This window comes from Rhinatrema bivittatum, chromosome 11 (assembly GCF_901001135.1).
Source record: "Rhinatrema bivittatum chromosome 11, aRhiBiv1.1, whole genome shotgun sequence".
In the NCBI taxonomy this organism is placed as follows: Eukaryota; Metazoa; Chordata; class Amphibia; order Gymnophiona; family Rhinatrematidae; genus Rhinatrema; species Rhinatrema bivittatum.
This window is the reverse complement of record NC_042625.1, coordinates 72,341,179-72,629,536: the sequence shown is the minus strand read 5'-3', so window position 1 is coordinate 72,629,536 and position 288,358 is coordinate 72,341,179. Positions and strand designations below refer to the sequence as shown.

General features: G+C 45.7%; 1 protein-coding gene across 3 annotated transcripts; it reads left to right on the top strand.

The window, feature by feature from the left end:
• The first annotated feature begins 56,005 nt into the window (after positions 1 to 56,005).
• Positions 56,006 to 278,931, top strand: LTBP4 (latent transforming growth factor beta binding protein 4). Of its 3 annotated transcripts, none has more exons than XM_029571879.1 (34): positions 56,006 to 56,401; positions 90,250 to 90,320; positions 91,638 to 92,031; positions 97,072 to 97,268; positions 115,465 to 115,635; positions 164,696 to 164,920; positions 172,751 to 173,004; positions 186,126 to 186,228; positions 199,596 to 199,670; positions 201,265 to 201,387; positions 201,758 to 201,922; positions 208,832 to 208,990; positions 209,225 to 209,428; positions 211,108 to 211,233; positions 217,926 to 218,051; positions 218,603 to 218,728; positions 224,395 to 224,523; positions 226,332 to 226,454; positions 230,204 to 230,323; positions 230,743 to 230,868; positions 232,322 to 232,447; positions 239,347 to 239,469; positions 239,983 to 240,114; positions 244,033 to 244,164; positions 244,739 to 244,864; positions 250,951 to 251,094; positions 251,611 to 251,802; positions 252,183 to 252,245; positions 253,719 to 253,847; positions 263,062 to 263,208; positions 268,913 to 269,065; positions 269,408 to 269,908; positions 270,339 to 270,491; positions 276,797 to 278,931. In XM_029571879.1, exons 1-34 carry the CDS (start codon positions 56,187 to 56,189, stop codon positions 276,949 to 276,951), a joined length of 5,508 nt encoding a protein of 1,835 aa, XP_029427739.1. In that variant the 5' UTR covers positions 56,006 to 56,186; the 3' UTR covers positions 276,952 to 278,931. The 3 variants fall into 3 exon arrangements, with proteins under 3 accessions (XP_029427739.1, XP_029427740.1, XP_029427738.1); XM_029571878.1 differs by lacking the exon at positions 56,006 to 56,401 and adding an exon at positions 87,216 to 87,493; XM_029571880.1 differs by lacking the exon at positions 90,250 to 90,320 and having other exon boundaries at positions 56,288 to 56,401.
• The last annotated feature ends 9,427 nt before the right edge of the window (positions 278,932 to 288,358 follow it).

Below are 288,358 nucleotides of genomic sequence, written 5' to 3'. Positions count from 1 at the left end.
CTATTCCATAGGGACCTCAAACAATTATCAGTGATAATTATACATCTGTGTAACTCTCAAAGATGTTATACAATTCCAATATCCTGCCACTTTTAAATATCTCAATATTCTTATAACCCAACCATGTTTCTACATCATAGAACGAGTTAAGTATATTGCTGCGGTTTCTTGATAGTTGTTGGACACCTCATATTATATGAAATTGTCATCATATCTGAGTGGGGAGTTAATGAAAGTTGCATCAAATGTGTTTAAAGTACATTACAAAGAAGGACACCAACTTTCTTATCAAATCTAACCCAGATGTTCCAATATTTTATGCAAATACACAAGTCAATTGTTGAGCCTCCTGGTCATCCCATTGTAGCTGGGACTGGCTCCATTTTAGAACCCCTGTTTTTTAAATTGTTTTGAATGAATATTGAGGTTAAGGAGTTGTTTTTTTGTATATAAGGGTTGGGTTCTGGATATGGGCAGGGAGGGGTTTAGGCATGATGTGTGTTGGTGATGTGTGTTATAATCCTATGTGGATAGTTTGTGATTGTAATTGTATTATATTCTGAATAAAATGTATTTATTTACAGGATTTATGATTTTTTTTTTATTTTTTGTAATATGTTGAATTATTCATTGTATATTATTTTGAGTGTTGTAAATTTTTTGTATATAATTTTGTTTTATACATTCCCCTTATTTTGTGGTGATAATCTTATTTTGGTGGGTGAATGTGGGGTATCTAGCTAATCGTTACTATGTCCAAATTAATAGTATTTGTCATTTACTTGGAGAACATTTTTTTTCTGATCTTGAGCTGGACAGCAAGTGGCAGTATAACGGTGCAGGAGCTGACGGGGTGAATCCAAGAGTCAGAGTGCGCTAATGCCTTGCTCTGCTGCTGAGGCTCCCTTAGAATTACAGTTGGAACTGTTTTATTTTATTTAAAACATTTCTTACCCGCCCTTCCTACATTCAGGGCAGGGTACCTCATTACATACATAATCAAACATATTTAACCAAAGCAATAAAAACAATTGATAAACTATTCTAAAACAATAAAAATATACCCCGAGAGGGATGGAGGGCTGCTAGAATTTTAGCATTCATAAGCTTTCTGAAATAGGTAAGTCTTTAGAGATTTCTTAAAGAACTTAGGCTCTTCATATTTCTGATTTCTTTTGAGATAGAGTTCCATAGTGTCGGACTGGCAAGTGAAACGACACATTCTCTGGTCTCATCAAGGTGTGTGCTGCTCTCGGTGAGGGAATGTAACAAATTCTGGCATGAGGAATGCAATGTTCTTGATAGAGCATGGACTTTCATGATTGCAATGATCCAAGGAGAATGTAAATTGTTAATTAGAGAGTGTATAATGGTGAATAATTGGTATTGTATCTGATTAAATTATCGGGAGCCAGTGGAGAGATTGCAGTTAGTAGACGCGCTGCAGAGTTCTGAATAATTTGGAGAGGACGGGTGGCGTATAGAAGGAGGGCTGAGAGTGAGAGAGACTTTTGCAGCGGGGAAGTACATCTGCATGCTGACAGCAAAACGTTACTCGAAAACCTCAGATCTGACTGAGAAATATGCAGCATTTCACTTTGTAGCGGTCAGTGTTATCGTAAAATTCCCTTTTCTTTTTCCATAGAAACAGAAATGTAATGGCGGAAAAAGAGACATGACCTATCTGGTCTGCCCAGCCACACCAACTATTCAGCTTTTCAATCCATGTCCCTCCCCTAAACATCCTTTGTATTTATCCCATACTTTCTTGAATTCCGATGCTAGCCTTGTTTCCACAACCTCCTTGGGGAAGCTGTTCCATGTTTCCACTATCCACTCTATAAAGAAATATTTCATTAGATTTCTCCTTGGTCTACCCTGTTTTCATCTACATCCCATGACTCCTTGTTCTTGAGCCCCCCTTGTGCATTGAAACCTTGGAGGTATTTAAATGTCTCTAGATCTCCCCTATCCTGCTCTCACAGCTGCGCAAGCTTGGGAGTAGGTAATCCCCAGGGTAGGAGCAGCTTAGGAGTCCAGAACAGGGCAAAGCAGGGTCTTCTGTCTGACCAATCACCTGCCTCTTGGGTTGAGCTGGCAGGTTCTGGTGGCCAGCAGGACTTAGACAGAGGTGCACTTGTGCTGGGGTACAGAAGGGCACCCATAAAGACAATGCTGGTTGCAGAGAACAGCAAGTCCCACAAAACAGGGAACAAGGAGTGCATCAAAGACAGCAAACAAGTAGATAAGACAGGAAGCAAGCAGGACCAGGTTACAGGTAAGACCAGGTGGGGTCAGGCAAGGAGCAGACACATTAAACAGGACACAGGCAAGGCTAGCAAAGGGCAGGGCTGGCAGAGGTCAGGCAGAGACGAGGAGACCTGCTAAGGTCAGGACAGGCAGGCAGAAAGCAAACCAAGTCAACGGTCTGGAATTTGTTGCCAGAGGATGTGGTTAGTGTAGCTGGGTTCAAAAAAGGTTTGGATAAGTTCTTGGAGGAGAAGTCCAATAACTGATAAGGATGCAACAAGCTAGAAGTTTTTAGTAACCTACATAAGCATATTAATGTTAAAATCAAACTGCCTAATTTGTTCCTAACAATCAGGTTTAATTTACACACCTAGTTTATTATTTTACATTGTTACCGTACTATGATGGCACACGAGTAATTTGTAATCTATACCACCCATATTTCTCTTTATCGTGCCCTTCTGTAAACCATTGTGATGGTATTTAACTTAACAACGGTATAGAAAACTTTTTAAATAAATTAAATAAATAAATAAACTGCTATTAATCAAGTTGACTCAGGGAATAGCCTCTGCTATTACTGGCATTAGTAGCATGGGATTTACTTAGTTTTTGGGTACTTGCCAGGTTCTTGTGGCCTGGTTTGGCCTCTGTTGGAAACAGGATGCTGGGCTTGATGGACCCTTGGTCTGACCCAGCATGGCAATTTCTTATGTTCTAACGGTTAAGCCAGGTCCACCATGAGAAGTCAATCTAAGGCAGAGGGAAAGCAGGGCAGGCAAGAAGACAGGAGTAAAACAAGGCAGGCAGCAGGCAAGGTCAAGAACAAAGGCAGGAACATGGCAAACAGGAAGGCAGCCAGACAGGAAGAGGAGTCAGCAAAAGGAGCCAGGAACAAAAACAGGGCAAGAAGTCCTCTAGCAGTCACACTGCAAACAGGAACAGAGACAAAGCAGGATAAAGCAGGAAGGTGGCCACAGCATGGAGCAAGGAAAAAGACTGTGAGAGAGGCAGGCTTTTACTGCATAGGGCTGCCTCAGGCCTTTGACGCAAGTCTCTACAAATCAGAATGCAGCCCACTGAGGGCCCCAGCAGCCAGGATCATTACAGAACACCCATAAAGAGGGCAGATTCCAGATGCCTCTGAGTGCCTCCTTCACCCAGGTCCCAATTGCAAGGGAGATCCAGAGCATCTGGACCAAGACCTGGAACAGGGACAGAATCCAGCTGGGACAAAATGTCAATAGCAGAGTCAGAATATGCCTGGAGCAGATTGCCTGGATCGGAGTCAGAGCCTGGAAGCATGGAGTGCCTGGATCGGAGTCAGAGCCTGGAAGCATGGAGTGCCTGGATCGGAGTCAATTGCCTGGAAGCATGGAGAGCCTGGATCGGAGTCAATTGCCTGGAAGCGTGGAGTGCCTGGATTGGAGTCAGAGTGGGGAGTTGGAGCTTAGAAGCACTGCAAGAGGATCTGGAGCAAAGTCCGGAAGCAGAGACTGCAAAGCTGCAGATGCTGGTACAGGATCTGTATTCACTGAATCTGCTGGGTGAACTAAATGCCGTAGGACTGGTCGAAGCAACTAGTTGGACTGAAGGCCGCAGGACCGGACTTGAAGAGGTTTGTAACAGAGTTGCAGCAGGACTGGCTTAGCCGGATCTGGAGTTGTTGCTGGAGCTGGGTCAGCCTGTTGCACTTGTGACAAAGACATTTCAGGCTTCATCAGTGGCTGGATAGAGTCTGCCTGAATCACTAGGAAGCAAGACTTTGAGTTGGTGGGCACCACAGCCTGTGGCAAGATCTCTGGTGCTGCTGTGAAAGAAGCAGCCTGGAATAAAGACTTCTTGTTGAGACAGGACCTGACTGGGATTCAGACTTGCATGCTGTGAGATGCAGTCTGGAGGATAGTTCATGGTGCTGCACTGGTCACAGCCTGGAGAGTACTCCTGAGTGATTTAATGAACTCAGCTTGGAGAGAAGTCCTTGAGTCTGCTGTCAGCACATCCTGGAGACAGTGTCTTCCTGGCTGCTGTGACATGCACAACCTACTAGAAAAGCAGCTTCAGGCAAAGCCTTGGGTACTGCTGCTGGAAATGTAGCCTGGAACAGCACCAGAGCAGCAGCCTGGAGTAAAGCCTCTGGTGTTGCTATGAAAGGAGCAGCCTGAAGCAGGATGTTTGAATCTGTTGTAAGCACATCTAGGCATAGAGTTTCTGAATCTACTGTAAGAACAGCCTGGTCTAGTCTTCAGATGTACTGCGGGAGCTGCCTGGACCGGAGTCTTCGGATGTGCTATGGGGGCAGCTGGACCGGAGTCTTCAGAGCAGCCTGGATTGGATTCTTTGCATGTGCTGCAGGAGCAGCTTGGACCGGGATCTTTGGAAGTGCTGTGGGAACAGAGTCTTGGAAAGCAATGCAAGAGCAACCTGGACCAGATTCTTGGAAACACTGCAGAAGCAGCCTGGATCAGAGTTTTTGGAAGTGCCACGTGAGCAGCCCAAAATGTTTTGACCTTGCTGCCATAGCAGCGAGGACCGGATTCTTTGAAAGGACTGCGGGAGAAGCAGGGAACAGTCTTGGAAAGTGCTACAAGAGCAGATTCAAGGGCAGTCTTTGGACGTGCTGCAGAAGCAGCCTGGACTAGATTCTTTTGATGTGCTACAGGAGCAATCTGGACCAGAATCTTTGGACCTGCTATGGAAATAGCCTAGACCTGTCTTGGAAAGTACTGCAGGAGCAGCTTAGACCAGGTTCTTGAAAACCTCTGTAAGAGCAGCTTTGACCAAATTATTTGGATGTATTGTGGGAACAGCCTGGACGAGATTCTTTGGATGTGCTGAAGGTGCAACTTGGACCGGTTTCTTTGGATGTGCTGTGGGGGAAGCCTGGACCAGATTATTTACTTTACTTTCCAGCTCTGTTTAACTCAGCTCAGTTAATCCTAAACGATAGTTCTGTTTTAAAAGATTCTACTTGTTTTATGTTCAAATATATATATTCTTACTTTTGTTAAATGTATAATGCTTATTTAATCCTGTTAAATGTATAACGCTCCGGCGTAAGTTCCTGTTCATTGTACACCGACGTGATTTCTTTGATGAGCGGCGGTATATAAAAAACTATAAATAAATAAATAAATAAATTATTTGGGAGTGATGCGGGAGCAACCTGGACTGGATATTTTGTTCATGCTGCATGAGCAGCTTGGCCCAGTGTCTTGGAAAATCCTGCAGGAGCAGCGTAGTCCAGAGTTTTCGAAAGTGCTGCAGGAGCATCCTGGAGTGGATTCTTTGGATGTGCTGCATGAGCAGCATGAATCAGATTCTTGGAAAGCATGGTGGGATTAACCTGGACCACAATCTTGGAAATCAGTGCAGGAGTAGCCTGGAGCAGAGTTGTCCGACATGCTATGGGAGCAGCTTGCACTAGATTCTTTGGCAGTGCAGTTTGGATTGGAATCTTTGTAAGTGCCGTGGGAGCAGCCTGGACCCATCTTGGACAGTGCTGCATGAGCAGCTAGACCAGAGAATTTGAAAGAGCTGTAGGAGCAGTGTGGACCAGATACTTTGGACATGCTACCAGAGGAGCCTAGGCCGGATTCTTTGAATGTGCTGCTGAAGCAGCCAGGCCTGGATTTTATTTGCTGTGCTGCAGGAGCAGCCCAGATTGGAGTCTTTGGACGAGCTCTGGGAGCAGCCTGTGCCAGAGTCTTTGAACATGCTGCAGGATTAGCCTGGAGTGGAGTCTTGGAAAGAGCTACAGAAGCAACTGGACTTGATTCTTGGAAACTTGGCCTGTGTTAGTCATATGGCCTGGAGCATAGGCTGGCTTCTTTTCTGGAGACCGATGCAAGTCTTGAAATTTGGATTGCAGAGCCTTCACAGGAACAGATTCCTCTGTGGCAGAGATGGAAATAAAGCCTGACCTGGAATCTGGAAGTGGATTCAGTTTGGGAGGTACAGAGATTGGAGTTTCCTGACTGGAACATGTGGTTTGAAGCAGGACTGGGGATCACAGGTCAGAAAACCGGTCTGGAGCCAGTTTGCTGGAACACAGACTCTGGACTGGCAAGTGTTGGCTTCTTGAAGACTAAAACAGTCATTCTTGTAAGACTGCCTCAGATGCAGTCTTAATAAGCTGAATTAACTAGGGAAGTGTCAGAAAAGGAGGCTGTTGCAAAGACGCAAGCTACCCATCCTGGTGCTACTGCAGGTCTCCATAAGGCATGACCTGAAACAGCTGACTGCCCTGGAGATTGAGCTTCTGAGCAAGAACCAACTGGATGCCTTAGAGTCAAAGAAAGTGAGTTGATAACAACTAACTGGGTTAGAATCAAAGAAAGTGATGGTCAGATACCCCGGCTTGCCTGGGGTTGGAACTTATTTTCTCGGGGAGTGGGCAGGGGTTGGGGCTGTCTTCTTTGGTGCTAGGACTGAAGTTACAGCAAAGATCAGGCCGCATCCAAGGCGGGGCAAACAGGAACCAGGGCCGACAAGAAGTCAGGGACAAAGCAAGGCAGGAAGCAGACAATGTCAGGAACACAGCGAACAGGCAGGCAGACATTCAGGAACAAAGGGTAGGAAGTCCTCTAGAAGGCTACACTATAAACAGTGTAAGAGACAAAGCAGCATAAAGCGCCAAATTGGCCACAGCAAGAGAAAGTCGATGATGTGGCAGGGCTGCCTCATGTGCCTTTGAGGCGAGGCTTGGCAGCTCAGACTGCAACCCACTGAGGGCCCCTGCAGGCAGGAGGGCTGCACAGCAGCCAGGGTGATTATATTTTTACATCTCTGCCTATACTATAGGCTTTACAATGAAGATGCCAAATCTTTTTAGTAGGCACCCTCTGGACTGACACCAAGATGTGGTTCCCAGAATTGTACACAGTATTCCAAATGAGGTCTCATTAGGGATGTATGCAGGGGCAATATCACCTACTCTCCTTATGCAGCTAAGGAACTTTCTGGCTTTTGCCATTGCCTTTTCTGCCACTTTAAGATCATCAGAGATGATCCCCCCCCCCTCCCCCGACACAGACACAATCTTCTTATGAGCTTAGAAGAATTTTACCCTGGGATTTTGCACCCTAAATGCATAACTCTGCATTTTTTAGCATTAAATCTTAACGGTCAGACCCTTCACCATTCCTCAAGCTTTGCTAAGTTCCTCCTTAGGTTTTCCACCCCTTCCTGGCTGGCTACCCTGTTGAAGATTTTAATATTATCAACAAAAGGACAAACCTTTCCCGATAATTCTTCTACAATATTGCTCATGAAAATGTTAAAAAGGACTGACCGATTCCTGCAGCTCACGATTTGTAATGCCTCTCCCTTCACAGTGAACTCCATTTGCCACTATCCTTTGTTGCCTCCCACCCAATCTGTTGGATTCTGAGGGAGCAGGCTTGAGAGCAGGGTATATTGTGCAGAGGGAAGCGGAAACCCAACTGGCAGGTTGCCAGGAGAAAGAGACACGTGTGCCTGTGCAGTGTTTTTGCTGTGACTCTTGAGTGGCCAAGAACTTAACCCCTGATGGGTGGTAGAATTAGTCTGAGGACATTCGATGACACAAATTACGCTACCTCTGCCCCGGTTTTCCCCACCCACTTTCAGGCAAGGCCTACCCCGACTGATAAAACTGTTATGGTTTAGCGGTGTTTGGGTGGATTCTTGGGTACTGTGGTAGATGACCACGCCCAAGGGGAGGAGCCCCGTGGGGAGCCACAGTACTGGGCTAGACTCAGGACGCACAAACCCAGATTTTAGCTCTTTTATTATACAGCTTGATGTGTACCACCAGAGGTGGCAGTAGTGAGGTGATCCAGAGGTAGCAGTACCGGGGCCCTTGGCAGAGGGAACCCGTCTCACCACGTTGGTATAGGGATATCCAGGTGTAGGTTTCCCAGGCAATGCAATGCTGTAGATGAGACAGACTGAGAGTTAGATTACGCACTAGATGGTAGCTGTAGATTGGCGTCGTACGTGGGCACTGGGCAGAGTCAGTCAGACCCAGCACGGAATTTCAGCATCAACATCATTGCAGGTGGGCAGAACTGGAAGGCCAGCACACGGCATTGCAGCAAGCAACAGAGAAGGAATCTTCTGTGCAGCTGCAGACTTGAATGCTGAAGGGAGTGTAGCACTCAGCTGGCTACAGCCAGGTATCAGGAGGGGAGGAATGAGAGTGTGGGGACCAGAGATGTGCTTGGTGGGGGGTGGGGAGAGGGGAATGAGTGTGTGGGGGCCGGGGATGTGCTCGAAGGGGGTGGGGAGGTGGGAATCAGTGTGTGGGGGGCCGGGGTTGTGCTCGGAGGGGGTGGGGAGGGGGGAATCTGTGTGTGGGGGGCCAGGAATGTGCTCGGTGGGGAGGGGGGAATCAGTGTGTGGGGCTGGTGTATGTTTTTTAATTTCTACACCACTTTTAATTTCATCTAATTTTTTTTCTCATTTCTTCTCCCTGCAGCAGATCACCTTTGTAAGAAAGCCTGTCCATACCTACTGTTTCCATCATTGGCTGCTGCGCCACTAAATGGATTTGATCTATTATAGCTAAAGTAAGGTACTAAAAGATATTGCTAAGCGTGGGAAGAGGAATGTGAACTAAAAGCATGGATTCAGTCTGTTGTCAGCAATGAGAGTAAGGCTATGTGCAAATTTTGTAAGTGTGACATTCGTGCATATCATGCAGACCTTCTGCAACATGCTAAAACAGAGAAACATGCAAAAAGCTAAGCTCCTTTGTCATCTATGCGACTCACAGACATTGGTGTTTCAATTTCACGTGTTTTGGGCTTTTTGTGGGCTTGTTTTTTTGGAAAAAAGTGCTTGTTCTTTCATGAAAACCCTGATTCTTCATGAAAGAACCCTTGTTCTTTCATGAAGGCCCTGATTCGCACCCTTGCCCCCGGCAGCCCCCAGCGCCGGCCACGAGGCGCAGAGGCGCAGAGCCGCGAACCGAGGCGCCACCCACAGCCCTCCTCCGGGCCGTGAAGCGGCCAATCCGTACCCGCACAAGCCGCCAATAGCAGCAGGGCCAGGAGCCCTTTAAATCGACCGCGGCGCCGCGAAACTCCCTCTTACCTGCTCCAGCGTCTCCGATCCAGCGTCTCCCATCGTGCGAGGCCTGCGCAGCCGGCGCCGAGACCCACCGGGGTAAGGCCCTGATTCGCACCCTTGCCCCCGGCAGCTCCCAGCGCCGGCCACGAGGCGCAGAGGCGCAGAGCCGCGAACCGAGGCGCCACCCACAGCCCTCCTCCGGGCCGTGAAGCGGCCAATCCGTACCCGCACAAGCCGCCAATAGCAGCAGGGCCAGGAGCCCTTTAAATCGACCACAGCGCCTAGGCGTCGCACGCCGTGCGTCGCACGCCTAAGGAGCACGACAAAGGGGCCAGCCCCTTTGTCTCGCCCCTTCGTTGCAGCCCCGAGGAGCCCCGTTCTCCACCCAGGGAAGCCCAACAAACAAACAAAGGCCTCTTGCAGACGACACCACCCACCTGCGAACAACTACAGCTACGTGAAACTCCACCAATCTACAACCACATCTTGAAGCCTAGGCTCAATGAGGACCTTTTACATTCTGTTCAAATAGCCCTGAGACCAACGCAATCATCCAGCGCTCTTCCTTCCACTCCAGCAATCATCCAGCGCTCTTCCTTCCACTCCAGCAAGCATCCAGCGCTCTTCCTTCCACTCCAGCAAGCATCCAGCGCTCACCCCTCCAAGCCTCAATGCATACTGGTCTCCCTATTCCAATTCTCCAACAAAGGTCATTTCTCATTAGAAACCCATCAGTGTTTTCACGGCCAACTACCTATAAATCACTCATCCCTATCATGATTTCCCCCCTTACACAGACACTAGGCCTGGCTCTTTTCTCTCTGATTTTATTCAACGCTCAATCCCTTACCAAAAAAACACTAATACTTAATGACCTTCTACTGGACACCAAACCCGACCTCTGTGCAATTACTGAAACATGGCTTAAACAGACGGACACCGCACTAATAAACCAACTTCCTACGGAATCCCATGACTTCTTCTCTATTCCCAGACAGAAAAGAAAGGGTGGGGGTATTCTCCTTGCAGCCAAAAAAGAGCTGAGACTTACTCAATTCCCAATTCATTCTCCCACAAAAATTGAAGCCGGATTTTTCAAATCTGACCAGCTACAAATCATTCTAGTCTACGCCCCTCCGGGACTGCTGGAATCAGATGCCTCCCCCATTCTAGAAATAATAGCTACTAACCTAAATCTTGCGGTTCCAGCCATCATTTTGGGAGACTTCAACTTACATGTTGATGACCCCTCTCCATCTACAAACTGTGAAACTTTCCTAAATGCAATGACCGCCATGGGATTCAAGCAGATAATCAACAACCCTACTCACCGAGCAGGACACACTTTGGATCTCATTTTTGTAAACTCAGGCATCGCGTACTCAGCACCCCCCATATGCAAAATAGTCCCCTGGTCAGACCATGCTTTAATTTCTACCACTTTTTCGCTGGCACAATCTAACATCAAACAAGATCTTCAACCTCAATTTACTTACAGAAACCTATGTTCATCAGATGAACTTCACGAACACCTTGTCCTAGAACTCCCCCACATAGACATCTCCACTCCCAACACGGCTCTCCACTCATGGTCCAACATCACAGAATCGGCAGCTAATAAACTCTGCCCACTGGCAACAAAAAAACCTAAACATAATGCCGCCAGAAGACAACCCTGGTTTAATGACCAACTACAAAAACTCAAGCTTTCACTGAGACAAAAAGAAAATAAATGGCGTAAAGCACCATCACCGACCTCCCTCTCAGCTTACAAACTTGCTCTTCACATCTACAAGAGCGCCACACTAAAAACAAAAAGGGACTACTACGCTCACAAGATACATCACCTCATCTTCGATTCAAAAGCCCTCTTTACTTACGTCTCGAACTTAACTCAACCCAATTCTCCGGACATCCCACTCAACCAAGCGCACGAAAAAGCTGAGGAGCTGGCCATCTTCTTCAGTAACAAAATTTCCAACCTGCAATCTCAACTAAAAACGAATACCCTAGCCCCACCCAGCACATTCCGCCATCACTGCAATGACATGGCTATACAAGCCTTCGAACCCATTGCAATATCAGAGACCAAGTTAGTATTGAAGAGAATGAAACCATCATCCCACCCATTTGACCAGATCCCTCCCAAACTACTGCTGCTAATTCCAGATACCATCTCCAAAACCCTAACTGACATTATCAATTGTTCCTTAGCCCAAGGAATTTATCCAGACGACCTGAAAGTTGCTTCTATCAAACCCCTATTAAAAAAACCGAACCTTAATCCTAAAGATCCATCCAACTTCCGCCCAATATCCAACCTTCCTTTTATAGCCAAGGTTACAGAAAAATTAGTCAACACCAGATTATCAGAATACCTCGAAGACAACAACATATTATTCCCCACTCAATACGGCTTCCGAAAATCTTTAAGTACAGAATCACTTCTCATATCTCTGACAGATTACCTCATCATGGGCCTCGATAAAGGTCACGCCTACTTGCTGATACTCCTCGACCTATCGGCGGCCTTTGACACCGTGAATCACTCCCTTCTCCTAAATCAACTAGCGAACATCGGAATTACAGGCTCTGCTCTTGCCTGGTTCAAATCATTCTTGGGAAACAGAGGATATAAAGTCAAAATACATAACAAAGAATCACAGTTTTACCCTTCTTCGCTAGGTGTTCCACAGGGCTCCTCTCTCTCCCCCACGCTCTTTAACATTTACCTCCTACCCCTATGTCAACTATTAACTAATCTTAACCTCAAATACTTTCTATACGCAGATGACATCCAGATTGTCATCCCTATCAAAGAATCCCTTACAAAAACTATCAAAATCTGGGAAAACTGTCTTCAAAATATTGACAACCTCCTCTCCAGCCTAAATCTAATCTTAAATTCCGCTAAAACCGAAGTCCTCATAATTTCCCCTGAAAACAGTAACCTCACCTCAAATCCTCCAACCGGCTTTCAAACTTCACATGTAAGAGACCTAGGAGCCATTATCGACAATCGGCTAAATCTAAAATCTTTTATTAATCAAACCACGAAGGACTGCTTTTATAAATTACACGTCTTAAAAAGAATCAAACCACTTTTCCATTTCCACGATTACAGAACAGTTTTGCAATCAATAATCTTCTCTAAGTTAGATTATTGCAATTCTATTCTATTAGGTCTCCCGTCTTCTCATACTAAACCTCTTCAGATGGTTCAGAACACGGCGGCCAGAATTTTGACAAACACAAGAAGAAGAGACCACATATCTCCGATTCTCAAAGACTTACATTGGCTGCCAGTGCACTATAGAATCTTATATAAATCCATTACTACCATCTACAAAGCATTCCATCAACTCTCTCCGCTTAACCTCCAAATCCCATTTAAAAAACATACCTCCATCAGACCTATCAGAGAGTCCTACAGAGACTCATTACAGGCGCCTCCTGCAAAAACCTTTAACCATAGGACTCTCAGAGACAGGGCTTTCTCTACAGCAGGACCTACCTTGTGGAATTCTATCCCACCAGAACTGAGACAGGAACCTTGCCTCCCCACTTTCAGAAAAAGACTTAAAACCTGGCTATTCTTGAAAGCCTTTCCAGACACCAACTGAACCCACTCTCAACTTAAGCAACTAAGAACTCCCGTCAGAGTAATCAACAACCTTTGACAACTCAATAATGTTCTCTCTTTTTTAATGAGGCAGGTTTATTTACCTTGGTTCTATTTACCTTGGTCATTCTTTTGTTATCTCAGTGTTAATCTCTCTTTTGCCTTCTCTTCATTCCAAGTTGCATTTTATCCCTGTTTTATTGTAACTGCTACCTTATTCTTCTATCACATGTTAATGTTTTTAAGTTATTAAGTATTTATTCTGTTGTCACACCTTGTTATTTGTAAACCGGCATGATGCGACTCCCATCGCGAATGCCGGTATATAAGAAATTTAAATAAATAAAATAAAATAAATGAAAACCTGGCAACCCTGCTTCCCCCACTTACTATCATGTGCCTCTGAGTCCTAATGGGGCAGGCATGGGCTCCAGTTCTTCCTGTTCTGTGTGCACCATAATCCAAAATGGAGCTCACTCTGGAAAACAGAGGTTACAGGGTTAAAATACATAATACAGAATCCCAATATCACCCCTCCACCAGAGGGGTGCCACAAGGTTCTTCCCTGTCACCCACCCTATTTAATATATACCTTCTACCACTTTGTCAATTACTCACAAAATTAAACCTGAAACACTTCCTCTTCGCTGACGACGTACAGATTGTGATCCCTTTAAAAGAATCAATCTCGATAACAATGGAATACTGGGACAATTGCCTACTAGAAATCAAACACCTCCTCAACAGCCTAAATTTAGTCCTCAATGCGTCGAAAACGGAATATCTCCTTATAGCACCTGAAAACAACAATACACTTTCAAAGCCTCCAACACTCCTACAAACCACCCATGTAAGAGATCTAGGAGCCTTCTTAGATAATCGTCTTAGCCTCAAACCATTCATTAACAGAACTACCAAAGACTGCTTCCACAAATTACATATCCTGAAAAGAATAAAGCCACTTTTCCACGCGCATGACTTTAGATCAATCCTGCAAGCAATAATCTTCTCCAAACTAGATTATTGCAATTCTCTTCTACTAGGCCTCCCAGCTTCCTACACCAAGCCTCTACAAATGGTACAGAACACAGCAGCCAGAATCCTCACAAACTCTAGAAAAATCGACCACATCTCTCCCATCCTCAAAGACCTTCATTGGTTACCGATCCACTTCAGAATTATGTATAAAACCATCATGATTATCTACAAGAACATCCATCAACACACTCAACTCGACCTACAAATCCCTTTTAAAAAACACACATCAGACAGACCCATCAGGGAACACTACAAAGAATCACTACAGGTTCCACATGCCAAAACCTACCATCATAAATCCTACAGCTCAAGAGCTCTCTCATCAGCAGGTCCAATCCTTTGGAACTCCATCCCACCGGACTTAAGACAAGAACCATGCGCTCCAACTTTTAGGAAAAGACTAAAAACTTGGCTTTTTAAAAAAGCTTTCCCAGATCTGGATTAAATTCCCCACTCATCATCAGCATAAACACAAAAGTTAGGAACTGTAAAAAAATAAATCCCACTAACTTCACACGCAGTCACACCAAATTTTTATTATACTTCACAACAATATCATATCTGATCATTTTTCTACACACCTATATTTTATATTTTATAATATTACACATATTTATTAATTGATACAGCTGGTTAAAATGCTAATAGTCGTTCTACAATTCCTTCCCTTTCATATCCAAGTTATTTTTCCATGTTTTTTGTAACTTTCTCACATCCAAAATATTGTTATAATATTTGTTAAGTTTCATACTATATTTGTTGTTGTATTGGGAAATGTTCTTTACTTTGTTACTCTCTGTCTTTACTCACATTGTTAATTGTAAACCGGGTTGATGTGATTCCGATCATGAAACTCGGTATAATAAAAATAATAAATAAATAAATAAATAAATAAACCCTTAGAACCTAGAAGTACCTGATAGACTGGAAGGGGCACTGGAGGCCTGCACAAGGGGTTTTGTTTCTTCTTAATTAGCAAGGGGCATGGTTCCTTGGAGAGTGAGAGGGCCAAGGTGGGGCCATATTTATTTTCTGCTGCGGGAGTTCTTTTTGTGGGTTTGGAGGGGGCAGTCTCTTAAGCAACATGAAGGAAAACTTAACAACATTTCATTGCTTCCTAGGTCGTTTTGAAATGTTGTTCAGTTTCCCTTATTTATATCCAGATTTTGAGTTCTGCTTTACTTTTATAACATTTTGAATGTCTTCATAATTTACTTTCTGCCTATAATTTCTCCTTTCTGCAGTACTGTACTATAAAGCTTTTTTGATCTCTAGTTTTCCCCTCACATTCCCTATTCACCTCTATTAGGAGACTCTTCTATGAATGGGTCATTCCATGCTTCTTTTCATCATTCCTAAATCTATCCCTCCCTCACCCCCAATCTCATATCCTAAGAATCAACCTTTGTGGTCTCTACTCTTAGAGAGGGAGCTGCTTCAGGAATGGAGATGCAAGCAATGAAAAGTGAAATTAGTTATCTTAGGAAAGTTGTAGATAAGTTGGAGATGGAGAACATTCTGTTAAAAAAAAAAATGTAGCATTTCTACATGAGAACCAGAGTGCATTGTTTGATCTTCTAAATTTGGAACAAATTTGGCTAAAAGATTTTGAATACTAACGAGGATTAACCACAGCACTGGTACACCAGTGGGACTGCAGTGGACTTCCAGCTCATCTATTTGACCAGGACCTGCTACAAGGAGCCAGGTATGTGTTTAGATGAATCTGAATTGAATGTATTAGATAATTAAGCCTCGAGGATGCCACATGCTATATAAAAACACTTTTGTCATTGGTTGGAAGTGTCTGCTGACGTCTTCTCAGACCAATGGTTGTGGGTGGACCATTTTGGTCTTTACATTATCGAGTGTCCTGGGTACAAAGCAATGTAGAGCAGCTTCAAAGAATCGGGAGGCTGAAACTAGAGCTGCACAATTGAGTTTTCTTTTCTGCTGCTTTGAAAAAAAAAAAAAAGAAAGCTTCCCCTCCCTTTTTCTATTTTAAAGCGGGACAGGCAAGACAGGAGTTGCGCCTTTATTTTTGTAATTGTCAAATATTGTTGCCTCTTTAGCCTGCCAGACCAGACCAGAAAAGTGGGTTACATTCTTGCACCAGCAGGTGGAGGCAGAGAACAACTTTCTTTTCTGATGTGATCGGAGCCCTATATATTTTGGGATAGCAGGAGAACTTGCCAGTTGTTTTCTGCCTCCAGCTGATGGGGGCTGCTCTGGGATAGCAAAAAGAAAAAAGGAGATGGGGTGATGGCCCATGTGTGGCTCAGTTTCTCCAGGAAAGAAAGTGAGCAGTTGCCCACCCAATTTAGACCCAGGCCCACTCAACTGGAACTGGAAGAGAAGCGCCGGAACTGGAAGGCTGTCACGGGATCCCATCCCCACGACGGCAAAGAGGAGGACCCAGGCCCGGCGCAACCAGGTGTGCCATTCCGTGCATTTGCACAGTAACGGAGCAGCACACATGGGAAAGCGGTGGGCTGGCAACAGAAGGAGAGGCTGTGAGTTGGTGACTGTATAGGCTCCGTCAGTGGCCCACGACTTCTCCTGCTGCCGTACGGCCCACCGATATTCCTGCTTGGGGGGGGGGGGGGGGAGCTGTGCATGGGCTTGTATGTGTGTGTGGATGAGAATGGAAGCTTGAATATGTGTATGTGAGTGAGAATGGGTGCTTGAATGTATGTGTGTGTGGGTGAGAATGGGAGCTTGAATGCATGTGTGTGTGTGGGTGAGAATGGGACCCTGGGTGTATGGGTGGGAAAAGGAGTCTGGGTTTGTGTGTGTGGGTGAGAATGGGAGCTTGAATGTATATGTGGTTCACCTGGCTGAAAACCAGGAATCCTAACCGCTAGACTATATGGGATAATTTATTTTTCTGCACTCTTCCATGCATCGGTCTTTCATGCTTTCTTACATCATTCCTAAATCTATCTCTCCCTCACCCCCAATCACATCTCAAACCTTGCTCTCCCACTTGATTGCGTGGGATACTCACCACTATACTAACGAGGATTAACCACAGCACTGGTAGACCAGTGGAACTGCAGTGAACTTCCAGTTCATCTCTTGGACCAGGACCTGCTACAAGGAGCCACGTAAGTGTTAAACTGATTCTGAAATTTTTTTTATTGTATATATAAACCTTGAAGATTCTATGTCAGGAGTAGGCAACTCCAGTCTTGGAGTGCCACAAAGAGATCTGGTTTTCAGGATATCCATAATGAATGGGAAGAGGTATATTTTTATGATTTGCCTCCATCATATACAAATATATCTCATGCCTATTTGTTGTAGATAGGCTGAAAACCAGATCTGTTTGTGGTACTCCAGGACCAGAATTGCCCACTCCTGTTCTATGCAATATATAAAAATGTCTATCTTTGGTTCATTTTTGTAGATTTGTTTTAAGCATGTCATAAATTTATAAAGAGAGATGAAAATATGATATGGTTTATATAAATAGCAAATTCCAAATATTAATCTAGTGTTGATCCAGGGATTGTGCTGGGCTGAAATGTTCACACTGTGGTTAGACAGTACTGTGAGAGAAATCTGCGTTTGAACTCTGATCACTGAATTCATAGTCCTGAGTGCTAACCATTATAGTTTCAAACTAAATCCAAACTGAATTTATTGCTGCAAGAACACATATATTGTATATACAGACAGATGAGTATTTTGCAGATATATGCGTATATACATATATAGTGAGAAGAGAGTACCTTTCCATTACATAACTAGCATGTCATAATGGATTTATTATGATCCAGAGGTGGTGCTGTGCTGAAATGTTCCCCCGTGGGTTTATAGTGCCACCTCAGGATAATGTCTCCAGATGGGTTTGTTTTACATATGCTATCTGAAGAATGAACCTCACTCATAAGCCAGGATATAGATCTCTTATTTTATTCAATACATTATATATCGCATAATCAGCCAAAGTATGTTGGATATGATCTCAGTCTCACATTTACTGCCAGTGCTCACCTTAATTCTTGCATCAAAAAGAGCTTTCTTCTGGAGTTTATAAGATGTAATATGTATTGCAAGCTTTCTTTCATCAGGTTGGCGGTGCCCAACATAACTGGGATTATTTCTGTATCTATCTGCTGCATTTTCTTGGCCTATGATTGCATCTTTTGGTGTCTTAGGATCTTCTCTTTCATTACATTGTACAGAACAGTAACTTGGCACTGACACTTCTATTGGCAATTAGCCATTGTCCTATACTAAAATGTCAAGCTTTACTGCATCGAGCTTTCTGTCAGTTACATTAGAAATGTTCCAGATGATCACAACTTCTTCATTTTCTATCGCCGTGAATATCTTGTACAGCGATGTAATACTGTTTACACTGTCCTATGCTGCAATTATCAATCTCTCATCTTGAGGTTTGAATTCACCTTTCCTTAGCCATTCCTATGTAAGGTTTTCCTCATCTGATTCTTTAAAGATTTTTCTTGTTTGGCACATTCTGTTCCTTCTTGCCCCTTGTGTGCTGTAGAGACTCATTTATTCCTTCTAATCATGGAAATGTTTTTCCATGTTTAAGGATGGAGAGTGATTTTGGCATTCACTTTCCTCCACACTTTGGGGCGGATTTTAAGAGCCCTGCTCGCCTAAATCCGGGCGGATTTAGGCGAGCAGGGCCCTGCGCGCCGGTGCGCCTATGTTCAATAGGCCTACCGGCGCGCGCAGACCCCGGGACTCGAGTAAGTCCCGGGGTTTCACGAGGGGGGCGTGTCGGGGGCGGGCCCGGTCAGCACGGCGTTTTGGGGGCGTCGGCAGCATTTTGGGGGCGGGCCCGGGGGCGTGGTTACGGCCCGGGGCGGTCCGGGGGCGTGGCCGCGCCCTCTGTACCCGCCCCCAGGTCGCATCCCGGCACGCTAGCGGCCCGCTGGCGCGCGGGGATTTAAGTCTCCCTCCGGGAGGCGTAAATCCCCCGACAAAGGTAAGGGGGGGGGTTTAGGCAGGGCCGGGCGGGTGAGTTAGGTAGGGGAAGGTGAGGGGAGGGCAAAAGAAAGTTCCCTCCAAGGCCGCTCCGATTTCGGAGCGGCCTCGGAGGGAATGGGGGTAGGCTGCGCGGCTCGGCGCGCACCGGCTATACAGAATCGATAGCCTTGCGCGCGCCGATCCAGGATTTTAGCGGATACGCGCGGCTACGCGCGTATCTACTAAAATCCCGCGTACTTTTGCTGGCACCTGATGCGCCAGCAAAAGTACGCCAATTCGCGCGGTTTGAAAATCTACCCCTGAGAGTATTTGCATGTGTTGATGCTGTTAGCTTTGCTAACAAACAAAACAGGATTGGTGACAGGGAATCTCCCTGACATATTCCTTGCCGGATCTTGACTAAGAATGACATATTATCCATCTTCATAATTCATGTGGAGCATAATCTGCCACATTTTCATGGTAAACTTGATATACTTGATAAATGCAGGGTTCATTCTGTACATTTCAAGGCAATTTATTATCCAAGAGTGTGGAATGCAATCACATGCTTTTTATAGTCAATCCATGCTATACTGAGGTTTTGACTTTTCTTATAGCTTGTCATGGTGGCTTTATTCAGCAACAGCATCAACTGGTCTTTGGTTCTGTAAACTCCTCTTTTGTTGCTCCTCTGTTCTGTCACCATGATGCTTTCTGATCATGTATTCCATCTGTATCTATTGCAGCGAACAGCTTGTACATTGTAGGTAGGCACGTAATTAGTAATTTTAGGAGATGCAGGACTCTGCATCCCCCAAAGGTCTCCATATCACCAAATGTTATTGTGAAAATGAGAGCTTCAGATCCACATGTGTGCTGATTCTGTAACTTCAAAGTCAGTACTGCTGAATTCTTCAGCTGAAAGCACTTTTTAACCTCCCATTTGCTGCCTGGTGATGAAAGGTGAGGCTCAGGCTGTGTTTTCCCTGCTTGTGACATCATCAGACAATGTCTGGCCCCATTGCCTAATGCCCTCCTGAGAAAGGAAAACATAGCCTGAGCTTCAGCATCCATATTCACTCTGCAGAAGCTGAATGGAGCAAACAATAGTTTTTATTGAACACTCTGACGGGACCTAACCCTGATGCCTGAGAGCATGTCCACACATTTCCACAAAATAACTTGATCACTGAGGAGATGCTTACCCAAGTCACTGTGAAAATGTGAATTTGAAGTCCATATAAGATCTGCTGGGATTTTCCAGTTAAACCTGTTTGCCTTCCCAGTTGCTGCCTATTGAAGATGGATGGTAAAGCTCGGGCTGTGGTTTTTGTTTTTCTGCTCATGATATCATCAGACAATTTCTGGCCCATTGTCTTCTGCTCTCCTGATCAGAGAAAACCACAGTCTGAGCTTCACAATCCATGTTCATTCTTTCAGTAACTGGCAGTGCTTTTACGTAGAAGAAGTTGATCAGATCTGACCTAGAAATGTCAGAATTCCCGTACATACCTGGAACCTGAGGCTCTCACTTAGAGGAGTATAGATATGCTTTAGTATGCGGCTTAAGAAAAGGAGCCCAAATTACCAATTATCTGCTCTTTGGACAAGGCTTGTACTTCTATATTTTACACACCTCGGGCAGTATTTAAGCCCTGTTGGCTCAAATAGTCCTCTAGGTGTGTGCATGCATGTGTGAGTATATGTGTTGTATGCTTGGGTGTGCATGTGTGTGCATGTGTGAGTGCAAGATTTGAAGGCACCTACTCCCCCGGCAGTGGTGTCGCTACAGAGAAGGTGCATTCACTACCACTGTCCTCTACCTGAGTAAGGTGAAGGGAGGAGAAAGTGCCTTCAGGTGTGAGTGGGTGTGAATGGCCAACAGACAGGGGAATGGACCTTGACGTGGTTCTGTTGCTCACATTTGAGGACAAATGTGCTAACGCATTCCCTATGGGTGTATAGGATGATTGTGTATCTCAGAAATAGACTTTACCAAGGTAAGTTAGACTGCCTGCTCTGGAACCCTGCCCTCATCACTGACCCTTCTTATTAATAAAGTCTCACTGACACCGTGAAATGTTGGGTGCCTTATCTAGAAACTGGAGGAGTTTGAACAAAGATGCATCTATCGGGGGCATCGCTAGGCCCATGGGGGCTCTGAATCTAATTGGTGATTGATTTGGGCCCATGCACATGATTGGCTGCTGAGAGACAACAAGACCCTTCTCTGCTTCTTACTTGGTAATAGAAATCTGAGGCCTCCATTCCCCTCCCCCCCACTTCTCCTGGCACACCTGATCCCACCCAAGCTCCAGACCTAAGCACAAATCTGGGGGCAGGGGCAACATTTCTACCTCCTGTTGTCCCATGGACTTCCAATCCCATCCTGTGCAGACTTCTGATATCAATTCCCCCCTCCATCCCATGTCCTGTGGACCTCTGATGTCTGACCCACTTCCCACAGACATCCTCACGATGAGAGCTGCAGCCACGCTGTAAACAGAGGACTGAGTCAACCAGTGGCTGCGTGCACCAAGGCCCCGAGGGAGCGGGGCCTATGAGAAAGCAGCCGTAGGCCGACTGCCAGGTTATTGTTAGCCGGGTAAATATTTGTGGACAACTTCAGCCAGCAACTTTTCCACGGCATGTCCACAAATAGAAATTATTGGTTTGAAGTGGATGTTCATATTTGAAAGAGAAGTGGTTCCATGTGATTGTTAGACTTAAGGTGGACATTTTTATTAGCAAGCTTTTGTAAGTTCTCCATTATGATAAGAAGTGTGTGAAACAGTGTGTCACAGCAGTGGCATACTGAGGAGGGGGCCAGGGCGTCCACAGTTTTTCTGTTGTTTTGCCATGGGCGCAAGGCCAGTGCAAAGCAGACAGCATCCTGGTACATAAAGCTGCTGCCAAACAGAATGTCTGCCTGGCGGTGGCTTTAGCAAGCAACAACGAACTGTGGTCGCAGTAGACAGCGAGGGGCCAATAGCAGGATCGGATTGGGCCACGAGGTGGGCTCAGCAGCTGCGCAGGCCGGCAGATAGTGGAATCCTCGTGCTTGGGACTGAAGATCAGAGGAGGGCAGGGAGGACGACCCCTGGCTGTGGGAGTGGGAACTTTTTATTCAGCTGGCCCCGGTGTTGGTGCAATCAGCAATAGTAGCAGGCCTCCCCCTCCCCCTCGCATTGTTAGCTGAAGCAAACTGGCACTAAAGGCTAACAGCATCTGTGTGAGTGAGCTAGAGAGAGGGGGTGTGAGAGACAACAGGAGACTGTGTCTGTGAGTGAGCTAGAGAGAGGGGGTGTGAGAGACAACAGGAGACTGTGTCTGTGAGTGAGCTAGAGAGAAGGGGTGTGAGAGACAACAGGAGACTGTGTCTGTGAGTGAGCTAGAGAGAGGGGGTGTGAGAGACAACAGGAGACTGTGTCTGTGAGTGAGCTAGAGAGAGGGGGTGTGAGAGACAACAGGAGACTGTGTCTGTGAGTGAGCTAGAGAGAGGGGGGTGTGAGAGACAACAGGAGACTGTGTCTGTGAGTGAGCTAGAGAGAGAGGGGGTGTGAGAGACAACAGGAGACTGTGTCTGTGAGTGAGCTAGAGAGAGGGGGGGGTGTGAGAGACAACAGGAGACTGTGTCTGTGAGTGAGCTAGAGAGAGGGGGGGGGGTGAGAGACAACAGGAGACTGTGTCTGTGAGTGAGCTAGAGAGAGAGTGTGTGAGAGACAACAGGAGACTGTGTCTGTGAGTGAGCTAGAGAGAGAGTGTGTGAGAGACAACAGGAGACTGTGTCAGTGAGCTAGAGAGGGGGTGTGAGAGACAACAGGAGACTGTGTCTGTGAGTGAGCTAGAGAGAGGGGGGGTGTGAGAGACAACAGGAGACTGTGTCTGTGAGTGAGCTAGAGAGAGAGTGTGTGAGAGACAACAGGAGACTGTGTCAGTGAGCTAGAGAGGGGGTGTGAGAGACAACAGGAGACTGTGTCTGTGAGTGAGCTAGAGAGAGAGGGGGTGTGAGAGACAACAGGAGACTGTGTCTGTGAGTGAGCTAGAGAGAGGGGGGGGGTGTGAGAGACAACAGGAGACTGTGTCTGTGAGTGAGCTAGAGAGAGGGGGGGGTGTGAGAGACAACAGGAGACTGTGTCTGTGAGTGAGCTAGAGAGAGAGTGTGTGAGAGACAACAGGAGACTGTGTCTGTGAGTGAGCTAGAGAGAGAGTGTGTGAGAGACAACAGGAGACTGTGTCAGTGAGCTAGAGAGGGGGTGTGAGAGACAACAGGAGACTGTGTCTGTGAGTGAGCTAGAGAGAGGGGGGGTGTGAGAGACAACAGGAGACTGTGTCTGTGAGTGAGCTAGAGAGAGAGTGTGTGAGAGACAACAGGAGACTGTGTCAGTGAGCTAGAGAGGGGGTGTGAGAGACAACAGGAGACTGTGTCTGTGAGTGAGCTAGAGAGAGGGTGTGAGAGACAACAGGAGACTGTGTCTGTGAGTGAGCTAGAGAGAGGGGGTGTGAGAGACAACAGGAGACTGTGTCTGTGAGTGAGCTAGAGAGAGAGTGTGTGAGAGACAACAGGAGACTGTGTCTGTGAGTGAGCTAGAGAGAGGGGGTGTGAGAGACAACAGGAGACTGTGTCTGTGAGTGAGCTAGAGAGAGGGGGGGTGTGAGAGACAACAGGAGACTGTGTCTGTGAGTGAGCTAGAGAGAGGGGGGTGTGAGAGACAACAGGAGACTGTGTCTGTGAGTGAGCTAGAGAGAGGGGGTGTGAGAGACAGGAGACTGTGTCTGTGAGTGAGCTAGAGAGAGAGTGTGTGAGAGACAACAGGAGACTGTGTCAGTGAGCTAGAGAGGGGGTGTGAGAGACAACAGGAGACTGTGTCTGTGAGTGAGCTAGAGAGAGGGGGGGGTGTGAGAGACAACAGGAGACTGTGTCTGTGAGTGAGCTAGAGAGAGAGTGTGTGAGAGACAACAGGAGACTGTGTCTGTGAGTGAGCTAGAGAGAGAGTGTGTGAGAGACAACAGGAGACTGTGTCAGTGAGCTAGAGAGGGGGTGTGAGAGACAACAGGAGACTGTGTCTGTGAGTGAGCTAGAGAGAGGGGGGGTGTGAGAGACAACAGGAGACTGTGTCTGTGAGTGAGCTAGAGAGAGAGTGTGTGAGAGACAACAGGAGACTGTGTCAGTGAGCTAGAGAGGGGGTGTGAGAGACAACAGGAGACTGTGTCTGTGAGTGAGCTAGAGAGAGGGTGTGAGAGACAACAGGAGACTGTGTCTGTGAGTGAGCTAGAGAGAGGGGGTGTGAGAGACAACAGGAGACTGTGTCTGTGAGTGAGCTAGAGAGAGAGTGTGTGAGAGACAACAGGAGACTGTGTCTGTGAGTGAGCTAGAGAGAGGGGGTGTGAGAGACAACAGGAGACTGTGTCTGTGAGTGAGCTAGAGAGAGGGGGGGGTGTGAGAGACAACAGGAGACTGTGTCTGTGAGTGAGCTAGAGAGAGGGGGGTGTGAGAGACAACAGGAGACTGTGTCTGTGAGTGAGCTAGAGAGAGGGGGTGTGAGAGACAGGAGACTGTGTCTGTGAGTGAGCTAGAGAGAGAGTGTGTGAGAGACAACAGGAGACTGTGTCAGTGAGCTAGAGAGGGGGTGTGAGAGACAACAGGAGACTGTGTCTGTGAGTGAGCTAGAGAGAGGGTGTGAGAGACAACAGGAGACTGTGTCTGTGAGTGAGCTAGAGAGAGGGGGTGTGAGAGACAACAGGAGACTGTGTCTGTGAGTGAGCTAGAGAGAGGGGGTGTGAGAGACAACAGGAGACTGTGTCTGTGAGTGAGCTAGAGAGAGAGTGTGTGAGAGACAACAGGAGACTGTGTCTGTGAGTGAGCTAGAGAGAGGGGGTGTGAGAGACAACAGGAGACTGTGTTTGTGAATGAGCTAGAGAGAGGGTGTATGTGAGATGAGATAGATGAAACGGGTGTGTGAGAGCGTGTGGCAGTGACTATGTGGTAGGGAATGTGTGAGACAAAGGGAGAGAGAGCCTGACTGTGTGTATCAGAGAGGAGAAAGTTTATGCCTATACTGCTTCCACCTCCCCACACACAAATCCACAATAATCTCAGGGTGACTGGAAATCAAAACTTCCTGGGTATGGAGAGTGGGTGATTTTTTTTTGTCCATATCAGTTTTAATTATTGAGTATTGTTTGATATCTGGTTTGTTTTTTTTAATATTTTATTCATGGCACAGGTGAAAAACTGTTGGGCCCTGCATCAGAAAAATATTTGCATGTACTGGTACTGAGGAATTGCAATGGGAAAGGCAAGAGGACAGAGTACTATTGGAATAGCTTCCTTTTTATCTTGGCTTCTTGTTTTTATTTATTTATTATTTCTTACATGCCATGCCACTAAACTGTTACATGTGGCTGCAGAGGCCAAGGGAGGAGGCAGGAGCCTCTTGATGAGGAAGGCACTGAAGCGTGACCCCCACATGCTGCGTATTGACTGAACAGTGATGGTGTTTGTTGTAGCTTGTATTATCTGGGTATGTGTCATTGTTTTTTCAGTTTTATATTATTATTTGAATAATTGCGGGCTAAGATACTGCCGTGGCTGTTTGAATTCACTGGTGACTCGACTTAGTGTGAACACTGTCCCAGGACAAAAAAAAATCAGGATTTGAGTTTGCATGAAACTGACATGTTCTGCAGGGCCAACTGAAACCACAGAAAGGGGCCAATCTGCAAGGCGGGAATGCGTCAGTGCCTCAAGCAGCGTTGGGAACCTGGAGGAGGGAGGAGCACAGTCGCAGCGTTGGTGGGCTTTATCGATCATCCTGAATTTAGTAGTTTTCTTTCCACACACAAGCACACATTCTCTCACTTTCCCACACGCATGCACACATGCTCTCTCTCACTCTCCCACACACATATGCTCTCACTCTTTCACACACAAACACACATGTTCTCTCACTCTCCCACACACATGCTCTCTCTCATTCTATCACACACTTTCTTTCTCATTTTCTACAAATAAGTACACTTTCTCTCTCTCTGACCCACACGCAAGCGCACATGCTGTCACTCTCCAATACACATGCACAGATGCTTTCTCATCTCCCACACACATGCACACATGCTCTCTCTCACTCTCACTCTCCTGCACACAATCACAAGCTCTCACTCACTCTCTTCTTCCTTGACTTAGCAGGCAGCAGCAGACTCATTCTTCAGCCCCGGTGGCCAAGAGAACGACTTTTGGCCTTGGGGAATTGGACTACCCCTCAGCAGTGCAGCTCCGCTGATATCAACGGCGTGGTAAGTGCGGCCTTAGTAAGTTGAAAAGCAGTACGGCCCCGCCAGAATCAGCAGCATTGGCGGATAAAAATGAGCTCCCTCAGTTAACAGCAGCAATTGCAGAGGGTTTAAAAGCCCCCATTTCTGTGCTGGAAATTCAGAGAGAAATAGGAAATTTGCCTGCTTGTAAGAGTCCAGGGCCTGACACATATCACATTGATTTTTAGAAGAAATGTGCAAAGGTGTTTTGTACCACTGCTTAGAGAGCTATTGAATTACTTGAGAGAGAAGCCAACAGCACTGGGGAAGCTGAATGATGCAAATCTTTATCATTATCTTTATTAAAATGTATAAATCGCTTATGTAGTGAGAAATGAAGTGATAGACACTTGATTGCATACATAGAATCAAGTAACAAATAACACCTTACAACATAATAAAAAATAATAAAACATGGAATATAATATATCATAAAAGGTGTTACAATAAAATTAACATTAAACCCCACGCAGAATGAGACAGAGTTGGGAGCATATAGGCCAATATCATTAATACATTCAGATATAGAAATATTGCTGAAAGTATTGCAACTCAGGATGAAACATATCATGCCGGATGTGATGCACCCAGATTAGACTGGTTTTATTTTAAGTTGCATATCTTCGAATAATATTAAAGATTACAAGGGGCAGGGATTGCTTTAGAGACTAATAAGGCTTTTGATAGTATAGAGCGGCCTTATTTATTTGATGTTTTGGAGCATTTTTGGTTTTCTGGAGGAATTTAATAGGTGGATAAGGGCTATGTATATGATTCCTTAGGCATATGTTTGAGCTAATGCTACTATGGCATCTGCCCTCAATATCCAATTTCCTCTCTTATTCAATTTAGTGATTAAGCCCCTTGTCAGCTGCTAAAGTGCAAACATATTTTTAGCATTAAGGTAGAGGGAGATGACCATAAACTATCTTTGTATGCTGATGATGTTATATTGCATTTGACCCCATTGGAGACTTCGGTGCTGACACTAATGACTCTGTTGGAGGTGTATGGATTTTTCCAGGGTGCCAAGTTAACTTCACAAAATCTGAATTGCTTTCTTGGCTGGCAGGGCTTATATTCCAAGGTGTTTGGCACGATTTAAAAAAGTGACAGAGGGTATCATGCATCTGAGTGTAGGAATGCCAATACATTTTACTAAACAGGCTGGACTATTCACCTCTGCTGGAAAAAATCCAAAAGGATCTGAGGGATTGAGGAGATCTATATCTATATATATATATATATATATAATGGGTGGGGCGCATAAATCTGTTTAAGATGCATATTCTATATTTCAGCATGTTTCAGCATGTGGGTAAAAAGAAATGCACCCAGAAATTCAGCGAGCATGGGAGTAACAGATGCAGTAAACTAATGATATGTAAATCTACGGGGCAGTAAAAAAATCACATTCGTAGAGAAATGCGCACAAGTGGGGTAAGTTGCATGCAGACGTTTATTGCATTGAGCATGTGTCTAAACTCCACGTGATTTTCTTGCATCGGGTATATGTACTTCAAAAATCCGTGTTGTGTTTATTTCTGATGGGGAGACAGAAGTGTAACCTGTTATAGTTAGTGAGGTTTTGGGTGGACCCTTGGACACTGTGGCAGCTGACCACGCCCACGGGGGGAAGTCCCATGAGGGGCCACAGGTCAGGCTCAGCTCTGGACACACAAACACAGATATTTCTTTATTTAGACAGTTTGAGAAACCACCAGAGGTGGCAGTAGTGAGTAGCAGATGTAGCCCGGCTGGGCTCGTATTCCCCAGGGCGCTGGAACAGCGATTTCTCCGGTAGCAGTGCTGTAGTGGAGAGAACTGAGAAAGTGAGTACAATAGAACATTCACAGAGTCCCAAATATGGAGAAGCCCCGAGATAGGGAGAGCTGGCCCTCGAGGAGCAAGTACCAGATCCCTGGAGGTAGAGAGACTTGTTGGCAAAGTACTCACACAGCGGTTCCACGTAGGAGATGGCACTGGCGCTGGAACGGAGGCAGGCCCTCGAGGAGCGAGTACCTGGTTCCAGGGAGACAGCTCTGAGGAGTAGATGATAGTAGTACTCACTGATGGTGTCTGTAGCAAATTCTTCCAAGTAGAAGAGGAGACAGATGCAGGCAGCGAGTCAGGGAACATGGGCCCTCGAGGAGCGAGTACCGGTTACCTGATAGCGACCTGAAAGAAGCAAAAGAGGCCCCCGAGGAGCGGGTACCCCGTTAGCAGAAAGAGTCCAATGTAGCTGGGTACGGAGAGCGAATCCCATTCGTAAGAATCACCCTTGCTAACTCAACGGCTAGCAATAAACAGTAGGCTTAAATATCCGGGCAGCGTGACGTCATCACAGGGGGACGCCCCTGAGGAATGCGCCAAAGAGGAAATAAGAATGAGGGCCGCGAGGCGCGCGCGCCCTAAGGTACCTGGAGAGCATGGCGGGAGGCAGCGCCCAAGGCGGTCCGGGGATGCCGGAGAGGACGGCAGACGGACACCGCGGCAGCCAGGCGTCCATGAGGAGCAGGAGGAGTCGCAGAAAAGGAAAGGTTGGCGGAGTGAAGCCGTTGGGCAGCGACGGTCGCAACATAACCCGACCAGCCTGTCGATTCCCATTCAGCCCTGGGAGATACTAGATAGAATAGGTTAGTGGATGGGGGAAGGACCCATTCAAATTCAGTCCCCCTCCTAGGATGCCTTATAACAGCTCTCTCCTGAGAGTCGGGAGGCAGTTCCTTATAAGATTTGGAGCCTAAGGAATGGGAAAAGCTGCTAACCATGAGTAAAGAACTGTAAAGATCTAGAGGACACACATCCGGAGTCTTCAGCCCCTGGGGAGAGAGGAAAGTGTACTCTGTGCTAGGACAGAAGTTTTGGCCATTTGTGGAAGGGATTTTCCAGACCATTTTAAAGGTTATCCTGCCTATCGGCACCTCCATTTCACCTAATCCAGGAGGGTGGTAGGATCCCTTGCCTATTGAAAGATTCCTGCACAGATAGAAGTGAATACTGTAATCAAGAGAAGAGAGACTGTGGTGCTGGAAACACATTTATTGTGCCATCTGCAACTATTTCATTCAGTAAACTTATTTGGACACTAATCTAGTGCATCCAGTGGCACTCAGCACACAGACAAGAGACTTGACCCCTCTCCCAGGGATAAATAGAAGGATCTGCACTGGGCCCTGAAAGGAAACCTTTCCCCCCAATGAAAAGGATCCGCACCCTGGGGAAAGAGGCACAGATAAGAGCTAAGTCAAGGTTCCTGCCCCAAAGAACATATGCATTTCTTTTATGGGCCCCACCCATGCAGGATATGCACCCCGGGGTGGGGTTTCAGAAGTTTGGATTTTTTCCAGCAGAAAGTAACTTGGTTCTTGTGCTGGAAAAAAAAATCATGAAACCCAATGATGTCACCTCCACGTAGTGCAGGCCATGAAGGGGGGTCACGGAGACTAAAGGGACCATGTTGTCTTAGAGCTGTGGTGTGCCCACTACCAGCCAGGGGGGTTTCCTGATATTTGCTTCCGACTTGTGGCTCCCGGGAATGTATTTGTAATTGCCAATTCCATACTTGTTCTTTTCTGCTGAGCGGCATTTTGTATTAACATGAAACCGTCTTTTATTCTATGGGACGCCCTTACAAGGATCAGATGATGGTGAGGCATGGGGGCATTTTTCTGTCCTCTCATTCTTCTTTATTTCTCTGTTTTATTAAAACAGTGGGGTTCTATACTCTATTTATTGTAATATCTAATTGTGACTCTCACTTTTATTTCCAGGTCCATCAAAGGGCACTGCTGCAGCTGCTGTAAAAGTTGAGTTTGTGCTGCTTTGTTGAAGCTGATAGTGGTGAGGTATCACTGATTCATCTGGCCTTTTGTTCTTTTTCTTATTTCTTCAGCGGTTCTGTTGCCTATTTATCATTATATTGCAATATGGAACTGTACTGTAATTCTTGTATTCCTTGTTTCATGAAGGGGCAATGCTGTGGCTTTTGAGGTAGCGGGATTGATGCTGCGCTTTTGGATTTGTTAGGGGGAATAAGCTGTTAGCTGCTTTCAGGTCCATCCATTCTTATTCTTCCCTGTTATTGCATATCTTTTAAGGGGTGTGTGCCCTTGGTCCCTGGGCTCTCTATCATAGATTTCAGAATGGGGGGAGCCATAGGGGCCATGGCCCCCCCTACGATTTCTGCCAGCAAGCAATGGATGGCTCAGTCTACACCCCACCCATTAACCTCTTGCTCACCGCCTCGTCCCATTTGGAAACAGGAGGAAGACGGCAGCCAGAGCTCCTTTAATGTGTCCTTTCTCCTTCTCGGCTGGTGGGGGCCGTGGGGGCCCTCGCTTCAGTCCAACCCCCAGCAAGGGAGGAGGGAGGACGCACAGCAGAAGCTCAAAGCTACAGTCTTACTCCCATTTCCAAATGAGAGGAGCCAGTGGAGGTGAATGAGGGGGTCCAGAGGGGGCAGGGAGGGTGTGAACTGGGAATCTCTGAAGGTGGAGGGAGGGAAGGAACCAAGGGGAGAGAGGAGCAGGCCTCCCCCCCAGCATCCCACCTCTGTCCTCCATCCACTTCTTCTCCCTTCAGCCTCTCCCCCTCATCCCTTGTCTCTCTCCACCCTTGATCATTTCAGCTTGCCCCATTGTCCCTCCTCTTCCTTCAGCCTCCCTTCTCCACCTCCTCCTCTCCCTTCAGCCCCCTCCTTTTCCCTGCCCGTTCCTAAACCCCTGCCCAGACCCCTATCCTAACCTCCTGAAAGAAAACAGAGGCTCGGGAGGCCCAATATAGAACCATATTATGTTGGGGCCATAGAGCCTTTGTTGTTCTTCTTTGGGGAAAACCTCTCTTCTCTCTCCTGCCTCTCCTTCAGCACCCCACCTACATCTCCAGGCCCCTTCTCCTTCAGCATCCCACCTCTCTCCCTATCCCCCCACTCCTTGCTCTTTCCCTGTCTCCCTCTTCAGCACCTTACGTCTCTCCCTTTTTGCTCTCACCTCTTGTCCCGCTTCCTCTTCCTTTGGCCTCCCTCTTCTCTTCTCATCGCTGCTAACCCATCCTCTTGCTCTTTTCTCTCTGCTCCCACTCCTCCTCTTCCTCCTCCTCCTCCTGTTGCTAAATGTAAAGTAAAAAATTGGCAATGGGAATATGGGTGGGGCTTGGGGTGGATATGGGGACAGAGCTTGGTTCTTCCCACCCCGAACCAAAAAAGTGCTCCGCTGCCTCTGCTCTCCATGGTTTCTTTATTGTTTTATTTAGTTTTTTCTTCCAGTGTTTTTAAAGGCAGTTCGGGTTTCCACTTTTCTGTTGACGTTACGAAGCATTGTGGCCCTATTTGCCCACCCCTGATATAAATAAATATTTTACTGCAGTCCCTCTGGCTTTACAGCTGAAAGTCTATTCTCCACCTATATTTGAGCCTCCAGCAGTGGGGTTCTATAACCCGTTGCAAAACCTGATGGCTTCCCTTCTTGTTGCAGGGAAAACCGAAGTCTCACTGTGAATAGAAGGAGATTATGAAGGCCCCTTGGAGAGCAGGTCTGTGCTGGAAGATTTACTTTCCCCAATAAAAGGAAGCTTTGTGCACCTCCCCCTTTCCCAGGCAGCACTCAGGTTCATAGCTAATATCCAGGATTCACCCTTCTGTGAGATCGCTTGCAAAGAGAGCACTGGGAGTTCTGACATGAACCACTTCTTAATGAAAGCCGGAATCCACAGAGTAGAGAGATCAAAAGCAGGATGAACGACACCCAAATGACTCGCTGACCCCTCCAAGGCCACAGGGTTCTCCTCCACACTGAGTCCTTGTTATGAAGGCTGTTTTTTATTTCCAACACAATTGATAGGCTAGGCCAGGCAGACCTGTCAGTCTTTAGAGGTGATGACTGTGTCTCTTTAAAAACCGTAAAATCAAATTGCAGTGTTTTAGTGGAAAAATCTCAATAGCTTGTTAAGGAGGTATCAGAAGCGAATGGTCTGAGGAAGATCTTCATATGTGCAAAGCATTTTTCCCATAGACCAAATGAGAGAAAAACTTTAGTACACAGGGGCTCTGGGTGCTTTGAAGTGGACGTATCTCCCTCAAGATGAGGTCTTCCATCAGCACTTGAAAGTTGATTGTTTAATGGGCTTTGGGACTTTCAAAATATTTATGGGATTTCTAAAATAGAATTTATGTTAGTTAAAAAATGCAACTCCTCAGTTTGCACAGTGATTGGATGGCATGAGGTCTAGGCCTAGTGACCTGTAGGTGTTGTATTCAGTCTCTTCATACACTTTCTTGGGAGGTTTCTTGTTTCAGAGCTTCCCAATCAGCTTTGCATTAGGTGGAAGTATGTTAAAAATACTTTGATAAAGATACAGAATGTTCTGGTTGGTACCACAGGAGTACTATGCCACTGCTCTGTATTATAACCTTCTCTCCTTAGACACTGTGAATCCAGAAGCATGGAGGGCTAATATAGTTGGCTCATCCAGATTGAGGAATGACATTATTTCTAAGCAACCATTGACATCAATCATTATAAGAAAGGTATTTGTTTCAAGAATGTAATTGGGGAATTACTGTAAGTTCTTGCTGCAATAATTGGGTTTGCCCACTCTGCTAATTGTGCTCAGTAATTACTGTAAAAGTATGGTCTGCCCATTGGCAACAACCTCAGGCATAGTAGATGTGTCCAATTATGGTCATCACCTGCAAGCTAATAGCATGGCTAAACTATGGCCACCCGCTTCCAGCCATGATTAGCAGCTACAGTCATGGCATTTTATAATCTTTCAGTCATTCATTCTTAATCATGGTCATCAACCACAGTCAATACATTGTTGAACCATAGTCAGTCATTCCCAACTATGGTCAAACCCTAGTCTCAACCATGATTCAACACATGTTCCTGTCTATGTATTGGTTTTGCCTGTGGTGGAGGCCTGCTTAATAATAATCTGTAAACCGATACAATGTGCAAACGGTTGTCGGTATATAAAATCTTCAAAATAAATAAATGATGATAATGGATTTCGATAGGCTGAGACAACTTTATAGCAATCAGGGGCATGTATTGAAATTACTGTTACATGAATAAGATAGAAGCCGTTTGCTGGAAACTTGGGCCTTTGTTCTTCTTCAAATCATCCTGACTGAGATGGTTCTTATAAAGACAATGGGTCTTAGGTAATGGCATTTTCTCACTACATGATTTAAACCTGATGGCACACCGTTCAGATGAACTACATTACCTTCCAGAATGCAGTGTTTTCTACTCTCTCCACCCCTTTTTGTGGAGTCGATATTCAGTGGGCAGGTGAGTGAGAATGTTATATTGAGCAGCACTTATCTGGATGAGTCTGCAATTGAATCTACCTTCCACTGAGCCATCAGGCAGCCTGGCATGCTGGATTTACTGCTGGCTGGAAGCAGAATTATATAATTCTCAAGGGTCAGGGAGAAAGAAGCCTTCTAAGCAAAATGCCTTTATAACAGGGTGGTAGGAGGGTGAGAGTTCAGAATTGGGAAGCTACAGATCCTGGCTCAGTCCCCTGAGAAAGTCCTGTAACCTCCCTGTGCTCAGATTCGTGCTATAAGCTTTCTGGGGCAAGAACACAGCAGCTGTGTGTACCATCCTGATACCACTTACCTGTGAAAAATAAAACCATAAGAATCCCTTGCACCCAGCTTCTGAAAGGATGTCTACATAAGAGTTCTTATAAATCTAGGAGGTGGTGTTTCAATCAAATAATTATATTACCGTATGTGGGGAAGGGTTTCCCTGGGTTAAGCCTGCCTCTCCAGTCTTTCAGCGTGCTGCTCAACATGGAGATCTAGAAGGATGCCAGACTTAACAATGTCTATGGCTCTTGAATCAGCCCTTATGGATTTGTTCCTAGTTCCTTTCAAAGTTACCGTAATTTAAATGCAGACCTGAAAAAAAAAAAATTAAAAAAGCACAACCTTGGTAAACTGTGAGTATGAATTGGTGTTTTTTGTTCTCTTAACAACATGCAGGAACTGGGGAGACACCAAGTGCAGTGGGCCTCTCCTTCACCCAAGCACAAAGTAGAATCTCATGTTTAAATTAAATTATAGATGGGATTTTTTTCCCCTAGGCAGTAAATCCTAGGTTAATCTTGTTAAAAAACTATTGATTAGCAACCTGTTCTATCAATGCCTTCAGTGAATGTTAAGCATTAAATTTGCTAATTGATTGGTACGGTGAAATAGTGTATCTGCCTATAAATCACAACACGGTTATCTCTTGCCAATGTTGGAATATTTCCTGTTGGAGGAGATTAGTATTGACAGAAACCATATGGATAGGAATAAATACACGAACATAGAATACAAAGTGCATGCAGTAGATAAAATCCCTTTGTTGTGTGGCTCAGTTTCTGCAGTGTGAAAACAGAACCCAAAACTGCAGCCGCTGCCATCAGACAGTGACTATAGCTGAGCCGCAGAGAAAACACAGCCTGAGCTGTGCACCCTTCATTCATGCTGCAGGAACTGAGTGCGTAATAAAAGGATTTTAACCAGCAAACCAAGCAGAGTCACAGAGCAGCCACGGAGAGACATTACATCTGTACCTCTCATGCTGACCTGGAACTTTAATCACAGCAGATACCTATTAAATACTAAATTACGTTTTTATTTTTGTATTTCTGGTCCAGTAGTCTCTCCTCTTGCTTCTTTTGGTGGTTTCAGCTCAATTAGAACTGGTCTATACTGGGCTAAAGTGACATGAGCCCTCTCCCAACTCAACTCGGTGCATCCATCGCGGTGACAGCTCCTCCAGCCGGAAGCCACAGACAGCAGCTCCCTGTATATTCTATAGGCAGGTCTCCTTTACATTACACTCTGCAGCTTAAGGAAAAGGCAAGTCTCCTTTACCTTATACACTGATCACAGCCTGAGAAAAAGGCAGATCTCCTTCACACTATCTGGAGGAAAAGGCAGGTCTCTTTTTTTATATGCATCTCTGCAGCATGTCCTGAAAACCTGAGGATGCTCTTGCACAGCATCAGAGCCCCCCTTCCACCGCCGCCACTCATGGTCAAGACCACAGCTTCTAGGTCACTAATATCTCATTGTAGTTTGATGGGGGGGATGGGAGAAGGTATGGATGAGGGGATAAAGTTGGTCTTCTCCCCTCTCCCCCTCCCCATTGCCTACTTATTTTGGCCCTGATGCTTCTGTGGTGGATGGAGTTAGTTGAGATTCAGGAGGTGACTCCCCCTGGAGGCAGTTGCTTAGCAACCAGCTGCTGCTCCATTCTGGTTGAGGCCGAGGCAATATAGTGCGGAGAAGGGGACAGGAAACAGGGTAGGTGGGGGTGGGAGGGGGGGGGGACGGACTCCCAGCGTTTATAATGAGGCATTGTTCTGTGTCATAAATAAATACATTTTGTTTATAAAAGCCTTTCTGACAGCGCTCTCAGTCTGAGAATCTGGATATCTTTCTCCATGAAGATCCTCCTCCGCAGGGTGAGAGCAGCCGGGCCTCCCCTGGGCTGTGTGAGACCCCCATCCGGTGCAACACCTACACTGTGACAGCGCCGCCGGAGTCACCCTGTGGCAGCACCGGCGGTGCCGGAGTCTGTGACGGCACCGGAATCTCCATGTTCTAATGAGGGCGTCTCCCTGGGCCTACGATTGACTTCTTCTGCAGCAACAGCCAGAGAAATTCTAGGTGCCTAGGGAAAGATATCACCACCAGAAACAAATAATAATAATAATAAAAAAAAGGATGTGATAATTCCTCTGGACAGATAAATTGAGGTGAACTCATTTGGAGTGAGTGCTGTGCCCAGTCCTGGAGGTTGCATCTCCTCCGAAAACAGGGGTAGAGGCACCCCAGAGAAAGGATCTGCAACAGAAGTCCTCTGAGATGAGATTTAAGGACCGAACTATGGATACCCTGGACTCTAGAAAAAAGACCGGAGATGGGGGATAGGATAGGGACATGCAAATGCTTCAACGATGTATAAGTAATGCATGGGAGCCAACATTTTCTAATGGAAATGAAGTTCTAGCAGAAAAAGTTTAAAAGGGGGGGGGGGGGGAGGGTAGACTTAGGAACATCAGAAATTATTTCTTCATCGAAAGAGGGTGGGGACAAAAGCAGCGACTGAAATCAGGCAGGGCTGGGCTAAGCAGCCAGCATTAGTTGGGTGGGAGTGACAGGAAAGCCAGAGATTGGCTGGCCTTTATGTTACTGCAGATGGAAAGGGAAGTTAGACAGACTAAGTGGGCCCTCTGGTCTTTGCTGTCACATTCCATGTTTCTAAATTTCTGATTGTCAAATTCTTGAAAAGTTTGTGCTATTAAAACCGTTCAGATCTGCTAGGAGTTGTGGAGATGTGAACTGATTTGTGTTTTCTGTTTTATGCTATTTATGCTGTTTATATACTGATCTTTGTATACTATGTACAATGTTGGTATTTCCTTGTTTTATTAGCTGTCTTGGGTGTTTCTCCTCCTCCCCCCCCCCCCCCCAAAAGGCAGTATACAAATGATGCAGAAAAAAAATCTGAGTAAATGCCAGAGACCAAAGTGAGACTGGAAGCCCCCTCCCTGCCTCTTGCAGACAGCCTAAGGCACATGAAGCATGGTGTGTGTGATGTCATTTCTGCTTTTCCTCTAAGGCGGGGGAGCCAGAGGCGACAAGTTGGGAGTGGTTTGCCCCTGGCCCTTCTGCACTATTCCACTACAGCCCAAGCACATGATCTTCCCCTAACATGGGTGACAACAGTACAGATCATGGTTTTATCTTTTGCTTACATAAGAACATAAGAAAATGCCACACTGGGTCAGACCAAGGGTCCATCAAGCCCAGCATCCTGTCTCCAACAGTGGCAAATCCAGGCCACAAGAACCTGGCAAGTACCCAAAAACTAAGTCTATTCCATGTCACCATGTTACCATGCTTTTGAAAGGGTTTGCTTGCCAGCTGGGTACAATGACCCGCACTGAGAGACATGAGTTGGAAAATGCCTTTGCTAATCCCCTTGTGTGTGTGTGGGGGGGGGGGGGGGGGTTTTGACGTCTGTGGTGGCTGCAGCTTTTTCTTATGGTCAAACCTGCAATGTGCATGGGAGTCTGAGCACGCTGGTGCATTTAGTGTATTAACACTGGTGATTTATTACCTGGCATTACAAACTGGGTTGAAAGCAATGAGGCCTGTATGAAAGGAGGCTCTCTCAGAGCTTCCAGACGGCAACTATGGGCGGAGGAGGGGAAGAGACAAGGGAAGGGAAAGAGAGAGCAAGAGAAAGTGGAGAGGGGAGGAAGGAAGAAAGGAAATCAGAGAGGGGGCAGGGAAGAATAAACCACAGTGAAAAGGAGAGAAAGAGAAAAAGGAAAGATGCAGGTAAAGAGAAGGAACCAGAGAAAGAGGGGAGCTGGAAGAGAGGAAGGAAGGCTAGGGACTAGGAGAGGGGGTAAAAAGCCAGAGGAAGAAGGAGGAGGAGGAGGGAGGGAGGGAGCTGAGCGTGTGCATGCGTGTGTGGGGGAGAGAGCCTGCGTTGACACAGCACGGCGAGGAGGGCTTTGCCTGTTTGGGTGGCTTCGGTCGTCATCCAGCGCCCGGCGGGAGGTCCCTGCGCCAGGGGCCGGACGAGGAGGGCGCTCCGGGACATGAGAGCCTCCCCGTCTCGCGCGCCTCCCGGGCGCCACAGGTGCAGGGCTAGCGCGCACCTCCGGGCATTTCAGCTTCCCAGGCGATCGGGCAGCTCCAGCACGAGATCGGCGATGCTCTTTCAGCCTCTCCCCCAGCCCCCACTTCAGCCTGTCTCCTTTTTGATAGTTTAGGGCCGACTGCTGGTGACGGGGGGGGGGGGGGGGAGAGACGGTCATCACTGAGCCGGAGCCCAGATCCCGAGGGAAGGGGAGCGGAAGGCACCGCGCTCTCATGGACCCTCGCCGCCTCGCCTCCTGATGCAGTGTGTGGTACGTAAGCCTCCATTGTTTCCTTCCTCCCGGTGAGATGGGTCTCCATCTCTAACCAAAGCATGCACAAGAGGGGCCCTCCTGAGAAGGGCTTTAAATGGAAGGCGCTTCGGGCTGAGAGTGGTGGCTAAGGCAGAGGGCGAGCAAGGGGCGCCCCGCGGCACCGGTGGGGAGCCGAGGCGGAGAGACCTGAAGCCTGTGTGGAGAGAGGATGGGACCCAGAGCTGGGCTCTGAGTGCGGAGGTAACAGGTGGCAGCTGTGAGCATTGCAGATCATGCACTGGGCCAACCCTGGTATCCCCCTCTTCAACAAGTCAATGCAAAGTGATTTGAGGAGGAGGAGGATGGCCACTGGTTGAATTACAAAATTTGTGTTTGTTTTGAAAGTTCTACATAGCTTCAGTGAAGGGAGGGGGTGAAAAGTGCATTAGTCCTCCTGCTGCCCATTACAGACAACAATAAGCCCACCTCCAGGAGAGGTGGAAATGAATGACAGGGGCATGGCCACCTCAACCTCTGCACTTTTTTTTTTCCATTTTAAGAAGCAGGGGAAGCTTTAAGCAAGGAGATAGGGGAAGGCTGCACATGAGCAAGGCCTATGCATAAGGATGCCTAGGGGACAGGGAGAGATGAAAGGCCAGAGAGTAAGGCCAGGTCAGCTCCTACAATGTAAGACAGCCCCGTCTATTTTGTAGTGAACAGTCAGGAACCCCTAACTGGACAGTGACCTGTGCTCTCTATCCAGACATTGCATGACAAGGTAGTAGACAATAGTTAACACATTATATCATGAAAATAAGCTTGGACTGCCAGAATCACTCATTGGCAGAAAAACATTGTCTGTCAGTCTAGCTGGCTATTTATCAGGGCTTCTGTCTGTTCGTCATATATTTAACACAGACTTGGATGCATCTTCTGATTTTTTCATGGATTGTAGTGGCAAAACAGAATTCTCTAACTTTGTAATAGAGTGAGTCCACAGCCCAGGCATCCTTTTTCTGTGAGGCCTACATTTGAGACCTGGTGATAGCCATCTCAACCACTTACAAGAGGCCTATTAAATTGTATATTAGGTAACTTTGAATCTTTACTTACAGAGAACCAACTCTAGGCCAGAATTCTAAAAATCCTGAGAATGGGTACATTTCAGGCAGGTTAAATGCAGAACTGTGTTCTGATACTATTTGTCCTCTAGACAAATAGTCCAGAATCTAGTGCAAGGGGTAAAGATGGAGGAGCCACTTGGCAATAGTGATTATAATGCAATCAAATTTGACATAATCCTAGAGGGAGGATATCAAGTAAAACTACTGCAGTAGAATTTAACTTTAAAAAGGGAGACTTCAATACAATGAGGAAATTAGAAAAAAACCTAAAAGGAGCAGTTGCAAACTAAATTTGTTCTTTGTTTTAGTTTATACTGAGGGAGATATATATATATTTTTTTAAGATTCTAGTATTCCACACTACCCTAGCATGTAGCTCAGAGCGGATCACATTAATTCATATCAAAAAATAACAAATAAGAAAACATACAACTGACATAAAACTCAAAAACCTTAATAAAGCTGTTGCATTTTAACTATATATTCAATCAGCCATCAAATATTTGAGACAAACTGAGTGCTTTAAGCTGTTTCATAAACATGCGATAATCAGGGATCTCTCTGGACAGCATTCCAGAGAATAGGACCCTTAACAGAAAACACCCAACTTCAAATCATCACATCCGGCTAAATTCTAACCTGCTAATAAATTAGGCAACTAGAATTTAGCTGGCTAAATTAGGGGTGTTGTGGGGGCACAGTACTTATTCTATCTGAATGTCTCACCTTGAGCTACCAATGAAAAGGTGTGAACTAAATCTAAATAAACACATAAAAAAATTGATGTACAAGTGCAGTGTGATGCAGATAGGGAAAAATAATCCAAACTGTAGAATACAATGCGGGGATCTTGGTGTCATTGTGGACAATACCTTGAAATCCTCAGCTTAACGTGTGGCGGCAGTGAAAAAAGCAAATAAAGTAGGAATGGAGAACAAAAGTGAGAATATCATGATGCCTCTGTTTGGGTCTGTGGTGCAGTTCTGACAAGAGCAGAATTAGAAAAGGTACAGAAAAGAACCATAAAATGGCTAGGAAGAAAGGCTAAAGAGGACAGGTCACTTCAGCTTGGAGGAGAGCGAGAATATGATAGCGATTTATGAATTCATGAATGGGGTGGAACAAGTAAATAGGGGATGGTTATTTACTCTTTCCAGTAGTGCCAAGATTAAGGGATGCTCCGGGAAACGAACAGGTAAAACATTTCAGGCAAATTAGAGAAAGTATTTTTGTCACTCAACGCACAATCAAGCTATAGAATTTGTTGCCAGAGAGCATGGTCAAGGCAACTGGCATGGATGGGTTTAAAATAGGCATTGACCCTTCTGGTTCCAGCTCAACTATCACGTGAACCTGTAGGTTGCTAGGCCTGAGCTGCAATTTATCTGCCCCTTGTTTGTTTCCTTGTTGGATGGTTATATATCCACCACCAGCCTGTCAGCATTGAGCCAGTTTTTGAGGCCTGTAAATAACCAAAGCATCTGTCTCAGTTTGACTGATGTTATCCCCCCCCCACCCCGAAGAGCTAATTAACAAAGTAGTTGATCCAAAGTGGTACAGGTAGCCAGAGGCACAGATGGGACTCATCCAGAGAGCTGTGGTTTGACTGGAGATTTTGTAGCCCTATTGGAGCTGCTAAGCTGCAGCCTGCCTGGATTGTGGTTTACAGATCTGTATAAAGAATCCTCTCCTCTTCCTGAGATTATGGACCCCCTGACTCGGATTGTTTCTGACATCTTTCTTCCTTTTAGTAATAAAGTACAAAGTGAAGGATGCTTGGCAGTCCTTAAACACTGGGAGCACATGGCCAAGGATATGCCAAGGTGCAAATTAGTATCACCCAGATCGGAGCGTTGGCATCCATTCCTGGATGAGGCCCATGTGCTGTGTGGGTGCATCACAAGTCTCCTAAAAACCAGCCATATCCTTTTATATTCTTGTCATGAGGCAGGTCCCTTACTCTGCTTAACCTTGGTCATGCTCAGAACTTTTGTATTAAGGTCATCATCATAATAATCAAATATAGAAGCAATTTGCATGCAAATCTTTTGAAATCCTGTAGGACTCCTCCACTCCTGGTCTGAACAGCTGTTCCTAATATTCTTGTCTTCCTCTGACTGTCTCCAGCAGGTAGACCTGAGGCTACGGATAGAAAAACTCAGTGTGAAAATGGTGCCAAGTGGACATGGAGAGGGGCTGAGATCGGGTCAGCCCCTGGAATCAAAAGAGGACCGAGAGGAACGAATTCTGGCAATGCTGGGAATTGTTGGTACAATTCTAAACCTGCTTGTCATCATCTTTGTTTATATCTACACAACCATCTAAAAACAAAGGAAGTGAAGGAAAGAAATAAAGTCCTGAAATCTAGAGCTGGTCTCGGCCTACTCGGGAGAATGAAGCAACGGTTGTCAGAATCACCACGACGGAATGAGATGGCATGGGGCAGATGGTGTCCTTCAATCTCCGGGCACAAATGCCAATGCCTATCTAAGACCTTTGAAATCCATAAAAAACGAAAAGGGAGACCTAGTATTTATCCGACTCTGTGTGAAAACATCTATTGTTGCATCAGTTACCCGCATGGTTGATGGGATCGTTCATTGTCTTTCTCAGGAAAGATATCCAGACCATTTTGGCCTAGGACTTCGTTGACTTTGATTTATTCATGACTATGAAATCTGAAGTCTTTACTGTACTGCAGGCTGCCCACTTTTCATCTTTGTCATCTTATCAACAAAAAAACAAAAGCACAAGTAACCATGTTGTAAAAGGATCTTAACACCTCCATGTCCTGGAAGTAGGCTGTGCCCTTGGGAGAAAAAAAAAAGCCTTTTTTGGATGATTTTTGTTGAAGACATAGGTGATATTCTTAGGGGACCAGGCAAGGCTGGGACATGCAGCAGGGGTGGTAGAATCTCCTAGTTGAGATCTGGAGGATAATCCCCCCCTTTCTGTTGCCAGTATCAGAATGCCCTTCAGCTGATTTCACCAACATGCTGTTTGTATTTGCAAAAGCCAGGAAACATTTAAGACCTGGGTGATAAAATTAGCATTCTTTGTTCATTCCAAGCATTTAAGCTAAACAAAAGCGATGCCTTCCAAGCAGGGCCGGGTTTAAGATTTTGGTGCCCATGTGCAGAACTGTAATTGGGGTGGGGAGGGGAGAGATTGGAGAGCAGGAGCCAGAGTGCCATGTCAGTGCCCCCCTTTAAATGGTGCTGATGAATGGCCCTCGAGTAAGCAGGGGCAGGCTCTGTTTGAGCCCGGGTATTTCGCCCCTTCAAATTTTGGTGCCCTGGCAACTGTCTGTGTTGCCTATTCCTAAATCCGGGCCTTCTTCCAAGATGGAAGGACCTGTTTACATTTTTTATGGATAAATGTGACCAAGTGAAACATTCCTCTCCACTGCTCTTCCTCTGCCGATATCAGCCTCTGAGGCGTTTTAGAGTGAATGGACCCTGCTGAGTTTCTGGGGTTCTCACTGTAGGCATTGGGAGTGACTCAACCTTAATGTCCTCCTCTGAATGAGGCAGCATCTGAATCCATGGCAGTGGTGCGTGAGAGTTTCCTTGCAGAATGTAGGCAGCTCTCACAGTGTAAGAGACACTGTCTGCCATTGTATCTAATGAAGATCTTTGGGAGTTCCTGCAGGATCCAACCGCATAGGAGGCAATATAACTCTAGGGTATCTAGTCGTGATCTCCGGGAATCCCTGCAGGTTCTCCCAGCACAGAAGGCAATGTCCTCCAGTGTATCTAAAACATATTTCTGGGAGTACTGGCAACACCTCACAATGCGGGAGACAGCATAACTTCATTGTAGCTCATGCAGATTTTTCAAAATCCCTGCAGTATTTCACAGTGCAGGACACAATGTTCTCCATTGTATTTAATGCAGATTGTGGGGGTTCATGCAAAGCCTCATAGTGGCAGAGGGGTTGCTGCCGAGTAACTTTCATTCTTTCATATGAGGCATAGAAAAGTGTGTGTGTGGGGTGGGGGGGGGGGGGGGGGAGGGGAACGGGAACAGATATTGATCTTTCATGAACCGGAAATCACCCACTCTCTTAAAAAATCATCCTAGCCCTTCCACTCTGCAGTTTTATCAAAGCAGGGATTCCCGACCCAGACTTTGCTTGTCCAAAGCGCTGACTGCGACCTGCACAATCCCAGCTGAATACCCCTGGGTCATTGTCAGCATTGTCCTCCAGTAACAAGTAAAATGAAGAAAACACATCCGGCTAACTAGCAGGGTATATTCAGCAGTGCAATCGCACTGCTGAATATACCCAACTATCTTAGCCGGTTTTATATAACTGGCTAACTTTAGGACCGCCCTACGGCCTGACCATGGATAGCTGCATAACTTTGTTCCTCCCTGGAACGTCTCCTGCCTGCCCCCAGAGCACCCCCAACATATCCCGCTAAATTCTAGTTACTCGGCCAGTTACTAGTTACCCAGCTAGAATTTAGCTGGATAAGCACTGAATATACCCAGGTAAGGCATTTAAGCTGCATAACTTTTCAGTTATCTGGACCTCATGGTGTCTAACTACATGAGAGGAAGAAAGACTGAATTGGGTATTTATATTTAAAAAGCAAAAGGGAGGATATGCCCATCAGAATAGAATAACATAAATTGGGGCAATTATTATCTGGAGTTTTCCAGAAGCAGTAAAGAATATGAAATAGCATCTGTGTCCAGGAGAGAGCCAAGGAGGTGGGGCATTTGTAAACGCTCAGGTCAAGGCACATTTCCTGCAGTAAGGCAAACCTCAAGTGCACAGCATCGTCAGTGCAGAACGTGCCTGTCCCAAAGAGCTTACTATCTAAGTTTGAGATCTGAGTACAGTTTCCCAATCAGGCACCTCCACTTCTGGCTCATTTGCCTCAGCAACCTAAACTCTCTAATTTGGGTAGTCTCAGGTGTCAGAGAGTGCACTGCTTATGTTTGGACTTACTAGCCATGGGTTTTTTTTCCAGACCAGGGAATTTCTTATATACAGCATGCATGCCTTGGGGAAAAATTACATCCATCCAACCTGTCAATTACTTGTTAAGAGGCATCTTTGGGTCATTTTCCTTTCATTTGTGTTCTGAAAGTCAGCAGTAGCCGGACGCTCTGGAGTAGTCCTTGGGCGTGTGAGCTCACATCCAGGTGAAAGTCTCCAGCTCAGAACAGAAGGCAATCTGTGGTCCAGCTAAGTGGAAGCACCCCCACTGGATGGACAAGAAGATTTAGACCTAAGGGGGCCCCCTTGCTGATGACCCGGGAGAGTTCTTCCTTTTTGCCGCTGTGGGTGAGTCCACTGTGTGCGGCGGCGGCGGAGTGGTCCATGCTATCACCCTGTCTCGCCTCCAGAGTGGGGGCAGGGCATCAGTCAGGAGGCCCTTTTCAAACTTCCTGTCCAGCCGTTTCCCTTCCGAAAGCAGCAGCTAACGGGAACAGCAAAGAGCACAGGCATTTGGACAGCGGAGGAACGTCCTACCCAGACCTGCTGAACTTTCACTCTTTCCCACAGAGACTTGAGCACCCTGCCGCCGGCCCTCAGGAGTCCATCGCCTGTAGCCCATCCTCCACCATCTGCGCGAAAACCTCTGACCTCTCGGAGGATTTTCAGCAAACGTTTTTTTTCCCCTAAATGCCATGCATCTTCCAGATGAAACTTTCCATGACACTTCACATCTGAAGATGTCCCACTCAGCATATCGTGTGCCAAAATTCACTGCAGACATGTGAACCACGTTCATTAGATAATATGAAAAACAAAAAGGAAACCTTTTTTTGGGGGGGGAAATATGGCTTGATTGTTCTATTGTAATTGTGTAGATTTTCTATGTGACAGAGTTTAACTAACCACAATGAAACCTTTTTGTGCAGGACACCACACCGAAAACCCAAATGCTAATTTCTTTCTTTGGCACGCTTATAGTGTGAAATTGGTGAAAATATGCTTCTGTTCTTAATATCTTTTAATCATTGCATGGCTCCTGGGAGTGACACTAAGGACAAAGTGACACCAAAGGTCTTAGCAATCTTTGCTACTTAATTAACAAATACATTATAAATAGAATTTGAACTAATGGGTGAGGATGGTATGGCTGAATCATGATTACATATTGGAAGCAATGATCCATTACGCTGGTATGGGCTGTAAAACTGCGAATACAGTTGGCACAGACCGTATCCAGTGAAATATAACTTTATATTTGTGCACTCAGTTGTTCTCATGATCATGACTGGTGGTTGACTGCCAAATGACCAGGGTAATCACCATGGTTAGAAACCACCTCAAAATAAGGAAAGAGTCTAGTTGTCAGAATGACGGCCTGTGATGAAAGAGAATTCCTGGATCATGAGTGCAAGATTCACCTCTGACTCTGTTTGTGATCTTGGATGAGTTACTTTATCTCCTGTTCCCTGGGCTCTGCACTGGCTTCTGTGTATGACTCTGGAGCATCATTTTATCATCAAGTGCATCCCTTCTGATCTTTTTTCTCCCAGGGATTTGTCAACTAGAGTAAATCACTTTATTATATCCATTGCAGCCATTTACATAATTGTAACTAGGTAACAATAATATTGTTCTTGTTCTCTCTCATTGGAGGTTTTCATGCATGTGACAGTCCCTTCAGCCATCCAGTCCTAGAGGAGACAGGCTCTATGTCACTTTGTCTAGCCCCTGAGTCTTCCAGTCCTACATGGATAGGCTCTTTGTCTCCTCACCCATCCTTAGTCATCCAGTCCTAGTGGGAGTAAGTCTTCACAGCTGTGAAGGTGGGGGGAATGGCATGGGGGGTGTGGGGGAAGAAGGAAGAAATCCCTTCTGGAGATCTGAAGAGCAATGTGTAAGAGATAGAGTGGGCTACCACACCAGTTGCATAGCCCTAAAGGCTCTGTGCCCATCCCGCGTCTTATAATTGACAGGCTCTCTATCCTTATGCTCATCCCCTGAATCTTCCAGCCCTAGAGGTGACAGGCTCTATATCCCTGTGCCCATCCCCTGAGCCCTCCAGTGCTAGAGGTGACAGGCTCTGTATCCCTGCACCCATCCCCTGAGCCCTCTAGTCCTAGAGGTGAGAGGCTCTGTATCCCTGCACCCATCCCCTGAGCCCTCCAGTCCTAGAGGTGAGAGGCTCTGTATCCCTGCACCCATCCCCTGAGCCCTCCAGTCCTAGAGGTGACAGGCTCTGTATCCCTGCACCCATCCCCTGAGCCCTCTAGTCCTAGAGGTGACAGGCTCTGTATCCCTGCACCCATCCCCTGAGCCCTCCAGTACTAGTGGTGGCAGGCTCTGTATCCCTGCACCCATCCCCTGAGCCCTCCAGTCCTAGAGGTGACAGGCTCTGTATCCCTGCACCCATCCCCTGAGCCCTCTAGTCCTAGAGGTGAGAGGCTCTGTATCCCTGCGCCCATCCCCTGAGCCCTCCAGTCCTAGAGGTGACAGGCTCTGTATCCCTGCACCCATCCCCTGAGCCCTCCAGTACTAGTGGTGGCAGGCTCTGTATCCCTGCACCCAACCCCTGAGCCCTCCAGTCCAAGAGGTGACAGGCTCTGTATCCCTGCACCCAACCCCTGAGCCCTCCAGTCCAAGAGGTGACAGGCTCTGTATCCCTGCACCCAACCCCTGAGCCCTCCAGTCCAAGAGGTGACAGGCTGTGTATCCCTGCACCCAACCCCTGAGCCCTCCAGTCCAAGAGGTGACAGGCTCTGTATCCCTGCACCCAACCCCTGAGCCCTCCAGTCCAAGAGGTGACAGGCTGTGTATCCCTGTGCCCATCCCTTCAGCCATCCAGTCCTTGAGGTGACCGGCTCTGCATCCCCATGCCATTCCCTGAGCCAACCAGACCTAAAGGTGACAGGCTGTGTATCCTGTGCCCATCCCCTGAGTCTTCCAGTCCTAGTGGTGACAGGCTATACATCATTGTGCCTGTTCGCTGAACCCTACCAATTTTATAACATTTAAATATTCCTATGTGGTATGTGATAAAAAAAAATAATAGGGCTTTCTCATATCAGCATAGGAATCTAACCAGGCTTGAAAGATTTAAAACTTTTATATATTTTATGACAGGTTTAGAGAAAAACAGAAGATGTTTCGGATTGGCAGAATACATTTTTTTTTAATAAATAAAATAAATGTTCTGATAAGTGGCAGGGATGTGTTACAGGTGGACCAGCTTTTCTAGCCAACTGGAAATATCAGGAGAAAAGTAATGATGACATTCCTTCTTGCCTTTCCGAAAATGCTGTATTTTCCGAAAATTGTAAGTTAGCTCTGGGTGAACGTTCTGAATTACTTCATGTACCCAAATCTACTGCCATGTGAGCAAATGTATTTTTAATGTATTCTTGATACAATAAAACAGATTTAAAACTAAGAGCCCCGGATTCAGCTGCATAGAATGATTTGCCTTGGTGAGAGAGAATCAGCACGTGAGTTCTACAGTCCTCCTCTCCACTCCTTTTCCTCCCCTCTCAGGCTGGCGCTGTTTCTTTTCAAGGTGAGTGCAGTCTCCCTCCTACAGAAGATATCAGGTGGCACGCCAGGTCCTGGGCTGGGCCAAGTACACAAAGTCCCTTGGTAAGGCTCCCCCTTAGACCATCTGGACTGATGGGTCTTAGGGTCCGATGCAATCATTTTCGCGGAAAGCGGGCGCTGACTTTTCAGCGCCCGTTTTCTCAACACACGCAAGGGGGGTGCCATGCAATACGCAAATTAGGGGGTCGTGCTAGCAAGGAGGCGCTAAGGTTGCTTGCGCGACCTTAGCGCCTCCTTGCTAACGCGACCCGCCGCGGCTGCCGCGGCAGTACTGGCAGGCAGGTTATGAGTTTACCGGCGTCGGTCTTCATAACTCGGCGGTCTGCCGAGTTATTTTATTTTTTACTTTAAAAAAGAAGAACAGAAAAGCAGTTTTTTCTGCTTTTCTGTTCTTCTTTTACCTGCGCTCAGCTACTAACGCCTGCTTCAGGCAGGCGTTAATAGCTGAGTGATAAATGTGCGTCTGAGACGCACATTTAGCTTTTTGCATGCGGAGTGAATGAGTTATAGGCTCATTTACATGCATTTGCATGTGATGAGCACTACCTCATTCACTCCACGTCGGACGCGCATTAAATAGGCGCTGATCCCCCTATTGCATTAGGCGGTGGATTAGCGCCTATTTATCCCGCGTCTGACTGTGGGTTATACAGTGCGCTCAGCTGAGCGCACACTATTGCATCGGCCCCTTAGTGTTTAATGGAGGATAATGTATGGATTCATTATTCTCCGCAGGCCAAGTGATTTGATCTAGAGGCCTGAGGAAGGGTTGTGCGCCAGTCTAAGAGCTGCTTTTCAACCAGGCCCTGCTCGGACTGGAATAGGCAGGTACAAGAGAGTTCGGGGATGCCTGAAACCGGGGCTTCATTCGGCTGGGGTCCCATCCTTTCCATCCTGAAAGGCATTTTTATTTCAAACACCAAATTTGCATTACTGCTCTCAGTAAAAGACAAACCCCCTCCCCCCATCCCTAAGCACTAAACGGCAAAATGTTCTGGGTCAAGGTTTTGGCTTTCTAATTTGCCACCACCTCTGGCCTAACCTCGCATTTCGCTCTGGCTTGTACACCTTCCCTTCACAGCAGCTCAGTAAATCTGCCAGGCTTTTTCCTCACCTTTCCAGTGTCTCAGTGTTCCCCGCGTCCTCTCTTTGTAATTGGAACAGTCTGACTTCCATGTTGGTTCCCTACAGGTTGCCTCTAACAGTGGGTGAAATTGATGGCTTGAAGTGTTAGATTCACCAAATGCATCTTTTGGAAATATAGAGCAGTTTTGCTCCCGAAGTGCACAGGACAGGGGATTGACTTTGGTCACCAAACCTTTTAATCTTTTTTCTTTATTCTTAATTTGATTTTCTGCCATTCATTTTTGGGATATCATAGTGGAGTAGAGATAAAAAAAGATCTATGAATCTAACATTGACCTCCTCACTGCATAAATACGCAAGCATAACATAAATCGATTACACATGTAGAGGATAACGTCCAAACAAATGCACGGCGCGGCTTATATGGCTGCACGCAGATATACGCAAGTCTTTCAGAACCCGCGCATATGATATATGCGTGGGTTATAAAATATGAGTATCTCCACTCCGCAACATCCACACGCCAATACATGCAACGCATCAAAACCACGTATGTCAATGCATTGAACGTGCATGCTTTTTCTACCTATTATTAAAATGTATGCCCACATATTTTACGTGCAGAAGTAAAGTAGGACTTACTCGCTAAGTCAGCCAATTTAGAAAATATGTGTGTGTAAATGAAATTAACCAGTTTACCAATTAGTCCACCAGTTTGTCAAGTCTTTCTCCACGTTATTGAAACCATCCTGGTTCTTCAGCATGAACCCTCCACCCAGTTTTGCTGGAGTCTCCTCTGTTATTTTCAGCCCCCCAGCACGCTGTACATTTTGCTGGAGTCTCCCCTGGTATTTTCAGCCCCTGCGCTCTCTGCATTTTGCTGGAGTCTCCTCTGTTATTTTCAGCCCCCCCTGCACGCTGTACATTTTGCTGGAGTCTCCCCTGGTATTTTCAGCCCCTGCGCTCTCTGCATTTTGCTGGAGTCTCCTCTGTTATTTTCAGCCCCCCTGCATGCTGTACATTTTGCTGGAGTCTCCCCTGGTATTTTCAGCCCCTGTGCTCTGTGCATTTTGCTGGAGTCTCCCCTGGTATTTTCAGCCCCCCCTGCACGCTGTACATTTTTCTGGAGTCTCCCCTGGTATTTTCAGCCCCTGCGCTCTCTGCAGTTTGCTGGAGTCTGCCCTGGTATTTTCAGCCCCATAGTCTCTGCATTTTGCTGGAGTCTGTGCTAGTATTTCCCATTTTATTTTTTGTGTTTTGATGCAGTCTGTGACGTCCCAAACACCTCTGTCCTGTGGCTGCAGCCTCTGTTCTGTTAATTCTCCCTATCTTTCAAGAAGGTATTGATTTGTAATTGTGGAAAGGCGTTTAATCAAACGTAATAAAGATAAACGTAAATCTGGATCTTGGAGGTTGCCCTGACAGGTGAGGTGGGTTTTAAGCTCTTCCCATAATGAGGGCCTGGCTTAAGATACAGCGCCATAGCAATGTCTATGGTTTATGGTTATTCACCCTTCTCACAGACCAGAACTGCACCATTCCTGGGTGGGGTTAATTCTTAGTCTTTGCATGTTTGCAGTTTCTTATCTTTTTAATTTTTGGGGGTGGGTGGTAACAGGAGCTGCCTCTAGCTCCTTTATTTATCCAGCTTAATCAGAACCATTTTCAGCCTTCCTTCAGAATTATCTGGGGATTCCCTCTCCCTCCATTTTTACCCTCTTGGCTCTGTTTTGCAGCTTTCCCTGCGTGGCTCGGGTGTATCTTCCGTGGAAAGGTCGGCCCTCCCGGTGACTGCATAGCTCTGACGCAGCTTCGGTGACCAAATCTGAAGGATAAATGGATTGTTTTTTGGAGGGTTGCATTCATTTAACCACGGGGCGATGTGGAGGCGGCAGAGTCACTTTGTAGTCAGTGCTTGCTTGCTGCTGTCTCACAGGCTGGTAGGTGACAGTGATTACGGGCCTGACTCAGACCTGCCAAGGTGCGGAGGGGACCAGGTGAATGAGCGTCAGATGGAAGGGAATCCTCCTCCCCCTCCCCAAATGTTGTAGGGTCTAGAACAAGGGAAGGGATCCTCATCTCCCAGGGAAAACCGGACCAGAACTCTGTAAATGGAATGGGAGTGAAACCGGGACTTGTTCAGCATCTCCCCGCTGATCTAAAAGCACTCAGCCACCTTAATGAAAAGACTTCAGAGGTCCATGGAGGGAACCCTGGACCTGAATGACGAGGACCCCAAAAGAATCTCTGCTAAACCAGAGCTACAGCCATACAGAATTAACCAGAGCTGACAGCATTCTCACACAAAACACCTGATTGGTGAATCTGGCTTCACTCCCTGCTTCTTCTAATCACGATAGGAAGCAACTCCAGGAATCTATGTTTATTGTTTATTGCTCAATGTTCTATGTTCGATGTAACGCCATAGCCGCGACAGTTATGTTCAATTGTAAACCGATATGATTTGATATCTTTGTTCAAGAATGTCGGTATAGAAAAATTCGAAATAAATAAATAATGACTGGAGGTTACTTTTCTGATTGTGCAGCTCACTGCTCTTATTCCAGTTGTTGCTGAAACTCCTCCAGACACTTCAGGCCCAGTAGCAAGCCTGTTGGTAGCTCATACTGGCCATCGCAAGGGCATATCCTGGATCTATCAGTTTTCAGCAGCAGGTAGTAATGGGTCATCATCAGCCTTCGGACGCCAAATCTGAGGAATCACTGCCAGGTCATTCCGGATTGTCTTATTGGGCTCCCTTTTGGCCACAAGCCAAGCATCAGAAAAAGGGAACCCAGCATAGAAAGATGTATTTTACTTGGGGGATCTGCTTTCCTAGAGCACCATCTTAGAAAACAGGATACTGCCAGGTACCACACAGGCTCTGGGAGAGAGGGTAAAGTAGACAGGTGCATAGGTGATATTCTCCTCCATCCTCCCAGGCAAGGATAAAGGCCCAGGCAGGGAAGTTGGCATTCTGGAGACGCATGAATGGCTGTGTCGATGAGAGTGTTTCAGTTTTCCGGACCATGGAATGAATTTCCAAGGACTACTGAGCAGAGATCGGGTCCATTTGTCAAAGAAGGGGGCGTGGCATCTTCCAAAACCAAAAAGCAGACTTACTGAGCAAAGTCCAAGGGCTACCTCCAATCCCATGGGCTTAAAATGTTCAACCTTCCTATACTTTCCATAAGCCCCTCTCTTTCTGGGATTCCATGTCTGGGGGTGGGGGGCACGGGAGAGAATAGTCCCCAAGCACCTGAGCGTTGTTTTAACAGTTTTTAAAGCTTACAGTAATAATCACGCTGGAAATGAATGTGGTTCCAACATAACTCTACGGATACTTGATTTTAAGGTGAAATGAATAACAATTTACAAGTCTTTGTTCAGTGCAGTCCGTCACATAATTACCTTCCAATAAATCTGTCACTTTATACTGATGGTTTAATATGGTCTTTTGTTTCCACCTCTCCTCTCAATTTCAGGGGCAGTTAGGGAGCTTCCTCCCAAATTGGTGGACACAATCCTTGAATTAGTCTATCTGGCATAATTCAAAGTCCCATTATTCATACCTTGCTTCGGATGTCGAGAACAGGCTTCTTATTTCTTATCCAAACTCGTTCCACACCGGATTGGTGCCCCGGTTCTCCTTTCTTCCCAATCTTCTCCTGCTCCCGGGAATGAATGAATGAATGAAGGTCCAGCTCATGCATGACCTTTGAAGGGTCATGGGATCTCTCTGGGTGGAAGACTCCTCTGAGAAACTCCCCTCCCGATGATTGGCAGCTTGGCCAAGAGAAATTTGATTGGCTGCTCAAAATAAAACCAAAATCCAAAGAAAAAGAGAGGATGGGTGGAGAAAAGCTTCCTTCAAGAAAAGTACCACACTAAACCAGAAGGAAATAATATTCCTTGACATCGGGAAAAGGCACCCGTTCTAAGTTTCCCATTCCTGGACCTTGAGCCCTGAAAGTCTCAAGAGGTCCTCTCCCAAAAACAAGAGGAAAGCAAAACAGGAGCAGGAGCAGCACCAGATGTACAACTTGAAAGCCATACCTTCTCTGGATTTTCTCCTTGTTATAATAGTAGGAAGCAACCAACACAGCAGCCCTCATGGGGGAGCTGTACAACAACTAAAGATACTCGTCTTTTACCTGCACAGTTGATATATTCCTGCTAGCAGAGATGCAGTAGGGCTCTCAACACTTTAAACTAGGATCACTGGGGATGGGTGAACAAAGCCCTGGAGCACTGGTGGCCCTCTAGAGCCAAGTTTGGTTTTCAGGGTGTCAAGAATGAATCTGCATAAGATATATTTGCATGCAAATCGATCTTTATGCATATTAATTGCAGATATGCTGAAAACCAAACCTATCTGTGGCTCTTGAGGAGCAGAGTTGGCCACGCCTGCCCTAAGGTAAGTGAAAGTACTCAGGTAAGTGGATTTTTAAGCACTTATAGAGAAATGGGAAAAAGGGCAACATCTGGGAAGCTATGTACACGAATGCTCATATTATGGTAAGTAAAGTCATGGAAGAGTCAGACCTCCGGCTGCCAGATAGCCGGATATGCTGGTATTTATCCAACTATGTGGCAGCAGCGGCTCCCCCTTCCCTTCATGCATTAAAATGCACATTTTACAGTTGTGTGCATTTTTAACTCCCGATGCATTAGCACATCACTAGCTTTCCACATCGGGAGTTTAAAAAAATGATAATCCGGGTGCCCAATTATTGCATCGGTCCGGGAGTCACTGGCAGCGGGAGGTGGAGTGAAACTGCAGGGTGCAGCATGTTCAGGAGAGCTGCCTCACACTTCTCCAGCCCTGAGGGAGGTAGGGAAAGAAGGAAGCAGTGTTGTCTGATGTTGCTGACCTAAGCTGCCCTGCTGGAGGGGGCTCCTGTCCGCATTCCTCCCCAGTCACTGCACCACCTGCCTGATGCTATTTTTAAAGGCATAGAGACAGCATGTCAGCAAGGCCCGATAGCTGTTTTTAAAGGACCCAAGATGGGGGGGGGGGGATTAGTGGGGACCTGGTGCAAGCTATTGCTAAGAACAAAATTACTAAACAAACTGATAAACATGGTTTAGCGTGGAAGAATCAGCATGGATTCAGCAAAGCAGGTTGAGCCTTACTAATTTATTACAATTCTTGAAAGTGTGAATACGCAGGTGGATAAAGGTGAACTGGTTGATATGGTGCATTTGGATTTTCAGAAGGCGTCTTATAAAGTCCTTCATGAGTGACTCCTTAGGAAACTGAAAAGACATAGGATAGGAGGAGAGATCTTGCTGTAGATAGGTAACTGGTTAAAAGATAGGAAGCAAAGTAGGATTAAATGATCAGTTTTCCCAATGGAAGGATGTAAAGGGATCTGTACTGGGACCGGTGTTTAAATATTCATTAATGATCTGGGAAAGGGAGCAATGAGTGAGGTGTTCAGATTTGCAGATGACACAAAAATATTCAATGTAATTAAAACGCAAGCAGACTGTGAGAAACTGCAGAAGGGCCCTGCCAGACCAGAGAACTGGGTATCTAAATTGCAGAAGAAATTTAATATGGAGAAGTGTAATGTGATGCAAATAGGGAGAAATAATCCTGATCATAGGTACACAATGCTGGGCTCAATATTAGGAGTCATCACCCAGGAAAAGGATCTTGGGGTCATTGTGGACAATACATTGAAATCCTCAGCTCAGTGTGCTGCAGCAGTTAAAATAGCAAACAGAATTTTAGAAATTATTCAGAAAGGAATGGAGATAAACCAAGAATATCATAATGCTTCTGTATATATGGTGTGACCACATCATGAGTATTGCATTCAGTTCTGGTTATTCCATCTCAAAACAGACATAGCAGAACTAGAAAGGTACAGAGAAGGGCAACAAAAATGATGAAGGGGATGAAATGGCTCTTTTATGAATAGGAACCTTCGTTTTCAGTTTTTATTTTATTTTGTCCAAGAATTTTAATACTATAACGAAAACGTAGGTGGGAATATGACTTTCATATAACACAAAAGAGAAAATTCAATGGAAAAGTAATTTTTCCACTGATTTTTTTTGGCTCAGACATTGAAATTCCCAGGCAAAATAAAATAAAAACTGTAAAGAAAGGTCCCTCCTTATGAAGAAAGGCTAACAAGGTTAAGGAGAAGAAATGACTGAGAGTGGATTTGAAAGAGGTTTAGAAACTCATGAGTGGGCTGGAAGAGTGAGATAGGGAATGCTTATTTACTCTTTCAGATAGTACAAGAACTAGGGGACTTTCCATGAACTTAAAAAGGGGCAGATTTAAATCAGATTGGAGAATGTATTTTTTTTTCACTCAGGTCTGCTATTGAATTTGTTACCGGAAGATGTGGTCAAAGCAAATAGCAAATAGTATAACTGAGTTTAAAAGAGCGTTGGACAAGCTCCTGAAAGCCCTACCATTATTAGCTAGGTAGACTTGGGGAAAGTCACCGCTTATTACTGAGAATGTGCAACAAGATTGGCCACAGTTGGAGATAAGATGCTGGGCTCGTATGTCCTAAATGTGGCCATTAGGTGTCACCACTGCCAGATGATTGGAACTCCCTCCGTCCTAGAGGCGGTGACCCTGTTTCTTGCTTTGCTGTCTCAATGAATTTCAAGTCTCTTTATTTTCACTGTGGGTTTTTGTTTGTTTTTTTTAATGACAACTTCACCTTCCTTGCGTCCCCTCTTCAGCTATATGTGCTGTATTCATGCTTTAGGTGGATCAATGAGTCACCTGCAGGTCCGATGATAATCTGCACTGCAGTGCCTTTGGATTTCCTTAGCTTCCTGATCGCAGGAGGAAATTCCAAAACCATTAATAGCTCCTTAGGAATAAACTTCACTTTTCTTATGCCTCTCTCCTTCTGCCATTGCACCTCCTGAAACACCCCCCCCCCCTCCCCCTTACCGAGCACCTGTGATGCTCAGCCCCAACCCTCTCACCGATTGGCGGAAGGGCGAGCTGAGCCGACCCTGACCCCTCTCCGATTGGTGGAAAGTTACGAGCCCTGGGGGGTGGGGGGAAAAGCCTCTGCCTGAAGCAGGAGAGAAAGAGAGAGAGAGAGAGAGAGAGAGCGCGCAGAGAGATCCGAGGCCGGGAGAGAAGAGCCCGGGGGGGGGGGAGGACCGCGCCTGGGTCTCGGGAGACTGCGCTGCTGGACGCGCGAGCAGGGATTTGTCAACCTTTTCCCATGACCTCTGGCAAGTGTTTCTCCTTGGGAGGGGGCTCTTAACATCTGGTCACACATCTGCTCCGGGCAGCGGCACGGAAATGGTTGCCAGCTGGCCGCTTGTCCTTGGTTTGCTGTTCTGGACGGCCGTTGCCCTCTCGCTGCAGGAGCGGCGTGCGGGAGAGACCGCGGGCTCCGGCCCCTGGGCACCCGGCGCCCCGGCGGCCAGTCAGAGGCTCCCGGCAGCGATCAAACACCGGGGCGCCCCCCCAAAACCTGCTGGCCAAAAGAAGGCGAAAGCATTTAAGGAATCCAGGTAAGACGTCGAACCTGCTGCTCACCTTCATCTGTGACTTCTGCTGCAGAGAGAGAGAGAGAGAGAGAGAGTATATATATATATATATATATATATATATATATATATATATATATATATATATATACACATACAGTGCCATCTCCTATACCAGGAGGTGAGCAAATCCGAGGTGTATTGTAGTGGGAGAGGGGCCCTTGCAGAGTTCAAAATGTCAGGTAGTCCTGCAGATCAGGGACCGGTCTTTCAGTAGCAATAAGTCATCAGTACCCCACATAGGAGCCATCTTTTCAAAAGGATTGGGGATGCTAAACTCAATGAAAACCACCCCTCTCTGATCACACAGAAGGGGCTTGTTCGGTATTGGGGGTGCATCAGCATCCCCAGAGCTGGCACCTAGGAGTGTCCCTGCTGTGTTGTACTTAACACTTATTGCTGTGTGTAATTTAGCCAAAGCACCATGGGGTCCATTTTCAGCAGCTGTCCAGCCAACAACATTAACCGACAAACTTATCCGGCTAACATTTTGGTGGGATATTCAGTGGTGCAGCCATTGTCTCAAAGTTAGATGGATACGTTTTTATCTAGCTAACTTTAGGATTACTCTATGGCACTACCAGAGTTAGCAGGATAATTGATCCAGCTAACTTAACTTTGCTCCGAAACGCCCGTACAATATCCAGCTAAAGTTTAGCCAGGTAATGAGTGATTGGACTAAAATTCCATTGGATAAGTGACAGAAATATTCAAAAGTTGTCATTTAGTCGGAAAACTCACAAGTTGACCAGCTAAGTGGTTTAGAATATGGGACCCCTATATAGTTACATAAAGAGCCCTCTAGTCCGGTTAACTTGAACAGGATGGCATAGTGCAAGGCAGCTATGGAAGCTCCTAGCCGAGCCTATCGAATGACTGGGTGCTTTGTTTTGGCCTTCAAATTCCAGAGAAAATAACTTCCTTTAATAAATGAATTTTGCTCTCTAAGGATGTACAGGTCTAACCTAGAGGACTGTCTTCTGTGTGCGGAAACCTCACCTTTGGATCTTTGGCATGTGTGAAGTGTCCTTACAGATTTTAGCATTCGCGATACCGAACATTTCTACATGTGAAGTTTAATTTGTATTTAAAATGAATGAGCTGCTGTTGTAATGAGAGATCACCATGATTTGTATAGCTCATAACAAATGTATGCTGCACTGGAGTAGGGGGACACAGGAAAGACAGTCCCTGCTTCCTGGAGCTTACTATCTAGCTAACTCAGAGACTCACCGACAACTTAAAGCCATCTTATTTATTTCTTTAACAGGGAGGCCGTCATTAGGGGAAATAAAAAAAAAAATTAAACTCGGTGGATGATAGAAGGGAATAATTGAGGAAGGATAATTTAACATAAACAGTGAAAGTGGTATGAGAATGTCTTTCCTGGGCCTGTTTGATCACAAAAGATCATTCTGGTGGCTTCCCAATAAAAAAAAAAAAATTGTGTGTGTGCAAGCTTTCTACAGACTTCATTTGCATCCTTAAAAAAAAAAAAAAAAGCTGCATGTGAAGAGGCTGCTAATCTGTGGGCAAGCCAGCGGGTTAGTACATCAGCCTTCTAGTCTGAAGTGGCAAGTTCCAAATGACCTTTCATTGAAAAGGGGCAAACATTTGTTTTTGTGAGCTGGAAATTTTTTTTTTATTTTTTTTTTGCTTAATGGGGTGGATTTGGGAAGACTGTAAATCTAGGCTGGAATTTCTCAGTGGGGCTTGTTTGGCACATACCATGACAGGAATGGACCTCCCTTGTATACCAGGGTAGGCCGAGCAGAATCTCAATCTCTCAAATTTATTGCTAATGCTGGTCGTAATACTTGCATTGTGCTAAAAAGCTCCCTTCTAGAGCTCACAGGGTGTTATATAATATATAGGTACATCTGGAAGTTCTTTGTAATCAGGTTGATGGATCCCAGTGTAATTGAGACTTTCTGTATCTTTCTGTGACATTTTCTTGGTCTTTGATCTTCTCTCATGCCATGTGTAGTACAGAATAGTCATTTGATACTGACACTTCTATTAGTAATGCCATTCTTGTGTGTGTTTTGTTTTGTTTTCTCCTTTACATTGTCTGGTTTTTCTAGCTTCAGGCTTTTTATCAGTTGGAATGTTCCATGTGATCACAACTTTATACCTTATCATTCTGTTGGGGTCATGATCCCACTGTTTTTCTGGAACAGCGATGTTATGTTTCCAGTGGATGAGCCATGCTACCTTATTGTGCCTTTCATTGTGCAGGATTTCTGATATCTTTGCACGTCACACCCAGCAATGTGTAACCATTTCCAGCTCTGTACCTCAGAGCCTGCATCTGTCTGTTTTACATATGTTGGCTGTGAACATCTTGTCTGTAGCCCATTGTCCTGTGCTGCAATTATCACTCTTTGCTTTAGGTTACAATTCATTAGGTTTTGATCAGTGATTGCTGAAGTTTCTTTGCATTTCCTCTTCATATTTGTGCATGTGCCACTTGTTTTGGTTTTTTCCTTGTTTGCTGGACCAAATCTTTAAAAAAAAAAAAAAAAAAAAGATCTTGATTTGCAAATTGTATTGCTGCTTTCCTTGTTGTGATGATGGATTCTCACATGTCCAAATTTAAGAATGGAGAGTGTGGCTGTCTACTTTCATACTTCAGCATTTTTTTGCGTATTTGGGACTAAGTCCTTGTGAAATCTTCTACATTTAATTTCTATCTGGTTTACTGTCCCCTTTAATTGAATCATTGACAAATGCTGACATAAACTTGATCTCAACCATAGTTCTCTGATTTTAATCTACATGTTGATCAAATTCCTTTTGGCTATGCCTTGAGAACTATTTTTGGACTTAGCGGCGGCCTTAGCCTGGGTCCAGCTTATACACAGCCTTCAGGTAATGAAAAGTCTCTAAAGACCATTTAGCAGCTAAGGGCTCTTTCTCAGTTCTTGAGTACCATCGCTTCCTGGGCATAAATACTGTGGATCCCTAAAGGCTAGAGGTTGGAAATGAAGAACAGAGTGCATGGGGGTTACTTGCATGATGTGGCAATTACTACCCTTAACAGAAGGCATGGGGATTACTACCCTTAACCAATTAGCCTTGATGCTTTTGATGCAACTGCAACATCGCTCTCTGCTTCGGCGGGGGGGGGGGGGGGGGAAGGGGAATTGGATTCAGACGGCAGCCAATGTTGGGCCCTGACCTTTACAGTCCAGAGTTCAGATACGCAGACATTAGGGAAAAAGCACAACACTGCTTCTATGGCCAAGTCCAAAAGCAAAGCACGTTCAAGCAGCTTTGTCTGAATTATCAAGAAGGCTGCTCACCCTGTAAAAATATTGCTAGCAGTAATTTTCTTATAGATTTGACTGGTTGCCTGGTTTTGATTGTAAATATTATTATCCTTAAAATAAGGCTTGGGAGTAACCTGCACAGAGCGGCAGTTACTACCATAAACTTGCTGGGCAAACTGGACACACCATTTGGTCTTTTTCTGCCATCATTAGCATGTTACTATGTATTAGCTTTCTGTTATTGAAGACTAGCAGGTATGCTTGGTCTTCTTTCTCTTGGTCAACAATATGAAACAACTGCCCAACACCTGTTGTAAATTCAATGTAAATACCCTATACAGGTCACCCACTTGTGAGCTGGGCAAAGACAAGTGGGTGGCCTGTATAGGGTATTTACTTCTTTCTCTTGGGCCAGGACTGCTCCTAATCCCATATAAGAGGCGTCCACCTGGACTATGAAAGGCCTGGTAATGTCTGGGCTCATCATATCTGGTTCTGAGTATACCCATGCTGCCTTAAACTCTGGAAGGCTTCTTCTGCCTCTGTGGATCAGCTGACCTTCTCTGGGGCTTACCTCTATAGTAGATGTGTGAGGGGTTCGGCCTTTTCCAAAATGTTTGGTATGTATCTTCTGTAGTATCCAATGAGCCCTAAAAAGACTTTCACCTTAATCTTTGTCTACAGGACTGATACCTTGGTGATTGCTTTGATTTTCCATGCTTGGGAAAGGACCTTCCCCTCTTCCTAAGGGAGTAACCTAGGTTTGTACTTCTTGGCCTCCTGGGGTTGGCTGTTAGCCCTGCCTTCTGTAGGCTTGTAAGTACTGCTTGTAATTGGCTTAGGTGTGTGTTTTCCATTTGCCACTGTATAGAACAATGTCATCAAGATAGGCTGCGGCATAGCCCTGGTGTGGGTGTAGTAGGCGATTGATCAACCTCTGGAATGTAGCTTTAGCTCCATGAAGTCCAAAAGGCAAGAACATAAACTGGAAGTGTCCTCCTGGTGTAAAGAGCTGTTTTGTTTTTTTTCATCGCTGGCATGAGGGGGACCTGTGAGTACCTCTTTTGTTAGGTCCAGCGTGGAGATAAACTGTGCTGTCCCCAGTTGCTCAATGAGTTCGTCTATCTGGGGCATTGGGTAGACATCAAGCTTTGAGGCCTCAATGACTTTTCTGAAGTTTATGCAGAACTGGATGCTGCCATCTGGTATAGGAACAAATAATGGGCAAATGTAATTCTCTATGGTAGTGGATCCTTAGTGCTGTGGTGTGATTGGTGCTGCCTAGTGAGCAAGCCCACGAGGTCTCTGCCGACAGCTGGCAGAGAAGCCTTTGGGCAGGACCAACTAGAGCTTTGCCTATACCAGCCGCCATGGCTGGCATGTCTTAGGTGGGTCCCTAGGGCTATCCAAAAGTGAGTCTGAGTCTGGGCGGAGGTCGAGGCAGGCGGCATACAACAGATACAGGTACCAGGCTCGAGGTCGGTGCAGGCAGCAGACAAGGCATGGTCGGATAGCAGAGGGTCAGGTCTGGGCAGCAGTCAAAGAAGGTCAGAGTCCAAGCCAGGGCCAGTATCCAGGAAGTTAGGCCTTGCAGAGACAAGACAAAGACAAGGTGCAGGCAAGGCAAGGAACGGGACACAAAGACAAGAGGAAAGACAGAGAAATTAGCAACACACACTGTGACACACATAGGCACCAGGAGACCTGTTGCTGAGGCAAAGCAAGGATGTCTGGGAAATCCTTAAGTAGGACTAAGCTGGTGATGTCATCAATAGGTGCTGTGGCCTTTTTCTGCCGTGGGCCCATTAAAGATTCATAGTTTGGCAAGACCTCCGGGCCAAAATCTTCTCCATGGACAAGGCTGCAAGTCAGTACAACTCACTTCTTTTGGAGGTTCACGTGGAAGATTTGGGCCATCTTCTTTTTATCCAGTCCATGGAACCTATTTTCTCCAGTGCCTCATAACTGCTGTGCCAGCGGGACAGCTGTTTACTTTCTGAAAAGGTAAGAATATAACATGGTCTCTGGGCTGAAAGATAACTCTACCTTCAAGCTGCTGTAATCTCTTGCTTAGACTATTGCAATTCACTCTACACTGGTATCCCTGTGATCTAAATCACCTCCTACAATTCATACAGAATGCAGCTGCTCGCCCGAGAATGAATGCAAGTAAATCTGACCACATAACCACATAACTGAATTGGCTTCCCACCTCTACCACACCAAAGTTAAACTCCTAACATTGCCAACAAAACACTCAAAGGCCAAGCAACAAACTACCTTAGTGCATCTCTAACCCATTAATGCCAAAAGGGAGGAGGAATAGCTTAGTGGTTAGAGCAGTGGACTATGAACCAGGAGACCAGGGTTCAAGTCCTACTGTTGCTCCTTGTGACCTTGGGCAAGTCACTTTACCCTCCATTACCTCAGGTACAAAGCTTAGATTGTAAGCCCTCTGGGGATAGAGAAATACCTACCTGAATGTAAACCAGTGTGATATCTCGATTGAGATCAAATGTCGGTATATAAAAATAATTTTAAAAAACCCCAAAAAACTCGCTTCCTGCACTCCTCAGTTTAGGCCTGCTTGCTGCACCTTCCTTCAGAGCAATTTGCCTCACCAACACAAGGAAGATAACCCTATCCCTCACATTGGACTTGCCCCAGACCTTCTATCCTTTAGAAGACTGGTGAAACCTTGGCTGTTTGAGGCTGCATTTGATACAAACCCTTGACTTAAAACTCTGCCAAAGTATTATGTACAGAACCTGTATCCTTATACTGTACTGACTCACCCAATCTATCTAACCCCTGGTTACATGGATCACTAGATGATATATACTTGATTCTTAAGCAGTGCTCTGTATTGTGTTAAAATCTGGTACCTTGTTAATAGCTGCATTCTTACACCCACTGTATCTGCTAGGTGCCTGTTGTAATTCTGAACCCCCGAATGCCATCATAACGTGTTGCAACACGCCTTGAACTCTCTGGTTGGAAAGGCATGATATAACTAAATGATTGAATGACTTTCCAGGGAAGCAGATGTGAAATAAGCATGGCTGATTCATCCCGCTGTCTACAGAGAACCCTGTTTACAGGTAAGCAAACTTACTTCTGCTGCAGGGATGAATTAGCCAAGACGTGTGAGGAGTTCGAAGCTGAGGGTTGCAAGCGGAGCGCTTGCTGAATAAAGCAACCCAGCTCTACCCATGAAAGTGAACTACTGGGTGACTCGACCAAAGATATTGTCACTGCTTAACACGCTGTCCAGACATTAGTGGGGATTTGCACAGATGACCCAAGTCACAGCTTTGCAAATGTCTTCAATTGGAACAGCTCTGAAGTCTCCGTGGCTTGTTTGGTAATAGTCTGTAATCCATGTGCCGGCCAGCGCATAACAGTGCGTGATACGGTCCACTAGCCACTTTGACAAGATTTTTTTGCTAACTGCCATGCCCATCCTATTTGGATCAAGAGATTAAACAGTTGAGAAACATGAGGCTGCATACTTTTATGCAAGGCTCTTCTTATCCTGAGAACATAAGAACATAAGAAATTGCCATGCTGGGTCAGACCAAGGGTCCATCAAGCCCAGCATCCTGTTTCCAACAGAGGCCAAACCAGGCCACAAGAACCTGGCAATTACCCAAACACTAAGAAGATCCCATGCTACTGATGCAATTAATAGCAGTGGCTATTCCCTAAGTAAACTTGATTAATAGCAGTTAATGAACTTCTCCTCCAAAAACTTATCCAAACCTTTTTTGAACCCAGCTACATTAACTGCACTAACCACATCCTCTGGCAACAAATTCCAGAGTTTTATTGTGCGTTGATTTCTCTGTTCTGCAAAAACTTTTCCAGCTGTTTAGGGTCAAAAAACAAATACTTTATAGTTCCTATTTTTATTAAGCATTTGCATGGAAATTGTAATTGAAATATTGCTCCAATATTTACCGCCCGCTGTCTCCTTAAGAGACATTTTTTTCTTCTCATTTGTGAGCTTTTAGCTAAATCAGGAAATAACGCTATTTTCTGGCCATAAAACATTTTCTCAGGAGACCTAAAAACATTTTCATGGTCCATATTTTATCATGCTCAAGAGCAAGCACTATAATTAAGGTTGCTTTCCCCACAATCTCATCTCGTGATTCCTGCAGAAATTCAGTCAAATTTTCCAAAGGGGCTTGTAAGGGAATATTATTCCGATTTTCTGCTTCAACAGGAATATAATAAGCTTTAGTTATTGGGGGTATAGCGTCATGAGAAACTTTTAACACCTCAATATAAAACTCTTTAACCATCTCAATAGGAGTCTTTTGTTATAGATTTTGGAAAATTTAAAATCCTCAAATTTAACCTCTTAGAGTTATTTTCCAAAGACTCCAATCTGCGATTGTTAACTTCCATACCCTTAATCAAAGCTAAATCACACTTTTCCAGTTTTTCACATTGTTTTTCAGTCTTAACAATAGATTCTATATTACTTTTAATTTTAGCATCATGCTCCATACCATAGGTTGTAATGTTTTTACATCTTTTGAAATGCCCTCAATTTTCAAAGCAAGGGAAATTTCAAGATTTAATTGCTGTCCACAGTGTTTCCAATGTGATCTGTCTTGGGATCTCAGGCAAGCTTGAAACAGTTTCTGACGGAACATTAACCACAGGATTAATCAATGCCCGAGATCTTATATCTGCAGAATTCCCCATCGAAGATGAACGCAAAGGGACACCACTAATTTGTCCCGGATTCACTTGCAGTCCTGCATTCAATACAGATTCCAAAATTGGAGGAGTACGAACTTTGGGGCTAAGGGAGATGGAATTCCCTGAAGCAGAGGGTAAGGGTACTCCTCTACTTAGTCTATTATCCCCTATTGGTGTGCTGGTCTCATTAGATTGCAAAAAACCAACTATGGACTGATGGGATATCGAGAGAGGAAGTACTGTGGGGATTGATGGGTATACTCTCACAGTTCCTTTTCTCTTCTTCCCCTTAGTCCAATCGGTTTTGCAGAAATAAAAAGAGAGGAGAGATGGTCACTTACGTCTAGGGAGTGGAAGATCCGTTGCTCCAAACCAGCTGTTATTTCGGGACAAAACCGCACGCCTCTTTGGCACGCGTGCGGCTTTGGCAACGTGCCGGCGGTGGCTGTGTGCCACAGCAAGGTCGATTTTATGGCCTTCCTACCTCATGGTGATGATGTCGGGATCTGGCCACTCTCCAGTCACTGCTCCGTTGAAGGTCTGCTCAGCTGAGCGCTCCTGGTAGGCACCAGGTCTCTCCTCTCTCCAGTCACCACCTCTTATTTTTCTATCTTTCTTGACCTTTTTGCTGCCTTTGATACTGTTAATCATGAAATCCTACTCTCTTGTCTTTCTAATATTGGTCTATCTGGCATAGTTTATCATTGGTTTAAATCCTATTTGCTCAATCGAACTCAACAAATTCATATCTAATCAGTTACATCTTCTTGGTTTCCGTTAATTACTGGGGTACCTCAAGGCTCATCTCTTTGTGCAGCTCTGTTCAATATATACCTTTCCCCAATATGTCACTTATTCTCTATACTAGGTGTCTCATACCAATTTATATGCAGACGATATTCAGGTTTTTTTCCCTACATGGCAAGACTGGAATTCTACCCTAAAATTCATTACTCTCTGTCTTTCTTCAATAAAAACCTGGTTATTTCAAACAAACTGAGTCTGAATTTATCCAAAACTGAAATCATGATTTTAGGTAATCCACCTTTGATAATAATCCAAGTCATATTTCTCTTGACAACATAACCATAAGTATCTGTAACAACCTAGGAGTCTACTGTGATCCTAAACTAAACATGCACTCCCACATCCAGTCTGTAGTCAAATCTTCATTTTATAACCTACTGAATCAAAATGCATTTCATACAGTTCTTCAGTCATTACTATTAACAGGTCTAGATTATTGTAACTCTCTCTCTATTGTGATTTATCTCAATCCGCATTCGCCTGTTACAACTAGCACAAAATGTAGCTGCACTTCTGCTCTCTGGTACCAAATCACATGATCACATTTCTCCAGTACTTTACAGTCTACATTGGCTATCATTATACATAATCTCATTTATGATAAAAAAAAAAACCTGCTGGCTTTCTTCTATTTTGCATTTATACACCCCTTTATATAACCTCAGATCTCAAAATCAGTTACTTCTACAGGTGCCAACCCCAAGATCCACTAGGCTAGCTGTCACTTGGGAACGTTCTATTTTCTGTTGTAGGACCTATTATGTGGAACACCATCCCCCTTCCCTTAAGGCTCCTCTCCGATCCTAAAGAATTTTAAAAAGTATTGAAATTTTATCTTTTCAAACAAGCTTTCAGAGATCTGTGTGAATCCCAGCCTTAGTCTGATACTAGCTATTTTTTTGTTGTTGCATCTTCTGTATGATGTATCTTATCTTATTTTATTTTTTGTTATTTATGAATGTACTCTTGTTATGGGACAGGAGGCAGTGCCTTATTGTGGACTGGTAATTGGCTAAAGGACAGGAAACCAAGAATAGGAATAATGGTCAGCTTTGCTAATGGATAGAAATAAATAATGGAGCTGTACTGGGACTGATGTTTAACTCATTAATTGATGATCTAGTAAATGGAGCAATAAAGTGAGGTGATCAGAGCTGTCAGTTACCAAAGTAGTTAAATCAGAGAGACTGAGGAATGCAGAGGGGTCTTGGGCATCTGCACGGCAGACGTAATTTAATGTGGGCAAGCGCAAAGTGATGCAGGTAAGGGACCTAGAGGTACCCAGTGCTGGGTTCTGCATGAGGAATCGCCACCCAGGAAAAGGACCTCGGAGTCCTTGCAGACAATACCTTGACATCCTCAGCTCCGTGTGACGCAGTGGTCAAAACAGGCAAATAAAATTAGGAAATTGTTTAGAAAGGAATGGAGAATAAAACTGGGAATATATATAATGTCTCTATCAATCCATGGTGCAACCGCACAATGAGTATTGTGCGATATAAACAATGATTGATTGCATTTCTGAAGGCCCTGTCTAAATAAAGATAATGCAAACCTAAAGTGCAGAGAAGGGCAACAAAAATGCTAAAAGGGGCTGGAACGACTCCCTTATGATGAGCTAAACAGGTTAGGGATGGAACAGATTAACGGGGAACACTTATCTACCAAGATTAGGGGATGCTCCATGAAACAGCAGATTTAAAGCAAACTTAAAGATTTCTTTTTCAATCCATGCACAATTAAGTTATGAATTTGTTGCCAGAGAATGTGGTCAAGGTAAATATAGCTGAGTTTAAAAAAAAAATGTTTGGAGGACAGGTCCATAAATTATTAGCTAGATATACTTGGCTGTCACCGCTTCTGGGAGTGAGCAATAAGGAAAAGACTGTCCCATCGGAATTTGCCGAGTACTGTTAAGTGACCTGTACTGGCCACTGTCAAGGATACCAACCTCAAGTCACTGAGCCACCGGGCTGATTTCCTAGGTCTCAGTTACAGCCAGCTATGAACCAAAAACTCACTGCAAATAACCACCAGTTTCTGTGAATTCTGACGGAGTTTTAGAGCAAGCAGCAGACGAAAATCCTTGTTCAAGAAGCCAGCCCGCGTCTTCTCTGCACAAGCCTTCCTCAGTCCTTCTCCTGCTGTTGAGATGGTCCCGTTTCTTCTCATTCACCAAGCTTGGTCCTGTTTCTCATTAGTATTTCCACTATGAGGACAGTAGGCCTCTTGCAAGGAGTGCAGCTTGTCAGCTTTGAAAATAAACCCTGGCCCAGGTGTGTGCAGTATGGAGCAAGAAATCTTACTGGGGGGGAGGGGGAGAGACTGTTCTTCCCTTTCCTCTTCGACAGAAGCCCATCAGGGTGGGGAGAACTCAGACGGCAGACGCCCAGGAGCTGAAGTCCTGCCTAGGGCGCATAGGTGCTGTCTGCTGTTGGGAAGGAGCCTGGGTGGCAGGAAGGTGTGGGCAACCATGAGACCTTGTCTGGGTGGGACACACAGGGGGGGGGGTCTCCCTCCTATTTTGGGTCAGATTCCACTTTCTCCTTCCTATAGCTGGCCCAGGTTGACCCCAGCAAGAGGTTTATTTTTGTCACACATCTGGAATAGCCTTTCCAGCCTTTCATTTATTTTCTGTGCTGGACTTGCTTGCTTCTTGCTGGAAATAAGACTGCATGCAAGACGTTTCTAGTACTAAAAACTGGCAAACAAAATGATGGTTACCTTCTAATAAAAAAAAAACCGGAAATCTTTGTCTTTCTCTAGTAATTTTGTGAGGCGTTTTCTGGGACTGTAGGAAGTCGATAATTAATAAGCAGATCCGCAGGCCAGTGCCTGTTTTGATTGACTCAAAGTCTGAGAGCCAATCATCATGTCAGGTAGAATTAGGGCAAAGCCACATGCAGGCCTTCAACGTGCCACGGAAGAGAGTTCAATATTTTATGGAAATGTAGAAAGCCCTGCAATCTTCAAACTGTGCGCAGCTGGGGAGGTAGGAGGTGTATGTGGGGGGCACTGTTGGAGAGGGGATGGGGGACGTGGCACCTGCTCCTTCTCTGTACTTTCCCCTCCGTCCCTCACCAAATAAAAGAAACTTTATAGTTCCCCCAAGCCTGGGAATGTGCCTGCAAACTAACTGTTAAGTGGCAGGAAACTAGAGAGACGGCTTGAGCCACGCGAGATGGGCCAAGTAAGTGATGGCAGGTCTGGTCTATCTTGGTGACAGGGAGCTCGTTAGTGACCCTGCTCCTAGAAGCTGAGGGGCACCCCCTCTGATGCCCTCTCTCTACAATGGGTACGGCTACCACCGTCTCACTAACTGCTTGTAATAAAATTTTAAAAAATGCAAAAAATTAGAGAAGAAAATCAATGCAACAATCCTTTGCAGCTGCCTGACTTCATGGTAACTGGCTCTGCATCAGATAAAGCCATTTTTTAATTGATTCTGAATCCAAAGTTTGGCTGGATGTATGGAAGGAGCACACAGTCTGCAGCCTCCCTGCAAGGGGCAGGAGCTGAGGTTCTCCAGCTAATTAAAACTGCTTTTTTTTTTTTTTATTATGGTTTCTCTCCCCAAAGCTTTCCAGCTTTCATTACCCCTTTCACTAGGCAACAAAAAGGGGCCACTCCATGGGGGCAGAGGATCCACGCCGCCGCCTGCTTTAATTACTTTCCCACTGGCTCTCACCGGCAAGAGCACAAACACCATTCGTCCATTGCACCAACCCCCAACCGCCGGGGGAAAACTGAGTTTAAACTCCCCTTAGCTGTGGGGGACTGTGGGAGCCAGTGGCGCTGAGCTGATGGAAAGTTAAGACACAAACGTATTCCGTTAGTGCAATAACGCGGGTGAGAAGGGAGTGTGCCTGCCTTCTACAATTTAAACAAAAAACCAGTGACAGATCAGGGGACACTCGAGAAGTCCAGGGGTATGGGAGGAGTTTGTGTTGCCCAGAACTCTTTGCTTGCTTGAAGTCCTACTGGGGAAAAAAAATGTATTTTGGGGACATGCAGGGCTCCTATCAAGGCATGCTGAGGTGAAGGGTAGGCAACGGCAGTCCTCCAGTGCCACAAACCGGTGGCATGGTCGGGAGAGCCCCAAGGAGCATGCAACAAAGTGGATTATCTTGAAACTCCAACTTGTGCTGCCCGAACTGGAGTTTCCTCCATAACGTAACAAAAAATAATTGAAATCACTTTGCTTTGTATTTAAAGGCCCCTCCTAATGTGAGATCCTAAACTTTAGCTTAGATACTTTGTACCTAAATCAGCCTAGGTAGGTAACTGCAGCCTGCCCTCCTGCACTGTGCTGCCCTCAAGGAAACCAGATGAGGCAGTGGAAGTTATTTATTTATTTAAATGATTGGATGTGATGTCTGCTTTTTTTGAAATATTATATTGGTGTTTGGTAATTTTTTAAAACTTTTTTTGTATGTGTTTTTGACATTTTTTTTATTGGTATGGTTGATGGTTTATATTTTATGATTGTATTTGTTTTCACTGCATCCAGAGCCTGGCTTCATATGATTTCCAGTTCAATTTTTGCCTGCACGTTTCTGTTTATACTTTATGGTCTCTCTCATCTGTATTTGACGAGGGTCCGTCTGTACTCTGCTGGCAGGTTATTACTGTGTAGGGATTTACAACAGCCTGGCTTGTTCTGTTCTTCCTAATAGGAGGGGTATTGGTGATGAGGGCCTGGTGAAATATTTGCAGTGTGACTTTTTCATAGGTAGGGTTCTTGTGTTGAGTGCTGGCAGTTATGGTATGGAAGGTTTACTATATTGTGGGCCAAGTGCACACCCAGTGCACTTTACGATAGGCCTAATACCCAGATGGGATCAAAGTGTCTTTTATGCAGTGCATATAAATATAATATACATGTTTGAAGTAATATTTTTACTTCAGAAGATTGTACTTTGAAAGTCCCCTTTCCATATAAAATCTCCCTTTTTAGGTTGGGAAAGCAGTGATTAAGAAATTGAAAAATAATAATACATAATTTTTAAATGGGATGGTAAGGTGGACAGAAGGCAGTAAGGTTCACCTAGGTCATCTGCAATCCTTGCGCCAGCCCTAAGAGTGGGCCACACAGACTCCCACCGTTCACCAGCCTCCCACAGGTCCAGGGAGCAGACGCTGGGGAAAGGTTCCCGCTCTACCTGCCACTCCTCTGGGAATCCTTACCCCTTCCTACCCTTCCCCAGCATAACAAATCAGTAAAAAACTCAAAGGGGGACCCCTGGCCCTTTTGGTAGGTGAACCCAGTTAATCAACATAAAAGCCATCAACTAGAACAAAGCCTTAGGGAGGCCAAGGTGAAAAAAAAAAATAAGAGTTTGAAGAGCCTTTCCTGAAGCGGAGCATATCCCCCTCTGTTCTCAGCTCCTCAGAAGCAGGTTCCATAAACCAGGGGCTGTTGTGCTGAAGATTCGACTCCCGGACTCGATCAATGGAATCTCCAGTAAATGCTGCGAGGAGGATCGGAGGCAACGGGTCTGCAGCCAGGCATGGAGGGGCCACGACCATGCAGGGCCTTAAAAACCCGCAGCAGCATTTTTAGACTTTACTCGCCAACTGATGGGGAGCTGGCGCTGGAAAAATATGGTCCCGGCGAGCCGCCGAGATCTGTATGAGCTGAAGTACCCGAAAGTGAGAACTGGGCAGGCCTAAGAACAAGATATTGCAGTAGTCCAATGATGTCATGATAAGAGTGTATAATAGTACGAAAGTCAACAGGACTAAGAAGAGGATTTAAGGGTTCATTCAGCCAAAGCTTGCAGCAAGATGAAGCTGCACAGACGGTGAAGAGTTCATGAGAACTCCCAAACTGCGTGCTCTTAGTTGGATTGGGATAATGTGTTCTTCAAAAGAGAGAAATGGGAAGGGAAGTCCTTGGGCAACTTCCGTGCCAGAAGCACAACTTCTATTTCTCTAACGTTAAGGGCTAACCTATTATTCTGCAGCCACTCCTTAATCATTTGTCAGAGGTACAGACCATTTTCTCAATTCTCAGAGAAAGAAGAAATGGTGAAAAAAAAACCCCTGTATACCATCCACATATAGCTCTTAAAGGCCTATGGGTGAGTTTGGAGGAACTGTAGCTGAGAATTCAGATGCTCTGTGCTAAGCAGGGATCCAGCAGGAGGTATGCAAGAGATACAGAGGCTGGAAATGTAGCAGGGGAGATGCCTGCGAAACGGAGCGCTCATCAGGGAGATGTTCTCTGAAAACCGCTCCTTGAATTTGGGCCTCCCTTTGCCCCCGTTTTCCGTCTGCATTATAACATGCTTGGTTTTCAGAGCCTCGCTGATCCTTCATTACTGGTACAATAGGCTCTGCCGTGAAGATTCATGAGATGTCATCTACTCTTTTCCCCCCTCTCCTCCGCCCCGCCTTAGAAATAAATGTTGCTGTACTATTGAAAACCATAAAACATTTAGCTGTCTAGAACTTCTATCTTGTGAGGTGCTGGGAGAAATGGAGCCATTGTTTTCTCTTCTTCTCCCCTCCCCCCCCCCCCCCAGCCTTAAAGCAACAGCTGTTCCTCATTCTACAGGCTGCACAAGTCCAGCTGTTACAGCTGGGGGAAGAGAGTGGGGGTCAGGTAGAATTTTGCACCCTGAGAGCGGGACACCTGCAGCCCTAGCACCTCTCTACATTACCCCTATGCACCTCCCCCCACCTGCTCTCAGTTTGACTGTACTTGTAAAGCAATGCAGATTGTACTATAGAGAAGGTTATTGTCTGGCCCCCTGACTGTGTATTGGGAGGGGGTTAGAGGCGAAGGCTGAGCTGAGGGCATAGAGGGTTTGACGAGATGGTTGAGGAGGCCTTGGTTGAGGGGGGGAGGAGTGGAGGTAATGGCTGGTATGGGAGGGGGGGGGGGGTTACATCGTTTTTCACCTTGTGCTGCTTACCTTACATCTTCTGTACCCATGGGTGACCTTTAAATCTTATTAAACGTCTTGGGTCGTAGCCAGAGCCTTCCCTCTGTGCTGTGAGGACAAAAGCTTTTCCCCTTGGTTGGTAGGTAAACATTTTTTAGAGAGGGATCACCCTGTCCTCTTTACCTCTCTGGCAGTCTGAAGCATGAAATTATCATACAGTAACCTTAAACATCCTAGATTGCAAAATTTGGAATATGCAGTGGAATACTATCATATGACAGAAAAATGGTTACAGCTTAAAAGGGAGGTTATTAGAACCTACTGGAGTAAAGCAGGCTCACATTTCCATTACTTGCCTGTATCCTTCCCTATCCTTCCTCCTGTTTAGCTCATGACTTCTCATTGGCTGTTCAAGGCAAGTTACACTCTGGTACTGGATGTATTTGCAGTCGCTAGATGGTTTACAATCTACGTTTTGTCTATGAGACAATGGAAAGGGAAGTGACTTGCCCAAGGTGACAAGGAGCAGCAGTTGGATTTGAACTCTGCTCTCACCTGGGTTACAGCCTGCCAGTGGCATGGCCTGGGTGGGCAGCTGCCCACCCAACTTAGACCCAGGCCCACCCAACTGGCACCGGAACTGCAAGGCTGTCGCGGGATCCCATCCCCGCGACAGCGAACAAGAGAACCCACGTCTCGCACGCCATCACTGCACACATGGGGAAGCGCTGCTGCGGCCGTATGGTCAACCGATCTTCCTGTTTGGGGGGGGGGAGTGGAAGCGCCGCGCACAGCTTCCGCTTCCTCCCCCCAAAGCAGGAAGATCAGCTGGTCTCTCCTGCTACCACCGGCTTCCTGCTATCTTCGGGCCATACGGCCCACTGAACTTCCTGTTTGGGGGGGGGGGAGCGGAAGCACAGTGCACAACTTCCGCTTCCTCCCACTCCCCCCCCCCCAAGCAGGAAGATTGACGGGCCGTACGGCCCGACCCTGAAGATAGTAGGAGGCCGGTGGCAGCAGGAGAGGCCAACTGATCTTCCTGCTTTGGGGGGAGGAAGCGGAAGCTGTGCACGTGCTTGAATGTGTATGTGTGGATGAGAATGGGAGCCTGGGTTTGTGTGTGGGTGAGAATGGAAGCTTGAATGTGTGTATGTGTGGGTGAGAATGGGAGCCTGGGTTTGTGTGTGGGTGAGAATGGGAGCTTGAATATGTGTTTGTGGGTGAGAATGGGAGCTTGAATGTGTATATATATGGGTGAGAATGGGAGCCTGGGTTTGTGTGTGGGAAAGAATGGGAGTCTGGATTTGTGTGGGTGGGTGAGAATGGGAGTCTGGGTTTGTGTGGGTGGGTGAGAATGGATGCTTGAATATGTGGGTAAGAATGGGTGCTTGAATGTGTGTATGTATGAGTGAGAATGTGAGCTTGAATATGTGTGGGTGAGACTGGGAGCATGGGTGTGTGGGTGAGATTGGGAGCATGGGTTTGTGGGTGAGAATGGGAGTCTGGGTTTATGTGTGGGTGAGAATGGGTGTCTGGATGTGCATCTGTGTGTGCATAAGAATATAAGCCTGGGGAGGGGTGAGAAAGTGAGAGCTTGTATGTGTCTGCAGAGAATGTGAGCTTGTGTGTCTGTGGGGGAGAGCATATGAAAGTGAGAGCGTGAGTGTGTGATGGGGAATCTGTGAGAGAAAGCGTGTATGTGTGTGTGTGTGTATGTGGAAGGGAAGAAGACAGTAATAGAAGAAAGACACTGAAAAGGAATTAGGAAATGAGCGACAAGGGAAAAAATGGGAAAAAGAGACCAGGACCAACTGATTAGAAAAATACAAAGATCAGACAAAGGTAAAAAAAAAATTATTTTGAGATGTTAGCAATTTAAATATAAGCAACACAACCGCTCTCTCAAAATTTATGGACAGGTAGTAGCCATGTATAAAATCGTAATAATAAGAAGGCTAAAGTACCACAAATCACCGTGAATTATGTTTGTATCATTAAGTAGACCTCATACTTAGGCGTAGATGTGAATGCTATTCTGCATAACGTTTTACACCAGTAGTATAATCATGGGTCAGAAAAGAATTTTATATGCTTAGTGAGTCCAAAGTGAAAAGAATTCAAAGTTGATGTAGCATGACATTTCTCATTGTATTCATTGTTACAGAATTTCTTAACTCATCATAGTATTGACAACATTCAATTTCTTAAGATAATGTAGCTACTTAGCTTTTTTTGCATGTGAAGAAACGCCTGAGAGTTAAAGATGTTACAAGGCTCGAGGTGTACTAGCCCGACACGGACTGTGTTTCGGCATCTGCCTTCATCAAGGAGCCGAATGTATGTGAGATGATTTTCGTGGCATTTTCACCAACATGGAAGTAATGCGTGTAAAACGTTATGCTGAATAGCATTTACATCCACGCCTAAGGATGAGGTCTACTTAATGATACAAAAAAACGTAATTCACTGTGATTTGTTTTGTTGATAATCTGTTATACTTTAGCCTTATTATTACGAGCAATTTAAATATATCATCTTTGGGAATGTGTATTTCTTATATTTTTGTATTTTGCTCTTTCTTAAGTATTCCACTGTTCAGAAATTTTAGTTTCTCAGGCTTTCTATTTTGGTTTTATCTGCATGTTTCTGTTTCTAATTTATAGTCTCTTATTTCTATATTAGGTAAGGGTCGGTCTCAGTTTTGCCTGTGTGTGACAGAAATGCAGTATTTCTGCTAGTGTGTAGTTTCTCTGTAGTAGACCAGCTTGTTCTGTTATTCCAGTAGGTGATGTATTAATGTTCTAAGGCCTGGTGTAGTATTTGCATTGCTGCTTTTTCATAAGGTTGCTGTTATTTGAATCCTGAGAGTCAGTGCTGTGACTGTATGGCAAGGTTCTAGATGCCTCTTTCTTTGCAAGAGTTTGTGTTACTTCACAAAATAGCAGTGGAAGGTTATTTTTTGCTGAGGTGACACCAGAATTTGAATTTTTTTTTCATGTTAGTTGTAATGTGAATTGCCCTAGCTCTGTGCTGCACCTGTTCTGATGATTAATTATATTTTATTGTATTTATGAAGATTTCTGGTTTTCTGCAAAGATGGTTCATGAACGAATAGATTAATTTTTGTTTTATTACATGATTGGATTTGATTGTTTTCTATACTTGTGCATTTATAAACTGCAATAAATATAAAATAAATTCTGATTAATAAGGAATTTTTAATGCTGGTAAGGGCTAGAAATAATTGAAGTAAATTATTTTAAAGTTTCATACTTGATGCATAATGGCTGTTGCAAATTACTTAGAAAGCCATTCTAGGGTGCAGTATATGGCATTATTTATCAGTAAAAAAAACAACTAGTAGACCTGCATGCCTACAGCCCACCCATGTTAACCTTGTGCCCACCCAAAAAATCAATTCTGGCTACGCCACTGCAGCCTGCTGCTCTAACCACTAGACTGCTCTGTGCCGCTCCCTAAGCATGTCCTTTTCTCAGGTGAACGTTGGGCATTTGATGAAAGCTAGGTCCAGAAGATCTTAGAATGGAACCCAACATCTCAACATTCAAGAAAAGACTCAAAACGTGGCTGTTCACGCAGGCCTTTCCTAACTCCAACCCCATCTAACTCCCTTCATGCAAGAAGCTCCGCTAGTATTAGCGTTAATAGCCACCTCTCACAATGTTATTTATACATATATATAACTTTCTAATCTTCATTTCCCTTCTCATTCCAAGTTATTGTTTTCCTTGTTATATGTAACTGCTTTTCTGCACTATTGTTTAAATGGTAAAGTTTATTATAATTGCACCCCTGTTTCTTGTGAACCAGCATGATGGGACCACCGTCTTGAATGTTGGTATATAAAAAACTTAAATAAATAAATAAATAAATAAAGATGACCAAGCTCCAAACTAACGTTGGCGAAAGCAAAGAAAAAAAAAAAAAAAAAGTGGTGCAGAGGAAACACTTTCTCCCCTTCAGCCATATCCCAGCGCTGGGGCCTTTTGGAAGGTCGACTGGACCTAGTGTCCGGTCGGCCAAGATAATATGGGCCCAGGCACGCTCGGGGGAGCAGGCCCGGGTCTGCGGCAGTTGGTCGAGGGGGGGGGGGGGGGTCAGTTTTAGGGCAGGAAGGACAGCAAGGGGGAGGGGGGGTTGGGGGCGATGCGAGGAGGAGGAGGAGTGGCTAGGCTCCGGGCTAGACGGCTCGGGATTGGGCGGTCCCAGGGAGCTGCTGTGGTGCTGGCTGGCCATGATAGGCCAGTTAGCATGAGGTCAGCAGCAGGTAGGAGGGGCTGATGCGCAGCGCGACACCGGCTGGTCGCTTTCCTCCCACCCGCCCTTCTTCTTTTGTGGTTGTTGTAATGGGGGATCGTTTGTCGCGGGGGGGGGGGGGGGAATTGTTGTTGCAGATGGCCCGAGCCGCTACAGCTTATATATTTGTTATCTGTTAAGATTGAGTCCTGCTACAATTTTGTAATGGTTGACAACTGGGGCAGTTGTCGGGTACAGGCTCCTTGCTGGGAGGCGCGGGGGTCCACTGGCCTGGCTCCTTGCTGGTTAGTGGCGGGGGTCCACTGGCCTGGCTCCTTGCTGGGAGGTGGCGGGGGTTCTGAACTCTGTGTAGGGGCTGGAGGGACGAGCCGTGTGGCTGGTGCTGACCGTCTTGCTGGGGGAGTGGCGGATGGTTAGGGGATTTTGTTGCTTGAAAATTGTGAATGTTTGCGGGATTCGGGCCTCCCTGGTGTTTTATTAAAGCTGCGGCCCTGTTAAACCCAAACTGTTGTCTGTTTTGTCATTGAAATGTAAAAGGGGGGATGTGAGCGAGTGATGTCCTGGCTGCCCATATTACAGGAGGAGCACCTCGATGAAAACCTCGATTTTTACATCTGATGCTCCCAGTGCAAGGCAGAGAGCGGGATAACCCTGCGACGGCCCTTACGGCTCCTGTAATCGGGAGGGAGCTCTCTCCCGTCACAGTGGCACCTTACCAGCTGCAACAGGAGGCTCAGTGTGGCTGAGATGCACACCCCCCTGCCCCCCCCCCCCCACACCATCAGTCATCAGAGCACCTTAACCTCCCGCATCCCATTCCTACATCCGTGTTCCCGCTTCTTCTTTTTTCTGTCTCCTGGTGGCGCTGGTTTTCTGGGCTTTCGGCCTTTCCCCCCCCCCAGTCGCTGCTCAGGACGCTCGCCAAGCGCTGACTGCTGTGCTGGTGTCTCTCCCGCTTGTGCAGCGCCCTCGCCATGAGCGAGCCCGAAGCTGCGAGCGAGAAGAACTGGCGGGTGGAGAAGTGACAGAGGCAAGGCTACCCGCACTACCTAAGTCTTTTCACTGTTGTACGCTTTGCCACTTCATTCTTTGCTGCTGGTACATCTGGAAACCCTGCTCCCTGCATCTGGTGGATGCTTTCTGCCACCCCCTTCCCCTCGGCCCTGTGATTGATGGATGCCTTTCCGGTACCGGGCTTTGAATTCCAGCGATGTCTGTCTGGTTAGGCCCCCCCACTTCTGGGCAGATGTTTCTGCTTAAAGGAAAGCTGGTCATTCACCCTGAAGGTTGTTCATCACCAAGGGACAGGTTTAGTTTTTTTTTTTGCCCCCCCCCCAGGGTTGGAGATTAGCAATAAAATTAACACTGACCAACTCCAAACAGAAATAAAGTAATAAATCAAAATCTTTGAGAAAATATACAGCTCACTGCTACCAATCCTATCAGCAAACCACTTAATTTATCCTGCTGGTAGTCCGTGTCTACAAGTTGTTTGCGCCATGCCTTCCGTGCAGCGAAGCTGTTTAAAATGATATCACGCTCGTATCTAGGCTGCCAGATTCTTTATCATACAGAGTCTGAATTCTATGCGTGAAGCGACAGAATCTCAAATATAAACTTTGAGCGCCTCCAGTTCTGTAACTCGCTTCACATCCATAGAAATTTCCCCTACAATGGACTGTGGATGTTTCCTCTTACAGTTCACTATACAAAACCAGTTTGTTTGTTTTTTTTAAATTCTGGTGTCATTTCAGTAACAGCAGCACAAACCCCTTCCACCACAAGATACTTTGCAATGTAACATAAAACCCCTGCAACACAGACACTCCGAACCTAGGCCCGGAATCAGGCCTTAGACAACTTGCCTAGGGCGCCAAAGAGGAGTGAAATTGTGTGTCAAGGAGGAGCCAGCTCTAGCAATCCACTTCAAAGGGGCACTTGGGATTTTGGAGGGGGGCGTGGGGAAGAGGCATCCTCCACTTTCCAATCTCTATGATCTCTCACCCCCCTCACCACTCTTCAGCCCTGCCTGTGGGGAGCCAAACTCTTAAATCCGGCCCTCTCAGACCCTGGGTAGTAACCCTGCCATACTATAACAGCACTAACTCCCAGAACTCAAACTGCAACAACCCAACCTCGGGGAGGACAGCACTGGAACACATCACTCAAACACAAGCTGTACTGCAATAGAGCCTTGCAGAGAGGTACACACTACAGCAGAATCCCTCATTTCAGTCACACATGCAGAACACGCAGACCAGAGACTGTTAAACGCCAAGTACGCTTAAGGCGCTTCTCCGCAGACACAAGGAAATGTAGGCCAGAGGTTCCCAAACCTGTCCTGGGGGACCCCCCAGCCAGCCGGGCTTTCAGGAAATGCACAATGAATATGCATGAGAGAAAATGTGCACACTATGGAGGCTGTGCATGCAAATTTATCTCATGCATATTCATTGTGGGTATCCTGAAAACCCGACTGGCTGTGGGGGTCCTCCCAGGACAGGTTTGGGAACCACTGATGTAGGCTTAAATGTGACTCCTGCTGCCAGCTTCGGGAAAGGGGGAGGTGTTGCATCTCACAGCATTGGATCAGGTAGGGGGTCTGGTTATCCTTGCCCGATCTGATGTATAAAATTGGGGTGGCACTAACACACATTCCCTGGCTCTCTCCCTCTCTCACACACAGACACTCGCTCTCTTACTCGCGCCTCTTCAGTGGCAGGAGAGAGCCTGCGCTCCCACTGAGCCTTTTCTTTATTAGTTGCTGGCGGGAGTGGAGGTGCTTGCGGCCTCGCTGGGCCTTTTCTTGTTAGGCATGGGCGGGGCATGAGTATAGATGCCATCTGGCTCACTGAGCCTTTTCTTTTTTTTTTTTTAGGCTCAGGTGGGCAGGCGGGAGTGGAGGTGCCTGCGGTTCCCCCTGGGACTTTTGTGGTTAGGGTGCGGGCAGTCGGGGGAGGCTCCTCGGGCTCCCGCCAGCTCTCGGTTGATGTGAGCAGACTCCCTTGGCTCTGCCTCCTCCTGAGAGACCCCCCCCCCCCCCGGCCCGGCTGCCTGACCTCCTGCTTGCCACATGGAGCAAAGCAACGGAAGGGGACAAAGGGGAGTGAAGGCAAGGCAATGAACATTTTAAAAAAGCTACAGTTTTAAAGGTAGCCCCCTTACTTTGAAATCCGTGGGGCTCAGCCAAATCAGCAGACGGCAAACGAATGGCCAAGTGCCACCGCCGCCTCGCCTTGTCTTATGAACCCCCCCCCCCCCTGCCATCAGGTAAGGGCAGGGGAGGGCTGCAACAGTGTCCGCTGGGAGGGTGGGTGGTGGCAGTAGTTCTGGTCACAGCACAGAGAGTCCGACGGCAGACAAACATCAGAGAGGCGGCCACGGCAGAAGCTGCTTTTTTTTTTTTTTTCATTGCTGGAGGCGGGAAATTATTCTTTTTTTTTTTTTTTTTTCTGTGCCTGCTGCCTTAGGCACGGGCCTAGCGCGCCTCGTGTCAAATCCAGGCCTGTTCACAACACGTTTGGGGCCCGGGCAGTGCAGTGGTGGAACGTTTTGTTGTTCAATTAAACCGATCGGTACTGAGGGACCGCTTCTTCCTCCCCTGGCTGCCCTTCTTGGTTTACACTTTGTGCTTCAGCCAAACATTAAACCCGAGCCAGCTGCGCTTTCCTGAGGTTGCCCAGCGCTCTCGGCTCTCTCTCTCTCTCTCTCTCCCTCTCGTGTATGTTTCCTTCTTCGCCTCAGTTCGTTGGTTTAGGTGGTGGGGTAGGGGAGGACTTGGCTCTTCGTTTCGGTTTTGCCTCTTATGCCAGAGCTCTCAAGGTCCTGGGGGTCTCCTGCTCCAGGGCTGAATGGAGAACCTAAATCCCCCTGAAGTGCAGCGCCCATTGTCCTCCCCGCTTTGTGCTTCTGGGCGAAGGCACCAATTATGAAGACGGCGGCCAGCACACAAACCTTGTTTAAAAGATCCTTAGCCCAAAGCCTTTTCAACTAATCCACCCCCACCCCACATACTGGAACTCCACCATGGGGGAGGGGTGCCTTGTTTTATTTGTTCCAGGTTGTGATTCTGTTTTGCTGGGAATGTGAAAGGAGGGAGAATGGGAACAGCTACTTGACATAGACTGTCAGTGTAACCTAGCATTTGAAGCACAAATGTGGGAATGCCAGAGCGGAGTCTAATCCCACTACTGCCACCAGCTTGCCATGTGTGATTCTCAGCAAGGTGTTTAATGTTCCTGTGCTTCAATTCTGATTGTAAGCTCTCTGGGGCAGACATCTTGTAACCATAATCATTTTTAGCAAATTATATTGTCTGTGCTTAGCATTAGGGCTCTAAAACTAATACTAAGGACATTAAATTCATGAGCGAACACATAGTCCTTGATGTTGCCTGTGGGTGTACAGTGCTATGCACTCTGACAACTGAGGAAAGAAAGTGCATATTAAAGCATGGGAAGTACTGTGACGTGTAGGAAGTGCATAATTGAGATGTGTGGTAGAAGAATCACAGTGCTAGTCGTTTTCCCTTATTGCCCCTTTGATTCTCTTTCACTTCCCCCCTCCCCAATTGGTTTGTTCTCGACCCCCCTCGCTTACCTGCTCCTCTCAGCCAAACAGGAGAAGGAGGATCCCCTCGCTCACCTGTGTTCCTTGCCTCCCCCCACGAACTATAGTTACACGATATTAGGTTCCACATTAGGAGCTACCACCCAGGAAAGAGATCTAGGCATCATAGTGGATAATACATTGAAATCATGGTCTGAGTGCTGCGGCAGTCAAAAAAGCAACAATGTTAGGAATTATTAGGAAGGGAATGGTGAATAAAACAGAGGATGTCATAATGCCTCTATCGCTCCATGGTGCGATCTCATCTTCAGTATCGTGTGCAGTTCTGGTCACTGTATCTCAAGAAAGATATAGTTGCACTGGAGAAAGTACAGAGAAGGGCGACCAAAATGATAAATGGCAAGGAATGGCTCCCCTAAGTGGAAAGGCTAAAAAGGTCAGGGCTGTTCAGCTTGGAGAAGAGATAGCTGAGGGGGGATATGATAGAGGTCTACAAAATCATGAAAGGACTTGACCGGGTAAATGTGAATCTGTTGTTTACTCTTTCAAATAATAGACTAGGGGTGTCCCTACATGAAGTTAGCAAGCAGCACATTTAAAACAAATCAGAGAAAATTCTTTTTCACTCAGCACACAGTTAAGCTTTGGAATTCATTGCCAGAGGATGTGGTTAAGGTGGCTGGGCTTAAAAAAGGTAAGGAGAAGTCTATACACTGTTATTAATCAATAAGGAATAGCTCCTGCTTGTTACCAGCATTACTACCTTGGGATCTATTTAATGTTTGGGTTCTTGCCAGGTATTTGTAACTTGGATTGGCCACTGTTGGAAACAGGATCCTCGGCTTGATGGCCCCTTGGTCTGACCCAGTATGGCATATCTTATGTTCTTATGAACCCCCATTCACCCTGATTCTGTGTCCCGTCCCCCCCCCAATCCCCAGTTGGTTTGTTCTCTTCCCCCAACCCAGTGCTTGCCTCCCTTCCAGACCCTCTTCCCTAATGAGCCAAATAAGAGAAGTAGAATAGCGACCGTATTTATTTATTTATTTATTTAAAAGTTTTTATATACCGCACAATAAAGCATTTATATGGCCGTCTAGGCCGTTTACAAATACACAAACATAATTTAAAAACAGAAGTAATACAATAAAATAAAATAAAATACATACAAAGAAATTTGGCCTCAGAGTATTATGATCAAGTAGTATATCTGCAATTATTATGTTCTATAAGTTTTTAGCATTTTTTACAACTCTTTATGATTTGGTATCAGCCGGACCACGTAATTTAGAGAGCGCCATTCAGGCCCCGGCACCAGAGACACTGCAAGGCCACCGTTCTTCTCCTGTTCTGGCCGATAGGAGCCAGTGACTAAGGGGGAAGGATAGTTATGCTGTCCACTGCCACCAATATGTCTTTTCCGGGGTGGGTGGGCGGGCAGGCAGGAGAGGGTTAATGTGTCTGGCAATCTACTGCCACCAATGTTTCTCTTCCAGGATGGGCTCAAGTTCCATACAGAGGGGGAGGTGGCGGAGTTTAATTTGCTTACTGGCGAAGCAGGCATGGGGCGGCTTTCCTCTCATGGTTCTGGGATTTCTTGTGAGTTTTTTGTGCACCCAGTTGCCCTCTAGTGCCCACTGCTTGGGGGAGAGGGGCTGCTGGTACAAGCGTGGCACCCTGGTAATACCATTTTGCCCCCTGCCTGCTCTTGGGTTCCCAGTAATGCAGGGTCAGATGGGAGATATTAGGGTGAACAGTGGGAGCCAACGGGGAGCTGGGGTGGGCTTGGGGGGTGGGGCATGTGGATGGCACCGCTCGTCATGCCCTAGATACCGGCAGTGCCGCTCCGCTCCCTAATGCTGGTTTATCAGGACGTCGGGAATAGCTTCCTTTGCCTGATGAGACCCACAGCTTCTCCGGTCGCCTCCCCAGTGTCCTGCACCCAGCACATTAGTCTAGGGGGAGGCGGCTTTCCAGGGCTGCGAGCCACCAGCCAGACTTTCTAAAAATAAATAAATAAATGAATGAAATTTCCATCTGTTTATGCTTTTCAGGGAATGACTCCTTCTAGGGCACAGCTCAACCCTAGGCATTCAAACTAAAAATAAAAGCCAGAACCAGAAAGGTAATAAAATTTTTTTTTTCTTTTTTATGGAACGTAAAGTGCCTCTTTCATTTTTTAGATGATTAAAACAGCATCTCTGGCCAAATGGCTCAGCCTATACCCTTGCTTGAGCCTTACCTCCCTTTCTTCTTTTTTGTTCTGGCTTGGAGATCTTTAGGTGGTGCTTATGATTTTGCATTTCTGGAATAAAATGCACACCTCCGTCCTCCCCCCAACCACCACCCCCTCTTCAGATGCCCGTGCTGGATTCAGGCTTCGGGTCTGTCCATCTGACACCCCCCCCCCCCCCAGCATGGTGATCGGCACAGCTGCTGGGCAGATCTTCCCTGAGATTCAGAAGGACAGGACGAACTGCCCGCATCAGTACCCAATAACCAAAATCCGAGCGTGAAGCTGAATGACTTTCTTTTGGCCGTGGACTGAAACGGTGCATCCAGATCCTGTGTCTTATTCACGGAGTACACACAGTCTAATCACGCTGAGTAAGCAGAGCTGAGCAGTGACTTTTTAACTTCGGGGTTTACTGGCTCATGATCTCGTAGACCCACCACAGGCCGATGCAGTATCCGCGCGGGAAAAACGGGCGGTTTCCTAACACGCGCCCATCCTCCTCTCCCGGGCGCGCGATTCGGTAGGCTAATGAGCCGCTGCGTTAAAGGGAGGCGCTAGGGGAAATCGTGCGTCCCTGGCGCCTCCGCGGCATCGGGCGCCCAGGAGAAGTGGCTGTGCACGGGCTAGGAAAACGGACGCTGAATTTTACGAGCATCCGTTCTCCTAACCTGACCTGACGGGCAAGACTTTTTTTTTTTTTTTTAAATTTTATTTTTCACGTTGCTGCTTTCCTGGCGATCTTAAGTCGGAGGAACCACAGAAAAGTAGTAGTTCCTGCTTTTCTGTAAACTTTTAGGACTCCTCAGGTCTTAGCTCCGGGTCTGGCATTACTTTTTGAGGGTAAAAATGTGCGCATCGGGTGCACGGTTATTTTTTTACATCGGGGGAGGGGGGGCATTTACATGTGATGAGCTCTATTAGCTACGCGCTGGTTTGGACGCGCGTTTTGGACGCGCTAATCCCCTTATTGCATCAGGAGGTATGGACACATGTCCGGCCGCGGGTTAGCCTGGGCGCTCGCCTGAGCGCACGGATTGCATCGGCCTGCAAGTCTGGTCTCTCGCGGAGAGGCCTTGCCTTCACGAGTCTCATCTGGCAGGTTTGGTTAGCAAACCATGGGGAAAATCACGTTCCCTTTCTGTCCCTTCCTCCCTTGGAGTGGTTAGAAGAGAGAGTAATAGCAGAGGGAAAAGCTTGTGGCGTGTTTCTGTTTTCTTTTAATGGTTTCTCCCTCTCGTCCCTCCCCTTAGTTGGACCCTCCAGTGTCACAGGGCTGAGAATCTTCACATTCTGATTAATTAGAGGCAGAAGCTGGGGCTTTGTTGAATTTCGGAGGGAACAGCAGTAACGGGACGGGGGCTTGGGGAAGGGATATCTTGGAGAAAGCTTGGGGAGCTGGGAGAAGGGCTGTTTGTTGGGGGAGGGATTCTCTAAGCAAACTTGGGGGTCCTGTAGTACAGAGGCTGGGATTTGTGGGGCGTCTCTAAATGTTTGGGGGTCTGGATTTTTTTGGGGGGAGGGGGAGGTAATGTCAAAGTTTAGACTTCCAGCAGTGAAGCAGCTGGGATTGGGGATGGAGCTCTCTGAGAAAGCACAGAGGTTCTGCTGTCCTCTCCCGTTCCCCTTCCTTTCCGTTCCCTGCAGATGGGGAGGGGGGGGGGGGACAAGAGAGAGGAGAAGGGGCTGGATTAGGGAGGGTTTGTTTTTGCTTTGCACTGTGCTCTGTCCACCCGTACACCAGGCTCACATGCCCTCCCATCCAGTTCCTTGCATGCTGGAGTAGGAAGCAGAGAGCTGATCTCTGCTACCTGAGACTTTGAGCACTGGCCAGAAAAGACATCGGGGCACAGTCTTGGGTGCTTATGCCCATAGGTTAAAGCAGCCATGCCCAGTCCCGGCTCTGCCTCTGAATATGGACCTCATACTGTCTTCTGCACATAAAATAAGATTAAGGAGCACAAGACACAATTTGTGACCATAACAATGTGTACAAAGCAGAAAACCTGATTGCTACATACATTGTGTTGTGTATAAATTCTGAGCACAGGAATTACAGGTTCAGCCCCCATGGATTAACCTTAAACTTGAGTAACTTAACTCCAGCTCTAACCAGGAGATACATTTCCAGCATTAAGCCTACTCGTCTCTCTGCATCGGGGAGCAGCAGCTAATGCCTTCATTAACATGGGGTTTAAAGTGAGGAGCACTAATTTGGGTGCACACTCTTAAGCTGCATCGAGAGAAAAGTCTGAGCAAACAAATGTGCTCCCATACGTGGACGAATCTGTACGCACGGCCCAGCGAGCCTTGTCACGTCGAGCCCTAGTGGCCAGATCTAGGGGCCCCACCTTACCACATCCATGAAGGGGCCCCAGCTTGGGCCCCTCCGGCTGAGGATTGTCACCGCAGTTGGAAGGGACTCTAAAGCAGGGGAAACCCTCCAGGTGGCTGCAAATGAAGGCTTGTGGCACCATAAAACAAGAGAGGCCAGTTCCAAAGGAGGAGAAGGAAACTGTTGGTCGCTCGCCCCTCCCAAAAGAATATCCCTTTCAGTGTTCTCTACTTAGTCACTGTAAAGTAAAACAAGCTTACAAAGCTCAGGATATTTTATTTTTTTTGTATGATTATTGTGTGCATTAAAATACTGTGCTAACCCAAAAACCAGATCTGACACTCCTGCTGGGAAAGCTGAGCAAAACAAATCTTTAAACCGGGAGGCAGTCTGTGTCTTCATTCCTGGACAGAACCCGGATCCAGAGCTACCTAGGAGCCTATTACGTGTCTCTGTGCCCCACTGCATCCATCTGGGATGTGCGAATACAAATCAGGGGGATGAGCAGCCTGGAGCCGTTGGGTACTGCCGTGAACCGCAGCCCTAAGGGTTACAGCCTAGGAGCGAGCTACAGGCGAGTAGGAAAATATCGGAAGAATTTGACTTCGGTAATAGGTTGTTGGTATGGCCAACTTGTACTTTAAACTGGTCACATGATGTGGATGATGTCAGTTTGGCCACCATTTTGGAAACAAATATGGTCGCCAACTTTGAACCTAAGATTGCATATAACTCTGAAATGAATCATCCTATCGGCAAGAAATTGCTTAACCATGTTGTTTGAGATGTTTCTATTTTTCCAATGTAACAATTCTTTTTTTTTTTTTAGTATGTATCATTCAAATGTCAATGAATAGTATGCATTCTGCGCATATCCGGTCACTACTATCGGAAGCTGTGCTACATTTACAGTAGCAACAGTTCTTGAATGAGAGTGGTTTCTGCTTCAGCAATGACTTCACTGAAGCCTTAGTGCTACTGTAGAGGAAATGTGTTGCAAAGGAGGACAATATGGTGTGTAAGCTGATTGCCAGTTGACAGCTTCTAACATTAAGTGTTACTAAAGGATTTCAGACGTTTTCTCTTTGTTGCTTTGAACAGTCACCTTTTTAAGTACTACAATGTTTTTCTCACTGTACCCAGTAGTAAAGGACTGACACATGCAGATAGGGAACAAAACTCCATTTTGCATTTCAAATCTTTCTGGCAAGGCCTTAATCTTTTTTTTTTTTTTGCTTGTAACAAGATCAGTTATGCACATTGGATAGCACTGTACTTTGCTAATTGTCTCTTACTTGAAGAAAAATTACTGTCCATGTATAAGGAATTTGTGAAAGGACACTTCAGTTTAGCATGGATTTACTGTGTTGCCATGAATCAGGCCTTAGAAGAAATGTACAATAAACCTGCCAACAGTCACGGAGGAATTTTTGGCGTGAGCAGGCTGTTGATATGCGGTGCCTCACCGAACACGAGAGTTTATTTTTAAAGATTTGCCTTGCAGTGAGTGGAGAACATGACACCAATGACTGTATCTTACGTCAGTGGCTCACAACCTGGGTCCGCAAGACCATCCCAGGAGTTACCTTCTAAAGGGATACAAGAGGTTTTAGCTAGGGAGAAAATGAGTGAACTTCTGTTACCTGCGATTAGCCGAGCCTGCTGCCACAGGCCAGAAGTGAGAACGGGGCCTCATATGACCCTGAAAACATCACCCCCACATTGCTGCAGACCAGGAGAAGGAGAGACAGAGGAGCGCTCACAGCAACGCGAAGCCTCAAACCGCACTGTCGCACGTTTAGCAGAGATGGAAGAGGAGGGAGCAATTGTACGCTTCATGAGGATGTGGAGCCGAGGGGGGCTCTGCTGCCCACTGAGGGCTATCACAGCGGTGAGAAACATTCCCCAGGACTGCCACGTGCTCTGCCAGAGAGATGAGAGGAGGGCTGCAGCAGAAAAGTGAGTGGAAAGGCTGAAAGGAAGAAAGGAAATCCTAGCGGGATTGGTAGTACGAGGGGAAAGACAGAGGGGAGAGGGACAGGAATCCATGAGTGTGACCTGGTTAAGGGGAGTGAGAGTGGATGGCAGAGAAGGGGAGGCCCTCCAGGAATTACGCTGGCCAGAGGTAGAGAGAGAGGGCCACATGGTCCAGGAGGGGAGGAGGGAAGGCGAGGCAATAGCTAGATTTTGGATAGGTCATTAAACACAGAAGTTATTTAGGGGGGCACACAGGCAGACATGGAGCCTTCTTCCCTTTGAAAAGCAGGTTATTATTTTTTGCTTTCTCTAATCTAAATTATTTTGGGACTATCATTTTTTGTATGTGTTTGTAAGAACCATAAAAGAAAATGAAGTATAAAAGAAAGGCAGGGTAAGTCTCAAAACTTTTCCTATTTATCCCTGTCAAAAGGCTCTCTGAGAATTGCCGTTCCCCGCATGCAGACTTTTACCTGTGAGGGGGAGGGGAGGAGTGGGACTAGGGTGGGGGAGGGAAAGTAAACGCAAAGATTTAATTTTGAAATCCTGGTGCACACGCTCATGCATGCATTTTACACCTGTTTCAAAGCAGATGCAAACTATGCCGGCACAAAAGCCCTGGCGGCCTGAGTAGTAGATTGCAGGTCTGCGGTACCGGCACTGACTTCCAAACTGGAACTCTTTTGACCTTGCTTGCTTTTCCCCATTACAGCTGGATTGGAAGGTGGAATGGAATTTCGAAATAGCTTTGCAAATTGCCCTCCCTACATAATCAGTTTTAGATCAGTTTTATGCGTCATGAATGATTCTGGAGTGCATCTCATCATTTCTTTTATGGCATGCAAGAATTAGAGAAGTGTGTTGGGGGGGATATGGGAAACCTTTTGAAGCTGAAAAAGAGGTCGGTGTTCCCTGAAAGATAGGGAACCCGAAGTGGAAACCAAGACAGCTGAAAGAATTCATCAGATTTTGATGTAACTTACTAATGAAAAGCATAATCTCTATAAAGGAGCCAGACTATAGAAAACATTGTTAACGGGCTCACAATGCACCGTATCGTTTACAATACTTTGGAAAGAAGTAAGGTATGCGCAACCTTTGAATGAGTGTTTTTTGCAAGAAGACTTGTTTAATTCATAACCCAGTTAGGAAACTTGAGTATGAAAAGACATTGATCAATGGGGGTGTTCTGGTTAATGTATAAAATTGACTGGCGTTATTGGATATTGAATTGAGCTATTACAAAATAACTGAGACAATTGTTCTTTTGTTCATAATTTTATCCAATAAACAGTAAATTGTTTAAAAAAAAAAAAGGAAAGAGGTTGATCAGACCTGGAGTTGATTCAATCCATGTTGGTTTGGGACGAGAAACTCTCCATCTCATAGGTGTAACCAGAGAAAGAAATCAGAGTTTTGATAGATTGTTGATATATGTGTTCATTTTGCTATTGCTTTACCTCTCCAAACTTGGCTTCTTGGGAGAACCTAACAAATTGGAACTGTCTTGGGAATTAGAAAAACTGTTCCCAGAAGCAAGTGTTCCCTTGTGAGCTTCCTGAAATCCCATTAAAATTGTGGGTAGTATTTGATTTCGTGGTGCATGCATGGTAGGAAGTACCCTAGTGCAGCAGAGACCATAAAAATATTGGCTGATTTGGCTTGTAGGTGAGTCATAACGTTCACAGCGTTCTTGCACAGTATAACCGAAGGGCTGCGTATTCTTCGTTTATAATGTCGGCATCAAAGTTTGTGATCACAAAAAATGTCATGATCTTGCTTCTGTCAAAATAGCCATTCATGAAGAGTGAAGTCCACTACCAAAAAAAGATGACCTTGTGTTTGGCATTCCTCTACAAATAAACATAACCTACAGAACACTTTATTCACATTTCTCTGCAAGAATAAGTCATTCAGTGGGAAATTAGCTTATGTAGGTGGGCTGAACTTTGGAGAGAAGAGTTACCAGATCGTAGGTAGAGAATCCCATTGAGTTTGCACTCTACGACGGATGCACGCATAAGGAGACTGATGAAAGGATCTCTGTGTCTCTGAATCATTCTGTTAGCACTCGCATGTCTGAACATAATAAATGTGGTGGTTTCACATACAGATGTATTTGCATGGGCAGTGAATTTTTTTCAAGAACACACTAATATCTAAAGGTCTTAAGGAGTTGTGGTTGATATGTGGCAGAGGTCAGTCATGGCAATTTGTTTCAGTATCTGTGCCTGTGAAAGTTCTGAATACTAACATTGTTCAAAACTTTCAGCCATATATGCTATTACACGCCAAGCAGATACCTTGTATTGTAAAGTCAGAATTATTCTGACATATTCATAGAGGCAGAGGCATTCGCTACAGGTGCTGTTTTATGTGAAATCTACATCATGCAATAATAAAGTACAATACCATTGCTAGCAATTTTAATTTTGAAAATCTCGCACCATCTTCAATGAATATGCATATGCATTTAGTTTAACTTTAATTTCTGACTCATATTCAGCCACTTCTAAGTGGATTCCATTCAGGTGCCAGAGGGGCTCCTGTCCGAGGGGGGTCTAATTACGAAGCAGCTTGATTCACTAACCTGCAGTATTTTCCCATGAGGGAAAACCGCTGCTGTGTTCTATCCTGCCTGTGCGGGACACGGAAAGTGGAAATGGTCGCGTGCTTTTCAGACAAGCCTTACTTGTTAAAACAGCGATAGAAATGGTTCCATTTTCCTTTCTTTTCAGCCCGAACCTGTGTGGAGATGCATGCTGCTTGGGCTGGAGTCGGGCTCCCAAAACAGGGAAGTGTACGAAAGGTAAGGTAGGAGCCGAGCTCTCTGCCTTGGTAATACATCTCTGTAACCCTGTATTCTGGCTCCGTTCTCCTTTCTGCCACTTGCTTTGTGGCCTTCAGCAATCTCGTAACTCTCCTGTGGGTCAGATTGGGACTATAGGTGTCTTTGGGGAAGGCTCATTTTAAGTATTAATTTTCTACACTATTCCTTCTTGCCTTTTCATTCTTTCTAACATGCAAGCTTTTGCCTTGATTTTTGTTTTAGTGTTCGTGATTAAATGTCCATTAGCAAGTTTTTGCTTTCATTTTAAGTTGTTTGGATATTAGATTTGGGAGTTGGTGGGTGGGATTTCTGGGGAGTACTTCTATTGAGAGGTTGGTGGACTTTCTCTGCAGGTTTTATCTGACTTCTAATTTTGTTGTATGCTATGATATTTTCATGGCCTGTTGTACTCTGTTTTGATTTTTCTTTTTTTTTTTTTTTTTTTTTTTTTAGTAAAATGGATTATGACATTGAATGAATAAATGCTGCCAGGCCTCTGTCCCGGAGGTGGCTGGCCACGTGACAGCTCTTTGAGTCCTGTTTTGGATGAGAACTGTTGTGTTTATTGACCGGTTGTCAGTAGTGGTGACTTTACCAGGTGCAAATTTATGCTAAATTTACAAAGGGCTGGATTTTAATAGCTACGTGTGGGCGGAGATTTGTGCATGCAACCCGGCGCGCACGAATCTATGTTCGATTTTATAACATGCGCGCGCAGCCGCGCGCATGTTATAAAATCCAGGGTCGGCGCGCGCAAGGGAGTGCACACTAGTGCACCTTGCGCGCGCCAAGCCCTAGAGGAGCCCCGATGGCTTTCCCTGTTCCCTCCGAGACCGCTCCGAAATTGGAGCGGCCTCGGAGGGAACTTTCCTTCGGCTCCCCCCCCCCCAGCCCTACCTAAATCCCCCCCCTACCTTTAATTTATAAGTTGCGCCTGCCACCGGTCAGGTGTTGGTTGCGCGTGTTGGGCGATAGCCGGCCCGCGATCCCGGGCACAGCGGCAAATGGCCACAGGCTCCAGCCCCGCCCCTTTTTTTTTGAGCCCCGGGACGTGCCTTCTTCTTTTGAAAATAGGCCTGGCGCGCCTAACCTCGCCTGGATTTATGCGCGTAGGCTTTGAAAATCTGCCCCGAATTGTTTTCTCACTCATTCAAAAAATACAAATCACCATGTAGATGTTTCCAGATGAAATAATTGGCATGGTCCTGATGGACACCGTCGGTGATAAGCAAAGGATTGCAATGGAATGTCTTGTCTGCTAGATCAAATCCTTCTTGTCTTATTTTTTCTTCTCAGCTATCTGTCTTCCAAGATGCAAGAATGGAGGGATGTGCACCAAGCCCCAGTTCTGTGTGTGCAAGCCTGGCCATGAAGGCCAGCGATGTGAGCAGGTGACTGCGTCGTCCAAGCCCAGCTCTCATCTCCTTTGGCCGTTGCTTCCTGGCTCTTCCCTGGACCTTCCAACCCCTGCGTTCTCTTCCTCCCTTGTAAAGGAAGGCTCTCCCGGTGATGGCGCTCCCCTCCATGCCCTTGGTTTGACCTCGAGCGCTCCAACCATCCTGCCATCTGACCGGAGAAGTCCCACACCTGATCGAGCTCGGACATCAGGGCCCAGTACAAAATACGACACGGCTAAGAAGCCCTCCGTCACTAAGAAGAAGGCATTTTCAGTCCATTGGCAGCCACTGAAGTAAGTAGACTTGTTAATGGTCAATAGTTCCTGCTGCAGCTTAAGCTTCTACGTAAGGCCTGTATTAAGTTTGTGTCTGACCTTACACAGTCAGTGAGAACCCTGACAGGGAACTGTTCCTTGTCTGCCTTTATAGGAAACCTACTTCCTATGGAAGGAAACTGCCCAGGAGCAGTGAAAAGATAACTGCTCTTAATAAAATCTCATCACTAGAGGCAACTCAAACCAGCAGCATACAAGCCACATAGATCAAGTGACAATAACAAGGGGACAGGCTGAGCCAGTGCTGATCTTAACCCCATTTCATGCATACGTCCATACGATTTCTCCCTCCCTCGTCGATGGCAAGGACAGGCTTTTGAAGATGTCAGGGCAGTTTTGCCTTTAGTGTTTCCACATGGTCAGTTGTATGTTGCACTGGCAAGATCACGAGCTGAAGATAATTTGAGAATTTGTCCCTGAGGATGACAATTAAGGAAGCTTACAGAAACTTTGTCTACCATGAAACACTGGAAGGTTAATAGAAATGTGGTGATGGGTTGAAGTGACAATGTTATTTTAATGACCGAATTATTAAACACAATAGAAATTGGAATTTTAAAAAAGGACAAATTGGAAGTTTTTCATGCATTTTTGGTGGACATTTTAAAGTAAGGTTCTTAAAACAGGTTTTCCTTCTATTTTAACTTGAATAGCCGTGAAGAATTTTTGTGTGAACAGGATGATCCAGAGAGCTTGCTTAAGCCTTGTATCCCCCTACTGTGATTTAGGTTTTACCAGGTACAGTAGGTGAAGGAGTTCACATTCCTAAAAAGCTTATAATGTAAGTGCAGGAGTGGGACAGGGAGCTGGAACCTGTCATGCTAAATGCGAGAAGTCCAGCAGGACTGGCTCTGTAAAGAAGGTGCCCCTGAAATGGGTTTTATTAATAGCCCCTATAAAAATTCCTTTCACTCTGGCGCTAAGATTAACAGAAGGGCGAGGAGGCAGATGTTTGCAGGAAAGATTTGGCAGCATAAAGCCACGGCTCCGTCTGACAGACTGTGTATGCTGGGGTGAGCAGATTTACGGTGAAGCTCTGAGAGGGAGGCTTTTAATATTGTCTGCAAAATTAATTAGACTCCCTGCGTGCGCCACCCCTGGTAATCTTAGTGCCTGAGGCGGCGAGAAACAGCCTACCCATATTTGGTTAAAAGTTCAGATTTGTGCGTTAACAGCTCTGTCCATGCTGGTCTTGTTGGCTCGTGGGTTGGTGTCCTGTGCTGCTTTGTAAGGCTTGCGGAGTAGGTGCTCGCTGCCCTGCAGGCCGGTCAGCGAGATCAGGGCAGCGTGCTCTGTGTTGTGGCCGGTGCCCTTAAATGAATGGGGTGAGTGGCCGGCGGCTGGGCAGTTTCAGCAGTCTTCCTTTTTTTTTTTTTATATCCACAGCAGGGACCGGCGTGATCTCCACAGCCCTATGAACAGTGGCACCTCTATGGGTAATTCCTATCTTGTGCCAATAAAAGGTATTGCAGCCTGTGAAGCATCCAAATCCAGTTTACTCCATGCCCTGCTTGGCTGCTAAAAGCCTGCCTGCAGGATTTGTGCACACTCCCATGCAGAAAGTTAATTTCTATATTTAACATTTTATGCCAGCTAACCACAACACATATCATAAAATACCGTTCAGACTAGCAAAACAATCCAAGCAATCGTCAAAATCCATAAATGCAAATGTTATAAATTCATTATTCCAAAACATAGTGGAACTCTTAGGCTGAAATCCAAGAATTGATCAAAACCTAACTTTAAAGAGAGAGGCCAGTTGCCACGAGATTGCACTTTCTTCCTCACATGCATCGCTGCTAACAGCTGCCATGTCCCGGTTCACCTAAAGACCTTGTCCTCCCTTCCCAAGGCTAAGATCTGCTGCCCGTGCACGGGGATTTTAATTCTTCCCACATTCATAAACCTGGCGGGGGGAGACCGGTCAGGCTGTTTGCAGTATCACAGGAGGAGGTGGGGGTCTTGGGTGGAAGGTTCTAGTGAGGTGCGATATCCCTAGAATGACCGCACTGAAAGAGAGGGGACATCCATGTTTGTTTGACCCTGCCGGAGCTGCCTCCGTAGAGTGGCCAGCAGGGGGCCCGGCAGGATAAGGAATGGACAACGGGAGAAAGAGCAGTAAAAGACGTGGGCTCCCGCCACCAGGCTAGACATGAAATCTGATAAGAGGCAATATGGACCAGCACCAAACCCTGAGACTTGTTTCTGTTATTGTACTTCCCGTGACCTGCAACTATTTATTACCTACATTTTTTCCTTTTTTTTTTAATTGTAATCATTCTGTGCATTTCTTTGGCAACACATGTAAAATTGTCCTGCCAGTATCGTTGTCTGAGTCTGCTGGCGTTCCGGTGCTGGCACTGAGACCCATTACCAGCCTGGGGGTATCGGCTGCACAAAGATTTAAAGCCTTTTGTTAAAGAAAACAGACGCTGCATCGATTTAGGGTTTTTTGCTTTTTTGTTTTTATTAGGGTCACCGTCGCCTACTGACTGTGTGGGGTTTGGTTTTTTTTTTTTGTTTTTTTTGTGGGGTGGGGAGTGGGGCTTCAGAAGAGGTTGGTCCTTGCGGGGGGAGGGGTGACTTACATACATTAAACGAAAACAACCTGGTGTTGCAATTATATGATGTTTAACCTACAACTGTTACCGGTTTTGTTTGCATTTCTATGAAGTTTATTATGTGTACTTCATCTACTGATTGTATGGTCTGGTCTGTAGGTTTCCTTTTGTTGTTGTTTCAATAAAAACCTTTAATGACAAAAAAAAGAAGAGGTTGGTCCGCCCCATTGCATGCAGGAACTTGTAGTTTTGATTGCCCCGCAGAAAGGCAAGAACAAGTCATCCCTGCATATTGAGGGGGAGCCAGGACTGGATCAGCCTGTCCTGAATAAAATGGAGCCAGTTGGCGACTCTGCTGTAAACAACCTCCTGGCCTTGTTGCTCCCTTTTCAGGTCTTCTTCCTAGGGCTATCCAAATACATTTTCATTGATATTGCCACTTAGTTTTTGTGAATATTTGCAGAGGGAGGTGCAGCATCACATTGAGCCACTTATTTAGTGCATGTCCCTGGAAGGAGCGCCCGATGAGAGCTCTGCTGCGGAGGGGAGGATGGGTGCTTATTTTTCGCTGTCAGTTTGAAACAAATGGATGGACTGTGGCATTACCAGCCAGCTCAGTTTTATTTATTAAACTCTTTCTTTTTTCAGAACCTGTTGATCCAGACCTGGTTTTACCCCAGTGTAGCTCTGATATTTTCCATAAGAAAAGAAGGAACCACCGGTCCCCGCATGCAGTGGAATCTAAAACCAGGACTGGGTCCTGCCTCTTCTGATTCCCTCCCTCCCTCCTTCCCCCTCCCCCTCCTTCCTCGAAGAACAAAAATGGGCCAGTGAATGACCCTAATGAGTTGGGGTTGCCCTGCCTTTTCCCCCTACCCCACTTCCGGAACGGTGCGTCTACCATGCAAACGGGTGATGTCGCCTGGCGGCGCTGACACAAAGTTCTCTCAGAGCCCAGAGAAGCGTAGAAGATTTTTCTGAGCATATGTGGGTGCCCCTGCGCAGTCCTCTCTAAGTCTTTTTTTTTATTCCCCCCCCACCCCCACACACATCTTTCTTCCACAACATGGCTCTCAATAGTGCCCCCATGCACCATTCTGAAAATCTGAATACCCTGCTGCCTGTTGCGCGTAGTTGCCCATGCATACCTCCTCCCCTCTCTCCACATGAGAACAGTGCCCCTGAAAAAGCAGTGTGCGACCCTCCCAGGAATCCTGAGCTGTGAGCTCATTGCAAAGCTGCCTTCCTGGGCCAAGAGGAAATGCGAGATCCAGACCCATTTATCGTCCAGGAATAACATTTCCTGACAGTTCCCGAGCGAATGCGGCCACCCTGATAGCCCTGTGCCAGGGTTGAGGTCGCTGACCCCTGGAATATGATAAAGTGAGCTCTGGGCCTCTCATTATTGCTGTCTCAAATGGGTCCAAGGGGCTCTTTTATATTAAGCACAGAGTGAGGGGTTTCCTGCCCCAGATTCCCTGGTTACGTTGATCTGGTCATGGGCAAGGGAGGCAGTTTGATTATAGATGCCTGCCTTTATGTGTGCCTGGCTTGCGGGGCAAGGGTGGAAGAGCACCAAGAGAATATAACTCTTTAGTCTTCTTGCACTACGGAGTGGCTGGGTGTTGACCATTCCTGCGAGCACTCGTGGCGTCGTGTTTGCCCAGAGCCCCCACTTCTCTACTGCCTCTATGCTGCCTTTCATAACCCTCATACCAAGATGGGCCGTTTGTGAAGGGAAGGGTATTTGAGGAATGTTGAGCTCTCATGGCATTTGGTGTATGTGGGGTTAGAGATGGTACAGTGTAAATATTTCAGGTGGCCTGCACCACCCCCATTCTTGGCCCAGAATGTTTCGTTATTTCTGCCCGCAGTGCTTTTGTACAGCCCAGCTCCATGTAGTTATGAGTGCCCTGCCCGAAAGAGCTTACAGGTTTCTCTCCCTGGGGACATTACTGCCCTAAACCCTGCATGAGGAAGTGATGTTCCCGTCAAATGTAGATGACGTCGTGCAGTCAGCATCTAAATGTATGTTGCTTTAAGTCTGCTTAAAGCGTCGCTAGATATAATCGGCAGTCATCAAAAATCAATAAAAACCAGTAAAAACACGTGGTATTTGCTTTTGGCTATTGATTTCTGATGACCCCTTATTGTATCTATGGATGCTTTAAGCAGACCTAAGACACATACAATACGTGCAGTCAACGTCTAAATGTATGACTCACCTACATTTGATGAGATCATCACTTACTCAAGGTATAGAGTGGATTTTTTTCTTATTTAGTTTTAAGTTCACTCTCAGCCTGTCTTTTTGGAAACAGTTATTGTACTGACAGAAGAGCAGGTGAGGGAGGGCTTCACTTTGTTACTGTTTTACTAAAACGTAATTCCGTCAGTATTTTAATTATAAATCTTTTTGTCTTTTTATTTTCAGTTTGCAAGAGCTTCAGTCTGTCCTGCAGCGGAAATCGGCTGGAAAGTTGGATAAAATGGCTGTCTTGCTGTCTGAGCACATTAAATCAAAACAGAATGAGCTATCCAAGGAGGGCCTGCAGTGGCCAGGCCTCAGCAGAAAGGTCCTGCGTACCCCCCGAGGAGAATACACCATCGAGAGAGACAGCTCGCCTGCCGGTAAGTCTATGCCACCTGGCCCCTGTGGAAATCAATATTACCCACCGACCTGGTTACAGATGTGGAATATATAGACAGTACACAGGGACCTTCATTTTCAGAGTTTTTTTTTATTTTTCTGGGGAATTTAGCAGTGTTTATTATAATGAACAAAAATGGGAGAAAATCAGTGGAAAAGGGATTGATTCTATTGGGTTCCTTTTGAGTGCAGGTCAGGGTCTGTTGCCCCACTCGCTGTCACCTAAGGCTAATCTTGTGGGTGAGCCCCCTAGAGCAGCCTGTGCAAGACTTTCAGAATCGCTCCTGCCCTTCCCACCTCCATACCAGAACTACATGAAAAAGCAATGGCCCAGCAGGTTAGAGTAACGGGCTGGCAGACTCCTTTCAAGCTCTGCCTCCGTCACTGACCTTTGCTATGACCTTGGGCAAGGTTCTCCCTTCCTGCTAGATCAGCCCAGATGAGTGGTTTATGCCAGCTTTTTAAATATAATTATCTAGTATTCTGCTTTTTCCCGAGATGGTCTCACGGTGGATTATAATCAAAGTTAAACTGAACTACAGTTACAGTGGCATTAGTCTCAAGGCGGAGTGCAAAATCAAATTTACAGTTGCAGTGCATTACAACTTCCAATCAGAATAAAGAATTTTGAACACGAGAGGGCATTTGTGCAAATTTAAGAAATGAGGTAGATTGTGAGTAATTCTAGGTTGTAGCAGTGAAACAGAGGAGAGGTAGGCTGAGAGTAGTAGTCGTCTAGTAGATAATCAAAGATATATTTATTTTATTTATTTTATTTATTTAAGGTTTTTCTATACCGGCATTCATGATAAGATCATATCATGCCGGTTTACATATAACAGGGGGTGCAAAAACTGTTCTTTTAACAAGTGCAACGGAAGCAAAAGTTACAATAAAACAAGGTTGTAGAACTGGGAGAGGAAGGAAATAAGGATAGTAGCGTAAAAATTTACAGAGGTAACTTATTTACATTGTGCAGTGATGTCTCTTTATGGATATTAACATTGTGCAGTGAGGTCTCTCAATGGATATACTAGTTAGGAGGACTAAGAAGGCAGGTGCGAGAGTACAGATGCCTTTCGATGGGCAGGTACGCAGTTCAGGCAAAGTAAGCATCCTGAGTACGAAGCTTTGTGGTGTCTTTGATCAAAGGTTTCAGTTGTCAGGTTAAAGAACAGAAAGGCTCTGCCAGCAGCCGGAGACGGAGAACACCACGTTTCCAGTCCCTACATGGCTGGTGGCAGCAGTGGCACAGCACAGACGCTTAACCAGTATTCTCTCATCAGCAGATGGTAGGACAAGTGCTAAACTGATGGCAGTAGAATTTTGGGTTCCCGGGATTGGACCTTTGTCTATCCTCAGCTGATAAGGGCAAATTGATGCTCCCAGAACATCAGTCTCTGGGCGACATCGCTTGATGTTAGCAAGGTACTAGACTCCTAAGGCGTTGAGCCCTAAGGTAGTGAGGGGCTTTCTCTGCCCCCCCCCCCCCCCCGTCCTTTTCCTCTACCCTCCCCAAACTACCTCTGGTCTTCCCTCTAAAGGTTCTTCACAGCCCATAGATAACATTTCAGTTGGGGGGGAAAAAAGAGTGTAACTGAGTGTTCCCGTAGCTTTTCAGGCCATGGCATCTCCCGAGATGAGATGTGAGGCGGCTGGGGCTCTTCCAGGGTTGCTCTCAAATGATTTGGAGAGGAAAGACGTGAAACCTAGGATGCAGAGAAAGATTGAAGCTTTGGCGGAAGACGGAGGGCTGGCTTACTGGATTTTAAGTTTATTTATTTTATTTATTTAAAGTCTTTTATATACCGAAGAATAGCAGTCTGCCTTCTCTCCGGTTTACAGTATAACAACTCCTATAACAGGACTATAACAGGACTGTGGTTCCCTATGGAGACTCCTCACTTTGTCATCTTGCTGAGTGTCTTTTATCCCTAGACCTCTCAGAGGTATATTTCAGGGAGGATCACCAGAGATTCCTTCGTTTTTTGTATTCTGGATGAATATTTTCATATTGAAGCCTTACCTTTCAGAGTCGCCACAGTGCCGAGGACATTATCTAAGATGATAATGGTCGTGGCAGCCTTCTTGCACAAGGAAGATGTTCTGGCTCATCCATACCTGGACAATTGGTTCATCAGAGCCAAGTCACTGCAAGAGTGTCAGACAGCTTTGGCCAGAGTGGTTCAAGTCCTAGAGGAGCTGCGTTGTGAATTATGTAAATAGCGAGCCTTGTCTGTCCTAGTCCTTAGAGTACCTAAGTGCTCACTTCTTGACTCAGGAAAGGATAGACAAATTATTCTTCCAGGTGCAGACTTTCCATACTTTCAAAATCCCACAATGGGGGATTATCTTTAACTTCTGGATTTGATGGTGACCACCTTATGAGTTGGTTTCATGGGTCAGGGCTCACATGCATCCCCTCCAGTCATTCCTGTTGAAACAGTGGTCCCTGAAATGGAAGGATTTTAAGATATCTGTTTTTCCACTTTCAGTGAGCGAGAGCTTGGTGTGGTGGGCTACTTCATGAATCTATTGGAAAGGAATGGATCTGGAGTCTCACAGTTGTATTCTAAGCATGACAGACATGAGCCTGGTGGCTGGGGTGCTTAGTGGTCAAGTGGCCTAGGGTCTGTGGTCCATGACCAATTGGAAACCAGGGCCATCAGGCTAGCTCTGGTGCCAGGTCCTGCCTTTAGTGAAGGGAGTGGCAGTTTGGTACTTTCAAACAATGGTAGCCTATGTCAATAGACAGGGAGGCACTCTGAGTGCAATTATGGCTCAGAAAATAAGTCTTTTGTTTGCTTTGGTGGAACAGAATCTTCATCTGTTGGCAGCACACATTGCAGGAGTAGAAAATCTTCAGGCTGACTTTCTGAGCAGGAATGCGTTGGATCCCAGGGAGTGGGAGCTCAGCCAGGAGACCTTTCAGTTGGTAGTGAACTGGTGGGGCAATCCTCACATGGGCCTAACGGCATCTTGCAAGAATGCCAAAGCCGTCAGGTTCTTCAGTTGCAGGAAGGAGAGGAGGTTTCAGTAGAATTGACGATTATTTAGCTGTGGTCAAGGGACAAGCTTCTATGTTTTCTTGCCTTGGCCTCTGATAGGCAGGTTAGGAAAATAGAGGACCATTGGTCACCAGTTGTTCTAGTGGCTGACCAAGAAAACCTTGGTATATAGATCTAGTGAGACTGACCTTTGGCACCCTTCTCCAGTTGTCATGCTTTAAGGAGGTGTGAGCCCTTGGACCACTGTTGGATTGGTGCAGCCGTGTTCGTGCAAGCATGGATTAGACTCCAACAAGTGGCATCTGAGGTGTTGCAGGCTGTGGTCGATGCAGACAGACTAGGCAGACGCAAGGAGTCAGCCGAGGTCGGGGCTGGCAGTGTTCAGGCAGAGATGAAGACTGGCTACAGTCAGGGCTGGCAGAGTTGAAGGCAGGCTGGTTCAGAATCAAGAGGACAATCTGAAGGCAAGGACAAGCAGGAGCAGAGTAGGTGGGAATCAGGACGGGCAAAGCAAGAAGCAGGCAAGGTACTGGAACGGAGGTAGGAACATGGCAAACAGGCAGGCAGATGAGCATTAACAGGAGTCAGGATCAAGAGTGAAGACACCACCTAGGCAGAGGTATCCAAAATGACCTGTTGCTGAGGCACTGGCTCACTGCACCAAACTCCCTTATATCCAGGGAGAGCGGTAATGTCATCAGTTGGCACCCACAGGAAGTCCTGATTGCAGGCCTATGTAAAAGCTCAGGAGCTGCAGTCTGCTTCCTAGTCAGAGCCACTGGATGCAGCACGGAGTCAAAAGCCTGCAGTCAGGGGGCACCGCTGGAGAGGTAAGAGGCATTACCCTGACTTCCCTCAGACAGAAGCCTCTTTTATGTCAGAGAGGATCCAACTCCATTTTGTCTTATGGCTTGGTCCTTGAAATGTTTTGCTTGCATAGGAATAGATCTCCTTCGGAAATGATCTCTGTTTTATTGAAATCTCATAAAAATTCAACCTTGTGGACTTATGTATGGTTATAATGCCTTTTTGAGGTCTGTTGGAAGGCCATCTATCTCACCTTGGTGGGCAGACAGTACCATTTTTTCCCTTTTTGTGAAAGGGTTTAGAGAAGGAGTTAGCCCTTAACTCTTTCAGAGTTCAAGTGATACACGTATCATTTTCCTTTGTGGTGTGTTTCAGGACTGTGGTTCCCCAGTGGGATCGTAATCTGGTACTTGATACGCTAGTAGGCCTTCCTACTGAGACTCTTAAATGTGCTTTCTTAAAAGATCTCATGCTTAAAATGGTATTTTTGGAGGCTATTTGCTCCGCTGGGTGGGTGTTGGAGTTACAGGCCTCATCTTGTAGAGATCCTTATCTAGTATTCACAGCAGAGTCTGTGTTTTGCTCAGTGTCCAGGATTGTTTCACCGATTCACTTCAGTCAGACGATTTTGCTTCCAGCCTTTGCAAAGGTGGATTGCCATGGGAAAAATAGGTCTTAGATGTTTGTCGGGTTCTCTCCTTTCCTTGAATCTTGCTAATCCAGTCCAGGACTCTCTCAGGAATTCAATGACTGCAGGGTTTTTTTTTTGCCTGTTGCTGCTGAAGAGATTTGGGTTTCCCAGAACATCACACTCCTTGCTTCTTAAGGAGAGCCTGAAGCTTATCTCAATCTGTTTCCCCATCTATCCTGATGGAATATAGAAAGAGGGGTTACTTGGAGGGTTCTCTAAAGTTGCAACTTGTTTGTTCAGAAATTTTTTATTTTTTTGGAAGGGGAGTCTTATTATACACTGCTTTGTCATAAGGCTACTGTCTGTGTTGTACCACTGCTAATATCAGTGATGTCACTGAAAAAGTTGTTCTGTGTCTCCGTCTGCTGGCAGGGTATTATAAACTCAAGCATCTGGACTGGTCTAGCAGGATTCAAGGAAAAGAAATTAACAGGTAAGATTAAATTTCACCTTTTTAGTCCACTTTTCACTTAACAAAACTGGCCTTATAAAATCACTGTATGTGTGTCCAATACCCACCCCTTAATTACTTTTGAAGCATTCATCCAGTTTCTTTCACATTTCCACTACAGACCGCAAAACATTCAGTTACCTCTGGTTCACACTTTTCATGTCTCCTTATGCTTCGATGCTTGGAATTACTTCTTGTTTTTTTTCCTTTAGGGAAATAGGCCAATTTAGTTAACTTCATGGTCAGAGCACGTTATGATGTAATTGAGCAATTTTAATGATGCCCTGCTATTGGTTAGTGCCTATGGCCACAGGCTGCCTTCAGTTCTTGCCTAGTCTCCCATAGGGAAAACCCACATCTAATGTTTAATGATGTATTGTTACATAAAAATGAACGTAAGAAACCTTGTCATAAGCACGTGCACATTTCTGTTCCAAAGAAGGAAACTTATCTTGAAATGTTCATCTCCTTGCTATCTCCTGGTGCCTTTGGTGCCTGCTTAGGCTCTTGAGGGAAGGGGCCCGTGTACTCATGCAGAATGCAGTAACTAAACTGCAGGGTTGTCGCCATGTTTGCGGAACCACTTTGCCTAGACCGTGAAAAGCACTTCCACCCTCCTGTCGTATTTCAGCCACAAAGGTCCCACGGGGGCTCCAGGCTGCTCCCCTTGTGCTATTAGTACCATAGACGGGGGCCATTTGAAGGGGCAGGCCAGAGAGACGCTTCTCTGGGGTGTCAGACTTGGGGGTGGGGTGGGGGGTGGGTTCTATACTGTCTCTATCATCATTATAGAGGTGGCAAAACTGAGCTCCTATGCATCATAGTAGTGGGTCCCCGCAGCATAAGGACATAAGATTTGTCATCCCGGGTCAGACCGAGGGTCCATCGAGCCCAGTATCCTATTTCCAACAGCGGCCAAGCCAGGCCACAGGTTCCTGGCAGCATCGATCCCATGCTGCGATCGCGCAGTAATAAGTGGTGGCCGTTTCTCAAGCTTCTCTTCCAGGCATTTGCCCAAAACTTTTTTTTTTTTTTTTTTTAAACCCTGCTCCACCAGCTTAACCCCCAGCCTGCGACTCTGGATGGGAACCCCCCCCCCCCCCCCCGGGTCCCAGTTACAATCCTGGCTTTAGACCCTAGGGCCCTGTGCCGTACTGCTCTACGGTACCTGTCTCTGGAAGCTTTTCCGTGGGCATTGAGGCAATGTGTCGAAATAAAAGGAGGCAAGCAAAGTATCATCACTGGGCCGGCAACATATCGGGCTCAGAGCCAGCCTAGCCCCACATGGCCACAGGCAGGGGTTGATTTCAGTGGCAGGAAGGTCTTAACAGGCTGGACCCTCAGGCTGGGCCAGGCTTTGACTAAAAATGAAAATACGAGTTGCTGATAAGATTCTGGGCAGCAAGTTCCCAGGCTGGGTATGTTTGTGCTATGGGCCTGCCGGTTTTGTTTTTTTTCTGGTGCATGAAATCCGCTATTGTGTGGCTGCACTATCAGGCTTTCGGCCAGACCCTTACGGACCGTCTCCACCCAGGGCTTGGTGTTATATCTGAGAGCACACTTCCAGGGCTCATCCGCTTCTTTCAGCTGTGCCCTTAAGTCACAGCTCGCACAGTCTCTCTGTGTACTCTGCCCCGGCCATGCACACCATTATTCATCCGCTGCTTCCCAGCTTCCTAGTGCAGCAATTTCCTGCCTTTTCTAGCTCAAGGCACACCTGTATTCATAGCAATATTGTGTGGCACCACCAGCCTCCGTGGGGCTGGCAGTGCAGACATGGAGAGGACTCGTATGGTCAAAAGAAGAGCTAAGAAAGGACTGAAAGCCCCACCAGTATCTCTACAAAATGTTAAAATGAAGAGAGAGAGAGGGGGGGGGGGGGGAGGCCCATTCCCTCTATATACAGGTGCAGGGGAAAGGAGAAATCAGTGCACTGCAGGCATCCAGTTCTGTTAAGAACTTAAGCACCAGGCCATAGGTCTATTGAGCCCAGGATCCTGTTTCCGACAACGGCCAATCCCTAAAAAGTGGGTCCAGTTCATTGCTGCTCACTGCCTATGACATCCTGAGCCACCTGGTTAATAACTCTCTATCGATGCTTCTTCCATAAAAAGAGAGAGTTTGGAGAAGTTTAAGCCCAGCTAATGCTAGTCGCCTTCAGCAACAAATTCCACAGCTCGATTGTGCTTTGAGTGAAAAAGAGCCCGGTGCGAGGTTCTAGGTTGGCTGCCAGAGCTCCTTCACTGCTGCTGCTGCTCCCAACACTCAGTGAGTCGCATCCGGCGCTGAGTGCACACTCTCTGTCTCACTCAGCCTGGAAGGACTCAAGTGAGGAAGCTCAGAAGGAGGTAGATGAAGTTGTGCGTGGCGTGGCTCTCCATGGCCCCGCAGGCACACTCCAGGGCTCATGCTGGGGCCTGGAAAGGAGCGCCTGCGTGTTCAAGAGCCACTCCTGATGATTCATGCTGCTACGAAGCGCTAAGAGCAGAGCCCGGCTACGGGCCTGGATCCGAGCTTCATGCAGTGGTGCTCTTTCCGTGGCACGCCCGATCAGGACCGAAGGCGCACGGATTGGGAAACACTGCCTTGGTGCTCCTCACTCTCCTTTCTTAGACATCAAAGACCTCGTCCTCTTAAATAATCTTTTCCCCCACCTCATTGACCTTGATGGACTTCGGTGCCATCCCCGTTTTACGTAGAAGAATGTTCGCAATACACAAAGGACAAAATTATCACTGCATGAGGCAGAGGGTTGTGAGGGATGCCAAGGGGAGATGGTACATCAGTAGATTGCAGTGCTGCCGAGACCCCCTCTGAAGAGTGCTGAGGTTGAAGCTCTACGAGAGTACCAATCCCCCCCCCCCCATCTCTGTCAAACTGCGGTGACTCACCCAAGGTCGCACATTGACAGAGATGGGGGGGATTGGTACTCTCGTAGCGCTTCACAGCAACATGAATCATCAGGAGTGGCTCTTAATCACGCAGGCATAACCAGGGCAGGGTCATACTTGAGAAATATGCACCCAACCACCTCTGGGATGTTGGAGGGCTTCCAAAGGAGCAAGGACCAGAAGGAACAGGGTGGTGGTGCTTGTTATGCTCTTACAATTGGGTAATCTGAGATGTGGATATAGCGGTAAAGCGACTCGTCACAGTAAGAGTCTGAGACAGGGCCAAGGATGAGAACTGAGGCCTAGGAAGGTCAGACGTTGTTAATGATCTAGGGGATTTGAACTCAAACCTGGTGACCTCATTCCACCTCCTTCCATGGACACGTCACCCTGTCACCGTGTAGCACTGTGCCTCTCTGTCTGCCTCCTCCTCCTCCTCCCTGCGTCTCTCCTGTATATCTCTGTGTCTTAGTTGCTAAGAGCTTTTGTGGAAGGAGGGGGGCTTTGCTTACCTTTGCTCAGAGGTCGGTGCCAGGCCCTGGGAGACCATTCCACAGGATTGTCCAAGAGCAGGCAGGACTCCAGTACCTCCCAGCTATTGTTACCCTTTCCAGGAGTATAATCACTGCTGGCCTCCATCATGAGATCATGCATCCACTATTTTCTTAATGCAAACAGTCAAAAGACCTGGATATGATGCGTGTGACTCTGCCACTGCCCAATCTGCGTTCTTTCTGTCTGCAGACTCATCAAATAAAAAAAAAAAAAAATCCACATGCAGTTTGGCAGCAAGGAAAAAAGGACTGGAGGCCTCAGTGGAAAAGTTAGAGATACAGAGCCTGTCCTCTCACGACAGGGTTGAGGGAAGGGGTGCAGGGATGCAGAATCTGTCACCTCCAGGATCAGGGATGGGCACAGGAATGCAGAGTCTGGCACCTTTAGGACTGGAGGGCTCGTGCTGGGTGCAGGGATACAGAATCTGCCACCTCCAGGACTGGAGGGCTCAGGGGATGGATGCAGGGATATAGAGCCTGTCTCCTCTAGGACTGGAGGGCTCAGGGGATGGGTGCAGGGATACAGAGCCTGTCACCTCTAGGACTGGAGGGCTCAGGGGATGGGTGCAGGGATACAGAGCCTGTCACCTCTAGGACTGGAGGGCTCAGGGGATGGGTGCAGGGATACAGAGCCTGTCACCTCTAGGACTGGAGGGCTCAGGGGATGGGTGCAGGGATACAGAGCCTGTCACCTCTAGGACTGGAGGGATCAGGGGATGGGTGCAGGGATACAGAGCCTGTCACCTCTAGGACTGGAGGGCTCAGGGGATGGGTGCAGGGATATAGAGCCTGTCTCCTCTAGGACTGGAGGGCTCAGGGGATGGGTGCAGGGATACAGAGCCTGTCACCTCTAGGACTGGAGGGCTCAGGGGATGGGAGCAGGGATATAGAGCCTGTCTCCTCTAGGACTGGAGGGCTCAGGGGATGGGTGCAGGGATACAGAGCCTGTCACCTCTAGGACTGGAGGGCTCAGGGGATGGGTGCAGGAATACAGAGCCTGTCACCTCTAGGACTGGAGGGATCAGGGGATGGGTGCAGGGATACAGAGCCTGTCACCTCTAGGACTGGAGGGCTCAGGGGATGGGTGCAGGGATACAGATGCTGTCACCTCTAGGGCTGGAGGGCTCAGGGGATGGGTGCAGGGATACAGAGTCTGTCACCTCTAGGACTGGAGGGATCAGGGGATGGGTGCAGGGATACAGAGCCTGTCACCTCTAGGACTGGAGGGCTCAAGGGATGGGTGCAGGGATACAGAGCCTGTCACCTCTAGGACTGGAGGGCTCAGGGGATGGGTGCAGGGATACAGAGCCTGTCACCTCTAGGACTGGAGGGCTCAGGGGATGGGTGCAGGGATACAGAGCCTGTCACCTCTAGGACTGGAGGGATCAGGGGATGGGTTCAGGGATACAGAGCCTGTCACCTCTAGGACTGGAGGGATCAGGGGATGGGTTCAGGGATACAGAGCCTGTCATCTCTAGGATTGGAGGGCTCAGGGGATGGGTGCAGGGATGCAGAATCTGCCACCTCCATGATCTGAGGGATCAGGGATGGGCACAGGGCCTGCCATCCCTAGGACTGGAAGGCTTCCTTTTTCTGTCAGTAAAATAGCATTTTACGCAGGAAAATCAGAGTTTTCATTATTGCTCAGCCTGTCGGCAGGTAAAAGTATGCACCTTTATCAACAATGCACATGCTTTTATCCACAAAATGAAGAAATGGTCTGGGAAGTGGAGACTGGAATAACACTGTAGTTTTCTATAATCAAAACTATGCTCAGTTTCCAATGGAACACTTGTCCCCAGAGAAAGCAGACACAATCTTTGTGGATAATATTTCTGGGGGCAGTAATCGGAATAAAAGCCTTTGCTGTCTTTTGCTTTTAATTATTTTTGCAAATCCCATAGAATTTGCACTGATTCGGGCAGTTTTGATTGCTCCCAGAGCTTGGTAACTTCTAGGATTGGAACTGGTCACAGGGATTTTGTACCCCCCTTCTCCTCCGGATTCGGAGGTGCAAGGTCAGGCCATTAGTCTCCAGGTTAGAAGTTCAGATTTGGCCTAGGTTACTCCTCTCTTGGGCTTCTCCTCTGTCTGATGCTCTTGACCTGCTAATCTGCGCTGCGCTGCCTGTAATTTAGGTGCCCACTCTCCTGCCACCATGTGGAAGAGGGGCTCTTGATTTGCATGAGGCTCCCATGATTCCTATCGGCCAAACTCGGGGACTCCCGAATGAGGTCAGAAAAGGAGAACCTAACCGTCGCTAGCTGCCCGTTTTACAATTGCTACATGGTGGAAGTCTAATCCCCGTATGGATTATTGGCATAATCACTGTCTGACCTTGAGGAGCTGCGCTATGACCTTAGAGGGGAGAACTTTAAATATGATAAGACCCGGGGCATCTACCATCAGTATCAGAAGGCTTCACGGTGTCATTGAATTTGTATTGTTCCCTGTTGAGTAAGTCTGTGATGTTTGCCATCTAAGAAAAAAAAAAAAAAAAGAACCTGCTAACCCCACTCCATGTTGGCACCTATTTAACAGCCCATTAATTATCCATCTGATAGGAGACGAGCAAGGGGAAGCAGCTTCACTCCCTCGGAGCCCTGCCTCTTCCCCCCCACTCCATAGTGAATCCCAGGCTGGTGCGTGCAGTAACCCTCTTAGACCTGGCTCCCATATTCTCTGTCTCTCCCCCCGACCTTCCCCCCACACACACTTCTTTCTCCCTCGCGCACACATAGAAGCATTAATAGCAGCTGTTTCTGTCCTTAATTTGTACCGTGTGGGGTAGTCTGGTACCATAATGGCTAACAGGCATCGCTCAGCAGAGCTGGGCTGAGGATGCAGGGAATACCCGCAGGAGGCCGGAGAAGGGCTCGGGGGTAAAAAAAACAAAACAGGTTGGACACACGGAAACCATTTTAATCGCCAGTGTAGTGACACATGACGCGGGGTAGGGTGACTGGTGGCTCCTGGACTGATGCAGTCCAGGCTTTTTAGCCCATCAGCCAGCAGGAGACGCCGCCTGCAGACCTGCAGGTATCTTGGTCCTCATGTGGACAGAGAGGCTTCCACCCTCGCTGAAGTTCTGTTTCCAGTGCATTCGCCCCGGACCAGCTTGGTAACCCAGCATCCGCGATGGGGGAGACTTCCTGCCTTTCTCCAGCAAGATAAAGCCCGCTGCTGTCTCTGCGCGAGGAGGAAGCCCAGAGCTCTGCTCCTGATGCCGTATGGCTGGCTGCGTTCCCTGACCCACAGCTTTTCCCTCTTGGGGGAAATCTTTTTTTTTTTTTTTTTTTTTACAAGCACTGAAACAGCTGTTACAATACAAAGGGGCTTCGGAAGGAACAGGGGAAGCTTTGGAGATTAGAAACAGCACAGACACAAATGGCTTCAGCCCCAGAAAGAGGTTTTGAAAAGCCTCTCCTCTGGGAGCGTGCAGCGCTTTGAATGCTGACAGTGCTGCCTTATAAATCACGGTTCTGGGGCTGCAGCGGCACTGTGTGTGCTGGCGGCACTTTTCAAATCGTCACTGGGCGGTAACTGTGCACTGCTGCATTAGCCGAGGGGGTGGGGAAACTTAGGGTGCCATGCAACATTTTTCAAAGGGGGAACGGAGGGATGATTATTTCTTTTTTTTTTAATGACTCGGGACCCTGCGCCTGGCTCTGTGCTGTTGCTGCTCTTCCTCACCCCAGCAGCCATGCTTCTTTGCAGTGATGGATTCTGTCCTCTGTCGCCCCCCCCCCCCCCCATCGGCACTATCAGTGCAGATGCTGTGCTGCCACCCCCTCTTTAACATAAGAGCATAGGATACTGGGTCAGACCAAGGGTCCATCAAGCCCGGTGTCCTGTCTCCAACAGCGGCCAATCCAAGTCACAAGAACTTGGCAAGTACCCAGACATTAAATTGATCCCATGCTATGAATGCCAGCAACAAGCAGTGCCTATTCTCTATTGATTTATAGCAGTTTATGGATTTCTCCTCCAGGAATTTATCCAAATCTTTTTTTAAACCCAGCTACACTAACTGCCTAAACCACATCCTCTGGCAATGAATTCCAGAAATCAATGGGGCATTAAGTGTGAGAATTTTAAAAGACAGGAAACAAAGTAGGATTAAATGGTCTGTTTTCACAGTGGAAAAAGGTAAGCAGTGGAGTGCCTCAGGGATCTGTACTTGGACTGGTGCTTTTTAATATATTTGTAAATGATCTGGAGAGGGTTATGACACAAAATTATGCAGAGTAGTTAAATCTCAAATGGATTATAATAAATTGCAGGACCTTGCGAGGCTGGAAGATTACGCATCCAAATGGCAACTGAAATTTAATGTGGACAAGTGCAAGGTGTTGCATATAGGGAAAAATAACCCATGCTGTAGTTACACGTTAGGTTCTATATTAGGAGTTACCACCCAGGAAAGAGATCTAGGCTTCATAATGGATAATACATTGAAATTGTCGGTTCAGTGTGCTATAGCGGTCAAAAAAGCAAACAGAATGTCAGGAATTGTTAGGAAGGGAATGGCAAATAAAATGGAGGATGTCATAATGCCTCTATATCGCTCCATGGTGAGACCACACCTTGGATACTGTATGCAATTCTGCTCGCCGCATCTCAAAAAAGATATAGTTGCACTGGAGAACGTGCAGAGAAGGGCAACCAAAATGATAAAAGGGGATGGAACAGCTCCCCTATGAGGAAAAGCTAAAGAGGTTAGGGCTGTTCAGTTTGGAGAAGAGTCAGCTGAGGGGGGATATGATTGAGGTTTATAAAATCATGAAAGGACTTGAATAGGTAAATGTGAAACAGGTATTTACTCTTTCAGATGATAGAAGGACTAGAACACTTCATGAAGTTAGCAAGTAGCACATTTAAAACATCAGAGAAAATAAGTTTTCACTCAAGAGGTAGATCTTTAAAAAGTACACCGGATTTTATAAAATCCAGGGTTGGCGCGCACAAGGCTGCGCAAAATTGGCAGCCTGCGCGCGCCGAGCTGCGCAGCCTGCCTCCGTTCCCTTGGAGGGAACTTTCCTTCCGCATCCCCCCCACCTTCCCCTCCCTTCCCCTACCTAACCCACCCCCCGGCCCTACCTAAATCCCCCCCCACCTTTGTTGGGCAAGTTACGCCAGCTTGAAGCAGGCGTAACTTGCGCGTGCCGCCTCGCATCCCCCGGCACAGGCCGCAGTGACAGGGGACTCGGGACCGCCCTCCTGGACCGCCCCCGAACCGTCGCCATGCCCCCAGACTCGCCCCTTTTACGAAGCCCCAGGACTTACGCACGTCCCAGGGCTTTGTGCACGCCAGTGGCCTATGCAAAATAGGCGCGCCGGCACGCGAGTGCCCTGCGTGCGTAAATCCGGGAGGATTTACACTCGCAGGGCTTTTAAAATCTAGCCGTCAGTGCAGAGTTAAGCTCTAGAACTCATTGCCAGAGGATGTGGTTACAGCAGTTAGTGTAACTGGGTTTAAAAAAGGTTTGGATAAGTTCCTAGAGGAAAAATCAATAAACTGCTATTAATCAGTAAGGAATAGTAGCTTGAGATCAATTTAATGTTTGGATACTTGCCAGGTATTTGTGACTTGGATTGGCTACTGTTGGAAACAAGATGCTGGTCTGACCCAGTATGGCATATCTTATCTTCTTAAAATTTTCTCTGATTTGTTTTAAATGTGCTACTTGCTAACTTCATGGAGTGCCCCTAATCCTTTGCCCCCTATATGAAGCCTCTCTTCCTCCCCCCACCCAAGCAGATGTATTTCTTGTGGACCTGTTTCTATCCCTCCGACTGCTCCCCCACTGATCTCTGATCTCCAGCTGGTGCTGCTGTTCACACAAGGCAGCATGATTTGCATAAGTCCCACAGCCATGCACTCACATGCCCTATGGTGGCTTCTGCTCCCTCTGGGCTTCCATGTGAGAGACGGGGGTTCTGTAAGTGTGGGGCTATGGGCTGACTTGGTCGCCACAAGCACAATGTCTTTTCAGAACAGCAGCACCAGCCAGAGATCTGAGATCGAGGCGGGCCGGGCAAGCAATGGCAGCAAAAAAATCAGAGGACCAGCTGTGGACTAGGATAAGGGCGGCAGGAACTGGAAATGTTGTCATGTTAGGCACAGACTTAGTGTAGCTTGCATAAATCCAGGCACATGCCTTCTAGCTGTAGCCTGGGGGCCTCTGATGCTTTTTCTGGCCTCAAACTTCTGCTGCAGTTCTCCTGCTCAGTGACAGCTGCTCTCTTTGGCCTGGGCCAGCACTGCAGTTTCTGGTCAGGGGGGAGCTCCCCCTGGCCCTGGTTACTCTGCATGGTGGCAGGCGCTAGACTCTTCATTTTAGTCGTCTGTATAATCTGGCGCCCGGAACATTTCCAGCCTTGCTGACAATGCTTTATAAAGAACTCTGGATGCACAGGTAGAATATAATTTCTTATAATAATTACCACTCTGTGACTACATTGCTCTGTGCACTGACTGTGACTTATAAATAACAGCTTGGGGGGGGGGGGGATATATGATAGAGGTCTTTAAGATCATGAGAGGTCTTAAATGAGTAGATGTGACTCGGTTATTTACACTTTCGAATAATAGAAGGACTAAAGGGCATTCCATGAAGTTAGCAAGTAGCACATTTAAGACTAATCGGAGAAAATTCTTTTTCACTCAACGCACAATAAATCTCTGGAATTTGTTGCCAGAGGATGTGGTTAGTGCAGTTCGTGTAGCTGGGTTCAAAAAAGATTTGGATAAGTTCTTGGAGGAGAAGTCCATTAACGGCTATTAATCAAGTTTACTTAGGGAATAGCCACTGCTATTAATTGCATCAGTAGCATGGGTTCTTCTTAGTGTTTGGGTAATTGCCAGGTTCTTGTGGCCTGGTTTGGCCTCTGTTGGAAACAGGATGCTGGGCTTGATGGACCCTTGGTCTGACCCAGCAGGGCAATTTCTTATGTTCTTATGTAGCTCTGATTGTACAGCACTGTGTACACTGCCGATGCTTAATAAATAATCATTCTTTTATAAATAATAGCACGCTGTGACTCACTGTGACCTCACTGTGTATGCTGATGGCACTTTAATATTTATAAATATTATGTGGAGGAGTAGCCTAGTGGTCAGAGCAGTGGGCAACGGACCAGGGAAGCCAAGGTTGAAAACTCACTTTGGGACCTTGGACGAGCCACTTTACTCTTCATTGCCTTAGGTAAAAATTTAGGGGGTCATTTATCAACCGTAATATTTTATTGTGGGAGTGGTGATGTTTCTGTGATATTTTGCTCCTTCCCTGACAAAATATTGTGGCAATTTTGCCGCAATACTTTTCAATGTGGGAAAAAAAATCTGCAATAGAAAATATCTCTGTGAAACAGGGAATAGTGCACGCTGGCATCGGCTTAAAGGGTCGGGCGGTCCATCAAGTAACCCCCTGGGGGTCTTGCATGACCACCGCCGCCCTGCTACTCTGGGAAGCGGTGCAAGCCCGAAAGGTGGGAAAAAAAAATAAAAGCACACCCAGCAACGCCCTGCCCCCCTACCCTAACTTCTCACCCCTCTCATTAGATGCAAAATCGCCCTCTTCCTCTTACCAGAGACAAACACCCCCTCCCGGTACCAGACCTCCCCATCCACCACCCCTCCAACAAAGCCATAATTTCTGGGGTCTACTGGATCCCCTTCTCATCCTCCTACTCCTTCACCCCTTCCCAAGGAAAAAGCCCTGGTGGTATATGTGAGCCTCTGGACCCCTCTCTCCCACCCATGGATCCCCCCCAGCTCAAGGAAGACTCGGTGGGGTAGTGGGGGCCCAGAGAGCCTCCTAGCTCTGTGCTTAGTCGATGCCTTTGCTGTGGGGGAATTTCATTGCGTTTTTTGGATGGCAGGTTCTTTAAGAGGCACCCCAGGGAGCACAGGATGTGTGTTAGCATCCTGAGATCCCTGGGATAAAATAACTATACTTCCTCCAAATGTGATTGAATAATCCAGCCATTTTTCTTTTTTTACATCAGAATTACTTTATTTGCATTAGATTGACTAGTAATTAGCTGCTTTGCATGCGTTAGTTAATTTTATGTGCATAAAGCAGCTAATATACATAGGGAAAGGAAATCTCATAAAATAATGCAGCATATTGCGTGATTTACTGAGCTGCGATATGGTGATGATGCGAGAAGAACAGCGTTTTTTTAACGCACGTTATCACCATATCGCAACTTCATAAATGTATTCCTTGGATTGTAAGCCCTCTTGGGATAGAGAAGACCCTGAATGTAATCTGCCTGGAGGTACCGAAAAGTGAAATATAAATCGAGTCAAGTAATCTACGTTTGCTGGGTTGTACATTGCAGCCATCAAACTGCAACGAAAATACTTAATGGTTCTAAGTGTGTGGGATGGGGAAATGCTTGGGGAGATTATTTTTTTGTGAAATGCAGCTCAGTTGCACAGAAGACCAAATGGCAACTCCAGAATCATCAAATTAAGTAATGAAAAGTTTTTTAAAAAGGCTTCTTTGCTTCTAGGAAGTGAAGGCATGAGTGTATGAGTGTGTGCGTGTATGTATCTGTGTGTGTGCGCGTGTGTGTGTGGTGTGTGTATATATCTCCGTGTGTATATATCTATATATATACACATATATATACATATATATATACACATATATAATGTTCAATGTATTGTTCAATGTATTTATTGACTTTTTAAGTTAATGTTCTGATTCATTCTCTGTCACTCTGTTATGAATTTAAATGTAACTGGTTTGTTATAATGTAAACCGGAGTGAAGGCTATGTCAGCTGTACCTCGGTATATAAACAAATGCTAAATAAATAAATAAATAAATGTGTGTGTGTGTATGGTGTGTGTGTATATATGTATGGTGTGTATGTGTGTGGTGTGTGTGTATGTGTGTGGTGTGTGTGTATATATCTCTGTGTGTGTGCGTGTATGTGTGTGTGTATATATCTGTCTGTGGGGTGTTTGCGTGTGGGGGTGTGTGTATATATAATCCATGAGTGTATGAGTGTGTGTGTGTATGTATCTGTGTGTGGTGTGTGTGTGTATGGTGTGTGTGTATATATGTATGGTGTGTGTGTATGTGTGTGTGTGTGTGTGTGTGTGTGGTGTGTGTGTGTGTGTGTGTGTGGTGTGTGTGTATGGTGTGTGTGTGTATGTGTGTGTGTGTGTGTGTGGTGTGTGCGTGTATGTGTGTGTGTGTATATATCTGTCTGTGGGGTGTGTGTGTGGGGGTGTGTGTGTATATATAATCCATGTGTTTGTGTGTATATATCTGTGTGTATGTGTGTCTGTACATGTATGTATTGTCTTTATTTGCTCTGTAATCCTTATTTATGGTGCCTTATAGGCAGGGCCATGAATTTAGGAACCCCCGCCCCCCCCGCTCTCCCTCCTAAACAAAAAACAAAGTTTTGAATGCGCCTTGCTAATGGATGTGATCCCTTCTAAACATTGTTGTTGGAGGCTTGCCCAGTGCATGTCCTGTGCGCTGCTTTCAATTAGCCGAGTGGGCACGCTTTCTCCCCAGCCAGCTTTTTTCTTTTTTCTCCCAGCGTTTTGCTCTGTACTTGGTGTGGAGAGGGAGTGCAGGGATTTTCAGTTCCAGAGGGGTCCGGCGGCGTTGGCTTTTCCAGCCTTCGGAGTGCAGGGGAGGGGGGAGGGGGGGGTCTGCGTGTGTGGGGAAAGCAGGCAGGGAGAGCCGCCATGGATGCGAAAGTGACTCTCCTCTTCCTTGCGCTCTTCTCTGCTTTCCCCCCAGCTGCCAACCAGCGCGCCAGGTCGGAGATGGTGAAGGTGCAGTTCACGCCCATGGTGTGCAAGGTGCACTGCCTTGGGGACCGCTGCGTGAATCACTGCGAGAGAGGCAACAGGACCACCCTGTACAGCGGAGAGAGCCCCCCGCCAGGCAATACAGCGGGCTTCCGAGTCTGTGAGTATCTCCCCCCCCCCCCCCCCCATTACAGCAGGGACTCAGGGGAGCCCTGAGGAGTGGTGACCCCCCCCCCCCCTCTAATTTTGGCCAGATGTTGCCGGAATAGGTGGGAGTGGGAGGTCGGCACACACTTTGCGGCAGGATCAAAAACATTTACAGGGGATTTAATACAGGCTTCAGCTGAAAGGGGCTGGTTGAAGTCTGCTGAAGTTCAGAGGGGTCATCGCGGGCAGATCTGAGGGAAAAGTGCCTCTTTTTTTTTTTTAACCCAGCCCATGGGATTCAGGCATCTGGAATCTGAGTGGCTGCCGCAGGCTGGTCACTTGCAGGGGTGCTTCCGTACACCTTTCCTCTGCCTGGACCATCTCACACCCCCGAGGAGTCGACGACCGCTCTCTAATGACTTCAGATTGCAGTTACTGGGGACCGCTTTGTGGCTTCTGAGATTTGCCAGCCTAACTTCCTAGCAGCCCATTTCCAGCCCAGTCAAGCTGTCCGGGGGGGGGGGCTCAGTGCTTCCATGTTACGCACGGGACATGAATACACGGAAAGGGAACTGACACCGATCGAGTCACTGTCCTGAGAAGTCACAGCTCTGTATCTGAAGGGGATCTGTGACTTCTCATCTGTGCAGCCCCCTTTCACCCTCTGGTGCTTACCGCACAATCATAATGGATTGAGGAGCTCAGGCTGCTGTCCTCACCCCTCCCCCCCCCCCAGCCCCTTCCCCTGTTCATGACCTCATCGGCAAGAACAGGGTGAGTGCAACCTCCCGTGACTAGCGCCGCTTTTGCCAGGACGCTCGGCACGTTCACAGCCGTAGTACTTTTGCAAAAACTGCAAATGGTTAAAATCTTGCCATCTTACCTGCTGCAGCAGGTCACCAAAACTGAAACGAGCTGCACGCCTCCGCCAGGTTTGTGCAGCTGCCCATGAAATGAGACACTGGGGACTTGGGGGACAGATTTTCCTTTCACCCGGGACCGGCTCCAGTAATGCTGCCCTGCTCTGGATAAAGAGGACCTTGGGCAGTTGCAAACCGCAGCTGTATTATGGGATCCTGCCTTCCCCTGCTTGCTGGGAGTAGTGTGTTTTCTCTAGCCTTATAACTCTAGCATGATCAAAGCTGATGCATCCCCAGTTCTGGGCTTGGACCCAAGGAATGCCCCTGGATGGGAGAAAAGAAACTGTACTGCTAAAACCTTTCAGCAGCCCCCTCTGCTCCTACATGGGGGGATAGTGTTCCACTTTTTTTTATCCTAGCAGGGCAATGTTAACTCGGCACACAGAGCACGAGCACCTGTAACTCCTCCTCTGCTTGGAATCTTTTCAGCTCTTAATTGCACCCCTGGGAGTGGCGCTGCCAGACGGGTCAGCAAGGCAGCTGGTACAGGCGGGTGGGTTTTGCGTTCATTCTGGGACACGTATAAAGGCTTTTCCAGAGGCCAGCCTGGGATTCTAATCTTTGGATGGAAAAATTGAAATAACATCTGCTGAGGAAAAGTCGAGGCGGTGGGACGAAGCTGCTTTGGCTATTACCCGACTCTGATGAGGCGAGCCTGGCTGGTTCATGCAGGAAGCTCTGCCAGACTAAAGGCAGGATTAAGGGCCTCTCTTTCATGTAACCAGGCCCCCAGATTTCTTTTTGTGTGCTGGGGGGGGGGGGGGGTTTGCATGTGAAGGGAACCTTCCATCTGGACAAGGACGTGCGCACAGCCATTTTTGGGGGCTGCACAGTCGGGTGGCCCATACTGTATGGCAGTTTCCGAAAGGGAGAGAGGGCGTAGGAAATGTGTGGGGGTTTTTTTAAATTCTCCAATTGTAGCCGAGCGAGCTGAGGTTTTAGGGATTTGCTCCGGGGTCACACAGTCGGTCACAGAGCTGGGGAGTAGGACAGAGTTAGTGACTCGTCCAGGGTCACCCTGTGAATGATGATTTGCCTTCCCTAGCTGAGTAAATCAATCCCCCATAATGACATTTTTATTCTCCCCTAACCTCCAGGGCTCGAATTGTTGTTCAGGAAAAATAAACCCTCCCTCCCTCTTCATGACCTTCAGAGAGTTGAAAGAGTTATCAAACGTGTACCTCCTCCTTTTTCCTTACTAATGACATTGGCACATCTGTGGAAGCGAGACAGATAAAACAGCCTCATGATAGCGATTCCTTACGATCATTAGTGAAAGGGCACAGCATTTGGCTTGGCAAGGGAAGGTGGCTGTATGCTGGTAGCGCGGACCACTGCTGTACTCTTTTTCCATTGCCATGTCTTGAGAGAAGGCAAACTTAAGAGAGGTCGGGGTCCTGGAGGAAAGGGCAGGCCCATGATTCATTCCATTGGTCCAATATTAAAACTGGATACTTGAATAGGGAGCGGACGTGTTACTTCCCTAAGTAATTCTAAGGCAGGAGGGGAAGAGTAGCCCTATTTTCAGGGCCTGCCGAACCTTGGGATAATGCGGCACTGGTCAGACCGTAGAGGCGTTCACCTGGGGGTTCACCGGGTGTAATAAAAACAAATGTAAAAACCTCAAGATTTTCCTCCTCTGTCCCACTCACCTGTCTCGCTATGCGTGGAATAAATCGGATATGCAATTACTCTCTTACTACGCAATTACCAACAGCTTTTACTTGCCAAGGGGGCAAATATCCAAACTTTGCAGGTAGATGCAAAGTCTGCGGGTGCTTTCCCTTTGAAAATTGCTCCGGGGCTTGACTCCGTTTTTCCTGCCGTTGCTGTTTCCCTGAAAAATAACGCATGCAGTTTTTAAAAAAATTCAAATCTAAGCGCGTTGTTGCCTCCCCTGACCGGATCCCGCCCACCTTCCCGCAGGTAACCCAAGGTGCGTTGTTGATCCCTGCGTGTACTTTCACCTGCATTCACGATGAGCAGTTTTTCTGGTCAACAGCGGTAGAAAATTGCCCTTAATTAATCAACTTATTTCTATTCTGCTTTTTTTCGGCACTTCAGAGAGGATTACTTTCAGGTACTGTAGGTATTTCCTGGTTCCCAAAGGGCTTACAATCTAAGTTTGAACCTGAGGCAGTTCAAGGTAAATCATTTAGATAATAGTTATTAAGTCAGAAAAACAATGGTTAAGTAACCTTTTATAGACAGCGTCTGATGGTTTTCTAGGAAAGGAATTCAGTCTCATTGCCTTTTGGAGTCTGGATCCAGCTTTCTATTCAAAAAGAACAAATAAAGAGCTTTTGTTGGCGCATTTACTTAGGCTCACTTATGTTCAGTATGAAACAGGTATTTGCATCCCAGCTTCTATTTTCTGTAAATAGTCTTTTCTACCTAATTAAGGAGCTAATTTTCCAAACAGGACCCAGGGCGTTATAAAGTCTTTGTTCTTCACGGAAAGCTATAGGCAGGACAGACTGCAGCTACAGCTTAGGCAGTGAGCATTTGCTGTGCAAAATGGAATCCATCTTTTATTCCTTGGTCTCTGCACCCTCCGTGTGGAGTTTGCTATAAACCCAGGGTGGGTGACAACTCAGCTCTGTGGAGGAGGCAGAGAGGGAAGGCATGTCCATCGCTATGATCTCCCAGAGATTGCCCTGACTGCAGGATATTACTCCTCTCTCTTGTTGGCTGTGCAGCAGACTCTGGAGAAAATCCTCATCTCCTTAGTATTGCCTTTCCTGATTGGTTCAGGAACTACCTGGCTGTAATCGGTTGAGGGTGAAGTTGGTTCCTTGCTTCAGTAACCCAACGCTCGTATAGGATGTTAGTTTAATTCCAGCCCAGGAGCCTAGGAAAGGAAGAAATATTATCTCTAAGCCAGGAGGAGGGTTTAAGGCTACACAAAGACAAGGATGGATGTGAGCTTTATAGCTGCATGGGTTCCTTCTTGGTTCTTCAAGTCACTAATTCCTCCTCATCTAACCCTGTAGTGCAGGGCTTTTCCAACCTTTCTTGGCAGGAGATCCACAATGAATATGCATGAGATAAAATTTGCTTTCATTGGATATGCCCGACTGGCTGTGGGATCACTAGAATAGGTTTGGGAAGCCTGGCTGTAGTGGTTACCTGAGACTCCATTGGGGCAACAGTTCTCAACTCAGTCCTTGTGGCGACGCAAATGTAGATTGCCAGCAGGGTTCCCAGCCCCTAGCAGCAGCAGCAGAAGACCCGTGAGTGAGGTAGAGGAGGAAGGTGAGAGGTACAGAAGGAAGGGCGAGCGAGAGGGAAAAGAGCTGCCAGGGAGACTCTGCTTGTTAATGTTGAATTGAACGGGTTGATGATGGACCCAACACACCTTGGGATGGGTGATGTAAAATGTTAGTTTAGTTTTGAAAGTGTATCCCACCAAATACTAGTGGCACATAAAACTGCCAATTTGTGTGCACGAAATTTTTGGGAAAATGTACACTTACTTTTCGATTTCAAAATTATAAGCGCAGAATTCCAGACCTCTTCCCAGCTCTACCCCTGGGAACACCTCCACTCAGTCCGGGTAAACTTACACATACAGAGGACACGTGAGCAAGATTACCTGCAAATCTGGCGAGTAATCTTATAACGGGCCATTCCTGCGGCTGGAGCTCTGTTGTTCCAAATGCCTTTGAAAATGACACTCTCATTGATCACCTGTCCAAAAGAGGCTCTAAGTGGTGTACAGTAAGTTACATAAAGAACAAAGCAAAGCATAGAGCAAATAAAACCAACACCAAGTTATTAAAAAAAAACCAAAACAGCAAGTACCAACAATATATGAAAAATATATACAAAAAAGCATAAAAGATGCTTTGCCGAGTCGAACCAAAGGTTCATAGAGCCCAACATGCTGTCTCCAACGCTGTCCAGTCCAGACCATAAGTACCCAGCAGATGTCAGAGTAGATCCATTTCTTATCGCTCACTCCCTGGGGTAAGCGGTGGTTTCCCCAAGTTTATCTGATTAATACTGGTTTATGGACTTTTCTTCCAGGAGCTTGTCCAAACCCCTTTTTTAAACCACGCTCTGTTAGATGACATGACCTCATCCTCCCATTACAAACTCTGCAGCTTGATTGGGCATCGATTGAAAATACATTTTCTCCAGTTTTTCATGGGGAGGACCATAGCCTTAGAAGTGTTGAAAGGGCAAATAACTGTCCCCTATTTACCTGCTCTGCCCCAGCAGTGATTTTTATAAACCTCTATCATATCTCTTTTCTGTCATCTCTTCTTCGAGCTGAAGAGCCCTAACCTGTTCAGCCTGTCTTCATACAGTAAGGGAGCCTTTCCATCCCTTTATCATTTTTGTTGCTGTTCTCTGTACTTTTTTCAGTTCCACCATATCTTTTTTGAGTCAGAGCAACCAAAGCTGTAGACAATAACTTGTGTGGCCGCATCATGGATCAGTACAGAGGCATTTTGATATTCTACGTTTTTATTCTTCATTGCTTTCCAAATAATTCCTAATGTTCTACTTACTTTTTTTTTGACTGCAACTGCACTCCTGAGCTGAAGATTTTGATGTCTTTTCCACAATGACTCTGAGATCCTTTTCCTAGGCGATGACTCCTAATCTGGAACCCAGCACTGTGTACTTCTAGATAGCACCACTTTCTACTTGTCCACATTAGATATCATCTGCTTTTTAGATGCCCAGTTCCCCAGTCTGACAATGTCCTTCTGTAGTTCCTCACAATCTGCTTTTTTAACAAATTTAAATTATTTTGTGTCAACTACAGATTTGATCACCTCATTTGTTCCATTTTCCAGATCATTCATGAATATGTTAAATAGCCCTGGTCCAATACAGATCCCTTGGGCACTTTACTATTTACCTTTTTCCATCGATAAGCAGGGCTGAATTAGCCATAACATGTAAGTGACCTCATCCAGTGGAACCAAAGGGATCTCTCTTTCTAAGTTAGTATAACTTTTGCTCTACTGAGCATGCGTGGAAATTCTCGCTCTGGCATTGCCTCGTGAATCCCCTCAGTATTTTTTCATCCAAGCAACACCATGGACACGTACCTCTATCTCTCACATTCTATTCTAATAATCTGTATATTTTTCTGTCTAAAAGTTACCTTTCTGGTTCAGCAGCCCCCAAAACATTTTTCAGTGATATCTTAAAAAAGAATAAAAAAAATAGGAGGAAGATTTTTCTCAAAATGTCAGGAAAGAAGGCCACAGTAAGTAAAAGTAAGGAAGCCTTAATTCATGCTTCAAAACTTTAAAAAACCCCTATATATATATATATATATATATATATATATATATATATATATATATATATATATATATATGAATCAGTCAAGATAGAGGGATCAGAATTCCTTTGGGCTGATACTCTGCCTTCAGCCTTTGATTGCTTTGTTTCTATAAAGTGAAAAAAAATTGTTCAGAGGCAAGTCCAGCTCTTGCATTGGAGCCTGCACAGGGCCGCAATTTGAGGCAATGTTCTGAGTCCTGGTTGCAGCTGTGAGTGGTTTTTCTTATCTTACGCTTCTATTGGTGGGATATGGCAGTGTCGGACACGTGTGGGGAAAAGACCACACTTTGCAGCGGGTGCAGGCAGGGGGAACAGCTAAATATTGCTGCCGTTGTTTGAAGAAGAGGGGGGTCAGTTAAAGCACTGAGGCTCTTGCCGAACGTTTACTTTCAGAGGTGGGAACAGTGGCCATGTTTAAGGAGTGGAGGAGAGATGAGAAGCTAGAGCTTCCCTCTCTATCCCATGGGACACGGATCAGACTGGCTCTTGTTTGAACAAATGGAGACTGCTACCTTTACTGGAATATCGCCTTCCTCTTCAATTTTAGCAGCCTTTGCTTCAGCCAGGGTGGCTCTCTGCATGGGACAGAGTTTGATCCCATGAGCCACTCTTGTAATTCCTCTTCCTTTAGGGATCTGCTGAAGGGTCAGGAAGGGAAAGTAGCAGGAGAATGGAAGATGTGGAACTGGATGATGTCTCATCCAAGTCAGAGGATTCCCTTGGGGAAATAAAATCTTTTAAGGCAGCTGTTGGGGAAGAGGAGGTGGAATATCCTCCAGAAGGAGAAGATGGTTCTTTCATGATACACCTCTTCCATAAGGAGCAGCTTTGTTCTTTAATTTCTCAGGTTCTGAGAATGTTGAACATGCTGAGGATAAAAAAAAAAAAAAAATGAAGGCCCTAGCTCTGCAGAGGATCCTATTATGACGAGTACCCATAAGCCTTCTAAATCCTCCCTCTGCATAAGTTGGTTAATTCCGATATTCCAAAAGGTACAAACAAGGGAGAACATCAGGCACTCGGAGGACAAGAGCATATGGCAGGTTTCAATCCTTTCACACCTTCAAAAGAAGGCGGTAAGAATGGAGCCTCCAAATTGTCAGACATTTCCCTTGTTCCCAATGAAGTCTGAGGGACCCAGGCTTGACTACAGAATATAGGAGGATGTCTATCAAATTTCTATTGGAGCTGGGTCCAAACTACCTCGGATTAGTGGGTTTTAAAAATAATACAGGATGGATATGCCTTAGTTTTCCTGCCCTATTTAGATGTTTTTTATGGTTTCCTCTTGTCATGCTGTTCAAAAAATAAAGGTGGAAGAGTCGATGCTCCATCGTCTTCTCATGGAAGCAGTGGTTCTGATTCCAAGGAGCCAATGGGATTGGGGCCCAGTATTCAATTTATTTTGTGGGTACCAAAGAAAACAGGCACTTTTTGTCCTATTTTGGATCAGAAACAGGTCAACAAGTCCTTAAAAGTGTCATATTTACAGATGGAAACCTTGAGATCTGTCATGCTGGAGTTAAGATCAGAGGAATTTCTGACATCCTTGGGTTTAACAGCAGCTTATCTTCACATCCCAATAAAGAAATGTCATCAGAAATATCTTTGTTTTGTCGTACTCAGAGATTTTCAGTTTCAGGCTCTGCCTTTGGACATTTGGCCACAGCTCCAAGAATCCTTTTGAAGGTTATGGTTGAAGTGGCAGTGTTGCTGCACTGAGAAGGAATTTTGGTTCATCCTTACCTGAACAATTGGTTGATTCGAGCAAAGTCGGTTCAAGAGTATATTAGACACAAACAGGGTAATTAGGAGTTTTGCAGGAGTTGGGATGGGTAGTTTAGTTCCCTCTCAGTTCCTGGATTATCTGGGAGCTCTGTTTGATATTATTATTATTATGTATTAAATTTCTATACCGATATTAGTGGGGACATCATATCTGTTTACATCAAACAGGAAACATAAAGTATGGAAATTACATAAAACAGGGAGGTGGGGAGGGAGAAATAAGAACTATGAGAAAGTAGGAAGAAATACATAGGAGTCGGGCTACTCTGAAACATAAGGTAGCCAAAGTTAACGTTGAGCATGATATTTGTGAAAACAACTATGTACAAGGGTTTGGGTTTAGGATGGGTTTACAAGGGGGTTAGGTGTGTTAGCATGGTTCAGGGATTTAGGGAGGGTTTGCAGGAAGGGTTTGGGTGTGTTTGCTTGGTTCAGGTGTTTGCATAGGGGGGAGTAGGGTATTATTGATGATAGGCTTGTTTGAAAAGCCAGGTTTTTAAGTTGGCACTGAATTTGGCAGTACATGTCTCAAGCCTTAGATAAGGGAGGTAAGGAATTCCAGAGCGTGGGTCCGGCTATAGATAGGGCTCGTTCCCTTGTGGAAGAGAGGTGTGCTTTTTTAGAGAGGGGACATGGAGGGTTCCATTATTGGAGGCTCTGGTGGATTTATTAGTTCGTATGGGGCAGAATGGTTCAACGATATGAGGATTGGTCGTGTCCAATTGACAATGCAAAGAATTGAGAAGCTTCAACAGCAGGTATGTTACATGCTGAAGTGCAGGCATTTTACAGTGTGAACTTGAATTTGAATAACAAACAGTCTACACCATATCTGCCAAGTTACTCATGTTGTTATACTGCCTATATGGAAAGGTTATTGAATGCCATCTTAAATAAGTATGCTTTAAGGTCTTCTGGAAAGATTTCACACATTTAAGGGTCAGAATGTGGAATTATCTTCAGCTCTTGGGTTCCATGGCAGTGATGTTGGACCTATTTCCATGGGCAAGGGTTCATATAAGGCCTCTGCAGAAAGTGGTGTAGCCAGGCAGGTTTCCTCAGTCACAGATTTGGTAGGGCTCCCAGTCCTGGATTGGGCAAGTAAGAGTCTGCAGTGGTGACTGAATAGCCAGAATTTAGAGAAGGCAGTAGACCTCAAGATGCCACCCCTGTCAGGATGGGGAGAACATGGTCTAGGGCAGATGGCTTGGGGAGTTTGGTTGAAAGAGTAGACCAAGTGGTTTATCATTCATTTAAAGACCTGAGCCATCCGATTTTGCTCTCCTACATTTTGCAGCTTATCTCAAGAGTCAAGCAGTCGGGATCTTGTTGGACAATACTATAGCAGTGGTGTATGTGAATCATCAGGGAGGCATCAAAAGTTCTCAGGTGTCGGAAGAGATAGACATGTTGGAAAATTGCATGGAAGAGAACATAAGAGCTATCTCGGCATTGTACATTGCTGGAGTAGAGAATGTTCAAGCAGACTCTCAAACGCAATCTAATAGACCCTGGAGAATGGACCCAGTCCAAGGAGGCCTACAGTCAGATTGTACATAGATGGGGAGAGCTCTTGATAAATCTAGCAACCAGGCAGAATGTGAAAATGTGCCAATTTTTCAGTCTGAGAGTAGGAAAAGCTTATCCGGTCTGGATGCTTTCATTCAAGATTGTCTGCTACGTATCGAGAGGAGTGCTATACATCTTTTCCCCATAGTGTCTGGTGAGTAGAGTGCTGTAAAGAATTTCAGGTAATCAGGGTCTGTGGTTCTTTTGGCTTCTGAATGGCCAAGGCGCCATGGTACATAGATCTCATCAGATTGTTGACCAAGGAACTATTGCAGTTTCACCAACACAAGCAACTTCTGTCCGAGGGTCCACTACTTCATGAATATCTGGATCGATTTTTGTCTTGTGGCTTAGCCCTTGAGAGGTCTACCTTTTCTGATATAAGACCTGAACGAACCAGAAATAAAAGAAAACTGTTTTCAAAGCTGTGGTTTCCTAAAACTAAGATCATTCTTCTCTAGTCAGAATCAAATCCCACTCAAGTTGACCTGTTAGCTACTGAGTTCCCCTTTCCTGGCTTGTTGCTTGGCTCCCTTCTGTAAGGCTGCTACTAGCCAACCTGATGAGCACAGAGGCCCATTCTCTCCTCTTCTCCTGCCACAGCTGCAGGTGGCTCTTGTGGGTATGTATTGTTTAAACGGTTATTATGTGTTATATTAGTATACTGCCTTCTTTAGACATAGTCCAACCCAAAACAGTTAATTTTCTAAACAATGTGTTGTACATCCTTATCGTGGGTATGAAGTGATGGAGGGGCTCTATGAGCAAAGGTTGAGGAAAGGGTCCAGTAATTAGTACTTCTGAGCAAACTCCAGAGGTAGGGAGAGGGAAGTGGAGACCGATTAAATGGTGCCTTTCAGGAGCTCTGAATTGTTAAGGATTATTTCTAGACCTTAGTATATTCAGAGCTAGTTAGAACACATGTTGCAGTGATAATGCGGACTGAGTGAGGATAGGTGTCTCACCCATCCTTCTGCTTCCTGGTTCTGATACTGGCCCAATTGATGCTGTCTCCAATTTTGAATATCTCCCCCCTCACCCCAGCCCTTACCACAACCACCACTGGCTCCATCTATCACTTTGGGTTATGACTCATCTGATTTTGATCCTGTAGATCTTTTGGTTCTTATTCAGCCTTTAGCCAGCTGCCTGCTCATCCTGAATCTGATCCGGTTGACAACTTTGTATACAGCTCTAGCTTTGGCCTGACCTGGCTCGCTACATCCTTGCCCCTTGCTTTGATTGCATTGACTGTGTATCTGGTTCTGATTCTAGCCTTGCTGCCACATGCTTCAAATCTCAGATGTAGCCACAGCAATAAATGTCAGTCTCCCATCCTATTCTGTATGCCAGTTTAATGTCCTGGTAGTTTGGCTCCTCCGCATCTTAACTTGCCTCGGGCTCTTTTGAGCTTCTCTTTTTTTTTTTTTTTTTACGAAAGCATATGCTCACTCCCTTTTGCGCAAACAATTTTTTTGGCAGAAGATTTGGGTAGATGACTTATGACGTGTTAAAGAGAGGCCCCTCTTTATATTCAACTGAGAAAGACCTAGGAGGAATGCTTCATATAGTTCCCATTGACATGTACCAGCTGTAGCCTGATGTCATATTGAATTTCAGCTCACTATTATGTTGAACAAATGCAAGTGGGGAATAATATAGTAAATATTTATTTTATGTCATCTGTTTTGTACAAAAGTCTCCCATGAGGATTTAAATCCTATGCCAGAGATATACGATCCCATAAATGGAATGCACTGTAACATTTTTGCAGCTATACAAGGATAAGAATTGGCGCCTACTGGCCGTGAAGGAGAGAGAAAGGTAGATTTAGGGTTGATCAGCTTTTATATATTTGTCTCGAGGGATGTTTTGGAGTAAGTGATCTGTTAGATACGTTGATCTGTTAGAACCAGGGAGGATAACTTTCAAAACTGCTTGTGTGAGCCCATCTACACGTGTATTTTGGTGCATGCAAATTTGCTACTGTTTTTTATAGCTTGCATGGATACAACATGCGCAGGTTATAAAATAAGAGTACATGTGCATGCATAAATGCTTGCATATGTAAAAATCATGAGCTGCGCAAATTTGGACTTATCCAGAGAAGTACCAGCACTTATCCAGATAAGTTCCGATTTTTCTGGATACATCTGAAAAGCACTACTTGGCAGTCTAAATAGTGATTTTTCAGACTTATCCAGGTATGTAAGATAGCTGGATAAATCTAAAAAAAAAAAAAAGCACTACTTATCCAGATAAGTTCAAATTTGTTCATCTAAGTAGCAGCAAAGGCGCTGCTTAGCTGGATAAGTTGGAATTTAGCTGGATAAGTGTGTGCACAAGGGATAAGCGAGTAGCTATTACTCGCATTATTTAGATGCATATACTCCCCATAAGTCGGGAGATGTTATAACATGCTTGTGGCAATGAAATAACCAGTTTTACCAATTAGTTTACCAGTTTGCCCACACCATCTATAGCTCTTGAAGACCCTCCTTCGGCTGATTGCCAAGCTGCTATCCCTACCGTAGTTACCACATCCATATATTTGGGGTTACCTGTCTGTAGCATTGGTAGACTGCAGAGGGGCCAAAACATAGCAGCTTACCTGTTAATCAAGGCAGGTTTTAAGAGCATATCTTCCTCACTTTTTGCAATCTGCATTGGTTACTAATTTTGCAACAAGTTTAGTTCAAAGTATTAGTGCTGGCATTTAAAATACAGAACAAAATGGGTGCAACTTATTTACAGGCTGATACGCCCTTTGACGTGCGTTTTCCCTTACCCCTTATTCAGTAAGGGGCGGAAAACGCGCGTCCAACCCGCGGCACCTAATAGCGCCCTCAACATGCAGATGCATGTTGAGGGCGCTATTAGGTATGCCCGCGTGATACAGAAAGTAAAATGTGCAGCCAAGCCGCACATTTTACTTTAAGAAATTAGCGCCTACCCAAAGGTAGGCGCTAGTTTCTGCCAGCACCGGGAAAGTGCACAGAAAAGCAGTAAAAACTGCTTTCTGTGCACCCTCCGACTTAATATCATGGCAATATTAAGTCGGAGGTCCCGAAGAGTAAAAAAAGTATAAAAAAAAGAAAAAAAATTTTTAAATGGGCCAGCGGCTGTCGGGCCGAAAACCGGACGCTCAATTTTGCCGGCGTCCGGTTTCCAAGCCCGTGGCTGTCAGCGGGCTCGAGAACCGACGCCAGCAAAATTGAGTGTCAGCTGTCAAACCCGCTGACAGCTGCCGCTCCGGGTCAAAAAGAGGCGCTAGGGACGCGTCCCTAGCGCCTCCTTTTGCCCGTTTCTACCGCACCACCTAATTTAAATACAGAATCGCGCGCACAGGCGAGTGGCCTGTGCGCGGACCGGGAGAGCGGGCGTTCATCCGCTCTCCCGCGGACTTTACTGAATAGACCCATTAGTTAAGAGGTTAATTAGACAGCAGCCAGGGCAGCTGCTGCTGTCCCAAGCACAAGGTCCTTGAAGGTACCATTGTTTTGTGTGGTAGGGTATGCTAAGACCTGTGCCCATACTTTTCCTTGTGCTGTTCCTTAGTTTTGGAATAAATTGCCATTTGTATGAGTTAAAGCAGTTTAGAAAATAACTGAAAACTTCCTTTTCATCCAGCCAGAGCAGTCCAGAAGTAAGTCCACCAACCAACAGATGGCAACAGAGATTAATAGGCTTGTTGATGTCACCCTTATAGATTTCCTTGCTGACCTCAGCCTGCCAGTATTTTCTGTTTCCAGCAGATCACAGGAGCATGCCATGCTCTGAGCTGAGGCCTGGTTAGATCAGGTGAAGAAGAAACGTTTTGGGCGGATTGGGTAGCTCCTGAGATGCAAAGTCAAATACTCCCTCCCACAGCTGAGCAGTGACCTGAACTGGGGGCTTTCAGTTTCTGGGCAGGGTTTACCTGGGTTCTAGTTGTCCCTCCCACCCCCTTCACTCTCTCTTTTTGGCCATCTGTCTCCTTCCTCATGAAAAAATAAAAAGAGAGAGAGAGCAGTTTGCTCCTTATTGCTTTTGTTGGTGTTTTGGCCTATAAAGTGTTAAAATAAATAAATAAATAAATAAAGGGGCTTTTAAGAGATGAAAGTAACAGCAAGAGGTCAAGGCTGAGCAGGCATTTGGGTGAGTTGGAATTTACTTTTTCTTCACTCAGGGCCATAACTGTTAGGCTGCTAAGGTGAAGTGTGTGTGTGTGTGAGTGTGTGTGTGTGGTGGGGGAATGGTGGTTAATTCTGAGTGCCGGAAACCACCTGCATTCTGTGCAGCCTGTGGATCGCGGCGTCATCTGATGAATGGAGCCTGTGTGTGCCCCATGCACTGGGAGGGGAAGGAGGCAGAGAGACTGCAACGATCGGCAGTTTCGGGGGGATGCCCAGGTTAGCAGGACTGCTGGTCCATCCAGTTCAGCCAATGTGCTCGCTGTCACGGCAGGAATGGCAGTGTCCTTGGAAATGTGGTTGGGTAGTTCAGACCCTGGACTGCCATCTTTGATTCCAGCCGGGTAGGAGGCTGAAGGGAGTTCTCTGTGACTGTTTGCACTGCTAGCCTTATTAGGGACATTTCTGGGGGGGGGGGGGACAGGACTTAAGATGGTTCCGAGAGAAGATGCTGATGACAAATCTTCCAAATCTGCCAGCTCTGTCATGGATTTCAAAGGCCTGAGGGGCAGTGATTCAGAGTATGAATTGGAGAGGGAATAACCTCTTGGTAAAGAAGTTGGTATGGCTATGTTTATGCTGTTTCATGGGGATGAGCTAGCTGGGGTGACTTCTCATTCCCTGAAAATTCTTAAGATTGCAGGTGCAGGAGGGTCCTACAGCTTTAGAGGATCCTATTATGATAGTTTAAAGAAGCCCTCCGGGACCTTTTGTCAGAAAATGTGTTAGAAAATGTGTAGTCAGTTAAATCAAGTTTATATTGAAGCATATAAAATGCATTTTATACTTAGATGAGGGCCTCTACTGGGATGCCTTCCAACTTCAGACACCTGTGTCCTAGGAAGGGGGGCAAAAAAGTTAACTTTCTTGAATTGGGATGCCTTCCAACTTTTTTATCTTTGTCCTTGGGGGGGCTTCAAAATCTGAGCCCCCACTGACCGGGCTATTCTGTCTATCTAAACCCCTGTTAAGAACAGTACAGGGAGCCTAGTGAGAAAAAACCTTGACTGACTACAAGAGAGATATAGAGGGCTAATTGCTTCATGATATTGGTAAGCTTTTAATTATAGTCATTTTCTGCATAAGAGAACCCTAGCTAGTATAATTAAACCCTAGCTAGTATTAGCTAATCATGTACTAGAAAGAATTTATTTTACAAGAAAAATGTCTTTAGTAGATATTTATCTAATTGCTATAGTTGCAGTAACTATTGTTATAGTTCTGTACTGTTTGATTAAGTTAAGATTAGAGAAATATAATGCTTCATAAGCTAATTACATGCCTTAAAAGATTATAACTATTATCTGAATAAAGAAACTGTTATTTTATTACATCCAGACTAGTTCATTTCTCTAAATAACTCTATTGGGGAACTCTCATCTCTAAATAATAAACTCCTTCCCTAAGGGCTGGAGGGTCTTATGAAAAGGTAGGATAGGAGCAGAGCATATCCTGACTTTCACTGACACTTTCCCTTCATAAGATGGTGAATGAGTTGATTCACTTGGAACAGGATATGCCAGAAGCTAATTTTAAAGGCGGACGATCCCTGGCTAAATTGTACCCAGTTGTTTCTCAGAAGAAAGAAGTTGAAATTTCCCAAGGTGGATGCTTTGATGTGTGCGATTTCCAAATTTACTGCTTATTCCTGCAGAAGGCTGTGCTGCTTTAAAGGATGTGCAGGACAGAAAGATAATCTGTACTCAAGAAAGCCTTTGAAGCTTCCAGTATGGCTCTGCTCTTCGCAGTGTGTAGCTGTATTGTAGCAAGAGCAGGCCTGTGCTTATCCCAAAGAATTCAGAAGAGCGCTATGAAATCCTCTGAAACAGTTCTTCAGGAGGCAGCTCAGTTGGAACTGGGGGCAGCCTTTTTTGGTGGATGCATCTTTTGATTTGGTTCACACTTGGTCTAGGCGTGTGGCCTCTATTATGGCAGCCGGGTGCTGTCTCTGACTTTGGAACTGCTCAGCAGATTCAATTTCTAAGAGTAATTTGACTAAACTTCCCTTTAAGAGAAAACTGCCTTTTGGTGAAGACCTCGAAGTTGGCTAGGACATAGCGTGACTCTAAAGTGCCCAGGCTTCCTGAGGATAAGCCGAAAGGGTCTTCATGTCGGACCTTTTCCAGAAACTGATTCCATGACTCAAGGAGAAGTAGGTTGAGTCATTATTTGGGGGGGGGGGGGGGGGGGGGGGGCAGACATTTTAGTAAATTCCAGTCCTTTCATCCCTCTGAGAGGAGAAAAGGACGGAAGTGCAAGAGGTTCGAGAACCTCCTGGAGCTCTGCTTTAGGACCCAGATTCCAGAGCTGAGGATAGGAGGTTGTTTATCAAATTTCTTCAGAGGTAGGTCCAGATTACTTCAGACCAGTGGGTCGTAGAGATCATACAGGCACTGCTGACTGAAATGCCCTAGATTCAGGAAATGGGCTCTATCATGGAGTGCCTTTTCCCAAATAATTGCATGCTGGGGAAAACTGGCAATGGATTTGATGGTATCCAACTGGAATGCAAAGGTGAAAAGATTTTTCAACAGAAAGAACAAAGGGTCGGCAGGATTGGATGCCTTGGTTCATACTTGGCTCTTGAATGGTCTTTTTTATGTTTCTTAATTAGCAGGGTAATTCAGTGGATTTCCAGACATTGTGGTCTTGTGATTCTAGTGGCGCCAGATTGGCCAAGTTGGCTGTGATACGTGAATCTAGTCAGGTTTGTTGGAAGGAAGCCCATTAATGCCTCAAAACAGAGGTCTGCTGTTTCAGGGTCCAGTACAGCACGAAGATATAGGTCAATTCTGTATTACAGCTTTGACCTTGTGAAGGCTAGGGTAATCAAACTTTATTCTCAAAAGGTGATACAAATTCTCTTGGGTTCTAAGAAATCTTCTACTTCCTCGGCATATGTCAGAATCTGGCACATTTTTGGAGTACTGTTAAAGAAATTTTGGCTGCTAAGGACCACATTCTTGCAGGAGGGATTTGATATGGGATTGGCCTTGAATTCCTTAAAGGTGTAGGGGCAGTGATTACGTGTTTTCAACTGCTTTTTTTTTTTTTTTTGTTAAGTCCATGCCTGAGGCAGGCTCCCAGACTGAAAACGCTCAACTGAGGGAGGGTCCTACTGGAGTCACTTCAGGAGCTCAAGCGGTTTTCAAAAATTCTTCCATCTTCTCCTTTTCTTTCATTCATTTTTTACCACAGGCAATCCCCAGAAGGGAAATGCATGTTCACCATCTGCTGGAGACAGAGAATACTGGCGGGCAGATGTCGGGGCGGGGCTATGTGTCCATGATGTCAGCTTTTATTCCATCTCCATCTGCTGGTAGAGGTGCTTAACCCACTTGTATGGATTGATCTGCCTGAGTGCAGAGGAAAAGGGCAATGCTCAGAGAGGTTGGCGAGTGTCTGACTGGCTAACTTTCTAACTTTAAGCCTGGATCAGGCTTAGCCAGGTAGGTTTGTTCAGCCAATGCTGAATACCCATACTCCCTAGATAAGCTTTAGTCACACCCCTATCTATACCTTCTTTTTATCTGGTTAAAATTTAACTAGGTAATGACTTACCCGATTAAAATGTAACTAACGCGAGGGGCGGGAAATCCAAAACTCCTGGGTTTGTCCATTTAAACTTAGGACTTAAAAGGAGAAATCCTTTTGAGTATTGACCTGATGGTTCTCCAAATTACTGCCTCAGGGGATCTGTGGTAAAACTTGGATGTAATGTTTAACCTCATACCAGCAATAGCTGTTTAGTGTGCCTGCGTTTGCTGTGAATCATAGGAGTCCCTGCATTCCTCTGTTCTCGTTTACAAGTTGCCGAGAAGTGACTTTTAATGTAGGAGAGCCTCTGGCACATTTCAGGTGTGTGGTGCTGGGTGTTTCTCTGTTACCTTTGTCTATGCCTGTTTTTAATCCTCTTTTGGCCCAGCTTGGAAAAAAAAATCAGTTTGTCTAAATGGGTTTATCCCTAGGGGAGAAACATTAAAAAAAAAAAAAAAAAAAGTCATTCTCAAAAAGAAAAGCATTATAGCTGGCAGTGTGCAGTGGGTGTAAGGGGAAGGATCCTGGAAGTGGAGGCTGAATGTTAGGATTGGGGGCTGAGTGGAAACAGAAGAGCAAAGCTTGTGTCCGAAGACGATGTCCTGCTGGGGGGGGCTGCTGCTGTTGAAAGGGAGGAGTGGTGTTGGGGAGGGTCATTTTCAAACAGCCCCCACGTAGGCTCAAATCTGTATGAACTTCCTCCCCTCCCCACTCCCACTCCCATAGACTTCAGCTCAGATTTTCAAAGTGGATTTATGCGCATAGATCCACTTTTGAAAATTCACGTGTGTGTGTGGACCCGGTGCCAGCACAGAGGGACAAAGTTACCCCTGCTGAGGAGTGTAGATATATACACCCCTATGCATGTAAGTTCTGTCCCCACCACCAACTCCAGTCCCTGGATTGCCTCTTTGCAGTGTGCGTCAAAGTGTGTACAGACCCCCCCTCCTCCCCCCAAGAGTAATAGGGCCAGGTTTTCAGATGTGCTGTGCAGTGTCTGGTCTGAAGTACTGACCTGTCACTGAAAATCAGTATTTTGTAGGAAGCTCCTCCTCTTTCCCACAGCTTCCTGGTTTCAGGGAAGAACAGAGCCAAGAGTTGAGCTGTGTTCCTGCCAGTTTTGCCTCCTTTGCTGTGATTGGATGGGGAGAGGAGGCGGGGAATAGCAAAGTCCTCCCTTCCCAGTGGCTCCACAGATTTCTGCAACAATGGCCCTCTGGGTCCCTCCTCCTCCGTCACTGAGTGCTGGGCCAAGACTCGAGAGAGCCAGCCAAGGGATACAGGAACAGAGGAGGGGAAAGTGAAGAAAGACAGTCACAGGGTGGAGAAAGGGGAGAGACAGAGGGGGACACAGAGAAAAGGGGAGGGAAAGAATGATAGACACAAGTGGAGCAAGGGAGGAAAAAGATGCAAGGGGGTATGGAAGGAAGGTCATAGGGAAGGGGAGAGGAATAGTGGGAGCATGAGGGAAGAAGGGAAACGGGGGAAGGAAGAGATAAGAGGCACAAAGGAAACGGGGATATAGGAGGAAAAGAAATAGAGAAAAAGGATGGCACTGGGAGGAGAGGGAGAGAAAGACAGCATGGGGAGAGGGAAGGGACTAGAAACAGGAGGGCAGCACAAGAGAGGAGTGCACAGAGGAGGGGGAGGTCATAGACAGGTGGCGAGACAGTTGAAAGGCTGGGAAGTTTTAAGGAAAGGAAGAGCGAACCATCTGCGTCTGAGAGGAAGCTGTGTGTTTGGGAGTGTGCATGAAAGAGGAGGCTGTGTGTATGAGAGAGGAGGCTGTGTGGGAGTGTGCATGATAGAGGAGGCTGTGTGTTTGGGAATGTGCATGATAGAGGAGGTTGTGTGTATGAGAGAGGAGGCTGTGTGTTTGGGAGTGTGCATGATAGAGGAAGCTGTGTGTTTATGGGGAAGTATGGAGGTGGGTGTGTATTAGAAAGACTTTAGTTGTGAAAGAGAGCTAAAGTGCATGAGAGAAGCTGATGTGTTTGAGGATAGTTGAAATGACATTTTATAAAACAAAGTATATTGAGAGGGGTGCTTGAAAGCCAAGCTATGAGAGGATCAACAACTGACAGTGGTCTGAAACCTCCCCTCCCAAAGCATGAAGATAGTGAGGTGTCCAGTTATGGTCCATGGAAAAGTTGGCCGCCCTATTAAAATGCCATTTACACGTGTGAAACTGGGTCTATTCACATAGATCCTTTTGAACATTACCCCCATAAAGAGGACGCATGGCAGAATGTCCTGGATGCCAATGCAAAGGAAGGCACATTTTCCATTTTTAGCTTCTACATTTTTTCACCCGCCCCCCCCCCCTCCCAGGAAGTGGCAGAGGGTCAAGTCTCGCAGCAGAGTGAATGCAGGAATTGGGAGTCCCTTTGAATTGTTGCTGCAGGAGGCACTCGGGACCTTCCGTCTCCATCATGTGACAGCAAGCAATCCCAGGAGTCATGCGGAGGAACATGTCAGCCCCTTCCTGTCTCTTCTTTTTTGTTTGTTTTTTTTAAACTGGCTGATCCCGGTCATGGTCTCACCCCCACTGTATGATTTAAGATACTAGGTGATGGCAGATCCCTAAGAAAAGCAGGAACTACAAGCCTGTGCGTTCAGTGGGGGTAAAACCAGGACTGGATCATCTTGACCTGGAAAGTGGACCCGGCGATCCGTACGGAGGAATTTTCTTAGCTCTTACCCCGCTGCATTCTGGGAAGTTTGGTACCTAAATGTATCTGTTTTAATTGGTCGAGTGGTGCTCTGGCTCATTTGCATGTCCCAAGTGTACAACAACATGCATGCAAGGCAAAGGGCTATGAATACGGCTACATTTCTATAAACGGCCTAGAGATAGATGACCCTTAGATCCCTCTTTACAACCTGACCGAATGGCATAGCTGAGATTTCTACGAGCTGAGGACACGTTGTGATGGCGTTGGATCTTCTTGAAAGCTGCCTTACCGTTGCCTCCTGCGTGTTGACCGCACAGGGTCGGGCGATGGTGCTGGATTTTTATTGCATTTGTAGCCTGCGCTGTGATTTGTGAGAGGCGTGTGAAATGTTTTGGGTCTGACAATAACCATTGATTGTGTAAACAGAGAAAGAGAGGCTGGCTTTGGCCCCAGACTAGAGACAGTGTGGAGTAGATAATCCCTGAAAGCAAACAGCTGGACCAGCTCTGCTGGAACTGGACTTGGGAGAAAAAAATGTTGAGTCTCTTAAAGTTGTGTTTTTTTTTTTTGGTTTTTTTTTTTGTATACAACTGCAAGATCATGAACTTCTTAAGCTGGATTTAAAGGACGCTCCCTAACCTTGTCCGCCTTGTAAATTTGATGACTGGGAAAGACAGTTCGTGACCAACACCTTGTTTTCAGCTGGTTCTTTTTAGTAACGGGAGATAAAGCAACTCACCATAACGTTAGGCTCAGTGTCGGTGGCAGAACCAAGGATTAGAACTGGCATGGCTGCTCTAGGGGAGTACTCAGTTACTGCAGGTCATCAGCAACCCGGGTTTTACCACCAGTGCATCAGCCGAAGCAGCCCTGAGTGCATGTAAGGACTTGTAGTCCTTGTTTCACTTTTTTCTTTTTTTTTTTAGGTTATTGGAACTACAAGTCCATGGATACTGTGAGGGTAAAACCAGGCTTGGTTAATCTGTCCTTGATGGCTTGGAGTCTCATAGCCCAAGATTGCTGTGGCAACCAGCCAAGGGGGTTAAAGAGAAGCTAGCTTGTCCTTGAGGGGAGCGGAAGGCGCGGCATCAAATGCTCAATCTTCCTTCAGCCTGGTCCGTCGTTCCCGACCAGGAGACGCTGACTTGCATATTTTCCAGTTCTCTACTTCCGTTCCCTGTTCAGCTCCCTCTCCACCCCCCACCCCCCCCCCTTCCCCAGTTCTGCTGCACCGCAGCCAACACAGACATGTGCCGTCTCAAGCAATGTGGTAATGTGGGACCTCCTGCTTCCCAGCAGGATGGTGGTGCATGGCCAGAACGATGCCCCTCCCTTCCTCTGCCCAGGACATGGCATGTCTCAATGCTGATGTCCTTCTGGGTTACTCATTCAGCTTTTCCTCTGGCCCCTCTGATGTATTTGTTGGTAGGAAACCACCAAGTCATTGTGACTAAGTGCCCTGAGGAAGTTAATAGTTAATATCCTTGTACTGCATTCCCTGGGCTTTGTCTTTTAATCCTTGTACCCAGCTAATTCATAATAATTAAAGGCTTATGTCCTCTGAGTAAGGGGTGGTCCTCTGGTTTTGCTTTTGGCTCTCTGTGATATTTATGGTAGGAAATATTTGCCCCTGGATGTCACTTTAACTTTGTGCATTATATGTATAGATTGGCAAAGAGATAAATACTTGAGTGAGAGAGCACTCAGTGCAGTGTTCATCAGTCTATGGAATCCCAGGTCCCCTATCCCAAGATTCTGGTACTGGATCCAATCGACTGAGAACCCACTACTCAGAGTGTCCAAGCGATGAGCCCATTTCACCCTGGCACAACCCACTGTTTGGATCATGTCAGATCTGTTGTTGGCATCACACAGGCACCTTCCTTTCACACTTTAAGTGATTAAAATTGCCAGGGCTTTGCTGTTCTGCTTGTAGTAGATCAATCTAAAACCATTATCAGCAAGAAATCTGGCTGAATCCCCTCCTGAGAAACAACCCTTGACATAGTCCCTATTATCTCAGGGCAGGATGTTTTACAGAGCTACTCTACCCTTCTGCACAGTCCCTGCTGACTCAGAGCAGGATGTATTACAGGGACGTAACATAAGAATTTGCCAGACCGGGTCAGACTGACGGTCCATCAAGCCCAGCATCCTGTTTCCAACAGTGGCCAATCCAGGTCACAAGTACCTGGCAGAATCCCAAACAGTAAATAGATCCCATGTTACTATCCCACAGTGATAAGTAGGGGCTATTCCCTAAAAGGTGAATTTTCCAAGAGCTGCGCGAGTAAAAATCAGCACATACACATGCAAATAGCATATACTCAAAATATATTGTGGAACTAAGGGTACGTGAGTAAATTTGCATGTGTTAAAAAGGGGTGGGCCAAAGGCATTCTGGGCGGGGCCAACCTTTACACTAGTAAGTTGTTGTTTTATAAGCAATTTATGCATGTAAATTTGGCAGCTTGCACCTGCTCTACATCTGGAGGAAGTGATAGTAAGCGCCTTGAAAGTGAAATACTGAATTAGAGGGGGATCTGGGAGAACTGGTAGGCTAATTGGTAAAACTGGTAATTTCATTGCTGCGCGATGTTAGAAAATCTCCCAATTTACACACATAAAAGCCGACTTACGGGGGAGGGGGGTAAATGCATATAAACTACGCAAGTAAAATCTCCATGCGTATAATTTACAAGTTAGAAGTAAAAATGTGAGCGTATAGTAGTTGCGTGTTATTTATCTAGACCCCCCCCTCCTGCCAAAATACATCTTGGCTTGATGAATCTAGGGGTAAGTCAGATAGCCAGATATTCACTTATCTGACTTATCCGAATAAATAGCAACTTTGCTGCTACTTAGCCGCTTAAATCGGAACTTATCCAGATAAGTGCTGCTATTTAGCTGGCTAAGTTGTATCTTGTCTAGATAAATGCAATATGTATTCGCATGTTTATTTTACATGCGTGTGTATGTTTCAGGGTGCATTTATGCGTATTTTATAACCTGCATATATCATAGGCACAGGTCATAAAATTACAGGAGTAGATTTTCATGTGTCCAAATACACAGGGCGTGAGTGCAAATGTTTGAAAGTTATCCTCCCTTTCTACTTGGTTAATAATAGTTTATGGACTTCTCTTCCAGGAATTGTCTAAACTTTTTATATATATATCTATTTTATTTATGAAAATTTAAGTTTTATCAAAGAACAAACTTTGCACAGAAACATCAATGAGAGCACTAATAAGGCAAACAGAAGTAAATATATAAGGATAATAAACATATCTGAGGAGTTTTCCTTTCATATATAGTTCAACAAACAGGGGGGAGGAGAAAGGAAAAAGAGATAATAACTGAGTATAGAAGGAAAAAGTACTAGCACAAGCCTGGGCCCAGTCCTATAAATTGAAACAGTACACTAATTTGAAGAAACAATCCTAGACCTTCCACCTGCTCTGGGATAAAGAAAACAAAGATGTATCCGGCTATCTAAGGAGAAAGGATGCATCTAAAGCCTGAGCTTCTTCATGCATTCCAAAAAAACCCTTCCTTCTTTCCTGGGTCATTTTGGCATCATCGGGATAAAGCCTAACCAAAGCACCCAAGAAGTTAACATTCATATCTTGAAAATATTTTTTCATCTATAAAGGAAACAAGTAATATAGATTGCTCCAGAATTTCGCATGCAGAAGATACCAAAATAGCAGTAAGATTCCCAGAGGTCAAAGGAATTTGAGATAAACCAGGTTGATCTGCTCTCAATTTAAAGGGGAGGAAATATATCCGACTGAAGGTAGGCAATTGTTCTGATGGAATCCCTAGAATGTCCATGAAATATTTTCGCAAAGTTGATTGAAGAGATTCTCCAGGAATTCTGGGAAAGTTAGTCAACCTCCAGTTCAAGTGCCGAAACTGATTTTCAACATTTTCCACTCTTCTAGTTAGAAGAAACACTCATGAATAATAGCTGAATTAACTTCTTTAATATCATGGATATCTTTTTCAAAAACTTGAATTTTTCCCAAATGATCCTGAAATATGCACTGATGGTCCTGAGCCATCAGATCCAACCTCCATGAGACAATCTGGACACTTTGCGAATGAGCCATGAGGGACAGAGAGACATTAGCCACCAAATCTCATAAAGCATTGAGTGTTACCACCTCCGGTTTAACAATAGGAAAAATAGTCTAAGAAACAGCTTACTCAGGTCTAAACCTTTTGTAAACCCAGCTATGCTAACTGTCTTAATCTCATCCTCTGGCAATGAATTCCAGAGCTTAATTGTGTGGTTTTTTTCCAATTTGTTTTGAATGTGCTACTTACTAACTTCATAGAGCATCCCCTAGTCTTTGTATATTTTTAAAACATAAATAACCAATTTGCATTTATCTGTTCTATTCCATTCTTTATTTTATAGATCTCTATCATATTCCCCTTCAGCCATCTTTTCTTCAAGCTGAACAGCCCTAACTTCTTTATCCTTTCCTTCTCTGTGCCTTTTCCAATGCAACTATATCTTTTTTTGAGATGTGGCGACCAGAATTGTACACAGTATTCTAGGCATTATGGCATTCTCTGTTTTGTTCTCTATTTCTTTGCTAATAATTCCTATCATTTTGTTTGTTTTTTGACCACCGCTGCACCCTGAACTGAGTATTTCAATGTATTGTCCACGATGACACCCAGATCCTTTTCTTGGGTGATCTCCTAATATGGAACCTAACATCATGTAACTTAGTGTGGGTTACTTTTCCCCTTGTGCATCACTTTGCCCTTGTCCACATTAAATTTCATCTTCCATTTGAATGCCCAGACTTCCAGTCTTGCGAGGTCCTCCTGCAATTTTTCACAATTCGCTTGTGATTTAACTACTCAGAATAATTTTGTGACGTCTGCAAATTTGATCACCTCACTCGCTGTTCTCCTTTCCTGATCAATATATTAAAAAGCACCGGTCCAGCATAGATCCCTGAGGCACTCCAATGTTTTATCCTTTTTCACTGAGAAAACTGACCATTTAGTCCTACTCTCTGTTTCCTATCTTTTAAACAGGTTGAAGTCCACAGTAGGACATTGCCTCCTATTCCTTGACTTTTTAATTTTCTGAGGAGTCTTTCATGAGGGACTTTGTCAAATGCCTTCTGAAAATCCAAATACATCACATCCACTGGCTCACCATTATCCACGTTTATTAACTCCTTCCAAAAAATGTAGCATATTGGTGAGGCAACTTTTCCCTTGTGTAAATCCATATTGGCTGTCACCCATTAAACCATATCTTACTATATGTTCTATGATTTTGTACTTTAGAATAATTTCCATTATTTTTCCCAGCACTGAAGTCAGACTCACCAGTCTATAGTTACATTGGCCACCCTCCAATCTTCGGGTATAATGGATGATTTTAATGATAGGTTATAAATTACTAGTAAAAAATCTGCAATTTCATTTTTTAGGTTTTTTTTTCAGAACTCTGAGATGCATACCATCTGGACAGGACAATTTGCTACTCCTTGGTTTATCAATCTGCCTTTTTAATCTTCCAGCTTTTCTGTGATTTGTTTGTTCTGAATCATCACCACTGAATGTAGTTTTCAGCATGGGCATCTCCCCAGCATCCTCTTCAGTGAACACCGAAGCAAAGAATTCATTTAGTCTTTCTGTGATGGCCTTATCTTCCTTAAGTGCCACTTTAACCCCTCAATCATCTAATGAACCAACCGACTCCCTCACAGGAGTTTGAGTTTTTACCTCTACAGCCAGCTTCTTTTCAAATTCTTTTTTAGCCTACCTTATCAATGTTTTACATCTAACTGGCCAATGCTTATGCTTATTTTTTTCAATTTTCCAATTTTGGGCTTTTGGCTAAATAGTCTCTTTCACCTCACCTTTTAATCATGGCCTTCCTTCAATTTCTTTAATGCGTGGAATACATCTAAATTGGGCTTCCAAGATGGTGTTTTTAAACAATGACCATGCCTGCTGTAAACTTTTAAGGTTCCTACATAATCCCTGCTATTTTCTGAAAGTTATATAGGTGGATGAGTGCCATTGAATACATGTTATATAGCAAGGACGTTGTAGAAGAGCTGAATGTTCCTGTGACATATGCTCCCATGAAACAGAAGGGGCTATGTAGAAGAGCTTAGTGTTCTATGACATAGATTTTGTTCAGTATTTTCTCCATGGACAAGCAGGGCTAAATTCAGCTACACAAGTGAGTGACATTATTGACAGCACCGACGCAGAGCATGTTCTCTCTGAGCTCAGAGACGCAGAAGTCTTTCTGAGCATGTGCGAGTATTCCCATTCATCCACCACCATGTGAGTGTCCTCGGTCTATTGTCTTTTGTTGAAGCAAAACTATGTATTTTTCTCTTGCTTAGGCTCTTGCAGTAGTTGTCAAATGTTTCGATTTTCATTTTCTTCAATAATTTCTTCTTGATTTTTTTTTCTTTATATGAATCTTCTAAAAAAAAAATAAAAATTTTTAAATTAGAACGTCTAGATTTTGTAGAATTAGTTTTCCTCTTCTCTTTCCTCACTTTCTGTTGATCATGTCAGGGAAGGGTCTAATACTGTAGCGTGTAGAACTTGTGAAAGAATCTCCCTTCAGGCGCTTTGCGTTGGAGAATTTGACCTAAAGTGTCTCCTACCCCCTCCTTCAGAAGGAAAAGAATAGAGATCCTCTTGAGGAATCAATACCAAAAAAGAAAGAGAGGTCAGCGTCTTCTCAGCACTGCAGCCGCCATTCTTTAAGTTCCTCTGCTGAATGTAAGAGGGAAAGAAAATGATCCCCATCAGCACCAAGGAGCCCTAAGCATCACTGCAGCGAAAGTCCATGGTCACCGATCGTCTCAGTGCTGAGAACCTAGACAGCAAAGATCTCTGGTGCTGACGCTACACCGCTCGGACGTGCAGAACAAGCACGGAGAAACATTCTCCACCGGTTTTAGCTCCAGAACTGGATACCTCTTCAGTGACCCTTCAGCCTGATGCACCAGAAATTATGGCTGGAGTGTGTTAACAATTATATAAAAAATGATTCCATCAAGTTCCCCTTTACTTACAGAGCCTGTCCTGGAAAAATTCTCTGCTCAACCAGAATCTCAATCTTCTCTATTCTGCCATATCAGAAAGGTCAGGATGTTCAACAGGGGAAAAATAGACCTAAAATATAAAGTTCAGCCATGCCCAGGGCATAAAATGATTCAAGTACCTCATGAATCTATAGCTGTAGAATCTGCATGAAGATGGCAAAAAGCAAAAGTACATTCCAGGGCTCCACTGGAATGAGTGCTGGACGTTATTGGGAAGAAGTTTTTCCAGTCATCAATGCAGAGCCAGCGCAACCCACTGTGCAAGCCGTGTACTTGCACAGGGTGGCATCCTGGCTGGGGTGGTGGTGTGGGGGCCACCTGGGGCCTAAGTTAGTGACCCGCCAGGTGGCCAGAAGAAGGTAATGCCATGGAGCTGCCTAGCGGTTCCCAACCTCATACAGGACCTACCGTTCTACCTTACAAATCTTACAGCAGGAACGTTCAGAGAAAGGCAGTAAACTACCCAGTTGCTGGATCATAACCTGTCTCCCGTTTTCCTTTTATAGGAAAATTAATTGAGCAGGAGGTGGAAAGGCAACTCTCTGAGTTCTTAGAAGATAACAATATTTTGGTAGTTAAGCAAAAACATAGTATAGAGACAGGACTCTTAGTAGTGATTATTAACAGCCTCAAGAGAAATTTGGATCTAGGGAAAGAATGTGCTTTGATCTCATTAGATCTGTCTGCTGCCTTTGACACCACAAATTAACATTAACATGTTTAGAAGATATTGGCACTACAGTCGCCTGGTTCTCTTCCTTCTTATCACACAGAACCCAGCAGGTTTGCTGGAGAAGAAGCTTTTCCCAGGCATGGAAACTGGTAGCTGGATCCCTTGTCTCTCCTATCTTGTTTAACATTTATATGGCTCTGATTGAGTCCTGGGGTCTGTCATAATATTTATGTATTTATTGCTTTCTAAATGCTAATCATTCAGAATCTGTAGTTCACGGGAATCACTGTCTGCAGAAAATTGAGTACTGGCTGTCTCGCAACAAACTAAAGCCGAATCACAGAGAGAACTCTTATGATTAAAGCAGCCCCCATTGTCAGTCCCTAACGTCAGATAGGCTCTTACTCTATTTCTCTGAGTACTGAAGTTAACATTCTTGTGGTATGATATGACGTTTCGCTAACGATAGGATATTTAGTAATGTGGTGAAAACTTGTTTCTTTCAGCTGTGGAATATTCGGTATCTTTGTTCCCATCTAGACAGAGATAATCTTCGGACTTTAGTACCGACACCTGTCACAATACACATTGATTACTGTAACTCTTTGTTAGTTTGTCTTCCTAAATTTCAAATTTGGAGGCTTCAGATGATCCAAAAATACAACTGCCTACTTGATTGCTAACGTTAAGGTCCATAACCACATCTAGGCAGTGCTGCTCAAGGCCCTTCATTGGTTAGCCGTTGCTTACAGAATTGAATTTGTTACTGAGTGTACTTTTTTGCATTCTCTGTGACTGTGCTCCTTAGTACCTCACAGATATTTCCTATTAGCCTAGCTGTGTCCTCCATTCCTCACAACAAGCTTTACTTAAGATTTCAAATATAAGATTAGTTGAAACAAAGCAAAGAGCCTTCTCAAGTGCTGATCCTATTTTGTGGAATACTGTCTTTGAGTCTTAGATTAGCTGATGATTTGAAACTTGGCTTTTCTCAAAGACCTTTCTATAATTTTATCGAGGGCAATATTCAAAACTAAACATTTAATTGGCTAACTGGGAGTTGGTTAGCTAACAGGCAATTAGATGGATAACTTATAGCTTTGAAAATTGACCTCATTATGTTTTGTCAACCTTGTTGTCTTGTTTTGTTAATAGTGTTTATGCATTGTTGTTCACCAACTTGTCGCTCCATGGGAAGAGGCAGTTTATAAATCTTAAATAAATAAAAAAAATAAAACCATCTGCTCAAAGAAGAAATCAACCACAAAGCTTCAGAAGGCAGTACTATTACCCTAAGAGAAGATACCACCTTTTACATATTAAAGGCAATGTAGACATTAACAGCAACAAACCAGACTCCAGACAAGCTTATGTAGAGGTCCTCACAAAAGTCAGGACCTAATTTGTGACTATAATTCCCTTCATCTTCACTTCCCTTGATGCTCTCCTAGTAGTGATAAAGGTTTCAATTTTTTCACCCTCAATGGTTTCTCATCACTACAGACCATTGGGTTTTCAAAATAGTTTGCAGGTGATATTACCTAAATATTCAAGCTCTGCCCCTTAGTCAACTCCACTTCACCCTGATCCAGTCTCACCAGACCAACTCTAAATTTGGAACGAACGGATCTCCCTATTAGCAGTACTTGCTATAGAACCAATTCTGATCACAGAACGAGACAAGGTGTTTTTACTTGAGATGTTTTCTTATCCACAAATATTGTTTGTTTGTTTTCTTGCCCTATTCTGACCTCAAGAACCTAAAGAAATACCTGAAAAGAGAATAATTCAAGATGAATTCACTCAGCACCATCCTTCCTCATCTGGAAGTTGACAGTTGGCTAACATTCTTAGATTTGAAGAATGCTTACACACACATCCCCATTCACACCAATCACAGGCAATATCTATGAGCATTATCAATACCACATCCTTCCATTTGATCTAGCAGCGGCTCTAAGGATATTTACGAAGGGGCAGATTTTCAAAGGGGTACGCGCAGGCTGCCGATTTTGCGCAGCCTTGCATGCGCCGACCCCGGCGTACTTTCTTAGAATCTGCCCCCAAATGTTTTGCAGGTGAAGCTGTCCATGGCAAAAGAAATAATGTCTTAGTTTTTCTGAGGTCCATATTTAAACATAGCTGGCTAAGTAAGTTGGCTGGTTAAGACTTATCTGGCTAACTGAGCTGAAATATTCAGTGGTGCAACCATGCTATTGAATCTACCTGGATAAGTTCAAAGTTAGCCAGATAAGACAACTGGCTACCTTTATACTTGCTCATTAGCAGGTGTAAAGTTAGTCGGATACCTTAGCTGGATAAGTTTGAATATCATTACTTATCTGGCTAAGGCCTGGATTTTCTAAGGGCACAGACCTTAGAGAATCCGGCGGTAATGGGGGGCACCATCGTAAAAGGTGGTGCTATTGGGCACGCTACTGGCAGCGAAAAGGGTTCTTATCTTTTCTCCGCCAGCGAAGTTTCTGCCGCGTCCGCCCTGACGCCGCCGCGACTCCTCCTCTTCCGGGGCTGACTCCACCCCGACCTAGCTATCGCACGTGAAAAGTCCTGTGCGATGTGCTACAAAAATGACCCCCTAAGTTAGCTGGCTAAGTAGCTCCTCCTACTTACGCCCATGGATTGCCTCTATTTTAATTATCTAGATTTTAAACAGGTAATAACTTATTCAGCTAAAATATAGTTGGATAAGAGGCTGAATATGCCAAATTTGCCATTTAGATGGATACATTTGTTAACCATCTTCCTAGATCTGAAAAGAAGCAAAGCTAACCACATGCTATATACTTCATCACCACCTCTTGCTGGGATTTGTAGTGAACTTCTAAAAATCCTATCTGACGCTGACGTGTCAATTGGTCTTTATAGGAGTATACTTGAATCCCAAAAGGGAAAGGCTTTTCTTCCCCTTCAAAGGATGAACACCCTATCCTGCATAGCGCATGCTTTGTCCAGCCAGTCATCAGTAACAGCTATGTGGCTGTCATAGTCCATGATATACCCTTTGCACATCTGCAGATGAGGGAAGCAGAGCACCTGAAGCTTTGTTGGAACCAACATTTGCAGCCATTTTCTCACAGGATGCATTTCTGCAAACTTCACTCGTTCATTGACGTGGTGGACTGTAACATCAGATCTCCTTTCTGGCCAATCCTTTCACGTTCCACAGATTCAGCAAGTACTAACTACAGATACCGCAATCCAGGGCTGGGGAGCCCATCTCAACGCTGTTTGCTGTTTAGGGTCTTGGAGCTTCCAGGAACAAAACGTCATGTTAATCTTTTAGCGTTAAGTACCCTGTTCAAAACTTTCCTAAGGTTTGAGCTGTGGTTAAAAGCAACAGCAGTTCAGATCTAAGTGGACAATCAGGTAGAAGTGTGCTCCATAAACAAGGAAGAACAGAGTCCTCAAACCTAATCAAAGAAACATGTAACATTTGGAAACATGTAACATGTAACATCCAAGCGCCATTCATTTCCCAGACAAGGGCAATGCCTTAGCAAACTCACTGGATTGTTGTCTTCAACCTCAAGAATGGTCTCTCCACCCCAGCACAGTATAGTTACTCTTTCAAATCTGTAGGGGACGCTGCAGTTGGATTTCTTTGTAGCTCCATTCAACCACAAACTCCCTTTCTGCTGTTCAAAAGGGATGGACCCAAAAAACAAAGCAGAAGCTGATCAATAATGCTGGATAGGGCAAGTTCGAATAAAGAATCCTTTGGTACACCAATCCTTTTTGTTTTTTTGCTGCTCAAAAGGACCAGCACCCAACACTCCCTGTTGGATGCTTTTTTCGATTCCATGGAACTAAGATCTACTATATGCTCTTTCACTTGGATAAGTTCTTGGAGGAGAAGTCCATTAATGGCTATTAATCAATTTTACTTAGGGAATAGCCACTGCTATTAATTGCATTAGTAGCATGGGATCTTCTTAATGTTTGGGTAATTGCCAGGTTCTTGTGGCCTGGTTTTGGCCTCTGTTGGAAACAGGATGCTGGGCTTGATGGACCCTTGGTCTGACCCAGCATGACAATTTCTTATGTTCTTATGTTCTTGTTCTCATTTCCAAAACAGTTTTCCAGTTAAGAAAAGACAAAGGGGAGGTGATTCTGATAGCCTCCCTTGGGCCACATCAAATATGGTTTCTGTGGCTTCAGAAACTTGCTATGGATCAACCAGTATGTCTTCAAATATTCCAAATCTCTTAACTGAGTTCTATGGGTCATTTCACCCTAACCTTCAGTCTATAGCCACTCACGACATGGACATTGAAAGCAAAATAGTGCAAGTAATGCCTTTACCCTGTGAAGTGGAAGCAGTAATATTAGTGGTGAAAAGACCTTCTCCCAGATGCTCCTACAATCTTAAATGGAAAAGGTTTTCCATTTGGTGCAGAGAAAGTAGTTTTGGCCAGGTAAGTTCGTAGAAACCCTCACCGTCCTTTCACTTGCAGGATTGTAATTTTCCATAATCGGCAAGAAAGGCTAAAATTTATAGTAATCCTCAGCTTGGGAAACCCTATTTGTGTGGCTTAGTTTAGTCCTGCTTGTCCATGGAGAAAGCGAATTTGCTCCCCTGTAACAGGTGTTTTCCATAGACAGCAGGACAAGTCAGGCACATAGTCCCACCCTCCTCTCCATAGAGCTGAGGCTTTGCATGCTGAGAGAGAGCTCTGGGAGAGCACATTCTGCACCGGTGCCGTCAGTGACAACACCCACATGTGGGTCTGTCTTGTCCTGCTGCCTATGGCGAACACCTGTTATAGATAAGCAACCACAGTAAAGAAGGTGGGGATTGGGAACCTACTGCCAGACACCTATGCTATATGAGCAACAGGAAACTGGCAGCACGGCATTCAAGAATAATGAAAGCCTTTTGCAGGCGGGATCCTCCCCAGGAATGGGAGATGCTGAAGGTAGCTTTCCTTTGCGCAGTGAGACTAGCGGAGCCTAAGGCCTGCAGGTACAGGTGAGACACGAGTAAAAGGAGATCCCCTTCCTCAGGCGAAGTGCTTAGAGTGGATATTTGCAGGTCACGATTTCCCTGCTTTGAGGCTTTTTTTTATACTCCTGTTTGTTACCAGAAAATGTTTGTCAATTCAAGTGCACCAAGAAAATACACTAGGGGGAAAGCTAGAGCAAAGTTCCAGCCTGCCTGTCGGTGTTTCTTTATTTTCCTAGACAGGATGCAAAAATAAACATAGGGCAATAATCAAAGGCATTTTCACAGGTAAAAATATGCACATTTGTCAACAGCGCATGCACTTTTATTTAATATGTCTTTAGTGAATTTTCAGTATTAATCATCAAGAACACTTGACATAAGAAATACAGAAATAAATAGTCGCGACATATAATTTAAATATGTGGTCCCAAGGGAAAATAGAACAGAAATTAGGCCTCCACTGAGGGTAAGCATAATCTTCTTTATATGAGGAAGACCAATCGCTATACTCAAGAGAACTCATAAGATTCCCCAGAAACCTGGGCAGACAACTCTCGATCGCAGAAATACTTCAAGCTGTTTCAGGTCAAAGAACAAAAACCTGTCATTCCTGAATATTTTCAAGGAAATCACAACATAAAACTAGAACCTAAAGCAATCACTCTCTCTCTCTCTAAAGGTCAGAAAAAAAAATCTTATTTTGTGTATGAGAGAATTTTTTTAAAGTCCGTTCTCTCTCCAGTTCCAAAACATAAACTACCAAAAGTGCAGCTCTGGAACCGACTTTGGAATCTTGCAGAAAATTTGACAAATCTAATTCTCCAGCCTCCTCATCCCTCACTATATTCTCCACACGGGAGTCCAATATAGTAGGAAGAAAGGACTCGGATGGGGTCTGTAACAAATCAGTATAATATATTTTAAGAAGTTCTAAGGGGGAGATTAAAGGAGATCGAGGAAAGTTAATAAATCTCAAATTAAGTCTCCTTACATAATTCTCATAATTTTCCATTCTACGATGGGAGTACTCCTTGTCCTTAATTAAAGCCAGATTACTCTCCCAGAGCTCCTTAATACATCCTGACATTTCTCGAATTTTATCACATTCAATATGTTTTTGAGAGTGGGAGGAAACAGTTACAGAAAGATCATTACTTGAAGACAAAGCATAATCAATTCTAGAAGTAAGAGAGCTCTGTTAATCCTACCATTGCTGCTCGTAAAGTTTCAAGGGTGATAAAAAGGGGGTCTAACAGGAGGAGAGGCAGCAGAGCTCTTTATAGAGGTACTGGGAGTAGAGGTTTCAACTGTTCCCAATGTTACCACGGCTACAGGTGTAGTTATTTCCTGCGTTAAAACTGTGCGATATGGCTTTGCCCCAAACTATTCCCCCTTTTCGAAATTAGCATCGCACCATGCGTTATGGTGCTTTTTGCGTGCATTATGGTGTTTTCGCATGCGAAAACGCCATAAAGCAATTTGATAAATGACCCCATATAATGTTATGATATCCATAATATATACTCCCCATAACAAATGCAACCAGGAAGCCATTGAGGGAGCTGTAGATGATTTCCCGTGGCAGGCTGTGTTATGCTTTGCAGCTACCACCATATGGATGACTAGTTTAACCCTGCCTCTTGTGGTGGGTAATATTCCCTCAGATGGTAGACCAAGATGGTGGATAAGAAGGATAACAGTAGGATCTAAAGGTGACTAGATCCCAGAAATATCACAGATCCAAGAGATAATTTCATACTAATATATCTGGATAACTGAGCATGTCCAGCAAATGTGAAAAAATGAACCTTTCTTTCCACAAACCCGCAAACATCTATCATGAGGAAGGCAACCCATTTTAGATAATCTATCAGATGTGTAGACCAGTGATATAACAATTTGTAATCTATAGGAGAGAGTGAGGTGGGAATCAGTCAAGGAGTTATAAGCCACAAGCAGAGAATCATAGAAATCTTTTATTGGAAACTGAGCAGTCCATGGATAACAAGCAAATTCAAATAAGTGTTGGTCCCCCGACATGTCCGTGTTTCGCTTACAAGCTGCTTTGGGAGGGACAGGAACTGCAACATTAAATCAGAAAATCGAAGGTTCAACCCAATCGTAGATATTTATTTATTTTAAAATCTTGTAGCTTGCAAAATCCTTCATCGTTCAATGTGAATACCAAAAATTTACATATATTAAAACATACAATCATACAATATATCATCATACTTTAAAACAACATAAAAACTCTTCTATAAACATGCAATGCACCCGCACTTCCTCAGCTACCACTGCAAATCTAGGTTAACCCTCTTGATATGCTTGCATAAACAAATAAGTTCTCAGCTTCTTAAGAAAGGTTTTATAATTTTGTTCAAGTCTTAATTCAAGTGGAATCTTATTCCACTGTCCTAATCCTGTGATTGAAAATGCCTTAGAACATATATACTCTAATTTAAAATCCTTACTTGTAGGGCCAAGCAATAGCTTTTGTGTTTGTGAACGCAAAATGTGGTTCGGCATTTACTCAGACACTTCCAGACGAACAAAAACCTTCATCATCTACCATCTTATGTACTAAGGTCAGCAGCTTAAACTGAGCCCTTTTTTCAATGGGTAGCCAATGACTTACCTTCATATAGGGTTTTACGCTCACGCCCCACTGTGATTTAAAGATCGTTCTAACCGCCACATTCATCACTAAGTGCAGTGCTTTTAGCAGATACTTGGGTAATCCCACATCAAGTAGACTGCAGTAATGTACTGCACTTAAAACCAAGGCCTGAAGAACTAATCGGAAATCCAGTGGCTACAAATAATTTTGCAATGGTTTCACTACATATAATTTATAGAAAGCGGCTTTTGACACATTCCTAATATGATTTGTAAGGGAAAGTTTCCCCTCTATTATAACTCCTAGACTTCTTACTAGTTCAAGCATATGGTTACTCTGCTGCCCTACAGTGATTTCTAAATCCCTCAGTTGGCCTGATTGCCCTAACCTAAAATGCTAGTCTTATTTTCATTTAATAATAAGTAATTGGTAACAAACCACTCCTTAATGGCCTTGTAATATAAAAAAAAAAAAATATATATATATATATTGTTCAGGGAATGCTCCTGGATGTGTGTAAGGAATAAAAAATTACATATCATCTGCATGTATTTTATATACTATTCCAAGACTTCTCATTAGTTCTCCCAATGGTTGTAAACAAAATATTAAAAAGAGAAGCAGAGATACATCCGAAGATAACTACAACCAACAAACCACCCATCAGAGCCCACATAACTGAAAAGACATACCTGCACAGAGAGTAAACTGCAGCAGTGGTAACACCTAACGTCAAAGCTAAAGTAATTACAAAAACAGTGCCATAAAGGTCACATGATCGCACAGAACCAATGGCAAGGAAGTAAGCAAGGAGGCGGGGCCAAGGAGTGGAGAATAAAAAGGAAGTGACAGAAAGAAACCAGAAGGATAAAAGAAAAAAAAAAGAGGGTGGGGAAGGAAAGAAGGGGGGATAATGGGAGGAAGAGGAGAGAGGGAATAATTAATTGAACAAAACAACCTCTACAAAGAGAGGCCAGCTGTCAACATTGTGAAAAAAACACATTGATTGCATACAAACGCTTTTCCATGAAGACAATATACAGACACAGTGCAGGAATACACATTTATAAAATATTAAATGTTAAATCTGTACAGAATAAATGTATGCCACTAGCAATCAATAGCCCTCTTTGAGAAAAAATAAGCAGAGAGGGTTAAAGAAAAGCTGATCAAGTGAAAATGGCTCTATTTAGACAAAAAAAAGCAAGGTTAAAAGAAAGGAGACCATTCGGACTTTTGGTTCAGGCCATGGGGATGTAGAGAATTGAGGGTGAAAATACAGCGCTGTTCATACTTTAGGAATTAACCTGTTAAAATCCCTGCCTCTTGTGAGACGAGGTACCAAATCAATAACAAAAAGTATCTGGTTTGTCACATTATGGCCTTCCTGTTGCCAGTGTGATATCAATGGAGCTTTGTCCCGACCTCTGCAAAGGCAACTGCAATGCTTGAGGATTCGCATCCACACCTTCTGCATAGTTTTGCTTTCGTACAGTAGGGAGCATGGGCAAGACACTATGTAGACGGCCCCCGCCGAATCACAATAGGATGAAAAACTGAGGCAAAAAGTCCAGGGGGCAAGCATGGTCTATGTCCGGAGGGTACACTGTGGGTATTCGGGGGCGTAATTCTGAGAAGACTAAAATGTCTCTTAACTTACAACCTCTGTGAAATGCAAAGCACAGAGACGAAGCAAAGACGGAGCGAAGGGACAGGATATTCCAGTGTTGTGTAATGATCGCACAAATCGAACCAACCCATCCCAAAAATGGAAGCAAACAGCTGAGGATGTTTAAATCAGTGCGGGCTGGTGGAAAGGATAAAAAAGCTCGGTTAAAAGCCTTCCTAACAATCTGAGGATAGCCTCTGTCTAGGAACTGATGGCACATTGTAGCAGATTGTGTAATGTACTCGGAGTGGGTGGAGCGGAGGCGGCAGATCCTCAAAACTGTCCAGGCAGAATGTTATTCGAGTATACGTGGATGATGGCTGGCGTACAAGAGCAGCAAGTTCTTATCTATGGATTTCCGAAAAATTAATGTGGCCAAGGCACCCTCCTTCACCGAGACTAATACAGTATGTCCAGGAAAGTAATCTGGGTGCTATCTATGCTATACATGAACCTTAGATTGGGATTGTGTATTCGGCCAAAAGAAAAAACTGAATACCTGTACCTAACCAGATGATAAGTATATTTTCGATGAAACATAACTACGTCAAAATCTTTGGCTTATAAGGAGAATCTTAAAAGATAGCAGGATTCAAAATTTGAAACATATAGGCAAGCAAGGTCAGGGCCCTTTGTTTGTTGGGGAAAAACAATTTTCAAAAAGAAAACGTTTCTGGTGAGGACTAGTCTGATGAGTCTAATCAGGAACTCAGTGGGAATCCTATAATCAGGGGGACATTATTCCAATTTGATGGCAGCTTCCTGAGGTATATTTGAATATAGGGACTCTTTTATGTCCAAGGTGACTAGAAGGAAGGGTTCAGCAGGTAACTCAATTATATCCAAGATGGTTATAAAATGGCTTGAGTCTCATACATATGAGGGTGCAAGCAGTATGAGAGGCGGTAGAAATTTGTCCATGAACCTAGAGAGAAGTTCAAGTAATGAGCCTATGCCAGCTACAATGGGGCGACTGGGTGTATTTCTTAAAGATTTGTGCTCTTTTGGTAAAATATAGAAAATAGGAGTGTCAGGGTGTTTTTCAATCAGAAAATCAACCTCTTTCAGTGTTAAAAAAAAAATTGATCTGTTAACCCAGATTATGCTAGGCTTATGATTTCTGCTTGTAGATCTGGCGTTTGGTCCAAAGGGAGTTCTTGGTAAAAGCACCAATTTATGAGTTGTCGATATATCTCTGTTCGGTGTTGGGTACGGTCCATGATGACAATCCCACCGCCCTTGTCTACAGGTTTGATGATAGGTCTGATGAGAGAGTTAAGATTGCTGCAGGGTCCTCATGGGCGATGTTATGATATTGTCTAAGAGGAAGTCTCTCACACTGCACTACATCCTGTGTAACAAGTCTCTCAAAAGTGTAAATCAAGGGGTTGGAGGGACCCGGTGAGATCTATTTTGAAGGTCGAGTGATGATGGCTTGATCCAGAAAGGCTGTTTGCTGTGTAAAAAAGCAAATCCTTCATCACTCGACCTTCAAAATGAAACCCCCCCCGGTCCCTCCGGCCCAGTCGCCCCATTGCAGCTAGCATAGACTCATTACTTGAACTTCCACCCGTCTGCAAAAAACACTATGTTAAAAGAGGAATTGCAAAAACCTACCAGCCTGCCAGAGAGAGAGAGAGAACCAGAAGGGCAAGAGCAGGCACAGCGGAATGCAAGAAAAGAGAATGAAACTCAGGTGAATGAATCTGACTGAGATGCAAGAGAGCTCATGGTGGAGTATGGCCTAATGGAAACAGCATAGACTGGCCTCAGGAAAACAGCATGGAGTGGCCAGACGGAGGCGCTGCAGAGTACTCAGAAGCGACCACTGCAGAATGGCCAGAGAGCAGCGCGGCAGATGAAGACGGTGCAGAGGAGTCAGAAGACCCCATGGAAAAAGTAGAAAGAAGACTGGTGTAGAGCAAATGGAAGAGACCCTACCATAGTGGCACCCAGAGGAAGTCCAGAGAGTCTTGGTGAAGGAGGATTGGAACTCAAATGGACTCGTGTTAAAGACTTTGGGTGGACACTAGGCAAAGGGAGCAGTGGATAGTTGTGGTATTTGGGGAGTAGTTAAGGTTAACCCTAAAGAGGGGGAGAGCATGACCCTATAACCCCTACCCAGAGTTTAGGTGGTGGGAGGCCAGAAGAGGTACTTACTTCCCTGGATGGATACAGGGTGAGTAGTAGCATACTTTGAGCTGAGGAAGCGGTTATGTAAAAGAGTGGCCCTACTACCCTTCCTTAACCTGTGCTGGACCAGGCCAGATGCCTCATCCACCTTAAAACCCATAGGGGCGAAGCAATAAGATGCACATTGAGAATTCGTTTTTCTAACGTGCACGCAGCCACATCCCCTCAGTGCCCGATGCGGTATTTAAATGAGGGGCTGTGTAAAAAAGGTCGCGCTGGGGAGAATAGTGCATCCCTAGCGCTCAAATGCATTGGGTGCTCACAATGGCAATGGGACCAAAGTGCATTCAATTCACAAAATCCATCCTGGTGAAAGGGAATGGAGCATGGACATCCAGCATGGACTCGCCATGCACATCTCACTGCCACTTCCTTGAGCTGGGTAATACTGGGGCCTCCACTTCAGAGTGAGGGGCGCGGCTCTCATAAATTTCTGGCAGCATTCGTCATTTGGGTGCTCTTATTAAAATGCTGTGCATCTCCACTTGGTCGCATAGAAATAAGGGTCAACAAACAAGTTGGAGGTCATCCTTTTTTTCACTGGACTCACTAGTAGTGTTGAAGAGCTCTGCTTCTTTCATCCGGTCAGTGGAAAAGTATTCTGGATAGAAGTGAGGTGGGATTTCTATCTCTCATCATTTCTCTGCATTATAAACAAATTAACAAAGGAGTTAAGAGAATTCTTCAGTGGAAAATTTGGCAGCTTATGTTCCCAGAAGTGAGGCATTTCCTGTCCACTCTGGCGTATCCCTTTCACACTGCAAAAATGATGACTCACCAGAGAGCATGAGCCTGGAGCTTCTCTGGTTAAAATTGAGATGAAAGAAAGCAATTGAATTCACCTGTCTGAAACAGCGTTCCTTCCAAATTGCATTCTAACAGACTGCCGGGTTTAAAAAATTAATACTTTTTTTTATCAAAATGCAGTGGACTTCTGTGCCAATTCCAGAGAAAACATGACCTCTTAGGATTTTATAGACCTTCTCTTCCTTAGCATTTTTTTGTAATAGCAAATTTATTCCATTATTATGCAAGAATAGAAACTGTGCCTACGGCTTTGTAAGGTTGGAAAGTTAGAGATGCCTGTTAATTCACTTCCCCTACTCGCCCAATCTTGAGTTAATTACATAATGCGATGGTTTCAGCTTTAGCTAATAAACGGAGACTGTTTCCAGCTCTCCTTGATGGCTCGTGTAATTTTAAATGTACCCAGAGGCACGAATCACGCATCATGTGGGTCTTTTTCCTTTTTTTTTTGGTGAAACATGTATGAAAGAATTTTCGGGAGGGTATCATTTCCCTATGACTTTATTATTTTCCTAGTCCATTCATTTATTTCTTTTTGGCCCTCTTATGAATCCTGGGTTCTCAGATGAATCGGACCCTGACTCTATGTTACGGAGGGAGTATGTCTGAAGTCTAGGTGGTATGACTCCCCTCCCCCTTGTAGTAATACCTCCTTCCTTTAGCAATCCGCTGGCCATGAGGCGCAGACCCTGTCTTCCTCCTCTGCCTAACAGAAGCTCACCCCTGGCTTCTGCTAGGTGCCACTGTCAAAGAGGACTCTAAGATTGAAATGACAAAAATCTTGAGGACCAAGCCATGTCCTTGCAGTGCTGCCAGTCTGAGAAATAGGGAACCTAGGCTACAACTGGAATCCCAATTTTTCTGCACAGCTACTGGGTCATCAGGTTTGACACCCATTATACACTTTCGGTAGAGAAATAAGACTGGCCAGGTTGCGAGACTCCTCTAGCTGCTCACTTTATTGATTTATCTAATAGAGGAGCTTGTCCTTTGTATTAACTGGGGATGCTGCCTCTCTGTCCACAGCCTTTCTAGTGAAAGCATCGGAGCTCAAATGCCAGCCACAGTGGTAAAATGGTTGCCAGAGGCAATGGCTTGAATGGTTAGTTAATGTTCTGCAAGAAAACAGAAGAACAAGGCCCTAGCTAAAGCTGGCATAACACTGGAAAAATGGCCTTATTGTAGTCCTCCTGCCAGTGATGCAGCACACACTTTAAGTTGTGGTATTTAACTACACTTTTGTTTCTGACCCTTTTGAAAGCAGAGCGTTTGGTGACACAGCCTGTGTTCCTCTTTGAAAACAATGGAAAGTCTTTGGATGGCATCTTGGGTTCTGTTTTCCATCACTGAAGCATTTTAAACAATAAATTGTCTTGGGGGAGGGTGGGGAGTGATTGCAAGGCTGGTTTCAATGAACTTGGAATGTTCTGGGTAGCGAGGAAGCGCCCGTCTGCCTGTTTTCACTGTCACAGAACTGAAATTCTGATACTTCTCTTGCGTGTTGAGTTTGTTTGTCTGGGTGTCCCACATCTGGTTTACATCCTATCGGACTATCAGCAATCTGCATCTCCCCAGCTCGCATCTCATCCAATCCACCCTCCGCCCAACCCAGCTCAATATAATCCAGAGCATCCTGCTTGCAGAAGACACCCACCACCCTTCATCCATCTGAGCCCCAACCTCCACATCCCACAATTTCTGCACTTCACTGCCTTCTCCCCAGTCCACCACTCATATGTCCTCCCCCCCCCCCCACTGCATGCAGGCCATCCATTTCCTTATCTTTTCTAGTCAGATCCTCCCACATCTTCCAGCTTCTCGGATCGTGCAGCCTTTTTTCCCCATTGGGTATCTTGTTTTACTCATTATAAAACACCAGTAGCATTCAGCCAGTCAGGGGGCTTGGTTTACTGACATCTCCCACCTCATCTCTAATATAAGATATGCCACGGTGAGTCAGACCAAAGTACATTCAGCCCAACATCCTGCCTCTGACCATGGCCAATCCAGATCACACGTACTCAGCAGATCCCAAAAAGGAGATCCACTTCTTGTTGCATTTCCAATTCTACATGACTAATAATGGTTTATGGACTTTTCCTCCAGGAGCGTATCCAAACCCCTTTTAAATCCGTGTGTGTTACATGCAACAAATTCTACATCTTGATTGCATATTGAGTGAAAATCTGTTTTAACTAATTTGTTTTAAATCTGCTACCTTTTCAGGGAATGTTCCCTAGTCTTAGTACAGTTTGAAAGCGAAACAGTCACCTGTTCCATTCCACTCATGATTTTATAAACCTCTATCCCCTCTCAGTTGTTTCTTCACCAAGCTAAATAACCCTAATTTGTTTAATCTTTCTTCACAGGGGAGTCATTCCATTCCCTTTATTTTTGTTGCCCTTTTCTGTACGTTTTCTAGTTCCACTATATCTTTTTTTGAGATGGGACAACCTGAGCTGCACACAGTACTCAATGTATGGTCACATCATGGATTAACAGAAAGGCATTGCGATATTCTCCATTCTATTCTCCATTCCCTTCTGAATAATTCCAAACATTCTGTTTGCTTTTTAAACCAACACACGCACTAGCTGATAACTTCAGCTTATTGTCCACAATGACTTCCAGACCCTTTTCCTGGGTAGGTACTCCTAATTCAGAACCAAGCATTGTGTACCTATACGTAGGATTCTTTTTCCCTATGTAGATCAATTTGCACTTGTCCACATTAATTTTCATCTGCCATTTACATGGCCAGTCTGCAGTTTCTCATAATCTGCTCATATTTTAACAACTTTGAATAATTTTATGTCATTGCAGATTTGATCACCTCACTTGTTGCTCTCTTTTCTAGATCATTTACGGAAATGTTAAACAGCACTAATTCCAGTACGATTATTGGGGCGTGCGATTATCTTTCTTTCTCCATTAGGTAAACTGAGCATTAAGTCCTAATCCGTTTCCTATTTTTTAACCAATTACCAAGCCACAATAGGACATTGCCTTCTTTCCCATTGCTTTTTAATTTCCTGAGGAGTCTCTAATGAAAGACTTTGTCAAATGCCTTCTGAAAATGCAGATATATTATATCATCCTTATCCGCATGTTTGCTAGCAACTTCAAAAAAATCTAATAGATTTGAAAGGCAAGACATACCTTTGCTAAATCCATGTTAACTCATCCCCATTATGTCATGCCTGTCCATTTGGACATTCATTTTGTTTTTAAGAATAGCTTCTACCATTTTGTCTGGCATTGACATCAGGCTCACTGGTCTATGGTTTCCTGGATCACCCCTGGAACCCTTTTAAAAATTTGTAATTACATTGGCCACTCTCCAGGCTTCTGTGGCTATCCTTAAGGATAGGCTATAGGTTACTAGTAGCAGGCATGTAATTTCACATTTTAGCTCTTTCAGAATGCTAGGGTGAATGCCATCCAGTCCTGGTAATATTACTCTTTAGTTTGTCAATTTGCTCTATTACATCTTCCATTTTCACACTGATTTACTTCATTTCTTCTGAATCATCACCATCAAAGTATGTTTCCAGTCTGGGTATCTCCCCAGTAGCCTCCTCAGTAAAGAATGACCTCCCTGAGTGAATATATCACCCTTTGGTCATCTAGTGGTCCAACTGACTCCTTCATAGGCTTCATGCTTTGAATGTATATGAAAAAATTTTATTAGGCTCGGATACCAAGATGGCCACCCTGTGAGAAATATCAGAAGAGCCCTCTCCTGCGTCGGACTTGTTCTACTGGTATAATTTTATATTACCCTTTTCTATTGTGCCACACACAAAACGTAATGCTAAGATAAGGGAGAATATCAATAGCTCTCCCTTGTTGGATCCCCAGCAGCTGCGGATTGAGGGTTTCTTTACTGCAATGCTGACTTCTACTCCGGTTGTGATGGCTGTTGTGGGTTTCGCCGGGGATCAGATGCCAGTCCCACTGGCCAAGAAAATCTCTCTAAGCCTCGGAGCACTGAACACTCATTCTCTTCCTAACCAGTTACAACTGGAACATTCGGAACTTCTGACAGCTCCCCTCATGGTAAGTCCAGGAATCCCAGTGCTAGAGCGGATAGCTGCAGAAAAGATTGGGAGAACCTTTTCCTTCTGCTGCGACAGAGGACTTGGTTCTTGCTGGTGAGGAATGCTCCCCTTTTGTGGGTGTTCCTGGAGTGATGAGTCCCCTGATTTGGGCTTCAACACTGGCCCCACTTGGAAATGGGGGAGAGGATACTGCACAAAGTTCTGGTGGTGTGGTGCAGGTTAACCAGGTTATGAAACCGGTGTTGCTTAAACCTGCTGTAATAACATTGGATGTGGTGTGGAATACCTTGGTTTCCCTTGAAGTCTCTATTTCTTTATTAACTCAAATAAGTTTGGACACCAACCATCAAATCTTGGCTATTGAAAAACAAGCCTCTACTTATAAAGCCAAAATGGAAGTGTTGGACTCACGAATTGCCTCAGTTGAAAACATTCAATCTGGTTTAGTTCAATCTGACTTGATTTACTCAAAGAAGCTTGAAAATATTGAAAATTCTTTGAGAAGCCTTAATCTTAGAGTTCTCAATCTTAGATTTCTCCTCTAGAACTTTTTAAGAACTATAACTCTCAAGTTCTTAAGATTCCTGCTGCGGCTATGCCTGATATTACCAAGGCATATTATTTATCACAAAGTGAAGATGCAGCTGATGAAAATCAGCAACAAGATTTATTGTCACCAGATTTGACGACTATTCTTGAAACATCACAAGAGATGGAGATTACCAAAAGTGGGACACTGTTGGCATCTTTTACCTTTTTATCTGATAGAAACACTGTATTTAGGGGTTTTTTTCTTCGTAATAGATTACTTAAATTTTATGGTCAGAAAGTGTGGATTTACCCCGATATTACCAGAGTGAACCAAGATCGTAGGAAAAGATTTCTGATATGAGATCTGAGGCTTTGTTAAAGGGAGCTCAGTTTACTTTGCGTTATCCTTGTAAGTGTTTGATAAATCTTCTCAGTGTTAAGCATGTATTCTTTGAACCTTCACAATTTAGGATGTTCCTGGATTCACACACCTAGAAGTTTCTCTCTATAGAGTCGGCTAATTTGATTTACAGCAGCGTTTGCCTTCTCATTATTTCTTTTTCTTTCATTATTCATGGATATTGAATTTGCTTTTTTTCCTTTTATCAGAAGATTGTGTGAAAGTATTAATTATTTGCTTTAAGCTTTATTTTCTGCTTTAGCTCTTACTTCGTTTCACAATCTGTATTTCTGGTACAAGGGATTCTTGTGTTAATATGTAAATCTTGAAAAAATAAAATAAAACAAAATTATTAGTAGTTTTTGCTTTATAAATTCCCTGCACAGTATTGCCATACATACTGGAATGAAGAAAGGCTAAAGAGGACTCTTCAGCTTAGAGGAGAGAAGACTGAGAAGAGAGATAAGTTTGTAAAATCATTAGTGGTGTGGAACAAGGAAATAAGGAATGGACTAAAGGCACTCAAATGCTTATTTGATAAGTAGCATATGTAAAATAAATATAGGAATGTATTCTTTTTCAGGCAACACACAATTAAGCTATGGGATTTGTCACTGGAGGACGTGTTCAGGGTCAGTAGTATAGCCGGGTTTAAAATAAAAAAAAAAAAAAAGGTTTGGTCAAGTTTCGAAAGGACAGGTCCACTCACAGCCATTACCCAAGTAGGCTTGGGGAGTGCCACCTGCTGGGAAAGGATCTCTCCATTTGGATCTCTTGGGTACTTTTATTCCAAGTGACCTGGGGATGTTCTTGGAGGAAGAACTAGAAGACTGGGAGAAAATGGGTGAGGTGGAACAACAGTGGGCCAAATTAAAAGGAGCCATGGCCAGTGCAAGATTATTTGGTGCCCTGGGCGAAGCTACGGTCATGCACCCCTCACCCCCAGCTTAGCTATGGCCAGCAGCTCCAGCACAGCGCTCCCTTCTTTGGCGGTATTGGCTTTCCCCCTCTGGGCCTCGTGCTGGTTGGATTTTGCAGCCCCCCAGACTGTTTGTGGCCTAGGCGACCACATAGTTTGCCTAATGGAAGCCCCGGCCCTGAAAGGCAACAAATCAGTGTTAGAAAAGTAAACAAAATAAGAGGAAGAAGAAACTGATCTGGTTCTGGAAGGAGGTGGTTAAAATAAAAGCAAAAAGAACAGCATTCGAGAAGCATAAAGGAGCACAGGGAAGAATACCTGGTGAAACTGATGGAGACGAAAAAAGAAATCAGCAAAGCAGAAGGTCAAAGAGGTAAAGCGACGTGACAAAACATTTTTTAGATATATCCGAGAAGGGAAGCCCAAAGTGGTACAGTGAAATTGAAAGGTGAAGAAATGGCAGAAATATTAAATACTTCAGTTGGCTGAGAAGAGCGAAGATGTGGGTGGAATAGATGAAATTCTGTTTACAGAAGAGGAATGTATGGGAAGAGCTAGGGAAACTGAAAATGAACAAGGCCATAGGGCCGGACGAGGTACATCCCAAGATACTAAGGGAGCTCAGAGATGTGCCGGTGGGTCTGCTGAAGGACCTGTTCAATAGATCCCTGGAAACGGGAGTGGTGCCGCGGGATTGGAGAAGAGCAGTGGTGGTCCCGCTTCACAAGAGTGGGAGCAGAGAGGAGGCTGGAAACTACAGGCCTGTTAGCCTCACCTCTGTGGTGGGAAAATTAATGGAGATGCTGCTGAAGGAAAAGATAGTGATCTATTTACAATCCAGTGGGTTGCTGGACCCAAGACAGAATGGATTCACCATGGGAAGGTCCTGTCCGATAAATCTAATTGACCTTTTTGTTTGGGTGACTAGAGAATTGGATTAAGGAAAAACACTGGATAAGATTTACTTGGATTTCAGCAAAGCTTTTTATGTGATCCCGCAAAGGAGGCTCGTGAATAGAATGAGAAGCTTGGGACTCTGCACCAAGGTGGTGGAGTGGACTACATACTGGTTGACTGACAGGAGACAGCATATAATGGTAAATGGACATACTGTGAAGAGAGAACTATGTTAAGTGGAGAGCCACAGAAATCTGTTTTAGGACCTGTTCTGTTCAATATTTTTACGAGTGAAATTGCAGAAGGGGATAGAAGATAGTTTGTCTATTTACAGATGATACTAAGATCTGCAACAGAGTAGACATGCCTGAAGGAGCAGAGAGAACAAAATGATTTAAGAAAGATTGAATGAAGTGGTCAAAGACTTGACAGTTGGGAATCAATGCCAAAAAGTGCAGAATCATGCCTCTGGTGAAAGACTAATGTGCATGGACTGGGAGAGGGCCTTGGGATGATGGAGTCTGACTATCTGAAGGTGGCGAAGCCAAAGGCACTAGCCAAAGCTAGAAGAATGCTGGGCTGCATAGAGAGAGGAATAACCAGTAAGAAAATAGAGGTGATAATGCCCTGGAGTACTGTGTTCAGTTCTGTAGACCGTATTTCAAAAGGGATAGAGACAGGATGGAAGCAGTCCAGAAAAGGGCGACCAAAATGGTGTGGGATCTGTATTGGTAGATTTATGAGGAGGCTGAAGTATTTGTATATTTATACTCTGGAAGAGAGGAGGTGCAAGGGAGATATGATGCAGACCTTCAGATAACTGAATAGTTTTAATGATGCACACATTTCAAACCTGTTCCAGAGGAAAGCAAACAGTAGAACTAGGGGTCATGATATAAAACTTCGGGGAGGTATGATTAAGAATTTATGAAATATTTCTTCCCGAAGAGAGTGGTGGATGCCTTGACTGTCCTGCCAGAAGAGGTGAAGATGAAAACTGTAAATGAATTAAAAAAGGCATGGGATAAACACTGCGGATCCCAAAAGGCTAGAATTGGAAATTAAGAAAAGGAAGCATGGAGGATAACCAGCATGGAGTGGCAACTACTACCCCTATCAGAAGGCATGGAGATTACTCCCCTTAACCAATTAGCTTATGACTTTGATGCAACTGTAGCATCGCTCTTCACTTCAGTGGGGGGAGGGGGGGAGGGACTTGGATTCAGACAACCATCACTGGGCCCTGACATTTAAGGTCCAGGGTACCGATACACAGACATTAGGGAAAAAGCACTGAAGTGCATCTACGGTCAAGTCCAAAAGCAAAGCACGTTCAAGCAGCAGCATTGTATGAATTAGCAGGAAGGATTCTCACCCCGTAAAACATTTGCTAGCAGTAATTTTGTTATGAGTTTGACAGTTGTTTGGTTTTGATTTCTAATATTACTACCATTCACATAAGGCTTGGGGTAACCTGCCTGGAGTGGCAGTTACTACCATGGGAAGCTTGCTGGGCAGACTGGATGGACCATTTGGGTTTTTTTCTGCCATCATTACTATGTTACTATGGACTGGCCCACTGTCAGCGACAGTATGCTGGGCTCGATGGACCATTCCTCTAATCCAGCATGGCATGTCTTATGTTCTTATGGCCGTGGGATGAATTTTCATTAAGATTATATTATAGCCTTCTATCTTCAGAGTTTCAGCATGAGGCAGAATATTTGCATGAAGATAAGCATGTCCAGATTTAGGATTTGGTGCCCGCAGGCAGGACTGGAGAGTGGGGGATGGGAGACCCTGGAGCTCAGATAGTGAGAGAGTGAAGCCCCTTCACCTCCAGTCCCCTCCAGGGTCTGAGTTCCATAGCAGTTCCCCTGTGAAGTGGTTGGCTAGAGCCGGCTCCTCCTTGGCTCAGTTGCACTCCTCTTTGTCCTGGGTATTTCTGCCTTCATAATTTGGCAATTGCCTGTGTTTCCTATGCCTAAATCCGGGCCTGAAGATAAGCCACTATTATTTAGCTGTTTAGTGGGGCTCAGATCTAGCTGGCTAACTCACGAAAGCTAGACCCTTTCGAAAATCTACCCAAGGTGACATGCTGGAATGCTATGCTGATGTGCCCCTTGCACTCGGATCTTGGCGTGACTCATTGGCTATGCTGTCAGATGCCAAAAGAGCATCTTGGCACAAGGGGTGTGCACCATGGACAGAAAAAAAATCTCACCAGTGCTTTTTTTTTTTTTTTCTGATTGTTTTGCAGTCCTCTGTCCAATGCTGTGCCAGAATGGAGGTCTCTGCATCAAGAAAGATAAGTGCCTTTGTCCGCCCAACTTCACAGGGAAGTTTTGCCACCTCCCTGTGGCCCCGCCACAGGGCAGCGCAGCGGCAGTGGCAGCACTGCAGGCAAACGCCAGCGCGGAGCAGCGGTCCCTCACCAGGTCTGTGTACACACTGCCCCTCTCCAATCATCAGCCAGAACGTGAAGGTAAGATTGTCCTCGCCGGAGCCGGTCATGCAATGCTGTGTCATGGGGGATCATTGTCCTTCCTTTCCCTTCCTGGTCCAGGTAGCCAGTGTGATGCTGTGTAATGGTCATCATCTATTCCTCCCTCCCCCCCCCAGAGCCCATTACTGTAATACTGCATCACAGGGCTCATTCCCCCCCCCCTCCCCCCGCCCCTAGAGTCAATCACTCTTAACTGCAAGGTTTTCTCTGTTTTTGCATGTAAAGAGACTTCTGGCAGTCTCTCTGCTATCCCTAAAAGTTTCCTGAGCGCAATAAGTAATGAAATATGCCAAGGTGACGTACCCTGGTACCTGACCTTCTGTGTAATGTATATTTTGTTGTGCTCATAAGGTCCAGCTGTCTGAGAACCGCATCCCACATTCTGCTTCCTGACAGGCTGCATGTCATTCACTGTCCATACAAACCTCCTGTCCACCCTAGAAATTAAGATTGCCCAAAGCTTGTGTGCAAAAGTTAGAAACACAATGGAACAGAGCTAAAACATTAAAAAAAAAATTCATGAAAATTTGCAGCTAAATGTAGCATCTCACCTTTGATATAATTATCTCCCAACAAATGCTTCACACATTTCCCAGCAACGCTTGCCAGCTCTCCAGAGAAAGCCCCACCAGAACCATAAAATAGACCCTTAAAAATTCTGGCAGCTCACCTCCCTCCATCTGGCTTGACCCCCTGTGGTCTCCTCTCTTTCTGCTTCAAACACCTGTTCCTGGGGACCTGGAACAATTAAAAAAAAAAAGTTGATTTATTTTACTATGGAAAGGAAAGTCTTGTTGGACATTTGAAAGTTGCAAGCAGGTGTCTGCTGCAGACTTGGCATTAGCACTTTCTCTGCATTTCAAATGATCGTTTCTCTCCCGCCCCCCTCAGACCCCCATGTCTACTGGTTTTTATGCTGAGTGGTCTGGGTTTGGAGAGTCCCTCAGCAGCAGAGCTTTGTCTGGGTTAAACAGCTGCTCTGGCGAGTTGTTAAACCTTGCACGGCACAGTGGCTGAGTCTGGAATCTGTATGGGACCCTAAACTGTGCGAGATGGCTGTGAGCGGGCAGCGGAAATTGAAATCTTGAATGGGAAATGTGTGTATTTAAGGCGCTCTCGTTGTTCAGATCGGACCCTACTGTGCTTTTATGGTTTAATAATTCAGAAACAGACATGCAGCTGCCTCTAGGGTTGTTGGACTGGCTATTTACATCTCACATCCAGGGCTGGCGAAGGAAGAAGAAAATTATCCAGTTGCAGCTGGTTAGCTGGAGAGGCCCCGAGATTAAGGGGCGGGGGGCAATCTTCAAACTGTCACATTAGGGCACAGTTTGTGGGGACTCTTTTTAGCTGCGGGCTTTGCACCGTTTTTCAAAGTGAAAATATAAACCTACGTTTGCTAGATATTTGTAGCTGCTTTTCCTGTAGGTACTGTTATACATGGAACATAATGGGCATAGATTGCAAAATACAATCCATGCCCATTTATTTTACTTACCCACCCCCCCACCCTCTCTTCCAGGAATGCCACCTCTAAATGTGGTTAAAAGTAGACACCTGATGGAATGCCACCTCTAAATGTGGTTAAATGTAGACACGTGATGGAATGCCACCAGGAATGCCACTTCTAAATGTGGTTAAAAGTAGACACGTGATGGAATGCCACCAGGAATGCCACCTCTAAATGTGGTTAAATGTAGACACGTGATGGAATGCCACCAGGAATGCCACCTCTAAATGTGGTTAAAAGTAGACACGTGAAGGAATGCCACCAGGAATGCCACCTCTAAATGTGGTTAAAAGTAGACACCTGATGGAATGCCACCTCTAAATATGGTTAAAAGTAGACACCTGATGGAATGCCACCAGGAATGCCACCTCTAAATGAGGTTAAAAGTAGACACCTGATGGAATGCCACCTCTAAATGTGGTTAAAAGTAGACACCTGATGGAATGTCACCAGGAATGGCACCTTTAAATGTGGTTAAAAGTAGACACGTGATGGAATGCCACCAGGAATGCCACCTCTAAATATGGTTAAAAGTAGACACGTGATGGAATGCCACTTCTAAATGTAGTTAAAAGTAGACACCTGATGGAATGCCACCTCTAAATGTGGTTAAAAGTAGACATGTGATGGAATGCCACCAGGAATGCCACCTCTAAATGTGGTTAAAAGTAGACACCTGATGGAATGCCACCAGGAATGCCACCTCTAAATGTGGTTAAAAGTAGACACCTGATGGAATGCCACCAGGAATGCCACCTCTAAATGAGGTTAAAAGTAGACACGTGATGGAATGCCACCAGGAATGCCACCTCTAAATGTGGTTAAAAGAAGACACGTGATGGAATGCCACCAGGAATGCCACCTCTAAATGTGGTTAAAAGTAGACACCTGATGGAATGCCACCAGGAATGCCACCTCTAAATGTGGTTAATTAAAAGTAGACACCTGATGGAATGCCACCTCTAAATGTGGTTAAAAGTAGACACGTGATGGAATGCCACCTCTAAATGTGGTTAAAAGTAGACACCTGATGGAATGCCACCTCTAAATGTGGTTAAAAGTAGACACCTGATGGAATGCCACCAGGAATGCCACCTCTAAATGTGGTTAAAAGTAGACACCTGATGGAATGCCACCTCTAAATGTGGTTAAAAGTAGACACGTGATGGAATGTCACCAGGAATGGCACCTTTAAATGTGGTTAAAAGTAGACACGTGATGGAATGCCACCAGGAATGCCACCTCTAAATATGGTTAAAAGTAGACACGTGATGGAATGCCACCTCTAAATGTGGTTAAAAGTAGACACCTGATGGAATGCCACCTCTAAATGTGGTTAAAAGTAAACACCTGATGGAATGCCACCAGGAATGCCACCTCTAAATGTGGTTAAAAGTAGACACCTGATGGAATGCCACCTCTAAATGTGGTTAAAAGTAGACACCTGATGGAATGTCACCAGGAATGGCACCTTTATATGTGGTTAAAAGTAGACACGTGATGGAATGCCACCAGGAATGCCACCTCTAAATATGGTTAAAAGTAGACACGTGATGGAATGCCACCTCTAAATGTGGTTAAAAGTAGACATGTGATGGAATGCCACCAGGAATGCCACCTCTAAATGTGGTTAAAAGTAGACACCTGATGGAATGCCACCTCTAAATGTGGTTAAAAGTAGACACCTGATGGAATGCCACCAGGAATGCCACCTCTAAATGTGGTTAAAAGTAGACACGTGATGGAAGGCCACCAGGAATGCTACCTCTAAATGTGGTTAAAAGTAGACACGTGATGGAATGCCACCTCTAAATGTGGTTAAAAGTAGACACCTGATGGAATGCCACCTCTAAATGTGGTTAAAAGTAGACACCTGATGGAATGCCACCAGGAATGCCACCTCTAAATGTGGTTAAAAGTAGACACCTGATGGAATGTCACCAGGAATGGCACCTTTAAATGTGGTTAAAAGTAGACACGTGATGGAATGCCACCAGGAATGCCACCTCTAAATATGGTTAAAAGTAGACACCTGATGGAATGCCACCTCTAAATGTGGTTAAAAGTAGACACCTGATGGAATGCCACCAGGAATGCCACCTCTAAATGTGGTTAAAAGTAGACACCTGATGGAATGCCACCTCTAAATGTGGTTAAAAGTAGACACGTGATGGAATGCCACCAGGAATGCCACCTCTAAATATGGTTAAAAGTAGACACGTGATGGAATGCCACCTCTAAATGTGGTTAAAAGTAGACATGTGATGGAATGCCACCAGGAATGCCACCTCTAAATGTGGTTAAAAGTAGACACCTGATGGAATGCCACCAGGAATGCCACCTCTAAATGTGGTTAAAAGTAGACACCTGATGGAATGCCACCAGGAATGCCACCTCTAAATGTGGTTAAAAGTAGACACCTGATGGAATGCCACCAGGAATGCCACCTCTAAATGTGGTTAAAAGAAGACACGTGATGGAATGCCACCAGGAATGCCACCTCTAAATGTGGTTAAAAGTAGACACCTGATGGAATGCCACCAGGAATGCCACCTCTAAATGTGGTTAAAAGTAGACACCTGATGGAATGCCACCTCTAAATGTGGTTAAAAGTAGACACGTGATGGAAGGCCACCAGGAATGCTACCTCTAAATGTGGTTAAAAGTAGACACGTGATGGAATGCCACCTCTAAATGTGGTTAAAAGTAGACACCTGATGGAATGCCACCTCTAAATGTGGTTAAAAGTAGACACCTGATGGAATGCCACGCATCTACACAGACCTCCAGCTGCGCTGAGGGAGGGCAGTTGCCAGTCAGCCAGTTTAAGCATGTAAATGGCTGTTTGCTCACAGAAATGGCTTTGAAAATTTGCCCACTGACAGGTCGATGCTCTAAGGCCGCGGTAGAAAGAGTGCGGCAGTGTCAGGCGCACCCTCGTTCCCCGCACGCACAGTTCTCTTCACCTACCGCTCGATACTCTCTTCTAATTGCATGCAAATGCATGCCGCGTCTGCGAAGTGTTAGGGAAGCATTAGGCCCGCGCAACCCATTTTACGGTATAGAGCGCCTATACAGTAACCTGGGTGCTCGGGCCTAACGCTTCACGGCCACGCTGGTATCTGTCATTTCAAATGTCATTTGAAATGAAAGATACCAGGAAGTCGGGATTGCCGTCCCCTCTCCCCTCCTCCCGAAGCAAAAAAAAAGTGAAAAAAAAAGTTGCGAGAGAGGGGAGAGGACGGCAATCCTACACACGGCGATTTACTTTTGCAGCCCCCCTCCGGACATCGGAGGGGGGCTTCCTCCATGCCAGTTCCCCTTCCCCTCCTTCCGAAGCAGGGCGCGAAAAGCGCGAAGCGACTTACTTTTGCAGCCCCCTCCGGACATCGGACGACCTCTCCTGCCTCCTGCTGCTCGCGAAGAAGAACGCCTGCACGGCCGCTGAAGACGTGACGTCACGACGTTTGGCGTCACGGCATGTGACGTCACGTCTTCAGTGGCCGTGCAGGCGTCCATCTTCGCGAGCAGCAGGAGGCAGGAGAGGTCGTCCGATGTCCGGAAAGTGCTACAAAAGGTGAGTCGCTTCGTCGCTTTACACTGCCAGTCCCTTCTTCCCTCCTCCCGGAGCAAGGCTGCTTTTCGCGCCCTGCTTCGGGAGGAGGGGAGAGGGGACTGGCACGGGGGAAGCCACGATGTCCGGAGGAGGGGGGCTGCAAAAGTAAGTCGCCGAGCGTAGGATTGCCGTCCTCTCCCCTCTCTCTCTCTCAACTTTTTTTCGCTTTTTTTTTTCTTCGGGAGGAGGGGGGAGGACTGGGGCTGCCCCGGAGGCCAGCATCCATGGACGCGGCCAGGGCAGGTGAGAGGGGGCTGGGGGAAAGCTTGCCACCTACCCTTACCCCTGCCTCTAACGCAGCTGTAGGGGGTAGGCGGTAAGTTAGCAGGTTAAACACGGGGCAAAATGGCAGCGATAGTCGGGGCGCGCGTTACAGTATCGGAGGGGAATAGCTAATTCCTTCATTATACAGCTAATTCGTTCATTTACATATCATATACATGCTGCGTGCGGAAAGGGTTATGCGTCTGTTTTAAGAAGTGTTAAGGACGCGTGAAACTGGAGACTGTATCGCTGGATCGCCTTACGCGTCCGAATTGTGCGCTCCCAGCACGTTACAGACGGGAAATCTTCAACCGCACATTACAGTATCGACCTGTGAGTGATTTGGTCACACAGGGAGTCTGTAATACACCTGGGTGACGGAGGGGAGCGGTCATTCTCAGGTTCCTAATCGCAAAGCTCTGCACATGTTTGAAAATCTGCATAGAACAAGGTGATTTTCAAACTTAAGGTACCTGCGTGCACGGAGTCTGAAAATCGGATTGTGGTGTGAGTAAATATACACATTCAGGTGAAGGAAAGCAGGGGGTGTAACATTAAGTGTGTTGGTGGCATGAAGTCTATATGTAACCTTTAGATAATGTAAGGCATGCACATACATTGACTACGGTAATTTGAGTAAGAAACAGCTCATTACATACTAATTATTATAAAAGAAAAGCAAATCAGATAATTTGACGATAATGCTTAACATTATTAGCACTTGACAATATAAAACAAACTCATTTGGCAAATATACCCTCACAGTATACTGAAAACGGTGATAACCTCTTCCTTATCTCAACAGACCAGTCCAGCATGCATGGGTCTGACCATTTATTCATTCTGTTTGAAGGTTGGAACAGAGCGAATGCGGCTTCCGAAGTAATTATTGCTGGATGGATTAAGGAGGCGATTGGATTGTTAGAGCAGAGACAATTTGTACACATTCTACAAGACGTCTAGCAACGTGGGTGGACTTGCAGTCTATTTCACCTAAAGAGATTTGCAGGGTGGCCATGTGGGTATTCTTGCACACTTTCTTCAAGCGTTATCAGTTGGATGTGCAAGCTAGGGAGATGGCCTCCTATAGGGCAGGATTATCCAGCTCTCTTCCAGTGTGATTATAGCTTGGGTACATATCATGTCTGCTGGACTGATCTGATGAGAAGAAACGGAAGGTAAAATTGGGTTTCTTACCTGCTCATTCTCTTTTCTTGAATCTTACCAGCCCAGTCCAGGATCCCATCTATTCTCGCCGTAATCCTAATGTATAGGTTCATTCTTTCAGATATTTTGATCTGTAATGCTTAAAGGATCTAATTAATCTGAGTTTGTTCTCCTCTGCTCATTGGAGGGAGAGGCAGGTCCAGCACTCTGGAACAGCCTCCCTCCTCAACTCAGGCTTAACCCCACAACCCAATCATTCAAAAAAAAACCTCAAAACATGGCTCTTCAAATAAGCATATCCCACTACCACCCACCACCCAACACATGAACACTAGCTCCCCCCTCCCCCCTCTCACCTCCCACTCCCACTCCCCCCCCCACCATCACCCACATCAGATCTGCATAACCACACATTAGGATCAACCCCAAAAAACCAAACCTTCCTACCACTCCCGATGCAAATTCGTAAACGTTCTTCCACACCTCTAGAATAACTCCCCACTGACCAACTGCTAGACACACTATAAAGTCTCAATGCTCAACGTCATAAAGTCTCACTACATAATGTTATAAAGTTCAGTGAAATATGCTTTCACGTTCAGTGCAATATGTTATAATGTTCAATGCAAAATGTTACAAAGTTCAAGGTAAAATGTGTCGAAGTCCAATGCTAAATGTCAAAATGTACTAATGTAAAACAAGAAGTCTACGCCAATAGACTCCTCTGCTGCTTTGTAAACCAGTGTGATATGTCCGACGAACATAGGTGTAGAAAACCAAATAAATAAAAATAAATAACTAAAATAACTTATATTGAAGTGCTGCTGTAAGCAAATCAGAATCTTCTGTCTCCATCTGCTGGCAGGGGGATTAAACCCAAGGACTGGTCTGGTAAGACTCAAAGAAAGAAAATTTGCAGGTAAGAAACCTAATTTTACCTTAGTTTTCAGCCTTCCCCTTCTTGTCTGCTTAATGGAGTGCCTCTTTATGTGGACAAGTTTGTAGTTTTATGAAAGTAAGTACATAGTTTTAGAGAGCTGAAAATCCACTTACTCTTATGCCACTGACTTGTGTCTATTTTTTCCTACATAACGGAACTAAGTACTTGCCTGTGGTCCAGCAATGAGGTATAAGTGAGAGAGTTGCATTCTTCTGCTTTCCTTTCACACAACCTCTTAACCCTATGTCATTATTCCATGATGGCTTCGCTGAATTCAGCTGCACCCGCCCAATTTCTGTTAACGTTCCTCAGGTGGGGCATCGATTGTTAACGTCCATGTGCAGCATCCTCCAGAGGCATCCGTGAAGATTCACCAGGTGGAGCGCGTGAGCGGGAATGAACAGTGGCCTGTGGCATCTGGGGCCAGGCGAGAGGCATCAAGGAATGGCCTTCAGCCAGAGAAGCCAGTGCTGTACAGTGTACAAGCCCAGAGCAGTGCCAGGGTCAATGGCTACACGGAATCTTCGGGGTTCGGCTACTGCTTCCGACAGCTGAACAATGGACAGGTAAGGGGGGAAAAAAACCATGAACTATGGCTAGTTAGCTGTTGTAAAGACTGTGCTACTTTGTTTTAACTATGGTTGGGTATGTAATTGCTCCAAACAAATGCAAAAATATGCAAAAAGGTGCTGCAATATTTCAAACAACGTAGAAAAATTGTTTGTATTTATCTGAATCACACTTAAAATTATACCGCTCACTTCACAGACAAAAGTGCAAGTCAGAAAAGTACAAACTATTTTTTCTATAATGGTTTTTTCAAAATATGGTTGAAATACAATTTTGGTTATAAGAATAAAGTGTGGGATATACTTGGGGAAAAGGTAACTGACGTGACCCAGAGTGCTTTACCTATGAAACCGATTGAAGCCCATTGTGGGCAAGAGCCTGTGGATAAAGAATATAAAAACACATTTATAATCGGATACCATTCCCCAAAAGTGTGTGTTAGATATTGCAGCACCTTTTTGCGTTTGTATGGAATACTGATGAAGTGTATTGCTTGGTTTTTGTGTTGGATATATTATTGACCATGGTTTGGCACTGTTATACTTGTAGTGAAAGATCATGATTCAGCGTATTTAATAGGGTCGTGACTGGAGCTTGTGACCGTAGTTAGATATGGTTGATTAGTATTTTCTAGAACTATCACTACAGTTGATGACAACAGCTGGATATGGTTGAATGTATTTTGACAGTACTGAAACTAGCATATAACCTCTATTAGGTGCTCTTGACCACAGTTTGATAGTACTGTGGCTATAATAGATGACCATAGTTTGGTGTGACTGGCCATACTTTTATAATACTTTATGGAGAGGAGGGGGATCGGGGAGCTGATGCAGGCAGATGTAAGACAACTATTTATTTAGGTTTAGCTCACACCTTTTCATTGGTAGTTCAAGGTGCGTTCCATTCAGGTACAGTAGGTATGTCCCTGACCCCAGAGCGCTTACAGTCTGAGTTTGTACCTGAGGCAATGGAGGTTGAAGTGACTTGCACAGGAACATCAGCAGAATTTGCACCCTGACTTTCCTGGTTCTCAGCTTGCTGCGGTAACAACTAGGCTACTCCAGCACTCGGCCTACATGGCCATATTGCTCAACTTGTATTCATAAATAATCTGGAAAAGGGAGCAACAAATGAGGTGTTCAGATTTGCAGATGACACAAAATTGTTTTGTGAGGAAGGAACGTGTGAGACTGGGTGTCTAACTGGAATTTGAATTTTAATTTGGATAATTGCAAAGTGATGCACATAGGGAAAAATGATCTGAACTATAGGTACTCAATGCTGGATTCCATATTAGGAATCCCCACCCAGGAAAAGGGTCTTGGAGTCTTCGTAGACACCACACTGAAATCCTCAGCTCAGTGTGCAGTGGAAGTCAAGAAAGCGGAGAGAATGTTAGGAATTGTACAGAAAGTAATGGAGAATATCAGAATGTCTCTGTGTCGATCAATAGTATGACTGCACCTCGAGTATTGTGTGCAGTTCTGATCAAGAGATATAGCAGAGCTAGAAAAAGCACAGAGAAGGGCAACCAAAAATGAAAAGGGGATGAAACTGCTCCCTTATGAAGAAAAGCTAAACAGATTAGGGCAATTCAGCTCAGAGAAGAGGAGATGGAGAAGGAATACCACGGATAGGGAACAGCTCTCTGTTGACAAGCAGGCATAAATCAGCCATAACTAGTGCATAAAGTCATCAGACTGCGAGGATATGGACCCAGCCCTTGGAGCTCAGAAGTCTTTCAGGGGCTTACGGATGCGGCCTCTTGAGCCCCGAAGTTTTCCTTCAGCCGAGCTACCGCATGTGTATTCCCAGTCTTTCTAATGATTTTTTGCTTGGGATTGAAAGTTGCAAGTTCCTTTTTCAACAAAGCTTTTGATAAACAAATAAGATTGAGCTGGGGCAGGATGTTTCCGTGGGCACAGCAGACCTTTACTTAGAGATGGAACTGCTGCAGAAGTCTGTCCTAGGTACTGTTCTGAAGCCTTTGCATGAGTGGGGGCAGCACAGTCACTCTACCTCCGGGAGCGAGGCCTTGTCGAAACTCCTAGCCCCGTAAGAAGTATTGGTTGTACCAGGACTCCGCCTCCCCTCAATCCCCCCCCCTCCGCATGGCATCAGTCTTCAGAAATGTCACAGGGCAGAGTGTCAACATGCGGTAGAAGCAGAAGGTGATGGAAGAGGTGCTACAAAGAATTCCTGAGTGGCACAAGATGTTCTCTCTGAGGCCATCCCCTTCAGCACTTAAGAAAACTGGGGCGAATTCATGCACAAAATCAAGAAGAGCACCTTCAATTGCTCCAGTTCCGGTGGCGTCTTTCATGGCACAGAAAACCCCATGGCCCTGAGCAGTTTGTTCTTCCCAGATGCTTCGGTGCCAGCATGGAGCATGCCGGCATAGAGCAAGGCATAGTCAACCCCTTCGGTGTAGACCACCTCAAACAAGATGCCATCTCTTTCTCCAGTGTGGAGTGCTTTGGCACCAAGAAGTAATCATCCGTCCACAATGGAGGTTAGATCTTTGGTGTAAAGAGAGGTCCTGCTGGTGCCCAAAACGAAGCCTGGTGCCAGCCAATGAGATGCATTAAAGCAGTTGGCACAGTGTGCATTAGAAAACCAGTGCTAGCAGGACAGATAAAGACCCAATGGTCCATCCAATATGCCAAGCAAGTTGTTTAGGTTTGTAATTACAACTCAGTGCAAGTTAGCCCCATGCAGAAATGTTACATCTAAAGTTAAATGGGTTATTCCGTTTCTTCATTTCCATTCTCTAGCTACTGGGCATCCTCTGCATTTATCCCATGCCCTTTTGACTTCCATTACCGTTCTTATCTTCATGCATCCACCACCTTCACGCAGTGAAGAAATATTTCCTTACATTGTTCCTGCATCGACCTCATTTTCAGTCTTGTGTCATTACCCCTGGTTTTACAGCTTCCTTTCCACTGAAAGGTTTGATTCTTGTGAATCATTTAAACCTTTATGGTATTTAAAAGTCTGATTCAATCTTCCCTGTCACTGCTCTGCTTGAGAGTATATATATATTTAGATCCTCCAGTCTCATTTTATAGGTCTTTCATCGCAGACCCACACTGTTTGGTCACCATTCTCAGGACCACTTCCATTCTGGCTGGCCTTTTTGAGATAATCTCCAGAACTGAACACTGTACTTGAGGTGAGTTACCAAAGATCTGTACAAGGGCATTATCGCCTTTTTTCCTGCTGGTTATTCATCTCTTTGCAACCCAGCAGTCCTTTGGCCTTCACCACCACCTTGTCACATTGCTTCGCTACCTTCGGATCATCAAATACTTTCAGCAGTCAACAAAGTCCGCAATTTGACGTGATGAGGCCTTCAATTACTGCTCCTTGATAGGGCAGAGGAGGGACAAACTACGCAGACAGAGGGCAAGCCGAAACCGCTTAGTCCAGACAAGGACTCTCTCCTTGTCCGTGCAGAGCAGTCAGTTACTCCCCATCACATACAATTCCTGGACATGCATGACTCTGCACTTCTTGGTATTGAGTCCTAGCTGCCAAACCTTCAACCCTTTGAGTTTTCTTAGATCACTTCTTATTCTCGCTGCTCTTTCAGGGGTGTCCACTCTGTTGCAGATTTTAGTGTCACCCGCAAAAAGCCAAGCTTTACCTTCTAACTCCTTTGCAATAACGTTTACAAAGATATTGAACAGAATCAACCCTTGAGGAATGCCACATATCATATCACCATTCTCTCTTCGTTTACCACTTGGGTCCCACTCCCAGGTTTCTCATTTTATTCATGAGCCCCCTATTTGGAACCATATCAAAAGCTTTGTTGAAATCCAAGTAAACCACACTGATTGCTCTTTCTTGATCTAATTCTCTAGCCACCAGTGCCATATAAATCCAAGGGATATGGTCACAAGTGGAGTTTCGCACACAAATCAACCTAACAGCCTATAGCAGCCATGCTGCTGATTCATCATGCTCCAGCTGATTGCTGTTCTACCAGCTTCTAGTTCTCTGGAATTCTGGGCAATGTAGTCCCACTGGCATCCATTTTAGCTTTTTTTCCAGCCTGATTTTTGCCAATAGATCCTGCCTTACCACATAGGGATGGTAACTTTCAAACTGGCAAGCATGTTTTAAAATAGCCTGGCCACGACACATATGAGCCAAATTTTAAGTGGATGCACACATAGGCAAGTAACTCCCGCTTATACTGCATACATTGGGGAATTTTAAAAGGGGCGTGTGTCCACCCCATTGCCAGTTTAACAATTTTGTCAACCAATTTGCCCAGTTAACAGCTAGGTCTTCCAAACCCCCTTGGTTTGATAGTGTTACGTTTGGTGGCTCACAAGACAGTCCCATGAGCTGCCACACTCACTCCTCCTATTGTGGCGGCATCCCACATTCACTGAATGCCAGCGACCATCGCTGATCCCGCCATCCCAGCCAGGCTGCTGCCTTACCATAGGCGCACACATATGCATGCTGTGGCAGGAAACCCTGAGCAACGCCTCTAGATGACATCAGCCTCCTAGCCTATATAAGCTAAGGCCCCATAGCAGTTCCTCATCTCAGCAATGGGTCTTCTATTCCTAAAGTAGTGCTTGTTACTCCTGCGTGTTGGTTCCTGACTTTTGTTTGCTTTCCTGGTTTCCGTGCCTCGTCTCCCAGCCTTGCCTCATCTTGCCCATCTCGTCCAGCCTTGTCTTGTCCTATTTGTCTTTCCAGTGTCTTCAGTGTCTTTGTCCACCCTTGGCTTGACTCTTGGATCCTGATCTCTTGCTTGGACCTTGTCATGATTGTCTGCTGCCTGAACCTGACCCCCTTGCCTGGAACTGACCACTCTTGCTAGCTGCCTGCCCTGACCCCAGTGTGCTTTTGGACTTTAGTTATATTCACCACCTTAGGGATCCATCTGCTGGCCGCCAGAACCCAAGGGCTCAACCTGTGGGGGAGGCAGCTGGTAACGGTGATGCTCTCCACTGTCCCACTACAAGGCCTGTTTGCCAGCTGCTGGCATAGGCTTTGTGGATTCGTCCTCGAGGCTGCATCAATTACGCCCCAGCATAAAGGGCTCACGTACCCGCCTCCTATCACAGATAGCCTGCATTTCTGCCCGTTCCCCAGACCCTTTAAACCCCTCAGAATTGGCTCAATCCTTTTATTACTTACACATTCTCCTGGTAAATGCTTATATGACCCTGCGCACGCAGAGATCCTCCTGCCGTGTAACCTTACTTCATAGCTGAAGTAAAGTTACACAGCAGGGGACCTCAGTGTGCTCTGGAGCGCACATATTTACACCCACATCTCTTGGCCAGGCCCCAAAACACCCATGGCCTGCCCAAACCCGTCCCTTTTTGGAAACCATTCAAATAGTTGCACGCAGAGGGTTTTACACGCGTTATCTGGGTGCTTTTTAAAATAGGGTTGGTGCGCATAAGCCCGACTTAGTCATACACCCCCTGATTGATGCGTGTGCCGGGCTTTTAAAATTCACCTTTATATGTTCTTTCTACGCTGGGACTCTCCAAAACACCAGCATATCCATCACAGTGAGCCCGTTCACAAAAAGCTTCTGTTGGCTCTACAATAAAAAGAGCATTTCAGAAGTTAGATGAAAAGAATATATATTTTGTATTTATTTAGGTTTAGCTCACACCTTTTCATTGGGAGCTGAAGGTGAGTTACATTCTGGCACAGCAAGTATTTCCTTGTTCCCAGAGAGCTTACAATCTGAGTCTGTACCTGAGGCAGTGGAAGAGGAAGCCACTTCGTTCGAGGTCACAACAAGGGTCAGCATGATCTGAACCCCGGCTTCACCTATTGCTGTAACCACCCTGCTCTTTCCACATGACCATATTTATCCCCTTATATTCCTGAAATGAGCTGCAGTAGGGAGCAAGGAGTGAAGTAAGCAAAGTTGCAGATGACAGAAAAATAATTCACAGTTGTTAAAACACAGGCAGATTGTGAGGAGGAGGAGGGCGTTGCATGTCAGACCACAGATCTTTAAGAGAACAGTTCCACCGCAGTTCCCAAGTAAAACTGGTTCAAAATTGTCCCCCTCCCCCCTCCCCCCCCCCCCCCATACTGCAAAGGGGCAGGAGGGGGAGTGCAAGGCTGACGAGCAACACTTTTTTTTTTTTTTTTACAGAGCCAGCAATGCCTATGGTCTCAGTGGCTTGCAATTCAGACCATGAACTGAGTAAAACATCCAACTCCATCAACTTCATTTGCAGGTTTGTGGGTACAAAGTCCCCTTGGGCCTGCAAGCAAAGCGCAGATTTTTTAAAATTGCACCCCCCTCTCTCACCCAAATCAAGTCAGTGGTGCTCGCTGCTTTGCTCTGCACACTTTGGCCTCACATTAAAATCAAAAAGGACTTTAGTTTCCAGTAGTACTTCCTTTCAAGCTCTAACGATGACAAACATTTGTTTGCAAAGCCAACTCAAGAAAGCAATCCATCTCATTTGATGAAGCATGTGGCTCTGTGTCACGGAACGGTGGCCAGCAGAACTGTCGTAAATAATGCTCATCTGAAACAATCGGATTACTCACCAGCTCCTGGAAAGGAAATTAAAAAAAAACCCCCCAATGAAACATGTATGAGAGGTCCTGCTGCAGTCAGAAGGACTCGTTTCTAAACGGGCCAGCTCTGCATCTGCTCCTCACTCCTGCTTTGGCATAAACACATAGCAAAGCCAGCGGCAGTGCGTTTCCTCTCACAGCACTGCTCGCTCAAGGGTTGCTTAAAGGAGAACTGCCTCTCCTGTGGCTGGAAGGATGCTGCCAAGGCAGAACTGGTCTACCCAGGACAGCTTTGCCCTAATATAAAGTTAGCCATCCGTTTGGGTCACGATATTTGTGATTTTATTTTATTTTTTTCACCCGACTTCATTTCATCGTGGAGCAAAAGGAAGCAGCAGCTGGCTTTTCAGATGGGGCAGGAGCGACTGAGGATCACTCCTGTCCTTTTTTTTACACTGAAGTCCCCAACGGAAGGAGTGAATGGGCCGGGGGAAGCCCTGGCTCTAGGTTATTGGCAGGGAATGGAGGGGGGGGGGAGCAGATGGATTGGGGAGGCCCCAGGACCTGGGACAATGGTGGGGGAACCCAGGGAGACCCCATTTTTATTCTCTGTTGTGTTTTTGTTTTTTTTTATTTAATGTTTTTCATTTGGCAAGTGAATCAAACTGAAATAAACAAATATAAAGCAATCTGATACCTGAATAAAAAAAAAAATACCCAAAATGAAAAAACAATCTAAAACGAACATTTTCCCCCTGCACATCCCTACACAACACATTTTTATTTTTAGGTTATGGCAATGCTTAAAACAACACTAAATAACTGTTTGGAACTTGGAAACCACTAAGCATATATTAGGAGTATTATGGGTAAAGGAAGCCTGTTCCAAAGGGATGGGCTCCACCTTAAGCAGAGTGGAACCCGGCTGCTGCCGCTAACATTTCAAGGGAGATAAAGCAACTGTGAAACTAGATCTTGGAGGAAAGCTGCCATTTGCTCAGGAGCCCATGGTTCAGAGGGAGGTGCCTTGAAAAGGATACTGGCAAAACAGGGAAGTTAGAGAGGCTGGGGCGAAAGTCGAACTAGGCCAGGTGGATTTAAGTTAAGAGCAGACAAATATGAAGCCCTCTTCCTTGTGCCATCATCTCATCACACTGGGACTCCAGCCTGCCTCATGTGGAACAGGGATCATCTCTGAGTATGCAACCCTGGAGGTTCTGGATTTCAGTTCCCTACCTAAAAATCTAAATCTGGCTTCCAGAACCCATGTCCCCACATGTACCATGACAGCCAGCTCCTTCCCAGCACTCTCAAATCCAAGCTGATGCTTAAGGTTCTCTATCTTCACACCAGGCAGGCAAGTTATCAAACAATCCTTACACTTAAGCATCCACCCAAATATCTACAATCCGAATGGTCCAATCACCAACTGCAATGGCAGGTCTTCACCTTTCCCTCACGGACACATTCCCCTGGAGACACAGCCTCCGTGCTAGAGGATAACTCATCACCTGGAGGGCAGGTCCTATCTACAGCATCACTTCTGCTTTTCAGAGGGGATGCTTTTTTTTTCCCCAAGTGAGCTTGGGATCCTGCCAGGGACCTGTAACCTGGATTGGCTGCTGTTGGAAACAGGATACTGGGCTTGATGGACCTTTGGTTTGACCCAGTATGGCAAGTCTTATGTTCTCATGACTTTGGAAGTGGGATTGCTCTACTATGTCTCTGAGGGTCTTCTCTGTATATACCTCCGTCTGCCGCCGCTCCTTCAGGTCTGCATCTTCTTCAGCCAGCAGAGGTTGGACTCGTTCTCATGGAGCCAATAGCTTTATGGCATCAGATGGGTAACTACAACCTCTCACCAACTGGCAGATAATCATAGATATGGCATTTGGTGTTTAAAGATATATTTAAAACTGTTTAAAGAGTGGGGATGCTTTATCCAATTTATAATCCCTTAAATTTATTGCGAGTAATTTTCAATAGTGTGCAGAACTCAGCACATATACGCACACGTTGGTGCGTTAGAAGTTACACTTGTATTTTATAAATTGTGCAGCGGGATCCGCTCCCTCAGTACGTGCATGTTTCAGTACACGCACATTTTTTTCTAAATGCAGGGTTCCACATAGTTTATAAACCTACTTTATAAAAGCCCGGGCATATACTTTACCTGTTAAATCATTTTGTAGTGTGCAGGTAACAGCCCTCAGTTTATGCGCTGAGGCAGGCATTTCATAAAGCTGGCTGATGTACGCGCGCATCTCGCTTTATGAACGTGCTTCCTCGTGCATGCACTTCCCAGGCACCAGTTCTGAGACCTCCACCAGTTCACCCACACCCCCCCGCCCCCCGCCTCGGCTCAAGAACTGCAGAGAAAAGAGAAGTCTGATTTAATATCTGCCGCTTGATTAGCAGGTGCAAAGGCATGTGCGCGTGTCCGATGTACGCACGGACTGGTTCTTCTGGCAAGATAACTGTATTTCTTTTTTTTTCTTTTCCTTTTGTATTTTGCACCTTGATGGTGTGTTTTCCATGCAAGATGTACTCTTGTATTTATTAAATAAAAATGTAATATATAGTATTAAAAATTACGTGTATGTGCAGTACTCCCAGAGCTGCCCTGGAAACGCCCTTTTTCTGGGTACAAATGATTCTGTGCAGCGGCAGCAGTATGCACATACTCCCATCAGCTATTTAAGGGTGTTGCTGTTGATTTTACATGCACACCCCCCCATGTAATTCTTTGAAAATTATCCCCTGTAGGTGTATTTTATGTTAGTTAGTCAATGTCCTGCAGTATTGGGAAGGTCAGAGCTAATTGCTCACTTACAGGCCGATACAGTACAGTGCGCTCCGGTGGTTGGACGCGTGTTTCGATGCGCTAACTTTACCCCTTATTCAGTAAGGGGTCGAAAACGAGCGTCCAACCCCCCCAGAACCTAATAGCGTCCGCAACATGCAAATGCATGTTGATGGCCCTATTAGGTATTCCCGCACGATTCAGAAAGGAAAATGTGCAGCCAAGCCACACATTTTACTTTCAGAAATTAGCGCCTAACCCAAAGGTAGGCGTTAATTTCTCTCAGCACCGGGAAAGTGCACAGAAAAGCAGTAAAACCTGCTTTTCTGTACACCCTCTGACTTAATATCATGGCGATATTAAGTCGGAGGTCCCAAAGTAAAAAATAATTTAAAAAAAAAAAAAAAAGTAAAATCGGCTCGTGGGTTGAAAACCGGACGCTCAATTTTGCCGGCGTCCAGTTTCTGAACCTGTGGCTGTCAGCGGGTTTGAGAACCGACGCCGGCAAAATTGAGCATCGGCTGTCAAACTCTCTGACAGCCGCCGCTCCTGTCAAAAAAAGAGGTGCTAGGGACACACTAGTGTCCCTAGCACCTCTTTTTACTGCGGGCCCTAATTCGAATATTTTTATTTACTGTATCGCACGCACAGGACACTGGCCTGTGCGCACGCCGGGAGAGCGGGGGAGCGCCCGCTCTCCCGCATTTCTTTCTGTATTGGCCTGTTAGTAATATAAATCCCTAATGGATGCTTATGAAAAATTTCCCTCCTAATCTCCTTATTGAGGTAACAGTCTATATCAGCAATTCCCAAACCTGTCCTGGGGGACCCCACAGCCAATCAGGTCTTCAGGATATCCATAGTGAATATGCATGAGATGTAATTTGCATGCAGTGGAGGCAGTGCATGCAAATCTACCTCATGCATATTAATTGCGGATATCCTGAAAACCTGATTGGCTGGGGGGTCCCTCAGGACAGGTTTGGGGAACCCACCGGTCTATAAACTAAACATTTTGACTTGTATGGGTGGGGAAAATCGAACAAAACTGATCGCTATTCAAACAGAAGAGCGTTTGCATCTTCCCATAGGAAAAGAGTTGTCTTTTGAAAAATACTTTTATCCAAGCAACACTATTAATCCAACACAGCAATCACTTTACCCCAGCAAAACCAACACTCACACCTCGGGAAAGGAATAGTTTTGTGAGCTTAGGACAAAAACTGAGCTTTTCCCTGTGCAGGTCCTGGCACTTTATCCAGCCTCCTTCATATTAAACACACACAGGATCGTTTTCCAAGCGATTTATGCGGGCAGAAAGTGTGCTACCTGCATGAGTGGTCTTCCTTGAGTGTGAGTAAACGCTTGGTGTACTCCTGGGTGGGGGCGTGATTCGGTGGGGGAAGAAAATGAAAACACGTAGATTACATTTTCCAGCAATAAGGAGAAGCGGTGCTAGCAAGCTGCGTACTTAGTATCCACCGCAAATTTCAAAGCGAAAATAGGCGCTTGCGTTAGCTTTGAGAATTGGTGCAGAACCACGGGCAAAAGCTAATGTACGACCTTTATCCCGCTGGGGTAACTGACGCAGGTACTTTTTAGCTGTCAGCTTTGCACCAGTAATCAAAGCAAGAGTACATATGTCCTTTTGGATTGATCATTGCCCCCAGAAGAAGCAGGAAATAATGTGCATAGATTTGAAAATGTCAGTGCATTGTTTTTCTTCCACTGATCTCATCACATCTTCAAGTGCCTGCGGGCATATGAGGATGGAAAACTTTCAAAACGGTCCATGTTCACAAGTAAAACGCTGTTTGGCTTGCAGAAATGGGCTTTGAATACTGCCCTTGATGTGGGATAGTTTTGAAAATTACCCCCAAATTGATTAGAGCTCCAGGCAAAGGCAGATCTCCCTTACACTGCACAAACACGAGGCAAAGGCAGATCTCCCTTACACTGCACACACATGAGGCAAAGGCAGATCACTGTACACTGCACTCACATGAGGCAAAGGCAGCTCTCCCTTACACTGCACACACACACGAGGCAAAGGCAGATCTCCCTTACACTGCGCTCTCATGCGGCAAAGGCAGATCTCCCTTACACTGCGCTCACACGAGGCAAAGGCAGATCTCCCTTACTCTGCACACACACACGAGGCAAAGGCAGATCTCTCTTACACTGCGCTCACACGAGGCAAAGGCAGATCTCCCTTACACTGCGCTCACACGAGGCAAAAGCAGATCTCCCTTACACTGCACACACACACACATGAGGCAAAGGCAGAGCTCCCTTATACTGCGCTCACACGAGGCAAAAGCAGATCTCTCTTATACTGCGCTCACACGAGGCAAAGGCAGATCTCCCTTACACTGCACACACACACACACATGAGGCAAAGGCAGAGCTCCCTTACACTGCGCTCACACACGAGGCTAAGGCAGATCTCCCTTACACTGCACACACACACACACGAGGCAAAGGCAGAGCTCCCTTACACTGCGCTCACACACACATGAGGCAAAGGCAGAGCTCCCTTACACTGCGCTCACACACACATGAGGCAAAGGCAGAGCTCCCTTACTCTGCACTCACACATGAGGCAAAGGCAGATCTCCCTTACACTGCTCTCACACACGAGGCAAAGGCAGCTCTCCCTTACACTGCACACACATGAGGCAAAGGCAGCTCTCCCTTACACTGCACACACACAGGAGGCAAAGGCAGCTCTCCCTTACTCTGCACACACACACGAGGCAAAGGCAGATCTCTCTTACACTGCGCTCACACGAGGCAAAGGCAGATCTCCCTTACACTGCGCTCACACGAGGCAAAAGCAGATCTCTCTTATACTGCGCTCACACGAGGCAAAGGCAGATCTCCCTTACACTGCACACACACACACACATGAGGCAAAGGCAGAGCTCCCTTACACTGCACTCACACACACATGAGGCAAAGGCAGAGCTCCCTTACACTGCGCTCACACACGAGGCTAAGGCAGATCTCCCTTACACTGCACACACACACACACGAGGCAAAGGCAGAGCTCCCTTACACTGCGCTCACACACACATGAGGCAAAGGCAGAGCTCCCTTACTCTGCACTCACACATGAGGCAAAGGCAGATCTCCCTTACACTGCTTGCACACACATGAGGCAAAGGCAGCTCTCCCTTACACTGCACACACACAGGAGGCAAAGGCAGCTCTCCCTTACACTGCACACACACATGAGGCAAAGGCAGATCTCCCTTACACTGCGCTCACACGAGGCAAAGGCAGCTCTCCCTTACACTGCACACACACACACACATGAGGCAAAGGCAGATCTCACTTACACTGCGCTCACACGAGGCAAAGGCAGATCTCCTTTAAGATCACCTTTTCTTAAGATAGCATTATGCTTTCCTTTTTCTAAAATGGAAATGTTTGTTATTTTAAGAGATTAATCCATTTCTCTTCCCCTTCACTTTCTTATATGTGTCCCTATAAATCTGGGGCCTGTTAAGTTTTATCAAAGAGCATCTTCCATTTTTTAGGGGGAAGGACAGAAAACAGAAGCCTCTTTGTGTGTTGCTGACTGGCGTCAAAGATTGCAGCAATTTCTCTGCCCGATGACACAGTTTCCATACTCTGGAGAAGTCCCAACGCTCAAAGGCTGCTGGAGACTTATTTACAGAGCTGGTCTCGCAGCTGTTCTTCCTGCCAGAACATCTGGCTTCCCAAGCCCAGCCTGACTTTTCCAGTGCTGACCGACTTTGTCTCTCTGTTTTTGATTTCCAGTGCAGCTCTCCTCTGCCAGGACTGAGGACCCAGGAAGTCTGCTGCAGAGGCTCGGGAGTTGCATGGGGCGTCCATAACTGCTTACCCTGTGCCGGCTATGAAGGTAGGCTTTCTCTGCAACCAGGCCCTGCATTCAGTTCTATTTTTCTGCAGGTGCTTTTGACATTAGTTTTAGGAATGGTTCTTTCTCTCTTCCTCCATAATTTCTACTTCCCACATCCCACCACCAATAAATTTTAAATAGTGGCAGGTTTACAGGGTTGTCCCATTCTGCTCCCAAGAAACTATCCTAAAACTTGAAAGGCCTGTTGGTGATTCATGAATAAGCCAGTTAAGAGCTGTCAGCTGACGCTAGCGCTGGCCAGGTTGGTTGCCCACATAAGGATTGTAGATATGCATGGAGTCAATTATGGCAGTCAGGTAAATCCTTTTGAAAATTGATCTATATAAGTCCAGCTGTTTCACAAATGGCAATGATAACGTGCCCATGAGAGTGGTCAGTAAAAATCTGGCAGACTGTGGGCTAAAAAAAACCCGTAAAAAAAATGTTCATGAGTTGGTAACCCTGACCAGCCAGTACTGTCCCATGTGACTCTCTTCTCAGCATGGCCCTTCCCCTAAATGCATAAGGTACTCTCCCCGTCTGGCAGAAGAGAAGGTGAGAATGAATGAGTTTTGTTCACCTGAATACTGCAGTTTATTGCGACAGTCTAAATTGAGCTGAAAAAGTGCTGACACTGGTCTTTGCAGAGGCTCAGAGACTATTAGAAATAACAGACAGGAATGCTACCCTGGCCTCAGAGCATCCCTAAACCATGGCTACTAGAAACTGGAGGGTGAGATGGGGATGGACAACATTACACGTGCCCTGATTTCTTACTTATTTCCTCTGAGCACCTGCCTATTGCCAATGTTGGAGATGGGATTCTGGACCAGATAGACCCTTGGTCTGACCCAGTATGGCATATTTTGCAAGACCTACCGTCAAGAATCAAAACGGGACCTGCCTAGTTGGCTCGTTTTAGGGACGACGGCTCTTAGCCATTGACTTCTTCCAGATACCCATCCCCAAGGGGAGAGATCTGAGGATCCAAAATACATTTCCAGAATCCAAGTCACGTGCTCGGTTCCAGCTTTATCTCTGAGACTCAGGGGAGTATCCCCCTGGCTTCCAATAACGCCCCCGACATCCTGTTGAGCAGAACATGCCAAGCACAAATTCATGCTGCTTTTTAGTCTCTTCAGAGCATGGGGATCTTCAGCTCCCTTCCTCCATGGGTGTCCTGCCCAACTACGTGGAGATCTGACCAGCTGCTACTACCTTTGTAGAAGTGGGAGGTTTGTGTTGAAAGGAAGGCCTGCTTGGGTTTTTTTTTTTTTAAATATATTTAGTAATTATATCATTTTAGAATATATCCAAGTAAACCCTTGTTGGTTTAGAACATAGAAGCAGGAAAAATAAGAAACTTAAGTTCCTGTTCATACACCAGATCAGTCCAGACAAGTGGGTTTTGCATCCCTACCAGCAGATGGAGGCAGAGAAAAAAAAAACTTTTCAGGCACTGCTACATAACTGAGAGTGCCACCTGCAGTCCCTCAGTATTTCTCTGTCTCCAGCAGATGGCAGAGGCATTGCATGTGGCTGGAGTGGACAATGTACAGGCAGATTATCTCAGCAGGCAACTGTTGGACCCAGGGGAATGGGAGTTGTCCGCAGAGGACTTAGACCTCATCTGAGTCAGGCGGGGCAATCCCCAGCTGGATCTGATGGCGTCGCGAGACAATGCCCAGGCAGCTCACTTCTTCAGTCGCAGACGAGATGTTGGGTCTGAGGGGATCGATGCTCTGGTTCTTCCTTGGCCAGCGGGGATCCTGCTGTACATGTTTCCTCCATGGCCTCTTGTAGGCTGTGTATTGAGATGCATGGAGCAACACCCAGGAAGGGTGGTTCTGGTGGTGCCGCCAGTGGTTTGCGGATCTCGTTCATCTCACAATAGACAGTCCCATCAGATTGACTCATGATTACTTCAGCAAGGGCCCATTTGCTCGGATCAGATGGATCACTTTTGTCTCGCGGCTTGACTTTTGAGAGGAGTCGCTTACGATTGAAAGGGTACTTGGAGCTGGTTATTGCTACTTTGCTTCAGGCTAGGAGCAATCCACTTCTCTGGCTTATGTCCGGGTGTGGAGAGTTTTTGAGTCTCGGTGCTTGGAGGAAGCTTTTGGCCTTTATACAGCAGGACTTGCAAAGGGATTAAGGGATTAACCTACAATTCGCTTCGGGTACAAGTGGCAGCCTTAGGATGGCTTAGAGGTAAGCTACAGGGGAGGCTGCTGGTTTCTCATCTAGACATTGTATGTTTTCTGAAGGGAGCTAAACATCTGCAACCGCCCGTACAGTGTGGTCCGTCGTGGAGCCTTAACTTGGTTCTGCGGGTTCTATGTGGACCTCCGATGGAGCCCTTGCGATGGGCATCTTTGAAGGACCTCACCCTTAAATCTATCTTCCTGGTAGTGATTTGTTTGGCCGGGTGGATTTCAGAGCTTCAAGCTTTGTCCTGTAGAGACCCTTTCCTGTGGATTACAGACAACGGGGTGTAATTATGTATGGTTCCTTCATTCTTAGCAAAGTCATCACCTCGTTTCATCTCAGCCAGATGGTGGAGCTTCCTGAGTTTCTGCATCTGGCAGCAGAGGAGCCACATGTGAGGGAGCTGCACTTATTGGATCCTCATCGGACTTTGTTGTGGTACCTTAAAGTCACTAACAGTTTTTGGCATTCGGATTATCTGTATACCTTGTTCAGCAGAGCAAAGAAAGGAGGCAAGGCAGCTAAAGTAGGATTATGGACTTTTTCCATGGAGCAGGTCCGGACTCTTGGGAGGGGCGAGGGGGCCGGCTGCAACCGCCCCCCCATCTTTCCCTTTTAAATCGAGCATAGATTTTTTTTCCTAGGCAGATTCTTCCTGCCTGTCTTTGGGGCTCGGGTTCGACCCTCCTCTTCCTCTGCGACTCCCGGGAGAACAGCGGGAAGTAGAAACAAATGCCACACAGCTGTGGGAGAGGCAGAGGAGAGGAGGAGAGTCAACCAAGCCCCAAAGACAGGCGGGTGATTGGGGCACTGCCAGGCTGCCACCACTGATTGGCCCCTGGCCTTTCCTGGCTGGGTTTTCCAGTGCTCGGTTACCCTTGGAACCAGACACTGTACAACAGGCTGCAAACCCGGTCGAAACCCAGGCAGTTGGTCACCCTAGTCTAAAGCCACGATTGCTCAATGCTTGAAAGAAACTATTTTTTCCGCATATCTTTGTAAGGGTTAGTCGATTCTAGAGGGATTGCATGCTCACTCTGCTAGGGCGCAGGCAGTCTCTTGGGCGAAGTGTCAGCTGGTGTCACCGCAGGAGATCTGCAGAGCAGCGACTTGGTCTTCGCTTCGCACTTTCACCAAACATTACCAATTGGATATTTAGGCGCCAGAGGCAGCTGCATTTGGGGAGAGTGTGTTACGAGTGGGGTTTTCGGGTTCCTGCCCGGTATAGGGGAGCTTGGGTACATCCCACTTGGATGGACTGATCTGGGGTATGAACAGGAAAGGAAAATTGGTTCTTACCTCCTAATTTTCATTCCTGGAATACCCCAGATCAGTCCCTTGATTTCAAGACAGTTATTGATTCGATACTTTGATAATGCAGAACTTACTGTGTTATGTAGATTGAAGGATTTTGGTTCAGTTCAGGGGGTTCCAACCTGTTCTCTGTTCGCCCTGGAGGGGAGAGTTGATTTGAGTTGGAAGGGTTACACTGTATTGTGGCTTGGGTGCAGGTCAATACGAGGGACTGCAGGTGGCACACTGCCTGAAACGTTTTTATTCTCTGCCTCCATCTGCTGGTAGGGATGCAAAACCCACTTGTCTGGACTGATCTCTGTGGTATTCCAGGAACGAAAATCAGCAGGTAAGAACCAATTTTCCTATAATATGGGAAATATAATATTCTTTCAGATAGACTTAGACTACAAAAAAAGAGAGGAACCCATTCCCCATATTGGAAGCAATATTATCAAACAAATAAACCAAACAGCAAGCTGAAGCTATCCCCTTCGACTTACAATAGCATCAGTATTAGTGGATGGCACATTGGCTCCTGGGTCAAGAGGAAGAGGGATATTAACCAGTAGGGATGTGCAGAGGGACGACATACGTTGCATTCGGTATTCGTATTCGTCGGGGGGCAGATAAGTTGCATTCGGCAAGGAGGGCCTCCGATACGTTCATGCGTTCATTCTTATTTGTTTCCCGGCTAAAATTGAATTAACTACAATCCCCCACCCTCCTGATCCCCCCCAAGACTTACCAAAACTCCCTGGTGGTCCAGCGGGGGGTCCAGGAGTCATCTCCTGCCCTCACGCCGTTGGCTGCCGGTATTCAAAATGGTGCCGATAGCCTTTGACCTTACTATGTCACAGGGGCTACCGGTGCCATTGGTCGGCCCCTGTGACATAGTGAGGGCAAAGGCTATCGGCGCCATTTTGATTACTGGCAGCTGACGGCCCGAGTGCAGGAGATCACTCCCGGACCCCCGCTGGACCACCAGGGACTTTTGGCAAGTCTTGGGGGACCCTCCTGACCCCCACAAGAGGGTGGGGGGTTTGTTTAAATTCGCTCCTTTAGATGGCCGAATAATTCAGTGAAGATTCGTTGTATTCGTGGGGAATCCCGATACGTTTCGCTTCCCCACGAATACAACGAATATGGCCCTGTACGTTGCGGATTACCAATACGTTGGAAACGCATGCACACCCCTATTAACCAGAACCTGCCTTTCAGAGAGGAAAAATTGCCAGCTGAGAAGGATGAAGGAAAGCACATTTTATCCCTTGAAATGTAATAATACATTTACAAGAAAAGCTGAGCCAAAGCAAAGCTCCCAACTGAACACCACCAGGCCGAAGTGATAAAAATCTTCATCTCTTGATTTGAGTGGCCTTGGCAACATCTGGAAATGTATGAATTTTTAACCCCGAGAAAGGAACCTCCCAAAGGAAGTCCTGCTTGTAAAGTCTAGTAAAACTCCATATAATTGCATAAGCAGTCAATTTCATAGAAGAGCTGAGGGCATGGAGGCCCAGTTCTGCACAAGGCCGTAAAATGACAAATTCATTCTTTTTTTAATGAGGGGTCTCCCGCCGGCCTGTTCACCCACAGCAGCGAGACTATCGAGTTTCCTAGCTGCAGATCCTCTGGTCCTTTCCAAATGTGGGGATTTGAGTGTGGACAGCCCCCCCCCCTCCCCCGTCCACTGTGGGCCCTGAAAAAGCTGTCCCACCCTGCCCATGCAGGTCTCACATACAAAAAGCTCCAATAGCTGCAAGCCCACAGTGAATCTACTGCGAGCAGCTCTTTTCCCTTTCCTGCAAAGACTCCTGATTAAACGGCTGCTATTTTTGGGATCTTGGCAATGCCGGGGACTGTGAATGACACACAGTAAATAAAGTTTTACCGTAGGGACTGGGCAGCGTCTGACATCATTCTCCCTAATGCTGGCTATAATTCCCGGTGAAGGATCCAGACGCTACAAATGAAAAAGGAAAACTTCTTTGTGTTCATTTATTTCGGTGAAATAGAAATCTTGGAGAAGGAGTTTATGAAGTTTTGTCATTCTTTCTGTTACCTTCTCTAGTGCACGGATGGTTTCTGCCGGCGAGCAGAATAAACTTCATGCGTTCAGGATGATTAGAATAGCGGGGTCGATTGTTTTCTGTAGGCCGCGCCCATGTGTGCACGCACGCAGATCGTGAAACAAATGCAGGCAGGAAAAAACATGGCCCGCAGAAGAAAAGAAAAATGGAAACGGCGATTCAAAGAACGCCGCGCACAAATCTGAACGTTGCGTTGCGCACAAGAACATTTTTGCACGCCGTCCATAAAAAAAAATTAGAGGGAACATGGACTGGGCCTTGTTTTCAAAAGGATTTATATGCCTAAATCGCTGGTTGGAAATTCATTTGGGGTATGTGTGGAACACGATTTCTGGAGCAGATGTGACTCCCTGCATGTATCTTCCTGTGTGCACTGGCCCAGCCTGGTAATTTTCAAAGTGACCTTACAAAGTACTCGCAGACTTGGACCTTCTGTGTCATTGAAAGTTGCCCTCTGCATTGTTGCCACACAGGGGTTCATACCCCTACAGGACTGGTCACTGTAACACTGTGAGCCTGATGTTTGGTGGTACTTAGCTGGGTAAGTAGTGACTTATCCAGCTTAAGTGGCGGCCACTGGATAGCCAGCTGTGATCAGTGGCCATCACTTACAGCTCGATCCAGTATCGTCCGCTCGAGGATTGCCCGTCTGTAACGTGCTCGTAGCGCACAATTCGGGCGCGCAAGGCAGTTCGGCGATACAGTGTCCAGTTTCACGCGTCCGTATCGCTTCTGAAAACAGACGCATAACCCTTTCCGCACCCGGCATGTAAATGAACGAAAAAGCTGTATAATGAAGGAATTAGCTATTCCCCTGCGATACTGTAACGGGCGCTGATATTATCTCCTCCGTAACCCGCTGTTCTGCCGCGGCCTTAACCTGCTAGTTTACCGCCTCCCCCTAGTAGGAGTTAGTGTAGTGTAGTGTAGCGGACGGGGCTGCAGGAGACCGGACGGGACCAGGGCAAAAAAAAACAAACGAAAAAGTAGCAAGGCTCGGGCCTGCTATGGTAAGTTTAAAAAGTGTAAAAAACAAAAAACCTGTGTGCTATATAAAAAAATAAAACAATTTTAAATACCTGTCGGAGGGCCGTGGGTCCAGGCGGCCGGTGGGCGGCGGGCAGCCATCAGCGGCATCCGGTAGTCCCTTCTCCCTTCCTCCCTCCCTCCCCTGCCTGGATGAGCGCCAAAATCGCACGGGCGGGTCGGCAGCGGGGGGGGGGGGGGGCGGCAGCAGGATCCGGGAGTGGCGGGTAGGCAGCAGCGGGGTCCGGGGGGTCCGGGGCAGCAGCAGCGGGGGGGCGGCAGCAGGATCCGGGAGCGGCGGGTAGGCAGCAGCGGGGTCCGGGGGTGGCAGCGAGATCCGGGGAGCCAGCAGCGGCAGCATGTTCGATCGCGCAGGCAGGTAGGTGGCAAAGTAAAGATGGCCGCCTGCACGGGAAAATCGTGCAATTGGCCGCTGAAGACGTGACGTCACGACGTTTGGCGTCACGGGGTGTGACGTCACGTCTTCAGCGGCCAATTGCACGATTTTCCCGTGCAGGCGGCCATCTTTACTTTGCCACCTACCTGCCTGCGCGATCGAACATGCTGCCGCTGCTGGCTCCCCGGATCTCGCTGCCACCCCCGGACCCCGCTGCTGCCTACCCGCCGCTCCCGGATCCTGCTGCCGCCCCCTGCTGCTGCCCCCCCGCTGCCGCTGCCCCTGCCCCCCCGGACCCCGCTGCTGCCTACCCGCCGCTCCCGGATCCTGCTGCCGCCCCCCCCCCCCCCCGCTGCCGACCCGCCCGTGCGATTTTGGCGCTCATCCAGGCAGGGGAGGGAGGGAGGAAGGGAGAAGGGACTACCGGATGCCGCTGATGGCCGCCCACCGGCCGCCTGGACCCACGGCCCTCCGACAGGTATTTAAAATTGTTTTATTTTTTTATATAACACACAGGTTTTTTGTTTTTTACACTTTTTAAACTTTTTTACACTTCCTGGTGCCTGTCATTTCAAATGTCATTTGAAATGACAGGTACCAGCGCACCCAGGTTACTGTATAGGCGCTGTTACAGCGCCTATACAGTAAAATGGGTTGCGCGGGCATAACCCTTCCCTAACGCTTCACAGCCGCGGCATGCATTTGCATGCGATTAGAGGAGAGTATCGGGGAGTTAGTGAAGAGAACTGTGCGTGCGGGGAGGAAGGGTGTGCCTGACACTACCTCACTGTTTTTACCGCGGCCTTACTGGATCGAGCCGTTAGCTAGCTAAAGAGATAGCTGGGTATTCGGTGGGTGGATCGGAGTGGTGCTACTTATCTGGCTGATGCACAGGATAAGTGACGCTATTCATACTTAGAGCAAGTCTAACTTAGCCAGATATAACTTATCCGGCTAAGCAGCGGCAAACACGGGGATATTCAGCCACGTAGCCGTACTGCTGAATACCTCGTAAGTTAGCCGGATTTATCAGTCTACCTTACATAGCCATTTTCTATCCAGCAATGACCCCCCCTCTGTGTTGTGGGGGGTCATTGCTCCCCATGTCCCTCCAGAGCAGGTCACTTTAGTAATGGTGTAGCAAGGGGGTCATTTCCCTTAGTCAGTCACTGTAATGATGCTGATAATTATATCAAGGAGGCAGATTGTGGCCAGAGAATGGTCACCACAGCAGGGAAGCTGGTCACTGTATCAGGGTGTTCGCTGACGAGGGAGAGAGAGAGAGGGGCCCCTGCAGAATGAGGCAACTTGTTACATTGAATTAGATTCGAGTGGTAGAACTGGTGGTTTGAAAGGGAAGCCCTATACAGGGTTTCCCTATGTAAATGAACTTATAGTCATGTGTGCAGGACTGTAATTTAAAAATTGCCTTCTAAAGGTTACTGTGCAATTTAAGGTCATTTAGCGTACCCCCAGGGGAGCAGATTATGCACTAAGGCCCTAGTGTGAGGGCCAGTTAGTATGGGAGATTCATTCACCCTCACCCTACCACCCCTACCTAAGGCAGGCCCCAACCATCACCACCCCAATATCAAGCCCTCCCCCCCCCCCAAGCACCAAGTCCACGTTCCACTCCTCCAACTCTAAGACCCCCACCTCCAGAGGATCCCATTACTACGTGATGGTGGTGAAGTGCCACCAGGCCGCATCATTCAGTGACTGCAAAACTGCCGGCAGGAGGGCTTTTTCCACATCCTTCCTGTCCGTGAAGACTGGGACCCTCTGGAATAGCGAAAATGAATTATGGAGAGGTAGGGTCAGGCTGCTTTAAATCAGGGTTGGGGAGGGTAGGGGTCTAAACAAGGGGATTGGCCCTGCATCATAGAGTAGTGGTCAGGGCAAGCTGGAGGACTGCAATCCCCCGTGCCAACCAGCCCTTTCACTTTGAGCTCATTAGCATAGGGGATTTTGCCATCCAGTATGTGCACGTTAAACGGCCGGATTTTAAATCGGCCTCGTGCGTAGAAATGGAGCGGACTGGGAGGGAACTGGGGGAGCCCCGATCTCGTCGCCGTGCGAATTTGGTAAATTGTACCCCCCCTCCCCTGCACGCGCATCACCCGCACATACGCACGAACACGTTTTAAAATCTACCCTTAGATGTTTTGAGCTAGCGCGCACACTAATCGAATGCGTACACTAGGAGGATAATTATGTTACAGGCACATGCAAACGTTTTGACCATTGCCTGTTAAGTGGCATTTTAACATACATGCACCCACCCAAAAATGTTTGGCATGAGTTTTAGCATGCAAGCATCGCTGTACGGTACTTTGTTACTCAAGAGTCGGATTGCATTTGACTGACTGCATTGTGATGGATTCCTCACTCGCCTTCAGTTCATCCTCTGCTCCCCTTATAATGTGTTTTCCAGGCTCTGGCCTCTGGTTTGTGAGGTTGTGCTGAAGCCATCGGATGGTCAGTGCTCTGGAGCCCTGCCTGTCTGAAATGCACCATAGAAAATGAAATGATAGTATCCTGTTATCCTATCCCGGGTCACTCACCATCAGCGATGAGTTTGCAAATGATATATGATCTGGCCACTGTCCCAGCTTCATCTTTAAAATGAGCAGGTTTGCTCTAACATCCTCCATAAATCTCCCGCTCACAGAAAACACAGTGGCCATGTGATGATTATATGTTGTGTCGTGTTTCTAGTCTGGGATGATTTCCAGCATCCTTCATTTCCTCCCTTCCTCTATGAGCTCATTTCTCCATTCCCTTCCACTCCTCTGGCTTTATCCTCTTTTAAGGCTTCTAATCCATCTCCCACCCCACCCTCACTGGTCTTCCAACTCCCGTCTCCACTCTCTTCCCAAGACTTATCTCTCCCCACCCCCACACACTTTTCTAGCTCCTGTCTTCTCCCTGTCCCAAGGCTTCTCTACGTCCCCCCTGCCTGACTCTTCCGCTTTTCTAACTCCTGTCTCCACCGTCCCAGGACTTCTCACGATACCTCTCCCTTTCACTATTCTAACTTCTATTTCGCTTCTGTCCCCAAACTACCAACCACCGCCTCCTTTCACTTCCTAGGTGCAGTGCTTGCTGAGCTTGCAGCTTTGGAGTTTGAGTTCCGCTTCTTCTGCAGAGGCCACTTATAAATAAATCGAATGCCCTAAAGTGACTGGGTCAGAAACTGGTTAAGTGCCAGGTGACAAAAGGTCGCAGTAAATTGAGTTCATTCTGAGGAGGGGGCATTACCGGTGGCATGCCACAGGGATCGCTCTTTGGACCGATTCTGTTCTACGTTTTCTTGAGCAACATTGCGGAAGGATTGGTGGGAAAAGTTTGTCGTTTTGCAGATGATACCAAAATCCGCAACAGGGCGGACAGCCAGGAAGGTGTGGAATACATGAGGAGGGATCTAGCAAAGTCTGAGGAATGGTCTGGAGTCTGGCAGTTAAGATTTAATACTAAAAAAAAAAATGCAGAGTAATTTTCTTAGACTGCAAAAACCCAAGGGATAGTATAGGGGGTAAAATTCTTCTATGCATGAAAGAAGAGCAGGATCTGGAGGTGATTGTATCTGATGATATTAAAGAGGCCAAATAGGTGGATAAGGCAACAGCATAAGCCAGAAAGATACCTGGGTGTATATGGAGAGGAATGGTCAGCAGAAAAAAAACCCCAGTGATATTGTTCCTTTATAAGTCCTTGGTGAGACTTCATTTTGAATACTGTGTACAGTTCTGGAGACCGCACCTTCAAAAGGATATAAAATGGTTGGAGTTAGTCCTGAGGGTGGCTACTAAAATGGTCAGTGGTCTTCGTTCTAAAGCATATAAGAAAAGACTTAAAGATCTAAACATGTACACCCTTGAGGGAAGCTGGGATAAGGGAAATATGATAGAGACATTTAAATACCTTCAAGTTTTTTATGCACAGGAAGCAGGCCTTGAAATCTCAACAGAAAGGAGGATCTGGAATGAGGGGTCATGGGATGAGGGTGAAAGGGGGTAGTCTCAGGGGTAATTAAGGAAATATTTCTTTACAGAGAGAGTGGTGGATGCATTGGACAGCTTCCCCATGGAGGTGGAGACAAGAATAGGATCTGATTCAAGAAAGCATGGGATAAACATAGAGGATCCTTGCAGGATAGGTTGGGATTGTAGAGCTGAATAGTTGGTGTGGATAGGCAGACTAGATAGGCCATAAGGTCTTTTTTCGCCCTCCTGTTTCTCCGTTTGTTTCTTCTTGGGATGGTTTCTCCTCCTTCACTACCAGCACTGTGTACTGGTTCTTCAGCTCGAGAAAAATTAAGAGTAGGGGTTCAGGGCCTAGTGGCTGGGGTAATCCGGGTCCAGCTGCCATGTTGTGGTCCAGTTTCACCTTTGACACCTCAATGAGTATTTCATGGATGTAGTCCTCAAGGTTCCGGCTGCTTCTCAGCCTTGCCACCTCCTCTCTCATCTCCACCACCTTTTCCTGAGGGAGTCAACCTGCAGATGTCTTTCATACTGAGCCGTGCCTCACTGTGGATCCGTTTATCCATCTGCGTAACGAGGCTTTCAGAAACTCGCTGTCCCCATGGCCGGGAGTAAGCACGTTGCTTTCAGTCCCATTTAGCAGAGGTGGTCCCAGCACCATCATTTGGGCAGAGAGATTGTACTTTTAAGTCCACCTGTGTTATTTTTATGGCTGATCTTTGTATACCACCTTGATCACCTCGGAAAGATGGGTCTAAATCTAATTAAATTAAATTAATAAATTTTCCTTACAAAATCTGTTTAAAAAAAACAAAACAAAAACACTGGTGCAAAAGTTCACAGTAATGCAACACCAGAAATTCCCCGCCCTCCTGTTTTTGCCAAATAGAAAATCTCCTCCTTCACCTTGCAATGTACTTTTAGCTCTTCCTCTGGCAGCGTGGGGACAGCTCGGGGCTCCCTGCCGTTCCGTACCTGCTGTGGGGCCGCAGAAGCAGCAGCTTGTTTTTAAAGGTCTTCAGGGAGGAAGTAGCAGCAAAACTCTGGCGCAGGCAGAAGCGACACAGGGGGGGCGTTGGGCGCCATCTCTCACCACCGCTCCCAGTTGGCCCATTCGGGGGGGGCCCCCAGCAACGTTGGGGGGCCTAATACAGTCACATTGACTGATTTATAGCCTTAAACCGTCACTGGTCCACAGGTCCTGCATACCCATGGCAAGCTTCAAAGGGAAACTTTCAGGTGAATTTTAAAAGCCCGGCGACGCACATCAGTTAGGGAATGGATGAACAAGTTGGGTTTACGCACACCCACAGTACTTTAAAAGCCACCTATCTCCCGCTGTGTGCACAAAGGGTGTGGTCTGGGCGGGACATGGGCATTCAGCGGAGGAACCAAGAGATGTGTGCACCTGGGCGCGTGCCAAGGTCTAGGGCCATGTAAGTTTACTTCTGCTATGGAGGAGCAGTAAGTTTTAAAAAAAAAGAAAGAAAAGTGGCCATATCTGAGGGGTTTTAAGGGTCTGGGCTAACTCTTATCTGGGGAAAATGGCGGAAGCACTGATGAAACTGGCGTGGGTGCGTGCCCCTTTTAAAATCCCCCGCCTTAACGCTGTAGAAGTGGGATTCGCGCGCATGCAGCCAGGCTATTTTACAACACACGCGCATATACGAGTGCAAGTTATGAAATGGCCGCCACCCTGAGCGCGCGCCGACTCACACGTGCCAACGTGCACCCTCGCGCCGGTCTGAAAGTTACCTTCCCTGTCCGCAGGTAAAAGGTACCCGGTGACTCTGCCCTAAAGCAAGCAGACTGAAAATTGGCCACGACCGCCCCCTGCCCTTCCCCCGAAAATAAAAGTGGCAAAGGAGCCTCACATACACCTCAAAAGTTTCTGGCTTCCAATGGCGAAACGTAGGAAAAGAAATAAAGGAGCTGCCATGGACAGTCTGTTATTCTTAGCTAGTTTAACAAAGTTACTTACCTGTAACAGGTGTTCTCTGAGGACGGCTGTTCACTGGTTGCACAACTGGGCACAGCCCCAAGCCAGACATTTCTTTACCAGAGCTGTCTAGGAGGATCTTCAGCTCCACTGAATATGAGCAACAGTTCTGCAAAGGTGTGCATCCACAGCGTGCCCGACTCCGGTCGTTACACAAATGAGCTCTGCTCCAGAAGGGGAGGAGGGTGGGATTGTGTGTCCTCGGAGAACACCCATTACAAGTAAGCAATTTTCTTATCTGAAGGGTAGCATACAGGCCTTGGGCCTTTGGAAAAGGTGGCATTTCAAATCTATGAAAAAAAAAATATTCTCGTGTGTATACGTAGATTTTTAAAAATCTTTAATTCTTGATTTTCGCCTCGCAGGACTCGCTGGCCATGAAGGAGCACGGGATATCCAGTGCCCCAAAGGATTTGAGAGCGTGAACGGATCTTGTGTCGGTGAGTTTTTTCTACTAGAACTAAAAAAACAAAAATACAAGTCTAGCTATTGTACAGTATTTTTTTGCACCGTTTCATAAAATACCGCGTAGTGCCGCTCTGAAAGCACATGTGAATATCTGCATTGCAATGAAAGTGTGTTCGTTCTCTGCCTATTGTCTAAACACGCGTGTGTATATTTTCTGCGCAAAAAGAAACTAGCAAGCAGGCGTAAAAACCCCGATTTACACACGGAGGCAGGTATATTTAAAAATATGCGTGCGCACAGTTGGCAGATACCTCCACCAGTTCACTCAGTCAGTCTCCAGTTCACCCAGACTTCCCAACCAGAAAAAGCAGACAAGTCGGATTTCACTTGCTTTGTTCAATTGGCAAATGTTATAATTCGTGAATAAGTCGGCTAATTTATTTTTGTAAATCTCCCATAAAAAGCATCTTCCACACAGATCTCTTGACTCCACTCAGGAACGCCCCTAGACTGTTTCCTTTTGTGCCAGGAGGTGTGCACGTGAAACCAAAAAATGCGCATGCACTTTTGATGTTTATAAAATAGCATATACATTTTTACCTGCAGATTTTGCACTAAATTTGCATATTTTCCCTGTGAAAACTGCTGCAGGCACAGTGGAGTTTTCCCACTTGTTTTTTTGTGTGGGTAGAACCATTTATGGAAAATAACACACACTGTGGGCCCGATATTCAAAGTGCATCCAGTGCTATTTAGCTGGATAAACGTGACTTAGACAGCTAAGTAGCAGCTGCTGAATATGCGCCTACGTTCAGTGGCCGCCATTTAGCTGCATAAGTTCCTTTTTACAGCTAAATGTTACACGCAGAAAAAGTAGGACCTGTTCTGGGCAGATCGGAGGCGGAACAAGTTAGCCGTATAACTTTTACAAGTAAGTTTAGGTGCCCCATAGAGCAGGTCTAAACTTATTCGGTTGACTTATCCGGCTAAGTACGTATATATACACGTACATTCAGCGGCTTTGCTGTGCCACTGAATAATCATCATAACTTAGCTGGATAAGTTCTAACCGGCTCGGTTACTTACACGGCTATCTTTGACTATCTACCCCTGTATTTTCAAATCTATTTACGCGTCTTATTTTCTGACCCCGCCCAGAACATGCCTCCCACAAATGCAGCTAAAACTCCGCACACATGAGAACATTTTCAAGGGGACTATGTGTGGAAAATTAGCATCTACATGTGAAAGTAGCCTGTGTTTGTGTATATGTAGACTTTGTACCAAAGTGGTCAGTCTGAAAACTATCCTCTTAAGGTCTAAGCTGTACAAAACCTGTTCAGAAAAACTATAGAAATAATCATCTCAGAATTTCCGACCCAGGTATGATATGAGCTCGTAGCAGCTCTGGTTATTTTGTATTATACCTCGAGAGTTTGGGTGTGAGAGGGGTTATCGCCTAGAGAAAGGTTTCAATGAAGGATGGATGCACTAGCTCACATTTAATTTGGTGTGTAACTGGAGTAGTTGGAGATTTCCTTGACATCAGCTCCCCCTGCTGGTAAAAAGCTACCATACGGCACTGTTTGAGACTCGAGAGTGATCTCTGTTTTCTTTTGCCTTCAGATATCAATGAGTGTTTGGAGGCCGGGCTCTGTCAGAACGGGGAGTGCACCAACATCCGAGGAAGCTACAGCTGTGTCTGCAAAGCAGGCTACCTTCTGGATGCCTCCAGGAGCAGCTGCATCTGTAAGTAAGAGCACTCAATGCTCTGATCAGATCCTTCCCAGCCTTCAGCCCTGAATGTGTGACTTTCCTGCAAAGACTAGAATGTGGATGGATTTGAACTCGTTTCCCAAAAGCTTGAAAGACCATGCAGGCTCTTCCCAGTCCACTACTTCTAATCACATTTTTTTTCCTCTTCCTTACTCCTTCACTCCCCATCTCATCCCTTCTCTCCTCCCCCTGTTCTCCATCTCTCCCTTCTTGCCCTCTCCTTCCTTTTACCATCCCCTCTGCCTCCTTGCTCTTCCTATCTGTCCCTCTCTCCCCCTCTATCTTCCCCCTCATTTCCTCTTTCTTTCCCTCCCCCCTCACAATCCCTGTCTCCTGTACAAAGCTCAGACTGTGATCTCAGAAGCCAAAGGTCCCTGCTACAGGATCCTGCGGGACGGTGGCTGCTCCCTTCCCATCCTGAGGAACATCACTAAGCAGATCTGCTGCTGCAGCCGCGTGGGGAAGGCCTGGGGGAGGCACTGCGAAAGGTGTCCAGCTTTTGGCTCAGGTAAAACCTACCTTCCTTTTCGCCATGAACACAACCCCCCTTCCCCCCCCCCCCCCCCCCCCCCCAAAAAAAAGTGTGCTCTGTGCCAGTCTGAATTAGTCACCGTGGTCAAGCATGGAAGCAAATAGCCAAGAGAATTCTTGAGCCATGCCATACTCTGGCAAGCTACATGCATGGATTGGATCTGATGGGTGTGTGCTTGCTGTAGGAGACAAATGAAGTCCAGCAGACGTGGGATCTCCTCCAGAACGCAATTCCCAGTTCGAGAGGGTAATTTTCAAAGGCATTTGGCCCAGGGAAAATGCCCTGAATGAAAACTGCTCTCCTTGAATTTAGCTAAACTTATGCACAAGTTCCAAACGGCACATACTTTAGCCACATTAAAAAGAGGTGTTCTTGGAGGCGTGTTCAGATCAAGGATTATGCACATGTACATATAATTTTCATATGTGCGCATGCTATTCTGCACCTCCTCCTCCACCTGTGCAGATAAGCACAAAGTATGAGGAAGCTTTTGATGCACACACTTTGCACTTACATAGTAACATCATAACAGTAAATGATGGCAAATAAAGACCCAAACAGGCTCATTTAAAAATGGACGCGGGTGTGCCCACCCACGGGCGCACTGGCACGCGAGCGGAGATGTGCTGGAATTTTAAATCATGTGCACACTTGTGCGCTTAGGGGTAGATTTTAAAAGGAGCGCGCGCGGTGTACGTGTGCGCGCGCTACCCGGCGCACACACACGTACGCCGGATTTTATAACTTGCGCGCGCAAGTTATAAAATCTGGGGTCAGTGCGCGCAACGGGGTGCACAATTGTGCACCTTGTGCGCGCCAAGCCGCGCTGCCTTCCCCCGTTCCCTACCCCCACCCCACCTTCCCTTCCCTACCCCACCCCTAACTCCCCCATCCTTTCCCCCCTACCTTTTTTTTCTGCTTTTTTTTATTTCACAATTTTCTTCAGCTCTGGGGCTGAAGTAAGTTGTGTGCGCCGGCCGAGCAGCAAATATGGCTGTTGTGCCGGGAGCCTGACCCCGCCCCTTTTTGCAAGCCCGGGGACTTATGCACGCGTCCTGGGGCTTTACGCGCGTCGCCGGGCCTTTTTAAAATAGGCCCGGTGCGCATGACCCTTTTAAAATCCGGCCCTTATGATTTAAAATACACCTACTGCGTGCGAGTATGCTCCTAATTTTAAGTGGTTACTCGAACAAACCTATTTTGCGTATCTTCCATAGGCTTTTTCTGGCTTTAATGTGAGTGTGTAAGCAGATTTTAATATGTGCTTGCTCAGGGGACATTCCCAGTTTTTCCAGTTAGTCCACCAGTTTGCCCAATCAATCTCGAGGTCAACTAGACCCCGCTGGTTCTTTATCCTGCATGCCCCCCCCCCCCCCCATTGACCCGGACCCCTCACCCTGCCGTGTAAACCTGATCTGCAGACTTGCTCCTCCTCAGGAGCAGCAGTAAAGTTTTATGCGGCTGACGCTTTTAAAATCGACCCCCAAAAGGTCCATCCGGTCTGCCAATCAGGTTGATTGGATGGTAACTGCTGCTGGGCGCGTGTTCTCCCCCCAGCCCCTGTGCTTTCTGTTATGGATAGTATCTGCCGCTCTGTACAGATTATTCACACCCCCCCCCCCTGGTGCCTTCTGTCAGGGTTAATAACTGCCACTCTGTGCGGGTTAACACCCCCCCCCCCCCCCGGTTCAGAAATATTATGTCTAAAAGTTAGCAGCAGGTTACTCCTTGAGTTCCTTTCCATCCCCTAGCCGTTAGGCATCCTCTGTGTTTATCCCGTGACCTTTGAACTCCACTGCCGCTCTCGTCTTCACCACCTCTTCCGGAAGGGCATTCCGTGCATCCGTGAAGCAATATTTCCTGACGTTGTTCCGCAGCCCCACCCCCCTTAGAGGTTTCAATCGTGACCCCTCTAGTTCTACAACTTCTCTGAGGTCAAGCAGGGCCGAGCCGGGGCAGGAGGGGAAAATTCAGTGCCAGAGACTTACTGTGCCCAGCTAACTCGGACAACGCCCTTGAATCCTGACCTCGCGAAGACTTAACATAATTAGTTAGGGAAAAGGGAATCTTAATGATTTTGACAATTTTAACCAACAGCTGATTTACGGATTAAAAAAAAAAATCTGTATAAGGCATTTTTCACTGAAGGACATCTCAGGGCCGTTTGACCTTTAGACCTCCCTGGCGGTCTCCCATCTCCTCTGGTATGATGGACACTCCTGGCAGCTGTACAAAGCTCAATGGCTTCAAAGGGACAGGGGGGAGAAGGCTGATAAAGCTTCCCTCACTCCACCCAGCAGTACGAGCCCTCCCTGGGCTTCCCCTCTATCCAGTGGCTGGGGGGGGGGGGGGGGGAGATGAAGGCAATTGTGTTTGAGGGGGAGCGAGTGGGAACCAGGGAGCAACGCAGACCCAGAAAGTCAAAGCCTTGTTTTCTTGTCATAAATCTCTCTGTAGAGGTCAGAGGTTAAAAGGCTGGGGGGGGGGGGGGAAGGGGAGAGGAAAGATGGGAGGAAACTCTTAGGGAGCTAACATCTGCACCAAAGGATGGACAATCCAGTGGGTGTAGGGTAGGGAGCAGCAGGATTTTTAATCAGATTCACGTTAAAGGGACCCCTTTGTCCATTTCAGCAGATGGAAAAGTTAACCGTGTGCCCTAGCCACAGCACACAGAGGGGAGATGGGACTAGCACAGGTTTGGTGCCCTAGCCACAGCACACAGAGGAGAGGTGGGACTAGCACAGGTTTGGTGCCCTAGCCACAGCACACAGAGGGGAGATGGGACTAGCACAGGTTTGGTGCACTAGCCACAGCACACAGCGGAGAGGTGGGACTGGCACAGGTTTGGTGCCCTGGCCACAGCACACAGAGGAGAGGTGGGACTAGCACAGGTTTGGTGCCCTAGCCACAGCACACAGAGGGGAGATGGGACTAGCACAGGTTTGGTGCACTAGCCACAGCACACAGAGGGGAGATGGGACTAGCACAGGTTTGGTGCACTAGCCACAGCACACAGAGGGGAGATGGGACTAGCACAGGTTTGGTGCCCTAGCCACAGCACACAGAGGAGAGATGGGACTAGCACAGGTTTGGTGCACTAGCCACAGCACACAGAGGGGAGATGGGACTAGCACAGGTTTGGTGCCCTAGCCACAGCACACAGAGGAGAGATGGGACTAGCACAGGTTTGGTGCACTAGCCACAGCACACAGAGGAGAGATGGGACTAGCACAGGTTTGGTGCCCTAGCCACAGCACACAGAGGGGAGATGGGACTAGCACAGGTTTGGTGCCCTGGCCACAGCACACAGAGGAGAGGTGGGACTAGCACAGGTTTGGTGCCCTGGCCACAGCACACAGCGGAGAGGTGGGACTAGCACAGGTTTGGTGCCCTAGCCACAGCACACAGAGGGGAGATGGGACTAGCACAGGTTTGGTGCACTAGCCACAGCACACAGAGGGGAGATGGGACTAGCACAGGTTTGGTGCACTAGCCACAGCACACAGAGGGGAGATGGGACTAGCACAGGTTTGGTGCCCTAGCCACAGCACACAGAGGGGAGATGGGACTAGCACAGGTTTGGTGCACTAGCCACAGCACACAGAGGGGAGATGGGACTAGCACAGGTTTGGTGCACTAGCCACAGCACACAGAGGAGAGATGGGACTAGCACAGGTTTGGTGCACTAGCCACAGCACACAGAGGGGAGATGGGACTAGCACAGGTTTGGTGCACTAGCCACAGCACACAGAGGAGAGATGGGACTAGCACAGGTTTGGTGCCCTAGCCACAGCACACAGAGGAGAGATGGGACTAGCACAGGTTTGGTGCCCTAGCCACAGCACACAGAGGAGAGATGGGACTAGCACAGGTTTGGTGCCCTAGCCACAGCACACAGAGGAGAGATGGGACTAGCACAGGTTTGGTGCACTAGCCACAGCACACAGAGGAGAGATGGGACTAGCACAGGTTTGGTGCCCTAGCCACAGCACACAGAGGGGAGATGGGACTAGCACAGGTTTGGTGCCCTAGCCACAGCACACAGAGGAGAGATGGGACTAGCACAGGTTTGGTGCCCTAGCCACAGCACACAGAGGAGAGATGGGACTAGCACAGGTTTGGTGCCCTAGCCACAGCACACAGAGGGGAGATGGGACTAGCACAGGTTTGGTAAGGCTGCTTACCCATTTCAGACTTGGTACCAAAATGGCTGAGATTTATTTTTATGTTTCTCTTGAGCCAGAATGTGGCCATGTAATGAGCAGTCTGGAGAGAGGCCGTTTGCTGGATATTCTAGCCCTCCAGGCCGCGTGCCCAGCAAGTGACATCACTTTTGGAAATTAGCCGCTCGGTTTGTGTTTACCATGTTTTGGCACAGTGCGAATGCCCACAGATTCAGAAGGAGTGGGGATGTTTTGGGAGAGGGTTTGATTCTATTTCAGAGGTCTGTTTATAAAACGTATAAACTCACACATATTTTGAACATTTAAAATGACATCATGCAGCATACAATTCCAAATACCTCCTTTAATGGAACAATAACCCAAATTTCCCACCCTTCTCCTAAACACACACGCAATTAGATGTCCATTCTGCTGTTATCCCAAAATTAGTTGTAATTAAACCCATTCAGCGTTAACTATTTCCACCAATGGACTGAGACACCATTAATCAGAGCCTTATTCTTAACAGTTAAAACCCTTTACTTTAGTCAGTGGTATTCTTTTTTTTTTTTTTAAGTTGGACCATACCCTAGTGAACATTTCAAAATCATTGCTCACGGGCTGATCCGCTGGCTCAGTGGAAGTGCTTTACACTGTCAGAAGGAGGGCCTGTGTTTGATTCCTGGGTTAGGCCCTTCCGCTCCCTGAATCGGCAGGTGCTGGGGATGCTGCAGAGGCAGCGCTTACAGCCCCTGGGGGGATGCAGTGTCACAGTCGTCATCGCAACAAGGGTGCCTACTGGCCGGCTGAAGGGCCCATGTTCCCTGTACGTACCAGGATCAGTCCAGACCGTGAGTCAGAAAAATGTCTGGACTGATCCATGGAACTACAGGAACGAAAATTAGCAGGTAAGGAATAATTTTCTTATTGCAGGTTTACATAAGGCGCTCTGGCGCATGACCCCTGGCCGAGAATTGTTGCAGCAACGGCTGGAGTAAAGCAAGATAGGAGGGGACCCAAAATAGGGGAAGATAATGGCCAGGTAGTTGTGACTGAAGGCTCACGGCGCAGGATCCCAGACCCTGGTTTTGATTGTGCTGGAATCCCAAAGGATGAGGTGAAAACTGCTGGGGTTTGTTTGGTTTTTTTTATCATTCACCCTAGTAATTATTTTTTTCATAAAAAGCAGGACAGAAATCAAATTATACCATTCTTTAGAAATACCTGCATTAATAATTTTCTACGTAGTGTCTCAACATGAGACACTGTGCAAGTTTCATTAGAGTACTGCTTTCATATGACCTTCGGAAGAGAGACCCAGCAAAGCCAGTTCAAGGATTTAGTAACCCAAGGGTGAAATCTACCACCTTATTCCAAAATGTGTTAATTGGGGAGCCTGGCCGAAGCATACATAAATATGTGCCAATTACAGCATGGTCTCTCCAAGACAAGAAGGAAGAGACATGATTAATCTTGCAGGGGGCCGTACTCTGCAGCCTGTAGCTGGATAACTTGTAACGTAGCCAGCTAAATGCTGAATTTTGAATCTTTGAGCCACTTATCCAGCTGACTCCAGTGTTCAAAGTTAGATGAATAATTTATCTGTCCAACTCTGGTCGTGCTGTTAGAGTAGCCATAAAGTTAGCCGGGTATATTCAGCGGTGCGGCTGCATCACTCAATATCCTGCCAAAGTTAGCCAGAAAAGTTTATTTGGCCAACTTTGCAAGCCAGCCAGTGGCTGAATATTACCCCCACTAAAACTAATAGAGGTCCAGTATTCCCAGGGCACAATTTTATATGCAATTAATTTAAAACCACTGTCTCTGGCATGGTTGTACCAAAATGTTAGGATCTTCTTCCAACAAGTCTCATCCAGGCTAATACCGAATTGTTTCCCAACTTATTCTTGGTGTATCAAGGTTATCTTTTAAACACCCCGACAGAGGAGTTGTATTCTTTGGATGATGGCGTAGGCTTTAATCCCCATTTTTCTAAATAATTATCCAAAGTCAGGGTAGCCCAAACTAAATGCACTCCGGACTTTTTATGCCTGTAGATAACGCCTGAGGTGTAAATACCTTCAAACTTCTTGCCTTTTCAGATCACTCTTGTTGCCTCGGAAAGGATTTCAACGCTACATCTTATAATATTTGTTTTGGATATCCAATACCCAGTTCATGTCATAGTTCCCTAAAACAATGGATTCCCTGCTAAAGCTATTTCCTAATTCTTCCTTACTGAAACGTCGGATTCTCAAACGTTTGCATCCTCTAATCCAAATATTAAACTTCCTATTCTTTCAGTATTAAACATATTAGTGCATTAGTGGATTCGCTCTCACAGCAGACAGGCTGATATTCAAAAGATCTAGGTGCCTAACCTACTTTGGCAAATTTGGAAATGTTCCCCATATGTGCACCTAAATGTAGGTGCCTGGTTTTATTAGGGACCTAAATATAGAACCCTGCAAAGTGGGCCGAGCCAGGGGAGGGGTCAGATCGGGGGAGCGCTCAGCTCTGACTTTCAGTCCTAGACACCTAAAGTGAAAAGCAGGCGCAAATGTAGGTCCCTAAAGGAGGGCCCTAAGTTTAACAACAAATTGAAGTTAGTCCCCACCTTTAGGCACTCCGCGTTTTTTGAATGTTGGCTTCTTCATCGCCAAGGAAATGCCGATCGTCCGCCCTATTGTCTCATGCTCTCTCTCTCTCACTTTTTTTGCAGAAGGCTTCAAGGAGATTTGCCCTGCTGGCCCTGGCTACCACTACTCAGCCGCTGACCTGAGGTTCAACACCCGCTTCCTGGGCCAGGAGCAGCCGAAAATCCCTGTGGGTCGGCCACTGGAGCTCTTGCCTCCGGTGTCCACTGCCCAAGCTGTCACACGTGAGCAACCCCTGTGAATTTCTTCCCTCATGGCCGCGATTTTAACTGGAAAGAGGGATTCATAGGATGTATTTGGGGTGGGTGAGGAAGGTTTCCCTGCAGAGCAGGGGCAATCATTGTAAAGCAGATACGGGTGAAATCTTCACTCTTCTAATCTCTAATTTCTGACTACATCTGGTTTTCACTACTTATCTCATGGAATTCATTTTTTTTGTTGCCAATTTCTTTTGAAAGCCCATTTGATTGTCCATGGTGCTGACCCTGAAGAGAGGAGACCCATCCTCAGACCAGAGCTTCCTGCAGAAAGAAGCCCCATCAGGCCAGTGATCCCCGAGGACAGACGGCCCATGAGACCGGTTGTGCCTGGGGACAGAAGAGCTGTCATTCCAACCACTTCACCGCCGTCTGCTACAGAAAGGGCAGCTGCACCTGTCCCAGGTAGGACATTACCTTGCCCCTAACGTCACAGGAGTGACCTGTGAAACCAGGAATTAGGTGACAGAAGATTTGCAATGTGCTGGTTGGTTTTAGCACTCTCAGGATGCAGCCAAAAAGTCAACTTCATAAATAATGCTAAAGTAAAGCAGTGCAGAGCCCTGCAGGTTATTGCTCTCATTAGTTGACTTTGATCTCGTTGGGGAGGATTTTTTAATGTTCCCTACGGATGTTTTTTGCCTTTCTCTAGCTCACCACAAGTGATGAGGTGGGCTACTCTCAGCCGACTTGACCCAGGTCCCCTCTCACAAAAGCATCATTTGTTCAGCATAGACCCCCCCCCACAGATGCTATCATGCAATTGTACTTTCCACAAGAGGCAGGACTGAGGTGATGGGGAGGCAGGAAGTGGGTGGCAGGGTCTCACTTCTGAGCTCCAGCTGAGGTTAATAGCATTTTCTACAAAGTACATTATTGTTCAATATTTTAAAAGAAATGATTTCATTTGGAAAGTTTCTCTTCCTTGCGTGCACTGAAAAGAGGCAGTGCTTTCTGTAGGGGTCAGAGTTGTCAGAAGCTGGGCAGCGTGGAAAGCACATCAAAGAGTCCTTAAAAGTCCCAGACAGGGAGTGATGCACCCACATGCACTGAATCCTAGGAAGACATAATTGCCTTCTTAAATCTCCACCCTCCAGCGCCCTGTGGTATAGGAAACTGATTGTTGGCTACCTTCAGCCACTGACTCATGGCCCAGCACAAAGGAGGACCAGGCCCTCCATTCTACCCACAGCACCATACTGCCAGATACAGCGTGGGCTGAGATGGCACCAGCATCAATGGCAGTGCCCAGTCAGAAACACTACCCAAACTGCTTCATGTTCTTCCCAGTTAATCCAAGGCCAACCAGGCCCTATTACTAATATTTATCATTTCCAAGGCGCTATCAGACATACCCAGTGCTGTATTGATAATTACAGATGGCAGGAGAGGGGACTGGGGCTAGCGGAGCATAGTGAGAGCGGTGCACACACAGAGAGAGAGAGGGCGCCACGGCAGATGCACCTCGAGCGTGTCTGAGAAGTGGCAGAGGGGTTTTCAGACTGCCTCATGGTGCACTCTGTGGAGGGGGAGGTTTAAAGCTAGAGAACGAATGCAGAGTCACACCTAGTTGGGCAGAGAAGGGGGTAAGATCCAAATTGAAAGAAAAAAAAAAAAGTTGTATTGAAAGACAGCGGTAATGACAGCAAGACACTCTGAAAAATAAAGAAGTGTCTCCAGATTATTCGAATGCATCAGTAGTGAGAGAGAGGCAGAGCCTGTCTCCCAAGACTCGGGATTGGGGAATTGGCCTGTTGTGCAGGCAAGCTCAATGTCCCCCATCAGTCAGTGTGGCGAACAAGGTGAGTTTGTTGCTGAGATGCGGTTTGCCAGTACTTATGTGGCCTCCGAGGAGGTCAGGTGTCACCAGACTGACCTTCCTCAGTGCTGCTTACAACGTGAATCTTACTGTTGCCAGATATTGTACGCAGTTGGTCCTAGAACAAAACAGTCGACTTATTACTAAAATCAAACTTTTGAACCACGACTGGACTTGGGGCTTTGACCAACAGAATCAGAGCCCGTGTGCAAGAAGCATGTGGGACTTTTTTTCCCTAAGGTGTCTGTCTCTCTCCCGTTTGTAGGGACTAATGTCTGTGAGCTGAACCCTCGGATCTGTGGTCCCGGGCGTTGTGTATCCCGGCAGGGAAGCTACACCTGCATCTGCAACACCGGTTTCAGGCTGAGTACACAGGGAACCCACTGTATTGGTAAGGGTGGAAGCGGAGCCAGCTCCGGGATTTAATGAGTGTTTAGGCTCCTATTGTGGGCCTGTAGACATAAATAATGTAGCCCAGTCAGAGGATGAATCTCCCCACCTGCACACGCACAGACAACCTCCACGTGCAGAAAGAGAGGGTAAGACACACACCCATTCATTCTCTTTGAGCTCTGTCTGCAGAGAGGGGGGCCGGGGGTTAGCCTACTGGTTAGACCAGTGGCCTGAAAACCAGAAAAAGCCAGAGTTCAGATCATGTTCCTCCCACTGATGCTCCTTGTGTCTTTGGGCAAGTCAGTTTACACTCTGTTGCCTGAAACTTGGATTGTAAGCCCTCTGGGGACGGGAAATACCTATTGTATCTGACTATAACGTGCCTTGAGCTTGGGTTTGGCAAGGCTCGTAAAATAAATCTAAAATCCAAATCCTCTTATTATGCCATGGATTTAGAATACTTCCATGACCTACCTGGCAGGAATATGTCTTCAAAAGTGTTACATGGCTCCTAGTCTTGGTGCTCTTGGTCTAACCCAATCCTCACTCATAGGGGATAAGTAGGTTGTGTTTTCAGGTTCACCAAAATCTGCACATTAATCTTACTCTTAGACTTATTATAGCCAGATTATTCATTGTGAATACCTAGCACTGCTAGTCTGACCATATTCTCTTGATAACTGGCCCAGCATTTCTTACTGTAATATTTCCATGCATCCAGAACCTCTATTATACACAAGGGGTTGCCTCCTGAATGAAAGGAGCATTTCCTGTCCAGATGGAACCTGCTGCCATCTTGGATTCCTCTTCATCCGGTCCCACCAGTCCAGATGAATGGGTTATGCTCACAGACCAACAGATGGAGACAGAGATCAACAGGTTTGCTGATGCCACCCCTTATATGCATCTGTGCTGACCTCTGTCTCCAGCAGATGGTGGACGAATATCCCATGCTGTGAGCTAGGGCCTGGTTAGGTTGAATGAATTGGGAGACTGCTCCTGAGGTGAAAGATTTATTCTCCCTTCCTCGGTAAAGCATATTCTGATCTTAGATTTCAGGGGGCAGAAGGGAGCAGGAGAAGAAGGAAAGTCACTGTTGCCTTGATGGCAATACAGTTAAAAAATAGAAGGGCCCAGAAGAAGAGCAGAGGATACAGTCAGGAGCAGGAAGGACTCTGGGTGGCCTGCAGCAGTGCTTATGGAGTTGGTATGTTATGAGATCCTCATCAGTCCCGGCCCACCACATTGAGATGGCACTGCAGCTGCATGGAAAACAGAGCCCGCTCTGTAGTGCTAGCAAGCTCTAAACTGCTCCTGGGGGAGTGGGCCTACAATCTCCCACACAGTCAGAAAGCAGGACAATTTCGAGGCTTCGGTGGGAGGGCCTGTGGTAGCAAGTCAAATCTGACTGCAGGTTCCAGTGGGGAAAGCAGCGCTGTGACCGCATCGACGGCCATCTTATGACCTTGGAGGTTGGAAGAACCCTCTTTTAGTTACAAATCAGAGGGACAACTGCGGGGCTGCTTAGGCGGCAGTCAACTTTGCTCCCTACCCCAACGGTTTCCTTCTCTTTTGCCTGGATTGCCCTCATGAAGGACACGTGGGCAACATTTATAAGGGGCTGGAGTTTGATCCTATAGCCCAGCCCGGGCTTGCTTCCACATTCACTAAAGAAGCCATGGAGCTGAAGGGAATCATGGCTTCAGTCTGAGCCAGAGCCTCCTCCTTCGGTCTTCCACGCGGCAAGGGACGGCTGCCATGCTCCTAGGCCTGGTTTGCCACGAGTTTTACAGTTCCTGCTGGGAGCGCCATTATGGGGGTTGGGGATGGCGGCCATGTTTGATAAATATGTGAAGCAGCACTAACTACCTCCTTTCTGCTCGCTGTCTCTCAGTTCAGAGGAGGTGAAGGAAGGATATCCAGGACCTCCTGTGCACCCAGGGTTGCTCTTACCTTTTTTGTTAAAGGGTTTTCAGTTCCTGGCTTCCTGTTTTTCACATGGCTTTAGATTCTGCTGTGCTCCTGTATTTCGGAATGCAGTGGTCCAGTCCCGGGATCCACTCTTGAAGTTGTAATGGCTCAGGAGGGCAGAATTTGGGATCTCCTTTGAGCAAATCACTCTCTGGATACAAGTGCTCAGGGGAGAAGTGAAGGATGGATATCCTTTGTTTCCATGCTGCACCTCTGGCATTTCTATTCTTTTCAGTCTTTTGGCAAACGCATGGCTGCGTCCAAGTAAGAGAGCCATAGCTTGAATCCTCACTCAGAGCCTGCGGCTTTCCTCTGGGAACCCCTGGCCTTGTTCTTGTGGGGCTGCAGGTTCCTCCCTGCTGCCCTGCCTAACAGACAGATGGACTAAGGGCTCTTTCAGTGGCAGCCTGCAAGGATTCTTTACTTGGGAAAGTGGGATAACTTAACTTAATTTCCATGTTCCTTCACCCCTTTGGATATTGCAGAGAGTAAGATGATTCCATTCTGGTCAATACTGAAAATCCATCCAGGTCCTTCCCTTTCCATAAGTCAGTTTTGTTGAATATGGAATGAGTATTCCCTAAAGTGGACTTTAAGGATAGCTTCTTGCTGGCCAGATTATCCTTTACTTGGCACGGGATGATATGGAGATTAGCTTTGTTCCAACACTAATAGCATGATGATCCTGATAAAGGAAGCTGTGGCACCTAAAGGATTCTCGGGATTTTAGGCTGGAGTCCATGCTTAGAAAAGCCCGAGGGTTGTTAATTCGGCTCAGCTTATTGACACTTGAACCTGTCTAGTGGCAGAACCAGGCTTGCATCTGGTGCAGCAGCTTCAAGACGAGCTACTGGATGATTCCATTTGGTTGGAACAGGGATCAGTGTGTCTCGTGGATGCATGTTTTCATCCGATACAGCTATGCCTAAGGGGAAGCTTCCATGGTGGCGACTGGAATGACTTCCTTAGCTTTGCCTTGGTTTGAGAGCTCTAGGGAGAATCCACAGGACTGGGATCCTGTGGAGGGGCCAGATAAGCCTTTGAGAGCACTAGCTCCGGCTCCAGAGATAGGCATTTGTAGGTCACATTCTTTCAGAAATGGTCCTATATTATCCAAGATGAGTGAGCTTTGAGATATTATGAAGTGGATATACTCTAGTGTCTCCCGACCATTTTCAGACTCTTCCTGGTCTCTACTGTCCCTTTGCTGAAAAGGCAGACCCCCATATGAGGGTTGCTGGTTCGGCTTCTCAGATTGTAAGCAGTGGTGCCGGTTTGAAGGGTCAATCATGGCTGGGTCATTATGACCTTTAACTTGTGGTCTCATAAAGGAAGAGGCTAAAGGTCCTTTCGCCTCTTCCTACATTTGGAGTAATTCAGTGGTATCTGGAAGTTTCTAATTTCAGATTAAAATTTTAAGAGCCCAAAATTCAAAACATGCTGAACGTTACTTAGCTGGATAAGTAGCAACTTATCTAACTAAACAGCGGCAGCTCAATATCTGGCTATGTTCAACAGCCACCATTTAACTGGATAAACCACTTATCTGGCTAAGTAGATAGCCGGATATCCAATGGGCAAACAATGAGCATAATGGAACTGTGCTATTTAGCTGGATAAGTGCCCATATTCAGACTTATCCAGTTATGTTATCAGATACGATAGATTTACCGTAAAGCAGGTCTGATTTAGCCAGATACAACTTATCCAGCCAAGGAGCCCTTTTTGACAGAATATGCAGCGGCATGGCCATTTCCTGTTATAGAGGATGGATTCGTGAGTTTCCCAGGGGGGCTGAAAGATTGCAGCCTCCTTTTAGGCCTTTGGTTCCTAAGTGGAATCTTAATTTGGTTCTCTGAGATTTGGTTTCGCTTCCCTTTGAGACAGGTGACGCTTAAGGATCTTTCCTTGAAGGTGTTTTTTCTGTTCAGCTCACCGAGTTTCAGAGATTCAGGCAGAGACCCCTTCCTGGTCATTCATTCCGACTGGATTTCCTTCCCTCTGGTACCTTCCTTTCTTCTAAAGGTGTTGTCAGCCTTTCATTTAACTTTGTGTCTCTCCCTGCCCGCTTTGTCAAAGGAAGCGTGTTGTGGTGCTAACACGATGTTTGGACGTCCATCGGGTGATCATTAGGTACTTGGAGGCACTTTAATTCTTTTCATATTTTCATAAGATGGATAGGCTGTTTGTCTTTTTGGAGGGTCGTATAAGGGCAAGGCAGCCTTTAAGGGGACGATGTAAAAAGCTGTGCAAAAACCTGCCGTGAGATTTTGCGTGGGTAATTACGTGCAGTTTTCCATGCTAATCTTACGCGTGTATGTAATCATTTATTTATTTAAAACGTTTTTATACCGACATGCATTTTCATATCACATCGGTTTACAATTAGCAGGGTAAAAAATAGAACAAGCTTTAGAAGAAGAAAATAAAAGTTACATGTAACAGGGAGATGAAGGAACAAGTTGGGCAGAGTAGAGGAAAAAGCAGGGTCCAGTGGACTTAAGGAATGCAGTTAAATAAGAGATTGGACTAAGCAAAAACTATGTACAGTTGAGTATAACCAATTTATGGGCCGATACTGAAAAAAGAGAGGGCAAGCGCCCGCTCTCCTGTGCGCACGATTCAGTATCAGCCCGCATGCAAATGAGGGCCTGCGGTAAAAAGAGGCGCTAGGGACACTAGCGCGTCCCTAGCGCCTCCTTTTTGACAGAAGCGGCGGCTGTCAGCGGGTTTGACAGCCGACGCTCAATTTTACCAGCGTCGGTTCTCGAGCCCGCTGACAGCTACGAGTTCGGAAAACGGACGCCGGCATAATTGAGCATCCGTCTTCCGACCTGCAGGCCGCCAGCCGATTTAAATTTTATTTATTTATTTATTTATTTATTTTTTAATTTTGGGGCCTCTGGCTTAATATCGCTATGATATTAAGTCGGCGGGTGTACAGAAAAGCAGTTTTTTCTGCTTTTCTGTACACTTCCCCGGCGCCGGCAGAAATTAATGCCAGCCTTTGGGCAGGCGTTAATTTCTGAAAGTAAAATGTGCGGCTTGGCTGAATCGCACGGGAATAACTAATAGGGCCGCATAGATATAGTGTGTTAGACCGAGGTCAGCAAGGAGTTGGCAAAGGAGTAGTAAGTAGACATTAAAGAGAGTGGGGGAGAGGGAGGAACCTTGGGGCACCCCCCGGGTTAGGTTAACAGGGTTAGATTCTTGGCTGCCAAGAAAGAAAGAAAACTGTTCTCTGTCTCCATCTGCTGGTAGGGGGACATAACCCACTTATGTGGACTGGACTAGTGTAACAGGATTCATGGAAAGAAAACAAATAGCTGAACATTTCTCTATAGTTGTTAGATCATAAGCTGACCTTGAGAAATTGCAAGAGGACCATGCGAGACTGGGGAATTTAGCAGCTAAATGGCAGATGAAATTTAATATGGACAAGTGTAAAGTGATACCTGTAGGGAAGAATACTGGGCTCTGTATTAGCTGTCACCACCTAGGAAACGGATCTTGGGTTCATTGTAGATAATATTTTGAAATCCTCAACCTAGTGTATGGCAGCAGTCAAAAAAGCAAATAGAATGTTAGATATTGTTAGGAAAGGAATGGAAAATAAAACAGAAGATATCATAATGTCTCTGTATTGATCCATGGTGCAACCGAACCTTGAGTATTGTGTGCAGTTCTGGAACTGGAAAAGGTACAGAAAAGGGAAACCAAAATGATCAAAGGGATGCAAGGGCTCCCTTATGAGGAATGGCTAAGCAGGTTAGGGCTATCTAGGCTGGAGAAGAAATGACAGAGGAGATGTGAGAGTGATTTTTAAAATCATGAGTAGGGTGGAACAGGTAATAGGGAATGTTTACCCTTTCCATTAGAATTAGGATAAGGGGATACTCCGTGAAGCTAAAAGATAGCACATTTAAAACAAATCAGAGAAAGTATATTTTCACTCTGCACAATTAGACTGTGGAATATGTTGCCAAAGTTTGTGGTGAATGCAGTTAGCGTTGCTGAGTTTAAAAAGGGTTTAGATAGGTTCCTGTAGGAAAAATTCAAACCGTTATTAGCCATGTAGATTTGGGAAAGCCATTGCTTTCCCCTGGTCATGAGCAAGAATTAGATCTATTCTTTGGGATTTTGCCAGCTACTTGTGGTTTGGATTGGTTATCGTCAGAGATAGGATGCTGGCCTTGACAGAACCTTTGGTCTGACCCAGTATGGCATTTCTTTTGCTAAACCTCTCCACCACCCTCTTAGCCCAACCTGTCCTACCCCACCCCACCTGAATCTTTCCTCCCTCCCTGCCTGGCCTGATGGGTTAGACTACTGCCTCCCAGCTCACCTTGCACAGCCACAGGGGGAGGTAGTTGGAGGTGGTAGGAGCTTGGTAAGGGTATGGGGAGGGCAGCAGGAGTGTACACCGGTGGATGGGAGTCTGAAGGACAGGGGAGAGAGAAGTGGGGAGGGACAACAGATTGGGGATTGAGGGGAAGGATAGCAAGTAAAAAAAAAAACAACTTGCTGGCTATCACATTTAAAAAAAAAAATGTTTGGAGCCCTAATCCCAAGGGATTTTAATTAATTTGCCTTGGGAGCAGCTCCAGATGTAGCCCCACCGGAACTGTATTCTCTCTAAAGTCATTGCACCTGCCCTTCAGCCCCCTTGCCCCCTCTCTCATGTGACCACTTCTCTCTCATTCCCTGTGACCCTTTCAGACGTGGACGAGTGCCGCCAGACGCCGCACCTCTGCACCAATGGCCGCTGTGAGAACACCGTAGGCGGTTACCGCTGTGCGTGTGCCACGGGATTCCACGCCGGCCCACAGGGAACGGAGTGCACAGGTGAAAGGTCAAACTCTAAGGGAGAGGGTGGAGCTACTTCAGGGAGCAGGGGGAAAGGAGAGAGGGCAACCTCCAGGGAGTGAGGGCGGAAAAGAAAGGGGCGAGCGGTGGGGAGAAGGGCATGGCTACTCTGAGCAAGGCTGAGGAGTGGGGCTACTTCAGGAAGCAGACGAGAAGAGAGGCGATCTCTATGGAGGGGAGAGAGGTCACCCTAGTGAACCGGGGAGAAGAGAGCAGCCACTCCAGGACCAGCGAAGAGAAGTGGGGGGGGGTGATCTCTCAGGAGCAGGGGAAAAACAAGGGGGTAGAGAGAGGGGGCAGGGGAGAGAAGTGGTGACCTCTAGGGACAGGAGAGATGAGAAGGGGTGTCCTCTGGGTTGAAATGGAAGAGCAGAGGGTTTCGCCCTCCTTCCATGGAATAAGCAGTAAGACGCCAGAGCCCTTTACAGAAATGCATGCATGGCTCGTCCAGCCTTTACAATCCAGGGATGGGCACTGGGGGGGGACTTCTCCCCCTCACAGAGGCTGACTCCCAGCTCCACCTCTTGCAGATATTGACGAGTGCACGGGCATCCAGCAGCCCTGCACCAATGGACGCTGCGAGAATACGCCTGGAAGCTTCCGCTGCCACTGCAGCCCAGGATTCGTGCTGAACCCGCAGGGCACTGGCTGCACAGGTAAATGTCCTCCTGCTTCTAGTTTTAAATGACCAGATGGAAGGTTCTGGCCTTCCTCTCGACTGGAAGTTTTGTAGATTTTTCCACGTTATCCTTCACATCTGTCATAAGCAATCAGTTTTCAGTCTGTGAGCTCCGTCGTCTGTTGGTTTTGTATTCACCCCTTGTTCTGTTTTCCCTTACTTGCTTTTTGTACTTTTGGCCACGCAGTTCTGTCTTGCTACTCGAGCTTCCAGATCCTTCAGGACCCCTGATTTCATATCTCCCCCCTCCCCCAACTTCCTTAACCCAGTCATTACAGCGCGGGTCCTCAGCAGGGGACAACAGACTGCAGCCACCTGTGAGCCCCGAGTCTGGCCCACGGGGAGCCTTTGCTGTGGGTAAAAATTCACTTCACCATGAAGGTGGGGGCTTTGAGTATAGTCCAGCCTGTCTGCGTGCAGAAGCACGGGTGGCGTTAAACAACGCGTGCGTGTTTATCCACGGATTCCTAAGGCACAAAAAAGGAATTGCACATGTAAGTTTGAGCATTGAAACGTACCCATGCTGATTCTGACCCAAAAAACCAAAAAATTATACACAGAGAAAGCAGGAGCAATCCTTCCAGTAGCGCTGATCAAAACAAAAGCCTCTGCGAATTTTTGCTTCTATTAGTGCAAAGCCGGGTGGGTAAAAGTCCCTGCAGCGTTTGGCACCAACCCGGGCAGCTTTGATTATTGCCCCCTTTAAAGGTAGCCATTCTGTGATGACTGGGGACCCCCCCCCCCCACCACCACCAACTCTCCTCCCTCCCACCCGCACCCGAGGCTGTGAGCGCATTCCCATCCCAGGAAGCACAAGGACTGACCCGGGAATCGAATCCAGGACCTCCTTAGCGCAGTTCACAGCGCTGCCACTGGGCTGGCCCTACTGTAAATTCCTGATAAAAAATATCCTGCCTTAAAGGAAGGAAGACTGAATCCTCCGGAGGCTTGCAGCAGACAGAAAGCAGAGCGTGTATTTTGAGAAAGTCTTGATATCGGCTCAGTGGGCAGTTTGCTGTTCTGCCGGTCAGCATTTTACTCCTGCTGTTGCACAACTGGTCCAGAGCCTTTAGGGCATTCATCAGCGGAAGCTGCCAAGGTTTTGGTGCTGAATTGGAACTTGGCTCTTTGATTTTTCCCCAGCAGCACAGAGGTTTACAAGCCTCTTGTTCATCTGCCAGACAATGTGTTTGGCAGCAGCAGGGTCCTTAACAGCAGACTCTTCTTAACATAATTAATGACAGCAGATAAAGTCTGCCCAGCAAATTGCTTAGAGTTGTAACATCCACTCCCTGCAGGTACTTCCATGCAGAAATGTAAACTTTGGGGTCAGCACAGGTTACGCCATTTCTTCGTTTCCATTCTCGGGCCGGCAGGGATCCTCGGTTTGCCCCTGCCCTTTTGCATCCCGTTACCGTTCTTCTCTTCACCTTCTCTTCCAGGCACCCACCTGCCTTTCCATGAAGAAGTATTCCCTGACATTGTTTCCCCCTTGGACTTTCATATCATGACCCCTAGTTTTACAGCTTCCTTTCCATTGGAAAAGGTTTGATTTTGTGCATCATTAATTGCTTTCAGGTATTTAAAAATCTGTATCCTATCTCCCCTGTCTCTCCTCTATTCGAGGATGTACCTGTTTAGGTCTTTCGGCTCACCTCATAAGTCTTCCAGTGCAGACCCCACACCATTTTGGTTGCTTTCTCTGAAACTGCTTTCATCATGTCTTTATCCTTTTAGAGATGCGGTCTCCAAAACCGAACACAATACTCCAGATGCAGTCTCACCAATGAGCTGTACAGGGGGCATAATCACCTCCTGTTAGGTCTTTCTGTGCAGCCCAGCATCCTTCTGGCCTTAGCCACTGCCTTGTTGCATTGCTTTGCTATATTGAGATCGTCAGACATTATCGCCCTGAGCCTCTGTTCTGGTCCATACATATCAGTCAATCACACCCCATGGCATACAGCTCTTTTGGATTACCATGCCCCAAATGCATGACTCTGCACCTCTTTACATTGAATCCCAGCTGCTAAATCTTCAACCATCCCTCAAGCTTATTAGATTGCTTCTTGTTTTCTCTACTCTACTCAGTTGTAGATTTTAGTGTCATCCATGCAAAGACAACCTTTACCTTCTAACACCTACACAATATCGCTCACAAAGATAGTAAACAGGCTTGGTCCCAGAACTGATCCTTGAGCAACTCCTTATTTTTCAGTCTTCAAAGTAGGATCCATTTACCACTACTTGCTGCTATCTGTCAGTCAAATTTGCTTACTATAAATAGTGTTTTCCATAGATAGCAGAATAAATTAGCTATAACATTTGGGCAACCAGTGGCACCAAAAGGACTTCTCTTTCATAGATATTAGAGCTTTATGCTCTACTGAGCATGTGCGGGAATTCCTGCTTGGGAATATGCTCACGAGTTCCTTCAATCGATTTTAGAGCTAAGTCTATGCAGTCAACTGTCCAGGGAGGCAGGCAGGTATTTAGGATTAATTCATCCTGCTATCTATGGAAAACACCATTTCTATTAAACAAACTTGCTTTTTACGTCGAAAAGCAGGGCTGAATTAGCCTTAACATGTGGAGAGTCCAAAGCTGAGGATTGCAGTGGAGTGTTTACTTAATAACAACCTGGCCCCCACTGTGGAGAGAAGGCTACTGGGTGAACAGGACATGCAAAACTGCTTGTCCAAATTTATTGTCGATCTTTAAGAGATTGTCCAGACAGTAATGGGACATAAAGGTGTATACTGATGACCATGTTTATTTTAACAACACCTATAATCCGCTTCCTCTTTACAATGTTCAGGCTCTGTGAGTTAATGGTGTCTGTGACCTTGAGCCTCTGAGTTTTTTCGGCGCTCACTGCTCTGGTGGTTCTGCTGAGTGGTGCCTCCTTTTCTTTGATGCATGGCACCTGTTTACTCGACCTTTGAACTTGACTTGATCCACTAATGAGAAAGATTTTAGAGGAGTTAGAGTTCAACTCTCTTCCCGGTGAGGCAGACAAGGCTGTGCAATGGAATGGATAGACTGTGGCTTCTCTGAGATTTATATAGTTCCTCCATTTTCCAAGCCCTGGACCTTTGTGTTCATGGGGACATTTGTCCACAATTACAACAATTGGCTTGGTCATAGTCTGGACCCAGGCAATGGTGTCCTTCTGTAATGGATATTTTCCTGCCACAAATACTGTTTTTAAACCCAGTTACTATGACCCTTTTCTTGGTGGACATGCTCATGAAAAATCTTTTTTTTGGAGAAAGATAATACTGAAGCAGCAGGCAGCAAAGCAACTTTAAATGTTTTGAAAATGTTGCAGAAAAACAGAGATATAGAGGTACATGTCCATGCTTGGTTGAAAAAAAAAAGACTGAAGGGGCTCATGAGACAAAGCCTGAGCGATAATTCCCACACATGCTCAGTAGAGCAAAAAGCTCTACTAGCTATGAGAGAGAGGTCCTACTGGTGGCGCTGGATGATGTCACCCACATGTTATGGCTAATTCAGCCCTGCTTATTATCTGAAAAAAATCCATTCCTCCACTCTAAAGTTTTGCATTTTATTCAAGAGCCTCCTGTGCGGAACCATATCAAAAGCCTTACTGAATTCCAAGTAAACCACATTGAGTACTCTTCCATGACTTCATTCTCTAGTCGCACAATTAAAAAGAAATCTGATTCGTTTGACAGGACCTTCCTTTGGTAAAGCCACATTGCCTTGGAATGGGCAACCCCTTGGATTATAGATGGTTCACTGTCCTTTCCTTCAGCAGTCTCTCCATTATTTTTCCCACCACCGAGGTAAAGCTTAACAGGCCTGTAGTTTTCAGCCTCCTCCCTGCTACCACTTTTGTGAAGTGGGGCTACAACTGCCCTTCTCCAGTCTTGCGGCCCCACTCCACTCTCCATAAAATACGTCCTTCAGTGGATGCACCAGCACTTCTCTCAGATCCCTTAGCATCCGGGGATGTATCTCATCCGGCCCCGTGGCCCTGTCCTTCCACCCAAACCCCCTCCTCTGTAAATGGGGTTGTAGATTTCTGCTGTTTCCTCATCTTTCTCCACATCTTGCTCATTGTCTCCTTTAAATCTTACTAAAGCCACCAGCGGCCTTCCTCCTTTCTCTGATATATTTTGAAAAATGTTTTGCCAGCTCGCTTTGGCGATTCTTTCTTCCCCTCGAGCTTTCGCTATCCTGACTTCTTTCCTCCTCTCCTTCAGCTTCACTGGATTTGCAGCCCTGTGCTCCACGGTTTGAGTTCCTTTGAATGCTTTTTTAAAAGTGTGGCTGGCTGCTCTGTCCCTTTCGTGTGACGTCCCTCCCTCTTGGCTGCTATATCAAACCGTACCGTCTGATGATCACCGGCGCTCAGGTGGGCACCTCCCTGATCCATTTGTGAGTTCCGGGTCCAGTCTCGCTCCTCCCCTCGTGGGTTCCATCACCATTTGAGCAGAGCCTCTTGAAGGCATCCACCACCTCTCTGCCTCTTGCAGATTGTGCAGAAGGGATGTTCCAGCCCATATCAGGCAGTTTAAAATCCCCAGCAAGCAACACTTCTCCCTTCATGCTTACCTTTTGGGTGTCTTCTGCCAGATCTCTGTCCAGTTCCTCTGTTTGATTGGGAGAGCCGTAGACCACACCGGTGTAAATGCAAGTGCCGCCCACAGTGCTGCTTCATTTCCCCGTGCCCCCCTGCGTTTTAGTGACGCGGATATTGTTTCTAACAAAGAGCTACTCCTCCCCCCATGTCTGTAATCTCTATCCTTCCTCAACAGGTTATAGCCCGGTACGGCCGTATCCCATTCATGAAAATGTCTGAACCAGGTCTCCCTAACAGCAACAATTTCGAAGTTCGCCTCCAACATTGGGGCCTGCAGATCTGGAATTTTATTGTATTTGTGCTCATTGCTTTCCAGATTTTCTCACTTGGCTTGCTGCTGCTCATGGTCATTCTTTGGGCTGATTAAGAAAAGTCATTTCTCCACCCAGTCCCTGTATTTGTCAGGGGCGACAGTCCAACTTCTTAACCCCTATCCTCGGATTTAAATATCTTATAACAATGATCTGAATTTCTTGCTTAGCATCTTTTTTTCCTGCCAAAGGCCCTCTTTTACTATATAGCCTTTTATATTCTATACACAGCCTCGGCCCCCAATATATGCAAATCCTCCTCCCACCAGATTTTGAGCCATATATTAAACTTATCTATATGGGTCAGCCTTTCCTTCCCCTTTCCATGAACAGGTAACTCTTCTAAAAAGGCAAACGTTCTTGCCCATGTGCCTGTTGTACTTCCCCCATGGTCTGCAAATCTTACTGTTTGGATGTGGTTTCTAGTGAGGTCACTGGTCCCCAGATAGATAACATCAATTTTATAGTCCTTTCTTATTTAATTGCACTGGGAAACCCTGTATCATAATATGAAACGCACAAGGATTGACCCCTGCCCCGGTGCTGCATACAAGGAAAACGTAGCTCAAACCTTGCAATGTAGAACTGCACAGGGGAGAGGGGTGGAGACTGTCATTTCAGCTGAACCAGTTCAGAACTTGGGACGTTGGCTGATGCAGTTTCGTGCCCTTCCCTCACTCTTGATTCCTCCTCATGGCATGCTCTTCGCTTTCCTCCTAGATGTGGATGAATGTCGTCAGACCCCTAGGCGTTACTGTGTTAATGGCCGATGCGAAAACACGGCTGGGAGCTTCCGCTGTGTCTGCCCTACTGGTTATAAATCCAACACTCAGGGGACCGAGTGCTATGGTGAGTGTGTTCTGTGCTGGGAAGATGGTGACTGGGCTGGTTGGAAGGATTAATGAGGCCTTTGAGCCAGATTTGGCCAAGTTGAGCCATTCACCTTTACTAGCTCCAAACATGAGCTGGGTGAGGATGAAGGAAGAGACCTGCCCTTGAGGCCTCATACTATGGGCTGATACTACTGCAAGGGAAGTCTGGTTCCTCACTTAGCCATCACTAAATATCTGTAATCACAATTAGGTCAATATTCAGAGGCATTTAAAAGATAATTTACAAGGTATCTGGCTAAATGCTGACTTTTGAATATTTTGGGCACTTATCCAGCCAAATTATAGATGGATAACTCATTATCCCTGTAAAATGTAGCTGGATAATGTAGGGGCATTCTGGGGTGGAGTTAAGTTAGCTGGATAAGATATCTGACTAACTTTGATATTCAGAGTTAGCTGAATGACTTATCTGGCTAACTCTGGTCATGCCAGAGAATAGTTCTAAAGCTAGCCAGATAAAATATTCAGTAGTACAGCTGCACCACTGAATATCCTCCAAAGTTAGCCAGATGAGTTTATCTGGCTAACTTTGCAATCTGGCACCCCAAATCCTCAGCCTCAGGTGTAGTGTATTATGTGAGCCCCAGCCCTGAATCCACACGCCTCCATCATACATACACAACAGCAACACAGGTTCATGAATGCACTGATTTCAGGCTTTGCCCAGAATGCTCTGCAAAGTTTGCATTCAATCCTGTGGTTACACTGAGGTCGATGCAATACCGTGCACTGGCCACAGCGCCCTGCTCAACATGCGATTGGACACACATTTTGGATGTGCATTCATAACCCCTGGTACAAAATGGGGGTTAGCGCATCCAAAGCGCATGTCCAGTCGAACGCTTAGGTAATAGCGCTCATCACATGTAGATTCGTGTCGATGAGCCTATTACCTATTTCCCCCGATGCAAAAAAGAATTGTGCGCCCAACACACACATTTTGACCCACAAAAATTAACACCTGCTCAGAGCAGGCATTAATTCTTGAGGAGCCCAAAAAAAATTACAGAAAATACTGCTTTTCTGATCCTTTTGTTGGTTCCTCTGACTTAATATCATAGCAATATTAAGCCGGAGGAACCAAAATAGGAGAATTAAAAAAAAAAAAAGTGCTGGCGGTCAGGTTAGGAAAAGGGACTCTCCTAAAACTGAGCATCCATTTTCCTAACCAGCTAACAGCCCCCTCTCCCGGGCACCCGCTGCCGAGGAGGCGCTAGAGATGCACAATTTCCCCTAGCGCCTCCTTTTTTTTTTTTTTTACCGCGGCACCGGATTCAAATATCGGCGCTCGTTAAGGAAGCAGATGCTCAGTCATGAGCGCCCATTTAACGTGCATCGGCCTGTATGTGATTAAGCCCAGATCAATGTGATTACAGTGTAATTGTGCATGGTTACAGTGTGCTGGATGTAAGCACATTTTTTGTATATGCACACCCTGCCTCACTGTGTAACGACAGGGGCAATGATGGCATGGGAAGGAGAGGAGGTTGGCACAATAAATTGTTTTGTTGCACACATATGAACATGTCGGCAATATTCTCGTGTAAGCTGTACACACGCCCAAGAGGTCGTGAATCAAGCACATACAGGAAAACACAGCACCCACCAGGAAAAAAACCAGAATGGTGTTTCAAGGAACACTCGCTCAAGTCCGTACACTGCATTGCACACACAAACCTTTTTTTTCTGTGCACGCAGCCCACAAAAAAAAAAATTAGAGGGACCATTGCACGTTGGCCTCACCTTTTCCGTCTGCTCCTCTAGATGTGGATGAATGTCGGCAGACACCGCAGCCCTGCAGGGCCGGCCGCTGCGAGAACTCAGTGGGCGGCTACCGCTGTGTGTGCCCCGCCGGCTTCCACCTCGGTCCACAGGACGAATGTGTGGGTAAGAAGCAGGGAAAATGTGATGCATCTTGGGGGGGAGGTGGGGAAACCTGCAGATGATGGGAAAACCTGCCATCACTTATTGTTCCCAAAGTAACGCTCATGGGGCTGTCCAAGCCCACAATCTGTGGATGCGGCGTAAATACCGTAAGTGTGAGAGAGCAATGGACAATCTCAAAGCTGATAGAAAGTGGGGAAACAGCGCCATCTAGTGCAAGATGCAAGGGAAACACCTTTAATTATTTTAAGAATTGTGATTGCCTTGTAAGCCCACTACAATGCATATAATTAAGCGTCAACAAACAAGCTGTAAGTGATCCCATCTTATATCTGTGAGCAGTTTTCAAGAGTTATGGATGAAGGAAGCACAGCTTTTAAAAGTTAGTCACTGATGCACTGAGTTAGTCCAGGAATAAGCAACTCGGGACTTCGAGCGCCATAAGCTGGTCAGGTTTTCAAGAATCTACATTGAATATCTATGAAGTGCATTTGCAGGCACCCCCTCCATCACATGCAAATACAGCTCATGCATATTCATTGGGAATATCCTGAAAACATGACCCGCATAAGGTACTCAAGGACTGCAGTTGCCTACCCCGGAGTTAGCCCAGTAAAATTGTACTGCCTGCAGCTTGCTTATTTGACCCTTGTTTCTGTATATTTTAAGAATTCTGAAACGAGTCAGAAGAAATGCTTTGTGACCTGCAAATAGTTCATTAAAAAATGATGTAATAAGTGGACAGTTTAATTTTGCCACAGTCTTAAGTTCTAAGGATTACGAAGAGGAAAGGGGCAGCAATATCATTCTCTGTGGACCAGCAGGATTAATTTCAGCCACACAAGTGGGTGATGTCATTGGCGGCGCCAGGGCAGAGCAGGCAGTCTCGGGGCTCAGAAAGACGTAGATCCTGAGCACCTACAAGCGAGCCAAGCAGCCGCTACACACAAGTCTCCTCGGTCATTTTCCTTCCGCCAGAGAGAAAGGACACTGTGTGTTCTCTTAAACTTAGCTGCTCATTTTTCAGGCAAACTGGTTCTTATTCATTTTAGCTTTATTTCTCTTTTATTCTTTTATTTTTGCAAATCTCAAATAAAAAACTATTTTCTTAGAGTAGGCATTTCTTTCATTTCCTCTTAATTATTTATCATCAGGAAAAAGGCCTTTCAAGCGATGGTCAAAATGTGAATGTAAAATGTCGAGTCGTGACTACCTCTGCCTCTCCTGCCTCAGAGGTTCGCACGATGCAGCATGTGGAAGCATTCAGGATCTTTGTACAGAAACCTGAAGCTAAACTTCTACTTTTCATCTCCTTCAGAGAAGAAACAGAAAAAGCTGTCGGAGAGACCTGTGAAGTCCCGATAGGCAGTTCTCACCTCCCGCCAACAGGGTCCTTATGGATTTCAGGGACTAGCTGGTCAGTCCTCCCAGCTCCTTGGCCCACACTGCCTGGTGGCAGCCATCTTGTTTTCTGTCTGGACCACACACGTATTCCAGGTTTCCAGTTAGCAGGTTGCCAGAGCTTGCTTCTCAGTCTTCAGTCCCTTTGTTGGAGTCCTGCTTCCAGATCCTGTCTTGCTGAACGGCTCCAGCATAAGCCTTGCTTCTCTGGATCTGCTCACTCATCTTTTCCTGTTTCCTGTTCACTTGTGCTTCATACTGTTCCTGTGAGTCCTGGTTCAGGGCCCACTACCTAAAACCCTGTCAGCCATCAGCACCTGAGGGGAAGCTGGCCATTGAGGGCAGAAGACCCCCTACCGCTGTTCCAGTTGGAACCTGTATGATGCACCTTGCCACTGTACCGGCCACTCTGGACCACACTCCCAGCAGACTATACCTAGGTCAGAGCCTTCTAGGCACTAAAATCATGACTCTGCTTCATATCAGGCTGGGTGCAAAAAAGAGAGAAAAAGATCTCCACTGGGGCTGGTGGAGGCCAAGAAGTCTTTGGGAAACCCCCCCTCCACACACACACCAAAATGTCATTGGCACATGATGCTGGCACTATCCACCTCCGGTGCTGCAGACCCTTGGCACTGTGCAGAATGGGTGTTTCAGTGACCGTCCATTGCTGAAGGCTCATCTGCACTATCACCTCGCGTAATCCAGCAGAACTCATCTCCATCCCAACCTGTAGTCTAGCACTCATGGCATGGATATTAGTGCTTGGTATGTCTCTGCCTTCATAGGTAACGTTAGTTGTTCACGTAGCAAGCAAGCCTTCTATGAGACATTCCTATAACTTAAAATGGAAAAGGTTTTCACTTTCAAGTTTGTCTCAAAATGAGGATCCATTTGTCTATCCAACATCATGCTCCCTATACGCAAATTTTTAAGAATAGGGTAGTATTAAGAATTCATCTAAAGTTTTGCCTAAGATGGTTTCTCAGTTTCTTTTCAATCGGTCCATGGTTGTACATAGTAACATGGTAAATGACGACAGATGAAGACCAAAATGGTCCTAAGCATTTGCTGGGCAGACTTGGATGGGTTGTAACTGCCGCTCTGTGCAGGTTACACCAAAAGCTACCGCAGGTTACTGCATCTCTTCATTTCCATCCTCTTGCCATTAAGGATCCTCTGTGCTTATCCCACCAACGTTCTTCCTAAAAAACCATCAAGCAAGCCTGAACAAGCTCTTCATACCTTGGACTGTAGAAGAGTTTTGTTGTTCTACTTGGAAAGAAGTAAAGCTTACAGAAAATCGCCTCAGCTGTTTGTTTCCTTTAACCTCTCTACCAGGATATCTGACTGCATTTCTTACTGCTACACAAAGTCTGGCATTCAGCTTCGCAGCAAAGTGAAAGCATGGCAAGTAAGCATCACTTTTGATGACTTTAGCTCTGCTTCAATAGACAAAATCTGCAAGGTTGCTGCATGGTCCTCTATCCATACTTTAAGCATTACTGCCTTGATGATGAATCCCAAAGGTATCGTAGTTTTGGCCAGTCCGTACTTAAAAGCTTATTCAATGAACTGCTTCCACTCTCCCTCCATCCACTCTGAACGCTGGGTTGCAACCTTTAGAATACTAAGCAGTCATAAAAAAAATTTTTTTTAACACATTTCAACGCTCAGCTTGGGAATTCCCACGTGTGTGGCCAAAATCAGTCCTGCTTGTCCACAGAGAAAGCAAAGTTTCTTACCTGTATCAAGGGTTCTCCGTAGACAGCATGACAGTTCAATTGAAGCTTAGCGTGTAATAAGACTGTGGTGACTGCACAGAATGATTGGGTCTTTCTGGGCTCTGAGAAAGCTCAGTCTATACATTGCCGTCACTGATGTCACACATGAGATGAGATTTGAGGACCTAGATATGTTACCTTAAAGAGAGGAGAGACCAGGGGTAAATGATGTAGACATTTAAATATCTGAAAGGTAATCAAATCGTTTCCAATAGAATGGAAGCTATAGAACTAGGGTTCATGATAAGGAACAACTGTTACAGGTAAGTAACTTTGCTTTATCCCCAGATATAATTCCTCAGAAAGGGAGTGTGTGTTAGTTTAAACATGAATGCTGCAGTGTTTAATTTGGTTTCTTTTGTAATTAAATTGTGCAGTAAAGTTTAGGTTTACTAAAAACTACCTAATAATAATAACTGAAACAAAAGAAGAGCGATTCTGTTAGATGATCGCCTATAAAAAGTGTATGTACACAGCGACACATGAACCCTTCTGGGCAGATTTGGGAGCAGGAAGGAGGTTGTAGCTACCACTGGAAACCCAAGTCTTTACATCTGTTTCCTCTAGATATCAATGAGTGTGAGAACCCTTCATCATGCCCAGGGCAGGAATGTGTGAACACGGCTGGAGCCTTCCAGTGCCGTCCATGCCGAGCAGGATACCGACTCCAGAACAGAAAGTGTTCAGGTAGAAGATCGGGTGAAGTTGTGATCAAGGGGCGGAGTGCAGGCACAGGCCAGTGTTGATGTCACAAGGACAACATTCAAAAGCTGAAGTTCTTCATTTATGTATAGAACTGGTACTGATCCATTCATCCCCTGAGCCATCGAGTTCCAAAAGTGAGAGACTTTGTATTCCTGAGATATCCAGCCTTGAATCCCAGCATACCCATCCCCCGAGCCCCTCCAGTCCTAAAGGTGACAGGCTCCGTGTTACTGTGCCCAACCACAGAGTCCTTCCGTCTTCGAGGTGACAGGATCTGTGGCCCTGTGCCCATCTCCTGAGCCAGCGGTGACAGATTCAGTTAGCCTGTGCTCTTCCTTGGCCTGGGTGCCCAGATGGCCGCACCTCTCTGGAGCTGAGCTGTGTGTCCCTTTCCCTTGCAGACATTGATGAGTGTCAGACTGAGGCAGCTTGTGGTTCTGAGGGCCGCTGCATCAACACCGATGGCTCCTACCAGTGTGAATGCCGGCCAGGCTACCGACTAGGCAGTGACAGGACTCGCTGCTCGGGTGAGTGCAGAGGCCGGAAGTCGCCATGATAGCGCTGTCGTACTAAAAATGATTTTTGATCCAAACAAAAATAACCTCCCAGCCTAATCACAGCTGAGGGAGGACCTGGTTCTTTTAATATCTCCATCGAGCAACTCTTTGCTCCCTTTTACTTAAAGAAATGATATTTAACACTTCATCTTTTAATCTATTTATTATAGATAAAATTCTACATGGCCATGGCATAGTTGGTCTATTCATCCACTCTTCTCTGCCCCCTTAGCCTCCCTGGGGCTCTTTTTTTTTTTTCATTTATTAAAATGTATTAATCACTTAACACAAAAAAGGTGAAGTTACCAAAGCCTGCATGACTGACTCTCTTTAAAGTCAGCCTGCGATATACCAAGGCTTCAGATGCTGCAGCTTATAAAAGGACCTCTTTACGATGTTCTTAATCTGAGCACGCATAGAAAGAGAAGAGCCCAATCCAAATCCAAAGCTCGATCCTGGTTTACAATTGGAATCTTGGTAGTTCCAACCAGAATCTCAGCAGGCGCGACACTTACAGGGATAAAGAATCTCGGTTCTTTTCAAATTGTCCTAACCCATGCTCAGTCAACCACTTTCAAATTGTACTTGCGCAGCTGCTTACTTTACCCAAGGCGAATTCAAAATTAGGACCGATCGAACAAAACAACTTATAGTCTAGGCCTATATTGGCAAGCAGCCGACCTAAAGGAAATACATAGCTATTAAACAAGCATGCCGATCCCCATGGAACGCCTGTTTTTATGGGAAATAAGGACGATAGTAGGATGATGATGTAAACCGCTTAGAAAGGTTGAGAATGCAGTATTAAAAATTTTTTTTTAAATAAATAAATGATTGCTGCTCACCACACATCACTCCGTGAAATCACTCGGACAGAAAAGATTTAAACCAATCTAATATAGTAGATGCTAGCCCAGCATGCCTCCGCCATTGAATTAAAACTGAATGGTTAAGTGTGTGAAATGCTGAGGATATATCTAATAAGCCTAAAAAAAAAAAAAAAAAGGTGATGTTCCATCGTCAAACCCTCGATGGAAGAAATCCACCATTGAGAACAGCAGAGTTTCTGTATTGCAGGCCTTCCGGAAACCAAAGTTTGCATTTATTTATTGTTTTATTATTTATTTATTGTTTTTTTATTTATTTATTGTTTTATTGTAACTGCAATATTTCTAACCATGCACCTGTTAAAGTTTTTTGTATTTCTCTGAGTTTTTCACCCCTTGTTAAATGTAAACCGGCATGATGTGATGCCTGTCATGAATGCCGGTGTAATAAAAACACTAAATAAATAAATACATTTCTATTCCACCTGTTCCTAAAGCATTTGCAAGGAAACATGAGAAGACTCTGGCAGGAATGAGGGGGGGGGGGGCTCCCTTTATTTTCAGGCTGCTCTGACCGTTGAGGGCTTCCTCTCCAGATATTAATGAGTGCTTGGAAGGGGAATTCTGCTTCCCACGAGGAGAGTGTCTGAATACGGAGGGCTCCTACACCTGTCACTGTGCCGAGGGATTCAGGACATCACCTGACGGAACTTCCTGCGAGGGTAGGATCCGATTCCTTTCTCTCCCCTGTGTTTCAGTTCTAATCCCCGGCTCTGGTACTAACTCTGTGTGTGTGATGTTGGGGCAAGTCACTTTGAGGGCAGGCACAAAGTCCCTCGCTACCTTTGTAGCTGCAGATTTTGCACCAGTTCTCAAAGGGAACGTGTGCAACGCTCCAAGGGATAAGGTACCCACAAAGATTTGCGCCTGCTTTTCCTGTGAATTCTTTCTTTTTTTTGGTAAAAGCAAAATGTGTATTTTTGAAAATGCAAAACTAGGCGCATTGTTGCCTCTATTGGCTTAACCTCGTCTCAGGAACACCCCCATGAGAATGTGGCTAACAGTCCGCTAGTTGTGCCACAAGATGCATTCTTTAATTTATGCGAAAAGTGGTGAATTTTCAAAAAGCCATCTTACCATGTACATAGCATTCATACTGGTAAATGGCTTTTGAAAAAATGCCTTTTTTTTTTCTTTTACTGTGCTTCAGTTTACTTACTTCTAATAACATAACAATATTGCTCTCTATTCTCTCCTCTTCAAAAGTTACCTTGCAGCCTTCCAGAAATTTGCTGCCTGGCCATCCATCCCAAATATGGTTGTGTGCCTGTCTCCTAATGAGTCCAATTATTAATAATCTGCATAAGCTACCATCTGCACCAATGAGTGGCAGGAGCCGCACGGCTTATAAAATACTGCGTGTTTATGCCCCAAATGTATGCATGTATGTTTGAAATGCAGGAAAATGAATATTTTACCCATTTTATAAAATTATGGCCATATACTGTACGTGCATATGGGCCTGATAACCATGAGTTATATATGGAAGCTTATGAAAATACGTGTGTGTGTGTGTGTATGTGTGTGTGTGCTTACAGTCACCAGTTCCCCCGACATCTCCACCAGTTGCCCGACACCTCCACCAGTTCACCCATACTTTTCAGCACTTCTCCCTGACACCTTACCATTTAACCCAGGCCTCCTACCAGACAAGTGCAATTTCACTTCCATGCCTTAACTGGCAGGCGTCAAAGCGTACAGATAGGTTCAGAAATATAACATAGTAATGGTCCATCCAGTCTGCCCAGCAAGCGTCTTATGGCAGAATCTGCTGCACCGTGCAGGTTACCTCTAAATTTCTCCTACGGGTAGTCCGTGCAGCTATCCTCAAGCCTTAAGATAAGGGTAGTGATATTTACAGACAAAAACCAAGCAACTTTCAAACCCATAAACAATTACTGCTAGCAACATTTTTTATAGGGTGAGGAGCTTTCTTAAAAATTCAGACAATGCTGCTTGACGTGCTTTGCTTTTGGACTTGGCCATAGATGTAGTCCTGTGCTTTTTCCCTTATGTCTGTGTATCAGTACCCAGATAGCAAAACTTGGAGCTTGTGTTGGTTGCAGTCTTAGGTGGCCTCCGTCAGTGGTCATCGATGGGTGGATTGAGGTCAGCCCAGAGGCAGCAACCAGTGTAGGTAACAGACAAGGCGGAGTCCCGGAGACCCGGGCGCCAATAGGAACACAGTCTGACAGAGGGCGCCCGAGCAAGAGCAGGCCGAAGCCCGAATGAACCACGTCCAGGACAAAGGCTGAAGAGGCGTCTTTAAGTAAGCTGGGTTCAGGGCTGGTGGCAGTCTGGAGGCAGTGGCAAGCAAAGCTAAGGTCTGGACGAGGAGAGAGTCAAAGGATGGTCAGATGCAGCAGAAGTCCAGGGCTGGACAGAGACAATGGAGTAGTCAAGCAATGCAGAGGTCCGGGGTTGGAGAGAGGCAACGGAGTAGTCAGGCGATGCAGAGGTCTGGGGTTGGAGAGAGGCAACGGAGTAGTCAGGCAATGCAGAGGTCCGGGGTTGGAGAGAGGCAACGGAGTAGTCAGGCAATGCAGAGGTCCGGGGTTGGAGAGAGGCAACGGAGTAGTCAGGCAATGCAGAGGTCCGGGGTTGGAGAGAGGCAACGGAGTAGTCAGGCAATGCAGAGGTCCGGGGTTGGAGAGAGGCAACGGAGTAGTCAGGCAATGCAGAGGTCCGGGGATGGAGAGAGGCAACGGAGTAGTCAGGCGATGCAGAGGTCAAACCAGGTTAGCAATCCAAAGGAGAAACGAAGGAACAGGAACTCAGGAACAAGGAAACAGGAACGAAGGCAATCAGGATCAAGAACCAGGAACAGAAGAAGCAACGAGCACTCGTCTAGCGAGGGGACCTGTTGCAAAGGCAATCTGGGAGAGCGGAGCCCGGGCTTATATACCGGAGCTCTGCCGACATCATCATCCGGGGCCACGGCCAGGTTCCCGCCGTGGGCCCTATTAAAGGATCAGCTGTGCAGGCACGGCATTGGTCGGGACGGCGTCTCTCTGCGGACCACGCAGAGAGGCCCGACACAAAGCATCAGGAACTATAGCAGAGCCGGAGGCCCCAGGGGCGGCCCGAGGATGGAGCCGGCGGCCAACAGCCACCAGAGACAAGGGACCAGGTGTTGGATCACTTTGAGAGAGGTGAGGGCGCCGAGCCGCGGGTCTGCCTCGGCCGGCGCGCGTAACAGTTCCATAGCCATGGCTGAGCAAGCCTGCTGGTGTGGGAACTGCAGGAGCTGACACTCTAGCAGCGTTGCTAGACCAGGGCTTGGAGGGAGGAGATTCGGCTGAGAAACACTCATTCTCCTGTGCTTGTTCACCCAACAACACAGATGGGAGCAGGCTTTTTTCCACTTTCCAAGGCTCACACAGTGGGAGCCACCCAGTCTACTCAGTGAAGGGCAGTAAGTCCACTCCATAGCGGTCCTGATAAGCAGTCACCTTCAAGGATTTTCCCAGGAGTGGACCTCATCACCTCTAACAAGGTCTTGGATAATGTACAGAATGCTTATTCTGTAGAGCTCCCCCATTCCCATTTCCAACACTTTAATGGTATCTCCTTGCATGTCCTTCCTCAAAAGGTTTGTGATGAAGTCCATTCTGGAAAGGCTTCAGTTCAGGCCATGGTTCTGGTACCTTGTGAGGCCCAAAGTTAAGCTTGGTACGCCACCTACTTTGTAGTCCCTGAAGAAGGACTATTCCTACAGACCCATTCTTGATTTGAAGTTGCATTTGCATTCTCTATTTTTGTATGCAAACTTTCAGTTCTGTCATTGTATCAGTGAGAGAGAGCGAATACCTTGCATCTCTGAATCTTTTGAAAGCTTATTTTCACATTACCATCAAGACAGAGTATCAAAGATTTCTGCGCTTTTGTGCTCTAGGCCAACATTTCTAGTTCCGAGCCCTTCCCTAAGGTCTTGCCACAGCACCCAGGATCTTCACCAAGGCGATGGTGATGGTCACAATCTTTTTGCAAAAGAAGGGGATTATGATTCATCCATACCTCCAATGATTGATTGGCTGATAAGAGCCAAAGCCTTTCAGGAATGCCTGGCAGTTTCTGCCAGGGTGGTACAGGTTCTGGAGGGCTTGGGCTGGGTAGTGAACTTAGCAAAGAGCAATCTATTTTCTTCTAGTTTTTGGAATATCTAGGCGCTCACTTTGATTTTATGGTTGGCCAGGTTTTTCTGATGGGGGAGGATAGCAAAAATAGTGAGTCAGATGCAAGTCTTCCTCTCCTATAGGGTCTCCATGGCCTGGGATTATTTGCAGCTCCTGGATTCCATGGTGGAAATCTTATTTCTAGTTCTGTGTACCAGAGCATATATGCAACTCCCTACAGAGGTCTCTTCTGTCTTGCTGATCCATGTAAATACTATGAAGTTCATCTTCCGTTGACCATGAATAGGAGTCTTTTTTGGTGGGCAAACCCCTTGAATCTTTCAAAAGGAGTGAGCCTGGAGCAACCTACATGGGACTATGATCACATCAGATGTGAACGTGATGGGCTTGGGAACCTATTGCCAAGATCAAGTGGTTGAAGGTTGAAATCTCGTGATCAATCAGCAGGCTGGAAACCAAACTATTATGTTAGCCCTGTTACACTTTCTGCTTTTAGTGAAGGGGATCACAGTTCAGGTATTGTCGAAAAATGCCAATATGGTAGCTTATGTGAACAGGAAAGGAGGCACCCAAAGTCAAATGGTGACCAGGGTAGCAAATCTATTGTTCCAATGGGCAACATCTCCCACAAATTTCAGCAGCTCATATTGCAGGAATGAAAAATATCCAGTCTGATTTTCTCAGCAGAAACATGTTTGATCATGGAAAGTGAGAACTCAGCCAAGAAGTTTTTCAGAAGCTTGCAGATTAATGGTTCTGCCTTGCATTGACCCAATGGTGACTCACAAGAATCCCAAGGCTGCCCATTTCTTCAGTCATTGGAAGTACTAGAGTTCTAGTGGGATAGATGCTCTGATTCAGTTGTTACCAAGAACAAATTTTTGTTCTCTCCCTGGCCTCTGGTAGGAGAATCTTGAGACTGATAGAGGACCATCGGTTTCTGGTCATTCTTGTGGCTCCAGATTGGCTGAGAAGGTCATAGTATGCAAACCTAATAATACTGCCGACTGGCCTTCCTCTTTAATTCCTTGGTGCTCAAGGTCTGTTATTCCAACGGCTGATTCTCATGAAGGATCTGGCTCCATTTTATTTTATGGCTTGGCCCTTGAAAGGTCATGATTGCACAGAGATTTCTACCCTTTTGAAGGCCCATAAGAATTCCACTTTTCTTGCTTATGTTCAGGTCAGGCATTTGAGGATTGCTGCATAAAGTTGTCAGTTTTGTTGTGATGAGTGGATATTCCCTCCATTTTAATCTTCCTGCAGAAAGGCTTAGACAAGGGTCTAGCACTTAGTTCCCTAAAAGTTCAGGTGGTAGCTACTGCCTTTTTTGGAGGTTTAGTCTAGAGGATGTCAGTTGCCTCCCATTCAGACGTTTCTCGATTCCTTTCTGGAATTCCCGCTTTAGGACCTTGGTCCCTCAATGAGATCTTAATCTGGCTCACAGGGCTGTGGTAACTTCTCCCTTTGAGCCACTTAAGCATTCATCCCTGAAGGATCTTGGGTTGAAGAAGGTTTTTCTGGAGGCCATTTGTTCCACTAGGCGTGTTTCTGAGTTATAGGCATTGCCTTGCAGGGATCCTTACCTAGTGTTCTCCGAGGAGTCAGTTTCTTTCAGTAAGTACCATCTTTCTTTGCCCAAGAGTTTTTTCACTTTTTACCTGAATCGGATGATTTCTCTTCCAGGTTTTTCTGAGGAAGAGTGCTTTTGATAAGAATAAGGCCCTCCTTTTTTGGATGTTCAATGTGTTCTTCTTAGATAATCTGAAAGTCACAAATTCCTTTCAAAACACCAACAGGTTATTTGTCCTTTTTGATGGGGCCTCACAAAGAGGAGGCAGCTTCCAAGTATTCATTGGCCATGTGAATTAAGGAGACAATGTCTTCAGCTTATTTACTGAGGGATCAGAAGGTTCTGGAGGCCCTTCCTGCTCATTCCACGAGGACTCAAGCTTCCTTTTGGGCTGAGGCTATGGCTCTTGCTTCGGAGAAAATTTGTAAGGTAGCCACTTGGTCTTCCTTACATTTTTTCACTAAACATTACAAGCTGAATGTACAAGTCAAAGAAAAGACTGCCTTTGGGACAGGCATTCTCAGAGCAGCCCTGTCTTCTTCCCACCTGCATTGGATACTTCCCATGCATTTGGACTGGTCTAACAGTATAATAAGGAAGGAGAATTGTAGTCTTGCCTATTAATTTCCTTTCCTTGAATCCTGCTAGATCAGTCCAGGACCCTCTCTGGAAATTGGTGGCTGTGCTATTCTTCAAGTCTTGCAAAGTTATCCCTCATTCCCTATGGCAAGAGCCCAAGTACTGACTATAATTCCTTCTTTCTGTCTGTTGCTATTCCTTTCTCTTCTTATCTCTAGTTGGAATTTGGGGAGGAAGTTTTCATCTTGAACAAGGGGTTTTTGGAGATTTTTATTATAAGTTAAGTAATAAATAAATCAGTGAGATTGGAAACAAATTATCTGGATTTTAGAAAGAATGTGGTTATTTTAATGTAATTTCTGCTAAGATTCGTAGACTTGACATTGACTGCTGTACTTGATTATATTATTTTTATGTTTTTGTTTTAATTATATTGTACACTGCTTGTTCTGCTTTAGCAGTATAAAAAAGTGAGAAATAGTTTCTGGGATGGTTTTTACTTCTATTGCTTTGCATAAGGAGAGTGGCTTTTGCTTGCACTGCAACATTCTGCATACTGGTGATAATGTCATAGAAGAATGCGTTTCCTGGTGTAAATTCATGCGTCTGGTCTAACAAGATTCAAGGAAAGGAAATTAACAGGTAAGACCAAATTTCTCCTTAGATTCAATTTGATCAAAAGATGCTACAGAACTATATATCCTAATAACCATTAGGAGCTGGGTTAGCTGGTTACCTTTTTTTTTTTTCTTATTGGCCCAACAGTTTTCCCCTGCCTTGTGGGCCTCTGGATCAGGCAGAAGAGGCCCCTGTTAGGCTACTGCACCAGGAGCCTTCATTCATAACCATTTGAGGACTTCCTCATGTTTCATATCCCCCTCCCACCTTAGCCATATTATCACAGTGACACCCCTCAGCCAGGGGCCACAAACCACAGCTAACATGGGCCCTGAGTCTGGCCACTATGTGTCACCATTGAGCGATGGCCGAGACTTCCTCCGGCCCTTGCGCAGTGGCTGTGAGCACTGTCTCTGCAGTATTCTCCAACCAGCCTGGGGAGCAGAAGCCTGACCTGGGATTCCAGCCCACGTGGCAGTGCACAGCGCTTGCCACTGGACCAGCCCAGGCGGTCATCTTTTTTTGGCCTCCAGTGTAATTGTGATAAACAAATGATTATTTTTAATGAGTTGCTTGGTGCATTGTTAATTTTTACTGCCCACCTTCTTGTTTTTGTGCTGGTTCTCACTGCCCAACCACCATTTCACCCGGGAAGACAAGGATGAGTGTCACGAGAGGGTTGTCTGTGCAAGTGGACGCTGCACCAACACAGAGGGCTCCTTCGAGTGTGTATGCCAGACTGGCTATCGAGCCAGCACCGACAAGTCAGCCTGTCAAGGTGAGACGAGAACCCCACCAGAGAGAGTCAGTGTATTAGCCTGCTACCCATCCAGGAATTCACATCGGCTCGTCTGTAGAAATCTAGGAAATGACACAGCCCTTGGGTCTCTGCCCATTTTCTTTACGTGCTATGATACCATAGACTCTGCTTTACCCTAAGGATCCTCTGTGCTAGTTGCAGACTTTACCCCTCTGTTTCCCCACTGCTGAGGATCCTCTGTGCCTGTCCCAAGCTTGACCCCTCACTTCCTCACTGTCAAGGATCTTTATGCCTTTAGCCGGTTTGACCTCTCGCTCCCATTTTGCTGTACCTATCCCAGGCCAACTTAAATTCCAATTTTGTGTTTGCCATTTCTTCTGCCTGGAGCCTGTTTTGTGCATCTTCTACCCTTTCCTCATTTCTGGAATTTGCATCTTATTTTCTGCTGACGATAGGTAGGCCTCAGAGGACTCTAATGTGTAATAAGATGATTTAACCCTGCCTTTTGTTCTGTCACTTTTCTTGTCCCAGACATCGATGAGTGCGGGGAGCATGGAGGTTCCCTCTGCGGTGCACAGCACTGTGAGAACACACTAGGATCCTATAAATGCATCACCCACTGTGATGCAGGATATCGGGCAGCAGCCTCTGGGGACTGTACAGGTATCATCACATTCTGCTTCTAGACCTCAGGAATTTTATAGAATGGGGCCAAACTGAATGGCAAAATACATTTTTCCTCTTCATCCAGCCAGACCAGTTCAGATCCATATCCATGGGTTATATCTCCCAACCAGCAGATGGAGACAGAGACTAACAGGCTTACTGATGTCATCTATATAGACTCTCGTGCTGACCTCAGCCTGCCAGACTCCTACCATCTGACTCCAGCAGATGGTAGCAAACATCCCATGCTGTGAGCTGAGGCCTGGTTAGGTCGGGTGAAGAAGACAGAAATTTGGATGGGCAGCTCCTGATGTGAAAGTCTCGTACTTCCTGTCTTGGTTGAGCACAATCAGTGGACTGAGAGCTTCCAGTTATTGGAACAGGGTTCTTTCCCAGTTATAATCATTGGAATTACCCCTCTTCCTCCTCCCTCCCCATTCTCTCCTCTTCTGCAGTTTTTCCTAAAAAAAAAAAAAAAGACTAAACAGGGCTTCCACCACTATCTTTTCCTTCCTTCTCCTCAGCCCTCAGCTGTGCCTGGATCCTGCTGGTTATAAAAGCTGTTTAAAAAAAAATAAAGGAAAGGAAAGAAAGAACAGTTTGCCATATAAGGCTGAATTATAGTTTTTAGGAGTTTTTTAGCAGTTTGCACAGGTAGTATTCATAGAAGCCTCTCATGCAGGACTTTGTCAAACATCTTCTGAAAATCCAAATACACCACATCTACCAGTTCACCTTTGTCCACATGTTTATTCACCCCTTCAAAAAAATGTAAGAGATTTGTGAGGTAAGACTTCCCTTGGGTAAATCCATGCTGGCTGTTTCCCATCAAACCATGTCTGTCTAAATGTGTTGTGATTTTATCTTTATAACAGTTCCACGATTTTTCCTGGCACTGAAGTCAGGCTGAACGATCTATAGTTTTCCGGATCACCCCTGCATCCCTTTTTAAATATAGGGATTGCATTGGCCATCTTCCAGTCTTCAGGTACATCGGATGATTTTAATGATAGGTTACAAATTAATTGAAATAGATCTGAAATTTCATTTTTTAGTTCTTTCAGAACCCTGGGGTGTATACCATCCGGTCCAGGAGATTTACTACTCTTCAGTTTGTCAGTCAGGCCTACCACATCTTACAGGTTCACCATGATTTGGTTTAGTTGATCTGAATCATCATCCATGAAAACCTTCTCTGTAGCGGGTATGTCTCCAACATCCTCTTCAGTAAACACCAAAGCAAAGAAATTGTTTAATCTTTCCGTGATGGCTTTATCTTCTCTAAGTGCCCCTTTAACCCCTCAATCATCTAACGGACCAACCGACTCCCTTGCAGGCTTTCTGCTTCGGATATATTTTTTTAAAGTTTTTACTGTGAGTTTTTGCCTCTATGGCCAATTTCTTTTCAAATTCTCTCCTAGCTTGTCTTATCAATGTCTTACATTTAACTTGCCAAGGCTTATGCTTTATCCTATTGTCTTCTGATGGACCCTTCTTCCAATTTTTGAATGGATCTTTTGTCTAAAATAGCCTCTTTCACCTCACCTTTTAACCATTCTGGTAATCGTTTTCCCTTCCTTCCACCTTTCTTAATGCATGGAATACATCTGGACTGGGCTTCTAGGATGGTATTTTTTTAAAACAATGTCCCTGCCTGTTGTACACTTTTTACTGTTGGAGCTGTACCTTTCAGTTTTTTTTCTAACTATTTTTCTCATTTTATCAAAGTTTCCCTTTTGAAAATTTAGCGCTAGAGCTGTGTATTTACTTACTGTTCCCCTTCCAGTCATTAATTCAAATTTGATGATATTATGATCCCTATTGCCAAGCGGCCCCACCACCGTTCCCTCTCATATCAAATCCTGAGCTCCACTGAGAATTAGATCTAATATTGCTCCCTCTTGCATTGCTGCCATATCATAGATACAGCTGCTGCTGTTTGAGTCTTGAAGGCGTTTGTGATACTTCTCAAAGTGATGATCAGTAAAGGGTTTGCAGTTACTGAGATTAGTGTGTGTGTGGAAGAGGAGAATTGAGTGAGTGTGCATATGTGTGAGAGTCTGAGGAGTGAATGAAAGGAACGATAAAGTATGCGTGTGAAAGAGTATGAGAGTGAATATGGAAGTGTGTTAGTGTGTGTGTATGAAAGAAAAAGTTTGAATGTATGCTGCTCCAGTCTTCTCTCTAGGGATTTGGTTGCTGTGAGCTTAAAATTGATAGGCTTTTTGCATTTAAAAAAAGAAAAATAGTGCTCAGGGTAATGAAACCAAAACATTTTGCTCATGAGCAAACATTTTTGCACTCAGCAATCCAATCCCTTAGAGGGAACATTGGTGGCATCTCTTCAGGACTGCGTGTGGATTGCACCGTCAGGGAGAGGAAAGCCATTGTAAATCTTGCAGCAGAGAGGGCCGCACACGGAGTCGTCTGCAGGCTGTTCCTGCCGTGAGAAAGGAGTAGCTCAGAGCGAGGGCCTCTCACGCTGGTTCCGGTGGTCTCGGTGGCTGCAGTGCTCTTGGCCCGTGGCTCCTCTGAGTGGAGGTCCAAGAAAAGAAGCTCCATTATTTTCATGGGGAGATGTGATCCCTTCCTCGTCCTTGGCCTCTTGTTCCATGGCATGAATTGCTTACATTGGACCATATGCAGCTCTGGGTTTCTCTCCTACTGGAGCTCCACCCAGGGAACTCCTTCTGAGAATCCAGGGCAGGAGGATTGGGAGGGGAGGTCATCCTGTGGGTTTGATTCAGTTTCTTGTTTTCTGTTACTGATTCTCCCTTGGAAACCCTCTGATTTTTGCAAAGGGAGTGAGGGAAGTTTTGAGGTGAATTTTAGAAGCCTGGCACTTGCATTAATTAGGGGATTCTCAAAGAAGTTGGGCTTGCGCGCGCCAATGAATTTTAAAAGCTGCCCGGATATGCGCAGATCTCCAAAGATTTCAAAAAGGACAGAGCGTGGGCATGGCCTGGGCAGAGCATGGGCATTATGGGGCAAGAACCAGGGATGTGCACGTAAATAGTTACACGCCCCAGCTTGCGCCAAGGTCCACTGCTGCGCAACTTTGCTTCTGCTAGTTAAAAAAAATAAAATAAAATAAAAGGATTCAGCCATTTTAGAGGGGGTAACTGGGAGGAGTGTAGGCCATCAAACCAGGGGGAATTGGAGGACCTATCTGTTAACTGGGCAAACTGGTGTGGACGAACTGGTAAACTGGGAATGAGGTGAGTGTGCGCCTCTTTTAAAATCCCCAGATTTACATAGTAGAAGCAAGATTTGCACACGTGTATGCATGGCCAGACTTTTATAACATGCACCCATATGTTATAAAATAGTCACGGCCCAGGGTGTGGGCCAACATATGCACGCAAATGTGCATGTGTGCGCCAGTTTGAAAGTCACCATCTTAATGCATTAAAAATGTTTATCTTAGCTCATTACATGGAATACTTGCAGGCTGAGATCAGCACATGAACCTATATTGGGTGATGTCAGTAAGCCTGTTAGCCTCTGTCTCCATCTGTTGGTTGGGAGGTATAAACCCAGGCATCTGGACTGGTCTGGCTGGAAATTATTAGAAAATAATTAATTTCTCCTTTTAAATAATTAATTTAAAAGTCAAAAAGAGGAAGAAGTTTAAATTATTTTTTTCTCTCCTTTTTTCTAATTATTCTTTCATTGGAAGAGAATATTAGCAAATTAAGGGCTCTGTTTACTAAGCATTTTTCCCATGAATTTAAATGAAAGAAAACCTTTAGCAAATAAGCCCCTAAGATTTTATAAATGCCTCCCCATTAACTATAAGAATGAAAATATTTCTGGACCAAAAAAGAATCGAGGGGGACCAAAATTTATTCTCCGCTCTGAATTTGGATTTTGCTTTTTTATGTCATCCCTGACCTTTTTGCCGCTTGTTTCCAGATGTTGATGAGTGCCTGGAATATGGCCCTGCCCTTTGTGGCACACAGCACTGTGAGAACACGCCAGGCTCCTACAAGTGTGTCACGGAATGTGAACCGGGATACCGAGCAACGGCCAGCGGAACGTGCACAGGTAATCCCAACGAGAGACCACACGCAGCAACCTGAATCTCCACAGAGCGGCTGCTGTGTGCGCAAGTGGGATTTTATACATGAAAACAAGACAGATGTGCCATCAATTGCTTTCTGTGCTGAGAGTCACTAAGCCTGGTTTTCCATATGCTTGCTTCTTTGAAGGTTGTCAGAGTTCCTGATGGCTCTCTTTGGCGACACTAGTTCTTGGATTGCTGTCCTCACTTGGGAGGTTCACAGGCCTGGGTTTCAATCATTGTTCTCACTTGGATGTTGCCATTCCATTGTCCTTACTAAAGGTTGTTCAACCTGGATTCCTAATCAGTTCTCGCTTGCAGAGAGTGAAAGAGGGGGAAGGAGAGGCATTACTTCTCTCGTTCAATCACTATTCTTTTTTTTCAGGGTCATCGTTCCCAGGTTCCCGATTGCTCTTCTTACTAGAGGTTGTTGGTCACAGGTTGCTGATTGCTGTCCTCACTGGGGGTCATTGGCATCGTGTTCCTGAACATTTCCTTGCTGGGGGTCATCAGACCCCACTCTCTGCTCTGTGTGACTTTGTCTGAAATTTGTTTCAGATATCAATGAGTGCCTGAACAGCAGCATCTGTGGAGAACACACCATGTGTCAGAATCTGATCGGTTCCTACCAGTGTGTATGTGACCAGGGATATGAGGGGGCCAGAGACGGAAGACAGTGTGTGGGTATGTCCATGTAACCAGAGCTACAAGGGGGCCAGAGATGGGGTGCAAGGATACATGTATATGGCCAGAGATGGGAGACGGTGTATAGGATCCATTCATATGACCGTATAAACAAGGAACCTGGAGATGGAAGGCAATGCTTAAGTGCAGCATGTGACCTGGGATACAAGGAGGCAAAAGATGGGGACATAGCATTCTCCATGGGCAATCATCACAAACAGCCACACAGGATGAGTGACATCACCCAACTCTATTTTCCCCCCTAGCCCAGAAACTTCTAGATCATCATCTGGCCATTATGGGACTTCCCTCAGTCATCGCACAATTTCCCTCAGTCTGTTTTTGTATGTTTCACAAACGGTCAAAGTTCTCCTCAGTTCATTAGCCATATCAGCAAGTTGAAAGATTTCAGTTCTGAAGTTATTAATAGACTATTTCGGAATCACAGATAACATTGAAGAAAGGCAAAAGTCCTTTTAAAGCATGTAAAAATGCTGTCGTAAGATGGCAGTAATGGATCAACATGATTTCTGTATCTGCTTTTTGGGACCGGACCATGATAGTACCACATGTGGCCCTGGTGGCAGAATCACCCAAGATCGCTTATTTATTGAGACCTCAAGCTCCAATTTGAGCTAGCAGGCTCAAACAGCATGATAGCTCAAAAAAAAAAAACAAAGTGTTGTAGATCTCACTGGTGTGGAAATGCAAGGGGAAAAAAATCGGAGCCACGCTCTGACAACACAGGACACACTATGCCAAACTCTTCAGGCTCAGCATCGGTACCAGCTGCCATTGGTGCAAACATCTCATCATCAAAGAATATTGTGGTGCAGAAAACCCACAGCGCCAGATCCTTGCTCAGTCTTCCTGTGCATTGGCGCATACAAACTCCAGCACCTTGACATCAGTGCAGAAAACTACCAGCACTGAGCATCCAAAGGAAAAAAACATGGAACAGAAAATCTAACAGATTCTTCTGCCTCCACTGTTGCTAGAGCCCCATGCTTTATCAACCTCAGTTATGAAGCAAGTGCAACTACCATACCCTAGCTACCCAGACTGCCACTCAGTTGTCCAAAAGCTTTGGACAGACTTTGTCAAGACTTATGCAGAAGAACTACCAAATAAGGAAAAGTACATGAAAAAACCTATACTGGAGAAACTGAAGAACGAATTAGAAGCAAGGTGTCCACCTATGCCTCAGGGTGAAGACATTATGATAGAAGAACAGATTCCAATTTCTTCGGATGACAATGTGCCTTCTCCACATCATTCTTACTTTAGTTTCTATTCAGGATGCTCCTATGTATCAGGGGATTCAGATGATTTACCTGGAGGAGGAGGATCACCATATCTACCTTCCAACCCATAACTGGAGCCTAATAAGCTGCCTTCTCCACCTGAAAATATGACTTATTCTTCATTCATATAGACGATGTATGTGGTTCTAGCCTTTAATCTACATGAAGACACCTCAACTGAATTACAGGGATTCTTGCAGTGCCTGCAAATTCTGAAGCAATACAAAGCTCTATGCACTTTGCAATTCTATAAGTCCAAATCAAAATACGAAGGCACCTGATTCATGTGCATCAGTGGCAAAGTCTACAGACATAAAGCACCGCATTCAGAAATGTCCAGGACATGAAAAGGTCCAGTTATCACACAATTTCCCTGTATGTACCAGAATCAGTCGAGACTGCTGGGTTATGCCTCCCTTCCAGCAGGTGGAGTCAGAGAAAAACTGAAAAGGCACCCCTAGACATACGTGCCACCTGCGTCCCCTTCAGTATCTCTCTGACTCCAGTAGATGCAGAGGCATGACCTACGGTCCTGATCCCTGTCCACAGACATAAAGCACCACATTCAGAAATGTCCAGGACATGAAAAGGTCCAGTTATCACACAATTTACTCATTGTAGAGTCAGACATGAAGAAAGCTAAGGAAGATAACTTTTTCAAATACACCATTTGTCAAGAACTCTAAAATTCTAGACAGTATTGGAAGGAGAGTTTACTGAGAGGCTACTCTGCAATCCAAGATAGAGGCCTATCAAATTCAAATGATTCAATACTTGTACAACAATCTGCAACAACTGAAAACTATTGTGCAAAACCTCCCATAATAAGATCTACAGCAGTTCTTGGACATAATGTGTGACACAGAAGGTTCAACACAACACCTTGCACGCTCTATGATGCTTTCAATCTCTCTTCAATGGTACCAGCTACGGGTAATTGTGGCTCATAGACTGGTTTGGCTCCAGGCCTCTGGGCTCCAAGAAAACTTTAACGACAAGCTAGTAAACACCCCATGCAATGGCGATAAACAGTATGAGGACAAAATTAACAATACAGTAGGGGTAATTAAGAATCAAAGTAGAGCTTTGCAGTCGTCATCAGAGTCCCAGATATATGCTTTCACTCAAAGAAGATTTTGCCAGGATTCATACCACATATAGTTGTATTTCTCTCAGCAAATATGTTAAAGCCTTTACAGCTATTATAGGCAAAGACCCATAGTACTTCGTCAACTACAGTAGCCTCAGCAGCAAAATCAACATCAGCAATCAAGGCCAATAATAAGGGTGCACCAACAACAAAGACAGCGACAGCAGCATCCCAAGAGGCTTGCTATCAGTTTTGGACAACCTAGCACAATACCATCAGTACCGATGTCCAAATCTACAGATTCAGGGAAGGTTAAGGTTCTTCAAACACTGTTGGAACCTTATCACAGCAATCAAATGGGTTTTAATCAACATCAACCATGGATACTTCCTCAATTTCCAGAAAATTCCACCACAGAATTTCTCCCCCCCTCCCCACTCACACACTTATCAAGCTCATTCCCAAGAACAGCTACAGGTATTGAAACAAGAAGTAAACTCTCTCTTGAATTCCAAAGCAATTCACCTAGTACCAACCAATCAACAGGGACAGCGCTTTTACTCCCCTTACTTCCTAATTCTAAAGAGATCTGGGGATCTCTAGTTTAGATCTCAGAGATCTCAATATTTATTTAAAGAGGGAGAAATTCAAGATGCACACCTTAAGTACCATCTTACCATTGCTTCAACAACACTAGACCTCAAGAACACTTATGCTCACATACCAAGCAACAAACACCACAGAAAATGCCATTATCATTACAAAGTCTTCCCCTTTGGACTAGTAGCAATGCCAAGGGTCTTCACAAAATGTCTTGCAGTGGTAGTAGCAAGACTAAGAAGAGAGAATTTGCCTTGACTAATATCAAGTACCTTCTACAAAAATTCTGTAAGAGATGTGCGACACATCATTGTGCTTCTGCAGTCTCAGGTTCATAATAAGTTTCCAAAAGTTGTCCCTACAACCCAAGCAACGCATAGAGTTTCTAGGCACAAATGTAGATATGTTGACGAGCACAGCTTATCTAACAATGCAAAGGGCATCCAACCTAAGATAAATAGTACGCAGTATAAAAACAGATCAAAGCATCTCGGCAAGAAGGCACATGGCCTCCACGTCCAGATGACATCTCTTACAAAACTGAGCACGAAACTGAGTATAAGGTATGCTCAATGGCATTTAAGAAATTATTGGGACCAGCAAACAGTCTCTCCACCACAAAATTCTGATCTCAAGTCCTCTTCGAAGGTCATTGCAATGGTGGAAAAACCCAAAGAATTTGTAATGCAGTTAATATATGCATCCACCTCAAGTAAAACAAATCTTGACAACCAATACTTCCAATCACGGTTGGGGAGCTCATATTGGTTTGATATGTACTCAAGGAGGTTAATATTCAAAACTAAACATTTAAATGGATAACTTGTGAGTTATCTCTGGCTCTGTAGGCTCACCTAGTCTGGTTACTGTTAATCCCAAATCTACTCACTTAATTTATTATTTTTTAATATACCGACATTCGATCTCAATCAAGATATCACACCGGTTTACATTCAGGTACTGTAGGTATTTTTCTATCCCTAGAGGGATTACAATCTAACTTTTTGTACCTGAGGCAATGGAGGGTAAAGTGACGTGCCCAAGGTCACAAGGAACGATAGCAGGACATGAACCCTGGTCTCCTGGTTCATAGTCCACTGCTCTAACCACTAGGCTATTCCTTCCTTAATACAAAGGAACAATTCTCCATCCCAGCCTTCATTCACTGGCTCTCACAGCATGGATGTTTGAGTGTAGAGTAATGAACACAATCTCCCCACCAAATAAATGAGATACTGTTAGTAGCAAGATGCCCTTCCAAGAGAAGGTATTATAACTACAAATCGGGGAACTTTGCTAAATAGTGTCACAAAAAAATGGTGAAGATCCCTTCAAGTGTAAAGTTCCAATACTACTGCAATATTTGTTGCACCTGGTAAACACAGGATTAAAAACATTCAGTATGAATCCATCTCAGTGACATCGCAGCTTATCCTCAAGAAGCTGGACATCCAGTATCCCAGCTACTGCTTTTTGCAAAGTTTTACAAAAGGCCTATATAATTTATGGCCTCTTATTAAACCACCACTGCCGCAATGGGATCTTAACCTGGTACTACTTCAATTGATACCGCTCCCCTATGAGCCCATGGTATCAATGGGCTTAATGCATGCTTTATGAAAGACTCTTTTCTTAGTGGTCAAAACTTCAGCACAAAGAATAAGTGAGCTTCAGGCCCTGGTGACTTATCCTCAAACTCAAATTTTAAGAATCAGGTAGTTTACAAATTCAACCTAAGTTCCTACCAAAAGTCGTCTCATCTTTCCATATAAACCGAGCTATTACATTGCTTACTTTCTTCCCAAAAATGCATCAGTCATCTAAGGAACAGGCCTGACATACATTTAACTGTCGAAGAGCCCTCTTGTTCTACCTCGAAAGAACTAAATCTCTACAAAATTTTGACTCGGCTCTTCAAACCTGAAAAAGGGGCCTCCAACACGAAGCAAACCCTTTCAAAATGGCTCAAGCTGCATAAAACATGCTTATGACTGCAAGTACAGCAATGCTCTGCAACCTATAAGAGCACATCAACTGAGAGCTGTTTCCTCTACCCTGGCTCATCTCAGCTCATCAGTACGACATATCTGTAAGGCGGCAATTTGGTTGACAATAATCACATTTGCAAAACACTGTTTAGACCAAGAGTCTTAGTCGGATGCCAAATTTGGACAAAGTGGATTAGCTAACAACATACATTAACTCACCATCTTCCCGCATTTACTTCATGGGTTGCAAAAAAAAAAAAAAACTAAACAAACTTTACTACTATTCTTCCCTTAGCTGGGGAGTCCCATCTTGTGCGGCTGTATGTGATGCTTGTCCATGGAAGTTGCTTACCTTAACAGATGTTCTCCATGGACAGCGGAACATGCAACCACACAATCCTTCCCTCCTCACCAGGAAACTGAACTCAAAGCTTGGCAACTGCCTGAGGGAGGTCATGCGGGTATACTAGCATGGGAAGTCCCATGTGTGCCCAGAAGAGGATCTAGATGTTTCTGGACTAAAGGCGAAAATGGACCAAGTCAGCAAAGTCAGATGACATCTCTCATCTTGTGTGGCTGTATGTTCTGTTGAACATAGAGAGCACCTGTTAAGGCAAACAACTTTGCTATACTTGGGTGCAGTCAGGTATCTAGGAATATGGGGAAGACAGTGATGGAAAATCAGTGCATGCATGTGTTCATGTGATTGGGAATATAAGGAGACAGGAGACAGGTAGCGGGATATAGTTACATATTTGTGATTCAGGAACAGGTAACAGTGTGTGGTTACATTGGTAGGACTCCTGCCTGGCCCCGTGGAATGGTACATTCTTCACTTGAACTGGGCAGGATGACACTGCACATGGGATAAGAGGTGGGTAGGGTGAGGTTGAAGTGTCTGCCAGTCCCAGTGCCCACTGAGCATCAGTGTGGAAATTTCACATACTGTCCGCACTGTCCATCTCTCAAATCTGCTGACATGTACAAGTATCTCACCCTGCAGGGTGTAAGCAGGACAGTACTGTACCCAGGACGAGAGAGACAGGGAGAGGTTTGCAGCGTCAGCGTGGAAATGACAGACACTGTTGGTGTCTTTCTCTGCAGATGTAAATGAATGTCTCACGCTGCAGGGCGTGTGCGGCACAGCACTCTGTGAGAATGTCGAGGGATCCTTCCTCTGCATTTGTCCCAGCAGTGCCGAGGAGTTTGACCCTATGACCGGCAAATGCACACGGTCAACCACTGCAGGTAAGGGGCCTGCAATTTATTCTCCTGTCAGCGCAACTCATACAGCTTCTCCGCAGGAGTCCAACAAGACCTGGGAAACTGACACGCTGCCACCTCTGGGTGCAAAGCTGAACTGCACATTCTCGCTGCCTGGGTTGGATGACAGCTTTAGTCTCACTGTCTTATTACAACTGTAATCTGAGCTACAGGGAGATAGCGACTTGACCAAGATCACATCCTGTTAATGAGATGGGGGGGGTGCCGGTGTCTTCCTGAGAAGAGATGGATGGGGGGCGTGCCTCTCAAGGGAAAGGGTCCCTGGTGAGAACTGGATAGAAAGAAAGAAAGGTTTCTGGCAAGAGCCAAATGGAGGACGAGGGCTTTGTGGGGGAAGGGTCCCCCCCCCCCCCAGCAAGATCCAGATGTAAAAGAGGGGGCTGAGTAGGGCGAGAGTTTCCCCAGTAAAAGCCTTCATGTAATGAGACCCCTATATTTCATAGGCTAAACGTAATGGCGATTCTCTCTCTCTGCCCGCAGCCCGGCCTCTCTTCCCGAGCACCTCCCACGCTGATCTCAGCGGCCTGAGGGAATGCTACTACGACCTGGAGGATGCCCAAGTCTGTGAGAACATCTTGTCCAGGAACGTGAGCTGGGAGCAGTGCTGCTGCAGCATTGGCGAGGGCTGGGGCACCAACTGTCAAATCCAGAAGTGCCCGGCCCTAGGCTCAGGTACTCTGAGTCAGCTCACGGTGGTTCGGCTGGCAGCTGATGGACCTTCTGAAACTGGGTCTCTGTTAATGGGTGCCCCACTGTAGGGCCATACCCTCCCCTCAGAGAAAGCTTTGCAACACACACACACATGTCATGTACACACGTCCGTGCATGTGTTTCTCTATGCATGTCTCCGTCTAGGTATATGTATTCTTTATATGTGTATTTCTCCATGCATGTGTGTCTGTCTGTCTGTCTGAACATGAGTCTGTGGCTCTGTATTTGTGTGTTCCCAGGGTTGAAGACCTTCCTGGCAGCACAGAAGGTAAAAGACGAGACCGTCTGTCTGACAAGCTAATTTCACAATATTAACAGAGATGCCTTCTTTTATATTCCAGCGGACTATCAGTCCCTTTGTCCTGGGGGCACAGGCTACCTGATATCCAGTGAAGGTTACGTAGGTATGTACTCAAACCAAAAAATTGAGTTGTGATGTAGTAGTACTCGCTGCCGCTCAGCAGGGGGCGCATTGCTTATCTAGTAAATTCAGAGTTCTCCTCTCTTCTTTTCTACTAAATAATAGCAGAGAACTAAGGGACACACACTGGGTGGAGCCAGTGAAAAGGTGCTCTTTATATAGGTAATGTTCTTGCAACAGGGGTATGCTGAGACCTGTAAAGAGCTGTCCGTAGGCAAGGCCACTTTCAGAGTCATATTTTGCTTTACCTACAGAAATGGGCTTTTACAAAATTCCCCACCTGGTGGGTGGGTGTGGGTGTGTGTGTGAAGGTATAGGGCACGTGGTAGGGTATTCTACCAGCAGTAGGGGCAGGTGTTCCCAGAGGGGGATGGGATTGGCACTTGCACGCATGTTTTTGAATTTTCAAAAGCATGTGCTGATATTTTTCTTGTAAAAACTATCCGCGCATATTAGGGAGTATAAATGCATGCAGGTAGTTTTTCTAGGATAATTTTTGAAAGGAAAGTGTCCTCAGACTTTGCACCACTGTAAGCAGTTTTAAAATCACCCCTTCAGAGAGCAATTTCCAAAAGCCGTGTATATCCACCTGCACGGCGATGGACCTGGGTAGAAAGGCCATTGGAAAACCGCCCATCGTGTTTGCGGACAAAAGGTGGCGTGTTATTGCACAAAGTGATGACTTATCTGCATCATCATGGAGGCGTTCCTGGAGCAGGGTTAGGTTGAGAGAGCACAAAGACGAGGGGACACACAATGACGTTACTGGATAATGCATTTAAAACTAGTAAGAGAAAATATTTTTTTACTCAACGCACATAATTAAGCTCTGGAATTAATTGCCAGAGGATGTGGTTAAAGCTATTAGGGTAGCTGCATTTAAAAACGGTTTGCACAAGTTCCTGGAGGAAAAGTCCATAAACCACTATTAAGGTGGAGTTGCAGAAGTCCACGGCTTATTCCTGGGATAAGCAGCGTGGACTCTATCTGCACCTTGGGATCCTGTGATTTGGATTGGCCACTGTTGGAAACAGGATACTGGGCTTGATGGCTCTTTGGTCTAACCCAGTATGGCAAATCTTATGTACTTATACCTAGTTTTGCATTTTTAGATTATGCGTGTTTTGTCATAAAAAAGTACCCCACAGAAAGAGGAGGTGAAAATCCTTGCAGGGAAAGTACAAGCACATTTTCCCTTTGAGAACTGGTGCAAAATCCATAACTAAAAGTACCAGGGACTTTGCATCTGTTCAGACAGCTTTTTGAAATTTACCCCCATAAAGGGGGCAGAGGGGGATTAAGTTCTTGTAACAGGGATTACTCCCATACAGAGGGATATGCCTGGAAGAAAGTTTGACTTCCAGATGTTATGATGGTCGCATGTTCCCTATAGTCAGGTGGATGAGTGGATCCCCTGGCCCATATTCTGACGCTACTTCTCTCCACTTCCCCACAGATGCTGATGAGTGCCTGCTGTTCGGGACCCAGATCTGCAAGAGTGGTGTTTGCGTCAATAAGGTGCCCGGCTACGCTTGCTACTGTGCCAATGGTTACTACTACGACATCCATCGACTGGAGTGTATCGGTAAATGCCGTGCTGATCTCCTGTTTTAAATCATTGAGAGTTTTGCTGCTAAACCCATGGCCCTACGGGGGACATGAGCAGCAGAACTCCTGGAGAAATATGGGCTCGTCTACCATTCTCTGCCTTTCCAAAGTGCTTCCCTTGCAGCGTTGTATTCTTTGGGTGACGCACTTTGTATCTGCTTTGCAGCTCCCAGCTCTGATCGCTTCTCTTTATTGGTTTAAACTCACTTTTCTGTTATATGGTCACGGCACAGTGACAATGGTATTCAAAGCCTAAGTTGTGTTCTGACATTATCCAACTGTTTCACCGGCCTTTTCCATGTCACTGGTGCAGAAAATCATCATCATCATCATAGTGCAGTTCCTCTGTATAGCATGCAGAGCAGGAAGCCAGGCGAAGTCTTTTCCTTCTGGAGTGATAAATGCTTCTCGAAGGACACGCAGGATGGCAGTCTTCACATATGGGTGCATCATCCAATGGAGCCTGGCCTGGAACTTTTATGTCAAAGATGTTTTATGTTCTAGAATTTTGACTGTGCCTCATTGGGCATGCCCAGCAAGCCACTAGAACATGTGTCCACATGGGGACTCCCTTCAGTCTCTTCCACAGAGCCTGCCAGTCATGGTTCCCCACATTCATGCTCTTCATGTTATTTGGGGAATACATTTTTCCAGGATAATTTGCACGCAGCCCGCAATTTTGTTTCGTCTCATTGTAGTTCCCTTGGTAGATTTTTTGGTTGTTTCTCTAAGTTTCAGTTCCATCTTCCATGCCCAGTCAGTGCACTGTCTCGGCTATCAAGTTCAATTTCACTAATCTTGTTTTCCAGCTGGCCATGGATAAGAAGATCAGCAGCTTCAGATGAGGTTCCTAGTGTGCCAGGATTATGTCTAATATGGATCCTCCTCAGGACAGATGTATCCTGTACCTGGTGGTATCGCCTTTCATCTGAAAGTGTCATTTGTGTGCAACCATGATCTCAAAAGGATGACATTCCCAGCTAGAGCTGATGGAAAAGCACTTCGGGTACCCAAAAACCAATCCATTGGAATTGGCATCAACATCAAGGACCCGGTAAGCTGTACAAGATGCTGGTGATGCATCACTATCAAGGGGACATTCCACGCCCTCATTGACTGGTGTCAGTAGGGACCAAATAGACAAGCCATCGCCAATCTCTTCCCACTCAAAGAAGGAATTGTGTAACACTTCTTCAATACTGGCATCAAGGAGCACCGGCATCAGTCTCAGTCGGTGCGTGATGCCTGGAGCAGGAATGGTCCAGCAGTGGCTGAAAACCCTCCGAAGCAAACCTATGACGAGAGCTAATCCTCAGGGACCACACCAGTTTCCGGGAGTCCTAGTGTCAACCACCAATATACCTGACTATCGTTGAAGAGAAGCTGGACAAAAAGATACAGGAGGCCTTGGACAAGGCACTGCAAGGCATAGAGGGGATTAGGACCAGCGTGAGTTGTAATCAAACTACTGCTAGAGTCCCTTCAGCTGCCAGCAGCCTTGCACTGGTGCTGGTGCCAAAAACATTTCCTGGAGGGGAATCAATGTCTATGGCAGCTGCTTCAATGGTGATCTCCAATCTATTGGGATAGGAATCTTCCCCAAGACACTGGAGCTCTTTAGGTTCTCGATACAAGCAGACTAGTGCACCTCTCTCTAAGGCCCTGTCTACCAGCCAAACACAGTGGGGGGGTCTTCACCAATGGCTTACCAGTCGGGGTCTGACTCTGAACTTTCTTGATCTGGTGATGTCTTTAAAAGGGAGCAAGGAATCTTCCTTCCAATGCTTCTTCTCCCTCAGAGAGAAGGAAGCACCTCCCAGAGGACTTCTCCTTCACTGATTTTGTTAGACAAATGGCAGAAGCTATTCTCTTTACTTTGATAGAGGATAAAACCAGAAATAAGCTGTTGGACATCCTCCAATTTGTGAAGCCCCCTAAGGAAGTCATGTCAGTTCCAGTTCACGAAATCCTTCAGGAGGTGCAGATAAGGATATGGGAGAATCTCCTTTCTGCACCTCATTTGAATAAGAAGGCGAACATCATTTATCTCATCCAAAGGCTCCCAGATTCAAATAAGGCAGCTCACGCACCAATCTGTGATGGTCGAATCCGCTCAAGAGAATCATTCCTTGGTGCCTCTGGGGAAGGATTCTAGAACTCTGGACACTCTTGGGAGGAAGGTGTTTCAGGGCTAAATGCCCACATAGCCTCCTACGAGTTCTTCATGGGCCAGTACTTGCAGGATATAGGGGCTGGCCAAGCAGCTTTCACAAGAGCAGAAGGATGCTCTCGAATCACTGGTGGGAAAGAGAAAGGACTGTAGAAAATGCATGAACCGCTCAACCTTTGATGTTTTCAAAACGCATTGAAAGTTTCTGCTGTGGAAACTGGAGCTTGCAGACTTTCCTGGCTACGGGCTTCAGACCTCCAACCTGAGGTCCAGGAAAGATCTGCAGACTTGCCATGCTTTGGAGAGAATATCTTTAAAGATAGGGTTAAGGAAGCAGTAGCACATAAATGTCAACACTGTGCAACACTTCAGCAGATCTCCATAGCCACTCCAATCTGCCCTTCTCTTCCAGGAGGTATCTGAGAATGGACCAGAGGAGGAACTTTTTCCAGCCAAGAAGGCGCTATCCTCCACACCCTCAGATCCGTACTCAACATGCCTTTCATACTTGTCCAAGGCAACAGTGAGCCTCTAAGCCACAGCCAGCACCACAGTCAATGCCTGGGATGGGGTTTTGATTTGATTGCAAAGAACATAGCCTGCATTCTCATACTCATGTTGGATGTGTGGGTCTTCAACATTATAAGGTACAAATTACATCTATTGAGTCTTCCACTAAATCGTACCCCTAGACTCCAGCTGGGATGACTTACCACATCAGGAATTGCTTCAAAAGGAGCTCTTCTCCCTGTTACAGACCAATGCAGATGAGCCTATTCCACTGTGTGAAAGAGGGCAGAGATTCTACTCCAAGTACTTCCTGATCACAAAGAAAACAGGAGGACGCCATCCCATCCTAGACCTAAGGGCCTTGAACAAGTTTCTGAAAAAAATAAAATTTCAAGATGATTTCCCTGGACACCTTGATTACCTTTCTTCAAAAAAGGGACTAGTTATGCTCTCTTGATCTCAAGGATGCTTACGCTTACATAGAAATATCTCCCGTCAGAGGAATCTCACATTTTTGTGGGAGACAGTCACCTCCAGAATCATTTGCTGCCTTTTGGCCAAGCATCAGCCCTGCATGTCTTAACTAAATGTCTTGCTGTGGTGGCAGCATACCTGTGCAGACTGGGCTTAACTTGTATTCCTATCTGGACAATTGGATTATCAACAGGTGGATGCAACAGAATCGATGCATGACTATGTGGGTGTTGGAAGTTACTAAGGTTCATCATCAACTACCCCGTCCCACTTGAGCCCATCATCTCAACTGGAGTTTATTGGAGCTTTGCTAGACATGACTCAAGCAAGAGCCTTCCTGCCATATCAGAAGGTTATCACCTTGATTCCACAATAGAAAGAATCCGGATGAGTCAGCAGAAATTAGCATGGGACAATTTGATGAGGCTGGGCCTTATGGCATCAACTATAAATGTAACTCCCTTGACACGTCTCCACATGAGGAGAGCCCAATGGATCCTTAGATCACAGTGGCTGCAGGCCATTCAGGATCTACACAACAGCATCCATGTCATACAACCACTCAGGGACTCCCTGTTCTGATAGCAGGACAATTCCAATCTGACCAAGGGTATGGCCTTTCACATTTCTCTGATCAAAACTGACCTCACTATGGATGTGTCCAGCCGGGTTGGGGAGCTCATGTAGAGGGGCTCTGCACCCTAGGTCTCTGGTTTGCTCAGGAAAGGCTTCATCAAATAAACTTCCTGGAGCTGAAGGCAATTTGGTATGTTCTAAAGGCTTTCAGAGATCGGTTAATCAACAAAGTCGACCAGGTCCAAACAGAAAACCAAATTGCAATTTTCTACATCAACTAGTAGGAGGTATGGAATTTATCTCTTGTGTCAGGAAACTATCCATTGTGTGACTGGGCCAACTCCCAAAGGTTGGCTGTCAGAGCTACATACCTGGAAAGCATGGAGAATGTCCTGGTGGATAGGTTGAGTTGGAATGGCTCCTGGACCAGGGGGTGGGGGGCAGCAAACCAAATATTCTGTGAGTGAGGCGCACCCACAGTGAATCCATTTGCATTCCCTCAGAACAGGAACGTTTCGCTCTTCTGTTCTAGGAAAATGGCACAGGGAACCTGTGCCCTTGATTGGGGCAAGGGCCTGCTGTACATGTATCTTCTAATAACACTAGTCAGGAAGAATGAGGGACTATGATTCTCATAGCTCCCTTTTGGCCAAAACAAATTTGGTTCCCACTGCTCAGTGAGATGTCCATCAGGGAACCAATGAGGCTGGGGAATTCCCCAGATCTCATCACTCAGGATCAAGGCAGGTTGCATCATCCCAACATCATGTCCCAGGTTCTCACTGCTTAGATGTTGAAAGGCTGACCTTGCAGTCACTTGATCTGTCAGAGGATATGTCTTGCATTCTTTTAGCTTCAAGAAAGGATTCTACTAGGAAGTCCAATGGGCTAAAATGGAGAAAGTTTGCCTTATGGTGTGAGCAAAAGGCCCTAAATCCTTTGTCCAGCTCTATACAAAAACTGCCAAATTACCTTCTACATTTATCCGAGTCACGTCTCAAGACTCAGTAAGAATTCACTTCATTACAATTGGCCCATCTCTGTACAGCCTTTGGTTGTCTGAATTCCATCTTAACCAGTCAATCATCCTGCCAACATTTTCTCTCAGGCCACATGTCCACCAAGGTGAAGAAGCACTGCACCAGCGCCTTGACCTGGAGCGGACTGAAGCCTATGGAAAAACCACCCAGCTTTTTATTTCTTTTGACAGCAAGAAATTGGGGATTGCCTTTGCCAAACAGACATTATATAATTGGCTAGCAGATTGCATCTCCTTTGTTATGCCCAGGTGGGATAGAATCTGGTGAGCCACGTCAAGGCTTTCTCTGTCCGAGCCGTGGCAGCATCAGTGACTCACCTAATATAGGTCTCTATGGAGGAGCTCTGCAAGGCTGTGATATGGCATTCTCTCCACAGATTCACATCTGATTACTATTTTCTCAGGGATGACTGATGTGACAGTAGGTTTGGTCACTCTATCCCACAGAATTTGTTTAAAGTGTAAAACCCAACTCTACTCTAACCTAGGTTCTGTCATTTTTGTTCCAGGCTGCCTCTCGTAGATAAGTTATAAAATGGAAAAAAGGCTTGTTGCCAACCAAAATAGTTTTTTGTACCCATTGGCACTTGTTTCCCCTTTTTTTGTTCAGGGCAGTCTGTAAGCTAAGGATTCCCCAGTTGTGAAGACTGCCATCTTTCTTGTCCTTTGAGAAAGCAGAGTTGCTCACCTGTAACAGGTGTTCTCCAACGACAGCAGGATGCCAGGCCTCACGAAACCAGCTCACCACCCCTTGGAGTTGGCTGCTTCTTACAATGCTAAGGAACAAGACTGAAGGGGCCCCCACATGGACACATGGTAGATTGGCATGCCGGGCATGCCTAGTGAGGCACAGTCAAAAGTTCTAGAAATTAGCATATAGGTTCTGGGCCAGGCTCCATTGGTTGGCACCCACATGTGAAGACTGACATCCTGCTGTCCTCAGAGAACACCTGTTACAAGTAAGCAACTCTGCTTTCTCTTTTAACTGTGTCTTTATTTTATATGTATTTCATCATATACATTGAAATCAGTCAAATAATGAGCAATAGTCTTCCCAAAGGAAGTCATATGTCCATGCTTTTCTAATGATAAAGTTAGTGGATTAAATGAAAACAAAAAACAAACCAGAGGTGCAACTACCAAGTTTCTTAGGATACATCAGAAACTCACTGGGAAAAGAAAAAAACTTCAAAAAGCTGAACCTGATTAAATCTAATAAATGACATGCTTATGAGTCTATCCAGATAATGTTACCTGTGTATATTCAGTGACACAACTAAGGTTATCAGAGTATGTTGACCTGGATAACTTCAGCTGAGTTTATGCAGCAGAAGACTTTTTCCACTGAATCTTCAGCTAACATTATCTGGGTAATTTTGCCCAGATAAGTTTGCCACTCACAGGCCTACTGAATATGGACCCTCCTTATTGTCCATCCGGCCAGTCCAGACAGATTGGTTTTTCTCCCCTATCAGCAGATGGAGACAGAGGATAAAAGAATACTCCCTCCATTGGTTGAGCATGGTCCTGGATCCATTTGAATCAGATTTAGGAAGCTACTACAGTGACAGACATAGTCTCCCTCCTCTGGGAGGCTGGTAGGACTTGGGTTTTAGTTTGTCTTTTTACCCAGTTCTCCTCCTTCTCTCCCCCCCCCCCCCCCTTTCTGTACCTCTTCTGCTTCCTAAATTTATATTTTAGTTCTTGGAGGGCTACTATCTCTTTAAGAAGAAGCTGAATTGAGCTTGTGTTTAGTCTCCAGTGGGTAATAAAGTTAAAATAAAAAAATGCCAGGGACTTGTGCTAAGTGGCTGCTGTTTCCCAGTGCAGGAGTATGGGGAGACGTCTTCCAGAGGGTGAGGAGTGCTTGTCTTTTCTGATTCTTCCTGCCAGGGAAGGGGTGGCAGATGGTTCAGAGCACAGGAATCAGCCCACACGTAGTGGCAACTGTGCAACAAGGAATCTGCACAGTATGGAATGAAGAAAAGGTTTGCCGTGTTTGTGCAGATCAGCAGGGCGCCTATTCTTCATGGGGCCAGCCTTCCTTCAATAGAGCCAGCTGAAGTATTTGTTATCCCACTGATGACGTTCACCGCGGGAGCTGAGGCAGCAATTTGGGGGCCGCGGGAGAGAGGGAGGGAGTCTGATCTTTCACTCCTGTGGAACATTTTGTATTCAGTGGTGCAACCGAGGGAAAAGGGGTAAAGATAGAGTCCCATTTGACTGTTTTTCTGGTGGCAATTACAGGCCTTATCCAGCAGGGGTCGCTTTCTCAAGATTTCCAAGGTAGGGGTCTCCATGCGCACACACGCTTCCCTCCTTGCCTAAATTAGTTTCTGCTTTTCACTTGAATAAGTTGGTCCTTCAGGAGGTCATCTTCTGGGGATCGGATTAGAGAACTTCACATTCTGGATGTCTGGAGAGTACTTTTAAGGTATTTGAAAGCGACTAATGCTTTTCTTAAGTCGGATCAGCAGTCGCAAGAAAGGAGAAAAGGCTTCCAAGTAATCAGCTGCCAGATGGTTTATGTAGACCATTGCTTCGGCTTACATTTCTAAAGGTTTAGTGGTACTGGAAGGTCTTTCAGCACATTCAACCTCTTGGGCTGAGTGTCATTTGATTTCGCCTCAGGATATTTGTAGTGGCCACATGGTCATCTTTTTTAAACATTACAGATTGGATGTTCAAGCTTCAGACATGACTATTTTTGGAGCAGGCGTGTTGAGAGCAAGACTTTTAGGTCCCTCCTATTAGAGGGTGGCTTAGTTACATCCCTTTCATCTGGACTGGTCTAGTGGACGATAAGGAAGGAAAAATTGGTTTCTTACCTGTTCATTTTCTTTCCTTGAGTCCTATCAGAGCAGTCCAGAATCTCACCCAGTTGCCCTGCATTCTGCACCTCACTATGTGTGTGTGTGTGTGTGTATATATATTATTCTGTGTGTTTGGTTTCAGGTCCTCCCAGTTGGAGGAAATTAGTCTTAGTTTAGGGTTCACCTTGGAGTTCTGTTACCCCTGCTTGTAAGGGAATTTTCAGTGTTTAGCTTTGATACAAGAATACGGATTAACTGCAGGTAGCACAGAGCCTTAAATAGGCTGTTACAGTAAATGTTTTACTCTGTCTCCATCTGCTGGTAGGGGAGAAAATCCCATCTGGCCTGGTTTGGTAGGATTCAAGGAAAGAAATTTAGCAGGTAAGAAACGAGTTTTTCCTTCAAATGTTCAATATGTTGAAACTTCATCTTTCCTATTAAAACATCAGGTGTTCCAGCTCCAGAACGCACCATATTTTTGAGTGCCAGTCCGAGACCCTTGGAGGAAGCATGCATTACCATTTGGCAGCCACAGTAATTTGTGCAGCAAAAAGTAGATGGTGGGCTAGGCCTTATTTTGGCATTAATTTTGTATCCTATACCGGGCTATCCCCCCCCCCCCCCCCACCCCAACATCTATAGTGAAAAGCCCAAAGGCCAGGCTGCACCAACAATTTTAGTGATGTACCCCAGCATCTTATTTATTTTATTTATTTATTTAGAATTTTTATATACCGGCAATCATGAGAACATATCTTGCTTCATTCAAAAGGACTGAATAAGCACAGTCCCATCAGATATCTTTAAAGAGTCCCTTCTCACTACAGCCCCACCAACATGTATGGGGTATTTGGCCAAATTTGGTGCAGCCAGGCTGGCATATGAGAGAGGTCTGAAAAAGTATTGAATCTGGTGTCAATAGGTGAGGTGCAAATGGAGACCCAAATGTTCTGCCATTCCACTTCCCACTGAAATTCACTTAATTCAGTTCAGCCTCTTTCCCATTTAATCTGGAACCTAAATTTAGTCAGATTTACCCCCTGAGTATTTCCTTAAACAACTTGGATACAATTCCTTTCTTCTTCTTCTTTTGTTAAAAACTAACTTCCTTCTCCCACAATTGGCCAAGAAGGGATTTTCTGTCTGGCTATAAGAAATGTTGTTAACCGCATAAATGCAAAGGCGGGACTTATTCCTCTGCATGTTTAAGAAATTTACCATCTTTAATCAAATCCACTTTTCTACAAACCCCTTGCGCTGTAAGCCACTGAAACAGTTTAGGTGTCTCCAGCCCACAGACAAATAGTGAACTGAAGCAAATTGGAGGCAAAGGTGAAGTTACCCGGTCCAGCTTAATTATCCTGCTTATTTTATCCCATACCCTAAAGGACACACTTGGAGGATGACTTAATTGCAGCCTCTTGGGTATTCTGAGATGAGAACAAATGATGGTCCAGTCAAAAGGGAGAAACCTCATACTTTCCATCTCAATCCAATGCCTGTGTTGATTTTGCAGAGCACATGCCCCTTTCCTATAGAGAACTTTAAAATAGGACATCAAGTGGGTAATACGTATCTGCTATTCTTTGTCTCTTTGTGTGTCCCTCAGATAACGATGAGTGCCGGGATGAGGAAGAGGCCTGTGTGGGAGGCCGCTGTATAAACACTGTGGGATCTTACTACTGCACCTGTGATCCCCCGCTGATCCTGGATGAGTCTCAAAGGCGCTGCATCGCGAACACCAGCCAGACCCTGGGTATGAAACAAGTAGATTGATAATGTTTATTCTACAGGGTATCCAGCACTGAACAAGAGAATTCACTCTCTTCCCCACAGAGCTTGCCAGCTCATCTGAGCACAATGGGACGAAAGGTGATCTTTAGCCTAAGCGAGAAATACGTTTCCTTTCTAGGTTTGTGGCATCTTGGTTGCAATATCCATTTGCTTTCCTCATTTATAGGGCAATAATGAGAGCCCTTTCCATGGGTAAAAAGCTGATTTTCTTTGTGGCCGATTACCACACAAATGGGTGAAGGCATCCAATGATGCTCAGATAGAAAAACTCTCTCAGAACCTCAGAAAGACAGTAAAGGTCTTTCTGAGCATGTGCAGGTAATCCCACATAGCCATTGCTTAACTCTCCTCAATCTTTTTTTTTTCTTCCACTTAAGCAAAAGGATGTGTTTTTTGCTCTCTCGTTTGCCATTCGTTAGGAATGTTTTACTTCAAGTTAGCTGCTATTCTTTTAGCAACTAACTTGAAGCAAAACATTCTACAGTACCTGAATGTAATCCATTCTGAAGTGCCAAAAAGCGGAATATAAATCAAAGAAATAACCAAAAATTTGCCATTGTAGTAATTTTCATTTTCTTTTGGGGGGTTTTTTCCCCAACGATTTTCCAAAAAAAAATGTGGGTTTATTAAATCTTAAGACCAGCATTGAGTAAGACCTAGCCTTGGGTCTATTCACAATGGGCAGAAGCCAAACTGGGCTTCAGAATGGTGCAGGAGCCATTCCCCTCCTCTTCTAATGAGGGAGAGAGACTGCAGTCTTTAGTAACAAGGTAGGACCTGTGGGTGAGGATACAACAGTACACAAAAATCCATCCGCGCCATCCCTCACCGGCGTCATCAAAGCATATCCAAACCTTGTTGCCGTCAATTCTCGGCGCCAAAATTCAAATATCAGCATCACTCAGCAAAAAGGCCAGGTTATACTGACTCCTGTACTACAAAACAGACTATGCCTATTCTGGTCCTAGAATCTGACAGCTCCTCCTTACAACGAAGAGCATCATCCTTTTGTAAGGAAGATGGAGTTGGACTTTGTTAAAAATTTTCAACAATACTCCACTTCCTCTGTCACATTCGAACTTATGGCTCCAAAGTCAGAAATGTAATCCTCTATTCCACCATAAGGCCTAACTCGTCAGCCTACCCACTCCAACTATTCAGCTTTACAATCCCTATCGCTCCCTCAGAGATCTTCTGGATTTATCCCATGCCTTCTTGAATGCAGATACTGACCTCGTCTCCACCATCTCCATGGGGAGGCTGTTCCATGCATCTACCACCCTCTCTGAAAACATTAAGAACTCTTTCCTTAGATTACGCCAGAGTCTACCCCCTTTCACCCTCACCTCACCACCCTTCCATTCTAAAGCCTCCTCTGCATGGAAACTTTGGAGGTATTTAAATGTCTCGCCTGAATTTCCCCTAGCCTGCCTTTCCTCTAGGGAATTCATATTTATACACTTTTAACAAATAAGTTACAAAAACACATATTTGCCAGAAAATACGTTATAAGCAATCCTGCAAAAGAAAGACAACTAAAACGGCATTAATTAAAGCAAATACAATCTTTGCCAGCCTTCTTTCAAATCTCCAATACAGAGAGAGGATCCAAAGAAAAAAAAAAAAGGAGATGAGACAAAATCATGAACAAAAGAGAAGAAAAGAAATCAGTACTATGAGAAAGGCTAGGGGAAGCAGTTTGCTTTAGCAGCAAGAACATTTTGGGTCAAAATAGACAAAATGCACGTTAGGTCATTTTATAATGAAAGAAAAAAATGCACCACCTAAAGCAATCGCCTCCTGATGCATCTGCATCGATCTACATAAGTCAAAAACTTGCAAACCTTCTGACGCAAAAACATGCTGCAGCAGAGTGGATTCACCTAGAGGAGTGGAGATAATGAGAAGTGATTTAAGAAAGCTGGAAGAGTGGTCAAAGATTTGGCAGCTGGGATTCAATGTCAAGAAGTGCAGAGTTGTGCACCTGGGCTGTGGCAATCCAAATGAGCTGTATGTGATGGAGATGTAAGGCTGATGTGCACGGACCAAGAGAGAGATCTTGGGGGGATAGTGTCTGAAGATCTGAAGATGGCAAAACAATATGACAAGGCGATAGCTAAAGCCAGAAGAATGCTGGGCTGCACAGAGAGAGGAATAACCAGTAAGAAAAAGGAAGTGATGATGCCCTTGTACAGGTCCTTGGTGAGGCCTCATTTGGAGTCTGTATCTGAAAGGGGATAAAGACAGGATGGAGGTGGTCCAGAGAAGAGCAACCAAAATGGTGGGGAGGTCTGTATCAGAAGACCTATGAGGAGAGGCTGAAGGATCTGAATATTTATACTCTGGAAGAGAGGAGCTGCAGGGGAGATTTGATACAGACCTTCAGATTCCTGAAAGATTTTAATGATGCACGAACTTCAAACCTTTTTCGGTGAAAAGAAAACAATAGAAATAGGGGTCACAAATTGAAACTTCAGGGGAGAAAACTCAGAACCAATGTCAGGAAATATTTCTTCACGGAAAGGATGGTGGATGCCTGGAATGCCCTTCCAGAGGAGGCGGTGAAGACAAAAACAGTGAAAGAATTCAAAGGGGCATGGGATAAACACTGTGGATCCCTAAAGGCCAGAGGATGGGAATGAGAAAAGCTATGCAGAGGGGTAACTTGCTGGTGCGGCGGTCATTACCCTTAACCAATATGCCTTGATGATTCTAATGCAGCTGCTTCCCGCTTCAGTGGCAGGGGAACAGGGGAATAGGATACAGATTACAACCAAGAGGGGCCTGACTTCTACGGTCTGGGTGCTGACGCACGGACATGGGGGAGGGAGCACAGGGCTGCCTCTACAGCCTGGGACGCATCAGGCGGCGCTGTCTGGATTTTCTGAAGGGCTCATCGTCCAGTAAAAAATGTTGCTAGCCTCAATTTGTATGGGTATCAATCGGCTTGGGGATAGCTGCACGGATCGACAGTTGCTGCCCTTGGGAGAAGCATGGGCGTGACCTGCACGGAGTGGCAGTTACTACCTTAAGAAGCTTACTGGGAAGACTGGATGGGCCATTTGGTCCTTTTCACCCATCAATTCTATGTTTAAAGAAAAGCCTCATAATTTAATTATTATCAGATTCAAAAACAAAAAAAAAAAAAGAGTAGCACAATTTATACCTTCATTCTGAGAATTCAAGAAGTGCAGATGCACTGCGTAGTTTCTTGCTCTTGAACCCCTGCCTCTGGAGCTGAAGGGCATTCAGGACGCCTCTTAACTAAAGAAACGGAGGCAGGGAAGAGAACTTTAAAGCAGTTGTGCGCGCGCCCACATAGGCAGATATGTGGACGTGTGCGCGCACGCTCATGTATTTTTTTTTATCGTGCGCGCAATCGCATGCGGGGGATATAAAATACGCGCAAATCTATCCAACAACATATTCGCCTTTCTAAAAGATTCACATCATGAAATGTAGAACATAGCGGAAAGGTCATGGTTCAGCACTTGTCCACCTGCCTTAGGTTTTTCAGACTTATCTGGCTAAGTGGCAGTAAAGCCCGGTTTACCAGAGAAGTAAAAATTTATCCGTTCCATGCGCGGAATTTTGCTCCTAATTTTAATCATTTGGACGAAAAGATTTTACTCTGTGTTTTTCTTATCAATTGTCTGCTATTACATGCATTATGTCTCAAATTTTGTAATATGCTCACGAGAAGAAAATAAGCATTTTTACCAATGAGTCCGCCCAGTCTATCTGTAGCTGGGGATCATTCTCCTGGCTCTTCAGCCTGAAGTCTCCCCAAGTCACCCAGATCCCTCACCCAGTCATTTTTTTTTTTTTAATGATGTTTTTGATCCCTTAAAACAGATATTGAGCAGAAGTAAATGTACACAAATAAGACTGCCGTGTGTCACTTTGGTAGCTTTCAAAAACGGCAACTTAGTTGCATACGTGATGGCTTCTCCCTCGAACACGCCCCTTTTTTTTTTTTTTTTACATGTACAAAGGTACACACGGCCCCTGTTTTACACACGTATGTGCTATTTTACACTCGCATCATTTGAAGATTCACCTAAAAGGGTCCTCAGAGTTCTTCCAATTCTCCCTCAGATATCTTTTGAACAGCTCACGCGGTTGATCATAGGAGCCTGAAGAAACTCTCTTAAATTCAGCCCCTCATTCTGTTTTCCATCAATTCCAGCTTGCAATGCATTCCCAAACTATCATGTATACATTTAGGGGTAGATATTCAAAGCTGGTCATGTTAGAATTTATCCAGCTAAGTTATGAAGCCGCTGAATATACCCAGCTAAGTCCTAGTCTATGGGGCATCTAAACTTACACACATATATATATATATATATATATATATATGCATATATCTCCCCAAATCCATCTGGTTGTTAATAATTTATGGACTTCTCCTCCGGGAACTTGTCCAAATCTTTTTTTTTTTTAAACCCAACTATGCTAAATCCCTTTACCACATCCTCTGGCAATGAATTCCAGAGCTAAATTGTGCTTTGAGTGAAATAATTTTCTCCAACTTGTTTTAAATGTGCAACTTACTAGTTTCCTGAAGTGTCCCCTAGTCTTTGTATTTTCTGAAAGAGTAAATGACCGTTTATTCCATTTATCTGTTCTAGACCTCTCATGATTTTATAGGTCTCTATCATATCCCCCCTCAGCTGTCGCTTCTCCAAACTGAACAGCCCTAACCTCTTTAGCCTTTCCTCATAGGGGAGCTGTTCCATCCCCTTTATCATTTTGGTTGTCCTTCTCTGTACCTTCTCCATCACAACTATATCTGGGGTGGATTTTTTTTTTGAGATGTGACTACCAGAATTGTGCACATCTTGCAATGATTCTTTCCCCTCCGGCCAGACTGCTTCGGGGGATTCTCACATTTGGTTGGGGCTGAATGAGACCTTAGCCTCACGCTAGAGAGAGGCTCTATCTCCTCTTCCAGCAACAAGAAGCATAGCCCCAGACTCAAACGCCAACATGCACGGAACTGCAAACCGTCACATGGATTGCTGCACGGCAGGGACTGAGTCAGAAGGGAGCACCTGATCGCCACCTTTCCTTTTCTTCCTCATCAGCTAAAGAAATAGGTAGCACAGAAGAAACTGGGTTTAGGAAAACTGTGCAGCAGCAGCAGCAACCTAACCCTGAGCCACCATCTTGGATCCTCCAACACCATATCTTAAATAAATCAGCCAGGAAATCCATTGCCATTGAAAATCAGGAAATGAGGAAATCTGCTGTCCTGTAATTAATGATTAGCAATATTTCCAAATCCAATTCATTGTTTTACAGGTAGTAAAATTACAGGAATCGCATTGCAGCCTTGCAGAAAAGAGCAATCTGACTTGCACTGATGACATCAGGGTGTAAATTTGAGGCGGGTGAACTATGACATCAATGGCTATGTGGTATTTCCCCACTTTAAGATGTGGCCCCCACTTGCTAACCCTCTCAGTGCACCCATACAACACCAATATGAAAGGTGTATGACCTGTGCATCAAGTGACGATGAGGGTACAAGGTATCTTCCCAAAGGCGAGCAGAGAGAAGTGCTCCACTCAGCTTTGTGAATTAGAAATACAAGATGGTGAAGGGAGGAGTAAACAGTGTTGTCAGCCTGTTAAGCAATCTCCATGTCTGCTTTCTTCTAGATGAGACCCTGACCTTCTGTTGGCAGTCGGTCGGGCCAGATCTGGTGTGCACACGTCCCCTGCTGAACAGGCAGACCACCTACACAGAGTGCTGCTGCCTGTATGGAGAGGCCTGGGGCATGAACTGTGCTCTCTGTCCCGCTCGGGATTCCGGTGAGGACATTTCGAAGAGGGATGGGGGAGAATGTCACTTAAAAGCTTCACACACAAGCAATACTTTGTGTAAAAAAAATAAAATAAAATTTACCAAAGTACATTTAATATATAGAAAGGTCACAACCAACCTCGAGTGCTAAAGTATATTTTCTGTGTAAAATTCACATTCATGTAGCTGTGTAGGCCATGACTTCATAATGTTCTGTCTATGCAGCATATGAACTGGTAATGCAGAACTGACAATAAATGCATTTGCTAGAAAAAGGTTTGCATAAACAAGATATGAAGCATAACACAAGCAAAGCATATTGTGAGATTCAGTTTTCCTTGTCTTTTCAGATGACTATGAAGCTCTATGCAGTGCCCTGAGGCCGCCTGCATATGGACCAAACCCTTATGGTCCCTATGAGTATGGGCCGGAATTTCAACCTGGTTATAATGTGCCATATGGACCAGATCTGTTTGCCAACAGGCCTCCCAGGGTGCTACGCCCTGGCATTATACCAGGGTATGAAACCTATCCACTAGGGGGTGGCAGTACTGGATACGATGGGAGATCACCCTCAGTCTACGGGAGCAGAGATTCATTGTACAGTCCACCCTCCTATGAGTCTCCAGACTTCGAGAGTGATCCTTCCTATGCGGAGCTCAGAGAGGAGGAATCCCTCATCCCCTACAGACAGCCCGACTCTGACTATGACCCCCGCAGCCCTTTCCCTGGCTCCCAGTATCATCCCAGGAACTTGCCCAGTTCCCCTGGCTTTGGCTCCAGGATCAGAGAATCTAGGCCTCTCGCAACACTGCCTGAGAGACCCAGGGGCCCAAGTGAAGTTTATGAAGGTAAGTCACTGTCCATCTACTGTGGTAGGTTCAAAGACCAGATTCCAGTCCTGCCATCGTGTGCTGTATTGAGTTTGAGCAAGTCTTGTGTTCACAAAGACTGAAAAGGCTTGGCAGTATGAAGGCTGGGTGGGAAATGGCACGGGGGTCTGGATGCTGGACAGCAAAGGGTGCAGAGGTTGAAGGCCAGGCATGAAAGGGTAAAGGGGCTGGATGAGAACAGGGTCAGTATCTTGGAGGCTGGATAAGAAGGGTGTGGGCAAACAGGTTCAGAGGCTAATCAGAAAGGGATCAGAGATGTAAGCTAGAGGGGAGGGGATTCTAGACTTGTAGATCAGTGCTAACAAAACAAGTGGAAGAAGTGAACAAGTGTACTCAGGCCTGGGGTATGTTAGATAAGTGACGGGACCTCTTCCACACCCATCTGCAGAGAGGCGATACGACCAGTTTGAGGAGCTGCAAGCGGAGGAGTGTGGGATCCTCAACGGCTGTGAAAATGGACGTTGCATCCGTGTGCCCGAGGGCTACACCTGTGATTGCCATGATGGCTACCGGCTGGACATAACCCAAATGGCATGTGTCGGTAAGAGCTTCCCTCTGTGTCTTTTAGTCTCGTTTTAGGAAATGGAAATTTCATCTTTGCTCAGCCAGAAAACAAACCGGATGTCTGTTATTCCTTTGAGGACGAGTAGTTCACCCATCACACAACTCAATGATGTCATCCTGATGGAGCCGAACCAGACATTCTTTTCCAGAGTTTTCTAGATTTTTCAGGGCCTCTAGGTATGCATAGCAGTTGCCACACAACTGCATGCCCACAATGCGTTACAGTGATCTTTTTGTTGCGGTTTGTATCAGATGTGTTTTCTCACAGAGCAGCCCACTCATAAAAAGTCAGTGATTCTTCTCAGTTTGTCTTTTTTCGCACACCATAGTGTTCTTTGTTTCACTGTCAGTTTCCAGAAGAAGGGCCATGGAGCAAAGTCAATCACTGGAGGCAAGGAGTTACCTAAGGATGCCTCAACTCCTTCAGCACCAAAGCCTATTGTTAGACCCAAAGAACAAGTCCACTGTCACTCTCCCAGCTTGCACAGACAAAAGGGCTCTGAGCACAAAGCCGATGCAATCCAGTGTTGAGAAGCAATCAAAAGACAAGGATCGCTGGCACAGATTTCCTTTGAGAGCAGGGGATTACTGGAATGCATCATCTGAATCCCCAGCAGCCATGTCCGACTCTACAGGTCGAGCTTCTGGCCGTTGCCTCCTCTTGAAGCATATTGCAGAGACAGTTGCGCAACACATAAAGAATGTTGCAAGGCCTGTGTCATCCGATTCTACTCCTTTTGGTACATCAGGTGGGTGCTTCTTGTGTTGCCTCCTCATGCGCCAAGAAGCTTTGAGCATCAAGATTCAATGTCAGTGTAGGGTGCACCAAGCCCTAAACCGCACTGGAAGGGGAAGCTTTTTCTGCTTTTCTTTGGCGCTCAGAGACTCTTCCTCAGGAGTCTTCTTTTTTTACCAAGATGCAGTTGACACAGGGCTCCTCTCCAGTTTTTATTGAGACTCTGAAGACTCTTAGGGCTTCTTATAGTTCAGCAGAGATTAGCCCTCTTCTCCCTGCTAACTGACCCCTTTCTTCCACAGCCTAGGAGCAATTTTCAATTTTGTCCAGAAAATAGCTAAGGCCTTTCCCATTGAGTTGCAAGTTAAGTGAGAGTCTAGGGGTCATCAGTTTGGCCTCCTCAAGTACCCAAAAGATATTGTAGAAGTATCCAGCCTGTGAATCGGTTATTTACTCTTTCGGATAGTAGAAAGACTAGGGGACACTCCATGAAGTTAGCATGGGGCACATTTAAAACTAATCGGAGAAAGTTCTTTTTTACTCAACGCACAATTAAACTCTGGAATTTGTTGCCAGAGAATGTGGTTCGTGCAGTTAGTATAGCTGTGTTTAAAAAAGGATTGGATAAGTTCTTGGAGGAGAAGTCCATTACCTGCTATTAAGTTCACTTAGAGAATAGCCACTGCCATTAGCAATGGTTACATGGAATAGACTTAGTTTTTGGGTACTTGCCAGGTTCTTATGGCCTGGATTGGCCACTGTTGGAAACAGGATGCTGGGCTTGATGGACCCTTGGTCTGACCCAGTATGGCATTTTCTTATGTTCTTATGTTCTTATCAGGATGTAGGAAACCCCACATTTTGTACTTCCAGTAAGAAGGCTGACACAAAATATCATATCTACATGGCTGAGTATTCATCAAGGCCCAATTGCCATACCTGTCCATTGAGAAGTCTGTCCCAAAACAATCCAAGAAGTCTTTTGTTCATGTTGCAGTGCCCCAGATCATGAGTACAAGACTTGAGATCATTTTAGGAGAAGGTATTATCAGAATGCATATCATCCTGCATGGTCTAATACTTGCACGTTATTTTTGAGAAGGCACACATCTTCACTGAGCACTTCTCTCAAGCAGACCAGGGCGAGTTTAGTTTACTTTTGGCAGAAGGCATGGAGTGCAAAAAGCATCTTATCAGCTCGGCATATGATGATTTTTGATGCAGGATTGAGAGCCTTTTACAATGGCTATTGATGAGTACAGGTTCTTATAGCTATGTGCTTTAGGATTATGGAAGAAAGTGCAGGAAAGACTTGGCTGACATGCCATATACTGGAGGGAATCTGTTCAGAGGTTAAGGTCAAAAGAGCCTTGGATCTCTTCAAGGACCACCACCCTGTCCTTCAGGCTCTCTTCTCTACTGCAGCCTTCAAGCAAACCTCCTCCTTCAAGAGGTACAAGCATTGTGAACCCAGGAAGCACACCTATCACTGTAAACCCTATTCTATTGGGGCCACCTTCTCAGCCTTGATGGGCATGAGATGAACCCACCCAAGGAGAGGCAAGTTGCAGTCTCTCTTAGGCTATGGGCTAGAGGCAGGATAACATGCAGGGGCCTAACCGGGCCAAGGACACACACACAGACATGCCTTCACCTCCAATAAGTCCATTGCCACTACAATGGTGATGCTTCAAACTAGAAAGTTAGTTTGTTGTAGCAAGCTCTTCAATCAACAGAATTAGAAAGAACCGTCAAGCACAAAAGAAAATAATTTAGAAATTCTCTAATACTTGTTGCATCAGTTTCTCCTACTTTATGCTCCAAGTCCTTTCTTCGGCCTATCCTGGACCTCTTACAGTCTCACACTTTGATTTAGTTATTCACAATGTCCCGATCAGCTCAAGGAACAAATCCCTCAGATTCTGCGGACAGAAATCAACCGAGCGCTATACCAAATTTCTGTTGACACAGTTTGCCTCCTGGTTGCAAACAAGTTCCCACCACATAAAAACATAAGAACGTACAAAATTGCCATACTGGGTCAGACCAAGGGTCCATCAAGCCCCACGTCCTTTTTCCAATAATGGCCAATCCAGGCAACAAGTACCTAGCAAGTACCCAAACATTAAGTAGATCCCATGCTATACCAGTAATAGCAGTAGCTATTCCCTAATCAACTTGATTAATAGATTTCTCCTCCAAGAACTTATCCAAATCTTTTTTAAACCCAGCTACACTAACTGCACTAACCACATCCTCTGGCAACAAATTCCAGAGCTTAATTGTGTGTTGAGTGAAAGAATCTTCTCTGATTAGTTTTAAATGTGCTACTTGCTAACTTCATGGATGCCCCCCTAGTCCTTCTATTATCCAAAAGAATAAATAACTGATTCACTTTTACCCATTCTAGACCTCTCATGATTTTAAAGACCTCTATCATATCCTCCCTTAGCCATCTCTTCTCCAAGCTGAACAGCCCTAACCTCTTTAGCCTTTCCTCATAGGAGAGCTGTTCCATCCCCTTTATCATTTTGGTTGCCCTTCTCTGTACCTTCTCCATCGCAATTGTATCTTTTTTGAGATGTGGCAACCAGAATTGTTCACAATATTCCAGGTGTGGTCTCACCATGGAGCGATATAGAGGCATTATGACATTTTCCATTTTATTCACCATTCCCTTCCTAATAATTCCTAATATTGTTTGCTTTTTTGACTGCTGCTGCACACTGAGCCGACTATTTTAAAGTATTATCCACTATGATGCCTAGATCTTTTCCTGGAGTGGTAGCTACTGATATGAAACCTAACATTGTGTAACTATAGCAAGGGTTATTTTTCCCTATATGAATCTCCTTGCACTTGTCCACATTTAAATTTCATCTGCTATATGAACTCCCAATCTTCCAGTCTCACAAGGTCCTCCTGCAATTTATCACAATCCGCTTGTGATTTAAATACTCTGAATAAATCCAAGTACAGATCCCTGAGGCACTCCACTGCCCACCCCCCTCCACTGAGAAAATTGACCTTTTAATCCTACTCTCTGTTTCCTGTCTTTTAACCAGTTTGTAATCCACCAAAGGACACCATCACCTATCACATGACTTTTTAGTTTCCTTAGAAGCCTCTCATGAGCGACTTTGTCAAATGCCTTCTGAAATTCCAAATACACTACATCTACTGGCTCACCTTTATCCACATGTTTATTAACCCCTTCAAAAACTGAAGCACAGTTAAAGTATTCTTTGCTTCACTCTTCAACTACAAGATCCCTCAAGCTTCTTCAGACACTGTGAAAGAGAGAGTATCTCTGCTTGAACTCCTGCTTCTTCCCTTGTTACCCCTGGGAGAGGGTCACAGCTACGTTTTCCTTCTAAATCTGTGACTCTGGAGAAGCCCCAGACCAAGTATAGTCAGGGTTTTTATAGCCACCTCTTTAACCGTGCCCCTAAGAGCTGCACCAGAACTGTCTTGTCAAAGAACTGTTTGCAACCCCCTCTGACCAACAGATGAACCCTTTGCACCAGAAACTTCTCACATTATTTCAGTGCACCATTAGGGGGAAAACGCAACTTAACATAGCACATCCTTAGCATACCGACCCTTATACACTCTGTGTGGCACATTGAGGCCACATCAGCAAAGGAAACTATTCTGGGGTTTGGCCCATCACGTTCACTGGAAGGGCTTTCAGGCCTCACCAGCATGAAATCAAGAGACCTAAAAGGCCCCTGCTACTGAGCCAAAACCTGGAACAACGCTTTGACTGACTCCAGAGAACATAGCCCCAGTCCATGTCCCTTGTGAGAGGCAGGCTGAAGTCCCACGCAGACCGCTGGCCTATCATAATCCAGGAGCTGCACAGCTGACAGCTGAGTGGTTGCCTTGCCGCCATTACAGGTGAATTCAGTGTTTATCCAGATAGTCAAATACTAGTCCGTTCGCGGACAGGACTTAAGGAAGCTGTTCCTTGGCAACACTCATTACCATCCCTGAAGCGGATTTTAGAAAATTGATGATGGCCTTGACCTTGGTTATTTACTGATGGACTTCGCTCCTCATTTACACTCTTCTATCATGGCTTCAGATTTTAGATGACAACTAAAGGCAACCAGATAATGCTGACCTTTTACCATCAATGCAGCCAGATAAGTATTTTTTCATTTTAACAAGGCATTTTTATGTGCATCTTGTAAAAACCCCATAAAAAATATATACCTACATGACATTATAAGACATTTCACTTTGAAAAAATGTGGGTATAAAGGCACTTTTTGGTCTAATTAATATGACTGATGATTATACATCACACGCCTATTTAGACGTCAGTTATTAAGAATATTAATGCAGTGTCTGGGTGTATTTTTAAAGGTCATTGTACAATAACTTTCCTTGGTTGTGTGTATAAGATCGAGTGAAATTGTTTTCAATAGACTATAAACAAATTAAAAAAAAAAAAAAGTTGGACATTTTTCCATCCCTTTTATCTCAGAACCAGAGAACACTAATTCATCCCAACCTCCAATCCCTTGCCTTCACAGCTTGGATTTTAAGAGTGAAGTAACCTGTTCTACTGTCACTCTGATCCAATGTCAGAAATTCTTCTGGCTTTTAGAAAGGATTCCAGTAAAAGGTCTTAGAATTGTAAGCAGAGATTTGTGTGAGTGTAAGGCTTTAAATCCCTTTTCCTGCCCCACATATAAACTACTTGAATATCTTCTACATATTTCAGATTTTGGACAGTCATCCTACCAATATTTTTCCCAAGGCTCTATACCAACAAAGGTGCAGAAGCCCTCCACATTCTGGATTGCAAGACAGAATTAAGACCTTCAAAGGTCCATCCAGCTTTTTGTGGCTTTATCCCTAAGAAGCATGGGGTAGCTTTATCAAAGAGGATGCTATCGAGCTGTATAACACAGTGTATAATCATTTGTGTATTCTCAGACAGGTTTAACCTTAAAGGGATATGCATAGGCTGATAATGTCATGGCCATGGATGTGTTGATAGTGCATCTAAGGTCAACATCCATTGAAAAGATAGGGAAGGCTGTGACATGGAGTTCAATCTGCACATCCATATACCATCATGCAGTCCTTGGGATACACCCAACCAGTCATCCAGTATATAAGAAACAATAAATAAATAAATAAATAGGTGTTCTCTGAAGACAGCAGTCCAACAGTCACTCAAACCAACCTTCCTCCCCTTCTGGTGTTGAGCTCATTTAGCTTAATGACAGGATGAAGCATGCTGTGGATTTGTGTCTAAACGGAAACTTCTACGCATGCCCAGAGCTGAAAAACCACCTAGAAAGCTCTAGAAGAGAATGTCTGGCTGGGCATCATCAGGATGTCGTCACACAGCAGTGTGACTTGGTGAGCTTCTGTTTTCAAAGAATTCCTGTTACAGGTACGTACCTTTGTTTTCTCTTCAACTTTACAAAGTGTCTAAGCACTAAAGCGCCCAACTAAACTGTCGTCTATGGCACAGCGGGTTGAAGATTTTTTTTAACCCTCTGTTCCCCCACCCCCTCCATTTCCAGACATCGACGAGTGCCGCGAAGGCGAGGCGCCCGCCACTGTCTGTGTCAATGGCCGCTGCCTGAACACGGATGGCTCCTACCAGTGCGTCTGTCCACGTGGCTTTCAGCTCTCGCAGCAGGGGAACGCCTGCTCCCCCACCGGGCCTCGTGGCTGAACGACCAGAGCTGGGAGAAGGGAGAGAGAAAAGCACCACCACAGGCAGCAAGGGGCATGACCAAAAAGATCCGCGTTCCTTAGGCTTTTTATGTTTTTTAAATGTATGGCTAGCCAGAGAGGTATTTATTGTGAGAGCAGGGATCATGGTGACCCTTTCATTTACTGGCTTTTGGAACCAAGATGACAAAATGTTCTTCTGTGGAGATTTTTTTTTTTTTTTTTTAAAGTGCTTGCTTTGGACTTAATTTTCTCCTTGGAATTTTCATCCGAAAGGGACAGTAAGAGGTCCCTCCTCTATTTATTAATGTGTATATAAGCACCCCCGGAGGCACTAGCATCAGTGAAATGTTCGAGGCGAGGCTGGGAAGCGCAGCCCGTGCGTAGTGATAATTTGGAATTTAACACCGTCCTTTGCATCCAGGCAGCACCCTCAAAGCGCTTTACAGCTGCAGCATGTGAACAGGAGTTATGCAGCCACCTCTGCAGCTGCTCTTTTAGTGTAAGGACTAGAATAAGAGCCCCTCAAAAAGGACGGGACAAAAAAAAAAGGCATTTATAGGCACTCCCCTGACCTTGACACTGCCCTTTCAGTAGTAGAACATGCATGGGCTGTGACACAGCAAGTAAATATATGCACGCTGTTAGCCAGCCCCTCCTTCTACCCACACAGAGCAGAAGCAAGATTCAGAAGCCTTTTGTATACGCATAAACGCATCTACCCATCTGAAACGCGCAGAAAATCGCAATCTGTGTCCCAAGGGAAAATCATTTTACTTAATGTTTTGTGTTCAGTAAAAGGTAAAAATAACTTGGTAGGATATTAAGAGTAAGCCCTAAAAAAAAAAAAAAAGTTAACAACTCTCCCAAAAACGCCGCGCAAATATGCTTTATGGAGCATAGCACGCAGAGTGACCAATGTTCAACCAGAGGGCCTGATTTTTAAAAGCATTTATATGCTCACAACTGGGTTTTACATGTGTAAATGCACTTTACCCACATTAACTGGCTTTTGAAACTTGCTACCATATATGCCATTGAATTGTCAATAGGTTTTACCTGTTTTAAGTGCACTTATCATGGGGAAATGGTTTTTGAAAATTGCTGTGATAGTAAGCTACATTTATATGTGCAACTTCTTTGAAAATTCACCTGTCAGTAAATTATAGAGAGAGATATCAAGTTGGTTGGGTGGGAAATATATTAACCATTTTACTATTTGGGAAAAGGGAAGCAAAGGGAGATAGTGACCCCCAATATTACAGAACAAGAGAGTCAGTAACAGAGCCAGGAATGAGAAGTGAAGTACAGGGAGATAATGTAAACTGATTAAGTAGGGTAATTTGTCGGTGGCAGAGCTAGGATTAGAATCTGTCTGTCCATTATTTCTTCATCTTCAACTCTACCAGGTACACCCTACTGCCAATCCAGACTAAAACAAAAATAGGATGCAGCTGCTTTTCTGCATAGAAATGCCCAGAGCTGCTCAGTCTCAGCAACACTCAGGACCTTTGATTTTTAGAGACAACTTTGTCCTGCCACCAGCCGCCTCTCTGTTGACTTTCTCTTTCTTCAGTTCCAAATGGTTACAAATTTTAAGAAATTAACCCACCAGATCCAGTAGCCATTCAGAAAGCAGTTTATCCTGGGACCTTGTGCATCATAGAGCAGGTCTTCAGCTTACCTAACCTGAATTGCCATGTTCCAACTGCCTTAAAAGCATGTCTCCGGAGCGTTGGCCAACTAAAGGTACGGTAAGCTTGTTCCTAGGGCAAGCCTAGTGCAAGGACCTCTTGACAGTCTGATTGGCTGGTTTTGTGAATGATTCAGTGGGTACGGCAAGCCCTGAACTGTGCATCTCTTCCACCAGCTGTTCTGTGATTGGCCAAAGTTAAACTCTACCTTTTTCGTGAATCAACTGCTTCCCCATATGAATAAAAATGTATAAAAAAAAAAAAAAAGGCCAGTCAGAAAATAAAGATGTGTAATTTAGGAATCTGATTGGCAAATTAGATATACAGATGTAGATATATATACACACACAAACACACAATTGGTTATGAGCAAGAAGGCTATGATACCACACAGCTCCTCAAAACCATTTAATTCTCTGCAATACGTCAAAACGTGCATGAGACAAAGCAGAATTCCTCTAAATGAACTGAACTGTGCCCCTTCAAATTATTTCTGAGACATATTCATAATGTCATTATCATGCATCCATGTGTGACCCGAGAAACTGCTTATTTACTGAAAAACGAACAGGCCGATTCAGTAAGACGCATGTAAAGAGACATGGCTGTGCGCTTGCATATTATTACAGGCACTCAATAGGAGCATGGCATTTACATGCGATGAGCGCTATTTGCTACTCGTTTTGGACTCGCCAGTCCCCTTATTGCATCAGGTGTTAAGTCTAGCGCCTCCAGCGACGGGTTAACCTGCGCACTAGGCTGAGTATATCTTATTGCATTGGCCTGGAAAAGGGTACTCTTCCCTCAATGCAGGAAGCCTGCAGGTCCTTGGGTGCAAGCCGACTTTCAAAGGGAAGTTTAACCTTTGAAATCCCATGGGCCACAGTGTGTTACTGGGATTCTTTTAAGCCACATACTTTGCAGGGGCAAAACTACACATAGGGATTTCAGAATTACATCCCCCTGCAAGTACCTGAGCCAGCCTGCACCTGGCTCACCCACAGAGATGGCGAGGATCAGTGGGGTTTCCATGGGTAAATACTTGCCTACTCATGCAAATACTGTTCAAAACCGTCCCCAAAAGATTTAGTTACTGCAGGGCAAGCATTGCCACTTGCCATATGTCCTTAATTTTACATTTTATATCATTTTTTAAAGGGTTTTCTGTCTCAAGTGTGAATATAGATAACTCTTGCCTTTTAATTTTACATTTCTGACACAGACGGAAGCATTTTTTTTTATTAAACTAAAATGTAAATCATTCTTACTCAGTGTGACTTTTATACACTTTTTAATAGCCAATATTTAAAAAAATAAAGTTTTCTATTAAAACTAGTTGTTTTATGTTTTTCTGACTGGTAAAATTGTGTTTTGTTTTGGGTTTTTTTTTAAATGAATTCATGAACACATAAAGGGGTAGATTTTCAGAGCCCTGCTCGCCTAAATCCGCCCAAAACCGGGCGGATTTAGGCGAGCAGGGCCCTGCGCGCCGGGAAGCCTATTTACATAGGCCTCCCGGCGCGCGCAGAGCCCCGGGACTCGCGTAAGTCCCGGGGTTCTCGGAGGGGGGCGTGTCGGGGGCGTGTCGGGGGGCGGGCCCGGTCGTCGCGGCGTTCCGGGGGCGTGTCGGCAGCGTTTTGGGGGCGGGTACGGGGCGTGGCTACGGCCCGGGGGCGTGGCCGCGCCCTCCGTACCCGCCCCCAGGTCGCGGCCCGGCGCGCAGCAGGCCCGCTGGCGCGCGGGGATTTACGTCTCCCTCCGGGAGGCGTAAATCCCCCGACAAAGGTAAGGGGGGGGTGTAGACAGGGCCGGGCGGGTGGGTTAGGTAGGGGAAGGGAGGGGAAGGTGAGGGGAGGGCAAAGGAAAGTTCCCTCCAAGGCCGCTCCGATTTCGGAGCGGCCTTGGAGGGAACGGGGGGAGGTAGCGCGGCTCGGCGCGCGCAGGCTATACAAAATCGATAGCCTTGCGCGCGCCGATCCAGGATTTTAGTGGATACGCGCGGCTCCGCGCGTATCTACTAAAATCCAGCGTACTTTTGTTTGCGCCTGGAGCGCAAACAAAAGTAGGCTGTTCGCGCTCGTCTGAAAATCTACCCCAAAAGGTTTGTAAATAATGAATATTTCAGAGGTTATGATTCCAGCAGCCAGTCAGATTAATGAGGCAATAATGTGTACAGAAATATCCAGGTCCTAATTGGCCAATACATGTTTTATGCTCCCTTGACTTCACCTTTCGTTATAACAAAAGGGGGTGTATGCCCCGAATCAGATTCAGCTCCAATAATTCCTCTTCTTAACACTCCTGGCACACTCTTCAGTTGTAAAGAGGAGCTTGCTTTCAATTAGATGTAAAGTAAAAACTAAATATTGCTGCTTTCATGTCCCTTTAATGCAGAAGTAGGACAAAAACTCTGAAGTGTTCCCCTTCCTGATTTCAAGTTCATGCCTGAGGCTATGTTAGTACTTAAGAGAGAACAGACAAGAAATGTAACTTCCCCATGGATTCATTTTTGAAAAGCCTGCCATCTTTTGAAAAAATATTGAAAGTCGGGAACGTCTTTAATTTATTTTTAAAATATTTCTGAATCGGTTTTTTCCATTAAAAAAAAAAAATAAATCGCTTCCTCGTTCCCTTTGGACCTGCAATTCCATTCTAGGGGCAGTGTACTCAGGAGGGCAGCGGCTCTGATGGAAGGGGGCCCAGGACAGGTAGCAGCAAGAGGTCGTTGTAGCCTCCATGTGGGAGGTTCAGCAGCTCTGATTAGGGGTCCCAAACAGATCCCACATCCCACCCCCAAATCTCAAACCCCAGGCTGAAAGCGCCGCAATAACTTGACCTGGGTGAGAACTGCAGATTTTGGGCAGAGAGAACAGAAAGAAATATAACTTCCCCAAGGGTACAGTTTTGAAAAGCCTGCCATCTTTTGAAAAAATATTGAAAGTCTGGAACGTCTTTAATTTATTTTTTAAAAATTTCTGAATCGGTAATTTCCATTAAAAAATAAATCGCTTCCTCGTTCCCTTTGGATGTGCAATTACATTCTAGGGGCAGTGTACTCAGGAGGGCAGCGGCGCTGATGGAAGGGGGCCCAGGGCAGGAAGCAGCGAGAGGTCTTTGTAGCCTCCATGTGGGAGGTTCAGCAGGTCTGGATTGGGGTCCCAAAGCAGATGCCACATCCCACCCCCAAATCTCAAACCCCAGGCTGAAAGTGCCCGCATTAACTGGCCCTGGACAGGTATCAGCGAGAGGTCTGTCTAGCCGCCATGTGGGAGGTTCAGCAGGTGACCCACGGCAGATCCCACATCCCACCCCAAATTTCAAACCGCAGGCTGAAAACTGTCCTGCTCGGCGAGAACAACTTGGACATGCTCAACTCGGACGTCCCGACTCTGGACATCCCAATGTTGGATGTCCCGACTCTGGACGTCCCCAATGTTGGACGTCCCGACATCTGGATGTCCAGAGTCGGGACCTCCACCTCTCCCAGGAGGGGTTTGCTTTTGGACCCCTATCTGGAACTGCTCAACCTCCCAAATGGCAGCTAGATAGACCTCTCGCTGCCCTGCTGGGGGAGAACAGCTTGGACGGGCACAACTTGGATCTCCTGAGGTTGGACGTCCCGACTTTGTCCGTCCGACTCTAGATGTCCCCAGGTTGGACGTCCCGTCTTTGGATATCCCCCGGTTGGACGTCCTATCTTTGGACGTCCCCAATGTTGGATGTCCAGCTCTCCCAGGAGGGGTCTGAGATTTGGTGTGGGATCTGCTTTGGGACCCCTTGCTCATACTGCTGCTCAGCCAGGTGGTGACAACAGTGCAAATCCAGAAGTGGCATCTGGGTCATGGCACTGCCAATCCCACAAACAAGCAGGGAGGGAATAAAATTAATGGGGGCCAGAGACAGCAGCAGGGAGCCTTGGGCAAGAACCTGTTATAAGGATCTAAAGGCAACTTTAAAACTCCAGGGAAACTGAGAAGTAAGTATTTGCCCCTAATTTTTCCATCTGTACCAATGCCACTGTCAGCAGATTTAGAAGCAACTCCACCTATTGGCTGACTGTCAATCCTGTGGGCGCCCCCCTACTCCCAGATGTGCCATTCCATGCAGTTGTACAGTTTGCACACCCAGCAGCGCCATGCCTGCACATCCATACAGCATTGTGTACAGTACACTTTGATCTTAGTGGGCAGTCTCGCCCCTCTCTTGTCCCACAGATTATGGCAGCCTGCCAAAGGAAGTGCTTATCTCAGCACTACTAATGTTACTAGACTTACACAGCACTGTACAGATGCACATGAGAGAGAGTCCCTGCTCAGTGGAACTTACAGCTGGTCAAGGCACTGAAAGGACACCTTTTATTTATTTTTCTCCTTTTCGGCACTTCAAAACAGATTGCATTCAGGTACTGTAAGTATTTCCCTATCCCTAGAGGGCTTACAATCAAATTTTGTACCTGAGGCAATGGAGGATGAAGTTACTTACCCAAGGTCTTAAGGAGTGGCAGTGGGATTTGAGCCCTGGCTTTCCTGGTTCGTAGCCCACAGGAAATGTATTACAGTAAACATGGTTAAAATCACCAAGGCTGTGATCAGGAAGATACAGGGTTTAATTGATTTACATGAATCTTGAACTGGTTGATGTCGGTGGGTGCCCACCTATTTCTAGTTATGGCTTGTATTTTATCTGGTCCATGTTCCGGGGGCTGAAATCCCTTAGACGGCACCCCCAGATGGTGGTATTTTATTCTGTTTTTACAATGTTTATTGCTGATGACTGTTTTTGTTTTTCTCATGTTTTCTGCTGGGCTTGGGTTGTTGATGGCCGGTTTATATTGTAACTCGTCTTGATAACAACGGAAAGGGTGGGTAATAAATCTGAATAAATGAGATTTGCATGCAGACTGAAAAGGTGGGTGTCTTAGGTGGGATCAGAAAATGGCCAGGGAAGAGGCACGTCGCACCGACTTGGGAAGGTTGCTCCAGGCATGGACCGTGCAAAGTGGAAAGCACGGGCAGCTTACCTGAGGAGTGTGGTGGCGGGTGCGGTTGGCATGAAGGTCCTTGCAGTTGAGCAGGGGAAGTTTGGAACTGTGTGGCGAGCAAATGGTATTGGGGGAGGAGAGGAAGGGTGTGACACTGTTGTAGTGACCTCGGAGGATGGTAGAGCGAGCAACCCCTCTCACGTTCCACATGTAGGTTCTGGGCATGAGGCCTTGGTGAGATTGGGGCAGCAGCTGAGTTACCATCAGCCAATTATATCACCGGGGTGAGTGAGTGAGTGTGTGTGTGTGTGTGTGTGTGTGTGTGTGTGTGTGAGAGAGAGAGAGAGAGAGAGAGAGATCTCCCTTCAGGCCCACCCATGCAAGGGTCCTTTCCACTGCACCACTGGGAGGAGGAAGCTTGAGGTTTTTCACCCTCTCCCCCCCCCCCCCCAACAAGTTTATAATCCCTTATATTTTTGTCTTTTATTCCCTTTCTTGCTCTCAAGAGCCACAGACAGGCCAGGTTTTCAGGATATCCACAATGAACATGCACGAGATAGTGCATGCACTGTCTCCATTGTATGCAGATCTGTCTCATGCATATTAATTGTGGATATCCTAAACACTTGGCCTGTTTGTGGCTCTCGAGGACCGGAGTTAGCCATCTAAAGGCTGCCTTTGACAAGTTTCCAATGTTATAATTCTCGTGGGGATAGAGGTTCCAGAGTAGTCTGAGACTCCTGAAGAAACACGACATTTGGAGCGCGTATGGCACAAGGATCAGTCTGTTGAGAATAAGCTGGCTTTACTTGCTAGTACTGAATTTTAGAGAGCGCAAATTGAAAAGGCCAAACCAAATTATGTTGCAGATCATATTAGATGGGCTGGAAATCAATCTACATGCCCATTTCAGGTTACTAAGGAATTTTCGGATAGAGTAGATGATGCCCCTTGCTCTGCTTCAGGTTTGATAGCTGAACCCTTCTCGGAGGAAATTCATGAAGATTCAGAATAAGTTTGGAACTGTTCTTACTGTTCCCAGTGATTTATCTGCTTTTATTGATAAGGGTCAGTGGTGAGTGCTCAGAGGCTTTCAATAAATCTTCCCTCTTCGAAAAGGATAAAACTCTGCTTCCTCTGATCTGTATCCTGTGTCCTCTAAATTTAAGAATTCTGATTTGTGTCTTTCTAAATTTCTACTTGATCCTTTCTCAAAGCTTAGTAATGCCCAAGATATCTCCACAACTGAAAAAGTCCTGGACGGATCCATCTGATATTAGTAATTTCTGACCTGCCTCCGATCTCCCTTTTATTTCTAAGGTGGTAGAAAAATAGTCGCATCGCGACTTTCTAAATTTATTGATGGTACAAATGTGTTACTTCTGAAGCAGTCTGATTCTGATTGCTTTGTTTAATGAAATCAGAGTATGAGGAGAGGCAGGAAGAGACTCCCTCGGTCATTTCTATAGATAGGAGTGCGGCATTTGACATTGTTAACCATCAGCTTCTACTTCAAATTGAAATTGGGATCAAGGATTCTGCACTCAAATGGTTCGTGTCTTATTTGTCTTTTTTTTTTTTTAATGAATTTTCAAATAGAAATCTCAAAATAAACTTGAACAAAGAAAATCCTTCGAGCTGATACAACAATAACCAGGAAATATATAAACATAAATGTTGTTCAACCCCAAAGATTTAGGGGATCCAAGAGACACAATCAAATAAGCAATTGTAATTAAAGAAAAGGTAGCAGAAAGGTGGCTAGAACTGGGAGGTATAGAATAAAACGCCAAAAATCATCTACACCCCTGGTGCTGTTAGAGAAATCTGAATTCGCACATTTATCCGCAAGAAAAAAAAAGTTGGCTGGGCTCAAAAAACACATATACATATTGGCATTATATTTAATACAAGCTTTGCAAGGAAACTTAAAATTGAGCCCCCAATTGTAATACACAGGAGAAACTGCTTCCGTTTCCAACATCTGGAAAAGTCATCACACATTACGCTGCAAAAAGGATGTCGTGATGCCTAAAATAATTCTTAAGAAGCCAATCCTTATCCGAATCTAGCACCAAAGTAACCAACAAGGGGGAGGTTTTTGCCAAGGAAGTTTACGACGTTTCAAGAATAGCTGTAGAGAATCAGCAGAAACAGGAGAGAGCCGCCGAGTTTGGTGAATTTCATTCTTAGAAGGTGGAAGATAATAAATCTGAGCAATAGGTGGCAATGCAGACTCACAAATCGTAAGAACTTACTTCATGAACCTCCTAAACAAATCCTTAGCAAAAAAACATGGGAACCTGAATAAAATTAATAAATCGCAAATTCATACATCATCGTAATAAATTCTCCAGATTTTAAATTTTATTTGAGAGGAAAGTATTCTCTTTTATTGGGGCATAATATGTTGAGTTTCAGTACTTCATCGATTAATTTCCCCTTTGAAATTTTCAAGCAATGTTAAATGTGAATTAAAAGCCTTATAAGCAGCAACAACAAGGTTGATTTGAATAGAGGGAGCTTTACCCAAACGTTCAATGGCTTTCCATATGGACTCGAGAGTGAATTCAGCAGGTCTCTCCAACAAAAAGTTTCCCTGCAAAGCTTGAGCCACAGATTCAGAAAACCCAACCACACCGTTGTGGCCAGAGTCCTCTGTTAGCACCCAAGTGGAACCAGGAACCAGAGAGATATCCACACCGGCCAGTATGCCGAGTAACGCAGCAGGAGATCCACTCATCACGTTCCCTGTCTCGGAAGGAGCCGCTAACATGTCACAAGCAGAGGTTTCTGCTAATCACAGGATCCAGAGGCGGCATCAGGGTGAAAGACCATCCTGAGGAAGCAGGAGACAAACTTTCCCCTCTCATGCTTCCCAACGTACCGACAGCATAGCTCCATGAAAGACATGAGAAAAGAAACCAGGTGCCGCAGACAGACAGCTAGTCCATGAAGGACAATGACTAGCAGCCTGCCGCCATCTTGGATCCCCACTCACACTTTGTTTGGTTTATGCCTTATGTGCTTAGTGCAATTAGTGTAGCAGGGTTTAAAAAAGGTTTGGATAAGTTCTTGGAGGAGAAGTCCATTACCTGCTATTAATCAAGTTGACTTAAGGAATGGCCTCTGCTATTGCTGGCATCAGTAGCATGGGATAGACTTAGTGTTTGGGTACTTGCCAGGAACTTGTAGCCTGGATTGGCCTCTGTTGGAAACAGGATGCTGGGCTTGATGGACCCTTGGTCTGACCCAGCATGGCAATTTCTTATGTGTAATCTGTCATTTCGGGTTCTTTGGAATTCTGATCATTCTGAGGTCTAGCCTCTTTCATGTGGCATACGGCAGGGTTCAGTTTTGGCTCCCATTTTATTTAATATTTTCATGTCATCTCTTGCAATCTTGATTCAGAGTCTAGGTTTTAGTTGTTTTATGTATGCAGATGACATTCAGGTGGCTGCCTACATTAATCCGAATTCTCTGGAAAATATTACAAAATTGTATTCTTATTTGTCCAGAGGTTAATTCAGGTTGGTATACAATGTGTGTCCCTCGCCAAGTCAAATGCTAAGCCCTTTATAGCTTGTAGGTTAATGGTTTGCTTGGTCGCAATGGGCAAGGGTCATATTGCACTCTCAGACCCCACTTTCCTGTCTAACTGTGGCTGATCTAGCATGGGATTTCTCTGTTGGAGTATTGACAGAAGACAGCCCCAAAACCTTTCATGAGTTGCTGCCCTGACAAGAATCTGTCAGGCGGAAAGAAATCATCAATACTCATCACTGCTCAGGAGCTGTGAATGGCACTGGGACCACCCCAGAAAGGGTGTTTGGGCATTCGTTATCAACATGCAGGCAGCTCCCAGTTTTAATTAAGAAAACAGGACTGGGGAGGGGAGAGCTTGAGTATAGCGGCAGAGACAAATTTCAGCATCAGCCTTTTCAGTCCCTGCGCGCTCTGCATTTTGCTGGAGTCTGCTCTGCTGTTTTCAGCCCCTGGGGCATGCAGGGCGGCAGTATTATTCCTGAGAATGTAGAGCCCTTCACATAGTCTTTCCGTTTCTGACAGTATGATCTGCTTTCTGCTCTAGCTGAAAAGGCCTTTCACGACAGGCTGACACACGGCTTCTGGACCTGCAGACAGGGATCCCGAATCTCACAGTCTCCTCTAGCATACCTCCTCTTGCAAATCACGTTCCCCAGTGTCGCACCCTGCTAGCACGGTGGCTCAGGCCCTGCCACCTGCCATCTGTACCAGTCCCTCTCCATCTCCCATCCCCTTAAATTCATCTCCCCTCTTACAGTTCATCTATTTAATGAGATCCGCCAGGTGCTTGCGATCTGGACTATCTTTTGGTCTTGCCCAGTATGACATTTCTGTTCTTATGTTCTCTCCATATCTTTCCCCCATTAGGGTCCCCCCTCATCTACCCCACTGTTTAGATTCCTCTCCCTCTCTCCCCTCATTTCCTTTAAGTGATTCATCTCATTCCTCCCCATTTCGTCCTTTTTGCTTCTGGTTCCTCTCAGTTTCTTTGGGGGGGGGCATTGTAATGTCAGGCCAACAGGGCGGGGACATGGTGAGCAGGTCCTCCCTATCCCCTCAGCTATTCTTCCCCCATGGTGCATGCTTCCTGTTTGTAATCAGGATGCATAGAATGAGGAAGAGCAGTAGCCACAGAGCACTGGAAATGTGAGCTGACTGTGGCACCATGCTGCCAACCTGCCCTCGCT

Coding starts and splice junctions, on each gene's coding strand:
- LTBP4 (XM_029571878.1), top strand. CDS start 87,231: ATGACCCTGAAAACATCACCCCCACATTGCTGCAGACCAGGAGAAGGA. Junction 97,269..115,464: donor GAGAGACAGCTCGCCTGCCG/GTAAGTCTATGC, acceptor CTTTCCCCCCAG/CTGCCAACCAGCGCGCCAGG. Junction 239,470..239,982: donor CGACAAGTCAGCCTGTCAAG/GTGAGACGAGAA, acceptor TTCTTGTCCCAG/ACATCGATGAGTGCGGGGAG.